The sequence below is a fragment of the Podarcis muralis genome, chromosome 5 (genome assembly GCF_964188315.1).
Source record: "Podarcis muralis chromosome 5, rPodMur119.hap1.1, whole genome shotgun sequence".
NCBI classification, from domain to species: Eukaryota; Metazoa; Chordata; class Lepidosauria; order Squamata; family Lacertidae; genus Podarcis; species Podarcis muralis.
In genome coordinates, this window is record NC_135659.1 from 44827748 (window position 1) to 45050725 (window position 222978).

The following is a 222978-nucleotide window of genomic DNA, read 5'->3' on the forward strand; positions in this document are numbered from 1 at the left end:
GGATAGAACCTAGGTAATTGGGTTATATTTATTGATGCTGCTTTTCCCTTCATTTTTTATTTTGACTTTGGCTGTCCCTGGAATTTTGCTATTGTGCATGCTGGTTCCAGTCTTGTAGGGAAAACAGCATAGGGTTGCAGAGTTGGACCCCCAAGGGTTGCAATGTCATGTAATAACAGAGATATATATGGCTATATATCTCAGTGATAGAGCACATGCTTTGTGTGCAGGTTCAGTTATTGGCATCTCTAGGCAGAGCTAGGACTAAGAATGTTCCCTGCCTGAACCCCTACAGCAGCCTTTCTCAACCTTGGGTCCAAGATGTTGTTGGACCAGAACTCTCATCCTTCCTAGTAAGGAGGACCAGTGGTCAGGGATGATGGGAATTATAGTCAAACAACAGCTGGGGACCCAAGGTTGAGAAAAAGCTGCCCTAGAGCAGGGTTTCCCAAACTTGGGTCTCTGGCTGCTTTGGGACTACAATTCCCATCATCCCTGACCACTGGTTCTGCTAGCTAGGGATGGTGGGAGTTGTAGTCCCAAAGCAGCTGGCAAGCTCAAGCAAGGATGGCTAATGCGTTGCCATCATACCCAGACACAGGCCATGCTGGTGGAGGGTGATGGGAGCTGTAGTTTAGCAGCATTCAGAGTGTCACATGCTCACCTCACACATCCCATGCGCTACACAGTGCTGCCATATTTGAAGCACTTTCTTTCCCTCAAAGAATCATGGGCAGAGAGCGGCAGCTCCCAGCAACCCTTAACAAACCACAATGCCCAGAATTTTTGAGAAGGAAATGTGCTTCAAATGTGCTTTATAGAAAAAGTGTGCACGCAACCTAACTGTACCCAACACTGAGCTAGAAACGAGCCAGTGGTCTGGTTAAGGTTGCTTGCTATATTCTGAAGTTCAGCCCCCATTAAAACAACAGAATCCCATCCCAAAAGGACGGGAAACCAAAACTGGAAAGTCGGTTGTCTCAATTCTTGAGACAAAAACCTTCACTATTTTTTTTAAAGTGACTGAGATAAAAGATGCTATTAATACTAGAGCCCTTGTCAGTTAATTCTCTAGGCCAGCAGGGGCCACTACCAACCAGCCCAGGCACAAACAATAATAAAATCTGTCTCAAGTTGCTCTACAGCTACCTGAAACTGGCTTCCAGTTGCTCTCTTTCAGCTACCTGAAACTGGCTTCCAAGGACAGCAGATTCCTGTATTTTCACAGGGGAGGAGGAGCTCTCTGGAAACAGATAAATACAGTGGCCCTTGGTTTCAGAAAGCCACTGTAAGTTTGGAGCACATGGCAGAGCTCAGCATCCTTTATGGATTCTTTCCTATGTGTATATTTTATATATCTAATATGCAACAGTCCCATTTCCTTGTTCGTGTTGTACAACGTCTCCCGGCAACTGTGGTACTTTCCCTGGGCTACTCTGAGAGGCTTTTGTTGCCAGATATTCTTTTTATTTTATTGTATCCGCTAATCTCTCCCCTCTCTCTTTGAAAATGACAGATGTAAGCTCAGATCAGTTGCCTGACCCACGCCGTTCCTGCAAGACAAAGAAGTGTTCCCAGAGGGAATAAAGACCCGCTACACTGGATGCGCTTTCTCCCACCCCACCCCCCCTTTCCTCCCTCAAAGTCTCCAGGGGTTTATAAACCAGTTGAGGGAGAGGAAGACTGCTTAAAAAAAAAAAAAGAAATCAAATTAGCGTGGCACCACGTGGACTTAAAAAAAAAAAAGAGGCACCAAGAAGCACCGCAGCAAGGATTAGCTTGCCGGCTTTATCTCTCCCCCCCCCCCCCCCCGCATCCCTTCCCGAAGCCACACAGCTCTCCCTGCCAAAATTAATCTCTCCCGCGCCCCAAATTGGGGGATGAAATGCGGGGGTGTGTGTGTGTGTGTGTGTGTGTGTGTGTGTTTTTGGTGGGGGGGGAGAACCTGCCGGGTCTGGGTGCCGTGGGGCGGAGAGGTCTCTAGGGGGCAGTGTTGCTCCGAGTTGCTCTCGCGGCCAGTCCAGCTCGCACGGCGAATATGCCTGTTCTCAGAAATGTCCTCTTCCACCCCGCTCCCTCCGCCCTTCATCCCCGGCTCCGCATCCTCTTCCCTCCCTCCCTAGTGCCAAGTGTCAGCCTCAGGAGGAATTAGCCATTGCAAAACCCCGAGGGAGTAGAAGAGAGCCGGTGTTGCAGAGCAGAAAATGCCAGGGTCTTTTCCACCGCTGAGCCTCTCTCCCCCTCCCTCCCGCGCTTTCCCACACCAGACACTGCAGTGGCTCTAAAGCAAACCTGCTGCACCCCTCTTTTTTGGGGGGGGGGAGAGAGAAGGGGCATCTTGCTTACGTCTCCTCTTTGCATGTTAAAAGGGGCAGGGAAAAGATGGGGAACCAGTTCGCCTCTCACATTAAGCACACAATAAATGGCTACGTTAGAAAGGATAGGGATCTCAGCACAAAATCTGCAATAATGGATTTCTACCCAAGCAAATAATTCTCTCTCTCCAGACTCGAAATTTTGGTTCTGGTAGGAGAGGCACATTTGGAAAAGCCCCCCCCCCCCCTTAAATACACACACACACACCTCTCCATATGATTTCCTGCAGAGAGACAGGAAAAGGAACCCCCAGTGTAAACCCCAACATTTGCAAGTACCCCACTTTTTTGGGGGGGTGGGGAGGCAACCTCTGCGTTTCGACTCGCTCTCATAGCCCGGCGGGCGAGAGAAAGTATTGATAACCCCAATATAACATCCCACCCCCAAAAATTTACTTACAACGAGGAAATAAAAGCTGTTTTGTTTTTAAGCAGAAAGTTTTGCTGGACGGAAGAAGAAGGAAAAAAACTTTGCATCTAATCACTGAGAGGAAACTTTTAAAAAAAGAAGCAAGCCACATAGAGAGCGCCTTTAATTGAAACCATCTCTGCAGTGGAAAAACACAGCCCCCCCCCCCCTTCTCCCCCCTGTGTCCTATGAAATCATAATAAGAAACGTGCAAAGGGGTTGCGAGGGGAAGAGAGCAGGGTTGTGGGAGGCTAGTATAAAATCCTGCAGACACTGGGACACAGTTTTGATACTATGGTTACTTGATCTGACCAAAACATGCAGCAAAGAGCAGTGACAACAACAATAGATCAAGCAGCAAAGGAAATTCCTTCCGGGATGGACAGAGTGGAGGGAGGAGAGCTGCATGGCTGGAACGCTGAGACACGAGGCTCCGCCAATCAGCGCGCAGCAGCCAGCAGTTTCAAAATGCCCCTGCTCTCCCCACCTCCCCTCCCTTTCCCCTGCTCTACACAAGAATTGCTGAGACGTTTCTCTACACACGTCTCTGTAACCCTGAGTGTGCTGCTGCAGCAGCGAGATTTCCAAGTCCCCCAACACAGACACACACACACACACAACCCCACATTCCTCAGCCCTAAGCTGCACAAGTTGGAATCATAAAAATTCTCCCCCCCCCCCCCCCAGTTCTGGCTCCCTGCTAAAGCTTTTATGTGCAACTCTATGGACAGACAGATCTATACTGTATGTATTGTAAAACAAAGACACCCAATGCAACTTAGGCCCCTTTAGGAGCAAGAAGGGTCAGTATGCAGAAAGGCCCTGTTTATTAATATTGTCAGGACTTGAGATCAAGAGACCGTGATGTAGGTGGTTTTGCTAAAAATGGGGGTGGGGGTGGAATTAACAAAACTATTAATATGGAAACGAGATACCATCAGTTCAGTGTATGTAGCAGACAATGCAAAGAGTTACATTTTTTAAGGAGCACATGAAATTCATCACATCCACAAGCAAATTATAGCATTGCATACGTTTAAAAAAGTGACCAGGAGGCTATGGTTCAACAAAATAAAAGAGGAGAGAGAGAGAGAGAGAGAGAGAGAGAGAGAGAGAGAGACAGCAGGACACAAGGTATCCAACAGAGTCTAACTATGCTTGTTAACAGAATGAATTCTCTTGTATAGCTTTTGCAAAATAAGTAACCAAAATGTCGTGACATATGCCTAACTCCCAGCATAAAATCACAATAGCGCTGCACTCTAGTTGGTAGCTGGTACTTCATTATTTTTAACTGGGAATATCCCTATTTCTCCTACACTTTATGAATAACAAGATTGTATTAATTATGCATATACAGTAGCTGCAAGCAGATTGCTAGTTTCTTCATCTCTAAGTACTTGATTAAAAAAGAGAGAGCGAGAGAGAGCAAACAGACCATTCATACTCTTAAAAGAGCTTAGGCTTTTTCTGCAAACCACCAAAAAACTTCAAGGGCCCTACATTTTCCAAAGGGAAGGAACAAACATTTGTAGGATCTTTCACCCAGGCTGGAAAATGGCTGGGGCAAAAGAAAGGTTGAGGCAGTGGAAGAGGGGGGAGAGAAAAGATCAAAACTTGTTAGGTGCCTGCCTTGTGTTTACCATTCAGTGGCTTGACTTGCTTAATAGACACACACCCTTTGAAATGATCTCCATGCAGCTGCTCCAGTAAACAGGAAACTAGCAGTAGCTGGAGTGCCCAGCTTGCTGTTTTTTGTTTTAATTTCTGAGACAGACAGACAGACATGCACACACACACACACACACACACACACACACACAAATTCTGACTGACTGCGAAGTCTACTTTCCAGTCTTGACATTGAAAATACACACAAAAGTTGTCTCATTTCTTGCACATTCCTTCCAAAATGACACACTACTGAAACCATCAAATGGGAACTTGCAGGGAACAGGGATTTTAGAACCAAGTAGATCAAGAAATTGATGCTTTTGAATTATGGTGCTGGAGGAGACTCTTGAGAGTCCCATGGACTGCAAGAAGAGCAAACCTATCCATTCTTAAGGAAATCAGCCCTGAGTGCTCACTGGAAGGACAGATCGTGAAGCTGAGGCTCCAATACTTTGGCCACCTCATGAGAAGAGAAGACTCCCTGTAAAAGACCAGGATGTTGGGAAAGATTGAGGGCACAAGGAGAAGGGGACGACAGAGGACGAGATGGTTGGATAGTGTTCTCAAAGCTACCAGCATGAGTTTGACCAAACTGTGGGAGGCAGTGGAAGACAGGAGTGCCTGGCGTGCTCTGGTCCATGGGGTCACGAAGAGTCGGACATGACTAAACGACTAAACAACAACAACAGATCAAGAAAGGCATCTTCAGTGGACAGGGATTTTTTTAAAAAAGGTTAGTTGTGTTGCTTACTTGAATTAAAGACAGCAGCGATCATCAACCTACACCGGTCACCTTTCCTGCATGCAGCAGCAACCAGTGCTATTTTTCTAGAAAAAGAGGTGTCGGAACTCACCAGGAACGCCTCCTTTGTTGTCTTATGATGGCAATGGCACCCACCTGAGAGGTGCCAGAACTGAGTTCCAGTGAGTTCCACCTGAGAAAACCCCACTGAACAGCACATAAAGGGGTGCACTGCTGGTAGAAAGCAGCACAGTTCATACAGTGGGGTGGACTCTCCTCAGCCACCCTGGGAGGGTCGTAGCTCAATGGCAGAGCATCTGCTCTGCACACAGGAGGTCTCAGGTTCAATCCCTGGCATCTCCAGCAAGTTTTGGGACCCTGTCCAAAACAGCTAGAGAGCTACTGCCAGTCATTATAAACAGAAAGGAGCTAGAAGGACCAGTAGCATGAGCATAGGGCAGCTTCCAATGTTGTTTCTGTGCCTCGCACAGTCATCTTTTATGCAAGGTCTTCTCAGACTTTCCTCCTTCCAATAGTGAACGAGGATGATGAGGTGACCGAGAAACAAGAGGGAGGCATTCACATGCTCAGGGGAAACTGGGCTGCCATGTACTGTTTACAGAATACAAACATACCTTAAGTGGATGCCGACACCACCCAAAAAAACTCACTGAAAACAGAGCATCCTAATTAGCCAAGTAAAATTGCCATCCAGAAAAGAAGGAATGGGAACAGAGAAGGATGGGGCAGAATGGAGTATCCTGAAGCAAGGCATGACTGGCCCCCTAAACTCCACAAGTTTAGTATACATGGCAACATTTTATTGCAGCCAACACTTATTTATACTTATACTCACAGCTGTCGATGGAGGCGCAGGTCAATTCTGTATCCAGGGCAGCTGTCTACCAACTCCACCTGGTACGTAGGCTGAGACCCTACCTGCCCGCGGACTGTCTCGCCAGAGTGGTGCATGCTCTAGTTATCTCCCGCTTGGACTACTGCAATGCGCTCTACGTGGGGCTACCTTTGAAGGTGACTCGGAAACTACAACTAATCCAGAATGCGGCAGCTAGACTGGTGACTGGGGGCGGCCGCCGAGACCACATAACACCGGTCTTGAAAGACCTACATTGGCTCCCAGTACGTTTCCGAGCACAATTCAAAGTGCTGGTGTTGACCTTTAAAGCCCTAAACGGCCTCGGCCCAGTATACCTGAAGGAGCGTCTCCTCCCCCATCGTTCTGCTGAGGTCCAGCGCCGAGGGCCTTCTGGCGGTTCCCTCATTGCGAAAAGCAAAGCTACAGGGAACCAGGCAGAGGGCCTTCTCGGTAGTGGCGCCCGCCCTGTGGAACGCCCTCCCATCAGATGTCAAAGCGATAAATAACTACCTGACATTCAGAAGACATCTTAAGGCAGCCCTCTTCAGGGAAGTTTTTAATCTGTGATATTTTACTGTATTTTTGGTTTCTATGGAAGCCGCCCAGAGTGGCTGGGGAAACCCAGCCAGATGGGCGGGGTACAAATAAATTATTATTATTATTATTATTATTATTATTATTATTATTATTATTATTAATGTTCAGTGCTAAAGCACAACTCTGGAAAGAAATGCCATAAAGTTGCACCTTCGTATTTCCGTGGGTCTATACAGTGGTGGTGAGACATGGGTGGCGCTGTGGGTTAAACCACAGAGCCTAGGGCTTGCCGAATCCCCGCGACGGGGTGAGCTCCTGTCGCTCGGTCCCAGCTCCTGCTCACCTAGCAGTTCGAAAGCACGTCAAAGTGCAAGTAGATAAATAGGTACCGCTCCAGCGGGAAGGTAAACGGCGTTTCTGTGCACTGCTCTGGTTCGCCAGATGTGGCTTAGTCATGCTAGCCACATGACCCGGAAGCTGTATGCCAGCTCCCTTGGCCAATAAAGTGAGATGAGCGCCGCAACCCCAGAGTCAGTCACGACTGGCCCTAATGGTCAGGGGTCCCTTTACCCTTTACTTTTATACAGTGGTACCTTGGGTTGAGAACTTAATTTGTTCTGGAGGTCCGTTCTTAATCTGAAACTGTTCTTAACCTGAGGTACCACTTTAGCTAATGGGGCCTGCCACTGCTGCCGTGCCACCGCCGCACAATTTCTGTTCTCATCCTGAAGCAAAGTTCTTAACCTGAGGTACTATTTCTGGGTTAGCGGAGTCTGTAACCTGAAGTGTATGTAACCTGCAGCCTCTGTAATCCGAGGTACCACTGTATACCTATATGGATGGTTTATATGCCTACAATAGATGTTTTCTAACTGCATCCTTCTGAACCCTGGGAACTGGTTGCAGAGCTGGGCACGGTAGAATCATCTGCTGACAGCAATACTGAGCAGAAGCGAGTTACAAAACAAACTGCAGACAACAATCAAAGTATCTCTGTATCTGTAGTGCTGCCTACCCCTTAGGGTTATAGCACTGTGGGACCCAGACTTTAAAGAAAGTAACAGGCTCGGCTGCTGGGCCTGTCCTGTGGCGTTAACTGGCGTCAAGATATTCCTCAGACATGCATCAGTAATTACGTTCTGTGCCGTAATGATGCTGAGGAATTGCTAGAGATGTGAGACTTCAGTCTTACAAAGCCTGTTTTACCACTTGGCTTCTAATTACTATTTGGGAGGCCATGAGATCAGGATGCAGATCTCTGTTTCAAGCTTTACTCTCAGTTCTATGCACGCTTACTTGAGAAAGTAACCCCTTTAAATAGTATTTGCTTTTGAGTAAGCGTGCATATATGGTCATGCTGTCGAACTCCAAAACAGAATGATTACATTTGACAAATCAGCCCTTATTCCCAACCAGCAAATTACTCCAGCTACTGATATCAAAGACTGCAAAGTTCATTGAAAATCTGCTCTTCCTGGTTCCAAATAAAAATGCCAGTTCAGGAAAGTTCCATATCCCATTCAAAGATTGTCGCTTCCACTTTACAGTATAGTGGCTCAAATTCCCACTGAAATTGCTTTGTGGACATAAAGCGCTAATGGCATTATCTCTATAGGATGACACCATACACGATACACTGCGTGTGACTATAAGCCCACAAGCTGCTGCAAAGACTGGTCAGTACCTGCCACTACTGTATGTCCAGCCGTCAAGAGGAGTCCCTTACCATCCAGCCTGATGCTATCCTGTAGGTGGCAGTCTCAGCAACAGGTGAAGAGTGGTGCTTAATTCAAGTCTCCATCTAAGGAAAAGCTTGCTGTATTACTCAGAAGTATACTACTTAAGGAAAGCTGCATCTCCATAGTTTCATTTTCAGGAGTTGAAATCTTCATGACGGACCCATTTTTTACTCTCTGCTTTCTTTGTGAGCAAAATCAATAAACCCCGGATGCAAAACTATGTAGACAATCATAATGCATGTAACTGGTGTGTCCCAGAAAAAGACAGGCAAAGAATCCTATCCATAATAAGAGCCGCTGAGGAAGTGCTGCTGACCAGATCTGTGGGTTCATCTCACTTCCCTCCATGCAAATATGTGTGTCAGGACATGAACAAGAAACCAAATACTGCCTAGAGCAGACATAAAATCAGCACTCTAATCTAGACTGTATAGTCTACAAACCATTTGAGGGTTGGTTGGCTTGTCTGACGCATAGCTGTTGTGAATTTCAGAGCCAAACTACACATGACATTGAAACATGATGGTTGTCCCTGCCAATCATTTCCCCTTTTTTAAAAAAGTGTAAATGCCAGCTGCTGGGGGACCCAATCAGGATTGACCATAGTGCAAAACTGGAGGGCAGGTTAACCCTTTTCTCCTGTGCCATGATCCCAATGTAGAAGCTATTGGTCATGAGGGGGAAACTCCCTCTTGCCACAATGGATTAAACGCACACATACACACATTGCAGTCCCAGTCTTGATTAGACACTCCCACCTCAGTGGTGCAGCAATAAAACTGCTGCCACATTTGCAAAGCTAAGCAAGATCTGGTATGGTTTCAAACTGGATGGTGGACTGTGTTTAGATTCCTGCATTGCAGGGGGTTGGACGAGATCTTCCAACTCTACAATTCTATGATAATTCAGAAACATGCATGCAATGTTAAATCATGTGTTTTAATATTACAGGTATATTGGCTCCTTCTTAATATTTTCAGATATGCTTTTTGGAGGGAAGGGGGAACGATATTTTGCACATTCTCCACACTTTAACACAAGTGTTTTAATGAAGCAGGTTGCTTATAGCACTGCATGTGAGCCACATAGCCCTCTAATAGTGATTTCAGGAAATTTAACTCGACAAGCACACAGTTGTCTTTTTATATCTGCTACAAGCACTGGCACATTGATACGACTGGTGTTTTGACCACTTGAAAGGCAGCAGCGTGCAGTGGACTGGACAAGTATACCCAGCAGCAGGGCTCACTCCAGAGGGTGCTCACATATTGCATGGTCACCTCACCTCGGAAGGGAAACTGTAGATCTAGAAAAGGTTCAGGAGAAAGGAGGCAAAGTGATCGAGGGGATGGAGCAGCTCCTCTATGAGGAAAGGACACAACATTTGGGAAAAGAAAAGGAGGACATGCTAGAAGTGCATAAAATTATGAAATTATGCATGGTCTGGAGGAAGTGGATGGAGTAGAGTTCTCCCCTCTCTCTCTCTCTGCTGGACAATTTAGGACAGAGAAAATAAAACTTCACACAACGCATAGTCATACTATGGAATCTGGTTGCCTATTGTGAGAAGAGGAGGCTGGACTAGCCAGACCTTTGGCCTCTTACATCAGGATGCTTCGTAAGTTTTTTAATGCATCACTTGTGGTCCAGATTCCAGCTCTATTTTTCTATAGTCCTCCAGCAATTTGCTGATAAATCTCAAGAGGACAACCATTCCTCCTAAAAAGTCACTATAGGGAAGGCTTGGAAAGCCCCCAAACCGGTATTGCTCCAAGGACTTCCACCATCCTAGTCTTACCTCATCAACCATGGTACCACAAATGTCACGTTGCCCAAAAGGGGCTTTTGAACGCATACTCCACAAGCAACATGCCTATGTATGGGGCCACAAGTGATAAAAGCACACTCACAAAGATTTTACTTAGACATGGGCTACAAAATGCAGTTGTGTTGGTCTGCATGAAGATAGCAGAGGCTTTCGGTGGGGCCCCTAATAAGAAAAGTTTAACTTCGATATTACTAACATAAAATGGATGTGTGTGTGTGTGTGTGTGTGTGTGTGTGTGTGAGTGAAAGAGAGAGAGAGAGAACCTAAAGGAAGATATTCTGGGTTCTGTATGTTTTACTCCTGAACTGTTTCTTCTGCATGTCTTCCTTCTCCCTCTCTCTCTCTTCCAGTTCCCCAAAGCCATAAATCACATCCCTGCCCCCACCCCAGCTTCCCTCTACAGTCTTTCCCCCAACAAAGATGCAGGCTGCCTAAATGAAGAACAGTCTCTCTTTAACTCGGCTTGAATATTTGCAAGCGTTTTAGGGAATCAGGTAAGGATTTCAGCCTCTCCAGACAGCGTCTGGAACACCTCCTTTGCAAGACTTCATTTAAATGCAATCTGCGCTCAGCGTTTCCCACTGCCACTGAGGTGTGGAAGTCTCGCAGAAAGCAAAAAACCGGTCCAAGTAAATCCTTACCCCAAAAAGCAGAGTAGAAAGACGAACAGATGACACAGACAAGTTTTAAAATAAAATAAAATCCAACTCATCTACATTGGGGTGGGGGGTGAGAATGTTACAATTTGGAAAATGTTAAGCCTATGACATAGTGTGCACCACTGAATTCAGATTCATATAGAACATCATTCTGTGCAGCATTAGCAAAAATGCAGGTAACTGAGGTCCCTACATAAGGCTTAATCTGAATAATACCCCCCCCCCCCAAAACAGGACTCAATTTCATAATTAGTTTCTAGTGCCAGGACAGAATCTGTGAACATGTGGTGTGCCTCTGAGCATGTGCAGAGTGTCCCCCCCCAAAAAAAACAGCAAACAAATGCAATTAGGGTTAAGGAACAGGCATTCCAAATGGTATGGCATTCTAATTTGCCTGAACCCTGGACTCTCTTAGAAATTCAGCCTGCCCTAGTATCTCTGAATTAATGCCAGCTGCGGCTCTTCCCCCTTAACCTATTGTTCTCCAGATTTGACCACAACATGTTTTAAGAAGATGCCCTGTTAGCAATAGGCAAGAGTGTTTAAATTCTAGCACTACTATTCAGTGGTTCTTATTCCAAACAAACAACGAAACAAATAAAGAGCAAGAACAAATGGGACAGAACTGGAATGCTCAGCTACTGCTTCTGGTTTTGATTACTTAAACATTTAGATACTGATCATGGTAATATATATATATATATATATATATATATATATATATATATATATACTGCATTAAGGTTGCTGTAAGAAATTGCTTAAGAACAGGTATGCAACTATCTGAAAGAGGTCCAAGGGATGGAAAAATAAAACTGTTGATACTGTAAATGGTGCACCACTCCCACTCTCTGTCTTGACCCATGTGGTCTTCCTGCTCTTTTCCCCTCTCTGCTGCCATCTAGCAAGAAGGTGGCGCAGGGTTCCCCCCACTTGCCTTGTGTTCCCTGCACCCTCCCAGGCAATTGTGTGGAATGGGCCAGAGAGACAGGGCTAGTGGGCAAGGAAATTGGAAGCCCACAGAGGGAAGCTTCCCCCAAAGCCCTCCAAAACCTGGAGTTAGCCCTGCTGCATGCGTGGTGTGGGAAAAAGATAGGGGAAGTCCCGTCGCCCCCATATAATAATACTAGAACTCAAAGGGACTTGCAATGAAACAGGCAGTGGCAGATGATTCAGGACAGACAGGCAAGAGACATGCAACACCAGATCATTCAGGATAGATGGAGAAAAGGATATAATTTCCATACACAGGGCATAGTTCATGTATGGAAGTCAAAGTAAGAAGATGACCACTAGAATGGATGCCCTTAGAGGATGTCATGGAAGAGAAACCCACGTCTTCAAGTTCTGATGGTCATGTGGAAACGCCAGGGTCAGAGGCAGGATGCCAGGGAATACCAATTGCCTAAGAGCAGAAGAAGGCTGTTGCCTTCATAGAGGCCCCTGGCTGGCCTCTGTAAAAAAGAATGTTGCTGGATTAGGTGGACGCTTGACCAGATCCATCAGGCTTCTGCTCATGGCAGGAGGTGGGAGGAAAGCAGCAGCTCCAAGTGTACTGCCAGGAATCTAGGCTAACATAACCAGAAATACACCCCTGCTCAGCATTTGACTAATCTTCCTCAGGGCTTCAGCATCATTTCAAACCCTAGTCCCCAGGCTTAGATGTAAGCCAGTAACCAACCCAGTGAGTTGGAAATATTAAACATTCACCCAAAGTTGCACGTGATGCACTCCCTCATTAAGGTCCAAACACAGAGCCTGTTAGTATGTTTGGCCACAAATTTCATCCAATCTTAGTCATGAAGGTCCTAATACTTCCTTACTTTTGCTTTCTCATCCACTGTTATCTCACTACCTTGTCACTGACTGATTTGCCCAAATATTGCAGAGAAGCTGCAAAATGCACCTTCTTTTTGAGAACTGTAACAGTCAATACAGGTTTTTCTAGGTATGTCACTCAAAGCACACAAAGGAGAGAACTACATGCTACTATTTCCTCTGCAACTGGAACTTCTGGGGACTGACTGACTGACTGTGTGGTAGAAACCTATACTGTACTATCTGACTAATGCCATAAAAAGCAATGGTTCCCAACCTTTTGGGCATGCTAACTGACAATCCAAACTTACTTGGTATGGCAACCCATTTATTATCAGATGATTTTTGGACCTTAGGAACAGATAGCTGGACTGAGCAAAGTGGGAAAGAAAGTTATGTATTGTTAGAAAGTTAAGTAATGCATTTTTGTCTTCATAGTTTGGATTCTGGGTAATCTTCCCCTATGTGCCTATAGCATTTATTTATTCACCATACCACACAGGTCTTATAGTAGAATTTTAATATCATTTAAATAGCTAGTGGGTTCAGCAGACCACATCTTAACTGCAGCAGCCTTCCCAACAACCCTTTGGATGTAGGTGAACTCCAAATCCCATAAGCCAGCAAGGCCCATGATCAGGGATGATGGAAGTTGGAGTCCAGCATTTGGGTGAGGAAGACTGAATTATGGCAACAGCCAATGAGTACCTGATGATATTAGCTTGCACACGATCCCATTCTCTGCATCAATCATCTTGGAATTAACTACCAAGTCCGCTGCTCACAACTTGCAACATGCGCTTCATCCACTCAAAGGACTTGGAAGAGATTGGTGGTGGAGACTCAGATTTGAAAATCACGGACCACCTGTCCATTTCAAGGCAAGAAACATCATCTCTATCCAGGTACCCAGAGATGACATCCATACTAACAAATCAGGTTTGAGATATATTGCAAGAGCCTCAGAGCAGCACAGTGGTGATTGTGAAACTAAACGGCAAGTGCAAGCAATTCTGGTCTCAAGGCCACCAAATGCACCGCCTGAATGGCTGAGATTTGATCTTGTATCCATTTCCAAAACTTCTAGTCACTGCACCAGATGGATACTTGCTTATGGTTCACTGGTTTCCAAGAGCCTGCTCTGTATCATCTGAATTTGCTCAGGAATATGTTGCTTTAAATAGCAAATCTAGCTGCCTTTACTAGCACATGCATCATGGGACCGAAGCCTCAGCCGCAACACTTGGAACTGTGTAGCCAAGGAAGAAGTATACAGTTATGGGTCAGTAAGTACAGCCTCCCAGAGCTCTGATTTGCAAAGACTGCTCTAGTTTGACATAATAATTCCAGCTCCTTATTCAAAGCTGCCAGCCCCTCGCTGCTTCTCTCTTGGGCACACTTCCCGCTCTAGGATCTATGCAGAGCATTAGCTTTTGCTGTGAGGTAAGCAGCATTGTGTGATAAGCACAAACTCGACAGCCCTGGAGGCCAGTGGTGGGCAGTGGGGAGGGGAAAGGGCCCCAAAAACAGCACAGTTCAAAACTGCACAGTTCAGACAGAAGTCCAGCTCTCTTTTTGCAAAAGGGTGTGCTTCAGATATTCAAGTTAAAATAGAAATAAGCCCAATCTCCTTTAGCACTCCCACCATACTTTTAAAGCTGAATTCACAAACAGTGAAAGCTACATGGAAGACCTTTCCTACGATCACAATCAGTAGCCCAACAGTCTCAAGATGTTTGTTGTAAAGTGTGTTACTTTGCGTGTTTCCTTTGAAAATAATGAGGTTTATTATTATTGCTACCACAATTTTATTAGAAAACTGCAAAGGGAAAGTTAGAATTTGCTCGTGTTCTGTCCAAGGCAGAATGTCAAGACAATTTGCCACAGGCAACACTCCTCTCTGGTGAGCCATGCTGCCGCTATGTACTGTATCTGTGTCTTTAAGTGCAGCTTTTGTTTTTTTCAGATTGCTACATGGGAGGCCTGATCTGGATTGATTTCCTAGCAAGCATTAAGGATTCAAGCTTCCTTACCTTCCCATGCTGGAGAGGTCCCAACTAGGACTGGGACTTTACTAAGCAGTTTAAGTGAAATGGTGGCATTATTTTATTTTATTTTTAAAAGGCAGAGATATTAACTAATATACTGTTGAAGGTAAAGGTACCCCTGCCCGTACGGGCCAGTCGTGTCCGACTCTAGGGTTGTGCGCCCATCTCACTTAAGAGGCCGGGAGCCAGCGCTGTCCGCAGACACTTCCGGGTCACGTGGCCAGCATGACGAAGCTGCTCTGGCGAGCCAGCACCAGCGCAGCACACGGAAACGCCGTTTACCTTCCAGCCTTCCAAGCGGTACCTATTTATCTACTTGCACTTAAGGGTGCTTTCGAACTGCTAGGTGGGCAGGACCTGGGACCGAAAGACGGGAGCTCACCCCGCCGCGGGGATTCGAACCGCCGACCATGCGATCGGCAAGTCCTAGGCACTGAGGTTTTACCCACAGCGCCACCCGCATATACTGTTGAACTTGATTCTAAATAGTTCATATATACAGCTCCTGTTATCATTCTGAGTCAAACTATGCATTAACAACATTTTTATCATCATCATCATTATTGTAATAATAACTTATACCCAAAGGTCTGAATGTGACTTACACGGTAAACAAGCAAATCTTGAAAACAAACAACAACTAAAAGTGACCACACTATGTATCGACACACACCCATAAACTTATCACAAGTGGTCACCATAAAACAGCAATGAGTGAGGGACCAATAGCTATCAACATACAAGTGATTGAGGACATAGAAAAATGATGTTACACTTGGAGTTAGGTGTACCTTCCAGGTGGAGATTGTTCCAGAGATGGGAAACCACTGTAGAAAAGGCAGTGTGGTGTAGTGGTTAAGAGTAGTGGACTTGTAATCTGGTGAACCGGGTTCACTTCCCTGCTCCTCCACATGCAGCTGCTGGGTGACCTTGGGCCAGTCACACTTCTCTGAAGTCTCTCAGCCCCACTCACCTCACAGAGTGTTTGTTGTGGGGGAGGAAGGGAAAGGAGAATGTTAGCCGCTTTGAGACTCCTTAGGCTAGTGATAAAGCGGGATATCTCCTCTTCCTCCTCCTCCTCTTCCTCATCTTCTTCAATGGGAGCAGTAACAACTGTTCAATCATATGTCTTCCCTATTAATGTAAATATCCCTTCTTATTTTTAGATCATAGGGGAGCTGAACTGTCCCAGCCACTTCTCCATGCTCTGTCACCCCAAGCCAGCTCCTATATTAGAAGCTGGTCAGAATAGGAGAAAAGTGCCTGGGATGATATTATTATTATTATTATTATTATTATTATTATTATTATTATTATTATTATTATTCACTTCTTCACAAGTGACTCAAAGTGACTTACAATGTAGAAACATATATTAAAACTAAGTAGAAGAGAAAAACTAAAATGTTCACACAGAGAGAGAGAGGCAGATTCAACTCAACTGGTTGGATATTAGTGGAGTTGAAAGACTTTAGAGAAAAGGTGAGAGAGATGACATGAGAGACGTTTGTAACATCATGCATAGCATGAAGAAAGTGGATAGATAAAAGTTTTTCTGCCTGTCTTATAACACTAGAACTCGCAACATCCAATGAAGCTGAACGTTGGAAGATTCAGGACAGATAAAAGAAAGCTACTTCTTCCTGCAGTGCCTAGTTAAGCCTTGGATCTCACTCTCACAGGACGCAGTGATGGCCACCAACCTGGACTGCTTTGAAAGAGGACTGGACAAGTTCATCCCGGAAAGAGCTATTGATGGGTACTAGTCACAACGGCAGCGATGCTTCTGAATGCCAGTTGCTTGAGATCACAGGAAGGGAGAACACTTCTGTGCTCAAATCCTGCTTGCAGGTTTTCCACAGGCATCTGGTCACGGTGAGAGCAGGATGCTGGACTAGATGGGCCACTGGCCTGATCCTGCAGGCTCTTAATATTGCCTTAACACACCCCACTAAAAATATGAGCAGAACAAGAGGCTACAAACATACTTAGGTACCCTCTAGATTAAGATCCAAAGGCCTAGGTGAATGGATATGTTTCTGCTGAGTGCCTTAAAACAGATAATGATGGCACTGGGCTTACGTCCCTGGAAATAGCATTTGATGAATGGGTAGCCACCAATGAGAAGGCTTGTTCTTGTGCCACCACCCTCATATCTCCCTCAGAGGAAGGCACAGATGATAAACACAAGGTTGGGGCTCACTCATGTAGGTAGAAGTTGTCCTTGAGGTACTGGGATCCTGAACGACAGGAAGCTTTTTAAGTCAAAACCAGTACTTGGAATTGAGCCCAGAAACCAATTGGCAGCCCATGCAGTTGTGCCAAGATTGGTGTTATAGGCTCAGAAAGCCTAGCTCAGGTCGGCAATCTGGAAACTGCAGCTGGGGCAGCTGCCAATCAGTCTTCAAAGGCAGCCCCACATGTTACACATTGCAGTAATCTAAACTAGAATATGGGAAGGTTAAGACTTCTGCGGGATGGTGAAACTCACCTATTAATATCAAATTTCGAGATTCTTCATTCACATTCTCCAAATAAGTCAAGACACATTAACAAATTCCATTTCTTTCCCCCCAGTGTTTCCCATCAAATATGGACAGAATTTAAACACACACCTACATTCCACATACAAATCCTCCTTCCTGTCTTTTTCAGACTTTGCATTTTGCAAGGAACTCCCCTTCTCCTCCCCCTTCATATTTCTTTAAAGTCACAGAATTCCACAGTTCAGCTCTTTTCTCCAGCCTACTGCCAGAGCCAGTTATCACACAATATCCAATCCATCAGGAAAGACTGGATACTCCTTTTTCTGCCAGAAAATTATCAGATGGAGACACACTGGGTTTTCCTGATAGGATAATCAGCAGACTGCTTAGTACCATGACCCACCTATGCCTTGGGGTGAATCCAACTTGGATTTCCCCCCACCCTCCATCATATCCAATCTGGAATTTCTTCCTCTGTCTCTCTTGCTGTTGTGCAGCAACAGAGAGAACCAGCTCCAGGAGTGTCAAAATTATACCTCTCCATGCTTTCCCAAGAAAACTCAAGGCTTGTAGTGAAAACGAATCACACACAGCTTGTGGAAAGTTGCTTATATGATAATATTGAATACAAAATGTAAGTTGTTTGATGGTTTTTTTGTTTTGTGCAAAAAATGTACTACTGCACGTGAAAAGAAGTAGAGCAGTCCCACCAAGAAGTCAAATTGTCAGCCCCAGGCATTGAAGACAGTACTATCTACACAAGTAGCACTTTACAGTCATACCCTAGAAGCCAAATGGAATCTGTTCCGGATGTCCATTCGACTTCCAAAACATTCAGAAACCAAGACACAGCTTCCAATTGGCTGCAGGAAACTCCTGCAGCCAATAGGAAGCCCTGCAAGCCGTGCCGGACGTTCGGCTTCCAAGGAACGTTCACAAACCAAAACACTCACTTCCGGGTTTGCAGCATTCGGGAGCCAAAATGTACAAGTGCCAAGGCATTTGGCTTCCAAGGTATGGCTGCAGTCGTTTCCTGGCTAAAACTGGATCCAAAGACAAAGGGTGGCATCTGACTAAGTTGTACTCAGAGTAGACCCATTGAAACCAATGGACTTAAAATTAGTCATAATAACTTATTAAGTAATTGACTAGTCTATTCCGAGTATGATTTAGTCAGATACCACCAAAAATAGATGTTCCACAAGCATTCAGAAGATGAAAACATACCAGTCGCTGCCCTGCAAGCCATCATATGGTGATGTCCGGTTACATTTTGTGCCTTACCAGAATGCTGATTTTCTGAACTCTCAGTAATTTTGCACCTCCTGTGCCCCAGAACCACCCATGCTTCCTGCTGGAGTTTTTCTTTTGTGGCATTTTGCTCATACTGTTTCCCAACTGATCACCTGAGAGAGAGAGAGAGAGAGAGAGAGAGAGAGAGAGAGAGGAAGAAAGAACAAGGGAAAGGGTTTAGCACCATTTGGACGTTTGTAATTCATGGCTCAATTATCCTGGGTATTAGCCCTGCTTTTGCATCTGCCTGCTTTAACCGCAGCACCTCAACCCCAGTCTGGCTAGTTATTTTGCCAGGGTTATAAGGGAAAGCATGCTGCAGTTGCTAAGCAACTACCCGTCACTTCCTGCCATTGGAGAAAACAACAGCTTTGGGGCATGTAAACAGGGGGGTGTTGAAGCTAGAAGGCTGCCTCCTGTACTGAAGAAGCAAAGCCCATTTTCTCCTGTTCATGCACATCTGGTCAGCCTTCTCTGTTGACAGGTGGTGCCAAACAGGGTACGCAAATGACACACAGGCTTCCTGGGGCCATCTTGCACAATATGGCATCTGCTGGAACAATTGCACACCTGTATGCATGCAGATGCCTGGTGCCATTTTGCCTGCTGCTTCAAGACCCAAGCTTTGGGTCTGGGTGTAGCATATTTTGCTCCTGAACCTCGCCCCAAATTCACCACTTGAGGTCACAATATGGCCATCCTTGCATTCACAGAACCAGATTACAAAGAAGATGAAGAACTGTCTCCTTACTAGAGTGAAGGCTCTTGTTTGTGTGACCTCTTGACAAACACAGGCTTCTGGGATTTAGCCCAGAATGGCTTCAACTATCTATCTATCTATCTATCTATCTATCTATCTATCTATCTATCTATGGAGAATCCTAAATATACATGCTCATGGTTTGCCATGGGCAGAACGAAAAGTTACAGCTGGTGCTATTAGCTAAGAGAGCCATTTGATTAGGCTCCAAACCTGCACTCACCACAGGCAACCCCTTTCCTACTGTGCAGGTTTTGAGAGAAGGAATAGAAAAACTAATGTGAAAGTCATGAGTCTGTATTTGGTTATGGTCTTTATATAAGAGGAGACTTGCAAATGAGGCTCTATATTATTATTATTATATTTATTTATATACCACCTTTCCAGACTGGAACTCGAGGCAGCTTGTACAAATTAAAATAACACTGATAAAATACAAAAAGCTAAAAGCATATAGAAGACAATAGTTAATTAAATAAAGTTAATTAATAGAGTAATTAAACTCTAATAGAATCAAAACCATATAGAAACAAATCTATTAAAATGCAGATAGTAAAAACAGTGCAGACTATTAAAAAACTATTTAAAAACAGTCCGTTCCCCCAAAGGCCTGTTGGAGGAAAACACAATGGCTGACTCCCCCATTCCTGAAAAGAACAAAAACCAATTGTTACCCAGGTTAGTCTCCAAGCTTAGAAGAAACACAGTTTCTCTGGCAGATTGCAACAGAAATAAATAAAACTAGGCAGCCTTTCAGGTGTGTGTGCTGGGTAAAAAAACAATAGAAGACAAAGAACCTCTGCATCTTAAAGCTGCAGGACCATGGCTTCACCACCAGCCTGCTTTTTTACACGGTGGTGTAGCCTGAGGAAGCATTATGGAGAACTCAAAAGCTTGCATACTTATTTTGTGACATTCTTCAAGCTGCTCTATGGAATATCCTTTGGAATAGATTGTCTCTTGGTTCCATTTATCAAAAGGACAGGAAGCCTTGTTTCAAATACTCTTCATTTTAATTTGTCTGCAGCTCTTCAGTTGGGTGGGACATAGAGACAACACCAATAAAATAACAGAACTAGGAATGACGCTTTCCAAAACAGTTTCATTTTCTTAATTGATGGAATTAACAATGCTACTCCGTGCTGAAACTTGGAAGACAGGAAGTGTGTTTGTAGGCAGGAAAAGGGACCCTGAATACAAGGGGATATGCAATAAAAGCTTAGACCACCATCACTACTGCTTTGCTCACTACTCCTGCACTATAGTAGCAAATAATGTTTACCAAAACACACACACACACACACACCCCTGCAAATAGAGGCAGACACAGAGCACGCAAACTGCAGGGCTTTGGACCTTATTAAAAAGATCCTCTTCCACAGCCTTGGTGGAGTCACCAATACCCACTTAACCCTCCACTGCTGGAATCTGGACATCCTAACAAGGGTCTGTTTCAAAGAAACGGAGCCAATCATGTTTACACACCTATAAAATACACAAAGCAAACAGTCAAAGCAAAGCCCCAGTTCACAGGGGCTAATCACAGAGCAGACCTGTGTTATTAAAAGACTACCTTCGGAGCTTTGGACAGCACTGCTGCTGACCACCCCTAAATGATTCCAGTCTACCGTCCAAATACAAGAGGAAAAGTCTTGTTCCAATTTTATCCTTCTCGCTCAACCATTTCTAAATTATAGCGAAGTGGAATGAGAACGTACTGACTTGTCTACATTCCAGCCTGCCACAGAACAATCTTGTGTGGTGTTGGTTCGCAGGGCTTTTCCTTGAAAGCTGTGGCCAAATTATAAGCAAATCTTTTTTAAAAAAATTAAAATAAGGAGGAATGGGTTTGAGCTACAGATATATAGATTTAGGACTTGGCTTGGGATGGGGAATGCGGAAAGGATGTTGATAGGCCAGATCAGTACAGGAATAGAAAAGTGTGTAGGGAAACATGGAATATTTGCTGTATGAGACCACAGTCATATACCAAAGTTGGGGTCCATCTTTATTGCGGTTTTAGGACCAGCATGCATCATATCATACATTTTCATCTTTACGTTCCTGTAAGGGGCCATTCCTTGGCGGTAAAGCATCTGCATTACATGCAAAAGATGCCAGGATCAATAACCAGCATCTTCTGGTAGAACTAGGAATGTCCCCCATCTGTAGTCCAGGAGAGCTGCTGGCTATCAGGGTAGACAATACTGAACTAGATGGACCAGCGACAGCTTCCTTTGCACAACTTAAATAAGAGATTACGATCCTGGCCAGACATGGGCTTCCTCTGGATTTGTTGGTGCATCTTCCTTCTGTTCCTTACTCACTTTGGTTGGCATTTTGCTGCTACTGAACACCACAATTTCCTCTCACACAAATTTCATTGAGAGCATGGGCCATCTGAGAAAGGGAAGACAATGGAGGGAGTTTCCCCCTTATCTGGAGCCCCTCCAGACATGCTTTTCATTGCTCCTTACCAGTGATTTGTGCCCACTATACTACCATGGCCACCACACATGATCTCATTTTCAAAAGTATTTGAACCTGCAAAAAGTTTTGGGGGCAGTCATATTGCTCCATTTCCAAGTTAGTGCCTATTCTAAAAGTCCCTGCCAGAATTCCACAATTTCCCCTACCATAAATGTTCTGTTTGAGGCGGGGGTTAGTCAGGGCCATCTTACCCATAGGCACTAGGGGTGCGGGGCACCCAGGCGCTGGGCTCTCAGGGGTGCCAGGCCGAGAGTCCGGGGCCCGAGAGCTGAGTCCGGGGATGAGCCCACCTGTCAGTTGCAGTGCCGCAGTGGGCTCTTCTGCTGCAGGTGGCTCTTCACCGCGAGTTCTGGGGCGACCAAGTCAGTGAGACGCTGAGGCAGCCGGCCGGCCAGCTCTGCCCTCCTGCGTGCCTGGGACTGGGCAACCTGGGGGGGGGGTGCCTCATATGCTTAAAACAGCCCTGGGGTTAGTCCAACTTTTGTGGTGCTACAATCCCTCTGGACAGCAATAATGCAGTCGAATTGGGGAAGCATCATAGAACAAGTAATAAAGCAGAATAAATCCACTGCTGGGGAAAAAATGAAAACATTGTCCAGTAGCACCTTAGAGACCAACTAAGTTTGTTCTGGGTATAAGCTTTCATGTGCATGCACACTTCTTCAGATTATTTTAAATCCACTGCTATTATTGTGTCAATCACACACCAGTCTGGAGGAGGCTCTGATCTTATCCAGGCAAATAATAGACAACAGCACCACTTAAAAAGGCAATGGTCAACTGGTGCAGGGCTGCAGGCCACATATTACAGCTGCTCTTTCTCTCGCTCCCCACTTTCCTCCCCGGCATTTACCACTATCTAAGCCAGCCACCTCAGGTTCATGACATGGGGAAGTACATACAGCTAACTTGTACTGTGAAATTCTCAAGGGAAATACAGCACACAATAAGGCCTCTGACCTTTACTGCATATTATAATCTGTGGGTGGGAAGTGGGAGTTGGGACCCAATTAATTTGCATTAATATAGACAACCAAGCACCCATGTGGTAGAAATCCTTACCATGTGGTAAGTGAACCACCCTGAAATCTGAGTGCGGGTATAGGGTGGTACACAAATTATTATTATTATTATTAACAACAACAACAACAACAACAATGGGATAATCTATATTTATCTATGGCTTCCAGTCAGGCAGATAGAAGCAATCTTTCCAGATGTGCTTTTGAGTCATGTCCTTGGGAAGTAGGGCTGCCATATGTCTGGACTTTCCCAGACATTACTGGAATTTCAAAGGCGGAATTGACATCCGGGGGCAATTTCCAAATGGGGGTGCCTTGTCCTGGATGGTAGGCAAGACAATCGCAAAATAATGTTTTTGTAAAAACAAGCTCAACAACTTTGGGGTTTGTGTTAAAAAAAGCTCAACAATTTTGGAGTCTTCCTTTAAAAAAAACCCAGGGTTCCTGGTTTTTACTTTTTGAAATATGGCAACTCTATTGGGAAGGTGTTTCTGGTTGTACCTTTCTGAATGGTTGGTGTTCAGGGTAGCTAAATTCTCCTTTGGGAGGAGAGAGTGATGCTATCATATGGCGCCTTTGTAATAACATTCTAAAACATGCACAGGTTTAGCAGCCATTATGCAGCCACAGAAGCAAGTCCACAGGTGACTGAAACTAGTCTCAAAAGCAGCCTGAGCACCACAAACTCTCCCTATAAATATCTTATTCCCCGGATCAGACAAAATGTGGTTTGAGGCTCCACCCTGCTCAGATGTCAGACTCTTGTTTCAGGAAGCTTGGACCATTGTCCCCGTATAACAAAGGGTTTAGGTTCTCCCCAAATTTTCATGGCCAAGGCCAACTTATGAACAGTTCAGGCTTCTCTGCTTGACATCTCTCCCACTCTTTTCTAGAAGAGCAGGACAAAACCCTAAAATTCAGGAACACAGAGCAAGTAAGATGAGCTGCACTCTGTATGCTGATTCCCCCAATTGCCCCTGGCTGTGCAGCGTCTGTGGGCAGAGATCAATGCATAGCGAACACAGGCAATAAGACATGCCAGAAACAGATCCTTTAAAACACTCTGGGAATTGCAGGTGCACCATTAGTTACAAGTTTCAAGCATCTTCTAGCAAGCATTAGCAATACTAAGAAGGGATCCCAGACTGTACATTCAAACCACTCTTATACCATGTTGGCAGTCATGGCTTCCCACAAAGAACCCTGAGAACTTTAGTTTGTTAAGGGTATTTCTCCTAACAACTCTCAGTGCCTTGAAACTGCCGCTCCTGGGATTCTTTGTAGGAAGTCATGGCTGTTGAAGTCGTAGTGCTTTAAATGTAAGGTGTGGATGTGACCTTTTGAATGTTCCTCATTCAGGCTGTGTGCACATTACTGCCTTAAAACATAGCTAGGGCATTCTCTATTCTCCATTTGGACAGCAGCTGGTTTGTGGGGAAATACAGTATTTAATAGGAAATGACAAGCTAGATATGGATTGTGGCTAATGCCATTGTGCATACTGCCTCCCAAACCAGTGGTGGGAGCATGTTGGATGCAGAGTAAATGGGAGTAGTATACACAGCAGCAGAATTCCTGGAAAAAACCTGGAAGGGTTGGATATGGGCTGTGCATTCCCGATTCTGTGTGTGCTTTTCAGACCACATGCAATTATTCTTCAAGAGTTCCTCCAGCTATGAGGTTGCTTTTAAATGCCACTTGTGCAAGTTTTCCCCTCCCCATCTTTTCCAGCTTATTATTGTTTGATACTCTTCCAAGTGGGAGGAGGTTCCGCAAACAACTTCTCACACAGCCAATTTCCTTGTAATCTCCTGTTTTATTTAAGCATTGATCACACGAAGGAGGAAGCAGCCAGTCAGGCTGCACTAGATTTTTAAAGCACCCATCAGTTACACACACACACACACACACACACACACACACACACACACAAACACTGCCCAAGCACCGGCCTACACCTGTGGACAGGCTCCCCTACCCACCACCGCAGTTTATCCTTGCTGTGTGGCTGCTTGGGGGTGGCAGGGGCAGGCGCAGCACACATGAACAGCAAAGCAGCCACATCAAATGCATTTATGGTTATTGGCTTTTCCACAAGATTGGAAAAGCGGCAACATATGCTAACAAGCCCAGCATCAGAAGCAAAAAGGCCTTATCTCTTGAGTAAACTCATTCTGCTCTGTTCCAAAGCAAGGCTCCTTGTGTTCTGCTCCTCCCCGTTATTCAAAAGACTTCAGTTAAAGCAGCAACACCCCAAGTTCCCTGCTGGGTTAGCTTCCTGTATACCAAATAAATCAAGTCTGATCTGACCACTGTGACAAAGAACTACTGTTTCAATTTTAAAATGGGGGGGGGGCGTTGGAGAGAGAATAAACAGGCTAAGCGCCAATGCATTTTCCAGGGAACCCTTAACAAACAAACAAAGACATGAACTCAGGAGCGTAGCTTTTCATACCGCTGCAACATGACTGTGACTGTCGTTATAATCTCAGATTTAAAAAGGGTACTGCAAATACAACGCTGGATTCAGCAATGGTCTAGCAAAGTATTGCAGCAGAATTAAAACAGAGAAGGGGTGCGTCGCACATGAATAACAGCATCTGTTTGAAGTAGTTGGGCATATGGACTGAAAGCCGCAAAACTCTTCCCATGTTGGGAGGGGAGCTTTGGGTCAAATTAGATGCCACTGGGCAGCCAGGGATGATGTTTCTGTTGTGGAGGGTGGGGGTGATTAAAAAACACAATCCTCCCGTCAGACTGGGAATATCCCCTCCCTCACCCAGTTTAGGATATTCCACCATACTTCAGCAGAGTTTCTTTTCTTTCATCAAAGTAAGCAGCTCAGGTATATGTCAAACAAAGCTTCAATAATAATAAAGAAAATCATAACACAATGACATAGTATCTGAGATAAACTAAAACAACATCATGAGGCAAGAATGAGCCAAGAATGACAGTTGGCTTCTCTGACTGAAGTTAACTGAACACCCGAAGGGAGGGGCTAATTCCAGAGCACAACACAAAAGCCCTGCCCACCAGATGCCAGACATTCTACTATTCAAATTAGGCCGCAGTGTTTTCATAACAGTTTCATATGTAATGCCCATTCTGACATAAAAAGCCACAGTGGGCAAGGTGGTGGTGGGCCCTAATTATTCTTTTTTAAACCCATGAAATGTATTGCATAGGTCTGGGTAAACCAGGCCATGCCTCTCCAACCACTTTAACCCACCACACTCTATTGCTTCAAGCAGTTTTACCCTCTTGCCTGGCACATGTCACAGCTGGGGAGAAAATTACCTGAAGTGACTGTATGCATAAGGTACATTTAAAGCACAGGGCTTCCCCCAAAGAATCATGAGGACTGTAGTTTACTCCTCACAGAGCCACAATACCTAGCATACAAACTACCATTCCCAGGATTCTTTAGGGGCAGTCATGTACTTTAAATGTATGGCAGGTATTGCAGTCTGGGCGGGGGGGGGGGGGTGAGAGAAGCCTTTGATTTGCTTCCTTCAGCCATGCAATCCACTCCACATTTTGAGGAAAGCAGTTGCCAAAAATAGATGTAAGGGACTGGATGGAGCACAGCCTTGTTTCTCCTGGTTGCCTTGAGTTTGGTGCAGTGACTATGGCCATTGTAGGGAAGAAGTCCACCAGCTGCCCTGTATCTTAGCTGGGCAAGAAACTCAATTGTATCACCTGCAGTTTGAATCGGGATTACAGTTTTTTATCACTTTAGTTCACCAACACTTGCTTGACAATTGTCACTGTATCTATTGCTCTATGCAAAAATCACCAATGTATTTATTTTGACCTCATTCTTCTCTATTACTTACAGAGACAGAGAGAGAGAGAAAGAACTACAGTGGTACCTCGGGTTAAGTACTTAATTTGTTCCAGAGGTCCGTTCTTAACCTGAAACTGTTCTTAACCTGAAGCACCACTTCAGCTAATGGGGCCTCCTGCTGCCGCTGCGCCACCGGAGCACGATTTCTGTTCTCATCCTGAAGCAAAGTTCTTAACCTGAAGCACTATTTCTGGGTTAGCAGAGTATGTAACCTGAAGAATATGTAACCTGAAGCGTATGTAAACCGAGGTATACACACACACACAAACACACACACACACACACACACACACACACTTGCCAATTCAGGATTACACTTTGTCCATTTGATGATGCAGGCCAACTCTGGTCCATAAAATGGCATTTGTCATAATACAGTCATACCTCGGGTTGAAGTAGCTTCGGGATGAATATTTTCAGGTTGTGCTCTGCGGCGACCCGGAAGTAACGGAGCGTGTTACTTCTGGGTTTCGCTGCTCATGCATGCGCAGACACTGAAAATGACATCACGCGCATGCGCGGAAGCAGCGAAACACAACCCCCACACACGCAGACGCATAGACGTGTCTTACGTTCGCTACAGGATGCAAACGGGGCTCTGGAACGGATCCCGTTTGCATCCAGAGGTACCACTGTACATTTGTTAAGGTACCACAAGACTCCAGACTCCTTGCATCTCAGCTACCCCACCCTGCTGCTGCCTTTCTATCATTAGAGAAGAATGTCAAATTATGAGTGAGTGAATAGTTGGAGGAAAAACAGTTGTGTTATTACTTCTAATTGGCAGTGCTTCTGAACATCCCTGGTAATAAATATAGCATGGTCTGTGGCATAACCAGCCTCATATAACCAACATGCTTGACTAATTAATGCAAGAAGGGGTTAATGTCATAGAGTAAGCTAGGCTGGACCACTCCCCCTCATATTGGGAGGAAGGTAATCAAGCCTATTGTTGTAATTCAGTCTACCAGAAAAGCTCAACACATGAAGAGATTTTGAGCTGGTTTCTGCAGCTCGGACTGCATGGCTCTTATAAGCCATTCTTGTGTTAGTATATCAATAATTTAGAACTTTCACTACTGTAACTAAGCCAGGTTTTACTGCCTGTGCAATGTTTTCTGAATGTTATATGGAAAAAGCACATGAACTTGACCTTTGGAGAGTTTGAAAGTAAACCAGGCTTAACTTACCAAAGGTGGGGTTTTTTCTATACTAGGGAAAGAGGGAAAGAGGGAAACTTAGGAGCACATATTTAAAGGTCTAACATACTATATTTCCATGCTTTTGTGATTTTATATCTCTCCTGGGGTTCTCTCACCAAACAGTACTTGCCCAAATCTGGATCTTGGCATCCAGGAAGTCTCCTTTTTTAAAAATAGAACTACTGTATTTATTATTTGCCCACCAACAAATCCTAGGCCCTCCCAAATTGCAATCAAAGCAGAAACCCCCTTATATTGGATTTAGAACAAGTATGTTTCCTGTTTAGTAGGGTTACCAAAGTTGTAAGGCAGAACTGCAGAAAGTTTTGATATATTTCACCCATTTTGGATTGCCAGATGTAAGCTTGTAAACTGCAAGTGGTATGAGGACTGTCTGAACCCATCAACTACCACTTGAATATAAAAGCAAGTCTGGAGTCTCCCAGTGAGAAAACTTTATTTCTTCATCTGAAAAAGCCTATATCCCCCATTTTCAGTTACATAGATTTGTTATGGGGTGGGGTGGGGAACTATCTAGTTCCATTTCATCCTTGTTCTCCATCCATTAAAGGATACTTCACCTAGAGAGGGAGAAAAACCTGAGTATTAGCTAGTTGTTGTATTTTTATAGATGGGAAACCATCCATTTTGTACTGCTTCTTCCCAGAAAGGCTGGGTTGCAATTTGAAACCCAAGTACTTGAAAGGGCCTCAGTTGAATGTCTGCTAACTCCTCATGCCCTCTACTTTAAGACTTTCAGCAGAGGCAGACAAGGGTTGCATCACCAACACCACCAGCCCTTCTCTCTCCCCCCCCCCCCGCCCCTCCATTTGCATTTTTACATCTGGCCTGATGGTGAATTCTGGGGAACTCAAACTTTTTGGTTGGCCAACAAAAGACAATGTAGATTTCCTGGGGAAAGGGTACTTGTGTTTAGAAAGCATGATTCAACACCCCTCAAATGAGCCAGTTCAGAGCTAATTAACACACTGATTGACATCACTTGGTGCCTGTCCCATCATGTGATAGTTGCAACAAAATGTGTCAACCATCTCCATTTAAAAATCTGTTAGAGGCAATAGGATATGAAAGCTCTGCCTGCAGCTTCTCATCTGTAATGAACATTTCACACATGCAAGGCATCACAAGGCTTCAACCTCTGGTGAACGGTTCACATGCGATTTAGACCTCAGGTTGCAAACAAATGGAGTCCTCAAGCACAGAGAAACAGGATCTATAATAATTTCTGTTCTAATCTTCCACTTTCCTGTTGCTCAGTGTCATCGGATATTTTATCCTTCTACTAGACAGATTTCCAGGTTCCATAAACTTGTTAAAAAATAAATGATTGAGTAAAAGTTGTCGAGCAGAGGGAGGGAGAAGCTGTGTGTTTGTCATCCTCCTCCTATCCTACAAAATGAATTCATCTGACATTTTTTTCTGAACAGCTGTATGCAAGAGACATCTAGGGGGTAGAAAGGTTGTAGTTTGGCACAGTAATAACCATGCCTCTGTATTCCAGAGAAAACTGGTTTTGATTTGACTCTCAATTATGAGCCTTTAGAATTGCACTCCCATCACCCGCAGAGTATATTTTTGCCTGATCTTTTCCTAACCTCATAAAGTGCAGTTAAGGCAGGCTGTGCTACATAACTGTGCATATCCGTTTCAGCTGCATAATGAGAAACATACTGAAAGTCTATAGACCAAGGCAAGGAAAGCCTAACTTCAGGCTTTACACTCTGAGTAATGTTTGCATTACCTGGTACTGAGGCATTTAACAGGCTGGATTATGATGAAGCCTAGCTGGAAAACTTCTGAAGTAGTTCTCTCTCATCACCTCCACCCTCTGATGGAAAACAAAAGCTAGCAAGGATTTGTTGGTTCCATGAAACCATACTTACTTGAAGCCAAAATGTGTGTGAGAGAAAGAGGAAAACCCAGTTGTTAGGCAAAGGATTTTAGAAGCTAAAAAAGCAACATGGCTGCAATAGAACCTCATTCAATAAATTAAGGCCTATGGAGCAAAGTGATGGGTAGATTCTCTCTCCCATGATGCAGCTCGGTACATTCCTCAAGTACCATTGCTGGTAAAGTTGAAATTGATTTGTCAAAGGATTTTGCCAGAAATTGTAAAATGCCTTGGTGGAAAAGGCGCTGTAGGTACAAAGGCTAGAGACAGATTTAGGGGAGTGCAACAGCTTCAGCCGCACTGGGCGTGGAGCCACAACTATGAGGTGGAATGGAAGGCAAGTGTAATTACCAAATAAGCAAAGCCAATCAGAGAACAGACAAGCCTGCAAGCAAACACACTTCTAATCTGGGTAACTGTGTGGCGGGGGTGGGGGTGGGGACTAAAGTTGCCACCAACAGGGGATGGAGGAAAACTTGATTCAAGCAATTTATTTATTTGTTTATTGCAAAATTCAAGTCTTCCCATTGCCTGTCATTAAACCATAGTTGTTGGTTTAAGAAAAACCAAAACATACTGGTTGCAAAACAGAAAACAAAAACTCACAGGCATCATTAAATTAGTTTATTTAAAATATTTGCTCAGCGCTCTTCATCAAAATATTTTATGGCAATATACAAAACTGTGAATAGAGGCTAACTTCAGTCAGGTGAGAGGCTTATAGTCTTCTATGCACTCTCTACATGCATTTACAGAATCATATAATTGTAGAGTTGTAAGGGACCTCCAGGGTCATCTACTCCAACCCCCTATGATACAGGAATCTTAACTAAATCATGCATGGCAGATGACCATCCAACCTCTGCTTAAAAATCTCCAGTGAAGGAGAGTCACCACCTCCCTAGGGAGTCAGTTCCGCTGTCAAACAGCACTTGCTGTCAGAAAGTTCTACCTGCCTGATGTTTAGTTGGAATCTACTTTTTTGTAACTTGAATCCATTGGTTCAAAGTCCTACCTTCCAGAGCAGGAGAAAACAAGCTTGCTCCATCTTCCATGTGAAAGCCCTTTAGATATTGGAATAAGGCTATCATATCTCCTTTCAGCCTCCTCTTCTCCAGCCTAAACATACCCAACTCCCTCAACCATTCCTCATAATACTTGTTCCCCTGACATGTGATCATTTGGGTCACCCTCCTTCTTAAATTGTGGTGCCCAGAACTGGACACAGAACTCCAGGTGTGGTCTGAGCAAGGCAGTTTAGAGTGGTACTCTTACTTCGGGACACTGAATTATATGACAGACTGAACCTTTGAAAGCTGCACTGATTTTAACCACTTATTTCAAAACCCGCTGATTTTTTTCTGGTTTCTTGGTGCCCGGCATTGCCTGGGAATTCTTTCTGCTAGTCAGTGTATAATTGGCAATAATATTAACACAAGCAGTGCCATCGCAACTTGGAATGTGGGTGTTTTATGGTGACAGTCCCTCCATATGAACGCTGCCTAGTCTCTAGGACTTGTACTATTTGAAAGAATATTGGCACATCCTACCTATAGAGGATTACAGAACACTTTACATGCCATGTCTGAACAGAGAGAAGGGCTTTAGAATGCTGGATAAGCAAGATCGTGCACAGGCTGAACAGGACAGTCAAGGTACAAAGAGAGAGAGTGCAAGATTTAAGCCTGTACAGTAATCCATATTCTCACCCACCTACATGCAAGTCCCACTGAGACATTACTTTGGGTGTTATGAGCTACATACATTTGCATGGAAAGCTGACCTAAAAAAAAAAAGTTTTGCAATCTTTTCAAAATAAAGAAAATGTGTCATGAATTTTTATAAATTTTTATTTATAAAAATTTAAAGGAAAGCAAAGGGGTCATTCAAGATTTTTGGGAGAGTTCCCAAGAAAGAAATACACACTCCCCAAACATATCACTTGTGTCACTTTTGCAAGTTTCAACGCAAACACTAGAAAGACACAAGAATGGGGGAAGATTGGGATGGCAAACTCCCAGCTCATAGGCACGATGTGGCTCCCAAATTATTTCAGCTATTCAGCCAGAAGGAGCTGAAAGTTATGTAGAGTATGCCTTTTTACATCACTTTTTGCTCTTTTGCTACTGTGGGTAAGGGATGGGAGTTTCTTGCTGTGGATGCTTGTGGGCAAAAAATTTATACTACTCAAGGTGAGTGGCTGGATGGTTTGGAAAATGGGGGTCAGTCCCACAGAGTCCTGTGGGCCCTACTCCCAGTTAAGTTTCTGTAGGATTGTATCTGAAGGCCAAGGCTACAGTCCTCCACACATTTACCTGAGAGTAAGCCCCACTGAACTCCATGGAACCAACATTAATAAAGATCCACAGGACTGCTCATTTTATGTTTACAAAGTTGTGTGTGTGTTTGTTTTTATGGAAAGGTGGGAAAGGGAAAAATACTGTTCCACCCTGTCACACACACACCCTTTGCCAGATGACAACTTGGAAGACTCCAACCCTCTGTTTCTGGTTGCCACCAATCCACAACCCATCAGGAAGATTGCTCTGCCTGCTGCTACCTTAGGATCCAAGCCATTCAGTTTTACCTAGCAATAGGGATTTGGTTCATGAATATGAGAGGGTTGACAAAACACGGTGATACCGCAGACTATGCATATAGTTGGTAAAAAAGCAGGCGGGAGAGCACTTCAAGATAATCAGCATTTGTGAAGTTTAGTAATATATTAGTAATCAGCCTTTGTGAACTAGGAACACGTGAGATTTGAGATATTTCTAGATCCCCAAAAGAGGAATTATGAGAGTTAAGATATATTCTTAGCTTGGATAATGGTTGCCTGTCCCATGCTAGAGAAACTCTGAAGAAGATATCCCCTTTTGGCCACTTCATGCTGACAATGCCTAGGGCAGCTCACCAGAATGTAGGAAGGACTGAAAATGCGCAACTGTACCAATACCTCACACTAGGCAAAAAAATTAATCTAGCCACGTCAAAAAATATAACCGTTTTAGCATGACTTACAAGGGACTGGACAAATTCATGGAGGAGATGTTTGATCAATGGCTACTATTCACAATAGCTATATATCTCTCGTCTCAGTGTCATTATGACTGTGAATGCAGCAGAAGAGGGCGTCAAGGTAGCTACCGTTAAGTACCTAATGCTGAGTTAGGTACATCTTTGGTCTGATCTAGCAGGGCTCTTCCCATCTTATTGACCTGGTTTAAGTGCATGAAAGCAAGCCCAATTGCTTTTGATAATGTTCGTATCTAAGGAAAAAAACATTCTTAGGATCAGATCTCTGTGAATCATATCTCACCCCAATAGCCACCAGTGTCCAAAACAATAAACTTGTATCTAGCAGGAAGAGATACTTGTGTATCTTCACATTGTTTGAGGTTCCTACATAGCAGCAGCAGATTTAAGTTTACCCAAGACTCCTATAAAATACTTTCGCAGATAAGCATTACTTGCATTGCCTTAAAAACCTGTACAGGAAAGCTAGCTGAATTCTCTTTCTATAGTAACACATCCACCATTGTTTTCACTTCAAGTGGAAATATACATTTACAGTAAGGTTATTTGTAAATATCCTTATCCCATGTCTCTTGAAAGTGATGGGGGAAACTCAAAAGAGCCCAACCCTCTGTATGCATACTGGGAAGTCAGCCCTCCCAGAGTAGACTCCCATGTAAGTATAAGCAATTGATTGGTTGGGTGATTAACCTGGGAGTAATTACTTCAGTTATGTCAGGATGGTTCATATCAAGAGTAATGATTTCATCTTTTTCTGGTTCTGTGCCTTTAATCCTGCACAGGGGCGGAAATCAAATGGTGTTTCCCACTTGTCCCCATGGAATCTTCATGCCTGCAAAAGCTTCACCGGTTTGCTTTCTGCAGGACTAAAAGACATAGACTTGGATCCTAAAATAAGCTAATTTAAAACTCTTAATGGAAAATCCATAGTTGTTTTTCTTTTTATTAACTGGTTGTTGTGAGTTTGGCTGGATCAGTGAGTGAATGAGCAGTCTGAGATTTTGATGAAAAGAGCATTAACATTTTCTTAATGTCCGTGAAGGTAATTCACTTGCAGTGGTGGGGGCAGAGATCCTGGTGAGGAATGTTGCAATGAACAGCACTTTGCCATTGGAATGGGCAGGGGAGAGAGAACGAGAGTTAGCTGAAGCTGGCTATACCTTCTTAGGGGGCTGCCCAACCTGATATGGAGGAAATCTTCTGCCAGAAGTAGGAATGCCTGTTTGCTATCACCTATGCTTATATTTTTGAACATAAATATTACAAAGGTTGGGTGAGTCTAGTACTTCTCGTCCAAAGGAAACTATGGAGACAATGGTAACCCATTTTACCTGGGAGTAAGCCCCATTGAATTATCTAGGACTGCCCTCTAAAATCCAGATTAGGCAGTTACTAAGTGTGGCTGGGGTCACCCAAGGCACCTGATGACAACCCACCATGATGGGGTGGATCCAAATGATCCCATTGGTTTAACTTGGGCCCCACTGAAAGTTAATTGTGACTTCATTTCACTGCCATCGATTTCAGTGGGAACTAACTCATTCAGTTAGCCTGGACGCAGCCCAATGCATTGATACAGCTTGCATGATCTTCCGTCGTCTTCTGAAGTAGCTGGGAAGGGTGTGGGTGGGTGGTTGGAACTCAAAAACTGCTGGCACAATGTTCAGAAAGAATTCAGATCAGTTAATTAGAAATTGGCCTGTGTAGCTAGAGGTATTGAACACCACTCAGAAGAAATTATTCCAAAAGCTTTATGTAAGGAGCTTTTGAGATGGAACTTGGCTTCATGTAGCACGTTCCTCATCTCCTCCTAGGGAAAGTTAAAGGACCTTCAGAGAGAGATGGAGATGGCACAAGCAGATGGTGACCAGAATGAGTCAGGAACTTCAGGATGTAGCTGAAGCTGTACTAGTGTTCCTCTGCAAGAGTCAACGCTTCACATAGGACAACCTTTCTGAGTCCTGGAAGAAGGATGAGCTCCAGTTACAGTCTATATGCATTTCAATTCTTCTGCAAAACATGCTTCATGGACTCAGACTCTGCCTGTTTAATTAGGGGAGCACCTATTTTCTCATAGAATCATAGAGTTGGAAGGAACCACAAGGGTCTTCTAGTGTAGCCCTCTGCAATGCAGGAATATTTTGCCTAACATGGGGTTCAAAAGAATGACCCTGAAATTAAGAGCTCTACTGGGCTGATCTATCACAGCAGCATCTAGAGAACTGCAGGCTTCCAACCCCCTAGAGTAAAGGAATGTATTTTTTGAAATATATTTACCGATAAGGTTTTAATACTTTACTCTACTGGCCAGCTATTCCTGCAATGCTAAGCAGCATGGAGGGAGCAATTTTGCCTGCCTTGAGAACATTTGGGGGTGGGCTGGGGGCATAAACATTTTGCCCTTATCAACTTTGGTACAAATGTTCACCTTTTAGGAATGTTGTTAGCTTGTTCCAGTGTCCTGGGAATTCTGCTATTTTTTTAGAAATCAATTTTTATTAAACATTTTTATTAAATCTTACCAAAAACATGTGGAAAAATACAAAACAGCAAACAGTGTTGCAGATAGTTGCATGTGACGAAACTAGGCCAAGTTTAGGTTGGCAAACCACAGTTCTGTTTGCACAAGGATAATAAAGTGCACATTTATTAACTGCAAATTAATACAGATAAAGTTATTTATGCAGAAATAATATACTTGCTGGATGCATTTCAGCCCTTATTTCAGCAGGAGCCATATTTACTTCTAAGTAAACATGTGTAGGATTGATTCTGCTGTTTGCAGAAGTCGGGGAGGATCCTGGGCACAACTCAGGCAGGGTTTGGGCTAGCCAATGAGACGGCAGGGCAGAACTTATTTGAAAGTGAAACAGGACTCCATTAAAAAACACACGTTTATATCATATTCCTCCAGATTTACAAATAAGGGGTTGGATCCAGAACAACATGGTTGCATTAGTTCCCATTGAAATAAATGGAACTTAAATTTAATTACACCATGACTATCTGGTTCCACTGATTTTAATGGGATGTAAATTAATCTAATTTAAACTGCAATCTTATATTAAGTTACCTGGGATTAAGCTCCAATGGGATTAAACTCAATAGGATTTACATCAGTCTGTGTCTATAGGATTGTGGTGTTCATCTGGATCCTACCCAATGGTTGTTGAGTTAAATGTAAATTACACTAAGGGTGCATATATACACTGAAAGCAAGACTCTTGGGAACTGTAGTTTATGCCCACAGAACTACAACCCCAGCACCCTCAACAAACTACAGTTCCCAAGATTGCTGGGGAGAAATAATGTGCTCTAAATGTAAGGTATACATGCATCCTAGATACATCCAAAACTATCAATGGCTGAGTAAGGACATGTTGTTCTCTTGAACCAGCCTATTACAATCTCAGGCGCAATTACTCTTAATTGAGCCAATCATTTCATACACACACATTGATACTGTTACATGCCACCCCAAGTGGTGTGATATTTGAGGAGTTCCAGGCACTTACCCGGGGTTGTATTTCCATTGGGAAGATCAAGGCACAGCAGAGACTAGTGTCTTTAAGAAATATGGTTTATTTACACACACTTACACCTGGAAGCCTGCAATGGAGGGGGTGCAGAACATTATACCCCAAGAGTGCCTCTTGTTGCCATTCTCCTAGCTTCAGCAAGCTGGGGTCTAATGCAGCTGTCTTTCAGGGCTCCGGATCTCTTAGTACAGCCTCCTCCAACCAGCACTGCATGGAATTCTGAGCTCATGGCAGTCTCACCTTTGTTCTCCTTCTTCCCAGCATACCTCTAGCCAAAAACCCAAGCCTCTGTCAGGAGTGCGTGCAGGAGCCAGGCCCTGTGACCAGTAGGACTTCGCAGGACTGGGGCCTTCCTAAGTTTGTTCTGGAGAGGCAAGGCGTGGCCACACAGGTGAGGCCGCTTGGTAACTCACTGCGCCTGGTGGCAAGAGCTGGGAAGGGATATAAGGTCAGCATTTCCCTTCGGCTCTTTGCCACAGCAACACGTTTCCTGCCTTGCTGCATTTGGCTTCTTGCTTCCTGATCCTCGGACCTCAGCTTCTTGACTCCTTGCTTCTCAACCCTCAGACCCCTGGCTTCTGGACTCTTGTTCCTGCTCCCACCCCACCATTTTGCCCCCAGTCCCGATGTCCTCAGCCAGAACTTTGATTGCCTGTAGGCCAGACCATGACAGCCTTCTGCAAAAGGACACATTTTTCTGTTACCCCACAACCCTCTTCATCACCTTTACACCGCCTGTTTTGCCCAGACCTGAGAACCTTCTTAGATGTGTAGATGCTTGGCCATTGTTTCATGATGGTTTGCATCCAACCAGCCAGGTGAGGCCCAGGGACTCCTTGTTCTGGCACAATTCTGTAGCTTGTATTTTCCCTTCTTATCCCATATATTAGCTGGATTCTGACACTTGTTGTTATTGTTGGCCGTCCGTCTGAAGAGACAGTGGAATGTGCCTCTGGGGAGGGAGAGGGGGGTGAAGTCAAACTGCTGTGTTAGTAGCACCAAAGTGACCTCCCTGGAGTGCAAGCCTGAGCAATGTATATGGAGGTCCTGGGCTGCCCAGGCAAGACCCTGTTCTCAGCCTTGCTGATGTGGTCCAAAGGAAAACAGAGCAATACATTTGGCACCAGCTTGACTGCAGGAATTGCTGGAAGGAGGTGTAGAAGGCACCGTCCAATCATCTTAGGGACTCCACTCTGGAATTCTGTAGGGTTTACTCCTTAGCCTTTTATTCTGCTGAAGATGTCCCATAAGGCAGAAGAGGTTTAGGATAAGAGTTTTCCTTTTCTATTTCCCAGGTCGACAATCTCTATCTGTCCCTCACTTCCCTCTATGTCACGTGTAGAAACTGCCTTCTTGACCACTGGACCATTGGTCTACTCAATCTGCCGGAGGCTGTCATTGCATGCAGGGGAAGGTAGGGTTGCCATGTGTCCTCTTTTTCCAGGAAACGTCCTCTTTTTCAGGGGTTAAATTTCTGTCTGGGTGGATATTTTTTTTTAATTTGCCAAAATGTCTCGTGCTATAATTTCTGGATGAGTCAGAGCCATAACTGGTGGTTGTAGACTTGCTTTCCTCTTCTCTTCTCCTGCCCCCCTCAGCAATATATCACAGCTTCTATAGCCTACATATAGTAGGGGACAACAAAGGACGAGATGGTTGGACAGTGTTCTCGAGGCTACTAACGTGAGTTTGACCAAACTGGGGGAGGCAGTGGAAGACATGAGTGCCTGGCATGCTCTGATCCATGGAGTCATGAAGAGTCAGACACAACTAAACAACATAATAGGGGTATTTAAAATGATAGCATCCTCTTTTGCTCTTCAGAATATGGCAACCCTAGGGGAAAGCCCTAACTCACCGGGGTGTTGAGTTGGCTACCCTGACCTGGTTTAGCTGGCCAGTCAAAGCTGTTTCCCAGGGTGTGGCCATTGGCACATGCTGACAGCTTCTAGGAGCCACAAGTGAGAGACGAGAGCAGGGCCAAAGGCGAACAAACTACCACAGAAGGAGCATGGCATGTGCCCCACCAGAAGTGCTACCCCTCCCCTAACACCCCATACATTATTGGGTTTAGGGGAGCCTCCCCTCAGTTTATAACAATACATAAAGGACCTTGCTGAATAACTTAAACCAACAGGGAAATAGAGGCTCTCTGTAAAACTTTGCTGTGCGGTAGATTGTTCACATTCATGCAGCAGTGGGAAGGATTAAAAAAGTAACTATTTATAAAAGATGTAGTGGTTTTTCAAAGCCATTTAGTAACTATAGCCATGTAGTATTAAAGCAGTTATGCAATATTCAGGTGACTTTTTTTAAAAAGAAATGAATCCTGATCCTCTAAATGTTTTTGTAGATAGGATCATAGGAAGCTGCCTTAAACCAAGTCAAACCAGTATTGTCTACACTGACTGGCAGCAGCTTTTCAGGATTTCAGACAGGCAGTCTCTCCCATGCATGTACACGAACATATTAACACACACAGAGACCTGTTTTGAGACTCCCCCCACTACTAATGCTGACCAAACATCTGTTCTCATGGAAACTGTATCCAAAAGCCAATGGCTGTGATCAGGAGTTCTTGCTAGTTTCAGGAGCTGCCTCTCAGTTCCTACTTATGCTCCCGTTTCCATAGAAATGAATGTCAGAATGGCAAAGACAAGGAAAGGGAAAGGAAGTACAATACAGGTTTCACCAAGTTTGCCCTCTGGAGAACTGGTTGGAAACATAACAAGCTGATGAGCAGAACTGGGATGCCTGGAGTTGCCTTTCAAACAGAGCTAAACCTTTTGTGCGGGGCTTTCGTCTCCACTGTCACCACTTACCCAAACAACACAATATTGATATTATTTATTAAAACATCTTCAGCCTTGACTCCTAAAACAGCAAAAGAGGTTTTTTAAAATCATCATCAACAACACACTAAATATCATGAAACAACAATGGCAAATTGCTACAGCAGGAAAAAACTCAACAGATAATAACAAATGAAAAAGAAACCAAGAAATAGAAGCATCGGTGTAAAACACCCAGGCAAACGGAACAGTTTTTCACCTGGCAACAAAATGATAATAAATTGTTTGGCCAAGTCTGTGTAGGAGCAGGTGGTGGTTTAAGTGCCCACGTCCCACCCCAGTTCCAAGAGATGTTACCTGTGCAGAACTTCTTTCTTGTCCAGACTACTTTGGCAATCATGCTTTGGAGATAGCTGAGAAATTCTATTTTTGTCCCTATTTTTGAAGCAGGGAGAGATGTTGAAATATCAACTGAGTAGTCAAAGATCTAGCCATTAGCATATGGTGTGTGTGTGGTGTGACAGTGGCATAGCATGGGTTGCCAGAGCCCAGAGCCATGTGGAGGGGGTGAGAGGTAGGGAAACGAAGTATGCATGTGCATTCAACTGTATTACCCAAGAGATTGCAGCCACAGAGGTAAGAAAAGAAGTGTCATTCTGTTGTTTGGAGAGGTCACTTCCTGGTTCGCATGGAGAAGTTGTTTTCAATGGAGCCCAGTGATGGAAGTGCACAGTTGTATTCAGGCAGCACTGGGTGTTGAAATTTTGCACCCCTAACAATTTTGCACCTGGGGCAACCGCCCCTTTGGGCCATCCTGATGCTACGCCATTGGATGATGATAATTTACCTTTGGCCTTGTCAAGCACAGTCAGCAGGGAGAAAATGTCTGCTGCTGGCCTTTGCCTGATTTCTGTCTATTTGCAGGAAGCTTTTGACTACTGAAAAATAAAATTGCCCACCTACCACCTCATTCTGCTGCACATATAAACAGGACTGAATCTGGCTGATCCCCACTGGTTACTCCTTTCTAGTATGAACTGTTTCCATTTTTATTCTGCTTAACTCCCCCTTCGCCTCAAGCAAACCAATCCTTTTATCCCATGGCTGCTGCTTTAGTTTAGGAACTATTAGTGTGGGTATTAGTCAGACTTTTTAAAGAATCCAAGTACCCCCATCTACATGCTTCTTGATCACCATCTGCAACATGCTTCTGGGAAACTTCCAATAATTCTACTGGGCTGATGAGTCATTGCTTGCTTTGATAAAGAATCCGGTTGATTTTCTTGCAATGGCAGATTTGCATGTACACAGTTTTTTAAAATGGGACAACTCATAAACCCCCGATCTTCCATGCTAACATGCAAAGGTCACTAGGGTGACCAGGTGGGATTTCGGCAGCTGTAGCTTGCATAACATGTGGAAATTCCCTCTTCTGCACACCTTAAAGGTGCAGGAGCCCTCCTAGATGGAAATTGTGGCTCAGAATTTTTCAAAATTAGTCTTTAAAAAGCCACAGAAGTGATTGCATGAAGCTCACCTTTGAAATATTGCATTTCACAATATAGTGCCATGGTTATTTTTGCTTTTCTACAGTTGGGCTTACTTCATAGAATCATAAAAATGTAAGTTGGAAGGAACCACGAATGTCATCTATTCCAACCCCCGCCATGCAAGAATATTTTGCCCAATGTGGGGCTCGAACCCGCAACCCTGAGATTAAGAGTCTCATGCTCTACCAAGGGAGCTGCTGCTGCTCTCTTTATCTGTAGGCATTTATATTCAACTTTTCACCAGGCAGCGCCCCACCCCTCAGGTGGCTTACATTCGGCATAATACCATTAAACCAGGAAATACAGAGGTTGGAAACCTGGGGGGGGGGCATGGGCAAATTTGCAAACTGGAGAAACAGCTGGGAACATCATGCACACACCACACTGCACTCATCATTTTATTTGTATGCCGCCTTTCCACAGTTAAAACAATGCTCAAGGCGGCTTACCATATGAACAGATTTACATAGTTACAAAAATAGCAAACCAGTCATAAAAAAAATAAAACACATCAAAACTACGTGACCAAAATAACAATTTCCACATAAAGATACAAAAAAATAATATCAATAACAGCAAAACTCCCAATAATACTTTCCCCAAAAGACCCGTCCTTGCTGGGCGGCAGTAGCAGCAGCAGTTCTTATGAAGCCTGCAAGGCCCCACCCTAAGCCAGGTGGAGAGAGGCAGGAATGAGGCCCTCAGGCTTCCAGCAGATAAGACCTCCGACTCACACATTCATCCCCCATTCCCAGCAGCGATGCGCCTCGAAAGCAATGTTTTCTCTTTGCCCCACAAGCCTCATTCTTGGAGAGTGCAGCTGGGGAGGCAAGAGTTAACCCCCACCTCCTACCTGTTAGCTCTAGGAATTGGAGGTCCACTTTAGCCACTGAGAAAAATGGGCTGATGGACTAGATGGGCCGTTGGCCTGATCCAGGAGGCTCCTCTTAAGTTCTTAGGAAGGTCACCTCTCTCCTGCAGCCATTAGGCCTGGCCGTATTGGAGCCAAGAGAAGTCTTCTTTGAAGCCCAGTTGCAATGAGGGTGTTTTCAGCAGGCAGGGTGTGGTCATCGCTGGGGAGGGGGCAATCCCTCCCAAACTCTCTCTCCTCTGTGGTAACTGTACTTGAAAGCAGCTTTCTATACAGGGGTCTTATGTGGTGTGTGTGTGTTAACTCTCCCCAGTTTTAAACACAACCTTGCACTGCAATTAGATTGGGAGGGGAGCTTTCTCTTCGTTAAGAAATGAGGAGAGGACCCCACAGTCACCAGGGAAGGTCTCTGTGGGTGCCATGTTGACATAACCAATGTATATAAAAAATGTGTGTCAATGAGACATCAAAATGGACTCAAGGACAAGGACAGATGCACTGAGGGGAAGGCATTTCACACTGGGGGGTGGGGGTGGGGGCATGGCACAGAAAAGGCCTTCTCTTGCGCTGCCACCCCACAAGTTTCACAGAGTGGCTAGCAGCACCTTGCCTGCAGAATGTAACACCTGGGCAGATCTACCCACGAGGAAGTGCTCCTTCAGATATCTGAGGCCCACGAGGTTTGGGGGCTTGCGTGTCAACAGAAGCATCTTGAATTAATGTACAATTTTGTTTGTATAACACAGCAATGCCTTAACGCGCCCCCCTTTCATTTTTAACAAGTTTACCGTTACAGGTCCCATCAGATATGAAGTTCTATTATTATTATGATCACCCCCATTTTACAGCTGTGGCATGATACAGCCATATGCCCAGCGTTGCACAAGGATTTGGCAGCTGAGGTACGAAACCCCATCCATATTGTGCAAGTACCCAGAAAGTTTGCTCAGTATTTTTCCTCCCAGTGGAAGAGGAGTAGGCCAGCATGGCATTAAGGGGATTTAAAATGGAGCAAGGCATGGCAAGATCGGGTTTCAGATAGACTTGAAAAATGTCCATCATATTTAGCCACATTTAATTAAGAGAATCTGCAGAAAGCTGGGGTTAGGTCTGTAAATATCCCAGTCCCAAACATGCATTCCTATCTTTCGGCAGTCATCTTCCTCCTCTTTCCACTTTGGGAAGCTGTTTATGTTGAAAGGGAAGGTTGGCTCCTTCCCAGCCCATCATGTGTATCCACTTGGTTCTCCTTGCAGTGAGCTCACAAGGCTGAATTTGGCACATCTCTTTAATCCTTCTGGTGGAGGCTGATGTCACCAATAAGGGCTTCTTTTTCTGATTTCACTGCAGCACCCGACCATAAGGGACGCGGAGCGCAGAGGAAGAGGAGGCCACGTATTGCCAAATACCTGGAAGGAAAGCAAACTAGCTAGCAGGAGAGATGCCTGGAACACAGCTTCAAAACACAAATCATAGGCGTTGCAAATGTTCCCCTTTATGCAGGTTTCCAAGGAAGAAAAACGACTCTCTTCAAGGATTACACTTCAGGATAAGAAGGCTGGAGTGAGCTTTGTTTTCCTTCTCTGAAACTGCTGCTCTTGTGGGTTGCTGTTGTCATTTTTTTGCTTGCTCATGGTATCGATTGGCATTTCCAGGACAGAGAAGGAAACTGGTCAGTGCATGAAATGGTATCAGCTCGGGAAGGGGTCAAAGATCTGTTAGGAACAGACCCTCTTCAGTATTTCTGACTTGGAGAAAGCAGAAAGAGTACTTCCAAAAATCCCACTTTGACCCTGAGATGCTGCAAAGGGGCACATGGACAGTGGAATTCTGTGACTCCTTGGATCCACATCCTCCTGCAGGATGTGGAAAGGAAACTCCAGCAGCATAGTTTTTGCAGGGTTCACTATACTTAGCTCTGCCTCCTGCAAAGTGCTGCTTGCACACTTTGGCCCCAAAAGCGATATCCTGGCCCATCACGTACAAACCCCTTGTGGTAAAAAGCAGCTCTTGCTTGTCAGACATTTTCACAGAGCACAGAACCCTGCTGGGAGCAAACCACAGTGGCCGATGCAGCCTATTGCAAGACACGCTTCTCACTCTCTCTGGTTTCACATGCAAAGTTGCTATAATAAATGTTTTTAAAACACCCACCCATCCACCCCAAGTGAGGGAAACTGCAGAGTGCTTGTGCCTTTCCTATGGAGGAAGTTATTAAACAAGCACGGTCCTCCCCCACCCTCTGTGATTTCCAATACAGTGGACGCTCGGGTTGCGAATGTGATCCAAGCGGGATGCACGTTCGCAACCCACAGCGGCGCATCTGTGCATGCGCAGGTTGCGATTCGGCGCTTCTGTGCATGCGCAAAGCGCGATTTAGTGCTTCTGCGCACATGTGACTGCTGAAACCCGGAAGTAACCTGTTCCGGTACTTCCGGGTTTCGGCAATCCGTAACCCAAAAAAAGCAACCTGAGGTATGACTGTAATTGTTAACGCCCTCATTGATTTCTTAGGTTCAAAGTAGAATTCTAGAATCACAGAATTAGAAAGGACCTCATAGATCACCTAGCTCCAGGGTGGAGAGACCTTTTCTCAGCTGGGGGCCACATTTCCTTCTGCGCAACCTTCCAACGACCAGGTGACAGTGGCAGGTGGAGCCAGAGGCAAAAGTGGGCAGATGGATGGATTTTACCTCTGTACAGCTAGCTACCTTCTACACCAGGCTTCCTCCACCTCAGCCCTCCAGAAGTTTTTGGCCTACAACTCCCATGATCCCTAGCTAGCAGGACCAGTGGTCAGGGATGATGGGAATTGTAGTCTCAAAACATCTGGAGGACCAAGTTTGAGGAAGCCTGTTCTACACAAACTCAAACGCCCGCTCTGTCCTCCATCTAGACAAGGAAGAGGCATTGTCGGAATTCAAAGACACATTCCAGCGAAAGCCCCCAGGTTGTGAATCAGGACCAGTTAGTGGCCTGGGGAAAAGTGCTGAGGTTCCCTACCCCTGATGTGGCCCATCTCTCTGTTCACTCCTGAATCAAGTCAAAGGCCCACCTAGTCCAGCATCCCATGGCCAAAGGAAATCCTCCTTAACGCTTACTTGAAATCTCCTTCCTTGTAATTCTAACTTGATTGGTTGTAGCCCGACCCTCTGGAGCAACAGGAAACAAATTTGCTCTGTTATCTATGTGTGAACCCTACAAATATTTGACTATGGTTATCATATTGCCTCTTCATCGTGTTTTCTCCAAGCTGTCAAACACATCCAACTCCTTTGACCTTTACTTGAGATCCTACAAGGAAAGTTACTTTAACAATGCAGGCACTGCTGTAAATCAGAGAAAATGAAACTCCTCCTCCGATCTGTGCTTGAATTTTGTCCATCTACATCATGCATCTAAAAGTTGATCACCCAAACTACCCCATATGCTAATGATGATAAAAATAATAACATTGGAAATAAACACCAGGAAAGCAAAGGATTTATTTTGAGCAAGAAAACTGCTAGCCTTTACGGTTTTAAGGAATTTTGACCCCAACTGTACCAAACTAATTCAATTACTGATGGCTCACACAACTCCTAAATGTAATGTGTTGTGTGATATATATATATATATATATATATATATATATATATATATATATATATATATATGGAAACGCTTTTTTAAAGGGATCTGTGGTGGTGAGTATCTTTTTCCTTCTGTGAATTCCGTGCCACCTACCGGGAAAAAAATATATATTAAAACTTGCAAGTTTCCACCGCAGACAGAGTGCTCTGCAGCCTTTGAATGTTACCTTTCCCTGGAAGCCTCAGTAACCACGCATAGCACAGATTAAATCAAGGCGAGTACAAAGCTCCGGGCTGTATCGTTTCCTGGGGGCGGGGTGGGGGGAAAAGAGAGAGGAGGAAGGAAGGAACATTACTCCGAAAACGCACATAAATTCGCTTTCTAAAGATCCATAATACAGATCACTCAGGGGCTCTGCTCACGTTAAGACTCTGCCCCCTTTTAAACAAATATACACCTTTGAACAATATCACCGAACTTTAATGGGCGTGTGCGCGCTTGTAGTTTATATTAACTCTGGGTTTGAGTTTTCCTTCTTCCACTGTTTTTTTCCCCAGGACACTGACCTACCCTTTAATTGTTTGGTGATAGGCATGTAAGGGGGAGGGGCGTTACTTGTTTATTGGAACAGCACAGTTTAAAAAAAAAAAATCAACCCTGGCGAACAGTTTCTAGTCCCCCCTAAGGATGTATCCAAACAGGCAGCCAATCAGCGCTTACACAGCTTTTTCAGCTCGTCTTTTTTAAAGGGACAGTAGCAAACGGGTTATATCATATTTAAAGCGAAAGGCACCGACATTTGCGGGGTGGGGGGAAGCTGGAAAAAGCTCTCCCTCCCAGTTTCTCAGGAGGTTCTAACTTTAGGCTTCAGGAGAGAAACGGACCGCAAATGTGGGTCTTTAGCTGTTAACAGGGATGGGGAGATGGTGGCGAGTTATTGTTTGAAGGATACAAGGCGCCTTTTCCTGGATCATAGATAGCCCCCAGGCATCTCTGAGGTTTTTCTTCGGGGGTACGGGTATCATTTTAAAACCTGTGTTTCAAAGATCTCCTAAACGGTGCCCCCTCTCCAAAACTTCCTCAAACCTCCACCCAATTCTCTGTGTCTCCCCCTCCCTTAAAAAAATAAATCTGGGGAGGTCGCGCTCCCTCCGTTTTGAGGCATTTTGAATAGGTCCTTATGTTAGGGCCATCCTGGTGTAAGATAACATTTTTTTAAACGGCTTGAGTCTGGTTTCTGCAAAGGTGGGTAAGACACGACACCCCCTTCTCTGCAAGGAGAAACAAAAATAGCCTCGAGCGGACCAAAGGAGCAGGGCGGGAGGGTGGGTGGAAGAGATGGGGAACCGGAGGAGTATGCAAAGGTGGTCCAACCACGCCGCTCCTGTTCCTTTTTACTAGGACTGGGAGTTAAGTCCCGTTGAGCTCCGTACGGCTTACTTGCTAATAAAGGTGTTTAGAAGCGGGGTACAAAAGGTGAATGAATGGACCCACGGCCATCAGGAGGCCCCGTTTTCAAGATTCCACTGGCGAAGCCCAGATCCCACTGCAAAGCACAGATTCGCGCTTCCTTGGGAGTAAGCCCCACTGAGCAAGGTGGGAGTTACTTCTGAGTAAGTAGCACGCCTTGAGATGAGCCTCTCACTTTGCGCACTTCTGTGCTGCGATCCAGTCCCAACCGAGGAACACACACACACAAATGTACTCGGGAGCTGAAGGGGCTTGAGGATCGCAGCTTCAGCCTGGGCAGCGCTATATGAAAGGTAATGGAGGCGGGAGGTCGGGAGGCAGAGGAAGGCGGAGAAACTGGGGCGGCCGAGAGCAAAGAGGATGGAGGGAGAAGCAAAGGGCAGGAGGAGAGCTAGGATAGGGATCGAGCGAGGAAGGTGCAGCCACGGGCGCAAAATGGGGCGCCGAGGGGGCTGCTGGCTGGTGCGGCGCGGGATCGTGCTGTAGCGGGTGCAAACGGCGCGCGGGGAGGCTGGGGCGAGGAGTGAGAGCAGGGCGGCGCATGTGGGAAAGGTGAATGGTGCGAGCGAGACAGCGGGAGGGCGTCTGGTGGGAGGCTGGGATTAGGGGAGGGTACCTGGGTCGAGGAGGGAGCCGGGTAAGGAAGGCAGCTCAGCCCCTCGGCAGCGGCAGGAGGAGGAGGAGGCGGAGCCGCGGAGGCCCTCCCCCCAGCCAAGGGGACCCTTTAGGAAGCAGCCGGCGCGCGGTTCTCTCCACCTCGTCCTGCCCGGCAGCATCTCCCCCGGTGCCACCTTAAACTCGCCGTTCGGGGGCGGAGCAACCCTTCCCCCCGCAGACCGCCGATTGGCCGGGGAATGTATCCATTGTGGAACGTTGACGCCCGCCGCGTTCCATCCCTAGTGTAGCCACGTTCGGTTGAGCCGGGGGCAGCCGCGGTGGCGGCAGCAGCAGCAGCAGCAGCAACAGCAGCAGGAGCAGCTGAGGAAGGAGCCGGAGCCGCGGAGAGGGGCAGGGCGATGGGGTCGAGGCCGGGGCTGGGGCTTTGACAGCTGAAACCGGGGCGGTCGGCGCGGCGCCAGCGGCGGAGCCTGGGCGAGCCACAGCTGAGGGAAGGCGCGAGGCTTGGGAGACCGAACGGCAGCGGAGAGATCCAGGCGGCGGCGGCTTCGGTTTCGCCTCTTTCTTGCTGCGGACCATGTTCGCCAAAGGCAAAGGCTCGGCGGTGCCCTCGGATGGGCAGGCTCGGGAAAAGTAAGCGCCCAGGCACCGGAGGGGACTCCCGGGAGCAGCCGCGCATGGTTTCCTCCGACAGGCGTTCTCGGCGTCCCTTCATTGTCTTCGGGGAGCTCGGGCATCTGGAGGGGACGGGCATGGAGGCTGCGATCCAGGGGTGGAAGCGGGGTGGTCGTGGCGGGGAAAGGATCTCTCCCTACCGCGGTCCCGCCGCTTCGTGGTGGAAGGGAGAGCGGAGGGTGGCGGATCGGAAAGCACGATGGAGGAACGCATGCACCGCGTCCTTTTGTCTGAAGTGTCTGTCCGTCTGTGCAAGTGGAAGGGGTGAAGGGCTTTGTCCAGGCGATGAGCGATGGGTAGGCTTCCCCTTGGCCCTCCCACTTCGCTTCTAGAGTTTGCAAGTTTGGGCAAATCGGGGGGTTGGGTAGAAGAGGATTTCGGGGTGGGGGGACCCCTCTTAGACCCAGCTGGCCTTCCCCCAAATCTGTCCAGGCACTAGTGGAGAAAGACCTCCAACCCCCCTCCCCACACCTCGCTTTGGGTTCCTGGAAGCTTTAATGAATGGCTGGGGGATGCTGCTGGCTGCCTTGCAAATGGGGCATGTGCCTGCAGAAGTTGCATTTTGTTTCCTGCCCTGAGCTAGTATCAACTTATCTCTGAGGTGGGATGGGGGCTGCGCGGGGCGGGAAGGAGAGCGCTCCTTGCTCTCTGCTCTGGAGGCAGGAAGGAAGTGATATTTCTTCACTGCCCTGCTTTAAACCTGGGTTCATCCCCACTGTAGTGAGAGGAAGCTCAGCGTGGAAGTGGGACAATCCTATAAAGTCTTGTTCAGTACAGTGGCCGCTTGCTCCTTCTCTACCACTTTTTCTTTTCTTCCGTCCTTTTACAGGTTAGCTTTGTATGTGTATGAATACTTGCTGCATGTAGGAGCACAGAAATCAGCACAGACCTTTTTATCAGAGGTGAGTGGCTCTGTTTACTTTTGACCCTCTTCCCTCACCCCTTGTTTTAGATGGCCTTTGTTTTCAGAAGCAGGCACTGTAGCCTCCATTTTGAATTTTTTATCACCTTTTGCCATTTATTGCTAGTTGGGCCTCAGAGGCTGCTTGGGGAAAGGGGAGGTGAAGTGGGGGCTGGGAGCAGAGGAAGCATCTTTTCCTCCCAGTATCTAACCTCTTTGCACCCTTTGCTGTTTACAGATCCGATGGGAAAAAAACATCACACTAGGAGAACCTCCTGGGTTTTTACATTCGTGGTGGTGGTAAGTGGGCTGCTGCTTTCTCTTCCCCAAAATAGAAACTCCTATGCTTAACTGACTGTAAGTGGGAAAGAATGTCCCAGGCAAAAGTTTTGGAGTGATCTTGTGTTCCTGCGTTGAGAAATAGACATAGTTGAACTGTGAGCTCGTCTCTTCATCCTAGTTGGGATTTAGTTCAGCAAGTGTTGGAGAAAAAGGTACTGAAGAAAGTCTTGATCAGTCGTCGTAACTGTTTCCAAGTCATACAAAATAGATGTTGCTTGAGCTTTCCTTTATCATTAAGCAAGGCATAAGGGGAGGTCTAGCTCTAGCCTTTAGTTCCTTATGTATGGTGATTCAGAGTGCAGCCATAGGACAGTTATGTGTTACTGTTTGTAATAAAATATATGGAGTACTTCTACAAGTTACACCTATTGCTCTGTTTCTTCCCCCACCCTTGTTATGATGCTAAGGTGTAAATGTGTGACAGGATAGATCAGGCGCTGATATTTTTTATAAATGTATTTGCCTTCTCCTGAAACGTTTTCTTGGGAAGAGCTTTATTAGTCTTGCAGATAGATTTCTAGTTTTACTTAAAAAGTTTCAAAGAAACACTGGCACTTTCCCCTAGCTTCTGCACAGAGTTCCTGATCAATGCTACTTGCTATGAGGTTGTCTCTCCCTTGTGAATTTATCTCAGAGGCGCAGATAGTCCAGTGGGCAGCTTCAACTTGACTGGAGCAGCTGTGCAATTGGTAGTGTGATGCTGGGTTGGGTGATAGAAACATTTCTTAGACCCCGGTTCCGAAGGGCAATTCTTGACAGTAAACCCCATTGATACCATTTGCATGTGATGAAGTTACTATGCATCTGGCCAGTTTGCTAGTAATGCAGAACAGGACGCTTTCAACGTATGTGAGACAGGCTTGACACCCAAAGATGGAGAGCTGAGGGACACATGTTGCTTAGGTAAGCAGTGCAGTTTTTGGATTAGGCTTGTGGGTTGGTTTGTAGTTTTATCTGAGTAGAAGAGGTTGAGGTAGCGCATGGAGTTGAAGGCTGCTTGCTTCTGAACCTGTAGAGCAGGAGAGCTAAAAGGTTTTTTATTTCTCTTTCTAGTGTGTAGTTAGCAGAAGCATTTTTTTTTTTTTGTCAGAACATTCTCCGTCAGCTGGCCCAGGTTAATGCTGTTTGGATTGTTTCCCAGTCTGTTACAGTGCTTGGGGTTTGTGCATAGTGTCAGGCGTCAGGCTATGCAGTCAGTACTGGTCAGAAGAAGTTGAGAAGAAAAATATGTTAGCACCTGGAGTCTTTGATACTTGAAAAACAACCACCATGCAGGAGCGCTTTGGATATTTTCTGACACCCCACATTATTTACCTGAATGCCTGGGGAGACTGAAATTGTTCAGTTTTTTAAAAAAGATTTTATTAAAATATTTTTATGGACAACAACATAACATCTGTTTTCAGTTCATAGAGTCCTTTCTACATGTTAGTTACATTCAATGTGAGAAATTTCTGTCAATATGCATTGTGAGGTTATGGGGGAGAGGGGAGAGAAAGAAAAGGGGGTGTTTATATTTTTATTCTATTCCACTCTTCCTCCAAAGAGCTCAAGGTAGTGTATGTGGTTGTCCCATTTCTCCCATGTGTTTCTCACAAGGACCCAGTGAGGTAGGTTAGGCTGAGAGCCAGTGAGTGGCCCAAGGTCACCCAGTGAGCTTTATGATGGTAGTGGAGATTTTAAACCTGGGTCTCCTCATGACACTCTGCCCACTACACGGCACTAGATTAGTCAGCAATTGTATAAGTGACTGCATCTAACATGGGGAGGACAGTGAGTTTTATTATCTAAGGGGCTTCCATTATGGCAGTGCTTATATATGTGCAACATCCAAGACAGAAGATGAAATCAATGTTGTATTGACAGTATGGCATTTAATGTCAAACTGAAACAGCTCTAATGGATTGCACTCTGGTTTGGAAGATGGCTTCATATGTAGAGGGAGATGTGTTCGGGTTTAATGGACCAACACAACAGCCGGAATTGGACGCATTCGGTTCTAGCGAGAGGGCGATTAAAAACGCTGTTGAATGTGCAGTAAGTGTGTAAGAGGTCCAAAAGTAAAAGTTCAGCCTGAGCATAGAGGGGAAACAGCAGGATGGTCTAGCCCTGGCAAGATGAGCAGAAGCGAATGGTTGCAGAAAGAAATCTCTTGAAACAAAAGAGCGAGTCTAAATATAGGGAGCTTGAAAGCCCCAAAGCTAGGAACACAGGTAGTTGTCTTATAGTGAGTCGGACCATTGGCCCATCTCTTCCAGTGTTCCAGAGTCACTAACTGTGACTCTCCAAGTTTTGGGAGGGGGGCATTCCCAGTCCTAATTAGAGGTGGCAGGAATTGAACCCAGAACATTCCTCGAGCAAAGCAGATGCTCTGCTAATGAGCCACGGCCCTTCCCCAAGTTCAGCTTGTCTTTGGACACTTTCGCGGGAATCTGCACATTAATAACATTTGCACCCCCAAATGCACATCTTGCCTGTCTCTAGTTGGATGTTGTTGGAGGTGGAAGCCTCAAGTGGAACAAAGGTGATATACTGAATGCTTCTCCTCCTTGCTGCTGAACTGTTGGCATGGCTAGACTTCCTACCAAACACTGTATGGGGTGTTGTATATTGTACAGGTTCATAGTCATTGTCTCCTCTCTTTCTCTCTCTTTCCTTTGCCCTACAGTGTATTTTGGGACCTTTACTGTGCAGCTCCGGAAAGGCGAGATACTTGCGAACACTCGAGTGAAGCAAAAGCCTTTCATGATTATGTGAGTAACTTAATTTTTAATCCTTTTGACTAGAAACTCATGGGAATACGGCACACCGGAGCAAATGGGGAGAAAAAGGTGTTGCCACTGCTGCCATTCTGACTTGGTTGAATAATATTTTATAAAGTCACAGCTATGTGAATCTAGTTCAGATACTTATCTTGAGTACTTTAAGGTGGTGCATATTGATCTAGTTACATCGCCATGCATCTTCCTAGTGGCACGCAGGATAAGCAGGGTGAAGGAGAGATGCAGTGGCGATATTTATCATGTTGAAATCTCATTTGCAAACTTTCTGACATAAGTGACTGGCTGTATTTGAATGTGGAATGCTCTTTCTCCAGGAGGAGAATGTCTCTGAAAGCTCATCGGGGCCTCTTTGTATTTATGAATCTGTCGTAAGGTTGCTGTGCAGGGCAATCCTGTGTGTGTTTACCTGGAAGTAAGCCCCACTTACTCCCAGGTAAGTGGGCCTAGAACTGTAGCCTTCGAGAGCCAATGGACTCGGTTCAATATGTCAATGCAAAGGTTTTCCCCTTAAGACTGCAATGCAGACTTCGTTATTTCTTTAATTTTGAATTTTTGTATGGGCTGCGGGTACAAAGTTGACTGTAAAAGGAAGGGTGAGGTATTGTATGCAGGGTTTGAATCAAGGTGGAGAATCTTGCATTTTTGTTTTCCGATGTGATATTGATTACCCCCAAATAAATAGCAGGTGTCTGCGATAGGAGCATCCGGAGTTTGCTTTGTTATAGTGGAAGAGGTGGGGGAAAATGTTGTGAGAGTAACTATAGAGCTACAAGCCCCACGGAGGATAACCTTAGAAGCTGTTTCTAGTGACCCTATCCTGTTAGAGGGGACATTGCCCCAAGCTAACTGTTCTGGATAAACTTTGACTTGTCAGCTTCTACCTGTGATGGCAGAGCATGGATTCCCAGGAGGATGTAGATTTTGATAGTTCATAAAAGGAAAGGCATCTTGTCCTTTTTCTTTTGCAACACACAGACTGAAGGATTTGTAAGGAGATGAGTTTCAATGGAGAAAAAGCAAGCTGCCGAATGTTGTCCACGTTTCCATTGAGCTGAGCCTCAAAATAATACGCAGGGTGAGAAGCTGTGGTCTATGGGGAAAGTGAGTCGGAAGTGAGCAGTCTGGTTAAAAAGTATTTACTTGGAAAGAGACCCCATTGGTTTTAATCAATTTCTCACATGATTTGTAAGTTAAGATCATTAGGGGAGCTGCTCCCTCCATAGCTTTCTGCCTCTCAGTTAATAGCTATAGCGTTGCCTGAATTATATGGTTCCTTCTCAGACCAGCTCCCTGGGAAAAAGGGTTCACTAACACAGGGAAGAGTGGGATAATTCGTCCATTGCTTATCTCTCTGGATGTTGCTGGAGCAGGGTGAGACCTGACAAAATAAATATGGTTTCAGAGTTGTTGTTCTGGTAACATATGAACTGGGTCCCTGGTTTCTGTACTGAGGATCACAAACTCCAGGACAATAGCTCTTCTTGATGATATCTAAAGCAGCTTTTAGTAAAAGGTCTGAGAGCTTTCTGTAGGCAGATTTCCTAGGCTAGAAGAAAACTTCGAAAATGTGCATTGCTCTGTGTTTATCATGGACATTCTTCTTCTGCAGAATCAACTTTTGAAAGGAGAGTTTCATATTAAATCCACAACCTACATTTTTAATTTTATCTCCTCCTGATGCAGCCATACCAGGAATATAGAACTATGTTTCCCAGAAAATTGGCAGATGGCCGGGCATTGATCTGGTTTTGTGTATTCGATTTGACCAAGTCCCCAAAGAGATCCTTTTGCCTAATGATGAACAATCTTTAGAAGATGTTTTTCTGACTTGTTGATGGAAAGCACTTGCTTTTGCGTGAAGAAGAGTAGGCTGTGACAGCATGAATTAGCAGGAAACTGTCTTGAAAGAAAAAAGCAAGGGGAGAGGGCCACAAAAAACTTTAGCCCTAGTCTCTGTGGCTGGTTTCATTGCAACTCTGTGCCCTGATTTGTAGCCTTCCCATAGAAAAGCAGTTGTACTTAAAGGGGAATAAAATAATCTGGCATTTTTATTTATTTATTGGCCTGGTTCGTTTTCGACAAATGTTCTCTCCCCAAACAGTTTGCACCAATAAAAATAAAAAATAATGAGGAACAGGCTCTTACAAACTAAAAAGACAGGACACATAAGGGAAGGAGAGTGGAGAAGAAAAAAGATAAACGAGGAAGATCAGCTGGACCATGCCAGAGGATAGTTGTGAGCTGTGAGCAGGTGGATGCATCTACCTAGTTGTGGCCAGGCTGATCTTCCCTTGATGATCTCGCTCTTAGCCCTCTGGCTGGTAGCAGAAGCCAGATGGTTTCTCCCCAAATACTCTGGGATAGCTCAGTTGGTGGAGCATGAGACTCTTAATCTCAGGGTTGTGGGTTCAAGCCCCGCATTTGGCAAAAGACTCCTGCATTACAGGGGTTAGACTGGATGACCCTCGTGGTCCCTTCCAAGTCTATGATTCTATGAATTCTACAGTCCTAGGGAACTTAACAGTTGGAGCAGAGCATTTCTGGCAGAAGAGGGCTGGGAAGCAAACTCCCTGCGCCTGCTGCTTCTTAGACCAATGGTTGGAGCCTGGCCCTGGTGTTCTTCTGGGGAGGGGGGAAGAGCATGCAAACTCTCTGCTTTCTTGTAGAATCCGTGGGCAACTAGACTGCAATTTAGGGACATAGTTGGAGAGTAGAAACTCAGCCCCAGCACTGGTGATCCCAGTGGAAGTAGATTTCCTCCTCCTCCAATCAAAGCTAAGCCCTCTTAAGAGTAGTGAGAAATGAATGCCATTCACCTGAATGGGAAGAAGTACTCTGCTGCCATAAGGAATATGGCTCAGTTGGGGGCAAAAACCTGACTTTGCCCCTAACCCTGGGTCTGTTTTGCTTCCATCGTAACAGTGTGCCCAGAAGCAGAAGTTTAATTTGCTTTTGTGGCAGAAACTTAAGAGGCCATGTTGTGCTATGGGGAGGAGCCCCGTATACCTGCAGTTTGGTGGATGGGAAAGGAGTTTGCCCCTACTTGCTCCTCATTGGTAGGTCTCAAATAGGACTGTCGCCGTGAAAACTGAGGTGGAACACACAGCATCCCAGTTAGAGGTGGCCTCGCCATATTGCTTAGTGTGTGGCAACTTCGCCACAAGACACTGTTTAGATTTAGGACTGCAAGTGTCAAGCCTGTTTCTGATTATTCTTGAAGTGTGTCTGTATTGTTTTGAGCCTCACTTCTAAAGGAATAGAACTTCCACTGACACCGGTGGGGACTTAAGCATGCGGGTGGATACATTCAGAATTAGGATCTTCGTTGCTACACGTAGTGACAGATCAGTCGTTGGATTTGCCATTTTGGATTGCTGGTTCTTTCTTTACTTCTTTTCATGTCTCTTTTTTGGTTGGGAAGTTGCTTCTGAGTTAAGGTTGTCCCCTATGAAATGTGGCTTGACGTAGTTTTCTAATGATGTTGGAATGCCCTCTGTAGGTCTTGGATGCAAAGCATAAGGTGTGGAGGGATACTGCTTGCATTCAAGATCTAGTGCTGCTACATTAGCAGCAGCCTTATAATAGTGTCTGAGGATTTACGGTATTTAGAGAAATTAATCTTTTTTAGCTGGGTAATAATTCTAATAATAGGCATGAGTGCATTAGATGATTCACATAAACTTCTTTAATACATGTTGCTTTAAGCTTACAGCAAATAGACGCAATCCTGATTGTTTTGTTTTGAAAAATCTTAGTGTAATACAGTTTCATAACACTCCTGAGTAGTACTTTACCTTTTTAGTTTTACGTATTATGAAGACCAAAAAGATGTTCTGTTCCTCCCCCCCCAGCTCCCCCCTTCCTTTCATTATACTCATTATTTGTAAAGGGCTGTTGGTTTTAAAGTAGTTGACTAATTTGTATTGTCATGACCATGTTGCTTTTAATCATAGATGTATCAAGCTTATAAACGTGGTCGCCCCCCCCCCCCCCCGAAATTTGTAGCTCACTTCCTATAATGAACTTAGCAAGCCATCATGGATGAGATATTGGAGCGTGTTGTGGAGACGAAAAGGACAATTTCTCATGTATGGGAGGGGTTCGAAGAGGATTCATTGGACTGAGGCTATTAAAGAACATTGAACTAGTTTCCCCCTTTTCCTAATCTTCTAAATTACTGCCCCTGCGCAGAACATCTGCCGCTGAAGTTGGACCGAGTATCAAACATGCCTAAGAAGTCTTGCTGATCAGTTTGCTTGTTGGCCTTGTTATATGTAGCCAGGATGTGTTCCCACCTTCTTCTTCTAAGCCTCTGCCTCCATGTAACATAGTTTAAACGACAAGCCTTCTTAACAGCTAATGAATGAACGGTGACTCATTCAGAAAGGCTCCCAACCAGACTACAGGATAGTTGGCTGCATGATTTGGATTGACACAGTATGGAGGTTTTAATGGAGACTCCAGGAAGAACATGCAGGATTGCGAGAACATGTTAATAGCTACTGCTGTTTACGTTCTAAAAAAGATTTTCACTCGGGGGGCCTGTGCAAATCATGATCAGAATGGACAGATGACTAATGTGGTAGATGGAGTAAAAATAAACTGCTATTCTAGGTTGTCGGTATGATTGGTAAAAATTCTCTTACGCTCTTGATGGCTTTTTTATATATATAGATGTGCATGACTTGGATGCATGTATTTTGTGGATTCCTTTATTCTCTGCACCAGTAGAGACTCTGTACTGAGGTTGATCTTTCGTCTTGTGTCACAGGCCTGAAAGCAAAAATATTATCTTAAAATTCGGGAGAGTGCCTAACCTATTGTGTATAGAAGACAGTATTCTGTGCTTGGAGAAATGCATTTAAAAGCCTGGCATCATTTCCTTTGCATGCTTCTTTCCCATTGTTTATGGTTGAGGTGTGGCTACTTGGACGTATAAGAAGCAAATCTCTCCAGATCAGTAGGCTTGGCGAATACATGCTTCAGAGAATGGGAGACCATGCTTCATTAGCAGCCTGTATAACAGCACTTCCATGCTGTGTAACTTCCATTTCATTTCCCAATATAACTATATGATAATAGAAGCAGCAGGAGCAACAAGCAATTTCCCCAAAGAACATTTTTAATATTAAAAACAGCAAAAAGTGTTCGTTCTTCTTGGTTTTTCTGTGTCTTAATCGATTCATAAGAGTTCTGAGACGGTTGACCTGTACTGACTGCGAAAGGAATTCTTGAGATTGGGACGCTGTGTGATGAATTCTTGCTAGCAGCAATGTAGAATGGTACTATGTAGACCCCGTACCAAGGGGATGGGTGAATAATCCTTACGCTTTGGAGACTGCTCAAATGCTCCTCTTCCACATTTCCCTGTGAGCTGAACACCAAGGTATTTCTTTTTCCTGCAAATCACAAAATTTGCTCACCACAGGGGAACCTGGGACCAATTTTGGGGCACAAAGCAATTAATGCTGTGAAGATAGGACAATGGCAAGATAGGTACATTTGGAGGGGATTTTTGTGGGATGAGGAAAGGGGGCTATATCTTGTCTGGTTTGTGCCATTGTTCCACTTCTGTAAGAGAAAGTCCCAGGAAAACTTGTATTTCTCGGCTGACTTTGTGCAGAATTACGCTAATTTATGTTTTTGGTTGCAACATATTTTTGCAGAAGCACGCGTTAAAGTCACTCGTTAAAACTTGAGCTAATTTGAAGCTGTGTAAACTGGTACAAAGTTGACTTTAAAACAGAAAACAGCTTATTAATTTTATACACTTGGTTACATTTCTCCCCAAGTCTTGGGGTAGAGTAGAAATTTGATAAAACTGTGGTGCTTTTAATGTGGTGGTTCAGTGGTTTGAAATTTGAAAAAAAGAAAAAAGAAATGTCTAGGGGGAAAGGAGAGAAGAGAAATCCAAAATGTGCTTCCAATTTCAGTGTTTCTGTGCGTTTCCAAACGAAAATGTTATACTCTCTCTAGAGGTTTACTGCTGTTGGCACGCTTGCCTTTATCTTGCTTCTAGGCAAAGCCCCTCCGTAGGCGCACTCATATTACATTGTGGCAGTGTTGCCAGACACTCTTGTTGCAGGTTTTATTGTGCATCTTCTGAGCTGGTGAGCTACAAAGGGATTGTACAGCATGACAGGGAATTTCAACCACCGCGTTATCTTGGAATTGGCCGATTGATGATTGCAGTTCAGCGTTTCAACACTGTGAAAGCCAATACAATTTGAGTTAGCTGTGATGACTGCCAGTTTAAATACCGCAGTGAATTTCTGTCAAATAGCTAATACACAGAATGGGGAATTGCAGAAAACTTGATCACTAGAACCAATTTAGTCGATTTTGGCCTCCAGCTACAGAAAATGAACTTAAATCTAGTTGACTGTCGCTACATACTTTTTGTGGCATTATTCTGTTTGCACATGCTCCTCTGAGTGTAAGTTCAAGGGAGAGTGCAAAAATTCAGAAACTGTTTTCAACACAATCCCCTCCCATTTTTAAAGTTGTAAACCGGCTGCTCCCTTGGTGATATTAGTCCTTTGGAACCACTTCCTAAAAACTTTAACATAATATTTTCAAAATTAAATATTTTAAGAATTACATTTTTAAAAGTTTTATACAGGGCATATTTTGGTCTGGCAGCATATGCTGTCTATCTGTTTGCTCTAGCAGAAACAACTCCTCTCTTAAAAAAATTCTAGACTTCTTTTCTCTCTTCTTTAAATACCTGCTAACTGTGTGTTGTGTCAAACAGTTAATTATAATCTAAATAATTCTTTGCTTCATTTATGCAAAAGCAGTAGGTGTAACATAAATATTTTTTTCTACATGACTTAACCTTAATTGCTGGGAGAATGTGACAAGAATCCATTTCTTCAAAGAGGTCCTTCTCCCTCATGACGTGAAGCCCATGTTCATTTTCAGATTCTCACAGCGGCCACAACTGTGGAGATCTGTTCCATTAGAAAGTGGCTTGGCAATCCTGACAACTAACAGGTATTCATTTCTTTTACCAAGAGTAGAAGGGTTTCTACATACAGTATATTCTGCTTTGCTGGAGCATAATCTTACTTCAACATACCTGTATTATTTCTCATCGTTGTCAGCCTCCTCGTGGTCCACTAAATAGCTCTTACATTACTTTTTAAACTGAGATTTGCAGCCTTCTCCATGGCTTGATGGATAGTTTTTCGAAAGTTAAAACATTTGGTGCATAACTGGGGATGTTGGCTTGGGACTCCAAAACCAAAGAAGTGTCTCAGCTGTGCCTGTGTCTTAAGCTCTTTTCTCCACCTGCCTCTGCCTTGTGATTACATGTTCACAACAGAGAGAGCCTTCCTGGTGGTGGCTCCTGCTTTTGGATTGCCTTCACAACAGGATCATGACAGATGCTGCCATAATCAATCTGGCGAAACGTCTGAACTTCTGTGTTTGCCCAGGCATCTTAAAATATGTTACATTAGTCTACTCTGGTTAATTTGGTTGCCTTTACCTGTTTCATGATGATGGTTTATTGTTGTATTTATTTTATTGTGTTTTATGGCATGTTTGATTTTATTCATGCCTATTGTATACAGTAAGTCTGCAGATTATGTGGGGGTTACATTCCAGAAATCGTTCCTAAAGCCAAAGTCACACATAGTGAAAACACACTGGGTTCAATGGCAGCTGGGATTGCCAAAATCTCTTTTCCTAGGAACCCACCTCTTTTCTGCCTCTTCCCCCCCCCCCCAAGTGCATAAAGCTGTATGCACAAATTAAGTGTGTGTAAGTTTCAGACTTACTGTACTGCCTTTGTATCTGCAAGGATGAAGTGCAATCTAGAAAGGCTTTACATAAAATCTAGACTCTCCTCTTGACATATGATTCCAGGTGCTGGCACATATGATGGGGTCTGGAGCTAGTAGAAGCTCCAATTGTCACTTGTTCTTTCTAAGCAATCCAGAAGTCTTCACCCAAGGTAGCATTTTTGTCTGGGAAAACACGATTCTCTCTCCAGATAGTGATGCCATTGCTAGCTGTTTGCAGCGTATTGAGGCTGTGTTTAATGTTTATGCACTTGGATAAAGCCTGTGGCATTGATAAACTCTCACTTCTCCTTCCTTAATTTTTTAAAAACATGGTAGCTGAACATGGGAGTGCCTTCCTTTGACATGTGTCCTAATAAAAACCAACCTAGCAACAACTCCTGCACCAAACCTCCTTGCACTGCTGTACACAACGTCTTACGTTTTAATTTTTGTGCAATATGAAAGGCTACTGTCAAATTATGCTCTTGCATTTTCCTTTAAGTTAAACAAAAGGGTTAAGGCATATGATGAGAAGACATTGTAACCTTCAGGTTTCTAGATCTCCTCAAGCCTTTAGGTTTTGCATTTGGTTGCTGGCTGGTGCTCGCTGTATTCACAATAAATTCATCAAGGCAGCATAGGATGGAAGGTTTTGAAGAATGGTACTTGAACATATCACAAAGGAAACTTTAACAATGGACTTTTGTAGGATGAGTATTTGAATATAGAGCTCACCACTTCTTGTGGGGCATTTTCCCTTCAAACCTACTATTGCAAGTGCAGGGCACCTTTTTGGCTCCATGGGTCAGATCTTTATTTGGATCAGCCTCACAGGCCAAATTTGATGGGTGTGGGGAGTCACCCATGTGCCATTCAACTGACATCACAACAAGATCAGGTGCAAGGTGCTTTGAAACCCCAAAGTCAGGACTTCAAAGCACCTTGCATGCTGCTGCTGAAACAAAGGTAGTTCTCCCTTCATATTAGCAGGTGATTTCATGCAAACCCTTTCTGAGTCAGGAAGGTATCTTCATGGAAACCCCTGCTAAAAGTATTGGCACTCTTTTGGAAGTGGGCTCTTCCACCAAGTCTTCAGAAGGCCACTCCCCATATTGTTCTTTCTTCATGGAGAATAATTTCTACATCAGAAGAAGTAACCCGTGAGGCAACTCTTGTGCCCATTTGAAATTACTGACAAATAATTCTGAAAAGAAAACTGAATAGTGAGCGTGAAATAAATAAGTAAATAAATACAGAGCTGATGTTTATTATTCATAATGGAAGCCATTTGGTTAAATTAACAGGTCACAGGTTTATAACAAGCCAAAATAAGTACTTACAGAGCTTTATTATGGATGTCTTTGAACTTATGTTGGCATCTTTGAATCTGCCCAGCCCTTACTTAAATTCCAAAGAGGAATAGATCGTGTAACGTGTTCCTTCACATGGCTGGAAGAGGTGGGTTGCATCCAAAACTATCAATATGTGGGTGAAATAAACATCTGTTTGCACGGTGAGACTTCACCTTTGTCTCCTCTTCACACTTTTACAACTTTCAAAATCTCCAACAAGTTGGGAGGACCCTCTGGAGCAGATTTTGGGGTCATATGAGGGACTGCTGATGTGAGGGAGGTGGAGCCCTGTTGCAGGAGCTGAAACTGGGTCCATCAGTCTTGGATTCCACCATATGTGCAGAATATCTCCACTGCACTGATTACTGGGAACTCAGAGAAAACAGGTAGGAAAGAGCCCGCTTAACCTGAAAACAGCCCTGTGAATTCTTAGAAGCTTTGGAAGCATCTGGGGTTGTCTACTAAGAATATAGGGATCTATTTGCAATGTTTAGGTTACCCTCATCCTATTCAGATGTTTTCCCCCCTCACTTGATGTTGGGAGTAGGCTCCAGTTTTGCATTCTGCCTCTTCCTTATGCTTCCTCTGTTCACCGGATCAAAGGGAGAAGCAATTTATTAGAACCAAAAAGGTATTATGTCAACAAAGACTGAACACACATTCCTGTGCATGTTTTTCTCAGAGATCACCCTTCATTTCAGTGGAACATACTTACACTATTAAGCCTTTTAAGGGACTGGGAACTGGTGGCTCACCAGGCATTCTTGAACTCCAGTTCCCATCAGCCCCAGCTGGCATGGCTAGTGGTCAGGGATGATGGGAGTTGGAGTCTAAGAACATCTGGAGGGCTACAGCTTCCCTGTCGCTAGGATATGTGGAGATATTTTTCAAGAGAGCATTGTTTTTCAGCTTAAGGTGCCTAAGGCTGCTTATACAACATACATTTTAAGCACATTACTTTCCTAAAGAATCCTGGGATTTGTAGCTAGTTAAGGGTGCTAGGAATTGTACCTGTGTGAGGGGTAAGCCATTGTTCCCAGGATTCTTTGGGGCAAGCCTTGTGGTTTTAAACGTATGCTGTGTGCACAGACTTAAGTTCTCATTGTGTTTAATTTTTTTCAGAAATACGTCCTAAACTTAAAAGCAACTGCGCAGTAAGACATACTACCAAAGAATGGAGCTATATACACACTGGCAGTTATTAAGCTATGACAGAAGTCTCTTCCAGGGGTAATATAGGTTGTCAACCCCACAGTAGCACTGGGTGTTGGATCTTATTAGTTAGAATACCAACCTTTCCCCCCTTCTAGCATATTAGGTTCCTGAATTATTTGCTTTTCCACTTCATTCTTATACAAATAGCGTTGGAGGTATTCATACTCGCCATCCTCAGGATCCATTTGAAGCCCTACTCCTATGACAAGTTCAAGGGGTTCGTCCTGATGTACAAAGCCTTATGCAACTTGCATACAGGGCACAAGAAGCTGCTTATATTGAGTCAGACCGTTGGTTCATCCACCTCAGTATTGTCTACATTGACTGGCAGGGGCTGTCCATGGTTTCAGACATTTTATCAGGAGGTCCATTCCTCACAGTGTAGGAACTGGGCCTTCAAGTGTGACAGTATCTCCCCTGGGGAATTCCACCCCACATCTCCATGGGATGTCTTCTTCTCAATAATCTTTATGCATATTGAAGACCTTCCTTTTTCCAACAAGTTTTTTAAGTGAAGATTTTCATCCCAGTCCTTTTCGGTGCCACACCTGAAATTGTTTTTGTGCATGGTTGTTGTTGTTGTTTTAATTGTTGATGAGTTTATTGTGAAATTGCTTTGGGATCTTTAATGGGAAGCGATTCATAAATGAAGTAAACAGGAAAACATCAGGGAAAGTATTGAGTGTTTGTGTTGGCTGTTCTTACTGGTGGAATGCAGGAGGTACAACTTGACCTGAAAGGGTAGATAGATCCTTCTGCTGTAGAAGCTCTCTTGGGCTGCTTCAAACACTTCTTTTGGCAGGGTTAATTCTTGTGTAATAGAAAGCTATTTGGTATTTCAGTGGATTCCTCAATAGGCCCGTGAAATCTAAATGGCGCGATAGGCTTTTCCTAATCCAGAGTCACGGGAGCAGCTGCATTTGCAAATATATCTGAACTGGCTCATAGTCAGAGGCGGAATTCCCATCTTACCCCTGAGTGGGTCTATTCCACTCAAGGGATTATGGGGGTTGGACCTCCTTCCTGCTACAGTTCTTCTTGCTGTGTCCCTGAAGTAAATGTATTTGAAAACAGAGGCAATGGAAGGAGGGTAGTTGAGTGACCATAGATCAATGTTAAAGCTGAAGGGGAGGAGCTGTAGCTTAGCAGCGTTGAGCACTTGGTTTGCCAGCATCAAGTCTTTGGCATCTCAGGTTGAACTCTGCTGGCATGCTTGGAGAGCTCAAGGCCTTGAAACACTGCTGCCAATCAAAGTAGGCCGTTGTGAAAGGCCGACAGACACTATATTGGTCTACAGAGATATATGGGCTGACTCAGTACAAGAGAGCTGCATATGAATTCTTGAAGTGGTGCATTGTCAGGTTTCCTGTAAATTTACCCAAGGGGGGAGGATCTGGCTGTATGCGGTTAATCCCAAAGGGGAACATGGGTCAGTGCTTGTCCCTTGGGTTGCAGAGGGCAAGTGCATTTTTGCGCTGTACTTTAAAACCTGACAATGAGAGAAAACCAAAGCTATCCGTTTCCTAGGAAGGAATTGTAGGAAAAACCAGTACTTTTTTTTTTAGCCAGAGTGCAGAACTGGCACCTCTCAGGTGGATGCTATTGTGAGCCAGGAGTTTCCCTGCCCACTTCTTGCCTTTATGTACTTATGAGAAGCCCAAAATTTCAAATCAAAACAAAAGCTGACCAGTGGGTGCAAGTCTACACTTTTCTTTTCTTTTTTTAGATCTATGACTCCTCCTAGCTCCTAGCCACTACTAGCCACAATTGGTGGGGCCAATTCGTATTTCCTTTTCTTCAGTCCGCCTTGTGTGTAATGGCAGCTGGCTTAAACTTTCCAGCCAGGCCTCTACTATTGCATGTGTGTGCATTCATTCCGAGCTGCCCTACTCATCCGCCTGAATCTAAGAAAATGAGGGAGGTGGGGTGCATTTATTTGACCTTCACCAGAACCACGGGCGACCCCCTAATCAGCTAGGGAGACAGCTTGCTGTAGTTTTTAGCACCTCTGTGGACCAGCTGTTGTCAAACCCGCATCTGTTCAGGGCTGTCCTGAGTCGCCTTACTTCGTGGTGAGTTCCAGCACCTATTTTTCTTGGAAAAAAGCACTGGGAAAAACCTTCCTCAAAAATACCCTTTCAGTTTTGCTCACTTTTGCTATTTGAAATAATAGTTTTAGCAAATGAGCATTAAGCAGTGTTCCTCCAATATCTGCTTAGGAGGGTCTCGCAGCCCTACATAGCAGATTTGAGGGTGCCCAGATACGCTCAGTGGGGGGGGGGGTGTTACAGCCCATCACAAGCTCCATTCCTCAGGAGGAAACTCTGGTCTTCATTGTGGAAGTCTCACCTTTTTGGGGGGGGGACGGACCCTCCTGTAATCCACTTATTCCAAGACAGGCACTTAAGTGCATTTGATTTTGTCCTTAAGAATGAACTTCTGATGACTCTATTTTCATTAATAATGATCCATGGCTGATAAACCAGTGGCAAGATAATGACTTTACTATGTAAAAATAAAAATGCATCATTAAAGCACACTCATTCATCTACATTCTTGGTATAAGGTTGGGCTGCTTTAAAATCTTTGTCGCTTTAGAGGCAAGTACCCATTAGTCGTTTGAGTGAACTAATGTCCCTAAAGTAGGAGTTATTCTGGCATTCTGCAGTTGCATAGGAGCTACAAGAAGGGATGGCTGTTCAAAAGCAGTTCTTCCTTTTTTTAAAGTTGATATTGACAAAACCCAGGAAGCATTAAACCAGAGGTCATGGCAAAACGCTTACGCTGTAGTCTCTGTGATTGGGGAGCCTAAATATTTATCCTGGTCTGTCCCTAATGAAAACAAATTGTCAACAGTTGTTCAGTAACTGACTAAATTAAAATCTGTAATTAGTCAATTAGATTAAAGAGTTGGCACAACCTGATTGTATCATGCTGGTTAGGTTATTAAGAGAAAGGGTGTGATTTTTAATTACTGCATGCTAATTTTGACAGTTTCAAATGGAAACAGACGTTCCCCCCCACTACCCCCACCCCACGATGTGCTGCGTTTTTGTGAAATAAGGCAACAAAATGTAGTTTACTCTCAACAAAAGACCTGAAGTTTCTTCTCTCTAAATCCAGTGAGAGCTGAATTTCAGCTGGGAAGGCCCTTGGATAAGGAATGCAGAGTGGGGTTATTAAATTCTGCAATTACTATATTTTTAAAAGTCTATTGACAAATAGGGTATTTTTGCTGTAAGTGTGAGGGCTGGTACATCTGTTTTTGCCGAGTTGGGATGTTTTTGTATTTGTCTTAAGGAAGTCTGGGCTGTAGACAAGTATTCAACCCTTTGCAGATTGAAATCCGCAGTAACTGCTGAACTTGTTTGGGGGCAGAAGAAGCATTGTTCTGATGGGGATAGAGGGATGTGGAAAAGTCGGGTTTCTGTGTATTGGAAGCTGTGTTTACGATAGATCCATACACTGCTTGCAATCTTGTGGGTGTTGCAAAGAGCACTTCCTGACACAATGACTAGAACTCTCTGGTCGACAGAGGTCTGCCTTGGCCGTTCCCTCTTTTTCCCTTTCTTTGTACTCTTTTGCTTGCTGAAATCACTTGTAATCTGCTCTTGGCATGGGCCGCTTGTTAAAGAGGGCTCCCCCCCCCCAACAGGCCAACGGATGTGTAGCTCTGAGATGCTAGTGACACAGAAGTGAGTCATCCCCCCTCCCAATTCTTCCTCCTCTTTACCCCCCCCCCTTATTGTGCAGGCTTTGATCACCATTAGAAAAGGGAATGAAGGTGGTATTTATTTATTGGGGGGCAGCGGTGTTGGGAAACAGCCTTTTGCTGCAAGTGTAAAAGGCTATTTATTTTTCTGCAAGATAGGCTGCTCGTCTGCTTCTCTCCATGCCTCGACATATGACTGCAAGCAAAATCTGGTGTCTGGACTGTATGGGTTGTGGATTGGCCTCCCGGGTGCACTGAGTGTGTTGGGGGTGGGGTGGGGGTTGGTGCCTTTGTGCTGTGACCCCCCCCCCTTCTTCCTCAGAAAGAATAAAGGAGGGGGGAGAGAGAGAGAAGTTTTGTCTTTGAAGGGGTGTGTATGTGTCTTTAAGGGGCTGACAGATTTGTAGCTCTGAGTAAATACAAACCTTGTAAACCTTCCTTCATTTCCTTTCTGTGGTCCTTTCTGAGGAACAAAGAAACTCAAAGCAGTTCACATACAAAAGCTAGGGGAGACTTCTCCCTCCACTGAGGAGCAGTCATAACAAGGGCTCCTACCCCAACAGCAAAGAGAGGAGAGATTTTTGTTAATAGGGAGAAGAATTCAGGAGAAATGGTTCTTTGCAGAAGCAGGCAATTAATGAATTTTGCTAGGCTGGTGCAACATGTGTGACTCTGAGTAGGGCTTTCCTGTTCTGTTGATCATTTCCTTCCTTACCTTGGAAGCTTGGGTTTTATCCTACCTTTTTGTAAAGTACTTTATGTGTCTCATTTAAAAGCAGTCTCTTTTGATCTCCAGATAACAACGGTTTATTCAGTTTTAGGAAAACTTGATATTTAAGTCCGCCTGCTTGCACTTCAGTAATGGCTGCTTTAGAGGGATGAAATGTAGTATTTGGGCAGATCAAACTTCAAATTATCTAAAACTGTGCTTTGTTTACAGGAGTTTTCCGGGGTGGTGGGGTCTGCAACATGCTCTGTCGGTGGCATCATTTATCTTTTGGGTGGAGAGGGTGCAGCATTCAAATAGTCAGAAAAACCTTGGGTTCATCCAAGGGGGTCATTTAGAAAGGAAATATAGATATTTGTAGTTTTAAGAAGCAAATATTAAGGCATTGGTTGCTTAGATCTCTAGAACAATTTGGTTATACTTGGGGCCCACTGAGATGAACAAGGAAGATTAGATATTGACTAATTAAGGCCCATTGAGTCACACAACTTAGTCTGGATCCCATCCATCCATTGACACTTAAAACTTTGAACTTTTGCAGCAGAAGTCAAGTTGTATATGTTGCAACTCACGGATGCAACAAGTAGTTGCTCATCTTCTTGGGCGACGTGGTAGTGGAGGAGGGAACACGACAATGTTAATATAATACACTAAGAAGCACTTTCTAAAACTGAGAAAAAATTACAAAACATACAAAAGTTAAAATACTAAAATAGTTGGTTTATAAAGTTAAAACTCTTTAAAAGATTATCAAAATTGTGTTGTCTGCGAAGCTCCGTGGCCAGCTGCCTGACCTACCACCATCATACTAAAATAGATTAAAATTACCTCGACTTTCTAAGCATTTGGGTAGGCTTATCTAAAGAATGCTTTTAGCAGACATTGAAATGAGTACAGGGAAAGGTGCCATCTTGATCTCAACAGGCAAGGAGTTCCAAAGTGCAGGTGCTGCCATACTAAACTATTGAGTTCTTACAAATGTAGAACCGGTATTAAGTGGCACCTGTAGTAGTGGAAATACTTGGAAAAATATTAATGAGATTGAGATTGCTAGATCTTTCATCAGAAATCTTAGAGGACCCGTATGGGTCTTTAGGGCTTAAAGATCCATTTACTTAAATTTGCATATGAATAAAACCAAGCATTTTGAAGGGCCAACTTTTTTTAAGATGAAGCCTGCATGTGTCACTGAAGACACCATTTTAGGAGATGCATTCCCTCTTTTTACTGTCAGAAACAAATAAAAAATAATCGTGCTTGCCACCTGTGATGTTTGTATTTGTTTTCAAACTAATTAAAAAAAACACTACACACTTAGCTGAGGATACCATCTTAATTGACCAGAGATTGCGCATGTATTAATAATTAACCAATTAATTGGCTAAACGTTGGAGACCTATAGATCGCATGTGAAATATCATTTTATAGAAAGAAAATGAGAGAGAGTGGGAGGAAGATAAAGACAACCTCCTCCTGGAAGTGAAGTGGAGTGGTGAGGCACTACTGTCCACACGTGAGGTTTTGTGACTGAGTTTTCTAGGTCAGATTATCACATGTTGAGGGGCCAAGGGAATGAGCTGCAACATTTAAATGCAAACTCATTAAGTTTGTTTTTTAAGGGACAGATGGTACAATAACCAGTAGCTTTAGCTGTTGCCATTTGCAGCAAATGGTCTCCAAATTCTTGTCATGTATAAGCAGATAGCTTTGGTAAACACACACAGTGGACATGGGGCAGCCTTTCGCTGTTGTTGCGTTAGCCGAATACCTGAAAGGAAACGGTATTAGAACCTGAAATTATTCACAGGAGGGTTTGGCTCCCATCTTGGCTGCTTATGAAATAAGTTTTGGTTTGTTTACTTACTGACTCAGTATACAGTTTCTGAAAAGAGATAGCAAATTTGAAGCCAGCCATGCTCCTTTCCCATGAGTCAGCAAGTGTGTCATAGCTGCCATGGTTGGGGTAAGATTCAGATAACATCTGCTGCTGCTGGCTGGCTCCTTTTATCAGAGCTGGCTGCAAAACCTGCTCCTCAGGTTTTGAGTAAACAGACAACAAACACATGAATGTTGCAACCAGACAGTATTTTGAGGACCTGGAGCTGGCTTTCTAATTGGGTTGAAACCACCATCATGCCAGTGGCAGAATGCACGGAGAGAAACACCCAGGCCTTAATAAATATATTTTAATGGGGGGTGGGAAATGGGAGAGATTACAAATAGTCTTTGTCTAACAAGGCCGCTTTTCTGGAATTTGGGTGGCCAGGTGTCACAGCAGATCCAGAACCGAGGATGTGGGTGGAAAGAGAGAAATGTTGTCTGTGTGTGGCTTTCTCTCTCTCCCCCCTGTTTCAACCGGGAAACACAAAAGACGAATGTGCTGGCAATGTGCTGGCGGACTCGGAGATGCGCTGTCTCTTTAAGCTGAAATGGCTGTTGGTTTACTGCTAACTGTGGGGGAGGGGAGATGCGTTATACCCTGGTGACTTGATGATAGGGAGGTCCGTGGCAAGCTCTCAGCTTAAGCCCTGACACAGCAGGCTGGGAGGAGCAAGGAGGAGAAGTAGCCGCTGCCTTGACAATTCAGCACACTTTGCAGCTAGCTAGAGGCGGCCTCGGCTCTTTGTTGGCGGCAGCGGCGGCAGAGCTCGGGTTTCTTCCTTGACCAAGAAAGTGAAAAGATTTGGGCTGCAGTTCACTGGGGAGGGAGAGATCAACCCTGTAGGAAACAAGCCTTTCGGGTTGCAAACAGGCCCCCGAATGCCCCTGCTGAAGGCAGCGAAAGCAGTTTTATTTCTGGGGTTTAGGGGCGAGGGTAAGCCCCCCCCCCTAACCCATTATGTCCTGTGCCTTCCTCCTCTTGCAGATGGGGCTGAGTGGGTTTTAGATCTGGGGGTGCTGCTGGTCAATGCACGCTGAACCTGGCTCTCTTGAGGGTGCTTTTCTGCAGCCATGCAGTTAAGCAGTAGCCTGGCAATCGTAGGTGACAAGGAGTTGACCTGAAGCATTCGGTATCCATGGGATTGTATGCAGGCGAGTGAGCTGGACGGTGGAAGATGGATGGAGGGCTTGGTCTCCCCTCTGCACCCAGGGCTGACACTGGGCAGGGTAGGGGAGTTTCATCCTCTGCTTCATCCCAGTATAGAAATCCGGGGTGTTGCTGTAGGAGGGATGGAGCCCCTCCCCCCCGCAAGGCTGATAATTTATAAAAAGAATTGTTTTATTTGCACAATAGTAACGTTTATTTACATGGCCGTCTTAGAGTCCTGTGCTCTTGTCTATTTGGTGGGGTTGGGTGAAGTAGCTACCCCGAACACCCTGTCGCCATGAAGGTCAGCCATGTGTCACTCTGCTCTTCCGGCTGCCACCGCTGCATAAAATTATGATGTCGACACACAACTAGCTAGATGAAAGCAGGCAGGTTTGGGCTCACAATTCCTTGCTATAGCAGGTTCGGAGGTAAATTCCACAGGGGCTGCATTTTGTTGTGCCATTTAGAGGCTGAATTTTATATGGCTCCACAGTTGTGGCAGAGCAAAGCTTTTGACCGTTAAAACAAGTCTTCCTTGGTAACAACTACAGAAACAAATCTTCATGTACCTTATCTGTTTTTAATTTAATTTTATTGAAATACAGAGATGAGGGACTTTGGTTCAAATCCTGGACTGGTGGCCTTCTGGGGAGATAGGGCAAGTTTTGAGTTTCCTTGGTGGCCTGTCAGCAAAATGGCAATAGCAATGCTTCACGGGAGTGCTTGTGGAGTTGAGTATAGATATACAGTAAGTCAGTGTAGCAATTAGAGTGTCAGACCCTGACTGTGAGACCTCGAGTTTGAAATGTCATGAAGTTCATCTGGGTGACTTTGCACTCTCAGACTAACCTACCTCCCAGGGTTGTTATGAGGATGAGATAGGTGTGAAGGAGAAACCATGCACATTTCCTTGAGCTCATTAGAGGAAAGGCAGGATATGAATGAATGAATGAAGACAGAAAGAAACACAGATATTTTTAGTTTTCCATATAGTATTACTAGATGACAGGGCAACCAAGGAATAGGAATATATATATATTTGTTCAGTATTTTTGTTGTCTTATGTTAAGCCCCCAAGGGGGCAAATAGAATGCTTAGCAGGGGGGTTCATATGTGCCCTTGAGCATTTGCCACTAAATAGCTGCAACCAGTATTCATGTAGCTGAGGTAAGGTACCCTTATGATCAGAATGCGTGGTGTCCAAACAAATGCTTATTTTAGAAATTTATGGTGAGGGACAGTTTTGGCACCTGTGTCTTCTTGGGCAGTTGCAGGGCCCTTTCACACCATAAGAGCTCACTACTGATGCGTGCCATGCTCCCCATCAATTCTCAGAGCGGTTTAATAATCCATCCCTCTTCGGGCATAACTCCTGAGGAACTGTAGCTCTGAGAGGGAGGGGGTCTCCTAACTACTCTCATCAGACAGTGTTAGAAACTGAGATATGCAAGCAAAACTTAAACTTAGGTTATGGAGTGTCTAGGCGTGCTTTTTTATAACAAGCTGCAAATGAATGAATGCAACTAAAATCTTACGTTCATTTTTCACATGCTCCTAGTCCTCATCTTAAGACTGCAAAAAACCAAAGCCATACTTCCCTTGCCCACCCCCCTAATATTCATATGAAGGTCACTTCTCCAGTCCTTAGAGAGAAGCTGGAAGCGGGGAGGCAGAAAAAAGCCCTCCTTTCCTTCCAGCAGTGGCAGTTTTAATCTGAAATCTTGGGCGCAGTCCTGCACTTAGAGCTCAGAAACTGCTCACACTAATGAAATTGCCTGTCGCAAAGTGCACCTAGAATAATGGAAGTTTCGAACGCTGCTCTCAGAACCCTAATAATAATAATAATATTTATACCCCGCCCATGTGGCTGGGTTTCCTCAGCCACTCTTAACAAACTACGGTTCCCAGGATTTTTGAGGGGAGAAGCCATGACTGTTTAAAGTGGAAATGAGCACTAAACTTGTGGTAGATTTCCAGAAGTTACTTCTATGTTGTCTGAAATAGCACATAAAATATGGAAATCATCAGGTAAGGAAACACTGGAAAATGGAATAAAGTGTTGTCTGAATGCAGCCTATGTCTACAGAACCAGGCCTACAACTAGGTGGAGTGAGGCTGCCACCTCAGGCAGCAGGTCCTTGGCCTTAACCCCCAAGCCACCCCTCTATTTCCACCTCTGTTGGAGGAGAGGCCATTATATAATCTGCCCTAAAGAGCAGCAGAGGGTGGATGCTGTTCCATTGCCAGTGTTGAAATCGGTTCAGCTGCTTCTGTGAGTGGAATGGGGAGGCGCCATTTTGCCCTTTGCCTCAGGCAAGCAAACTGTCCCTGCATTTTACACCACATAACTTTTTTTAGTTATCACCCTTGCTTTGAACCAGTGATCTGTTGTCCCCCTTCTGTTCTGGTTAATGTTCTAGTTTTGGGGGGGAGATAAAGGTTTGGGGTTTAATCTCTGATTTGGAACGGAATAGGGAGGGTAACTGATAGGGAAAGGAAGGTTTTGTACAGAGGCACTAAGCCCTCTTTGGATCTGTAGGACTGGCTGCCTTCGTTACTCTTTGTAATTCATGGAAATTGCCATGAAAAGACAGATGGTTTTTAAAAGTTGACTTCTGTCACTGCTTTATCTGTTGGGGCTCCGTCTCCCTTCTGGAGAGCAGCCTCAGCTGGTTATAGGCAGCGGTGATGGAAGCCGTAGCGGTACAAATTGAGGTTATTGACACTATAAGTCTTCACTCTTTTTATATCTCTAGGTTTTCTTTTTGGCATATTGATGATTCAGTCCAGACACAGGTTACAGAATCTACATCCGTATACTGTTTGCTCTGAGGCAAAATGCCCAAGTGAGCAATGGGGTTTGTCAAACTGCTTGGTGTGTGTTTTTTTAATTTTTTCCTTAAGAGATACAATGCACAGCTGGTATGTTCAGCATGCAAATAGTTGTAATATGGTTTGGAAGGTAACTGTTTGGGGTATAAGGATTAGACTATAGAATCATAGGTTTTGTAGCTGGCAACATTTTTCTTGAACACGTTTTGAAAATCTTTGATGCATCTTTATATAATGAAAGTTTGAAACTTTGCCATGACCATATTTTTGGAGGTACTTTGAAACCTCAGTCTCTGGTTTAGTTTAAAAATATGAATATTTAAATCTAGCTCCTCCCTCCCCAGTGAAAAGGCTTCATTATTTGACAATGGTTTAATTCACTGATGTGTATGTGGTGTTTGGCACGTTATTTATGAACATAAATAGGGTTGTTTAGTTTACTTGAAAAAACCAAAACAAAACTAAAACTTCTGTTACACCTGCATAGCAGACTTGAGTAAGTTGTAAAAAAGCTAATTTGGCAGTCCTCTAGGAAGTAAGAGGCAAAACCATCTTGTGCAAAGGTGTTATGAATGTGCTTTGTCAGTGTAAGGGTGGCTTTTTAATAAAAAAATAAATCAGTGTTTTAAAAGTTTGTTTTTTTAAGAATAAGACTCCAAGATTCTGAATGTAAAATCCATTTTAGTGTGTAGATGTACGCGTATGAGAGTTGGTGGAATGTACTGTGTGCCTTCTGCTTTGCTTGAACCCAAGGACCCTTCTCTGTGCCACCGGCCACCTCTTCCATTCCAAAAGAGAGAGAGAGAGAGCTCCATTTCGCACATGGTTCGATGGTACTGTTGGCGGCAACCGGCCATGGAGCATTTTTAATTTTAAGCGTGAGTGTGGCAATAAATCTATGCCTGCTATGCTTGTTAAAATAACCGCCTTGGCTTTAAAAGTAATATGAGGATGGGTATGAAGGTTGAAGGGAAGTGCTGATGAGAATAGTGCAAGTGTGTGTGTGTGCGCGCGCGCTCTCGGGTGTGTTTGCAGCAGCAGAATCGGTTTTTTTTGTGGCATGGAGGGTTGCCTAGGCCTGAACAATAGAGAGGTAGCTGCAGCTTGGGGAGTGGAGGACCTAGAGCAGATGTAGAGCAGCCAGGCTAGAATGTGGAAGGAGGTGGGGGAGGGCTTATTTGCATAACTGATTGTTGCCCTGGGGATTAAGCAGGGGGAAGGGAGGCAGTGGGAGTACAAAGAAAAACACAGAAGATGAAGACTATTTCTCTCTCTTCCCTCTCTCTCTTTCCCTCTCTCCCCCTCCCCCATTTCCCTTTACAAGTGCTCTGTCAGTTCTCCTGTTGGGTGCTGGCTGTTGCCCACGCAGCTCACTCATGCCATCCTGCTGACATACACTTCTGCTGGGTGCATCACCAGGGTTGTATTCCATTCTTTTTCTTTCTCTCTTCCCCCCATCTTTCCTCGCAAGAGAGGCAGGAGGGAGGTGCACGATGGAGAGGTGGAGGCCCATCATCGCCAAGGGATGGGTGTGTTTTTTTATTTAAAAAAACCCCAGCTCCTGATGCCTGCTGTAAAGGCAATGACTCGGCAGCCTGTAATGTTAAGATAAAGTCCAAAGGAAGACCTCTGGCTGTGTCATGAGCGAACTCTCTATGCACCCTGCAATATTTGATCTTGTGCGTTGAAAATTAGCTAGGCTTTTTTCTGTCGACTCTCTTTCTTGCTTTTCACTTTTCTTGCTGTGCCTCTTTTTAATTGCGCGCGTGCATGTGTTTTTGTAAAACTGTTTGCGTTTTGGTTGAATGTAGACGTTTCTAAATTATAAAGAGTTACTGCTTTCTGCCCTCACGCCTTGGAGCAAAGTATATATATCTTTAAACTACCACTGTCTTGCCTGCTATGCTTGTATGTGAATCCTGCCTCACGGGGGTGCAAAAGCAAGCTCTATCATCCGGCTCCTTAAAAAAAAACTTAAATAAAGTCAAGCTGTCAACACAGCGCAATGTGGATGAACAGTGTTGCTTAACTTTGCTCGCACCCTGGTGTGTGGCTTCTGTATTTATTCTAAAAGATGCTTCTGAACTGTAGCTTAGTTGCACAGCAATTCATGGGGAAGTTGCAACCAATTGAACTTTGATGCTGGCGTTTTCTATTTATTTGCCTATCGGGCACAGGTGTTAAAAGTAAGAAACTTCCAGGTTTTCTGCTAGCAATTGTGCAAAAGGCCTAATAGGCTTCAGGCTATATATAGATGGCATATTGTTGGATTCTTATGAAAATGCTGAGCTCCATTTGCTGTGGGGTCTGCTGGCATGCATTTTTTTTTGGGGGGGGGGTGTAATTATTTTTACACAGTCCAGTATGTAAGGGACTTGCATTGTAAATAGCCTATTCTTGGTACTTCGGCAGTTGGTAGGGCTGCTGTTGGAAATCAGTCCTGTGTCTCCCCATAGGTTTTCCTGCCCCATAAGCAGCAGGCACTCAAGTAGAGTGTCAGTGGAGAAACTTGAAGCAACACAGGACATGGGCACAAGGAGACTGGGTTAGTGTGCTGCATTCCCCAACTACAGCTCTGCTTCTGCTGCAACATCTTGTCCGGGGGAAGTTTTTTCAGCCTGGGGGCCACAATCCTTTTGAGCAGCGTTCTGGGGGCCACATGCCTGTGGTGGGTGAAAAGCGAGCCATGCAACAGTTGTGACTTTGGTACAGTGGGCTGTGCACCTGCCATACAAAGGCCAAAGGTTTCTACACACTGTATCTTCTCATTCTGCATTCAGACAAGCAAAAGGCTTAGTCACAGTTCAAGAGCACATTCCATCTAGACAAAAGCAGCTGAGGAGAGAGTATGCAGCATAGCTGGCGTCACATGGAGCAGGCTCTTGATTAGCAGAAACCAGACCAGCTCAGGGGAACCAGGCCTATTGAGCACAGGAACTCTTCTCAATAGGTCTTGCCCCTGTGAGGCAGCTGCAGAAACTGAAGGTCCCCTCTAACAATTCATCGTCATCCCACCACCACTCCCTGGGCTCTGATCCTTCATCCCTTGGGGGTTCCCTAGCTGGTGCCTTCCACATTCCTTTGTGTCCAGTCAGTCCATGACATCTGGTTGTGCGTGTTGGCCAGGACGGGAATGGAGGAGCCATATTTGGCCACTGCTCCTGAGGTTCCCCACTGCTGAAATAGCTTCACCTTAACATATATTGTGGCCCTTCCAGACCCTTCTCGAATGGTAGGATCTCCATTGGTCACACGACCCTGGAGCTCTCTTAATAGAGGTGATTGTTACTGAGAATGGCGCCCTCTGTATTAACTTGTTCATATGCTGCTGCATTTTTTGCTGACTTTGTGAAGGTCTGAAAAGCTGCTGTGATCAATTCCATATAAGTGCTGTGTTGCTCAGCCCATGCACCTCTGTATGAGTTGTGCTGAGCTAATGCATTGTAGACCACTTGGATAAACTGAATGAAAAGCAGTTTAGAAATCTTGAATAATAAGCACAGTGGCCCTTCATGATCCTAAGCTGCATGCACATGGACTATTATTTGTTCAAACTGGGCTTCTGACTTCTGGAATGTATACAAAATGACTGCAGGAGGCCACCTGCAATGACATTTAGCACCTCTTGTAATCACATGGAAATATTCTTCCAGTTAATGAGCCAGATCCTGCATCCTCCTTGCCTGGTATCTTCTCAACCTTTCCTGGTATGCTCCTCAGTTTCAACAAATCATGACTCCCCTAGTTTTTTTTGTTTTGTTTTTGATGCTGTCTTTTGCTGTGGGAGCCAAATGTGGTTAGTCTTGAGTGGAACTCATGGGAATGGGCTTATATAAGTTATTTGGTGAACTTTGTTGGCAGAAGAATGAAGTAAAAATATTTAAAATAAATGTGTTGTTTGCAGCGAATATACTGAGATTTTCTCCACAAACTACACAGTAGCCAAGAATGACATATATCTCCCTGGAAGATCCCAGTTAACTGAATGGAGAAAAGTTGTAGGGAAAGGCTGAGGAGAATAGAGGGGGTTCATTTTATGTCCTTGCAGATCTCTATTTGCATGTTTGTCATTCGCACTATGTACACAGTTGAGCAGAAAAGGGAAAACTCTTATTTTTCATGAAAGTTTTTCAAGTGGCTTGTCTGTTTCTATTGTTCCTTTATCTAAACAGCAACCCTGAGTCCTTGGTGCCACTTTATCTGTGTCCCAGGTTTGATGTTTCCTTGCTGGTGGAAGCATTAGGTGGGGATCAGCAGAAAACCATGTTTACTAAGATAGACAGAAACTGATGCTGCTTATATGTATGCAAATAAACAAACGGGTGAAAGTTTGTTTCTTGAGTTCCTTGACCGCATGGTAGGTAGAATACAAACAGCTTGCTTGCAGGAGTCAGTGTGTATCTGTAAGTGGGATTTTGAATATTGGTATGTTGTAGATTTTAATCCAGGGTTTTGGAAGACTTTTTACCCCAAGGGCCACAGGGATAGTGGCCCAAATCTGCAGGTTGCTCACCTGTCCCATTAATCCCTTTTTCAGAGGTCAGGAATGATCAGCTGATAAAAGTTGCAAGATTTCTATCAGGGACCTCATTGAATGCAGTGGTTTCTTGTTACCTGATTATGCTGTGGTGGACCTGGAGGTTGCTAGTCTTGCCTTAGGGAGTTGGCCAAACTTGTGAGTCAAGACACAGGATGGGTACCTGACCTATAGCGATTCATACCAATGCTGAGAGAGAGGAGGAAATGGATGGGTGACGGGTTGGATAGGAAGCAAGGATGGGTAAGAGTAAAATTGTCTCCCATTTTTCAGGTTGAGGTTAAAGGTGTGTCCTGGACCCAGATAGGTTTAGGACTTCTGTTCCAGGCCATGAACACACTGACTTTTTGTTTTAGATACTAGGTAAACATTTCACATGCCATTCCTGCCATAGTCTCCTACCTCTTCTGTTGACATCTGCTTCAGCTTTCCTTGTATTGCTTGCATGCTAAGGCACATGTCTGCACCGGTGCACCATGGAGGATGTTTCTCTGATTTTCTTTTTACTGCTATGGCTTCCTTTTATTTGGCTCCAGAGAGAGTGTTATGCTCTAGGGAGAACCTCTAAGTGTTGCAGTATAGGGTTGTATAGAGCAGTGTTTCCCAACCTTGTGCCTCCAGCTGTTTTTGGCCTACAATTCCCATCATCCCTTGCCACTGGTCTTGCTAGTCAGGGATGATGGGAGTTGTAGGCCAAAAACATCTGGAGGCACAAGGTTGGGAAACACTGGTATAGAGGGATCCTTGCCAATGGAAGAAAGGTCCCTCTTTTCATCTTGGAATTTTAAGTAGGCCTGTTCTGAGACCACATGTGTATTTAGCAGAGCATGTGGAAAAACAAGGCCCTGGAAAAGAGGCTTCATTGCCACCCCCCAAGTTCTCCTGTTTGCAAATGCTATATGAGTAATAACCCAATTCCATGAGAATTGATGGAGGCACTGCTTGAAGCATCTGTTCAGGCTTGACCAAGATTCTTTAGCTCTTCTGCTGTTGCCAGCTTTCTGTCAAACCTTTGGGGTCAATTCATACTTCACATCTTTGCATGTGCACATGGGATATTATAAGGTATAGCATACAGTACTTAAAATATGTTTTCAGTCTTTTTGTAGAGAGGATTCATCAGTGACATTTTAGATTTATTGGGGACCTACTTGTTTGGTTCCAAACCACATATTGAAATTGAAGCTCTCTTTGATGTTAATGCTACAGGGTCTGAATCCTGCTTTTGGTAGCTTAGTGTCCTGACTCCTGATGCCCTCAAGCTTCTCTGGTTGTCTCAGTGTGCCAGTTGGGTGGCACTGCCAGATGATGGGCGCATAGCTGGTTCACAATAGGTTAAGCTGCAATAAAGCCCCGTAATCTGGTTTACTGTCATCGACACTTGCCAAACCAATCTTGTAATTACAGCAGAGTTGTTGCAAAGTACTTTCTGTAGTACAGGAAGGGCCTTACAATAGCACCATCTCTGGAAGAAAACCAAGTCTTCAATTTACAGATCTAAAAGTCTGACCACAAGAAATGACTATATCATTACCTTCCTGGGTCTTCAGAAAACTCTAACCCTGGATGGATTTGAAGTCCTTTTCTTCAGCCATAGCTGAAATCATGCCACCTTGAGGATTCCCCTTCTGAGACTTGCAGCAGGTAGTAAGTTGGTGATGTGTATCTCCTTCGCAGTATGCCGATATGGATTGTTGCTTAATTAGTGACACTGACAACAACCTCATTAGAGAGAAAGATACTCAATGCACTACCTAGGAAAGAACAAACTGCCATCTCTGTATACTTCTCCTGTATCAATTGCACATAGCGTGGGTTTTAAAATAGAGTGAACTGATGCAGATGCAATAATGCCAGACTTTGGTCACATATATATAGTGCTTTTTTTTCTTTAAAAAATGTTTAGGGGTACTCTCATTTTCCTACTGCTATTGAAATACTGCCCCTCAATGAGGCCAAGCTTAGATTCACAAAATGTTTAGGGGTATGTGTACCCCTCCGTCCCCTACCCCCTGAAAAAAAGCACTGCATATATGTGTAGGGATAGCAACCTCATCTTCCATGATTTAAGTTTTAGGATTTAGTATCTTTGTCCATTGGATTTAACTTTAATGTAGGTCTGCAAACCACCCTCAAACTCTGATTTCAATTTCAAAGCATGGTTTAGAGCTATGTCTGTGCTGGGCCAATGTGTCTATAGTAGAAATACCTGTTTTTGCTGCAGTGATGTTGAGAAACTGTTCTCTATATAGCAAGAGGTAGAGCTGTCTAATGCAGAAGAGTAATATATATATGTGTGTGTGTGTGTGTGTGTGCACGCGCTTGTGCTTAGGAAATTATATATTTAGAAAAGTAGAAGATGGGAAGCAGATTTGAATGCAAATGGTACTGAGCAAACAGTGGGACAGCTTGAACAACTGGACACGATGATGTGAAGACATAGGATTGCTCAGCTTCTTTCTTTTTCTTTTAAAAATCGTTTTTATGGAAAGATTTTCATGGATAACAAAGGATTTGCCATGATATTTTATGCTGCTCTAGAATGCATCAGGTTGAAGTGTGTTTTAGAATTTTAATAAATAAATACCTGTGGAGCTGAATTTTCAATACTTTACTTTTAGTGTTTTCCCTTCCCATCCCCATAACTTTCTGGATTACAATAATTTGTTCATTTGTTTATTAAATATGTTACTAAATTTGTATATCGAAGATCACAGGGCAGTTGACAACGGAAAATACAAAATGAGAACACAAAATACATAATAAAACAGAAACAATTCAATAACCCCCCCCCCAAAACTCTTACTCTCTTTTAAGGGGAACCTAATGTTTTTGGATAAAGAAAAATGGGCTTCTTGCTTTCTGTTATTACTCCCTAATTTATTGCAGTCCATTTTTTTAAAGCCAGAGTGTGCACCCAAGAACATCTTTTTACATGATACAGGAAATGAGTTGTATGCAGCCGCTCCCACGAACTGAAGATCCATGTGAGTTTATAACTTGAAGCCATAGTCTTGTAGGGAAGGTGGCACTGTGAACCAGAAGCTGCCTTCCTTTCTGAAATTTGGTCCTATGTAGAGGTGGGACTGCAAGAAGCCATTGTGAGGAGAGGCAGCCAGGTGCTGGGAAAAGTGTCCCAACAGGAAATTAGCTAGTTAACTTATGCTAGACTCAGCTGGCCTCTGGACTTGATGATCACTTAGTTTCAGTGTAATAATAGCACTTCCCAGAGGCTCAGTGTGGTTAAACAAGGCAGCAGTGCACATCTTTGTTCATTTGTACAAGGTGTAATGGAGCGGATATTGATGGTGTCGAAGGCTACTTTCACATGGCTGAGATGAGCCCAATACAGGTGTCCCTGCTATGTTAATAAATTTCATGCCATGGTGGAGACTGGGTGGTGGATGTGTGTTGGTGGCTGCTTCTGGTCCTCTCCTGTTAATTGTTTTCCCATTTTGTGCTCCTTTTTTAAAAAACTGCATGACGTACGAAACGAGGAGATTCTTACATCAACATGGAATGAATTATACCTGAAAGTAATACTACTAAAAAAACACACAATTGTCTTGATTAAGAAGTTTCTACCTTGGTTCTTCCATCTCCTTTTCTCTCCCCACCTCCACCCACAAACAGGAGTTGAATCCGGCAACCAGGCATAAATCACACTCATAGCATGCTAGCATCCTACCCATCTGGCTTTGACGATCACAAGGTGTAGCAAAGTGTTTTTTTCATCCCAGATCCTCAACTGTGACTGAGTCACCTCTTTGAATTAGGTGAAGCCTTCTAGCACATGATAAAGCAGGCCTAAAATAGGCTTTGTTTGCCAGTTTCTTTCCGTCCCCCTGTTTCTCTGCAGTGGGAGATCCAGTTGGGACTCTTCAGAGGAACTTGCCGAAGTCTTGGTCCTGCTGTGTGATGCTTGAACAAGAATAGTTTATCATCCCCACCCACCCCAAATGCTCCTTCTTTGTGACACGATCACCCATTTAATTTTGTGTAGGAAACAAAGCACTAGACCAGGTTTTTGCCACATAATTCTAAACTCTCATAGAATATGTCTGCTCATAAGGTACATTTGGAGATAATGGGAGGAACTTCTAAAAAGAGCCTTGTGCTGCTTCCAGCATGATAATGGTTTGGAATATGTGAGCCACAGTGGAAAATTGTCCTCTAAATTGTGTCTGGTAGAAGTCTTTGAGTATAAGTACAATGAGACCTATTGTTATGCACTGGATGATATTGAATTACGTATATTTGTTCTTTATTCTTGGAAGATGCAAACAACAACAACTTGTGTCTTTTCTCTTGGTATACTGTACAGTATATGCAAACAATTCTTTGTTACTCTGATGAAAATCATGACTCATAATCAGTGCTTTTTTCTAAAAAAAAATGTTTAGGGGTACTCTCATTTTCCTACTCCTATTGAAATACTGCCCCTCAATGAGGCCAAACTTAGATTCACAAAATGTTTAGGGATATGCGTCCCCCCAGAAAAAAGTACTCCTCTTAATAATGCTGTATGTGACTGTCCCTCATATGTACATGTGTTTTATTTCTTTTTAGCTAATGTTCATTTTAAAAATCTTTCGAATATTCTTTGATACCGGTTTTAAACTGGTCTTTCCCCTGACGATTTAAATTTTATATGTATGTAAACTGCTAAGAAAAAACAGTTTACATACATATTCTTACAATAAAGCAGCATATAAATTTGTTTAAATAAAAAAAAATTGTCTGCCTTAGACATTTTTGTGTTTCGCATGGGAAATAATGTGCACGCATTTATACTTGTGTACACACACTCTCTTTAAAAATAAGACCAATGCGATGACCAGAGGTAGGAAGATTGTGCCCTGTGGAGTCTGCCACACAGAACACCTCATCTTGTTCCAAGGTTAGGGCACCTCCAGCTATAAACCTAAATATGCTCTTGCACTGAGAAGTCACAAGCTCTGTTCTCTGCAGAAATATTTTCTTAACCACAATTGTACATGAGATCTTTCAGTCTGCAGGTGATTACCTAATCTATATTATGAAGGGGAAGTTCTCTAGGTTCCCCCTTTGGTATCTAATTAGAGGACCCAATTACCTACCTGTCTAGCTGAAGAGCATGGCCTACTTTGAATAGTTTGCATTTTAATCTGCCTTTTCAAACAAATGTTGTGATCAGACAGGTGCTTGATTCCATTGTGAAATCAATTAATGCCACGAATGTATTTGCAACATTGCTGCTCCATTTTTCTTTGCACATTGGGGCTGAATTTGCCACGGGCTTCAGAAGAATATCTCAGGTTTCCTATCTACATGCTGCTTCCTAGACCCACAGTGTAGATGAGGTGTTGCTGCTGTAGTAGCTTTGCCACATGTTGATATTTCTGAGGAGCGAAAGGCAACTAAAGCTAGTTTTTTAAATAGAAGTGTTGATGCAGGTTGATATGTTTGGAAGATTTTTCTTTGACCATCATTATTAAAATAAATTGCTGTACTGTAATTGATCTAGAACATTTGGTATTGGCAAATGACTGGAGCCTGTGCTCTGTCTGTGTTCCTAGTATTGTTCATCGCTGGATGTTTTCTTCAGAGTATTTTGGGACTCAGGCTTATGAGCTGCATTGCAAAACCTTTTGCTGGAGCCAGGTTGGTGTTGTGGCATGTCCAACAGCATGTCTGTCCTTACCTGCAGCTATCAAGGAGTTTTTCAATATTACTTATATAAGGCTCTGAACTTTCGATTGCTTCACTGTACTGCACAATGGATTCTCTGTCAACGTGCCAGCTAATTAATTTTAACTTTTAATGTTGCTTCATCTCGGCATGCAGTTGGCGCTGTCCATTTTTAGTATTTGTGTGTTTCTTAGCTTCCATTCTCTCTGAAGTACTGGACTGCATGTTCCTCCTCCTTCTCCCACCTCCTTTGGCAACTTGTTGTTACACAAGCCAAATCCCTGTCCGTTCTTGGAAGTTTGTTTTATTTTTCTTTCAAAAGGGAGATTCGCTAAAAGTAACTGACAACTGCGGCACAGCCTGGTTTTTGTTGTTGTTGTTGTTTTTTTACCCCAAAGCATTCAGGGTAAGCGAGTATTTTGGCTGCAATATGGAGAAGAGAGGAGGTGAAGCGTGCACTTAGCATCATCTGATGAAAATAACAGGCTATCGCTCCTCAGTTTGCTGCTTTGCGCTGTACGTGCCTTGCAGAGAATGATCAGGGAGGTGAAAACCATATTGTTTGGCTCTTCAGTGCAAAAGTGCTCATTCATCATTCTTGTGAGAAACACACAATATGATGTAAATGCAATTTTAGTCTTGGTTTTTTGGTGGAAGGGCCACGGAACATTTATTAACAGTTCTGAAAATTGAAGTATTTTGTCATCTTCTCTTCTGCTGTGCAGTATTTCACATGTGTTTGGGAAGAATAAGGACCTATAGAAATATTTCTACCTAATCTTATCTCCTGGTTTGTTTTTAAAGTACCATGGTTTTCATCTTGGCATAATGGAGTTTTCAAAATTTCTAGGGTCAGGGACAATGCTGAACAGCTTTTCTATTATATGGGGTATTGCAGCTTTGTGCTAGCGGGTGTCGATATGCATTTGTAAACTTGGCAATATAACATTTGCACTTTCCCCTACACTTAATAAATCCACACTTGATTGGAGAGGGTTCATTGAAGAGGCTCTTCATGTATGTAGGAGATTAGGAATATAGGGCAAAGAGAGGTGGTATGCTGTGTAAAGGCACACTGACACAACGAATACACTGGCAGTAACAATCTGCTTTGCTGGATGAACTTCAGTAAGTCCAAGGCAAGTGTTAGACTCGTGCACATGCAACCCCCCCCCCCACACCTCACCCCTCCAAAAAGAAATTGTGGCAGGCAAGAGGACAACAGCAGCTTTCCCTTTCCTAGGAAAGAGGAATATTGGTATATTACAAACTCCAGTAAATTTCAAAGCAAACAATCTACAAAGCATAAATTATGAAGCAGGATTGTTCAGCTAACCAGAGTTCATGGTGTGGCAGGATTCCTGGTTTGTGCAACAACAACAACATCATCATCATCATCAACAACAACAACTTTTTATTAATATACCCCCCCCCCCCAAATCTGGTTGGGTTTCCCCAGACACTCTGGGCAGCTTCCAACAAAAGATTAAAAATACGTTAAAACAGTCATTAAAAACTTTCCTGAACAAGTCAACGTTACTTGAAAATGAAACTATTTTTTGCAGTGGTCCTCTTCTCTTTGGGCTTGCTGCAGCTCACCACTATACAAGAGTTTTGTACTAGTGATCCTGGTTTGGTCCTTACTGATTAGCACAATTTTTCACGTACTGTCAGATGTTTCTTTACTCTCTGACTTTGCTCCTCTTTTCTCAATGAGACCCCCCTCCAGTGAGTTGTGTGATCATTCCGTCGTTTCATAGCCTGTCTCTTATGTACTCAGTGTAGTAGTTCTGCTTGATATCTTCATTTTACGTAATGCTACAACACTTCTGTGAGGTAAGGAATGTACTGGTGCTGTCACACCGAAAATGTTGCATCAAAGAGACGGCAGTAGAACTTGTATTCAAAGTTGTAAAATAAATCTGCCTCAAAGCAAACCAAGCCAAAACAAAACATCCTGAGCCCATGGTACCTGCCTACCAAATCCATTTGGAGATGTCAAAAGTAGCAATAGAGGAGCATTGAAGCATTCTTTCCAGTTTTACAGATGTATGTTTGGAAACAGAGAAGTTTTTTATAACCAGGTCATCACTTAACCTTTACAGCATTAACTTACCCTATCATCCTATGTCCTCGATCACAAGCATACTCTTAAACATATAATCTATGCGCCAAGTTTGCCCAACAAGGACATGGAGAGAGCGATTCTCTGTAGTTGCTCCTTGGATTTAGAACACCCCTTGTCTCTGAATGCTGAAGCTATAATAATATTCAGGTTCAATGGTTATCACTTGATTAAAAGGTGGTTGAGTAAGAATCTTGAATTACTGACAGTGTTAGTATTTGATGTTTTAGTTATATATGGTGCCATTATAGGGCTGGTTTTCAATTATAATAATTAAATTTTTTAAAAAAACTAAATTGAGGGGGCTCATCTATTATTTTTATTATTCAGTAAAATAGTTTGTGCTAGTTTAAAATTAAGATGCATGTTCCCACTGGCAACCAAGATTCAGATCTAAACAATTTTTCATTCTTAGTGGGTTTTCTTAAGTCTTACTTCCCTCCTTTCCTTAGGACAGCCTTATTCTTAAGACAGCCAAATGCTGTATTGCTAACTGCTTTTGAAACTCATCTCTGATTCAAAAGTGACTTGCTATGCGAGGAACCCCAAACTTCCTTGGTCAGTAAATTTCATGCAGAGTTCTCTGGATTCTGTCTACAATAGTTATGCCACATATCCAGTCCATTTAAAATCCATAAATCCATGCCAGCACATTAATTCATTTTTTAAACTGGTGGTGGAGGTAAATTCCCATCTCTGAATGCTCTGCATGCTACTATAAAACCCTCAGGAATGTATCCATTGAGAACTGGCAAATGGCTACCATTGGACCATAGACAGGCTGGGATTACAGCTTTATACCAACATTAACAGCTTTTTAAAGTCCCTGCCAAGAATAAACTTAAGTTTTAAAAATTGAGAACATGTTGGGTTTGTCTGTGTAATACTGATTGGTCCAGGAACAATGACTTTTGTCAAATAATCCCTCTCATTGGTTTAGGTTGGAAGTAGCTGGCAGGTCAAAGGGATACAGAATTGATGCCTTTTGTGTTTTAATCAGGTTACAAGGGGAAGCTATTACAGATAATGAATTTTGCCTGTCCACATGGTTGTAATACAAGAACCTAAATGTCTGTCAATGTAGTGAAGGTCAGTCTTCTTTATTTCTGGTTGTAAATTTTGCCAGTTACAGATGTTTAGTGTTGATATACATAGCTAATCAAGTTCCAAAGCCAGTTGGCAGGGTTCAAAAACAAGGGTCTCTGTTTGAAGGAAGAGAGAGAATAACTATAAAACCATCTTCTAGGTACACAATATATGTAATTACTAGCAACTAATGGAATAAGAGCGGAAGGGTCTCTTTCAGAAAGCATGTATTGGTAAAAAGGCACAACAGCATTGCATCTGCATCCAACTTTGTCCATGGTGTTGATTTTGCCAGGGTACTTTTGGCAGATTTCCCTCAAAATTTATGTGCATTGGGGATGGAGATATATTGCTGAGGGAAAGAATGGGAAATTAAGCCTTAAGTGTTTCTTTTCTTGTGTCTAAATGTCTTGCCTTTTAAAACCACCCTTGCGGAAACATGAAATATTTACCTCCCCCCAAAATTCCCTGTGCTCTCGTGTGTGCTTATGAGAGAGAGAGAGAGAGAGAGAGAGAGAGAGAGAGAGAGATGAGTAGTTCCTTTTTAAGGATCTTAGACCTTTCCAAGTGGGCCCCCTCCACTGCTGTTCCAGTTACTATGGGCAGTTCTACACGTCACAAGGTAAATGTTTGGTCTGTACAGGTGTTAACAGTGGTGTTTCCTGGAGCAAACACAGAGTGTAGATGACATATAAATGCATCTGGGAATCGCTATGATCATGACATGTTCACATTTGCATGTTCACATTTGCTGGTATATGCAGAGCAAACACATTTGTCTCTTAAATATGGAGCTTATTTTGCACCACAGGCACAAGTTGTTTCTGTATCCTGAGATGTATTAAATGGTAAGAATTTTCATCCGTACCTCAGGACAATCTGTCTCCTGTGCAGTCTCTTTTTCTATAGTAATAAACTGATGGGAGCTGCTTCTTTTTCACGTCTATGATCATTTCCTATTTGCCTTGCTGAGTTCTAACCTGTGTGTCTTCCGCTTATTTACAGCTAGAGGACATAATAAACTTTTCAGTGATATGAGAGAATGGTGCAGGAGAGGAGGTTGGTTGCAAAAGTTGAAGCTTGCTCTGAAGTGAAATTGTCCAGTGAACAATGGAGTAATGATGAAAGCAATTTAAAGAAAAGGGATCCTTAATTGACACAAAGAATGGATTCACTGTATACCCTGGAATGTACAATCTGTTCCACTCACTCATGGTTATAGTTTGAATGGGAATCTTACTGACCACCCCTGTAAATTTACTTGTCCTTGTGGCTAACATCTTAACACTCCTCCCTTCTAAATCCCCAGTGATGTCGAGCAATGGAAGCTCTTCATCATCAACATCACTTGTTGACTAGGTACTTTGGGTCCTTTCTGCTTTAACCTTTTGCCCCAAAGGGCCACATTTGATGATGGGGAGTGGATAGGACAAAGGGGCATGGCAAGAGCCAGTGGTGGGTGGAAACTGGGCTGACCATTCTTTCCCTCTCATGGAAAGGAAAGGCTTAATTTTCATAGGAATGACAAGAATGTGGTGCCGACTCTGCACATGAGCTGTCACCCCCATCACAGTTGCATGCTCCCCCGACAGTTATCTGGCCAGCTGAGGGAGCGTGATTCATACAAAGGTGATGGTGTGCATCCTTCCCCCTTGTAAATGGATGCCTGACAATTGCGTGTGCCAGGTAGACCATCAAGTAGATGCTCTGCCCAATGGACTCTGTGGTCAGGAGCAGGAAATGGTCTGTTAGATGAGTGCAAGATCAAAATTTGTCAGGCAAGAGTGGCAGACCAGATTGGTGGGGAGAGTAATCTCCCAGTGGTGGCGAAATCAATAGCAGGTGACAGTTTGGCAGCAAAATATCTGTTGGGGGACATTAAAGGGGGCTGAATGGAAGATGCAGGACGGTATGTTGGCTGCAAGTCCACCTCCACGTGAATTTACAACAATACTGGCTTTCCTGTCTTGCGTGCTTTTTTGGCACTTTGCTCCTTGACTGCTTAGTCCTTGCTGAAACAAAACAAAATACAGATTGGTGGCAAGATAGTTCAGAATCTATGGATGGAATTGCCTGATATTTACGATTCCAGAACTCTCAATTTTGTTTTGTGTAGTCTGTGGAATTTGAAGTGTATTGGAGGTTTTTGTGTGTGTGCAGAATTCACAGGGGCCTACTTGGAACTGAAGAGTATGCATGTCTTGCCAAGGCACTAACATGCCTAGGCGAAAGAGTAGCTTGGCTTCCTTTTTGCTTTTTCAATGAAAGCACTGCACCGTTGGCTTGTTCACTAAAGCAACGGTGCATCCTTCATATGCTGCTGATTGCATTGGGTTTCCTTTTGGCCCCCAAACTGGCTTGTGTGTGAAAACACCAGAGCTGTACACAAAAGAAAGATGACTGGATCTGATCGAGTGGTTTTAAAAATCACCACTTGCACGTAATGATTAGATGCTTTCAAACCTTTGATGAAAATCCTCTTAGTGACGGAGGGAGCAGGAGGAAGGCCAAAAGTGAGCCTGGTTTGCACATCAAACTAAGCCCTGCTTTGGCTTTGCACGAAGAAGCCAATATGCAGACTGTCAGACAGGAGGTTGTGGCCACTTTGCTCCTCTGGTCATACCACCACTCTACTGAGCTAAGTCATCCAAACCCAGGCATGTGGTTTAGCTCTCTCCAGACGAATCACGCTATGTAACCAAGGCATCCGAGAGAGCTAAACCCACAAGCCTCAGTTCAGATGACATACTAAGCCAAATTGTGGCTTGGCTCAGCTCGGCAGGAGAGTGACCATGGAGGAAGGAAGCAGCAGCAATCTCCTTCTCCCCAGGAATTCATGTATTTGAGCTAGGCTATAGTTTGTCTGAACTTGATGTGTGAACCAGAGGAAAGTGTGTGTGGGGGGGGGGGGGGACACACATTGTGGTGATGTGTGTGTTCTTGTTCTCAGGCGTCCTGTTTCTAATGGGAGGGATTGTGGCATAGGAAACACCAGTCTTCACAATGAAAAGCTGCCAGGGTAGCAGTCCCTAGGAGAGGGCATTGGAGCTATGAATCCTGGGTTCAAGTCCATCTCAGCCACAGAGTCATGTTGCTTTGGATAAGTCACCAGCTCAGCTCAAGCTTCTGTAAAATTGGAGCAAAGATTTCAGGGGCCTACCTTTTTATGAAGCTGTTATAAAGCCCTCTAAATAAAATGTAGTAGGAGTATTAAACTCTCCAGAATATTTCTTGTAAGCAAACAACCTGCATGTTTATGAAAACATTTCACTTTGATAAGCTGGTACTTCCAGGGATGAAACAACCAGCATATGTGTCCCCTACATTTCTTTTACAGTGTGGGAGACAGCATCTATTGACCATAGCAAGGGAACTGTATATCCTGCCAGAATGGGCCAGGGCTCCGTTATTGATTGCTTTACTCATGGGAGCCTGGATGTTTGGTTACTGCTGCACAGCTTTAAGGCTTATTTAATGCGTGTGCAGCCTAAGCCAAGGCAAGTTTACTTGGACATAGCCCTGTTGAACTCGGTTACTAGCAAGGAAGCATGCATAGGGTTGCAGCCTTAATGTACAATTATAATTGGAACAGTCTGTCTTGTTTAAAGATTTCAGTTTCCCCCACTTTTGGGGGGAAGGAGTGAGTATAACCCGGGAACAATGTGGCATTCGAAATACTTTCTAGACAGTTGCTTAAAGTTGCTGGGTAAATTTATTTGGAAATGGAACTGCCTATTCTTTCAAAATATCTCAAGTCAGGCAATTGCATGGTTAATTTTAGCAATTGTGTGGCTGCTGGTTGAAGGCCCTCCCCCTCCCCACCTGCCTTGTGTATGTGCCCCCTCTCAAGCCCTTTCTAAAGAGATTTTACTCTGGGAATACAAGAGTATTAAATTGCCTTGTCTGCAGACCAAATGCTGTTCAAACACCAGTGTCAAATTAGCACATGAAGTTGGGGATAGAAGGGCCGTTATCTCTCCTGTCCTGTATCCTCTCCCCTTCACCCCAAAAAAGTGTGTAACTTTATTCAATATTAAGTGGATTTTTCTTACTGAGTACTAAAGGATCTTGCAATAGGAGGGTTGCCTTGTTAAAATCTGCCGGGCAATTTCTCGAAACATTCCGTATCTGTATCCCTTACATAATACAGTTTGGCAGATGACCAAGTTCAGGTTAAGTGTGCAGTTCAGTGATAAAATTCTAGAAAACACAGGCTGCAGTAGCAGATGCCCCACACCACTTCTTTTGAAAGCTTGATTCCAGTATCTCCTCCCCGCCCCTCTTCTATCACGCATTCTTTTTATTATTTTAATTAATAATGATAGAAATCCCTTCATAATTCTCCGCGTAGTACTGCCACATTGTTTGCTAGCCAAAGAGATATTATCTAAGGCAGTGTTTCCCAACCTTGTGCCTCCAGCTGTTTTTGAACTACAACTCCCATCATCCCTGACTAGCAAGACCAGTGGCAAGGGATGATGGGAATTGTAGGCCAAAAACAGCTGGAGGCACAAGGTTGGGAAACACTGATCTAAGGAACCTCTAGTTCAAGAAGCTTCCTGCAACGTGGGAAAAGAAGACGGATGCAGATTCCATTCCAAACTTTGGAATTCTGCTGTCTGGATTTTATTGTCTCTTTCCATCTTGGAAACCTGAGGTGCTTCTGCATGGAAGCTTCTTGTGGTCTCAATGCAACACATGCATGCAGGATTTTGTTCTCATCAAAATTCTGTCCCATATCCCCCCCTCCCAAAATTTAATCTAGATTTACTGGGTTGTATTCAGTGTAGGAAAACACGCTCCCACTCTCCTCTACACTGCACACCCCCTAAAGCCTGTTAGGAAGCTTCATCAACCCTCCAGAGCAAATTTGGGAATGGCGGGGGGAAGACAGTGGGCAAGCCCCATTGCGCTAGTGCCAATCCTTTCACTAGTGCTAATATTTGGGGAATGTTTGTTACTCCTACAGGTTTTTTAAACTTGCTGGATTTTTCATGAAAAGTACAAGTATTAAATGGGAAAATAATATGGGACAGCATTTTGATGAGGCCAACGTCTTGCGGATGCTGCACAAAAGTTGCATGTGTAAGCAGCACTAATAAACTGCAACATGGAAGCATCCCTGGTGTCAACCCAGGAGCTCCTCAGAGTGACTGGGAGAACAGGTTCTCATCAATTACATATTATCACACATTGATGACTATCATTAGTTCAGACTTTTCTGAATATCACTGCTTATTGGCTTGGCTGCACCTAGCATAAGCACCAAGATTGCAGGAGTGGTAAATGCAAGAAAAGAAGGGGGGGAGAGAGACAAGGTCTTGTGTTCAGGCAGGAAGGAATCCTGTGCAGGCATCTCAGAAAAGTTTCCAATGTACAGAGGTCAATGCGCCATCAACTGCCGCTGTTTGGTAACTGCCAGGAGTCAGCAGAATGATTTCAAGAAAGGTCAAATGAGCAATTCTGCTGTTGCACACCACCCAAACCCTACCAGAATCCATTTCTTCTGTAGGAAGAAGCAATGTCTTGATCTGTTTTAGCCAAAGGCATTCATCCACGTTTGTGGACACACCATACAGTTAAAGCACATAGCTTACCCTCAAGGGTACAGTATTTGGAACTGTAGTTTCTTTAGGTACTGAGAATTGCAGCTCTGTGTGTAGCTCTGTACAGTTCTCAGTGTTCCAATGTGCTTTAAATGTGTGGTGCTTGCACAACCAAGTCCCCCAGTGGTATTCCAGTATTGGGTCCAACAGTACAGATGGGGTGTGTGTGTGTGTGTGTGTGTGTGTGTGTGTGTGTGTGTGTCTTAGTCTTAATATTTAGATACTGCTGATCAGAATGTCTACCTCAAACTACCAGGGGAAATATCAACCCAAGACGTTTCATGCATCTGCTTCATAGTGATGCGTATGAGATCTGCTTGCCCTTTATATTTATTGACCACTGACCTTGCGCTGAAAATCTATGCTGGAAAATGAGGTTCCAAAGCAACTTAGGAACAGCAAGAATAGGAGAGTGGGAACAAGCACAGCTTATCTGACCCCTGGTGCTAATTTTACTTTCTCCTTCTACCCACATCCTCTTCTGCTGGCATTCAGGATATAGGCCAAGGATGCCTTTCGCTTGCACTGTTTCCATGTTGGCGTTTTCTTTCTTGAGGTGTGACAAGTTTTTCAAAATTGGCTGTTGTGAAGTAGGAATTCTTATCCATCCATGCTCATTGCTCCTTGCGTTTTCAGTTCTGCTTTTATTCCTGACTGTCTATTCCTCAGTGCTGCTTAAGCGCAAAGCAGTCTATACACTTTGAGACCAAGGTAGTTTAAGAACCCCTTCTATAAAATCCTCATTCCCTATGTGCCTTTAAAAACATGTGATGAAGCTCTGCCTAGACTTGACCCTGCCTCTTGAGGAAAGGCAGGTGTCCACAAGAAATGGGGATATTTCATTGGTTACGACTATTCAGGTAGGACTTTCCCAATTCCAATATTGTAATTTCTTCTTTCTAGATAGTTGGTTTTAACTTCTTTAACGTTTTGGTGGTTCAATAGTAATTCATTGGCCAGCTGCTTGAGAGCTCTGGCACTATAATATAACATGTTAAACTTCTGAATTGGCAATTTGAGAACAAACATGGGGGGGGGGCGATAATCCCACATGTACCGGTAGTTGTCGTGGTTTGGGACCCGACAGGAAGGATCCAAGTCTGGGACACAAGTCACGCTGCTTCATTATTGGTCTTGGCAAGCAATTTCCTTAAGATGCACTGTTCGTGGAGGCTGTTGTGGTACCACCACCAATCCCCAACTGCTTGTTTTTGAGCATGGAAGCCACAGGGTTTTGCGGTGGTTTTGATTTTAATAATTTGCGCTGCCTGATCATGCTTTCACAAATGGTCAACCTTTTGGATGCTGAGCAGCTCTTTGCCACACATAAGAGTAACTCGCCTTGAGTTTGGAGTGTGCTGCCTTGCATGACCCTTTATGAAGATATTTGGAGACAGGAAGAGAAGGGGGTGGGGGGTGTCACTTGGCAGTGGGTCCCTTTTAGGCAACTGGAAGGTGTTAGTGTACAGCTGACCATCTGTCCCCCTCAGCATAGCTTTTCTCTGCCTTCTGTTTACCACAGAAGGGCTTACCCATGCTCTGTAATATGCAGACACGAAATTCTGACCACAAAGAATAATAACATCCCATTTTTTGCTTTGTTCCTATTTCATATTCACAGCAGACTCTTCTCTATCCTCCCCCCCAGCCTGTCCTCCCCCCCACCAATATTGGCAGGTGCATGTAAAAGTTTGTTGGCTGTATATTTCTTTTATCCGTCAGTAATTTTCTGTTAAATTCTAGGAAAGCAGCCAGAGAGTCTTAGATCAAATGCAGAAGGATAGTCTCCCCCCCCTTCATTTTGTTAAGCAGACAATAAACCCAACTTTCTCTGAGCTGCATTATTATTAGCATTACCTTCCTGAGATAGTTAAAGGGTTAAAATTATGGGGAAGTTCAGCTAGCACTTGCAAGATATGGTTGCCTTAGCAACAGGCCTTCTAATCTGGTAGGTGACCTGAGAGACTGTGGAAGATGCAGGGGTTGGTTTGGCATTTCATTATTTCATGAGGGCTGCAGCTCTCCAGCTGGCTCATTTCTGAACATAAAGCTGCTGTTCTTGCCACTAGAATTACTGGCATTCCAAAACAAAATCTTCCAAAGAGAGGGAAAAACCTGTTTTGGATTTCACAGACCAGTGTGGAGAAAGTCCAGCTAGGCTTGTGGCTCAAGCCACTATCCTTTTTTTGCAAACCAGATTCCTCTCACCCCCTCCTCCCCACCTCTAAAAAGGTGTGAATTTCTCAGTTTCTGCCAAAGATTCTTCCTTATTATCACTGAGTGACAGCCTGGGGAAGGAAGGGAGGTTTTATTCCTTGTTGCCATTTTATTTATTTTTTGGTTGCTCTTAAATGAAATGTTAACAGTCAAAATGCCAAACGGTTTGCTTGATGGTGCCAGTCATTTACACTTGCATGCATGGTGCTTCTGAGCTGATGGTCATTCCTTTGAGTTGATAGGGACAGCACTTGGGCAGATAAGGGTATGTGCACTTCGATCACGACCTTCAATGATAAGTATCCCGTCAGGTTGTTGGATATAAGAAATAGCTAAAAGGTAAAGGGACCCCTGACCATTAGGTCCAGTTGCGGACGACTCTGGGGTTGCGGTGCTCATCTCGCTTTATTGGCCGAGGGAGCCGGCGTACAGCTTCTGGGTCATGTGGCCCGCATGACTAAGCCACTTCTGGCGAACCAGAGCAGCGCACAGAAACGCTGTTTACCTTCCCGCCGGAGCAGTACCTATTTATCTATTTGCGCTTTGACGTGCTTTCGAACTGCTAGGTTGGCAGGAGCAGGGACAGAGCAACGGGAGCTCACCCCATCGAGGGGATTCGAACCGCCGACCTTCTGATCTGCAAGCCCTAGGCTCAGTGGTTTAACCCACGGCGCCACCCGCGTCCCTATAATAGAAATATGATAGCCACACAAACTTCTGTGGGAGTGCAATTGAGAAAGAAGGAAAGAGGACCCTGGTTCACACGAAATGACCATCCCCTCTCCATAGTGAACAATGGAGTGAGAAGGACCATGTGGATTGGCCCAGTCACTGACATGCCACGTGCTGCTCATGCATGTGGTGGAAGCACCTGCTTGCACCTAACAGTGTTCAAGAGGCTTGTCCTTGCTTATACAGGAAGAGAACTCCTGGTGGGGAGGAACACTCATTGGGCTAGAGTCCCTCCCTGCATGGAGGAGTTTTCCTTGCATACTGTCAAGGCTGGAGTCAGATGTCACTCAGGACGGAGAAGCAGAGTCAGTTAGTGAAGTTGTTGCGTACAACTCAGTAGCACTTCCCAGTAGGTCTTGCCATTATAGAATAGTTGCCAGAGCTGAAGGTCCCTGCCTTCCACCCTTTCTAAGGCTCCTCCTGTCCTGGATGTTTCCCAAGCAGTCGGAAACTGTGCCTGCCCACCTATGACCCCTGCCTGCTCTCCTCATTATCCTGTCTGCTTCAGCCTCAGAGTTTGAACTATTCCTTGTCACAGGTTCCTCCTGCTCACTAAACCCTGTTGTCCCTTCAGTATCCAGCACCTCCTGCCAATCTTCCCACTCTCCTCAGCATCCCACCATCAAACCCTGGGCTCTGGGATTTCCTTTGGGGGGTTCCCAACTGTTGCTTTGCACTATTCTTCTTCGCCCAGTCCCTGACACATACATACATACATACATACATACATACCCAAGGAGAACCCCTTCCCACACCATCTAAGCACATGGAAAACATTCCTGCCAAGTGTGCTGATGGTGACACAAATCAACAGTGGAGGATGAGCTAAGCTGCATTTCTTGGCCACCACTGGAGGTGTGTGTGTGTGAGAGAGAGAGAGAGAGAGATGTGTGAATCTTGTGTATTGCTTTCTCTCAAAATGGGATTTGGTGAACTCCCAAATGGTTAAGCCATTTCCACTAGAAAGGAGGAGACATTCGGTATGTGGACATTGTTGGAACTCATTGCAGTGATGTGTTTCAATGCAGAAACCTAGATCTCATGTTGATAGTTAGAGTATCCTTTGGGACTGGGGAAATAATTTTCTCATTGGACAGATTGGCTGGCAAACACGACGTGTCCATCTCTTTTTGTCCCCTTCCTATCCAGCTTAGAGGAGTGGCATTTATCAACGTTCAAAGGGTTATTTAATATGTTGGCGTGATCTCTTGGCAATTAAATTCCCCTGGTGCAGTCTTCCCCAAGCTGGTGCCCTCCAGATATTGTTGGGACTCCCAACTCCCGTCAGCCTCAGCCAGCATGGCCAATGGTCAGGGATGATGGGAGTTGTAGTCCCAACAATATCTGGAGGGCACCAGTTTGGGAAAGGTGGTCCTATTGTATGTATCTGCTGTCAAGCTCCTTTAAACAGGATTCTACTGGGGAAAGGGCAGTTCAAAATCAGGCTGTAGAGTTGCCCCCAATATTATGTCAGATATTTTTCTTATACACATATTCCTCCTATGAACTATTCTTCCATGGACCAAAAATCTTGGAATTGGCCCTTCATGCAAGCTATAGTGATCGTGCTGCTATTCAGTTTCTCCCAAATGGTATTCAAGTAACCCTGGAATGGCTCTGGTCCTTTGATGGCTTCTTGTGTGGAGAAACGGAAAGGCACTTCTGATTTTTCAGCTACTTCAAGTAGCCGTGAATGTCTGGTGACAGGGTCGGTCCTTAAATGAGTAAGTAGATGGAATTCGCCTTAAAGTATTCTTCCCATACATCAAGTACTTTCTCATTTTCTACATAGGTTGTGCCTTTTGATAGTTGCTCCTAACTCCTACAAGGCTGTTGTTGAGGATTCTTGTATGAAGAATATCCCCAGTGCTGCTTTGTCAAGTTTGCTTGTTGTGAGGATAAGAATCAATATTCATACTAATGTGCCTATAGGTTTATTACACCCGATCCTTAATTTAATTTCCTCCAGGCCGGCTTTGAGGGATCCCAATTTGGGATATAATAATAATAATAATAATAATAATAATAATAATAATAATATATTATTATTATTATTATTATTATTATTATTATTATTATTATTATTATTATTATTATTAATAATACCCTGCCCATCTGGCTGGGTTTCCCCAGCCACTCTGGGCGACTTCCAACTGAATATTAAAAACAATACAGCATCACACTTAAGCTGCTCGCACTTTCTTGGTTTGTGCACCTACACCTTGCGAAGGTAAGTTACGTAATTCTAAAGCTTGCACTTGTAGCATTTGGAATATTGACTGACTCCGAAAGATGTTTCCTCATTTGTTCTTTGTTTTCCAAATCAGATATTTTAAGTAGAGCTGCAACATTTTGTTGTGTAGATTATTTCAGTTGACTTAAAGTTAATCCTATTGGACGTGATATAGTAGTAGTAGTAGTAGTAATAAAAATAATAATACTGTTTTTAAATATAAGTATTTTAAAAATCTGCAAGTACCTTTGTAAAAGACACAATCTTTTCCAGTGGTCCAGAAGGTCACTAAAAGGACAGAGGGAGGGAGGTCAGAGCCAAGTGAGTGCATCCCTGAATGAGCCCCCCTAGCCTGACAGAGGCTGTATCGCCTTCCTCCCTTGCCTGGCACTTCCAAGGTCTAGGCAGCTGGGCGCAGGAGGCAGCTCTACCTGGGCTGGCGCTGGCACTAAGAGGCTGAGTCGGGGGGCTTGCCAGGGGATGGCGGGGGGCTCATGGGGAGCTGAGTCCAGACCAAGGCTACCAGAGGGGAGGAGAGAAGGGAGGACAGCCAGGGAGAGAGGGAGGGTGGTAGGCCATTGGGTGCCTTACATGCGTTCTCATGTGGTGGAGAAGGAGACTGGGGCAGCTCAGAACAGTCAGTTGGGGCCTCCCAAAATATTGGGGGGCACTGAAGGAGTCTTGGCTCCTTAGAGTTGGTGCCTGTTATCTTCCTTCTCTCGTGCAGGAGGAACTCCTCTTCTAAGATGCTTACTAACACACACTTGTTCACCACCTAGAAACAAAAATCATGCTTACAGATTCCCAAATGCCATATGCAGATTTATGCAAATGTAATTGATTGACTAATTGAGCAACTAACACTCCTACAGTTAATCAATTAACATTCTTTAGTTAATTTTTAGCTTTGCACCAGATTTGCATGTGTCTTTGCTGGTGCCCAGTTAGCCACTGGTTGTTGTTTTTAATGACTTGGTTTTGACCTATAAATCTCTGGATGGCGGCTCCTTGGCTCCCTGAGATAGTGAGGGACAGGGTTTTCGCAGTCCGAAGAGCTTGAGCTTTTAGTCCTAAAGTTTAATTGAGAGCTGTTACTGGCAAGGGTCTGGGGCAGTAAGTTCTGGGAATCGTCTTGAGCTTGGCAGAGCCTGGCCTTGCGGCTCCTCAAAGCAGACTGAAAGCCGCCAGCCAGCTCTGGAGTCCAAGAAGTTTAATTCTGTATCTGTTTGGGTTTGAATGGAGACAATGGCTTCCTAACCCACTAAAGGGGGTTAATTAACACAACCACCCAAGCTACTGCCGTTGCGAATGGTCACTCTGTTAATTTTGCATACATTTAGGCTTCAATTGAATTTTAGCTACTCCTTGATATTTCATGACTATTTGACTCTACAATTCTCCCTCCATTACTCGTAAACATATAATATATACGCACTAACAGAGGACACTTTGTGCATTGGATGAAGTGGACGAGCTCACAAAAGCTTGTGCCTCAGTAAAACTATAAGTCTTTAAGGTTCCACAAGACTGTTTTACTGCAACATGCTAACACGATAATCCCACTGGATTCTGACATGTGTAAATCTTTCAAATTAAGCATATCTGCATATTTTCATATTGGGAGTAGTTCTCTCTTTGCAACTCATGGGTAGGCATGAGGACGAAAAATCCACACACACACACACACACACACACACCCCGTTTGCCATTGCCCCTGTGTTTAAAGTTACGCCTGCAGGTTTAAGGGACATAAACATAACAACAGCTAACATTTGCAGGATATTGATTTGTGTCCCTAAATATTTTTTGCACAAGTGTGTTTCAGTCACTTAATATGTGACTTAATATTTATGTTGAAGGTTTAGTAATCTATCCAGTGGTACCTTGGGTTACATATGCTTCAGGTTACAGACTCCGCTAACCCAGAAATAGTGCTTCAGGTTAAGAACTTTGCTTCAGGATGAGAACAGAAATCGTGCTCTGGCGGCACGGCCCCATTAGCTAAAGTGGTGCTTCAGGTTAAGAACAGTTTCAGGTTAAGAATGGACTTCTGGAACGAATTAAGTACTTAACCCGAGGTACCACTGTAGAGTTATTTTTGATTTGAAACAAGTTGGAACTTTGAATGTGCAGAGTGTTTGTGAAATTTAGAATGTTTTTAGCAGGGTATGTCAGCTAGATGGATATCAATAAGCAAAATTTTGCCTTATAGTTGTGAGCAAACCCAGGTTTGTGGTGTTTGTCACTTCAAACAAACCATGAGTTGTAAGCCAAGAACAAACCTTGGTTGCAGCTTGTAGCTTGTTTGGAGTGAGCTTGTAGCGCTAAGCCCAAACCATGCCTTGGCCCCTAATAGCACAGTAGTAACAGGATCAGGGGGAGGAGAGAAACAGCCACAATTTTAACTCAATGCACCAGCACATTGGTTGGTTCATGTTTTGTGTTTTGCAGGCCTTTGATTAGGAAGTTTCTGGTAGATTTTTCAGATTGACGTTAGCCTGTCCACTAAACTTCTTCTAGGCTTTACAGTGATGTGGGTAAGGGTTTTAGCGAAGCTGCAGTAAATCTAGGCACAATTATCTTGCAGCCCCGTGCCAAACAGCTTGTGATGCAAAAATCTGTAATCTTGACTCAAGGAAAAAGAATAAATCTCTATAGAGGAAAAACTTGCATCACCAAGTTTTGTTTCGTTGGAGGTCACAGCACAAATTTACAGCCAGTCCTGAAATGTTACCCATTTCAGTACCAATGAATATGATGTCAGCAAAAGCCACTGGCTGAAATGCTGCAGTGGGACAAACTGCAGCAGTGAGACCTGTAGCCAAACTGCAGCAAGGTGGACAATTGCAGTGTGTGTTATTTAAAGTTCCAGTGTGCCAAATCATGTTGCAGCTGTACATGCATGAAAATAAGCAGACCACTCCCTCTCTCCCTACATGTTGTAATAGTAGTAGTAGTAGTAGTAGTTGTTGTTGTTATTAGTTGCAGTTACCATCTCCATATCACATTGCTCACTTTTATTTTGATTCACTTAGCCCCTCCCCCAAAAGTCCTATCTTCTGATTAGTAGCAATATGTCCTTAAGGGGTCTGCTTTTAAAAGTTTCTATCTGAAAGTACCAGATAGTACCTGTTGTCTATCCCAGTAAGACCCTGTCTGCCCTACTAAGGCTGAAATAATAACTCAACTTACCTTAAGGTTACCAGATGTCCCCGTTTCCCGGGGACAGTCCCCGGATTTACAAATCAGTCCCCTGACAAAATCCATCTATTTAGTAGGAAGTTGAAAAGTGTCCCCGGATTCATTGAAAAAAATCTGGTAACCTTAACTTATGTGGGAGTAGGTCCTATTAAATTCAGTAGGACTGATTTCTGACTAGACGTGGTTAGAATTGTTCTCTGTGTGTAATGTCATTGGCTCAATGGTTTCATGCTAGTTGACCCATGCAAATAGACATTCCATATCTTTAAAAGTATCTTGCTGGAAAGTTTGGGTCAGGTTTCCCCCTCACCCCAGGATATTATTAGTGTTCAAGAGTTATGATGTGTTCTTCTCTGTAACAGAAGGGAACCCATCTTAGATAACCCACATGCCAGTTATTTCCTGGTCGGAATGAAGTTGTTAACCCCTCCCCCCTATTGTCTACCAGTTTCCCACATGGAGCCCAAATTTGGTTCTTCAGCCCCTTTTGAACCTTTAGCCCAGTTTTCTATGATGTTGCTGCTTCTCCATAGTCCTGAATTCAGCAAGATTTTTCTTTGTCCTTGTGGACATTGCAGAGTGTTTTAGCTATAATAAAATTGTGGTTTGCCTTGTCCCATTTAACTAACCTTTTCACAGGTCTCAGGAGCTTTCCCTATTTAATGTTTGCCCAGATCCAAAGCACACCCAAGTAAAGGGTTTGGTGTCCTTTGAATATTTGGAAGGCTCATAAGCATTCATTGGTCATACCAATGAGTTTTGAAGTCTTATTTGTATTTCTCTGGCATAAACCCTTGCAAAGAATTGAAGTCTGCCCTGGTTAAGTGGCCAGTAGCTGACATAACTGAAGCATCAGGGAACCATGTCCATAGAGTTTATGGTCCAGACTCTTATGAGAGCAGAGTCTTTTGGGGGACATATCTAGGACATCAGCCCAGACAACAGTCAGCACCAAGCACTGCTAGGTGGAAACTTAGGTTTCTATGGACACAGTCTTTTAGTTTTGGTTTGAAGTATCTTCCTGCCAATTTTTAATCCTGATGGTGGAGGTTCTCCATCCCAGACCTGCCTTGTGTCTAGTGTTTTGCTTTAGTATGTGAACTTCAGTCATCAGCGCTCCGCTTCCTTGGAAGAAAGGCAGGAAACAAACAATAAATAAATTGGAGGTGGTTGTTGTTGTTTTGTTTCTGCCTCCTGGCATCCCAGAGAAGAGAATTTTTTTAAGGGTTTTGCAAAATGAACAACAGCACTTATATTTTACAAACAACATGAATAAGCAACAAAGGAAAATAAATAGTGTTCCATCCTTCAAACATGGAAAGCCACTGCTGAAATGTCTATGTTGTTCTGAGAAGAGGATTTCTCAGTACTTTTAGGATTCTTCCTCGTTTCAGATTAGAGCAAATCTACTTTTCACTTTAAAATCTCATCTCGGCCAAGAAATCACCCAGGTGATCTTAAGCCATTCTCTCTCAGCTTTTCACCTGCAGTATAGGGATAATAATACTGATCTACTTTGCAGGGAATGATTCAGCTGATCTACAACTGAATGCTTAAAGCACCTTAGAGTGTATTCAAAGTACTATATAAATATTAAGAATTATTACAAGAGTAGACTCATGCACAAATTTCATTTTGCGTTTTATTTCAAACAATAATAATTAAACTATTCTTTCCCTTCAAGTGTTTTTTTAGTTTATTGGCTTGGGCAGTACAGAAGCATAACAGTAAGCATACTGTAAGGGTTGGTATTACCCCACCCAAAAAATAATAATTCTCAGCCACTGAAAATAGCTTTGATAATAAAAAGACACGTATAAACTTTAAAGAACTTGACTTGGGCTCATACTCACCACAACATTCTCTAATAATGTGAAGCAGGGAAGCTGAAGTGGAAAATCCCCTTTCTGTGCCCTGCAAACCCCAGGTCAAATAGTTCATGACCTAATTATTTTTCCAAATTGCGCATATAGCATGATTTGCTTGCTTTGGGCTATGTCATTGACCTACTCATATGTGTTCATTGGTTTTGCTGTTTGCGGCATCATAAGTAATATGTGTTATTTTGAGTAATGGGTTAAATGAGCAGTTGAAACATAGAGTTGAGTGCAGCATGGTAACTCATCAACAGGGTAGCTTAGACTCAGAAATGTCTAGTTGTCCAAGAACAAGAATGAAGTTTAGAAACTGCGCAGGGATTACAAGCTCCCCGTTCAAACCCAATACTTCAGCCTAGTAGCAATGCATATGGTAAGTGTGCCATTGTTAAAGTCAGCAGTGTGAAGGAGTACCATACACCTAGTTCTATTCTGCCTTTGGTCCACTGAGTCAGGGAGCAGAGAGCTGTTACAGCGCTGGAGAGGCAATGGGAGTGCAGTCCTCAGCATCCCTGTTTCTGAAGAAGCCTCCTTTTACAGCAATGGAGTCTCTAAGGCATGAGTATTCACTCTGCCTTCCATCTTATTATATGCTATTTCCCACTAAGCAGGCAAGTGTACAATGCACAAGTCCACTGCTAGTGGGATCAGTCACCCTCAAATTCATATTCTTCCTGCTTCCTACAGGCCATTTTCGCTCCCAGTGTTATCTGTTACATAAAGCCTTGAAAGGATTAAAATTTTATGAGTAAACCCTGTTTCATCTTGCGAGCACACACAGCCTAGTTAAAAACAAAATTATCGGAGCACGGAACAGAAATAAAGCACATTCCCGTTACACTGGGTTTGTTCCTGCAAAACTAATTTCTGCCCCAGTATAAAATACGTAATCAATAGTCAGTATAAACTGAGTATGCTATATAAAGCTAGGCAAAGTAAGTGAATGTTGCCAAAAGCGTGCATGGCTGAGCCATAATAGTACCTATTTTTACAAGACAAGTGTCACTGGTACAACACCCTATATAAGCTATATACCATATGGTGTTGTGCAGTGAGACTTGTCTTTTGAAACTAGGGACCAATATTTTATCAGGTCCTTGTGGATGGAGTGGGGAGTGTGAATATGCTTCTGTCATTTGGATTCAAGAGTTGGTGTGCCTTTCAGTCTTAGCTTCAAAATTTGTGCTTCCTTGTTGCTAAAAAGCACACTTGTAAAATGTCAGAAGATCTTCCTCCCAAATACTAATTTTAAGAATCTCAAGCAGTATATGCTAGCAAAAGTTGTATCATGTACCAAAGGAAAATATAAGGTATTCTGCTAGCCAAAGAAATTATTCTGAGGGGTATGTTCTAACAGCAAGCACACACAGAAGATAGGAACTCACCTTACAAACTAGGTGCTGTTCGAGTGTTTGTGCAGATTTAAATACGTTTATTGGTGCATATCACTGACGTTCCATGCATGTTACCTTGACATCTGCTGCCATTAAAACAATTTATTTCCCACAACTCTGGAAAATTTTAACTTGATGAAAGTAGAACTTCACCATATACACTAGCAGAAAAGCTCACGAGTTAATTGGGGGAAATGGGAGAAAGAATACCTTTCAAATTCTGCACTGGCTGAGCCTTGTTAGTAGAAAAGATTAAAAATGAAAAGTATTGCTACTGTTCCTGGGGCCCTGTAAACATCTGCTGTGTTCTGCAAATGAACAGATTGATTGCTGACTTCACCTGGCTAGCCGAGTCTCTTGGTAAAGACTGAGTCAGACTCATTATTATGCTTTCATGCATTGACGTAAGAACCTCTGAGTTATGAATGGGGTGGGACCAAGCCCATTGGCTAGGGCCAGGCTGCAAGACAACAATGAGGCGACCATATGCAACGCTCCAAGCCCATTTGAATTCTCAGTCACTCTGTGGGTGGGTGTTCCCCAAATATATGCAATCCTTTTAACTCACAGTTTTATTATGCTGAGGCGAGTGACACTTGGATTTACAAAGAGCTGTATTCAGTCCTTTTGCGGAAGCATCTGTGTTGAACCTTACAGTTTCAGCTAATGTCCCATTCCTATAAAAATATTTCAGGGAGGTGAAATCAACTGTTTAGGTAGGGCTGAAGAAAACAGCAATGCCAGCAGCTGACCATTCGGAAACCCTAAGCACATGTCACAAAGAAGCTCCGCTTAAAAAAATTGGTAACCACAATGGACTGGGTCAGACAATAATGGACACCATCTCACTAAGTCATACTCTGAGTATGACTAATGCTGCATTCAAACATGGGGTGCATTAAATTTAATTCACACCACTGGGTGTGGTGTGGCACAAGGACCCAACGTCATTGGGGATGTTGCTACTCCCTCACCCTTTTGGGGCATGGGTGCTTCTGTTCTCCCATGATTCACGGCCTGGAATGCCAAAATGCTGCCCAAAATTTCATTATTTGAACAAAGCTCCTGCAATATTAGGGGTCCCTAGCCCCCCCCCCCCGAAACAGTTCACATAAGTGAGTACTAAGCTTTCACTAGGTTTTGCCAGATTTCCAGACGTAGGGGTTTTGTTGTTGCATGAAAGACCACATAGAACAGACATTAACAGGTAAAGAAACACTGGGGAAAGGAAATGAAGTGTTGTCTGAATGCATCCTAACTTAGGTCTAGTGGGTCTACCAAGGTTAGTGGATCTTCTCAAGAGTATGATTTACTTGGATTTCAGCATTGCTTATTAAGCTGAGAATGAGTGTCATCTTTCCATTGAGTTACAAGTTTTGGTGCTACTATCAGAGCTTGTGGAAGCCACAATTTCCATCTGCATCTGAACAGGAAACTGATTTTATTTCCTGGTAAGTAGGCCGTATTAAACCACACTTTTCTTGTTTGGATATAAATAAAATGGGTAGCAATATGATTTTGCTGTATCAGTCTTGTGGGACCTCTTCAAAACCAAGAAATTTATTATGACATACGCTTCTGTGGCTGAGTAATCCACTAAATAGTGGACTACATTTTGTCATCCATGAAAACTTGTGTCCTAATAAAAATTAGTCCTCAAGGCACCACAGAATTATTTGTCATATAAATAGTATTAGTAATATTATTAGTGTCCTCCATTCAAAAAAGATGTGTGGTTATTGGAAGGTTTTCTTGAAGAATAATGTGCACTGGGCTAAAACCCGTGGAGAGAGAGAGAGAGAGAGTGTGTGTGTGTGTGTGTGTGTTTGTGCTGTGTAAGGACTCTGAGTTTGGGGTAATCACTTAGTCTGTATGGTTTTTGTATGAAATACTTAACACTGCATTTGCCTGAAGTGCAGAGAGTTAATAGGAGGATCATGTGTGAAAAGGGCTTGGTAGATGCATCTTTGTGAAGGGAATAGGATTTATGATGGAGATGGAGAACCTGTTGACAGACTGTCCAGATCAAATGCATGACAAACATGGTGAAGAAAGAACCCTTTGTTCTCAGCGTCCTGCATTTTTTACCGAATACAGTTCAGAACACAAACTGCTTACTGAAGCAGACATTGAAGCTATAGAGCATGTGCTTGCACACACACGCACACACACACACACACACACACACACACACACACACACAGTGATCACTGTTCTTCCTGGTGAAAGTTACCTGGAAAAAAGAATTAACTACAGCATTTGGTGGCAGGGTGTGTGTGCAGGGAGAGAAGAAATTAAATCTTGTATGCCCTCCTTTTTAAATATCTCTGTTCTAAGTAATGCTTATTTACCAGGTGTCTTTTAACTGGCCGTAACAGTTCAGATGGGTCAAATAACGCTGAGCTGTCAGTGTGAGAAGTTAGGTGTTGCATATCAGGCTCAGAGTGCTACTCGGTGACATGCTTTGTCTCTGGCTATTTGCAGGAGTGGCAGTAATTCAGGACAAATGCCCTCCTGGGACTCCATCTGAGACCACCAAGCTTGTTTTCCCAGCAACCTCTGTCCCTGAAAGGGGAAAAGGTAGAGCATTGTTAAGCCACAGCAATCCATAGCCCTCTAGGTACTTGCTAATTTCAGTGTTTGTGTTCTGGCTGTCAGGACCAGAAGCACAACAGTAAGTTGATTTGTTTTATTCCCGGTTATTGGGAAAGATGAATGGTAGCATGTCACCGAAACAAGGGAGGATCGTGACGTTAGATATTATCTGCTGGGGAAGCTGAGGGAGAATTGAGTAAAAATGAACTTGGCACATCTGAACGCTACAGGACTTTTTCTTGCGCCACGGAATAAGGTTCCAAAGGACTGAAATGAACCACCATAAAATCAACAGAATGCAGCAGTGTGCCAGACATCAAAGTAGCTGCATACAGTTTTAGCACATCATGCCCTAGGTGCCATTAAGTTCTTAATGTACCAGCCCTACCTACCTTGATTGACTGCAGGTAGATGTTGCTCAAGGCCTTTTTCACACACCACATTCACCTATTTTAAGGCCTGTGCAGGGATAGAAGAGTGCAGAGAAGATCTAAATATGTGCTGCTTTGGGTGGGGTCATATCTGAATCTGCGCCAAGCAGTGTTAGAAACTCAGATATATCAGCTAGGCACCAAATGACTCCCTATTATAGTTGCCAAAATGGAATGCCTCGCTGCCATTTTGGGGCCAGACTACTCGAAGGTCATATTTTTAAATACGACTTTTTGGTTCCTGAAATGCGTTTTGATTGTGGAGATAAAATATAATGGATAGAATTCTACAGGATGTGTTGCTAGTGTGTGAAAACAGTCCAGATCCAAGCATCCCCAGGCAAGTGGCTGATAAAGTAAAGGTAAAGGGACCCCTGACCATTAGATCCAGTCATGACCGACTCTGGGGTTGCGGCGCTCATCTCGCTTTATTGGCCGAGGGAGCCGGCGTACAGTTTCTGGGTCATGTGGCCAGCATGACTAAGCCACTTCTGGCGAACCAGAGCAGCGCACGGAAACGGCGTTTACCTTCCCCCTGGAGCGGTACCTATTTATCTACTTGCACTGCGTGCTTTCGAACTGCTAGGTTGGCAGGAGCAGGGACCGAGCAATGGGAGCTCACCCCGTCGCGGGGATTCGAACTGCCGACTTTCTGATCAGCAAGTCCTAGGCTCTGGTTTAACCCACAGCGCCACCCGCATCCCTAAGTGGCTGATAGCTGGATGCAAAATGTTCCTGGCGCCTGGCGGATTTTGAATGCTGGTGGCAAGTGAACCTGAAAGAGGCAGGTTTGGGAGCATTGTGCTTAGACATGTCTCAGATCCTCCTTCTGGTGTTACAAAGGGGTTTATCTGAGTTTTTGACCGCTGTTAGTTTTTGAAAACCACAAATCCAGAGGAGCTACCCGAACAACATTAGTAGGGAATTGCCGCATGGGAAATAGTTTCATTACTGAATGCAGCAAACGCTTGGCAAGATGAAGCGCAGTGAATGGGCAGTTGTCCTGAAGCGGACTCTTAATAAGGATCTTCAAATTACTTTTTGTAGAAGCTACGGTTTATCTTCTCTAACAGAGCAGTATTGTGGCATATGAAAAGCCTTGCTCTTTGATGACCAGACTTGGGAGGTTGCTCCAGAAGAATGCTGAAAGTCTACTAGCTGAGGTTATGCACATTCTCTGCATGTATATAAAGTGGTGGGTTCTTACAGATATAGCAGAAGGGGCCTGAAAGCACACTTCATGCCATTGTCACCCAGTCTACTGACAGGCGTTGTGCTACATTCGTCTTTTCCCTATTAAAAATGGGCATATTGTGCCAAAAGCAGGAACTTATTCCATACAATTAAGTCTGGGAGTGTGGCTGTCGAAAGATTGCCTGGAAGGTTCTTCCCCTGTGAGATTATAGTCCCCACATTCTGTGATTTCCACCATAAAAAGCTATATTTTGTGAGATAGATGGCATGATCTCAGTCATAGAATTGTACAGTTGGAAGGGACCCCAAGGAATCCTGCGCACAGCCATCCCTGGGTGGGCTTGAACCACCAACCTTCCGGTTAACAACCAGTCACATTGACCCACTAAGCCACAGAGATCATCCATCTCCACGTGGAATCTGAGACTCCAGTTTAGTAGGATATAGCTTTCCATTTAGAACCAGGGCCTCCACTGTAAAGAAGCCACATTATACAGAAGCTAGAAAAGAAGAAGCATTTCTTGCTGTTTTGTCTGTAGTTTTGTGTTAATGTGTTGTGTGAATTGTGGCTCTCATGACACTGCAACACAGACAGTACAGAAAATGAAGAGGAGCAACACTCCCCTCTCCTTCCCCATTTATATGTAATACACAGACATAAGACACATGATGGAGGACTTGGATATTGATAAACGCTATTTATGTGACTGAATTCCCCCCCTCACTTCAGATTAATAAACTTTCTACCAGTTCTATACGAGTGCTCAATTGCCCTTAGTTCTGTCCTGTATTTGAGTTTCAATTTATTCTCCTGGAATTGAGAGGTAGGTGTTAATATGGAGACTAGCTGGCTAGATTTTTGGCAACCCAGAGAGCAACTCTGAGGCACTGAGGTTGTCTTGTCTGTATGCTACCTTTTTACAGTCTTTTTTCTATGTCCCCTTCAAAACCTGAGTTAACCTGGTGAACTACAAGCCTCTTGAGTTCCATATACTTCAATAAAAGCCTGATGTTTTTAGCATTGAGGCTTGCTTGAATATCCCAAGAGTTAAAAGCAGCATGTTCAAAATTGCTTTCTGATTTATTATGAGCTGGTAGATCACACCATTTAGCTAATCATAAGGACTAACGTGATGCTCCCTCCCATGAAGAGATTCTGATTTCTGACCCAGTGGCAGCTGATGCCTGGCAGTCCTGCAGGCAGCAAACTCCACCAGGCTCTGGCCGGATACAGTTAATGGCCACTTTGCTCATGAGATGTGGTCCAGCTTTGTGCTGCAAAGTACATGTAGGCATTTTTGTATTGCCCCTTTGACACTTGAAGGAGTTCACCGGGTTTCAGTTGCGAAAGGGGAGTATTAATCCATGCGAGACATAATGCTAGCCAAACCGGTGTACCTGCTTAATAGGAACTAGCGAAACCCCAAGGAAGTTACTGCTTTAACAATTTATCCAATGGACTTATTACAGGTGCTCAACTGTACTTGATTCACCCTCCGTGTAGCTCTTCTAAAAATAAATAAATCAGAAACTATCTTCAAGCACCTTTGTCAACTGGAATTCAATTGTATCTGGGATATAGTAGACAGTAGCTTTTGAAGAGCAAATGGCAACACTTTTGAAACATGAACAGAAAGATGAAGATCACTTTTTCAATTAGGGTGTAATTGAAAATATATAAGGAAGCTTAAGTGCAACTTGAACCGCCTTTATTGGAGTTTAGCCAAGACGGATGGAGAGCGGTGCGCGCATGCACACACACACACACACACACACACACACACAGCCACAAAAGTAAAGCAATAAAAGAGTAAGAACATAGATTCTCTCTCCTAGCAGAGATTTGTCACCATACAATCTTAACATCATCACATGGCTTACTGCTTCTGAACTTGGTGCCTATTTGCATGTTTTTGTATCAATTGCAGTTTCAGATTAAGTCTACCTGTCAAAACCTCAGGAAAAAGGATATAGGATTGTTCTATCAAGTGTCGAAACTGAAGCAGGCATCCAGTTTTACTCATTTACCAATGAAGATTTTGCTTGTTCATTGAAGAGGGGTGTGTGTGTGTGTGTGTGTCCGTCCGTCCGTGTCCAAAGCCTCTTCACAGGACACATGCAAATATTTCAAACTACTCCCATGGGTTCAAAATGTTTCACATGCATTACCTAGTTGTAATCCTTACAACAACCTTGCAAGGTAAAAAACCTAATTATTCTCCATATTGTACGTGGTGTAGACGTGGGAACTGGTGCTGAGAAAGTAGCTTGCCTGGTGTGTTTATGGTGGAGATGTGATTGAACCAGAGACTTCTTGATTCATAGAATCGTCGAGTTGGAAAGGACCACGAGGGTCAACTCGTCCAATCCCCAGTGCAGGGATCTTTTGCCCAACGTGGGGCTTGAACCTGACCTGAAATCAAGAGTCTCGTGCTCTTTTCCATTTGTCTCCTGCAGGAGGAGCAAGAGCAGTAGCAGCTCTGCACCATCCGTTTGGGTGCAACCTGCTTTTCGGTGCTATCTGGTTAGAGAGAGCATGTGTTGTGTGCACAGCAGCCTCGACTTTGTGGGTTGCCAGATTGTTCTTCTAATTGTGCTGCTCAAGATTTAAGCGAGAGGGTTTGTGCAAGGAGTTGTTGACAGGCATTCTCCCTGCAGCAAAGGGGCGCCGGGTGCAGTGTTTAAGCCCGTCCGTACCTTCTCAGCTCCTTTCGACAGCCGAACAGCTTCCAGACTGTAAAGCCTTCTCAATCATCATGGAGCTGGGCGATATTTCGAGCAGAGGGTGACCTGGAGGTGAAAGTCTCAGTATCCCATTACCAATCCCATGAGCCGCCCGACCACCCATTCTAATAAGGTCTAATACACTTGAGAGTCAAATTGCTGCAGACAGAGCTGGAGCAGTTTTGCTTTCTGAAAACCTCTGAATCATACCTAAAATAATTATGCATCCAAAATTGACCGTTCTTCTTCTTCAGAGCATTTTTTTTTTTACATAAAGCCTCGAGGCAGCGAACATATGTGGAATGTAAATCTGAGCTAGCCTTTAGTAGTAGTGAAAGTAGTACAGTTTTTCCACTACATGCTCTTTCATACAGATTATTTAATGGTTTCAGCGCAGGCAGCTTCTGAGCCAAAACGATGATTTCCCTTTTTCGCAAAGGGGAAGCTGGCCTCTAAAAGGCCAAATGTATCAGAACAAAGTTAACACGGAAAAGTGTCATCCCTGAGTTGGCAGACCATGGACCTCCCTGAGGACTGATTCTGGCTGGAAGCCTGTACGCATTTACCTGGGAGTAAGTCACATTGAACTCTGCCCGAATTAATTCTTAGTCAACATGTACAGGCTGTACTGTTATTCCTGCTTTGATAAAACCACCTTCCTTTTCAGTAGCAGGTGAAGTGACTCCCCTTGTCTTTCAACTGGCCATCTTTTCCCTTTAAACACTTAATTGCTATCTACAGGGGAGGCAGAAAAATTGCACTTCTGTTGTAATGAAGGCATCCAAGAGGACAGAATTAATGTAGGGTGTTGAACCTTAAACCCCTCGCATTTGCTAACAAGCAGGCTTCCCTATAGCCTTGCCTGTGTTTATGTGTAACGTGTGTTCAGAGGTTAAAAGGAGTTTGTTCTATGGCTAATGTCAGGGGAAAGATTACCTCTCATTCGTGTAGTCTTATCTTTAAAGGAGAGCTTCTCCATGCAGTTCTAGAAGTAGGCTTATCCAGAAAACAAGGTTGAAGGCTTTCTAGGAATCTCATTAAGGCAAGAGACTTTAATTGATCCCTAAACAATATCCTAGTGTTTGAGCACTAGAACAAAAGACCCTCTTTGCACGTTAAAGTGAAATTAATACCACCATGTTGCAGTAGCATGAAGCTAATGACTGTATATGTATTTGCATCCATGGTTGGATCCTGGTGTGATGTTTCTTCACCCAATCACCCACACTGTAAAATGCTTAACTGGAAGGAACTTTCCTGTCAATTGAATTAATCTTCTGCTCCAGGATACTCAACACGCCTACTGTGAAAGGGCATTTGCAAGGCCCAAGGGATTGTGCTTTTTCCTCTCTCCTCAATTGAAGATGCGGAAATTAAAATGTGTTACTAGAGGCTTGGCCTTGGGTATGCCCATCAAGAGGAAGATGCAGACAAGGAGGAGGTCCTCCTGCTCACAATGTCAAATGGATTATCTCTCTGCAGGAAAATGGGGGCAGCAGTGGCAAACGATGTTGAAAGGGTGAATATGTATCTTGGTGTAAAAGCACATTCAGCAAACACAGTTGCCAAAAACGGCACAGAATCTAAACAAATGCCCATTGGGGCTCTGTTTATAAAAAAAAGATCAATTACTGTAGGCATGGATGTGGTACATGCTCATAATGTAGATAACAGGAGAAGTGGTAACTAGGGTTCAGGTGAGAGGTTCTCTGGTATACGGTGTCCACAGTGTCAAGCTCAAAGCAAAGGCTTGCTGTTGTATGGGGCGTACTTTGTAAGCTGTCAGTAGAAGTATGGCTATAAAACCGTCAGCTAACATAGGTAATTTTAAACAGACTTGCATTTGCAGCTTTTTTGAGGTGAGGCGAGTAGAATGATTGACCACTTTTCTGTTGCACAGAAAGCTCACCTGATGCCAGGTGTTGTTCTTTTACTCTCCCAATGTAACCAGTCAAAGGCTAATTGTAAGCCTTCGTACATTTGTGTTGAGTGGTCGCAGCTACTGACAGGACCCTTTTCGGTTGCTAATTTTAGGAACGTTGTCTAGGAAGATGGGTAAAAGCTGTCACCTCCAATTACACAGAACTTCCCTACTAGGTGCCAGTGGTTTGAAGTTCTTGTCAACTGACCACAGGTGCCATTTTGGGGGGAAATAATACTCTGAGGAACCAGGCACAGCATTCCCAGGCCTTTGGGGATGGGTCTGGGAAGAAGAAATGATGACAAGACCCAAGCACGGGATCAAAATGGCCACAATGATTACAGACATCAGTAGGCTTTGGCGTAGCCATTGGGTGTGTATCTTGAATCGGCCAGCCCATTTGCTGGGTGGTTATTCCTTCAGGGTTGAACCTGGGTTTCTTTGTCTGTCAGGAGAGAGAGAGAGCGACCACACCGCCTTGCTCTGTGTCACTATACAGAAATGCTCCTGGCTCATTTTTTAAATGAACAGAACCATTCTTTTAAACGATTCCTTTGTTCATTTGCATGCTGCTATTTGTTTCTAAATTATATTTAATAATGCAAGCTCCTCCAGTGTAACTTGCTTTGACATCTTGAAGTGTGATGAAGGGATTGGAGGGGCTGGATGAAGAACTGGTAGACTAGGTTCAAATTTCTATTCTCCTCTGAAGCTCACTACGTGATCTTAGGCCAGTCACCATCTGTCAGCCTAACCAACCTCTCTCGGTGCTGTTGTGAACATACAAGGGAGAAGAGAATCATATCTACAGTCCTAACCTTTTTGGAGGAAAAGGTGGGATTAAAATGTAATGAATAAATATAAATCTGATTTAGCACTTTATTTAAATTTGTTATTGGTAATTTAGGGCAGTATTCAACTAACATGTTCCATCAATGCAAGGATTTCTGCTTATGCAGCTTCAACCCCTCACGCCCCACACATACCCCCACCCAATCCACACCCTAGAACAGATTTAGGGGTTGTACGGGGGGGGGGGGGGAGAGTGTCCCGTGGTGCAAGCAGAAATCCCTTTGCTGAAGGATCATTTGTGCAGAACTACACTGTATAAAACCCATTAATGGAAAACTGGCTTTCCTCAATAATGATACATAACTTCTTTATTTCTATCAGGGTCTGGAACAAGGAGCCCAGTTTAGGCAACATAGATATATGATAAATCCAGAGTCAGGCACCAAGGGGCGAAAAACAGGAACCTGGTCCTTCTGTCAGGGTGCTGTGATGGGTGCACAGTTCCCATCTCTTTACAGCCACTGAATCTGAAGGGCTTTTCCACACAGCTGGCACTTTTAAGAAGTTGCGCAATAAATTCATGCTTTTCTCATCAGTTGAGCACAATCTGGGCCTAAGGTTGTTCTTCTGCTCCAGAAATATTGCAGCTTGGGCAGCATTTAACCGCAGTTGTCATCTGGGAAAAGGTGATATTTATCATGCTCACTACTGTTAACTAGCAATAACATTGACAGAGTATTTCTAAAGAGAACAAGCGAGGTGACTCTGTGGTGTTCTACATGTTTTGAAAAATGTGCACGTGATCAGAGAGCACTGAGAGCCAGCCTGGATGGCCAGAGTTTGGCCATTGAGACCAAGCCTCAGGCTAATGAACTTCCTTCTGCCTCTGATATTTGCACATTCTGATTCCTTGTGAATTTGCAAGTTCCCAGCAAGCCATTGTTTTGCCTGTTTGGGATTTAACAGTAAATTGTAGTGTGTTGTGAACAAGAGAGACTTTGGGGGGGGGGGTGGAATTGAAGCACATGAGAGAGGGCAGAGGGAGGACATGAATCTGAGGCTCTAGATTCAGTTACGTACGAACCAAGCTATAATCACTGAAAAACACCAGACTTCTTTTAAAAAGGGAGTTCACCATTTTGCTTCATCATATTTATATACTGCTTAATATGCAAAGTCCCTAAGCAGTTTACATTAAACACGGAAAGATAAGGAAAATAAAAATGTGAATGGTATAAGAAAAATGGTGCTTCTGTTGAAAGGTCGGTTTCATAAGTTTAATTCTGGAAGCTGTGTGTTGCTTTCTCTTACATGGGAACACACTTCTTGACATGTGGAGTAGCTCAGTTGGAAGAGCATGAGACTCTTAATCTCAGTGGTAGGTTCAAGTCCCATGTTGGGCAAGTTTCCTGCATTGGGTTGGACTAGATGACCCTTGCGGTCCCTTCCAACTCTATGATTGTATGTTTTACTTACCGCCCCCCCCCCAACATACAGGGAAGAAGGCTCTTCTCTCCCTCAAAGACAGTACAGTGGTACCTCGGGTTAAGTACTTAATTCGTTCCGGAGGTCCGTTCTTAACCTGAAACTGTTCTTAACCTGAAGACCACTTTAGCTAATGGGGCCTCCTGTTGCTGCTGCGCCGCTGAAGCACAATTTCTGTTCTTATCCTGAAGCAAAGTTCTTAACCTGAAGCACTATTTCTGGGTTAGCGGAGTCTGTAACCTGAAGCGCATGTAACCTGAGGTACCACTGTATCAGTGTGTGTTAACTTTTGCTCTCTGCAACCTTGAAAGCCAGAAACTTGTTATGTCTTGGAACCATAAACGGGGGTTCTGGGGAGTCTAAGGGAGTCTATGGAGGCTAATCTTAACAATTACAGGCAAGCAGATTGCTAGATACCAGAGGACCTCATTGGCCTTAATTTGCCCTTTTTAATGAGACTTTGGTATGTTGACCTCATTTTGTTTCTGTCATATAACTGTTCTGCCATTTGACAGCAGATTGGGCAAGATAAGAATATGTAAGCAGCCTCCCTGTTCTGATGACAGTTTTCTGAGACTTTGCACTTCCCTTTATACCGTTGTGTGCTGTGAGCTTGCTTTTCTTTAGTAGTTTTTAGAGTGCTGTTTTTCTGTTTATCCTCACTCATATTGCATTGGTGTGTTGCCTGCATGTTGCAGTTAGGACAGGTTATGAAACTAACAAAAATGTGCCAAAGTTACAAGTATAAGGTGTATTTGCATGCAGGCCACAAGGTACTGGCTTGATGCTTATATTGATAATAGTTTAGTATTTACGTTTGTGTGTGTGTGTATGTATAGGTGTGTGTGAGAGAGAGCGCACTTTTGGGTTTCTAGGAACATTCATTCTGCAGTATACAGACTTTTTCTAGCTCTTTTGAACTGCTCTTTATGTGAAGCCCTAGCTGCAACTCTTGAGTTCTGACTCAATGCACATGCCAGAGATGTGTGCATAGAATCATAGAATTGTAGAGTTGGATCTAGGAATCTAAACACACAGTCCCCCATCCAATTTGGAGCAATACAGGACCCTGCTTAGCTTTGCAAATGTGCTAGCAGTTTCATTGCTGCACCACTAGGAACGCTTCGATGTGCCCAAGCTTCCTTCATAGTTCCCAGCATAATGTCACACCTTGGCAGACAGACTCAGGCTGTGGGAGATATGAGTGGGGTGGTTGGGGCGAGGGGTTTAAATGCACGATTAGTTTTATTTTAAAATAGCAGATTAAGAGGACTTGAGCATTTACTTATGTGCTTAAGCCTCATTGATTTCAATAGGGTTTGGGCAGGTCTGACTTCATTTTGATTGTATTCACAAATCAAACATGGCAGCGTAGAAGCAAGCAAATTGCATCGTGGGCACCATTCAGAGAAAAATCATCTTGACAGCATGCTTATGTTTTCGGTTGTATCCCCTGCTTAGGCTTACTCTGAATAGACTCGTTGAAATGAATCAACCTGAGTTAGCCATGTCCATTGAATTCAGTAAGTCTACTCTGGGTAGTACTAGCATAGGCTGCAACCTTTTGGGCGGAATTTCAGAGTAATGAGCGTTCCATCTGCACAAGCATTACTCCTCTCTTCCCCCGTATGCTGCTCGGGGGGGGGGGTGTTTCTCCTGACCCAGATACGCAGTCTCTTTTGGGGTATGTGGGGGGAGCAGAGGTGATTGCGCAGGGCTTCTGCTCAGGGTTCAAAATCCCCCAGGTGCCAAGCGCACCTCGCTACTGGCTCAGGTCCAATTGCGACTACATGGAGGTTTCTGGGCCCCTGGTTGTTGGCTGATATCTCCATCGAGATAACTGACTCACTCGCAGCTCCATCATCTCATCGAGGAAAAGTTAGTGCAGGGCTGAGTATATTTGACTCTGTTTCAGCCTCTCCATCGGCCACCCAAATGGAACTGAAAAATCAGTTTGAAAAGCTCTGCTATAGTTAATTAGTTAATACCTATAATTAACTATAGTCCATAGCTAATACCTCTTCCATTTCCACTGTGTGTGTGTGTTTCTCCTCCTTGCATATTGGGAGAAGTGAATTGTTGTAAGAGCAAGCTACAGTGAAGCAGTGTAGTTGGAAGTCATAGAATCGTAGTTGGAAAGGGACCCCTATGGTCATCTAGTCCAACCCCCTGGCAAATAGACATCCTGTTGTGGCAACCATAGCCCAGGGCTCCTTGGTTGAATCCGACCATACGTTTTCTACTTATTGATTCTATTTCTATCACACACACTCCTCCCGAAAGAGCCCAGGCACTACACCATGGAGATGGCAGAGGTGAGATGTGAACTAAGGCTTCCTGAGTCATAGCTAGTCTCAAAGCCGTCACACTGCAACAATTCTTAGTAAGTCCAAAGCGGAAGTTCAAAGTATCCAGAGTGGGATGCGCAGGCCTTCAAGGTGGCTTAGTTGTGGCTGACTGTCAGGATGAAATAGCTGTCAATCCTGCTCAAACCTGTCACCTCTTTCCCCGGGGACAGACTCAGCACAGGATTACTGGTACTTAAAAATTCATGGAAAAACGGTTCTTATCACAACGTCATAATTGTTATGACTCAGAGGAGCAGAATTGCCATTCTGTCCTGCCTATTTTTCTTACTTTTTATTGCATACAGAGTTCTTAGCAGCAGCTGCAGAATCATATGGGGGGGGGGGGAGGAGAGAAAAGCATGCACACACACACACACACACACGCACACACACACACACCAGTGCTTTATTTATGCTAACTGCTGCATTTGACTTGGAAAATGGTATCCCACCGGGTCCTGTGGTCAGCATATTATTGCTTGATTGATGGCTGTCGAACTGGCAGTTCTGGGCAGATTGCAGTGGGTGGAGGAGAACAGATGCTCATTGACTTTAGGGGCTTAGTGTCACCCAAGTCTCAAGACCACATCTGGGGGAGGGGGGAGCAGATGGGAGTACTCTGTTGACACCAGCTATTCTTCTCTGCCTTTTTTGCCCGAAAAGAACCCCAGCACCCCCCCTCCAAGATGCATAATGTCGCCTTTTGTGATGCTTTAAAAGTGGAATGCTGTAGCCCAGAGAAAATGAAGGTGACGCCCACCCACACCCCACTTGACACAAGCTTAGCTTGAACATCATTGTGTTCAGCAGTCGTTAAGGCAGTCACTTTATGAAAAACCATTAGTACAGATCTCTAAGGGATATCGGTCTCCAAAAAGCATGACTGCATTGGTTTCAGTGATTATGACTGGGGTTCCAGAATTCGAGGTGGGAAAATATACAATACCAGGTTCAGCTGTTACAGAGAACCAAATGTTGTCATTGGAATGCTCATTCAAATTAGATAAATACCCAGAATCTGTTTTGCATTGATTGAGGTGGGTTTCTTCCCCTGCCATCTTGTTGTCGTCGCCATGATAAAGGGCAGTATCAGAGAGCATTTTCAATTAATGGAACCTGGATGGCGAAAGGTGTTGGCACTGGTTTGTTACACATAGCAGCTAAGGCCCTGATCTTCCAACAGGTTGGGTTGGGACCATGGGATGGGTTGTGGGTCAATCACAGCTGGTTGAGGCAAACGCTGCCACCGCCATTTTGTTTTATGAGGCAGAACTTCCTTTGCTCTTTCTAAGATAAAAACAGAGCATTGCCACCTCCTTTTGGTATGGAGGGGAAAGGGAGGGTGAGGTAGAGCAGCACACACTTGGAAGGAGTGGAGAGCCTGAAGTAGTGACTGCTTTTTAGCTAAAAAGGAGCTCTGTGTGCTCTTGCCATATGGTTGCTTTCACTTTTCCTTTGCCCTTCACCCAACATAAGCTTTGGCTGTAGGCTAGCGCATGGCACTCTGTACTTGCCCAGAGATCCCCGGATCCCTGTCCTTGGTTCCGAGTCACGAGGGGAGGCAGGTGGCGGCACTTGTGCCATGGCCCTTCCACCGTTTCTCCTTGATAAGCATGATGTTATAGGGAAAGATGGGAAGAGATACATCTCAGGGAGTGGGAAGAGGGAAGTCAAGCTATTGTGGGAGCTTTGGAATCCCCTTCCTCACTGGTTACTGAAGGCCAGCTGTGTGTCCCGATCGTGTCTCTTGCCTGATGCCAAGAGCCTTCCTTTGTATCGGTCCCCCGAAACAAGGTGAGTGAGAAAGCCTCTGTGGTGCAGAAGGAGGCCCAAGGCCAAACCTGTCCCATCTTTTGACAGGTTGAAATCTACTGAACAAAGTGGTGTGCTTAGTGTTCAAGTTCCTTTCTCTGACAATTTCTGTTCTCATCCTGAAGCAAAGTTCTTAACCCAAGGTACTATTTCTGGGTATGTAACCTGACACATCTGTAACCCAAGGCATCTGTAACCTGAGGTACCACTGTACTCACATGGGGATATGGTTCACTGGTAACAAGAAACCATGATTGTCACTGAGTTGTGACAGTACTCAGACTCACAGTCTCCCTGTTCTTCTCTTTAACATACCAAAGGAGGTGATTGGACATACCTGGTTCCTGCTCTTAAACTATAGTTTCCCATGGCATCTGAACTTACTGTGGTTTGTTTAAACCAGGTGTTGTCAACCTGGTCCCTACCACCCGCTAGTGGGCTTTTCAGGATTCCAGGTGGGGCAGTAGGGGGTTCTATGGCACAAGCTGAATCCTCCTTCCATTGAGCACTGGTGGGTGGTAAGGAAATTTTGCCATCAAGAAAGATGCATTAGGGGGCGGTAGGTATAAAAAGATTGAGTTGACTACCCCTGGTTTAAACTATAGCTAGTGAGAACAAGCCAGGATCAAACTGGTTTCAGGTGCTCATTCATTCTGAAATGGTCATAGTTCCTAAGTTTGGAAGTCATGGGAAACCGATTAGTTTTAAAACATGAAGCAGATTCTTCTGATCTTGTGCTCTGTTGAGAGGAAGTCTGAGGTTGGCTGTAACTCAATTTACATAGCAGGAAGCCATCATTTCCCATTAGGCCTGGACTAAGCTATTCTCATCTATAATAAGCAAGCGTTCAGCGGGTGAGACTTTCCCTGCATATTTTTCAGTCCAAGCATTTTCCTTCTTGTATAGTGCTGTTGGGAAATATTGTGTGTGCTGGGCTCTGTACATGCAAATTCATAGATTGATCTTCTGTATCACAGTTTTGATTGCCATGCAAAGGTTCCTGTTACTCTCATTTTACAGCATTGAGATTGGAAGGGAGAGCACAAAGGTGTTAAGGAGGTTCTTGGCAGAGTACAGATTTCTATAAAGCTCTCCCAGGTACAAACTAGTTACACACAGTTGATGAAATGTTGTGGTTGAGTTTTAAAGCCATAGTAAATATTTTGTATAATGCCTTCTAAAATGTCCAGAGCACCCCCTCCCAAATTCTTGCATTTATAGCATAAATCATACGTCCTTCATGTATATGAGTTTTTGCTAGCACAGGGATTGCCAATTGTATTCAGCATGCTCACATGTTTGTTCTGGCTATTGTGGGCCACTGTAGTTTCTTGGCTGCCTGCACCTGTATACTCGCTGGTTGCATTTTGTAAACAAGTTGATAGTTTCATGGCTGCCTCTGTGTTCTGTGCTAGGATGTTGATGTACAGTTCTGCGATATAGTTAGTAAATAGCTTGGTAGTTAATGGCACTTTGAATTTATAGATCTTCTGCTGGGGAACGATGTTACTGTCTTTCTTATATGGAGCCGGTGCAGGTGTAATACCATATTTTCCCGTCTTTAAGACGCCCCCATATATGAGACGCCCCCTATTTTTGTGGACTCCAATTTAAGAAAAAATTGTGTATTTTACTATCTGTGTATAAGGCGGCCCCCAGATTTTTGACATTATATTTTTAGGGGGAAAACCTAGTCTTATACACGGAAAAATACGGTACTCCTGATCTCTTAATTGTGCTTAAATGATCCGGAGCAGATGGAAGGATAGTTGGTGATCAGCGGCTCCTGATTTCCCTGTTCTTCCCTTGTTTAGACTCTGCATACAGGCAGAGTATAGCATTCTAGTAAATAGCCAAAAATGCTGCAAGCCAGGCTTTTGTTTGCTTTGTATTAAATCATCTATTCACCAGCTAGTATTTGATTTAGTACAACAGTGCAGGAAGTATTCATTTCTATATTATTCAATGAACAGCAATTTTCTACTAGTACATTCCCTTGGTACTTTTTACCCAGCCATGCATATACATCTGTTGCTTCAGTCTTCCCCTTCTCAACTTTTCTTTTCTTTTCCTGTAATAGATCAATGAAAGTTGTTCTCGCTATGCGTGTGTGTTTGTGTGTGTTCTTTTCCCCCCTTAGTCAACATTTTTGTTATATAATATTTTCCACTATGTACTAGGGGCTTGACTTTCAATCCCAGTTATATCCTGGGTTTACAAGTAAGGCCCTAATTAATCATGGAAGACTCCTGCACACAAGAGACCTTTTTAGCATCCTGTCCGATATCCCATTTTGTTAGTTTGGGGAACTGAATTTTCACTGCTATTCTTAGGGACGTGAATCATTATTGTCTATAGTTTGAAACAGTGCAGTCATCATATGAGTCAGCATTTTCTGCAAGCTGACTCCTTCAGTTATCACAAACTCCTCTATTGCATGTACATCAGTGGCCATGAAACTTGTGCTACTTTAGGATAGGTGAGCAGCAACATGTTTATCTCATGGGCCCTTTTGCTGGCACGGAAATGTCAACTGATAAAGGTGACCTCGAGCTAAGTCGCTGATACTTTTAATACTTGGGGCAATTGCAGCCATCACCCACGCCTGTTATAATAGCCTGGGCAAAAATGTTTAGCACTAAGCAGCCCAAATACTGCTTTTACTCTACACAGATTCAGTTTTAGGAGTTTCTTCCATAAGTGGTCATCAAGTGCCAGGGCTTGCCCCTCTAATGCTGACCCAGAGAGAGGCGGGGAAGCACTTCACTTTTCTCCTTAGGACTGAATTATAGTTGTTTCCCAGTCTAGGAGAAAGCAAAGGCATGGTCTAAGGCAGGGATGGAGTGAGAACCTGTGTTCTGTTAGATGTTGTTGGACTCCAGCTCCCATTAGTCCCAGCCAGTACGGCCAATTGTCGGGAATTATGGGAGTTGGAGTCCAGCAGCCAAGGATAGCTCAGATTCTTTTTCTCAGGATTGTGGGTTTAAGCCCCACATTGGGCAAAATATCCCTGCATTGGTGGGGGTTGGACTATATGACCCTTGTTGCCCCTTCCAACTCTACAGTTCTTTGATTCTATGGACATATGGAGAGCCGCAGGTTCTTCACCACGGCTCTAAGGGACACTGTTGGAGTGTGGGCTAAATTTGTGTGCTACTCCTGGCAATCCCAGAATTGCCCTCCTCCCAGATTGCAGCCCATTGATTTTGTCACACACAAGAGGCATGAGAAGATACTGAGAACCAAGCCACTCATGATCTGTGTAGCTGCCCCCTCTCTTATGTTTCCAGGTCGCTGTGTGGCAGACCGTTAGAGAGAGGAGCACAAGGTCTTCAGAACTGGATCTTAGAGAGATGCGGTGTGTGCTTTTGTAGAAGTTTCAAAATCAGAACCCCCCTCCCCACCTTGTCTGTCTAGCCTTTTCATATTTGGGGCTAAGTGATAAAATTTGGCACAGTTTCAGATCATCCATCATAGAAATCGCCATCAAGAAACTGCCTCATTTAGTAGATTTACTGACATATTGGAGACATTAGTTCTTAGGAGCTGGAGGTGCTAAATCACAGCAAATCCATGGACTTCATCATCTGCTCAATGCAGAACTTTTCAAACTATGAAGCAGGATATATGACTGCTACATTAACGTTGTATCATTAATCAGTCCTTAAAAACTGGAGTTTCCCCAAAGGACTGGGAGAGAGAGCTCAGGTGCTTTCACTCTATAAATCTGACGTGCCCAGCAGCTGTGGACCTGAACCCTTCCATCCCTATAGTATGCAAAATTATGGGACCATGGCATGATGAATAGTCTGGTTCTGAAGCTATTAGTTTCACTGGGGCTGTCTGTGCATAAACAGGAGATATAGAAACTTGCTGCATTACAGTTGTTCTGCATTATCTTATATTCTCATATAGACTGTTTTTGGAATGTTGGGGAGTGGGTGAAACTATGTTTCTAGTCCTCATGGGTTGGAAAGAAAAGGGTTTTTTCAAAAATGCAATTTATTTCTTCTCATGTTCCTCTGCCTCTTCCCGTTTTCTCTTTTCCACTGACACTCCATCCTGTGCATGTTGTGACATTAGAAGTACATAGATTAGCTTTATAAGGGATGGTGTCTGTGGACACAGTGGTACCCTTTGAGGTCTCCCCCTGGTGCCCATGAAGCCTCTGAACTCCTACTCAGCCCACTCAGTGTCTGCTCGATCATGGGGTAGTGATGGATACCTTTTTCTAATAGTGGTGCTCTTTCTCACTTCCTTTAGTAGCTCTAGGTCCCTTGGATTAACTTCAGTGGAAATGACCGGAGGGAGACGTACCCATTTCACTTGTTCAAGAATCCGAATGTTATATTTAAATATCAAGATCAGCTTCAAACACAGAACCTTTCCTCCTAAAGGTCATGTATGTCGTTGACTTAAAAGTTGACTTTCCACTCTTTCTCCCTGCCCCACACCCACTGGTGGACCTTCCTGGTCCTCTAAACAGTAAGGTAAAGGTAAAGGGACCCCTGACCATTAGGTCCAGTCGTGGCCGACTCTGGGGTTGCGGCACTCATCTCGTTTTATTGGCCGAGGGAGCCGGCATACAGCTTCTGGGTTATGTGGCCAGCATGACTAAGCCGCTTCTGGCGAACCAGAGCAGCGCACGGAAATGCCGTTTACCTTCCCGCCGGAGTGGTACCTATTTATCTACTTGCACTTTGAGGTGCTTTCGAACTGCTAGCTGGACAGGAGCAGCGACCGAGCAATGGGAGCTCACCCTGTCGCGGGGATTCGAACCGCTGACCTTCTGATCAGCAAGCCCTAGGCTCTGTGGTTTAACCCACAGCACCACCAGCGTCCCTTCCTCTAAACAGTAGTTCATTGCTAATACAGTAAGAGCTTGGGTCTGATTTTGCTCACAGCTTAGAGTGGAGATTGTGATGAAGGAGGGACAGGCATGTTGATTGCTGCTTGCTTGAGCCTGCAAACATAAGATTTCATATATTGCTTACATATGTCAACACTGCATTTATGTACAAACCATATGTACACCATCATGTTTGTTGTATATATGTACATGGGAAACCATAGTCCCCCCATAGTCCCCATGATTAATGCCTCATGGGGTAGGAAGCAAGAACAGCCTCCTCTGTCACCATTACTCTTTACAAGACAGCCATGGGTGCACTTGAGCCCTTGCTGTATTTGCTTGTTGTCTGTATAACATTTCTGAGCTCCCCGCTCACTGCCCTCCTTACTTGAAAATCTAAATGTGTCCACGAACCCGAACCTTGAGTTGGGAACAATTGCTGAGGGGCCCCATTCTCTTTAGGTGGACTCCCCATATACACTTAAGAACCCTGGTTTTCCAGGCTTCTAAAACACATGGGAATCTTACACTAATAGAGCAGGTTGACTGCTGCAGACAGCCGGCCTCGACTCACAGGCAGTGGCATGGGGTGAGTGTGCCCACCCCTGCTTCTTCCTCTCCTGTGCAATGTTAATCGTGCAGAGAGGGCTCATGTGCACATGTTAATAGACATTTTAACACGTATCACAGTCTGCTGTTTTTTCCTACATGGAAATAACCACACGTGAAATGGTCTTTTCAGGAATTGACTGGTGAACCTGCCACCTGCTCTTTGCAGATGCTAATTAGTTGTATCATATTCTGTACAGAACCTGCTGGTGGCTTTTGCCCAAGCAAGATAAACTTTTACATGTACTCTGTGATAGAATCTCTCTGCGTCTCTCTGCTCCAAAGACTCCAGTCCTTCTGAGGGCATCTGGATAGTGTTCTGTCATATCGCCATCGGTGCACTTCAAGGCAAAATATCAAGGCTGTTCAACGAAGGAAAGCATATTAGACACATCTAGCCGAGAATATTCTGCTCTTAACATTGAACTCTGCTTCACCCAAATTTTTAATGTCGCAAATGTTGAGCCCCCCAAGTTGTCATGGGTATGATGTCGCTTTCACTTTTACAATTCTTAATAGCCGATTTTTAAATGTGCCTTTCCATTGAAACCTGTTCTCTGAAATCGACAAAGATGCTGTCACCCCTACCCGCTGTTTCCACTGATGCACCACAAAACAGTAGCTGCAGTGCATCCAGAAATGTATTACTGCAGCACATCTGAAATACATGAACTGATCTGTTAAAGATAATGTAATCTCAGACTCTGTGATAGTCTTAACCTTATGCTTGACCTCCGGACTTGGTTTGTTTTCAGCTGAACTGTTCACTTCTCACTAAAGGGCTATCTGACCTGTCATCTGCTGCATGGAAATAATAAATAGAAGAAAATATTGTTGGGGGAAGCAGCTAGGAGTTGGGTCTTAAGAAAATTCCTCACAGATCCAAATGCTACTCTGCATTTTTTAGGACAGAAACTTGGTTTTAGACAATGAAGTTTTAAAAGTTACGCAGAACTTTAGCATTCATTTTGTACTTTCCAGGTGTCTTAGTAGAAACACATAATATATTGCATATTGTTCTCCCAGGCCAGTGAGGTAATAAAAAAAATGATTCATATACAGGCAATCTCTCTAATACAGATATGTAAAAAAAAGTCTCCTCCTTCCCTACTGCTTACCCAGTAAATTAATTTGGTTGTCCATTCCCCTTGCTGTGCAGCTAGCTATAATGCGTGGCTCCTCCAAACCTTCTGACCTCAGTAGCAATTCAAAGTGCACAAATATTTACATACAGCAGAGAAGACCACTGTGGTGTGGTTAAACTCATTTTACCATGAAAGCTCGCTTGCGCTCTCTAGATCTATAGTATATCATGATGAATACAGCATACTGTGACAGTTTTGACTGAAGAAGAACCTAAAAGCTGAATAGCCAGGATATTTTTTGCTGCTCCCTTTTGGTGTCTGGCAACTTTCTATTTCTAAAGTTGTTCATTTTATCTCTTGCTCATTATTTCTGCACCTCAACAGCTGATCACAGACCTGTTCAGCATTATATCCCAGGGAGAACACTCAACCAGTTTTGAGTCTTGGACATGAGTTTGTTCTTTCTACTCATCTGGCAGGGGGAGTTGAGCTACAAACTGGGCTGAACTACACTTGAAGGTGCCATCTCATGGGATGCCCAGTCAAAAACTTTCTTCTCCTGTTAATGGAGACGATTGTTCATGTATCCAAGATACATACTGGGCTGAGAGTCTTCCGTGAACTTGCTTCCCTATTGGTTTGTGTATTTCTTCTTAATATTATGAGAATGTGCACCGTCTTGTTCAAGGCAGTAGTCCTAGAAGCACAACCTGATTTAGCATCTGGGGTGTAGTACAGTGGTACCTTGGGTTACATACGCTTCAGGTTACATACACTTCAGATTACAGACTCCGCTAACCCAGAAATAGTACCTCGGGTTAAGAACTTTGCTTCAGGATAAGAACAGAAATCGTGCTCGGGCGGCGCAGCGGCAGCAGGAGGCCCCATTAGCTAAAGTGGTACTTCAGGTTAAGAACAGTTTCAGGTTAAGAACGGACCTCCGGAACGAATTATCAGAAGCACTGATTTATGCAAAAATGTCCTTTTGCTGTATACTCACAGGGTAGGTTGATACAATCAAATTCTGGCTTAAGAAGCAATATCTGCATATCCTGCGTTATTAAGTCAAGAACGGATCCTACAAGCCATTGTTTTCTCTGTGCTGTGTGTGCTTTTGCACCTGGAAATGGCAGTTATTCCTGGTGCAATGGTGCTGACCCTCAGAAGATTTCTCTTAATTAGCATCTTAATTAGTGATTTGTTGTGTGTGTGGTGATAATTGCGTCTTCTTTCCTTAACTTTGGTTTATAGGGTTGCAATGTTACACTGTGATCTTAAAGTTCACTTAAAATCCCTTCTGCGGGTATCTAAGACTTCCTTCCAAATAAAAAAAAAGGATAAACGGTTGCAGTATTATAATTAAAGATGGCTTTGCATTTACTTTCCTGCATAGAAGTATAAATGTTAAGACAGTGGTAGGTTTTCCACCAGCCCTTTGGAGTTCAAAGAGGTCAGCTCGGATTAATTAATAGCAAAAATTGATAAAGGGAAACAAACACATGCTAAATTAAAGTTGTCCTGATAGCATGACTGGTATGGTGCAGAAAAGGCTAAGAGAGTGAACCAAGGAATGTCTGTTCAGATTTCCCCTTGGCCCTACTCTGCCTTCATCCCCATATAACACTGGTTGCCAATGCATCACCCACAGAGGTCTTATCTGGCACCTACAGGATTCCTCCCTCCCTCTGAAATTAATCTTGAAAGAAGCATCTTGTTGTATCCAGTAGCGTAAGTTGTCCTCTCTCTGTGTGTGGTGCCCATGACTGTTTCTCCAATATGCATATGTGCCCATGGGCTGGCCACTCTTGTACTACAACGTGCGTATTATAATACTGATTCACTTTGCAGGGTTGTGGCAAGGATCACCTATATGCATTTGATGCGCTAAATAAATACCTATTATTACTGCTATTGTAGATAGGTTGATGGTTTATGAGTTGTATATCTACATTATGGCAAGTCCATCAAAGAAATGCAGTTCCATTTAAGACCTAGATTATGTTATGATTTCATTCAGATCAGATTCGGTAAAACTAGCTGTAGCATGGTGCTGATAACACCAAGGTTGCAGGTTCGATCCCCCTACGGAACAGCTGCATGGCCCTGGGTTGGGCTAGATGATCTTCAGGGTGCTTTCCATCTCTATGATTCTGTGATATTTCTTGAATGAGGGTGTTAGTGGACTGGGAAGTGATATTTCTTGAATGAGGGTGTTGGTGGACTGGGAAGTGATATTTCTTGAATGAGGGTGTTGGTGGACTGGGAACTGAAACTATTAGACTAGATCAGGCATGGCCAAACCTGGCCCTCCAGATGTTTTTTGGGACTACAATTCCCATCAACCCTGACCACTGGTCCTGTTAGCTAGGGATGATGGGAGCTGTAGTCCCAAAACACCTGGAGGGCCAAGTGTGGCCATGCCTGGACTAAATAGTGGCATCAGGGTGGAAAGGGCCTGGGACCCTATCACAACTAGGGGTGCTTCTTGTGTCCTGGTGCCGAAAATCGTTTTGGCTACTGTTAGGAGTTTATTGATGATCCAGCATTGCAGCCAAATCTGCAAAGGAAGAGAAAACGTTTGAGAAAGCAGCAGCAATGTTGTAACTGATTGTTCACTACCCATAAGACTGTGAAGGCAACTTGTGTGTTTTTTAAATAAACGTTCACTTTTTAATAAATTAGTTTTCAAGAGAAGCACCCAAAGTCAGGGTGTGATTGATTTCAAAATGAACAAGTTTCCTAAGCCGTTGACTCAGACCAGTTTCCCACGTACTAGCACGTCCTCATATACTGAATGGCTTGGGGACATCCATGTCATACTTAAATCCAAAAGTGATAAATTTATGATAGGGAAACCTCCACCTCTATACAGAAAGTAAATCCAGTAATAATTTTATGTGCTTAAATTATTTGCTTAGACCATAGCTCTCTACTTAGTAGTGACACACTGCAGACTTGTTTATCCTGCGGAAAAACTTTGAAGCTGGGTAGACTCACGCTTGATCCCTTGCCAACTTACGCTTTGCAGAACAGTTTTGTTGAGGCTAGTAGTTTAGTTCATGCAAAGCTTATCTTGATCTCCAGGAATATTGTTTAGGAAGAAACAATGAACCAACTAAATCAGCCATATAATTTGAAAGGAAATTTGCCAGCTTGTTTTCTGCTCTTAACTTCTTCACCACCTTTTTTCCTTGCTAGTAACTCATTTACTGATTCTTGAATGTAAGATGAGAGATTTCTACATAAATGCCTGCACGTGCTTTTGCTTACACTCTCTTTTTCTAGCATTAAAGGGCCAATAGGCCTTTTATCCCCTTTCCAAAAGAGGACTTGTGCAGCTTCTTATCGTGGCATTGTATGCCAAATATAACAGTACCATTGTGCCATTAGACTCTTTGGCTGGGACATTGGTTAGGGTTTTTTGTCGCTGTTATTGATATTAATTTGTTGTATCTTTATAATTACGATTATAAAGATAAAGATATTATTATTGATGTGGAAATCGTTTAATTTGGTTGTGTGCTTTTTGATGTGTTTTATTTATTGTTTATGACTACTTTCATTATATTTGTAATTATGCAAGTCTTTTCATATCATAGGCCGACTTGAGCATGGTTTTTAACTATGGAAATGTGTCATACAAATATTATTAGTTAATAAATTAATTTATTAAATTGGTATATCACCCTTCACCCAGAGATCTCAGGGCGGTTCACAACATAAAATTACAATATAAAAACCACAAAATACATAGTAAAAGATAACAGCCACAACAAACCAATAATACACCCTCCCACGACGCATTTAGAAGGGCACCAGATGTCAGTCAACCAAAGGCTTGGGTGAAGAGGAACTTTTTTTGCCTGGCACCTAGAGGTGTATAATGAAGGTGCCAGGCCGAACCTCCCTGGGGAGAGCATTCCACAAATGGTGGAGCCACTGCAGAAAAGGCCTGTTCTCATGTTACCCTCTGGACCTCTCATGGAGGGGGCACAGGCCACAGGTGATAGCCACAGGGTCCAGGTAGGTTCATATGGAGAGCGACGGTCCTTAGGTATTGTTGACCTAAGCAGTTTAAGGCTTTATGAAATGATCATGACGGGTACAGGTTGTCGCTTGAGAGTTTGAACAGCAACAATAGTGCCACAGCAAGTGTCAGATCGGGCAAAAATCACAGTAGCCCTTCAGTTGCATGTAACCTGAATATAAGCAAGTTAGGAGGTGGTGGCAGGTAAGATTTTAGTTGCCTATAGTCCAAATAGCTACCATATTGGTAGCCTGTTACTCAAAAGTGACTCTGATTGATTGAATTATTCGTATTAATAGAGGTTTTGACAAATGAGGCGACCTGATTACTGAAAGTTTGCTAACGTAGGGCTGACTACATTTTTTCGAATAATAAAAGATTCAAAACTGGGTGTTTTGGAAACACGATTTCTGCTTTTTTTCTTTTTCTTTTTTGGGAGTACAGTGGTACCTCGGGTTACATATGCTTCAGGTTACATACGCTTCAGGTTACAGACTCCACTAACCCAGAAATATTACCTCGGGTTAAGAACTTTGCTTCAGGATGAGAACAGAAATTGTGCTCCAGCGGCGTGGCAGCAGCGGGAGGCCCCATTAGCTAAAGTGGTGCTTCAGGTTAAGAACAGTTTCAGGTTAAGAACATACCTCTGGAACGAATTAAGTACTTAACCCGAGGTACCACTGTAGTTGTCAAACATTTTCCCAAACATATTTTAAGATGAAGGGACTCACAGCAAGTGTTGTTTCTTTACATGCCCTATTGCTCTCGAAGAAGTGTGCGATATACATGGTTTCTGGGATTTTCTAGTTTCTATTTTGTGGTGGCAGTGGGGCTTGGTTTGTTCGGTGGTTGTCTTAAGGTACAATCTGCAGCAATTCCTTTTGGGGGGCTTAAATGATCATTAACAAATCCAGACAAGGCTGTTGTGGTAAAGGCAATACAAAAGCTGCAGCCTGAGGGAAGATTGAAGGGCTCTTCTCTGCAATAAGAGAGTCTTTAGAATTCACACTGCCCCTTTTGTAAAGCTTAGCAGGGTGCTGTACTAATAAAAAGCCCCTGGCTTCTGATGTCACTTCCTTTTGCTGTGTGAAAAACTTTTTCCCATGATGGGAGATGCTGGCTTTGCAGTTGCATGTAGGCTTTTTGCTGAAATTTGCTTCTGCTCAGGTTCGTACCATCCCTCCCCACCCCCTCGAAACTAAAGACTTATTTTGATTTGATTTAAAAACCAAACATAAATAAAAGGACTTTTCTCAGAACACATTCAGGTCCAGTTTATTGAGCAATATATACAAATGGTGTTGAAACATGTGAAAGGGGGGTGTTTTATTGTGGATCCAGCTGCCCCTTTCCATTGGCTTCACATCTTCTGAAGAAGCAAGGTTGATGAAGGGATGTATATAAAACATTTCTTTTCTAGGTAGTGGTTGCTGTTGCACTACTTGTCTTATTTGGGGGGGAATATGTGTCTTGATAAATGACATCCTTCAAAGATGTGGCCTCTTCTCCTGTGGCCTCTGTATGATTGCCAGATGTTGTGGGACAATTCTGCCCTATTTTAATCTGAGTTTCTGAGAGCTATCCTGATACCATTTACATTCTTCCTTGGTTCATTTCCTTAATGAAGATGGCCCCAGACCTTGGTGAAGTGCGAGGCGCAGTCAGTGGAAAGTGCTTGAGTTGTATTATTTATCTCCCCCTCCCCCCCAAAAAATATGTGTATACTGCTTCATCACGGTCATAGCTAAGCACTGTACAAAAGACCCAATATGATAAGACTGAAAATGACTAAAAACTATAAAATCAGAATTCAATTGAAAAGCCTGCTGGAATATTTTTTTTTAAAGTCTTCTTGTCCAACAAATTGGGCCAACAATTAAAGATGCATTGCTCCTTATACATCTGAGCAGCGAGGGACCATTAACATTGACTTCCCCAAAGACGTCTGTGGTCAAGCAGGGATCAGTCTGTCCCTGACTTTGTTAAGTTACCCATTTAACTGTCACACTCATTTGATTTCTCTTCATCCCAAATCAGGGCTGATATCCTGATAATTGGTTTTTTTGGGGATTTCAGAGATTCAGTTGTCCTCTTGCCTTCCTTGTCATCATCTTTGGGCCATAAATGGAACATTCCCACTGAACATACAGCTTCATATTCAGGGTTTCTCTGCCCTTCTTAAGGTCATCCAGAATGGTAGGGTAGGGGTATCTCATAATCCTTGTGTGGTGAACTTTCCTGATTCTCTGACAGGGTGGACAGAAGACATTGTAGTGGGCAGAAGGGGCAGAGGTACCTCTTAATGTTCCACAAACACTAGCTTCCAAAAAGGTACTTCTAGCATAACCAGATAAATATAATACAAGACCACCTTTTTAGATGAACATATCTGGGTATACTAGTTATCCTTCCCACCTAGATTTAGGTATTGGATGCTGACTGTAGATCACCATATCTACTAGGTGACATATCTTTGTAGTTTAGCTTTATGACCAAGATCAGAAGCTGGTAATAGGAACATGGAATTAAAAATTAGCAGTTGAATGTTTCCTGCCCAGGCAAGCCTTATACCAAACTCTCCTCCTAGCTGAAAGTATTTTGTTTATGACACCCCTAAATTGAAAATGAGGAAAACCTATGAATGCTAACCAATCCCTCTTCCCTCAGTTGTTGTTGTTATTTCAGTTTGCTGCTGCTGTGTTTGTTTTGGTATAAACTAAAACCAGATCTCAATGAAATATTTTTAAAAAAATATCTCAGTCTCATTCAGTCAGCTTCTGAGGCGACCCTGCTTTTGTTTTTCAAGTATTTTAAATTGTAAACAGCCTTAGGTGCCTTGGCAGAAAGGTGGCATATAAATGCAATCATTCAGCAAAAATAATTTTGACTTGATCTGTTTCGGAGCTTTTGGAGGGCAAGGGTGTGTGGCTAGGATAGTAAAAGCACGACCAGTTTTGTGTGTGTGTGATTCTTCAGGCGGCATCTAAATGCGATTGTTTGTGGGAGCTTACAGGATTTGGAAGAGTTTTGTTCCCTGTTTGTTTAATTCATCCTATTTCATCCACCTCTAAATGTGCTATACTGTGTGGAATTGCGATAACATCACTTAGACTTTCGCTTGCTTGAAATATCCAGGTGTCAATTTCTACAACAAACAACCAAATTTTAGTCCTTGTGGTCATGAAAAAAAGTTCTGAAAAGGTACACTTAAGAAGTTATGTCACTTTAAAAGTTCAGAAGGTGGGGGAGGGGAAGCAAGACTGGGCATTGATGGGAAGTGATAATGTGCAGCTTTCTTGGTCATGGCTCCTTGCGCTTGTCTCTCATAAGAAAAGTCTTCCCTTTGCCTTTGACCTCTTAAAGCCAGCCAGCCACCCTGCACCTTAGCGAAACCAACCTTAGCACTGCAAACCCTCCCCGGCAATGTAAACTAAATGTACTCATGCGTTAGAATTTGTGCCAGTTCATGCTATTTCTTTCATCACACAGGTAAATTGTTGGCTGCATGTGTGATGCTTAGTGAGTTTGATACTGAAATCTCCCCTTGAATGACGGCCACACACCCTTGTAGTACTACAGATTGCTTGCTAGGGTGAGAACTTAGCAGAAACAGTAGTGGAAGCCTTGAGCTACAAGATGCCTTTTGAAAAAGGAAACAAGACGTCCTTGGCTAGTACAAGCTGGAGGGGAAAATGTAATTGTTTGTCCTTGGAAGCCTTATATTGCGTGTGCGTTGCATAGATGAATCTGTACAGACTTCCCCTCTCCATTGTAACCATAAATTTGACATAATTCATCCTATTTTTCTTCCAAGTGTGCAGACTCCCTATCCTCCTTGAGTCCGCTGAAGAGTTAATCCAGCTTGTGAATTGTACTGCTCTATTTCATCTGTCTTATTGTGAAAGCACCTATATCCTCCTACCAGTTGTCTGAAATCTGCCCATCCTCCATGCCAAATTAGTTTCTTGCTTTCACCAGGCATGAAGAAAGCATCCAGTTTATTGCAGATAGCACTGAATTACATGGTAGCTTACATCAGATTTACCCCCGTGGCCCTTTGCTCTGGTTGACCTACTTCAAAAGGTCTTGAGCTCTTGGAGACTGGCACTTCAGTTTCTGCCTAGAAATCAAGCTGGGCCGCTGAAGCAGGAATGTTTTTTTCTTAGGAGAATGAGTCAAATTGTGCCTGTTCTCTTTCCCCATGTGGTGGTTTAAGACTGCACATTTTATGTAGGAAGTGTCCAGAGGTGATGTTACAACTATGCCTAATCTGAAATGCCCTCTGTTTTTGTTTTCTCTGGTCTGGATAATGAACAACTTTATATAAACAACCAAACCTGGGCAATATGTTATGATTCATGGTGCTCTTTCCTGTGGCCCTAGGGCATCCTGGGAAACCTGTGGCCCTCCAAATGTTGTTGGACTCCAACCCCCATCAACCTTGACCTTTGGCCACGCTGGCTGGAACTGATGGAGTCCAACATCTGGAGGAGTATTGGTTTCCACTCTCAGCCCTAGTGGATTTCCATGTTACAGCATTTGCAGTTGTGTATCAGGTCCATCAGCTGGAAGATTATGATGCTTGGCAGGCTGTGTAGTGAAACACAGATGTGGCAGATGTGCCGAAACAGAACTACTCCCTAGATCAGTGGCAGGCAGACTTCAGGCTTATGGGATGTACTTTGGTTGGGTTTTGTTTGTTTGTTTGTTTGTTTGTTTGTTTGTTTACCAGAATCCCAAAATCACCAGCTCGAGTCAGGTGCTTTAGTAGCTTGTGGTGAGATAGGGACATATCCCTATAATTAAGGAACAGGATGTATTTGAGCAGAAATTTGTTTTCATAGGTTAAATGAGCTCACAGTCCTATCACCCCAAAACCCACTCCTGGTATTACTCCTAAACTTTCTTCAGCAGCCTAAATTAGCAGGAGAGGGGTGGCCTTTTGCTGTTGCCGCTTGAACAGTTGAGAGTCTGAGTTCTTGCTGACCTACTGCAGATCACTCCAGATCTACCAGTAGATCCTGAGCTACCTACTGCCCACCCCTGCCCTAGAGCAATCCTTCTCAAATATTTTGAAGTGGGACCCACCCATACACTTACTGAACCTTATGGGACTCACTTGTAAACTAACTTGACCTTTGGGTCTTCCCTTCCCCTTCTACCACAGAAAATTCAAGATTATCATACAAGAAGTTAACAAAATATTCTTGTTTTCCATGTTTAATGTTAATATAGCTGTGTGCACGTGCAGATATACAAATAGATATACAGCTGGAGGAGGCATAAATGACATGGACTCCTCGTCCCCAAATATATGTCTGCTCCCCACCATATTGCAGTGGTCACTCTGAACTGTACATACACATAGCTCGTTCTGGGAATTAAGGACAAGATAAACTTTTGTTCCAAAATAAACACATGTATTTGATTCCACCTCAGTCTTTCCATATAGTCGTTGTTGTTTAGTCGTTTAGTCGTGTCCGACTCTTCGTGACCCCATGGACCAGAGCACGCCAGGCACTCCTGTCTTTCCATATAGTACATAAGAGCCTACTGGATCAGGCCAATGGCCCATCTGGTCCAGCATCCTGTTCTCACAGATGCCTGTGGGAAACTTGTAAGCAGGATTCGAGCCCGAGAGCACTCTCTCATCGGGTGAGTTTTCAGTAACTGGTATTCAGAAGCATGGCAGCCTCTGACCATTGGAGACGGTCACAATCATCATAGCTAGTGGCCATCAATAAAGTTAACCAGAAGACTTTGCATATAGGAGCAGCCCAGTCCTTTGACACTTTGTGCTGTTCTGATTCTGGTGCTCTTCTAGACTGTTTCTCCTTTGGCAAAGAGCACCCCGTTCCCGTCATACCTGTTCAGAGCAGCTTTCCGTTCTCCTCTTGGAACTGCCAGGTTCGAATGCTGCATTCTGGAGTGCTTTGTGCCAGCTGCTGCTGCAGCGCTTATAAGGTACTGCCTAAGGCAGAGCTAAATATTCTGGGGGCATAGTTGAGATCTCAGTGGTTCAAGCTCCATATGGCTCAAAGGGATTAGTCAAGACTGGTCTCAGGGATTAACTGGGAGGGGGGAGGGGAGCGGGCATGTGGAAGGAGGGGAAAGTTGCTGAGACATTAGAGAGATTTAGAAATCTTGGTTTAGGAGCCACATTGAAGCAAATCTGGTAAAAGAGCCATACATGGCAGGAAAGGAAATCTCTGGAGGTGAAAGGGAAGCGAACTACAGCACAGCCCCTTGTGCTAAGCTGCATCCCAAGTGAACATTTCTGCCAGGAAATACTTGCACAACTGTTTCTTACTTAATTACAGAATATGAAAAAAAGAGAGTTAGGCACACTGATAGGAATAATATCCAGCACTAGTGTAGCCCATGGCAAATGCTTCTCTTCTAATGCTTTTCTAAACATTGTCATTTTTTTTGGCTGGTGTACTGTTTTCCAAATTCCTGATACATGGGGCACAATGTTATTTTCTGGATTAAAATTGGAGGCATGCTACTCGATTCGACTAAAAATAAATGTGTGCGTGTGCATGCACATGTGCGTACACACACACCAACAATAGACAGGCATTATCTTTCAGCTGAGAGATAGCCAATTCATTTTACCTTCTGGGGTCATCCAGTCCCTTTCACCAGTCAGTCCAGGACTCTGGATGGGGCCATAGTTCATGGGCAGCAGTGATGCTTAAGGGATTTCCCCCATACCTCTCACCTCTAGGCCAAATTGCTTCCAAAAATAAAAATCCTGATGCATGTTACTCCCTCCCACAGAATATGATCACTGCCCCATATATTGTGAGTGGGAAGGAAATGGTTGGTGCACAGGCCCTACCTGCTCTGAGGGATATAGAGTGTTGAGAACATCTAAGACCTCTAAGACTTATATAAACCCCTGTTTATATTTCCATGGCACACCTTGGGAGAATAACTGTGCCAGTGACTTTGTGAGGGATTCCTGTTCCACCATTTCCCACCTATCCTTTCCTTGTATTTTGAGGAGCTTCTCAATTTTCAACCAAACATAAACCCATTTCATAATCTTGCTCCGTTTTTGTTCTTATTCCTGTAAGATTCCTTTCTTCATTTTCTCTTTTACTGAAAACATAGTAGAGTCACTGAGAGCTTTCTAGGAATGGAACCGATAATAAAAGTGCACTCCCTTGGCGATTATGAAACTCGCAAATTCTTTCACTCTTAATTTGTGAAGATTACAATATTTGTGAAGAACCAAGATGATCTTGGTTTCAAGAAGCTTTCCTTCCTCTTTTAGGAAGCTATTCAAACTCACCTCTTAAATGAATGTAAATCCCCCTTTGCTCTTTAAATTAAAGAAGAAGAAGAGAGAGTTTCATAATATCTCATTGTCTCCAAAGATCCTCTCAGATCTCTGCACAGCAGTGGGCCTTTTCTGAAACGTACAACCACAAAATCCCATGCACCACTTCTAAGGCAGTAGGACCTTTTAAAGTGTGTGGTGTGAAGAACTAAGGCACAGGACCACCAAAGAAAGAGCTCAATCTGCCATTCTGAAAGAGATTCCTTTGCCCTTAGTTCACTTGCAGCACTTCTAAAACAAGTTCTTTTGTTGTTTGCCCTTTCTTGCCCGGTCCTGACTAGTCCCACAAATGACCATCTGGTACACCTCATGACTTAACCTTAGCACCGACTCAAAGGATTTGTACCATGTCCTGGATAGAAATAGAAAATGCTGGCCTTTGGTGGGTGAAGGATTTGATCGCGCTGCAATCATGCTGCCCTTATAGGACAGTTCTTCTGTGTGTCACAGCCAGTCCTGCTTATAACTCTTCCTCCTCAGTCATGTTCTCCTTACAGATTTAAAGCAAGGATGCAGCATCAAGTTGTGTCAAAGCTTTCTACTCATTTTGTAGTCTGAAAGCAAGTGAAGTCCGGAGTTCATGAAGTCATTCAGTTAAGCACTCAGCACCCCAGTTAACTGTCAAGAACCACATTGCCACAGCCATAAAAGCTGACTTTGCAGTGAGGTATGGATTTACATCCCTTGGTCATTTTGTGCACATTGTGCTGTATCCCAGTGGACTTTGAAAAATGTGGAGTATTGCTGGTCTAAGAAAGAAACGAGCAAATACAGAGATGTTCTTTCCTTTCCAAAAGAGCAGAATAGGGAATGCATAGGTGAGTTTTTGGAGGAGGTTCATTCCTTGGATTCAGAATATCATGCCCTGTAAAGCTCTTTCTTGGTGCTAAGTAGTTGCAAGAAGAGCTGGATGTTGTTGCAATGTGATGGAGCACTAACAAAAGATTTTCATTGCTGTTTTTTGCATGGTTTGTTTGTAAACACTGCTGACAAGGATCCTGGGAAGATCTAAATATTTTTTGTCCCCACCTCTAATATAAGGTGGGCAACCCCAGATCTCAGCCTGCGACTTCCGAGTTAAAATGTGACGGACCCCATGTGGAGGCTGCCAGAAAATGGATCTGTGTAGGAGAACTTGGTGATTCATATGTATAGATGCAGATTTAGAAATAATTACTATAAATACAATGCATCTTGCCATATTGGGAATGACTTATGACCAGGTGACCTGTGCAACTTCAAAGTGTCTCCTTCCCCTTCTTACGATTTTGATCCTTAAAACAGACTTGGAATGGACAGCCTTTCATATAGAGGGCTGTCCTCTGTAAAGTGGGATATTTATGATGACCTTAGCTTACCAATATTTATGGGTACTACAGAGGGGAGAAGAATTGCCACAAAATGGTCTCCCATCGTACTGACGGATTACATTCAGTCAGCTTACACTCATTATCTGGTATTACCTTTGACTTCTGTGTTCTGCCAGCTACTGCCATGTTTTAGTGGCCTTGATGTGGAAACTTTAAAAGTTTGAATTGGCCCTTAGACTGTCAAGAGATGTTTTCAGCCAATGAGAGAGCTTTATCATTCATTTGGCTTTTCTGTAAGCTTCATCTAGAACTTGCATTGATAGACACAGTCTTCCGAATACTCTTCATTTATTTTAAGTGTTGCCATACCAGATGAGGAGAAAAAGACACACGTTGTGACCACCATTTTTCGGGGGGCTGAGGGAACTTTTAAAGAAAGGAAGAATAATAGGAAACAGCTGAGAGCTGCCAGCAGTTAATGCAGTGGCCATGTTGACCCTTTTCACCTCAATTTAAGGCCTTTCCCTCTTGTTGGTGTATTTAATACTTATCAGCTGTGTTTTGTAGACTATATTACAAAACCACTTGCTAAAAATGGTAATTTTGTGTTAGCTTGACACACGTTTTTGTTCGAGGACAGGGAGATCCCCCCTCCTCTTAAAGAAGGGGTAGCGGGGAGAGAGCTTTTGTAGAAAATGTACTCTTCACAGATCAGTAGGCAAGCCAATTATGGGTCTTTCTGAAAGCATGCTCACCAGTGTGCCTGAGAGGGGATTTATTTAAACATGGAGAGGCTGGAGGGGGAAGGGGGCGGATTGGGGGAGACGTGTTACTGCTTCTCTAGGTATACAATGCCTATTTGAATATCTGTGAAAGGTTACAGCAGCATTTGAGAAAAGGGTTTTTATATTATTGCGTGAAGATGGTGGCCATGTAGCTGTCAGCTTTTTGTCTAAATGAAATGGGCATCTTGTCAGGGGCAGGCAGATGGTGCTCACCTGCTCTTGGGCGAGCTCTCCAGCAGTCACCATATAACAGACAGCTGCTAGCAGTAAAATAGGCTTAAGCAAATGTGATATTTTGGCATTCAAGTGCAATAAGAATGAGTGAAAGTCTTTAGTATATGTATTCCCCTTCACCCCCCCCCCTCTTTTTTTAATTCGGGAAACAGTATATAAAGTACTCACCCCTTGGCAGAATATTTCATGTTTTCTATTTTTTTTGTTAACATGCTGGTATACTTCCAGAATAGGGACCCCCCCAATTATATATTTTCCTCTTCATTTTTATGCACCCCACCCTTCCAGAACCTAGCTGACCAAGATTTCCTCCCCTCATCCAGCCACCAAGTAATCACACCTAACTGAAAAGTCAGAGGAAATAGCTGGCTAAATACAAAGACAGCAAAAGATATCACTGAAGCTTACTTTTCTAAACCTAATTCATATTTTTCATCTCCCGCCCTTCTCAGCTTTTCCCAAAAGAATTCCCCTTTCAGAATGATAGGGTTTATTTTTAATGCTGACAATTCCTCCTGCGGCAGCTTCTGTAGTTAGTGCCTTTCCTAGTTTCCACTCAGCATGTCTCTCACACCCCTTCTTCTACCCTGAGGACATAGAACACAGCATAATTTATCAAAGCAACTTGGGGCATTCCATTATGTGACAATTTTAGAAGTTTAGGTGAGCAAATAGGACGTTTTTCTATTGAGCTCCCCTTATGTGGCATGGGTCATACTGGAGTGAGCTCATCCAAAGTTTTGGATAATCAAGAGTTCATACGAAGGGGTGTGTGAGAGAGGCAGCTATCTGCCTGAAAGACACCAAATGTCAGCCCCCTGCCCAATTTCAAAGAAGTGAATGGAGGATACAACCAGCTCAGCCCTTTGCCAAGCAATAAGCAGAAACAACAGACACTCCATAATACTTCCCTCACAAAGGGTGGTGGAACAGCAGCAGAAGTACTGGTCACTACAACCAGAAATTTTGTGTGTGTGTGTGTGTGTGTGTGTGTGTGTGTGTGTGAGAGAGAGAGAGAGAGAGAGAGAGAGAGAGAGAGAGAGAGAGAGCAATGCACGCTATGTATGTATGTATGTATGTATGTATGTATGTATGGGTATTGAGAGGGGATATTGTAAACAATAGGGGCAAATGACCATAAAATGCAAGAGGTATAGTCTTTGGCAAAGCTTAAATATGTACAAGGTAAGTACAGTAACCATTAACAGCAGCAGCAACAACAACAACAATTTATTATTTATACCCCGCCCATCTGGCTGGGTTTCCCAGTGCCAATTATTGGTGAATGGCTATACTGTGTTTATTTTGTATATATTTAAACAAGACATAAGAATTGTCATCTGCTGCATTTCACAACCATTTAGCCCAAATATTTACATTTTTCTTTCTATATACATGTGTGCGTACAATATGCACTTAACAACTGAAGAAAACACGCCATCCATCCAGTTAAGTGAATATTAGATTCTTAGTTTGTTCCTGCAAAACTGCAAATACTTTTTGCCTTTCAAAAACTGCAAATACTTTATGCCTTTCAATGAGTAGCATGATCAACCTTTAATAGCTGAATTGTGACTCTTAGAGCATGCCTTTCCCAACGAAGCTTGGTTCGGGGTTTGGGACGGGTACAGATTCTTCACAGCCTCTGTGCAGTCCTGCAAATGCAAATTCAAGCTGCGAATTGGAACCTTTTGGAGGGCTGGTGAAGGCATATTCAATGCATCCTTCTTGATTTTAATACCTTCAGTTGGGGCCACTTTGCATGGCTTTTAAAGCCTTGTATTCTGTGTATTCTCCATAAGGGAATCAGCCTCCCTTTTTCTATGGTTGCCTCCCAAAGCCCAGTTGAGTGTGTTGCCCATTTGTGTTTAACTTTGTGTTGTGTTGGCTGTTTTGTTGTTTTCTTTTCTTCAGAGAAGTGGTATTTCCCCCCCCCCCCCATTTATATTGTTTCGAATCTCGGGGGGTGGGGGTGGATTTTGAAGAGCTTCATCATCTAGATTCCTCTTATGATGCCTTTTATCTTTAAACATAAAGAGAGATGAAATGCAAGTACATGTGTGTGTCCAGACGGGAGGTATACTGATCAGCCATGTGGCAGAGTGACCCTTGGTAATTGCAACATGGTGGTTATAGCACATGAAGTGAGAAGTGTTGCAGCGAGTAAACACCCATCTGCTTTAATGCTCACAACTTTGCAGAAACTCTGGCAATTTACCTCTCCCAACAGCTTTGTTGCCTCGCTTTTTTCTTTTGTTTTAAAAACTCTGAAGATTGAGCTGTAAGCTTTTTCTTTAAAGCGTGTGTAAGTAACAGAAGATACAGGCCCAGAGGGAGCCAGTACAGCAGTAAAATGAGGCATAATTTCTCTCTTGGAGTAGCATGGGAGTGAAGCTATAGTGTAGGGTGTGAAGAAATATTGATGGTGTCAATTGTCATGCCAATAAAACCAAACAATATCGCCTGATACATTAATGGTAGATTAATTGTTCTAAAGCCATTGCAGAATCTAATGAAAGTTTTATATATTTATTTTATATAACTTTTTTGGCAGGTGGAGCCTTTAAATGGCTAGTATTGATTGTTGGATCAGAGCCTAGTGTTTGCTGCTGGTGGAATTACTAGACGAAAATTTATAGTTAATTAATACCTGTGTATGTACATCATTTTTAAGCCTGCTAATTGCATGTGCCTTTGGTGAAAACCTTTTTGAGTCCTTCTGGCAGTGTTGGGAGCTCATAAACTTTTTAAAATTGTTTAGATTGGAGATGGATGTTGTACTGGTGGGTTGGCGTGGCTGAAAACCATAACCCACGCCTAGCAAGCTAGATCGGCAGAGTGATGTTTCTGCTCGTTTGCAATTGTCCAAGGTTTGGGAGCAAAAGTAATCATCCTAGATGGTTCTGGTACCGGGTGGTTGCGGTTTCCTTGGGAATGTAGTCTTTGGGTGCTTCTAGATGGGTGGGGCAGGCCTTGGGCCCTTTTTGCCTCAGCCAGAGAAAGAGGGCAGAGTGCATCCCGCTCCTTCACCTGTGCCTACAAAGAGTTCCCTTTCCCCTATCTCCCTGCTCTTTTGTCTTTTTACCTTTCAAGCCACACCAACTTCCTGCCGCTGTTGCTTTGCTTGTGAGTAGGCCCTTACTCCCAAGCAGGCAATAATTTATGAGGAGGCCTCTCTCTTGTTGAATGGGATTGGCCCTGTGGAATAGCAGACTTCCCAAAGGGCTGTCTTCCGCCACTCAGCCTTGTACTTCCCATTCCACCAGTGGTGTAGCATGGGTTGTCAGCACCCGGGGCAAGGCAAGTAATTTGCGCCCCCTAACCTGTGGATTTTAGAGCTGTGAGTGCAAGCAGCCCCCCCAGATGTTGCGCCCGGTGTGGCCGGGCCCCCTGCACCCCCCACCCTATGCCACTGCATTCCACCCCTATATCTCGGGTAATTGAGCAAGGAGTATGTGCTCCTGGAAGCCCAAGTGGGATGGCTTTGTGAAAAAATAAATTTGTACTTGCCGCTCTTGCCCTATTGCACTGCCTTGTGCTTCCTTTCTACAGAGATTCTGTTGTCTCTGCTTCTGGATAACTTCATCATCTCCAAGTATAGTTCTTTAATAGTTATTATTCCACCAACACTGCTGGAGAATTTGAACATATACCTGTTTGGCTTGCGTAGTACTGATGGCCCTGGAAAGCGGATGGTTGCTGGCATATTCTGTATTGAAATTTGAAGTCTTTAAAACTGCAGTGTTTGGCCTTAGAGGCATCGTGACATGGCAGAAATGCTCAAATACAAGGCACTAAACGCTGAGTATACTTTTTCTGTGCTTTAGGGAAAAGATGCTTTGAAGCTGACATGCTGTCGTATGTCATGCCACCCATCTCCCAAGTATTTTATGTGGCTTGATTACTGACATACTATTAAATCCCTTTGTTGACATAACACAAAATGAGCGCACTTGTTTTCCTCTGCCAAATGTATACATCTTGCGTTCTTACGCTTGGGAGCATTATCCATCCATGGAGGGTGGGGGTGGAGGGGGAAGGAAACAATCAGCTGCTGAATAGCTTGAATGATCTCTAAAAACACTTCTCTACCACCAGCTTTTATGACAAATAGATAAAGATGCTAAAAGTTGTAAGGGGAGCTAAGCAGCTTAACTGAGTTGAATTTTCTAGTCAGCTGGCTAGCATTATGAATGACTGAAGATGGCAATATGAAGCTGTTGCTCATACTCCCTTTTTAGCATACTACTAGTTTGAAAGAACACCCTGGTCAGTATGAAAGCAAACTTTAGAAAGTTAGAAAAACTATCTTTGGCAAGAGTATTCTGTCTTGCCATGTTTTTAGGGTGTATGTCTGCATGACCTGGTTTTTGGTATGATACGTCGTGAACGTACAGGCGGTACAGTCAGCATCTAATTCTTTGTCATGATCCTGAATAATATTCCACTTTCAGCTTTCATGTGGGTGGGGGAGAGGACAGCTGAAGAGAAACGCTACAGGGGATGCTGCTAAAGACCTAACCTGTTATGTTTCTTATTCCAGAACGCGACAGCTCTGTTGAATAGAGCACATCAAAACTTAAATTCCATAGAATGCAAGTTGCAGCAAATTTCTTTGTAATGTTTTCGATTTTGATGTGCTAACATGACTTAACAAGCAAGTGGTTTCCTCAAAGCTTTCAAACACTGCAGGGCTACAATGCCTTAAATTTCTCTCCCCTCGTGTGTGTGTGTGTGTACATGCGTGCAGGCTTCCTTTTTTCTTTTCCTGTTGTTTTACACTTGTTCATGTTCATTCCCCCTTTTAATTTGGTTGCTGTGAAGTTTTACAACCCTGCCAAGCTATTTCCTTGGGATATATTTAGACAAAGCAAGATCAGCAGAGAGTCTCAGTATGTTTGTACAAGGATGTTTGTAAATGTTAGCAAGTAACCACTGCCAGGCTTTTGAACGTGTATGTCCATGAGATACCACCAAGAGCCATTGACAAAACTGTGAATGACTGGAGAGGTTTCCTAATGGTGAAGAGGGAAGCCTGTGTGTGTGTTTTTGTGTGTGAGTGTGTGAAAACTGAAGCTGTCCTGGTGTAGCTGCCTTGTCAGATTACTCTTTACAAGAGAAACAGGAAAATAGGCCTTGTATTAGCATGAGGTACTATGAAATTGTTAGCTTTTTAAAAATGTATTGGTTAGTGTATTTGTAACAGAATAAAATCAGAGCTCTAACTGACTTGAGGGACAAGCCTTTGACTTGTCTCTGGAATGGCTGCTTAGGTCTGTGACGTGTCAGGGAAGGAAAATTTTAAATCTGATAAAATTGTAAATCATTAGAAAATTCAAGATGGAATTTATATTCGTCAGTAATCTTCCCCCTCAGTAAAACCTTCTTAACCCTTCCCTCATAAGCCCCTGCAGGAAAGTTCCAGATCAGGAAGACAGACACACACACAAATTTAGAGTGTTGGTACTGAAAAATCCACACTGCTTTTATTATTTATTCATTTATTAAATTTATCGGTCGCTTTTCTGCCACGGCAACTCAAAGCCCCTCATAGACTCATAGAGTCATTACTCCAACGCCCTGCAGTTCAGGAATTTTTTTCCTAACATGGGGCTCGAATTTAGGACCATGAGATTAAGAGTCTCATGCTCTACCAACTGAGCTATTTCATATCGGTAAACCACATCAACTACAGACATGTTACAGTATCTTTAAGCAAAAAGGGGTGGGGCTGTAGCAACAGTCTCCCACCCGCAATAATGGACACACACACATACATCAGAGGTACTAGAAAATAATCACACATCTCTTTTTTCTAAGCATTAGATCAGTGTTTCTAAAAGTTACTGTGTGCTCATAAGAACTACTAAGATAAATATTTTGCTGGTAACAAAGGCACCGTTGTTTATAATCATGTTCAATATTTAACAGTGTTTTGACCTGGAACATAAGGGTGGGTGGGTGGGTGGGTGAGTGAGTGAGTAAATGAATGAATGTTATATATAAAATTTATCTATGTAGATGGTTCAGGTACCCCTGCCCACCCATACTTGAATTGTACAGAAGGCATAACACGAAAGAAACTGTTCCAACTGTAACTATGAAACTTTAAACTTTTATCAGAGCACTGGTTTTGTTGTATGATGTGGTGGCGGCACCAGGAGACCTACCATCATCCAAGATGCAAAATTGATCACTTGCGCCTTGTGTTACCTTGACTGCTAACATGTGATGCTTGTTTTGGGTACCAAATCTGTCCCATGCATGTAATGCTGGACCTTATAGCTCAGCATAGAGAGACTTTGCCATAATTCTAGAAACTTCCCAATGTATAATTCTATACACTTCTATACATATCAATATACTGGTGCTGTGGGTGGAGCTTTGGTGGCAAAAAGTTGTATTTTTTCTTGGAGTTTTATGTCTGGACAGGCCTGTAGTGGTGGCTGAGCAGATGACTCTCACTGCTGAAATTTGGTCCAAACCCCTGTCCTTTCAAGTGCTGTTCATATCTGATGCCTTCATTTGGGAACAATTCTTCTAACCTGGAATAGTCTTTCCGAAGGTATAATTTTGAACAAATGAAGGTGCCTTATACTGAGTCAGATATCCAGCTCATTTAGCCTAATAATGTCAGCTTTAAGCAGTAATATCTATTGCCAGTGGTAAACTGCTTTCCAAGCCCTGCTACCTGAGATTCATTTAAATAGGGACAACAGGAATCGAACCTGGAACCACTCTGAATGCTATGCACGTATGCTACCCCTGAATTATGGCTTCTTATACAATGCGTCATACGTATTTGTAAATTTAGATGCAGTTTTGAATGAAAACACCCTTCATGCGCTTGGCTTCTTAAAGACTTTGGCAAAACCAATTTTGGTCATCTAGTTCCTCCTACAAGAGTAAATTTCAGCAAGAGGTAGATAGAGCAGTATGATTAATTAGACTGCTAGAACATTTAGGACTTGCATTTCAAATAGCTGTTCTTCATGTTTCCAGTGTGTTTCTAAAAGAGGGGATTAAGCTGTGTGTGTCAACAGTTGGCAGGGAAAGGGAGACTTATGTGTAACTTATGTGCGCACTATTCATAATTTATTGTAACACATGCTTTTAGATGTTAGTTGGAAAGAGTGTAGCAGTCTATTTTAATTATTATAGTTACAGGCTATTAGCACCACATCTAAGAGTAAAGCAGTATTGCCGCTAATGTGGAAATTATTCCAAAGTACCTGATATTTCATTCACAGTGTATCCCAGCCTGTCTTAAAGGAGTTCTGAAAACTCTGTGCAAAATTTTGTCTGGGGGGGAAAAAACCCCAACCCTTTATTTATATACAAGATCCTTCAACTGCGTGCTCATGAATGCCCTTGAAGTTTGGCCATAAAGGCCTGTCGGAGACATCATGGCTCGGGTTTAGACATTGTGGCCCGTGGTTGGGAACTTGCTTTGTGTTTGCACATTTCTTCCTTCCTGTCTTTTTTCACTTCTGAATCCATACAATATGATTCCATGGTTTTCATTTCTGGTTGGGAGGCCAATCATGGTTTGTGGGTAACTAGAGTTTGCTTTATTTCACATGCAAACTATGGTTATAGCAAAGCAGGAAGAGCAGAAAAAGAGGAGGAGGGAGTGGGAACAGAGCACATTACTGACAGCAAAACTGGACCAATGTTTCTGGACTTCTAACCACGGTTTAAGCAATTGGGAACTTGTTGTGAGGCTCTCCTGAACTCTCTTCATCTTCTCTCAACTCTTTCATGACACCCATATTTTCAGAATTAACCATGGTGAAGTGTGACATCTGTAAAAAGGTGATCATTAACAAGCATTGCCTTTTTATCCCAGAATTTACAAACCAGCTTCAAACTGAACTTCTAAATTCTAGTTAAAGCTAACCATGGTTGACATTAATGTTTGTGCAGATATAATGCAATGCTCTGATTAATGCTGAAAATGGGAGAGTGGAACATCCCTAACTTTAACCATGGTTAGAAGATCAGGAGATATAAAAGTTTACCACGAATTAAGAATGTAGTGATAGGGCAACTATTCAGATCATCTTTGGGCCTGGGGCCTGGTCTATCAACAGGTCTATGACTTCTACAACTAACCTTCGTGTTTGACCCTTAGAAATAAAATTATATTTTAAAAATTAGATTAAAACCTCAATTTGTGGGTACAGCAAGCAGTTGGCAACAGCTTTTACTCAATCGCTGTCCTTGCTGGGAGCCACAAAAGACCTAGAAATTGAAAAGTAGCAGGGATGTAGGCTTTTACTCTTGCTTTTGACTGTTTAAACGATGGTTATGCGTAACTGCTGCTATATTGCAGATAGATATATATATATATATATATATATATATATATATATATATATATATGAGAATGAATTGTTTATATGCAGCAGCATAAGTACTCATTAGGCTTTTCAAGGAGTGAATGTTGAAGAAGAAAAAAAAGTGTTGGTAATTTCACAAGCGCAGCCCAGGCAGAAGTACACTGGAACTATTAACCCAACAGGGCAGTGAGATGAATTTTGAAATAAAAACAAACAAACCCATCTCCTGCTTAGATCTGTATGAAATGGCCAAGATAGTGCTTTACTCTAAAGTTAATCGGGTTAGCATGAGGTGTGGTAGTGTTCTATTATTAAATTTAAAACCTCACTATATAAGATGAAGGCAGCTTTAATGAGATGAAAAGGCTTAACAGGAGTCCACTTAAATTACCTGTTTGTGCAGTCTGTTTAAACCCTGACCCGTAGTGTTGTCGTTTCTTTTACACTTTTGTAGTCTAGACTCTGGGAAGAAAACTGGGCAGAGATATTATCAATCTGACCCAGCCATCTCTGCTGGGGATGGTCTGTAGTAGTGTGTACCCTCAGGATATGTTTCTTGGACAAAAGCACCCTTTGGTATTTTTGAAGAGCCAGTTGGATATTAGTCATTGCTGAGACAAATTTATGCTGATGAATACAAACACTCTTATCAGATATTTTGGACACTGTTGTCCTTCTCCCTGCTTACCTCTGCTGTACTATTGTAGGTTACTTTTAAATGTTCCATTTGCCTTATGTTGACTCTTTTAACTATTATACCACACTGGCTCTTTGCAGTAGCATCTAGTTTTTGCCTGGCATGTTATTTAATAGACTGCTCTTCTTCCGTATTATTTGACAATAAGGTCAGTGCTGAGCTTCCTTTGGAACATTAAAATCTGTCCCAGGCATGAAGCACATGGCGGTGAGGTGGGGTGAGACAAAAGCCTACCAAACTTTGCTTGTCCAACCGGTCTGTGAGGTTGAGCAGAGAGACCCCAAGGGCCAAGAATTATGCTTGTGATTCAAGTGGGAATATATACCCATACTTTATGAGGTTAACTTCAATTTTCAGCACAGTGACCCATTAAGCTGCTTTGCTTTGTGCCACTTGTAACGGGGGAAAGAAGCAGTGGGGATGGCAGTTTGTGATTATCCTGACAGGGGGATTGAATGAAAGGGACGTGAGTGCTGAAATAAGCACTATTTGCCCCTTACTGTTCAAATAGGAGATTGAACGAAAGACCCTTGAGCGGAGCATTTTGAGCTAAAGGTGCAAATTCACAGACTGTCTTATCTAAACTGCTAAAGTACTTACTCTGTAAGCTTGTCAGCGTGTACAAAATAGTAGGAGGTTAAACAGTCAAGAGGCATGCTACCGCTTACACCTTCCTAGTTGTGTCAAGTCTTCTCTAGTGCGCATCAGCGACTTGTGTTCCCTTTTGGCCAACATTTCTTTCATAAAATGAATTGCTGTTGTCATTGCTATTTGTCTCTTAGTTTGGGACAAAAGTGCCCATAATACTGCGGGCCAAGCTAGTTCCCCCAATAAAAGATACTTCCAAAAATGACCTCAAGGTAACCGAGTCCAGGCCCCCACATCCAACCCATGCAGCAATCTCCTGCAGATAAAAATTCTGATATCCAGACTGCTGTGTACCACAGAGAGATGGCAGAACTGGCGTATGTTTGCAGATGTATAAGCCACTTCACAACCAACAGCTGCTGAAATGGTGTACAATAAAGGTGCACTTGCTACAGCTTTCATCAGGAGTGTTGCTTGTTTTTCTCCTGGTCTTGCCTCTTTCTGTACCTGTGGGTACTAAAAGAGAGACTACAAAGCGCTATTGTTTTTAAGAGAGCAAGAACAACATACCTTTAAAGAAGAGTGGAAAACATTTATTGAATATATGGAAAATAATTGTATACAGCTGAAAATGCTGGCAGCACTAAGATAAATTCAACAGAGTAAACTTTTTTTGATGGATGTAAAAGTGGAAAACTGATTTGAATGTTTATAGTAAAATATGCAGGGATGTTATGATATGTAAAACGAACCATGGAAGGAGAAGAAGGGAAGTCATTGGATATTTTAAAGTTTGTAAAATGTTTATTTGGAAATGGAAAACGGAAACTTTAATTTAAAAATTCATTTTTTAAAAAGAGAGAAAGTACTATTTAAGAGCTGCTTAGCAGGTCCTGCCAAATGCGCACAGATTTATTGCATAGCAGGGTTTGCCTTAAATGGGTGGACCAAGCCCAGATGCCTCCTCATTTCCATTGCAGCCTGTTTTGCAAAAAGACTTGCATCTGAAAGAGATGCAGAATTGTTTTTCACACTGTAAGATGAGAAGAAATGCCAGTCGATGTTGAGGGCGAAGAGAGGAGGTACAGGAAAATTTCCTTTGGCCAGGTTAAGGATTTGAACTATAGGGCAGTGTTTCCCAAACGTTTTTGGGCAACGGCACACCTGTTTACCGGAAAAAAATCTCGCGGCACACCACCATTAAAGCCCCGCCCCCGTGACGTCATTCGGGGAGCCGGCGGCCCGGGCCTGAGCTGGAAGGAGAGGCGGTGCTTTTCGGCACAAGGCAATCGGCCTGGAATTGTTTCCCGCGCGCTGCGAAAGGGAACAGCTGCGGTCGCGCGAACCCTCCGGCGCTGGGAGGGGAAAGGGCGGAGTCGCAGAGCACCAGCTGGCCGAGCGGTTGCGCGCAGCGTTGCGCTTTTGGAGAGCGTGCGGCTGCTGCTAGGGGATCCGGGGACGTGAGCAGGCCTGGCCCGACCCGGGTTGAAGGAGGACAAGCCGGCAGCGCGCCAAGTGAGTTCGGTTGCGCACGACGGCCCCCGCTCCCCCCACCCCCGCCGGATCCTCGCCGCCGCCGCCTCTCGCCCGCCTCCCTCCCACGGCACACCACCCGATGTCTCACGGCACAGTAGTGTGCCGCGGAACACCGGTTGGGAAACACTGCTATAGGGTATCCATTATCAAGTGCGTGCTTTCCCCTCAAGCCGATTTAAATGGGCTGCCTTATGGGTTGATACCTAATGTAGCTGTCTGCATTTCTTCACTCACAAATATTGTGACTGACAGCAAACCACCCCAGCTGCAGGGCGGAGGTCAAGGGTTAAATGAGTGTAGAGACTGAGCTGCTCTCCCCTGCCCCAACCAAGAAGTTATTCCAGAACAGAACCGAAGCTGAAGAAAGCTCTCACATAGCTGCTTGGAATACATTGACTAATCCACATTCTCTTGGAAGCATGTTTGGGGAGGGGGGTGTTTGCATGAGTAAAACAAGTTCTTAATAACACATGTGTGGTTCTAGACTTGAATTCAGACCTGTTGGTAATAAGAGGCTTCATAGGTAAGGAGAACCTTGTCAGCCCGCTGTTAATACCTGATTCAGTTAATGTGGTTAAGGTTGCATTTAAGACATAGCAGAAACCGTTCAGGTTGTGCTAGGTACAGGTCTGTAAATGCTTACCTTTCAATAAACAGGTCACTGACCTGGGGAGCTGGCCTAAAAGGTCACAATTGGCAAATGTAGAGTTACATGTCTGGTACCTTAAAAAAAAATATCAAGCAGTTTCAGGTATCTTAAAACTGTTAGGCCTAGGTAGCCTCTGTTTAGTCTGCTTTACTGATGGCTTAGAGTTACCACTATTACCTAGAAGTATTATGTAGCTCAATAAAAAGATGCATGTAGTGAATTTACTAAACAACTTGTTTCATTAAGTGGCTTATTGCCTGGCAAAATACTGCTGTTGCTTGTTTCAGACTGGACAAGAGGTAATGAAACTGAAGACTCCAGTAAATTATCAAAATAACAAGCAGGCATCTTTCAGTGACTCTTTTTTTAAATAGAGGGACAGTTAATCAATCTGCTACTAGAAGCCTTTAATCCTGTAAATATATCTGGGATAGTTTTTGCCAAACAGACCAATTATTTACTTATTAATGCTGCTCAGAAATGTAAGACAGCTCAAGCCATTATTTGTGGGTTGATTAAATGTGACTTGGTACCCTAGGATTACAACTAGCGTTGCCAGGTACTGTAGACCCAAACCTTGACTGGATTTTCTGCCTTTTACATTTCATAGTAACAAAGGTGGCATGAAATTTAAACTGCACAGATTAACCCTGAGCACGTGAAAGTTTAATTACAGTGCTTCAGTAAATTGAATCAATCCTTGTACCTTTTGGGAAAGTAGCACAATAATGAACTCCACTTTACAGGTGGATAGAGGTGAAGTGATATGACAAAGGTTTTGTCACATGCTGCAGAACCAGAAATGAAATTTTCTGTATTCTGTATTTCTACCAGTACCCGTAATAGGCTTTGCATTGCACAAGTATTCTCTTCTGCTTTATTATGGATGCTGTATTCGTTGTTGGGTGGCATGAAAAACCTTCCTTTAAAAAACTTCCTTATTGACTGCCAATTTGTTCTTTTAACCATTATGTTGTAGGTTGGGGCACATTTTCCAAACAGTAATATTGTTATTATAAGGGCTATATGTTTGTTTTTAGCCTCGGACCACGGATGTAAAATTATTGGGCCATGGATTTAACCCTGCTGTATACTTTTTGGCGGTTAGTTGTCAGGTGGGCATCCTACTCTGTCTAAAGTACAGTGGTACCTCGGGTTAAGAACTTAATTCGTTCCGGAGGTCCGTTCTTAACCTGAAACTGTTCTTAACCTGAGGTACCACTTTAGCTAATGGGGCCTCCTGCTACTGCTGCTGCTGCGCCACCACTGCACGATTTCTGTTCTCATCCTGAAGCAAAGTTCTTAACCCGAGGTACTATTTCTGGGTTAGCGGAGTCTGTAACCTGAAGCGTATGTAACCTGAAGCGTATGTAACCCGAGGTACCACTGTAATTGTTACTTTCCATAAGCGCTCTGACCATGTTTCTGTACACCGCATTTCCTCTTCGAAAAGCAAGTGTAGAAACCATGTCACTGCAGTGCATAACTCTTGCTTGCCTGGTCCTATTTGTTACTTTCAGTCATATAATCCAAATGCTGAATATATATTTTTTAACTCAAGCTAACCCAGAAGAGTAAACACAGTTCAGATAACTGTCGGGTTTCTTCCTGCTTTCCTGCGTATCACTGACTCCATTCATTGCACCTAGGCTAAGTTTATTGAAGGCACCAGGGAGGTTCCACATGTGTAGCCAAGAGCAGAATGTGGCTTGAACAACCTTTCTTCCTGGAGGTGATACATGAGGAGGCACACCAATTGGATCTGATCTCAGGTTGAGCAAAGCAGGTGGTTAGGAGATAAAACTCCCCACCCCCCAAACCGTTAGCTGAGCACATTTTCTTAAAGAAAGCACTGGCATTCCAACACAAGCTCTTCCGTGCTATAGTTTTAAAAAGTCTGTTCTCACAGTATGACTGTATAATTCTTGCTTGGTCCCTGAGAACTTATAAAATATGGTTGGGCTGACAAATGAAAAGGATGATATTTAAATACCGATCATTTTCACAGATGGGGCTTAAAGCTTTATGCATCGGATTAGACCTCTTTTTTGACCTCTTGGTGGCTTTTGATACCATTGACCACTGTTTCCTTCTGGTGTGGCTCAGGGAGGTGGGGGTTGGGGACACTGTATTGCAGTGGCTCTGCTCCTACCTCCAGAGTAATTTCCAGAAAGTAGTTATGGGAGGGGGCACTGTTCAATGCAAAGGGAGCTTTCCTATGGTGTCATGCAGAGTTCCACCTTGTACCCCATGCTATTAACATCTATATGTTGAGAGCTGCCATCAGGAGTCTTTGAGTGCAGGGTCACTAATATGTGGATGACACCCATCTCAATCAGAAGAGGTGGTTGAGGTGCTAGACAGGTGTTTGGAGGCAGAGATAGGCTTGATGTCAGCCAACAAATTGAAACTGAATCCTGGAAAGACTGATGTTTTATATGTTCAGGTCCAGGAGGTGGGAAGACAGCCTGTTCTGAATGTAGCTTGGGGGTACTCCTGGATCTAACATTGTTACTTGAGGCACCTCTTACTCCAGATTGGAATAATAATAATAATAATAATAATAATAATAATAATAATAATAATAATGGTGATGATCATGTAGGGCCCCAAACTGCTTCAGGCAAAAAATGTCTAAGTTGATTCTGCTCACAGCGTGTATAAAAATATTGCTTTCTCATGGACTGGTACACATTATAGTTAGATTTGGAAGTTACTTTCTGCTCATATTTTTATAAATTATACAATGGATGAAGGAAATTTGGTTTTTTTTACCTGCTTCTCAGCATAATTAAGGATACAAGTTCGTGGTAATCCTGTGGATACCCACCTCTTATTTGTTACATTTTCAATTCTTTCTGCAGCAGTATTGTTCTTTGCAGGTCTAACACAGCCACAAGGCCATCTTACTGCTTTCTTGTTACGCTGCTGAGAGGCTTGAAGAAAAGCTCGTTTTCTTTTGCCTGCTGGCTTAATATATTGTATTGTGCTTAGGTTGTAAGATCTTTGCAGTCCCATTTTGTTTGTCTGTATAACACCTAGCACAACATTGCAGTTTAATTATTCGGTCTATGTATTAGTACCCTTCACTAAAAAAGGGTGATGTCCAATTTAAAAACAAATGCAATTAAACAATGAAAAAAAAATCACTGAGACCTCATCAAAACCCAGGAAAGCTATAAAAATATGCTTAAATACATAAATGTTGCTCCAGGCAACGTTTCTGGTGCCATCGCCAAGATGACACACTCACTTCAGTAACCATTCACCTAAATTTTGAGTGGTTGTGTGTGGAGATTGGGGGTCTTACCTGAAGAAAAAGTTGAGTTAAACCAAGTCATCTGAAAGCAATTGAAACTAATTATGGCTGCCAGAATCTGTATCCCCGGAACTTTCTAAAACAGTGATGGCCAAACTTGGCCCTCCAGCTGTTTTGGGACTACAATCCCCATCATCCCTGACCACTGGTCCTGTTAGCTAGGGATGATGGGAATTGTATTCCCAAAACAGCTGGAGGCTGAGTATGGCCATCACATCTCTAAAAGAAGGTGCCTCTATAAACAACCATGGATAGGAAGTCTCTGCCAAGACTTGGAGCGTCCAGTCAGTGTAGGGTCCCAGCAAGCTCTGCAGAAAGCAAAGGAGAGCAAGTGGACCACAGCAACAAAATGCCAGGAGGAAAGGGCCAGAGACTTGTAAACTCGGTGTATCATTTTCTCCTTCCACAAAGGTGTTTAGTTGTGCCTTTTGATAGTAGTGGGATCTTCTGATAGTAGAATTGCTGGCAAAATATGAGCCGGCGGTGCAGCAGGCTAATATTAGTGTGATTTTTCTACACACTGTTAATGGGGGGGGACGACGACTATATTATGAAAATTTCAGGGTGAGGTGGGGGGGAGGAGGCAGCTCGCTATCTGGCCTCTGACGAGTCACTATTCCTAACATACCTTACAAAGTTGTTACAAGGATTAAATTAAACGTGCCATTGTAAAGCAACCCGAACTCTAGAAATGATAGATAAGCTGCAGGTGAACAATTTCTAGAGAACTGAGCTTTCAGTTTTCATATGATCCATCCAAATCCTCCCTTCTATTCAATTGAGGCAGGGACAGAGCTTATATTCAGTCGGTGGTTCTGTATGTCAGAGCTCCTCCTCTTCTTCCTTGGATTAAAATCACAGAACTATTAGCTTGCCGCTGAAATGCAGGGCACCGAAATCCTCCCATTTCATAATAGTTTAAAGGCTAGATGGGCCTTGTTTAATTCCCTCCCCTGCCCTCCCCCAAGCCTGGCTGGTTTCCAGAGAGTAGGGCTTCTGTGTAAGCACAGGCAAATTGTTTTCATAGCTAATCTGGAGTTGGAGAGTGAACTGCTGTTTGTCTTCCACGGAGCAGGCCCCAGTCTGCCTATGTGTAAATCACACCAGGAGTGAGGTGCGAGATAAAAGAACAGAATAACCATTCCTGTGGAGATTACATCACTGCCTTCTGGTGGAATGACACACTCCAGATACTCTACCAAAACATTGTCAGGACTGGGTGAGGATGGTTGTGTTGTACCTCCGGAAGTTTTTAAGAGAATGTTTAGCAGTGAGGGCACCTCCGTCTCTGCACCGCACGCCCCGCCCCCCCGGCCTTTTAAGCAGCCAACATTTAATTCAAACCAGAGAGCCATAGAAATTCCTGTTTTGTGGAGGTTATTACAAATGGCAGGCTGGGGGAAGTATAATTTGTGTCCCACTTGTATGGCTCTTGACTAATTATTTCTGAGGCCTGCGGAAGAATCAAGTGGTAGAGTCCTAAGCTGGTACGAGGGGACTGTACCGCTTCAGACCGCAGGTGCTGGAAGCTGCTCTGAGTGCATCTTAGAAAAACAAACAGACAAATCCCAGCAAGTCGACAAAGGCAGGGCTGAACTAAAACCCTTCTGTATGATGTGCTAGGTTTTTTTGTTTTTGCTTGTAGGAAAGCGTGTTTTTAATGCAGTGGAGTGTTCAAAAGTGGTATTGCCCCACCTGCAGCCTGAAGTGGTACCGTCCATAGCACCGCCTCAAAGTAACACCTTGTTTGGTCACGTGTGTAAACTACGCCTGAGTGTAAGCAGTATGAGGTTTGAGAAATCCAATGGTGGTCCAAGTACGAGTTCTTGGAACTGGAGTCTAGCATCAGTGTTGCAGCCTCACATGGAAACCTCTGAAAAGTTTCTTTTTTCACCTGCAGCAGCACCCTCTGCAATAAATGTAATGTTGAAAACCTTGCAGTGTTCTTCCATTCTAATTGCATGCAGTATCTTAAGCCACTGCTGTCTTAGACCTGCAGTGCTGACATGCAAGTGCTTTGTTTTGTGCTTTGACTCTCTGATCTTACTTTATTTAAATGGATTTTACTGTTGTTTTGAAACTTACTCATAACCCCACCTGTCTATAGCTGGTGTGTAGTAGTTTAGGAGCCTGAACTATGAACTGGGGAATTCCCCATTTTAAATCTTGCTTCATTAAAGGCCTTTAGGCAAGTGACTTCATCTCAGCCCCTTCTCCATGCCCGCCCGCCCCCTCCAAAATCTGCAATGTGGGGATTATAATACTGACCAACCTTACAGGCTTGTTACAAAGATTAATGGAAAGCACTTTCAATGCTCTTTAAAACACTCGTCTTCAACCTTCTCATACCCAGCACCCACCTTTAACCCAAACATGCATTTGGGGACCCATTTCTCCATCTTTTACCAGATATTTGCATGGCAGCAGTGCTCCTGTTGTGACCCACCTCAGATCAGTCCATGACCCCACTTGTGGGTCCCGACCCACCAGTTGAAGACCAGTGCTCTAAAATGTTATGCAAATTGCTGTTGCTTTTAGTCTTTAATGCACAAAAATAAATAAAAAGAGGCTGCAGTGCAGCCCTTGGGGTGGAATGAATTGTCCATTTGTGTAAAGCTGTATATGAATATCCTAAATTAAAAGGTTGGATGGGACCTCAGTTCTCATCTAGTCCAACCTCTTGCCAATGCAGGAAACCTACTACTACAAAATCCCTGGCTGGTGGCAACACCCAACCTCTGCTTGAAAACCTTTAACTTTCCAAGACGGTTTCTTCCACTGTTGTACAACTCATGCCATCACAAAGTTCTTCCTAATGTTCAGTCTAAATTCCTTTTCTTGTAATTTGAACGCTTTGGCTCAGGTCCTACCTTGCAGAGCAACATACAATTAATTTGGTCCCTCTATCTGACAGCCCTTCAGATATCTAACGATGACTGTTACATCTTTTCTCCAAGTTAAACATACCAATCTCCTTCCACTTTTCCTCAAATGACATGGTCTTCCATCTTTATCACTTTATTCTGTCTGCGGTCCATTTTGTCCATACCCATTTTAAACTTTGCAGCCCAGAAGTATGACCAAAGCAGAATAGAGTAGACACTACCAATAGTCTGGACATTACTCTGGACATTCTACTTCTGGTGACACAACCTAGAATTCTATTCTGCTCTTTCTACTCAGATAAAAAACTTTATATTAATCCCTGTTTAAAAATCATTTTGTTAATTTTGGGCCAGTTTTCCATCTTGCTGCGATCATCTTGGATCCAGATTCTGCTTCTGAAAGTATTAGTTGCTCAATTGGGTGATGTCTGGAGATCTTCATGAGCATCTCCTCCACTTCTTTGTCCAAGTTGATTATAAATACCTTCACTTTGCATTAGATCAAAATCAGCACAAGATTCCTACTATAACCTGTTATAGGTTGAGGGCACAAAAAGAAAGCTGTGTAATGGGTTCATAGTCTGGACTCTGCATCTAATTACAAAGGCTTCAGATTTACTAGTGTCAGAATGCAGACAGAGTTGTATTTTGTGTTTCTCAGCCAGAGAATGCCCAGGTTGCTCTGACTGGGTCTTGAATTAAGAGGAGCCCTGCTCTTAATAAATGAGGCTCTTTAGCCTGCTGCATGTAACCACTGTCTGCAGTCTTCATGATGAATTAGTCAGCTGTGAAAGCACCACAGAAATGGAATCATTTTTTTCTTTTTTTTAGTATGCATGTCTGAAACCTGGTTTTGTGGTCCTTTCACATCAAACCATCTTCAGCTGTTGTGGAATCCTTTTGACTTTGTTTCCAGCTTTGGATCATTTAACAGAAAAAAATGACCACTTCTTTGGAGGGCTATGGGTTCTCGTGACAGCTCATGATGCCTTTTGCATGCAGCTGAAGGTTAGAGTTGGGTAGCTGAGTAGATTCCATCATGTTGGAGTCAAACAGTGGCGCATCTTTCCTCTCCTCCACTTAACTCCCTTTGCCCCCATAACTTTTTTAAAAAATCTCTGTGTGGGATTCCTACAGATTATTTAAGCATCCAGTTCCTCGCTGTGTTGTTTTGTTCAATTTCTTTTGCATTCTGACCTACATCATTCTTTATTTGCAAAGCTATACTTGCAGGCAGCAGTAATAAATCAATTAATGACTCTGATGAATCATTTAATGGCTGACAAAATAACACTAAAGCCAACAGCTTGGATCTCTGTAGCAGTACCAGAAGACGCTGGTTGACTCAGGGCTGGGAGACGAAACAGCGACTGTTAGCTCAATTAGCACAATTAGTGTGCGATTTAAAGGCTTAGACGGCATCTGCTGGAGTGTACCGAGCCGGTGTGTTGACTGCATGTCTAAGTTTGGAAGCAGAACTCATCCATCCAGATTTTCATCATTTTCTGTGCTGGTTCATTTTTAAAATATAATTAATGAATGTCAGAAACTGCCCCATAATTTACTTTGCATTTACAGCTAAGTAGAAATTCTGAACCTTGTCTCCTATCCTGCAGAAATCTGTCAGACCTCCCACAAATGCAGATGTTAAGCTCTGCCCCAAAGCAATGATGTTTCCCAGAAGTCTTGTAACTCCACCAGGTGTACCAAATGGCTCAAGCAGTTGCAATCGCTGCTGAACATTTTTCGGGGCACAGGGTTTTTAATAATGAGATCATTTATTGGGCACAGTTAACCCTCTTTACAGGAGCTTTGCCTCTCCCCCACCCCCCATTTTTAAAATCATATTCTGTTACAAAAATATTCATATTATATCACAGTAGTATGAATTTTGGGGGCTGACATTTGGCAGACCTAGTGGCATGGTAGTACTGAGCCTGTTCAAGCCTTTACTCTAGAGATTTAGCAAAGAAGTATCCTCAAGGGTCTTGCACTGTCGTCTTATGAGCCAAATTGTTAGAATAATGCCTGGATATCCCTGCTACAGTCATGTTGAAGAGCATTCAGGGTGCAAAGAGAGAAGTCACCAACACAAATTCTCTCCAGCCTGTGAAGTGCAGGATGGCTTGGTGGTGCAAGTTCATTGAGAAAATTGGCAAACAACTTTCAAAGTAACAAGTTCAGTAAAATCACATGCAATCTCATAATGATCAAGCAGCTCAAAAGACTTGCTAATCTTACTGCAACTGTTTACCTGCTGGTCCCCATCACAACCTGTGATTTGCATACAATAATACTATAGCCAGTCCTGATGTCTACTCCCAGTTAAGAAATTATTTATATAAGGAGAGAAAAATGTGTGGAAAGGATACAAGTTGGCTGCTACTTTACTACCGTTATAAAATATAACATGTATACAGTATAACTCTTCCAACCCATTATTGTGACACTCTGTTCTTGGCATCACTTCTCTTACATGTGACCCAACTGCCTCCTTTCCAAGCTTTAAACAAGGACTCCGCTAGATTGGCAAAGAAAAAGCGATTTATACGTGTTGTGCATGCGATATAACATTGTGCCACCAGGTGCTGCTGTGGAGTCCTGTTTTTCTCTACCTGTTTTCCCTGCTTAAATTTGCAATGCATTTAACTGAAACGCTTCATTGATGTGTCTAGATCCAGCTCAAATCTTCTCTGCTGGCGTGAGCTTTTTTTCATCCCATTGCGCTCATCCCTCCGCCTTTGTTCACTACATTCTGCATAATTTATTTATTAAAATACATTGCTCTTTCACTTTTCTGACCTCAGATCACTTAGCTAGTTAACTTTTTGTTACCTGTTTCTAGGAATTTCTCTTTCTTGGCCATTTATCACCATTCTCCACCTTTGCAGCCCCTAGTATGAAGGGTGCCAGACAAAAGTCAAGAATTGCCTAATCAGGTTCTTTTTTTGATTCTGGCCCTATTTCTAAGAAGGCTTTTCAACCCTGTCCCTCCCATACAGCATCCTGGTTGCTGTGTGAACCTTACGAAGGGAAGTTGTCTACTTATATGATGATAAGGTCACCAGTGGAATGGAGCATGACTTCCTTCCCCCTAGTTATCTTATGACATTAGTGATAAAGACGTGTTTCTTTCAGAAACATGCCACAATCCCAAATCTTAGTGCAGCACCTTGTACATAGGAATCATCCTCCCAGGATCTATTGCTGGTGTGTTTTAATTTATTTATTAAATTTATATACTGCCTTTTGTCAGAAAACCACAGGGCGGTTTGCAACCTAAAATATAAACAAGCAACATACAGTGGATGCTCAGGTTGCGAACGTGATCCGTGCGGGATGCATGTTCGCAACCTGCAGCAGCGCATCTGCGCATGCGCGGGTTGCGATTCGGTGCTTCTGTGCATGCGCAAAGTGCGATTTAGCACTTCGGCGCATGCGCAACCCCCCAAACCCGGAAGTAAACGTACTTCCGGATTTTGGCGGCTCCGTAACCCAAAAAAACGCAACCTGAAGCATCTGTAACCCGAGGTATGACTGTATGTCAGTGGATATTATCCATCCAATACAAAAATTAACACAGTTACATACATGCGGTTATAATGTGTGTGTGTGTGTGTGTGTGTGTGTGTGTGTGTGTGTGTGAGAGAGAGAGAGAGAGAGAGAGAGAGAGAGAGAGAGATTCTCATACTTATCTCAGGTACAACTGTGAAACAGTGTACATATCTAGCAGCAAAAGCCTGAAAATAAGGGTGAAGAAAATAAGCAGCAAGGTGTCTAAAGTACAATAGCAGTGCACAAGAGTGCTATACAAAAGTAGCTCTTAATCCCCTCCCCTACAGAAAATGACAGACAGTTCCAGCTTTCACCTGGGAACTTTCAATTTCTCTCCCAGTCTCTCCCAGTGGGAGATCCTTCACTTACGCCCTCTGTTGGCCACTTTCAGGTGAGTGTAGTCTTGGCCCTCGGCTACATGCAGGAGTGATAATCCCTTGTGGTGTCTTCCCTTCAAAGTGACTGGCATTGGTTGCCTGCAGCATGCCTGGCTTCTCTCTCCTTATCCAGAAAAGCACTCTCAGGGTGGGTAGGATCCAGTTTGTCTGCTTCGATGTAGCTGCCGCCGCCAATTAACACTGTCCTGTGCACCCAGTTGCTGGTGAGTTTTATGCAGGAGAGAAGCCTCACCCAGGGTAAATGGATGATTCCTTCAAGTAAAACGGAACGGGAAAGTTCAGTGATCTTGTGAAGACTCATCCTTGACATGTTAGATGTAACACCACCTAATGTGGTTGGTACCCAGTGATACAAGTTTCTCCCTCACTTGTTTCCTTGGCCCTCCTGACACTTTCCACCCAGAGCCCATAGATTTGGAGGTTTGCTCTTGCTATTGTAGATGCACTGCCATTTGGAGCATGGGGGTAGGGGGGGCAGAGGGAGGGAGTGAGAATGCCACACTCCATCCTTCTGAATAATGCATCGGGTCTCTTAGATGCGATTCTTGCTTTTGCATTCTGTTCAGGGCACTGGTGGGCCCTTTAATTATTAAGTCCCAACCAAGTGCCACAATGCGTATTGAATTGACATGTGTGTATCTTGGAAAAATAACTCCCACGATTTGATGGGAGGTATGCCTGTGCTAGCAGAAGAGGTTTTCATTGTACCCTGCATTCCAACTGGCAGCTGTGCAGGGCATTCCAGGCCAGCCAGGAAATGTAACAGATGCCTTGCTGCGTCTGCAATATGTCCAAGCCGAGAGGTTGTACACACCACACAAAGGGACCATGATACCTGGCGATCCGTTTTCCATGGCTTGGCTGCATATCCGGGGTGCTTTTCATGCCATTGTAGATGAAGAACATGAACTGTAGATCTATACATTTGACGACTTCTTCTTCTTCTTCTTCTTCTTCTTCTTCTTCTTCTTCTTCTTCTTCCTTTGCCCATCAGTACGTTGAATACTATATTCTTTGCTAGTTTACACTGGCAAACTTTGCATCATAAATAGCACTGCTAAATACTGTGTGCAGGATTCTGTCCCCCACCCTCGATGTTTAGATGGTTTGTGGAACTCTAGAGTCTCTGAACTGCATTATTCTAAGCTGTTTTGGGGATCTATTTAACTCTGGGAGGCTCACCAGCAAGGGATTATAGTATGCTGGAAATCTCCTGAAACAATAAAATATTGGCTGGCAGCTTTATTGCGATGCCTGCTGTCTTTGGAAGAGCAGCACTTTGTGTGATAGAGAGCTTTTATTAAAAAAATGTAATTGAGTATATTGCAGTTTGGAGCTGGATCCTGGACATACTTTCATTAAGACCATTCATTCACTTTACAGAGAAGTTACACTATGTTTAGTGGCCTTAGAATAAAATTTCTGCTTGCTCTTTTAAGATGGCCTACAAAGGAATGAGAAATTATGCTTGTTTCCCTGTCTTTCCAACTTTATGATGTAAAAAAGAGTGCCTGCTTTATTATTTTACTGTCCCCCAACTGGTTTACAACCTTTTCCCCCTACCCTTCCCTTTTCTTAAAACACATACAAATATGCACACTTGGGATAATAATTTTTCTTGGCCATTAATTTAGTCTAGGAGTTTCTGCATGCATCCCTACCCCAACAGAAGATCACTTCTTCCAGGTGTTTCTGAAATCACCATTGATTTTTAAAACCCTTTCCCTTCTTGATCAGTATTCCTGTACTTTGTGCTTGTGATATTCCACTAGATTATTCACTATCCATTAGCATTCCAAAGCCAGTAATACTTGAATTTATAATAAAGCTTTAAAAAACATATTTTTTTCCTCTACTCCATCTCCAATCCCCAGCTGAAAGAACCTCCTCTATACCTGGTAAGGAAGAAGGAAAAAGGTGTACAGGAAATATATAGAAAGTCTTGCAGATTTCCTTTAAATCAAGCTTACACTTAATGGTTCAAAAGTGTCTTGTGTACAACTTGTCAGCAGAGTTGAGCAGTCCTTTGGGAAGAAAAATACTTTTGGGGACAGCAGAGATGGTTGTATTGGATTAGTATAGAAAGTGTCTATGGACTCAGCTACACAGCTGCAAATAAAACATTTTAAGTGTGTTGTAAAGTGCAATATACAAATGTGGCACTAGATGGCGATAGTGAGCTATGACAAATTCAATGTGTTTTTCAAAACTTTTTTTAAAAAGCATTTTCACAACATTTTTTATGTGTGTGTAGATTCCGCCTATCTTAGTATGGTGATTAGAATTTTACTATTTGTAATACAAGGGCACCTATTCGGATCCCATTGTGCCACAATAAAGGCATTCCTTCTTTTCCTAGTAGCTTTTGGTGTGGAACTGAAAATGGAAAGGACAAACTTTTCTGACACTTTGCTTCTACTCCATCCTGGCAGGATGAGGCAAAGGAGCTACAAATTACCCTATTGAAAGGTTTTTTTGTTTTAAGATTTTAAATAATGGATTTTTAAAAACAAATTTAAAAACACAAGAAAAAATTAATAACTACACAATTGGAGAGATGAACCTGGACAAGCAAAAACAAGGATTCAATATTTCAAATCTTACTTGGTGTGCCAGTTTGCCCAAGATGAGATGTTCCCATATCTTTCTGTACCAAAATTTAGCATTGAGTAGTTTTTGACTTTTGCAGTGTATAGCTATTTCTACTTTGGCAACTGTCGAAAGGTGATGAGTAGTTGATTGCATACTTCTTCTGCTTGGTGCCCTGGGAGGATATCCTATAATGTTTCTCCAGGGTCCTATGATTGTCCGGCGAAGGTGTCTGCAACACCAAACACGTTTTATCCAAAAATGTAAACAGCCAAACATGACCACCATGTATTTGTGGTTTGTTACAGCTCTGCCAGCATTAGTTAGATATTAAACTGAAATGTTTGCACTACCTGGACAGGACTTACATAAATGGTAAATGTGTGCACTTTAATGAATGTCAAATGTTATTTTTATTGACAAAAATACTGCACCTGTTGGACCTGGAATAACTGATACCAATACACCTTGAATCCCAGAATTTTGGTCCTAAGTTGTTGAAGAGAAAGAAAATGGCTATGCTTAATTATGTCTATAAAGCAGAATATGTCTCTTTCTAAGGAATAAAGACCTTCTGTCAATTACTTAGGGTGGTCAACAAATGCTGTAAGGAGAGGCTTTCTCCCAGACAAATGTGACCAGTGTGTAAGAATTACTGATCTGGTACACATGTGTAAGGACCATAGTAAAAAATGGAATCCCATACATTTTAATGCTTTTTGCATTCAGCCTTTCCATTTCTTCTATTCAGTGGAAGTCTGAACCATGTGATATACAGTGGTACCTCGGGTTACATATGCTTCAGGTTACAGACTCCGCTAACCCAGAAATAGTGCTTCAGGTTAAGAACTTTGCTTCAGGATGAGAACAGAAATTGTGCTCCGGCAGCGCGGCAGCAGCAGGAGGCCCCATTAGCTAAAGTGGTGTTTCAGGTTAAGAACAGTTTCAGGTTAAGTACAGACCTCCGGAACGAATTAAGTACTTAACCCGAGGTACCACTGTATTGGAGCTTTGGATCTCCTGAGCTAAATTATTATTCCTCTTGTGTGTATGTAAAAATCTCCGAAATTTTGTGTCCGAAAGTCAGCAATGGTGCATTTTGAGGGAAGGATTCTTTATCCTCCTTTAGAGCAAAAAACTGGCAAACACCCAAGTTTGCACAAACATGGTTTAGCATATGAAGCTGAGCTGCAGCTGCCTGAGGGGGACGGGGAGTGCACAAGCCTGTGGCTCACTGTTGCTAAACCATTGTTTAATGCTTTGTGCAAACACAAGAGTCATGAGCTAGTTAAGGATGCACAAATCTGTGGTGTTTTTAACTCCATAGATGGAAAGCCGAAGCTGACTGGCGGCTTAGAAATGGTTCTTATTTCCATAGTTAGCTGCTGTTGATTATGTAAAAACTACATTCTGTGCCTTCAACTACACTAGCTTTCGTTTCATTCTTTTTCCTTTATGCCTCAAATATCGTCTTGCTACTTGGCATCCTTTTCACTTTCAAAAATAGAAAGTGAAAGAGTCAATGCTAACAGTTATGCTGACCATATACACAATACGGGAGATGGGTGATGATTCATCTTTGGTATAGACTTCACTTTGTTTAGTAAAAGTGGGGTGGGGGGAACAAGCAAAACCAAACTTTTGCCATTACATTTGCTTTAACTAGGAAGCTGCTAGGTTTGTTCTGTACAAAATTACTTGGTTCGGTTAGCATAATTCCAGATATGATTAAGAAATTATATTGGGGTCTATTAATGGGCAAGCCTTTCCCCCCCAAATCCCATATAAACCTCATAAAATAGTGCCAAAGATCAAATGAGGACGATCTGGGGAATTAAAGTAAAGGTCAGAATTTGTGGGAGGAGAAGGAAACTTGAGTGCCAGAGTGTGGTGAAGTGGCTAGAATGTTGGCTTTGGATGTGGGAAACTCGGATTCATATTCCCTGCTCAGCTATGAAGCTTTCTGGGTGGCCTTGGGCATACCTCAGAACCTACCTTGTAGGGTGATTTTGAAGCAAAAAGCCTGCTCTATGCTGCTTTGGGAGGAAGGAAGAGGTATGAAGTTAACAATTAGATGGCACCCATAGCTTGACACTGGAGAGACCACCACAAAATACTGGATATAGTTTTACTGGAAAAATGGACTTGCAAACTAAGTGTTTTGAAAGGCCAGAATAAGATAGATAAATTTATTTCTGTTTGGTATGGTTTTGTGGTTTATACAAATATTAAATAACATGGGCAGTGCAAATAGATCTACAAATAGATCTGGTTGATTTAAACCTTATTTATTCTCTCCTCCCAATATTTTTATCATTGTGAATGTTTTATTAACAGTTTGATTTTATATATTGATCACCTGCCAATATACATATCTGGAAAACAATTTAGGGTATTTTGATTTGTATTTATTCTAAATCTGGTTTGTTTATTTTTAAAATTGTGCTTCTGAATAGGAATATTTGCTGTTTGCATTGTTATACTGTACAATGAAAACATATCTTAAATCTCCAATAAAAATAATAATTAATAAAAAATCAACACATAACACTTTTTTTTGCTTTGCTTGAAATATTCACTACAAAATCTCATGTTTTATGAAGCAGAAATGAACATTTCCAGCTTCTGATACATTTAAATGAGATTGTGAATTGTGGTGGTTAGTATATTTTTCCAGAGCAGGAAATGTCTGCAGGGGCTTTTACTCACATTTGCTTGAGCATGAGCACATGAGAACATCAGCACAGGAGAGGCTAGGAACTGAGTGGACAGGACAACCCACACTGGGACAGTGCGGATGGGACTTTCATATGTGCCCCAGTCCACAGATACACATTCACATGTTTAAGCAGACATCTAGACACTTCTCAAGATGTTGGCAACTGGAATTTATATTCATGAAGTTTTTTAATTATAACAAGAACAAGTGGGATGGCTGATAACTCATTATTTATTGGATGAATAACCATGTCTTACACTGAAGAAGACCCCAGATGTTGTAACAGAGGTATCAGATTGTGCTTGTGCACACCCTCTGCTCAAAACATAGGAGTTTGCCACCTCCTTTGACTGTGGGTACGCTTTGGGAATTTCAGTATGGTGGCTTAGCTTTGAAACCTGCTGCAGTTACTGCCATTAACAGCGCCTTAAAAGTGGTTTTTTGCACATGTTTGCTTGATGACGGAACCAGCCTCCCAGTTGCACATTAATCTGAATGGCAGCCATTGGCATTCTATTAGTCTTAATGGCACATTCTTACAATGCGAAGTGTTTGATTTCCTTTGGGTAGGCTTGATGATGATGGTATTGGTTATTGGTTATGTGCTAATTGATGGAGCCGTGAGATGTGTGTTGACTTCCTTTTCAGCTGACCTGAAATCAGTGCTGTTTATCTATACGTATATTTTTGTTTTTGTTTTGTACAGAGTGCAGCTGCAGCACCAAGTCCAGTACTTGGAAACATTCCTCCAAATGATGGAATGCCAGGGGGACCCATTCCTCCAGGTTTCTTTCAGGTAAGAATTGGCTCTCCTGACTTTTGTTGCTGTTTGCTGCATGGATGAGCATGAATGGATTCTTAAGTAGTTTACAGATGCATCATAGTCTCAGAGACACTTTTTAAACAAAACTGCCAGAAGTACCCAATTAGCTGTAATATTCTGCTTGCTTTCCCTTAACCTTTGTTTTTGCAGTGTGTATGTGTTAGCTTTCTCTGGTCTGGAAAGCAAGATTCATTTTGTTTGTGTTTTTTTAACAATTCAGTATTTTCCAAATCTGCTTTTTAAAAAAAATATATTTATTTGTTGGTCATGGTCATGACAGGCTTGTGTGTAATTCAAAACATTCAGGATTTGGATTCTTCTTCTTTTCCTTCTGGTTAACCACTTGATTTTTTCCAACTGCCATCACTGAAATCTTTTAACAAAACCAGCTTAAGCTCTCGCCACAGGCAGAAACCCATCCAGCCTGTCATGGCAATGAGAGAGAAAGCCAGTATCTCAATATCTGCCTGTTGGAGTTGAGTTCATTTCCCCTTGAAATTTCCCTTCTTTTAGCAAAGTTTACCTTTAGCCTTATGTGATTTCCAAGTAATAGTTTTGTGAGCAACACCTATGGTGAAGGACATTTATGGCTGAAACAAGGGAATGGGGTTTAACAGTGGTTTTCAAGCAATCAGGATTTTTAACAGGTTTTTAATTCTTCAAAATGCCTCCTCTCTGTGTTATGTTATGGCTGGGCTAATTGTGCTTCCTTCATGGGCCATGTTGGATACATTGGGGACCTGCAGGATGCAGTTAATATAAGCCACACATTGATGGTGGTGGTTTTGTTGTTACACATAGGCACAGGATTTCCAGCACTTACATGATCTAAGTTTGCAACTGCTAATCCCCAATATTTGTAAACTTCTGGCAAGTCATTAAAAATATTTTTAAAGCAATAGAATTCATAAGATCTAATAAGTAGCAAGTTTAGTTTGTTGCCGTTTTATTTCTTGTAACCTGGCATATTGTGACTAGTATGTATTCATTTTAATCTCTGTAACCATGAAGGATAGCACCTTCTTAAATTCATGAACACTGGGATACCTCATCCTAATGAGTGGCAATGGTCAATTAAAACGTGAAAATTAAGCCATAGGTTTAATTGATTACCAGTGTCATTGGTAGTTATGTTCATTTTAGTATTTCGGAGCTACATATCAGCAAGAATCTTTTCTAAAAAGTTATGCATATTGGTTGTAGTCTGGAAGTATGTTTTACCTTATTTGAGTTACTGACTGTGTGCAAGGAAAAAAGTATTGAGCGATGAATACTTTTATCAAAGTTATATGGTCTGGATTACGATGCTAAAACTACTAATTCTGTGGATGGGGCTTGTTAGCCTGCTGTATTAATTTTTTAAAAAAATGAATAATATATTTGTAGAACATGTGCGTACTTGGAAAAAGAGAATCTCTTGGTTCTGAGATACTAAAAGAGGCTTAAGCGAGTTTTTTATATTGGTGGAAATAAGTGAAAGAAGATGTGAGATGGGAACATCTGCCAGCAATTCAAGTTTCGTATGCCTTGGGTACAACATACGTAGATTTTTATTTCAGTCTGTTTGATAGAAAGAATCCTCTTTTGTCAATGTTTTTCAGAGGATTTTTGTTTGTTTTGGGGCAAGTATTCCAAACTTAACAGTTCAACAAGATGACACTGTGCTGAACCTTTAAGCAGTAAATCAATTAGATGGTACAGTATTGGCCATTTTGATTTGGGATATATATAAATTCACTAAAGGTATTTATAATCTGCCCTTCTGTCTGAATGTGCCGGGGCAGAGATACATAGTACAAATAAAAAAATCAGCAATAAGATTTAGAAAGTATAAAACTAAATTCAGTGTTCAACCAGACACACTTTTGAGCCTGCTTTCATCTGCGCAGAGATGATGACATGATTTCAGCACCATGGAAGTCCTCTGCAGACACACAGAAGCCCATGGGCACCACATTGGGAACCCTGTATTAACCTATAGTTAAAGTAAACTATAGTTTAATGTAAATGAGCAGTGTGCTGGTACATGCTGCTGAAATCACGGGTGCTTAACTCCTCCTCCTCCGCTGCTGCTGCTGCTGTTGCTGCTGTGTTGCCCCAAAATGTGACTCATTGTGAACCCAGGCTTGTGAATTGTTTCTCTCCAAACAAACATACAGGAAGTGATAAGCCAAGAGCAAACCTTGGTTTAACATGACATGCACACCACGCCAATGTGGTCCTTTCCAGGTTACGAAGGATATTGCTTGAACTTCTGTATTTGTAACTAAGGCGCAGTACAAAAGAGCAACTGCTCAGCTGACAATGCCTGCTCTTGTGTCTGGCCTGAGGTCAAGCGGGTCTGCAGACCAGTGACAGAGAATACAGCTATAACTATCTATGTTTCCCTTTGCAGTTTCTTTGCCGGGGGGGGGGAGGGGATCACAAAGAAAACCCATTTTTTAAATAAAAGGAAGTCAGAAGCTGCACCCTTTGGCTTCAAAACATTTGCAAACCAAAATGCCCCAAAGACAGAAATATAACAAACAATTCAACTTTTTATCACCTTTAGTTTAGTTTTCCAAATTCACAAATGGAGGGTTTCAGTATATGGCGGCGCCTCCCCAGCCCTGTTAGCCTGAGTGTTGATAGTGGAGGCTGCTTCTCTCCTTTCTCTTTGCCCCCAGCTAGAAAAGGCAGGTGAACGGGCTGGTAGTAAAGGAGAAGGAAGTGTAACAGCCACCAAGTACTGGCCACTTGCTCGCCCGACTACCTCCCTCCCATTTCCCCAGAAGAACAGGGCAGGCTGCTAGATGGCCAACTACTCCGCTTCCTCCCTGGAAAAGTGGTCACTTCAGGGTTTTTTCAGCCATCATCCGTGGACTGCTTGCCAGCCCATGGGCCCTAGCAAACGCCCAACAGTGCCAGCTGCTGATACTGGGCCTTCCTTAGCAACCAGTCCGCACCTCCTCCAGAGATAAGGCAGGCTTTGCAGCAGTTAAAGATGGGCATGTCTTGTCTTTTACATTATGGTGTAAGGTGCACTGAAGGGTTCCAGACTCTTATCTAGTTGCCTAACCCTGCTCTGGAGAGAGTGGCGAGGATTGGAAAATGAGATTCTATATGTGCTTTGAGTTTTCTAGCAATGCTCAGTTACCTTATGTGTTCTTTCAGGCTCTTTGTGTACAGCTATTGCTGTACACTTGGTGGCCGTGTATTTTCCTGCTGATTTTTGAACTCTGTGTGTAGCATTTTGAAAAATCTCTCTGATGAAATGGAAAGTTGAACATAAATCAATGTCTGTTGCTGTTTTAGCTATGCATCAGCAGTTAGTGAGGGATGCACCATAACAAAGCACTATCAAGTTTGTGTTCCTACACTGCCCCCTAATGCATTGAGACCTTGGGAGCCAGCCGATGATGGTGTTCCTCAGCACTTTTGCATTTTATTCAGCTTTGACTCCCTGCATTTTCCCATGCTAACTAGCTACATTTGTTTACTAGTTTATAATCCTTTTGGTAAAGCAGAAACGAAATTAATGTGTGGGGAAAGGTAAGATTAAGAGCTGAATTGCATAAGCCTGATCCCCTACATGGATACAGATCACACCCCTGCCGGAAATGACATTCAGGGAGGTACATGCAGTTACACATGATGTGTGCACAGTTATTAGTCACCCTGGGAACCTGCCAGAAATTGGTGCTTCCTGCCACATGTATACACACTGAAATGGAACAAGTGTGTATCATACCTGAATGAAATTCATATGATTTCTTCTATGGAACTGATATTCAGCTTGGACATTAATTCTAAGTGTGTGTTCTTGCTTGTAATTTTCAAGCGGCCCGTCTTTAGAAAACAAGTTTCACATAGGTTGTTTTCTAATGGTGACTGGCTTGATCTAGTTTAAGGAACTGATGTGCAGAGAATAATTCTGTTTGGGGGCTGTAAACATTGTATGATTATTTCAATTTTGTTTCTGCTACTTTAGCCTTTTGGGGTCTGATGGACTCACATCACCATAGAATGAAATGTCAGTCCTTGCTATTTAACACTTGAAAAACTGTTGCAGTATATTAACAGGGGAGAAACAAGAAAACGCAGCTGAAATTGAAAATATTGTTGGGCTATACGCTTCCAGCCTCTCCTATGTAAACACTCTTGGAAGTGCTGTTGACAGACACATCTTCACCATCTTCATTTGGCAGGATTTCCTTTCTTACCACAGTGGCTGTAGATAATTCCCTGCTTAACAATTCTGACTGGAAGGAGGGATGGCTGTTTCCCCAAACTTACAATGGAGCACAAAAGCCTTCCATTTCACTTGCATGTTTTTGTGAGCTACTACTATGGAGATTCTCCATGCATTTGGGAGCGAACCTCAGAAGGTTGTGGCTGCCTGCATGAAGTGTCACCATACAGATGCAGTTTTTTAATTGGCCCTGGCTTACTTGGATTGCTGCCGACAACAAATGTTGAATTAGAGCCCAATCTGAGACATCTGCACAGCATTGGGAGTTAGGGAAACCACCCCTCTGGCCTGAAAGCAGGTTGCTCTGTGAAGGCAGTGTGGCTTGAAAGATGAGCCTTTTTGATTATTGGCTTTGGAAGCACCGCTTTCTGAGTTTTCAGAACACTTCTAATGGGTGTTTTGTGAGGAGGCTATGGATGTCAACACTACATTGGAGTCATTAAACCATTTCTTAGTCTCTAAATGAAATAAGCTGTATGTTTAGCAGTTCCTGAATAAAACCAGTCAGCTAACGTGACATCATGATCAGTAGACATCATGATATTGTTTACTCATAAGGTACTGCAGTACATTAGTGGATCAGTAATAGTAGTTACCGTGTTTTTTCTCAATCTGCCACATTTTTTAAAAAAATAATGCTTATCATCAATGGCACGTGCTTCACATGCAGAAAGTCCCAGGTTGAAACCCCAGCATCTTCAGGTACGGCCAGGAATGTTGACCACCTGAAATTCAGGCGCTCTGCTGCCACTCAGTGTAGTAGGCAGTAGTGACCAAATGCATCAGTGGCCTGACAGTGTAAAACAGCTTTCTTTGTTTGAATGCCGGGCCCTTACAATAACATATCAGGATATTGTATAAACTTGTATTATTTAAGTAAAATTAATACAGTTGAGATAGATAGACAGACAGACACTCATACATACACATACATACACATACACATACTCACACTCCATAACTTTAGATGTTTATTATTGCAAGACTCCTTTAAACATGTGTATTGACTTTCAAGTGGCTTCTAAAAAAAAATAAAAAATTTATGTAGATTAAAATGTTTTCCCATCTTTAATCAGCTGCAGAAGTATTTCCCCCCTTCAACCTAATTCCTATTTATAGGGAAATGTGAAATTATAAATCTTTCCGGTGTCCTCTTGACAATGCACTTGCTTCTGTTTGTTGTGGGTGAGCTGAATAGCTTCTAAAGTCAAGTCCCAGTTGTGCTTAAGAAATTCAGCAGAACGGGTCTGCTTGGGACTCACACATACTGCTTTCAGCAGGTGATCTTCTAGTAAAATGGTTTCATTCAAGCACCTGTTCTAACCCAGGTTCTTTGCTACCTTTGAAGTACTCTTCTCAATCTATCTGTTCTTAGGTTTTTTCAAAGTCAAACCCTTTCTGTGCCTTTTTCTATAATAATAACACTTAGGAATACTGCACATTTCAAATTACTGCCCATTTCATTTCCTTAGCTTAATCTTCTTTACAGCAGCCTGTAAAAAAAGGTAAAGGTAAAGGACCCCTGACAGTTAAGTCCAGTCACAGACGACTCTGGGGTTGCGGCACTCATTTAACTTTGCAGGCCGAGGGAGCCGGCGTTTGTCCGCAGACAGCTTTTCCAGGTCATGTGACTAGCATGACTAAGCCGCTTCTGGCGCAACAGAACACCGAAACCAAAGCAGCACACCGAAATGAGCTGGGACCAAACAACGGGAGCTCACCCCATCGCGGGGATTCGAACCGCCGACCTTCCGATCGGCAAGTCCTAGGCTCTGTGGTTTAACCCACAGTGCCACCCGCGTCCCTTTGTCTAACCCTTTGTATATTTATTCAGAAGTCAATGCCACTGTATTCAATGCAAGCTGTACAGTACCACAGCCAAAAAGAGTAATATGATAGATAATCCAACCAGGATACCAACCATGATAGATAATTCAAACCGCCGACCTTCTGATCGGCAAGCCCAAGAGGCTTAGTGTAAACCACAGCGCCACCCACGTCCTCAGCAGCCTGTATGGAAGGGCAATAAATACTATGAATGAAAAGGTTGGTGGTTATGTTATGTGTTCATTCATCTTCTAGGACAGTGTGCTGTAGCAAGACCCCTGATTTCCTATCCTGTCAATGTGACCATTTTTTTGAAAGTTAGCTTTATTAAATAAAATTTTGTCTGCCACCTTGAAAGATGTTTGTGACAAGGTGCCTGAGACTTGCAAAGCTTCTCATTATCTCCTAGATTCTTAAAGTGAGCAGTTGGAGGCAAAATAACTCCCAACGCCATTACTTTGTATCACCTTCTTTCCTCCAAAATTAGGAATCTTCACTAGACAGCCTGAGGTGGAAAAACGACTTTGCTCCAAGAAGGAGAACAAAGTTATGAGGTCCCAACAAGAAATTGTTGGTTTAGATTTAGATGCAACTCATCAACTGGTTTATCAAACTTTTAAAGTAGAATGTTGATTTTGTTAAGAGCTTTTCTTCTTGATCTAGACCAAACTTCTCCAACCTCGTGCCCTCCAGGGATTTTGGACTACAACTCTCATCAGTTGCAGTCAGCATGGCAAATGGTTAGAGATGATAGGAGTTGTAGTAAAAAATATCTTGAGGGCACCAGGTGGAGAAGGCTGTTCTAGTTCCATGGCACAAAGTCTGGTGTCATTCCCAATATCTACAGTGGACACCCCACACTCAGCCAACAGATAGTCCTGTCCTATCATTTTGGTATCACTGTGATGGTCTGAGCTGAAGGAAACACCATGCAGGTAGAATATCTTGAGTTTTTAAGAATAAGGTTGTAACTGATTCTGCTAAGCAAAATTTATGCTTTTAGCAGCAGAGCAACCTTATTTTATAGAATCCCTCTCCCAGCATGGACAACCTTGTAGCTTTGATCAACATGTTGGGATTTCCCTTATTCTTATGGGTATCTATTATTAGCTGAGTGGTAATTAAGGTATGATCAGCTGAATTCCATTAATGCCTTGTGTTTGCTACTGGTTCCTCTGTAAGATCTAAGCCTGGAGGCAGAGGCACGACAAACCACAGACTTCTATATTTTCCTTCTTAGTTGCCTGTCATTTTAGGACTCTAAAATGTGTTTGCATTCCTAGTGTCGTGTATGTGGTTTGAGAGCAAAACATTAATCCTTGGGAAAGCAATGCAAGGGCCTGGTGCTTTTTAATATTCATCTCACCTACTGCTAATGTTGTCATGATTAACTGTGGAGTTCTTAAGTAGGGGGGAGATGATGCTATCTTCTGGTGTAGAAAATACCTCTTTAATCTTAGTTGTGTTTCCTACTAAAGTACAGAAGTCTCTTGAATGCAACCCTGTATGCTTTTATGAAGGATTCTAGAATTTCTCCAATAAAGTATTAGTAGTATAATTTTCCATTAGCACCTGAAAATTACACCAGATTTAAATTTGAATGCATTTTCTCCTTCTGGAATGTGTAGCAAACAACAACAGAAAATAATGGAGCATATGCGTCTTGCAAAGTTTATGTTGTCAATACCTCATTGGGCCCATGCAATGGGGTGAGGATTGCTGCATGTTGGTGTTCTCACAATCTTCTTTGGCTGTGCTTGAAAAATTATGGAAAGCCTACCATTTCCCCCTAAAACATGATCTATTGTGGCAAAATTGCACCTGAAATATATAAATGTAGCCACATGTGTGATGGTGACCTGTGATATTCGCTTTCCCGATAATGGCAACTATTTTTAATAGCTTTGTGTTGAGCTGCATAATAGGGGGGAAACTTTAATTTAGTTAAGTGACAATAACAAATAATATACAGATCTATGGTATTTGTTAAAGGGATGCTCATGTGTTTTTCTTTATATCCCCTCTAATTAAGGTTACTAAAACCATCCAGGCTGAAAGAAAAAAAATCTAGAAAAAATATTAGTAGCTAAATGATATATGACCAAATAACACTTGGGTGTGGGGGTGTGTTAAAAAATAAATGTAATTCAAACTCCTCCCTTTGGTGGCTATGCCACTATTGAGTATCTGAGCACTAATGGTATTAGACATATGCATTGCCAGATCCTCATTAAATTAACCCTTTCCTATCAGTATTATTCCTTGAAGAAAATAAAATGCTATTGTTTCCCTGTTTAGCTATTCGGCTACACTATGGTCACACACACCAGAGCAGCTGAGAAGAAGGTACATATGGTAGGGTTGGAATCCAGTTATTTTTCAGAAAGAAGCAGCCGTTTTGCCATGAGCACCAAACATTTGAAATCAAAACAATATGAAATGTGGAGCTATTTAAAATATGGCGAATTGGTCGCTTGAGTTCAGAGTGCAAACCACTTTCCCTTTTATTTGGGGAAACCTCCAGTAACACATTGTTGACCTAAGAATATTATTGGGTTGTACAGTTGGACGCCATTGTGGTCAGTGTTACCCCGTGGACTCTGTCACAAAGTCACAAATCTCTGTGGCTGCTGCTTTCTGCACAATTATTATGGGAGTGTGGCTGGATTTCACGCTGTTGTGAAATGATAGAATCATGCAATAGAATTGTAGACTTGGAAGTTGACCCAGAGGGTCATCTAGTTCAGCCCCCTGCAATACAAGAATCTCAACTTGCTAAGCTTGATAAATTATTTGAAAATAATATGCAACAAAAGAAACATGAAGTCGAAGCTATTTTCATAGCGAGGTGGACATAAAGCTTAAAGCAATATATACTCCGGATTGTATTCAAAACTTCAGGTAGTGCTGGGATATTCCTCTTATTTTATTTTAAATTTTAGGATTACCTCCTCACCCACTTTTTTCTTAGCACAGCTCCTATAGTGGCTTTCAAAAGAAATAAAACATGAATTAAAAGCACATAAAATTAAATTAAAAAATTAATTAAAAAAATTAAAAGCAGCAGAGAGTAATAAAATCATTGGGTAGAGTTTCTAGTTCAAGAACAACCTAATCAGGAGGGAAAGGCCTGCTTTTGGTTTCTCCAGTTAACAAAAAAGCGCAACAATCTACTCTTGATTCTTCCTTGTTGGCCTAAATATAATCCAGTTTCTTCTAAATTGCCTGATTGTAGTGTTGTTTTGCTGTGTTATAATTTTATTTTCTGTAATTTTACTAGTCAACAAATTATTTTACTTTCTTTAACTAATTAAACTAATTTTCCTTTATCTGTTATTCTTCTTGATCTTCCTCCTCCATTGCTATTGATTATTTCTTCATTGAACGGTATCCTTGTTTTTGCAGTCATTATCTTCTCTTGTTTTCATCTTTGTGTACTAATTCCACTAGAACCTGTGGCCCTCCAGATGTTGAACTCCAACTCTAATGCCAGCCTAGGCAACAACCATGAATGATGGGAGTTATAATAAAACAATATCGGTTCTCCATCTCTGACTTAATAGTTCTTTTTCTTCACCTCCCACCTCACCAACCAATATATGAGGATACCTCAAATTTCTGGTTTTTTAGGCTGGGATTCACCTAGGAATTGTAGTCCCAAAACATCTGGAGGGCCGAGTTTGGGGATGCCTGAAACCAGTCCCATCAGTAGAAGCCCAGTATACAGACTTCTGTTTGCACAATAGGGCTTTCTCCTTCTCCTTCCCCCTGCATGCCCGCTAAATTGGCTCAGGCAGGGGTCAGGAGAACCCCCAGAACAGAGCAAAGGGGAAATATTTAGTCTTTTACCTTAATTATCAGGTCTATTGTGACAGTATCCCAAATAATAACAACAGAGTCGAAGAGGCGTCACCTCTTCCACAAGAGAGTAGTATTAGCAGGCTCAGGGAAACACCACAGTTTGCAGAAATAGGTTTTTTTTTACTTAAAAAAACCCCTACTAATTATTATTTTATTTTTTATTAAATTTATATACTACCTTTCATCTGAAAATCTCAGGGTGGTTCACAATATAAAGGAAGGGAAGCCCCAGAATAGCCCATTGAGGACTCTGTCTGCTCAGTGGCCACAGAATGCTGACTGGTGGTGGTAGTGGAATGGAGTGCCCTAGGAAAGGGTATGGCTGGCTGGCTGGCTAAAACACTGCAACATTTTTGCTGCACATTCCACTCATTCTTTTCTATCTCTGATCTGTTGTCATTTCTTATTAATCTTTTGGTGCTTCCTCATAGCCTCTGCTCAAGTCAGACTCTTCTCTTGTTCCTTTGTTTACGGGTGGTGTTAGCACCTCTTGTTTTGCCACAAGCTGCAGAACTTGCCATTTAATTTTCCCCCTTTATTCCCCTTTTCCTTGTTTGCTTATTTATCATTAAAAATATTTGTGTTTCGCGAACTCATATAGAAAACATCTAAGCAGTGTACAGCAAATATATTAAGAAATATAGGGGAGCAAAAACTTTCATAAAGAACTGGCCAGTCACATAACAAATATTCATCCAACTGAAAAGGCCTTCGAAATGTAACTCAGAATAACAAGCATGGATTTCCACCAGCAGCACAGTCCACATTGCTGGCCCAGCCACACTCAGTGCCCCTTTTCCTCTAGATGCCAAGTGGGCCTTGTTCACACAGTTGACAGATAACAGGATTCCTCCGGCAATGCTGCCACCGAAGGGCTCAGGCATGGTTGTTTGGCCTCCATCTGTCTCAGGCAGACTTTAAGGTATCCTGGTCTATCCTTTCGCTGATTCTACTTGTACCTCGGTGGGTTCTCTAATTTGGTCCTGGTTGGATTATCTATCATATTACTCTTTTTGGCTGTGGTACTGTACAGCTTGCATTGAATACAGTGGCATTGACTTCTGAATAAATATACAAAGGGTTAGACAAAGGGACGCGGGTGGCACTGTGGGTTAAACCACAGAGCCTAGGACTTGCCGATCGGAAGGTCGGCGGTTCGAATCCCCACGACGGGGTGAGTTCCCGTTGCTCGGTCCCTGCTCCTGCCAACTTAGCAGTTCGAAAGCACGTCAAAGTGCAAGTAGATAAATTGGTACTGCTCTGGCGGGGAAGTAAATGGTGTTTCCGTGCACTGCTCTTGTTCGCCAGAAGCGGCTTAGTCATGCTGGCCACATGACCCAGAAGCTGTACGCCAGCTCCCTCGGCCAATAAAGCGAGATGAGCGCCGCAACCCCAGAGTCGGCCACGACTGGACCTAATGGTCAGGGGTCCCTTTACCTTTATGCTACAAATATACATAGCATATTAAACTTCTTGTTTGCACTCTGTCACCCCTTTTATTTTTATGCATGTAAATATGATCATGATTCTTTGCTTTTCTCCCTTCTTCACATGGAGTTCCTGTTCACAAGAATCTGTTGCTTCATATGAATTCGTTCTCTCTATCTCCTGCTTATCTTTGATATCTCTATATACTCCGCTTTAGTCTTTGCATTCTTCCGTTTTTGTTGTTGTTGCTTGTTAAACCCTGTATCTGTTTCTAAGTTTCGTATCTTTATGCTCTGTACTTTTATTGCTTCTTATCAATAGAACTCTTTACCTAGCTGATATTCATTTAATTGGATCTCTTCCTCCTTTTTTAAAAAAGCTTCATTTATTTTAGGTAACCTATGGTTGCAAGTATACTTAAAACGATAGATTAATGATTATGATTTTAGGCCTTTTTAAAACATATTAATATTAGACATGGGGTGGGGAAGGGGACAGGTTGTGAATGCAGCATTGAGTTTAAACTCTGCTCCTCCTCTATCATTTTCCAGATTCAAATTGCACTCCCTGAAGCTGTTACTTGCTCTACAGGGGACTTTGTGGTACCTACGTGGTTCATCTCTTTGAGGGGAAGGCTTCCGGGAAGCACGGTGGCTTCATTGGGGGAATATCATGAGGAAGCACAGTTAACACCCCCACCCTCTCAACACAGTCCTAATCAAATCTGGAAGGTCCCACAATTGCTAGGTCCTTTTTAAACAAACAAACAAACAAACAAACAAACAAACAAACAAACAAACAAACAGGGACATCCTTGTTTATCTTGATCACAGATCTCCCTGTTGAGTTGCATCCTGCATTTAATTGTGTTTGGCTTCCTTCCCTGTGTTTCCTTGTTCTTTTGTTGTCTAATTTAGATTATGAACCCATTGAGTAGGACTGTTGCTTTATGGGTTTTGTGCAGCACCCCATTTTTAGGCACTTCACAACTAATAATACTTACTATAAGAAGAGTCATCTTCATCTGCCTCCTGAAAGGTGACCAAGAAGAGAAGTCTTCCCTAGGCAGGGCCTGCCTAAATGCTGGAAGCCTTACCCAGAAGTCTCTGCTCCTAGATGACATCTCTTTTATCTGCCGGATGGCAGAACCTCCATGGAAGTGCCAGGGTCATGGGGGTGGATATATAGGAACCCTAAGTTTTCAAGCGGCCAAGCTGTTGCTTTTTGGATTGTTGCTTTTAAGAACATGGGATTTAAAAAAAAACCTATAAAACTTTCAATAATTACAAGAGAGACTGCATAACTGAGCTGTCTTTGTGTATTTGTAAAGTAACTTTTAAAAAAATATCTGAGGTGTACATTTCAGTGTTCTAACCCCAAGTAAAAGCAGAACAGAAAGTGCTTGCTAACCATTTAAAATCAGTATTGAACAGTTTGGTATCTTGTGCTCTCTGCATCTAATCATCTGGGACTGGCAGGATTTATAACTCCACTAATGCATAACAGTGGCTTGGTGGGGGGAAAGTTAAGTTTCTTTTCTTTCTTTTTTAATACCCCTCTGCTTTTTTCAAAGTTTAGTGAATGGTGGTTTTTACAAGGAAGCAAAAAATGTATTGAAATTATCTTGAAGTGCTCTATTAAGATTTGTTCATTCTCTCAGCTTCATGAAAGCCGAAACCCAGTATTTAAACAACCACATTGCATCTAAATACACCATCATTTTTGAGAAAGTAAAAAGTTCTATAGAAATGCATATTTTAAAATTTCTGTTTGGTCCCATCCAATGTAGTACAGTAAGTTCTGAGCTAGTTAATGAGGGTGACTCAGTCCAAGGCCACCTCCTGCATTACTGAAAGTTTATGATCACCTATTACACCTTGTGAGCCCGGCAGCCTATCTTCTTATAAGCTTAGTATTGCTGCTGAACTGTGGAGATAATTTCTTTGGGTTAACGCCAGTGAAGTCAATGTGTGACAAGAACAATTTCTGTGAATAGAACAAAACTTCTCATTCTCCCCCACAACCGGTGTGCCCCCCTCATCTCCCCCCAATCTACTCTGGAGAGTTGGGGAAACCACAGAGCAGATTGGAGGGTGATGGGGGAGGTGGCGGGACAAAGCTCTACTCACACAGCGGCTTTGTGGAATACAACCCCTCTCCCCATCTCTGTAGAAAATTGGGAATACGGGGGGGGGGAGTATTATTATTACTCCCAGTATGAACAGGCTATTTCCTTTCATATGAAACCCCTTTACTCCTCCCATCACAACACAACCAGACAAACCAGGAAGACTTCAATTGAACATAGTTTCTTCTTTTTGTACCAACTGAGAAACTATGCTTACCAGCTTGGAAGCAAGCCAGGATATTAAGACCGCTTTAAATCATGGTTTAACATCCTGTCTTGTATTAAAGCTTGTAACCATAGTTTCCAAGTTTGAATGGAATGGGAAACTGGTTAATTACAGACTTCCTGGTTTAATCAGATCTCACATAAAGGGAGGGCCTATTTGGCTGCATGTGAGGCAGGGGGAGCTTCTTCGTTTATTGATTTCGCCATGATAAAACCATCCAAAGTAGCTCATTGCATGAGAGTGCACAGTTGCTTGTTCTTCTCTCACCATTCCTTTGGTGGTTAGGGTTATTGGACCAGGACCTGAGAGAACACGGCTCAAATCCTCACTCATGAATCTCACTGGGTGACCCCGAGCCACGGATGGCATCTCAGCCTAACCTGCCTCACAGGGTTGTTGTGAGAATTAAATGGGAAGGTGGAGAACCATGTATGCTACCTTGAGGTCCTCAGGGTGGGAGATAAATGCACTGAGTGAGTGAGTGAGTGAGTGAGTGAGTGAGTGAGTGAGTGAATGAATGAATACTCCAGTGTCTTAAGTGTGTATTTTATGTCAGGACAAATTAAGTGCACCAAATAAAACATTGGGGGGGGGGGGAGCGGGCCAGAAATGTGTATATGCATGTTGTATCTGTCATGAAGAATGGCTAGAAAGTGTTTGTAGCAATTGTGCAACTATATTCCCCACAGAAATCACAACTGCAAGCAACTGTGCTTGAAGAATTGCATTTTCCCAGGTACATAATATTGTGGCTCAAAGGCTTGGAATATATAATATCTCTTCAAGCAAAGTGCATTTGTGAAGGATCACATACACCTTGTGCAGAGCAAACATGAAACTAATTCATAGTTTGCTGTGCCTCCAACATTTCTCCGATGAAAATAGGGACATTCCATTCCATCATGATAATTTTACTATTTCTACCCCACACATCTTACTGGGTTGCCCCAGCTACTCTGGGCAGCTTCCAACATATATAAAAACATAATAAAACATTGAACATTAAAAAACAAACGAACTTCCCTATACATGATTGCCTTCAGGTGGCAGATAATTCCATACCCTCCAACATTTCTCCAATAAAAATAGGGAGATCCTAAGAAAAAGTGGGATATACTGGAATCAAATCAGAAACTGGGGTGGCTTCTCTAAATCAGGGATGTCCCTGGAAAATAGGGACCCTTGGAGGGTCTGCAATGATCTGATTATATGCAAAGGCCCTGGGATACTTTGGCTGCATGCATCTCCTTCCCAAAGATTCCAGTTTGGCTTCCCTTGGCTCTTTGTATTCTGTATCTTTAAAACCAGCATTAGCAGGCAGTTCATTTCAGTCCTTGATTTATAACCGAGTGTATGTTAAGGGGGGAGGGGAAAGAGAGAGCGCTCCAGCATTCACTCTCTGCTGAATTGCAGTTCTCCATGGTCCTACAACATCTGCAAATATTTACAGAGATAACAATATCCAGAGGTCTGGCTTTTTTGCTTTGTTTTTTCCTAAGAGAAGGTAGAAAATGAATCTTGAGCTGGGCTGTAAAAGGTAGAAGGCGGGGGTCGTTTGGTGATGGGGCACCAGAAGAGAGGGGGTTGTAAGACCGCAGTTTTTTTATATCCAAGCAAGGCAGTTTTAGTGGCCCCAGGGTAGCAGACAGGAAGTAGCAAATGTTTTCAGATCCTTGTTGTTGCCGTTTCTCGGCCAGCCCCAAGCCACCAGCTCCTCCCACTGCTGCATAACAAGTTGAAAGAAAGAGCATGCAGCACTTTTGCAGAGATGCTTGCCTTCACTGTAGATCTGCAGTTATATTATCCAGAGATACCTGTCATGAGCATTACTCTTGCAAGCTAATGTGGCCATGAGGATTCAATTTACTGCTGTGTGTCATTTGCCAACAAAATGCTTCGCAAAGTCTTGAATTTCCTGGGAGTGTCATACAATTTCTCGCAATTTTTTTTCATTTATTTTTTTTGCAGCATGCACTCAGCTGTTGTTCCAGCACACCCCTGTCTTCCAGTATGTACGCGCGCGCGCGCACACACACACACACACACACACACACACACACATATATCTTGGAAGTGGATTAAATTAACCACTGGGATTCCCTGCCCAAACCATTATTTTTTGATCTCCTGTGGGGAAAAGTGTGTGTTTAAAGCGGGCGTTATCATATAAAGGACCGTGGGTGTCTTGATGCTTAGATGAATGCCCTTCCAACGCCAGTCGCTTTCGTTTAAAGAATTAGGGAAAGCTCTGCTGCTGTGAATTGCAATAACCTACTTGCTAATCAGTTTTGTTTAAAAGCAGAAATTGATTTTCGACCCCTTTTTAATTAAAACTGGTAATTTGAGTGGAATCACTCTAATGTCTCTCCAGGAGGCACAGGAGAACATTTTCCGAGTCTAAAGAAAGGGTCTTCATGCTTGAGATGATACACTTGAGTGTGGGCATGCTTGAATCTCTTTGCAACTTCCTGGATACGGGCAGAGGGACATTCTGGAAATGAGGTGTCCCCTACCTGGGATCTTGGAGGCAAGAAGTAGAAAATGACTTACTTGGAGGAGGGGACCCCCTGCTCTTAGCCTCTTCCTGCCTAGGGCTACTAGGCAATTCTTGGCAGCAATTTCTACTTAGCTCTGCATCGGCATACATCTTACCTTAGCTAATTTTCTTCATTTTGTTTTTAGCTTCTTGGTTCTTCCTCTGTCTCTTAGCTACTCTCCCTTGGGTTTTTTTTGTCAAGTAGCAGGAAGTAGTTGTCTCAATGTGGCTTCTGGGCCTGAGATGTTGGCTTAGGGAGAGGAGCACTTTCTCCTGGAACTGCAGAAATTTCTCAGTGTAGGTCCAACTAGAAGAAACAAGATGTGAAGGTCCAACTCATCCATAGGTGCCATGGGAACTGCATGGATAGCCATTGCTTCACCATCACATGGCAGCAGGAATGGAGGAGCCTCACTGCCATTTTGCTTCCATCTTCCCAACAGAATACAGATTCTGAAGCTGCAATGCAATTCCCACATGGGGACCAAAACCACTAGCAATTTCTCACACTGTATTCTCTCCGAAAAATACATTGCTGATGATGACGGAGGTATACCTAAATTTGACACCCTTGTGGCTGCCTTCTCTTCTGTGGAAAAACTAATAACTGAAGAAAGGAATTGGCTCTCAGAGCTTTGAAGCTAAGGTTATAACCATTCAGGTTTCAAAAGCTGTTTTCATCTTTTTGCTCAAGCAACCTTGCTGTGTGCCAGCCTTTTCCTCCAGAGGTTGTCAGCTATAGCTCCCATTGGCCCCAAGCAGCATGGCCAAAAGCCAAGGATGATGGTCCAACAACATCTGTGGAGCACCAGGGTGATAGAGTCCTTTCCGACTCTACAATTCTCTGATTGTATTATTCATAGGTGGTTAAGAGAGGGCATGGCCCAAGATAGATGTGAGAAGATGTTTGAAAGCTTATATACAGAAAATCAAGGCGTCAAGGTCTGGAACTCTTTTTGTTTCTTATAAGTTGGGATCCTTTGAGGTCAGAGTTTTGAAGGCTTTCTTAATACATTAATACTTAATATATTAAGTATTCCTTAATACTTCCTCTTATGTATTAGGGAACGTACACATTAGTGGCTTAAAATGCAGCAAGGTCATTTCCCCCCCTGCTGTGTTTCAAGTCGCATTTGCTGTTACTCTACACACTTGTGAGGGGGGTAGAGATGTCTTCATCCAATAGGCATTATAATATTTTGTTCCCTGCGACTGCAAACCCCTGTCATCTACACATGTGCAACAGCTGCCTGAGCTGTGCATACTTCAGTGTAACTTCAGCCTGCGTTTTCAAATTGGATAGAAGCTGGTTCGAGGGGAAACACATCAAACAACAGTCTTTCTTAACAAGCTACAGAATTGTGGCCACCATCATGTGAACTCTGCTTCAGACACCAGCGGGAGCACACAGAGTAAATGACAATGTGTGCTTAGCCTTTGTTTGGCCTGTGGGTCATCTGGCGAGCGGTCCCTAAAAACCAGCTTTTTGTCCAATGCTGCTTATGACAACAGGGTCATAGAATCGTGGAGTTGGAAGGGACCCTGAGGGTCACCTAGTCAAACACCCTGCAATGCAGGAATCTCAACTAGACTATACATGACAGGTGACCATCCAACCTCTGCTTAAAAACCTCCAAGGAAGAGGTTCCACCACCTCCCAAGGCAGACCAAACGTTGCTTCCTGCACTTCAGCTTTTGTATACCACTTCCGAGATGTGCCTCTATCCTTACCCAGAAGATAATATGATGCATGAATCTTGTTTCTGCATAAGAGCAGATGGACATTACATTCCCCCCCCCCTTTCTGGTTTCCAACTGGTTTGGGTTTCTGAGAAATACCGCTTATTCTTTAACTAATTGATTGCCTGTTTTTATGTTCTTATGTTCTTTGTATATTGTCTTAGTTTCATGATGTTAGCTGGCCGGGGAGAGGGTGGGGTACAAATTATTATTATTATTATTATTATTATTATTATTATTATTATTATTAGCTCTGTTTTGTTGGTTCCCTAGTTTCAAATTCCAGTTCTAAGCTTTTGTTGTATCAGTCCTGAGAAGAAGGGAGCCCCGTTCTGTGTTTCCAGTTCCCAGGCTTCTTAGAAAGATGCTGTACCTCTTTCAGAAAGCCACTGTTCTCAGATTGTAAGGTCTGTGGGAACAGGGGCTGCCTCCCCATCCTGCTTATGCAACTCTCTAAAGTGCTGTGTATAATGATGGTGCTCCAGGAAGGAGATACACCACGAAAGGCAAAATCTCCTTTTTGCTTTGACTCAAGGGGTTGTGGTTTTTTTCGGGGAGGGCAGTGTGCTGCTGATGATGCCAAGGTTGCAGGTTCAGTCCCCGTAAGGGACAGCTGCATATTCCTCCATTGCAGGGGGTTGGACTAGATGATCCTTAGCTTCCCTTTCAACTCTACAATTCTGTGATTCTGTAAGGGTAAGAATATGGGTGTGCTAGTTGTTCCTATGTTAATCAACCCATGTTTTTAAAAGCAGCACAAGAATCCATCTAATCTTGCATCCTCTTCTCGGTAGTGCAGAGATGGAGGATATGTAGCCTTCTACAAGTTGTGTTCCAGCCTGAGCCGGTAGTCCAACAACATAATGGGCCACAGGTTCCCCATCCTTGCAGTTGTAGTTAGGCAGGTGCCTTTGAAAATGCACAGGCAGAGCTTGATGGTGAGCTATTTTGTCCCCAGCCCCTAAAACCTGTTCATGAGGAAGCCCAGTCTAACTAGGGCTAGTAAAATTGACATCTGTGAGGAACGCTTTTAAAAGGCGTTTTTGCTAGTGGTCATCGTTGCATCCTGTGGAAAAACAGTTCTAAGTTTAGATAAAGATCAGTAGTTTTATATTGTGCAGTTGGTGCACAAAGGGGGTTCTTAACTGAGGCAGGGATGTTTGGGTTCTGTTTTGGATCTTTTCACTTGACAATTTTAAGAAATTGGGCATAACGTGGACTTCTTGACCGACCTGTTAAGGTGCTCTGCCATTCACTATTCCTATGCATACTGTCCTTGAGGCTAATGCCAAATAGTGTGAAATAGTGAGTGGCTGTGCGGGAAAAGTCCCTATGTACATTAGACTCCCTTCCCTTCTCTCTAATGAATGTGATTATCCTCCTCCCCACTGCCCTCCAGAAAAAGTCACATAATACTTGCCAACTTTAACGTTCAAGTACCGTTCCATTGCCTGTTCCCAGTGTTATGGATCTCCCTAATATGCTTCACAATATGCTATGAGTTTCAATATTTTTAATATTTAAAAAAGTATTCTGCAGATTTCATCCACTGGTTATTTGTACCATTTCCAAGTAATTGATTGTGTTTAAAAACCACACATCTTATCCAAGCTCCAGATCTCCTGCAGTTTTTCAATCAGCTGATCTTACAGCGGTGTCTGGTTGATTTTTTCTTTTTCTTTTTAAGACATGTGGGTCTGCCATTAACCATTCTGTAGCTTACTGACATAAAGAAAGACAGTAGTTTTGCCAGGTTTTTTTTCCTCTTTTGCAGAATTTTTATTAGGCTTGCTTTGTTTATCCATGGTATTCTTCTGGGGTCCCCAGGTGGGACTTGTGGACACAGTGGTATTCTCAAATCCCCTCCAAGGCCACCAAACACCCCCAAAATTTAAAGAAATTGTGTTTGGTTTGGTTAGTTGGCAGCTTTTGGAGAAGGGTATGGGGCTTGGGGTTTTTTGTGGGGAGGTTATAGGGTCTCTCTGCATGTTGCTTGTGGAGGGAGTTCTGTACCAGTGTCTTCTGTAAAATGGATGTTTTATTAGATTTCCAATTGTGCCTCCAAGCCCAAAATGTTTGCGATTTCTGTTATAATCGTCCTTTTCTTTAGCTAATTTGGAAGTACCGATGCATAAAAATATACAGTGGCCAAACTGGCAAAGTGCTACTTCTCAGCCATTTTCTTAATAACATTTTGCTACAAATGGAATTTGGTTGCCGTACATACTTCTGCAATTGCAAAAGAAACCTCTCAATGTGGATGCTTATTAGTAGCATAGACATCAAGTAATGGGACACCTAGGGCTGGTTCAGATATAAATGGCTCTCTTAAACTGTGGTAAAGAAATAGAGGACAGGCCATGAAATCACTTTATCCCTTGCCATAACCTCCCTCCTGTCTAAAACAAATTTGTCCTACCCACCTTGATCATAGTTTTAAGCATTACTTTGGTATCAATATTACATGGTGATTGGGGCTGTCCTCTTAACAAGGATTTTAAAAGTGCATAATCCTGTGACTTACTCCTGGTCAAGAAAGGTTTTTCATTATGTCTGCAGGCATTAATGCAGAAATAACACTTCTGTGTTACTACTCTATGGAATCAATATGTCGTTCCATGATGGAAGAAAGGCAGGATAAATATAAGGAAATAAATACTTCATTCTGTATTGGCCATGTTCATTAACGGAGACTAGTGGGCACTTCAGCAATGGTAAATCTGTGATGTCTACTTAATTGATGAAGGTTGGCACTGGCTTCTTAAAATCCTGAGGTTCATCTCTCAACATTTATTATGTGGAGAGGCAGGATTCCTGATTTAGGCAAGGTTATTTTAGATTTATGTTTTAGCCTTTAATTATTTCAATATAGGAGAACCACAAAATAATTTGCTCTTAAGTTCAAGTAAGGAGAGGTTGATAACTGAAGGCTAAGAAACTTCTACATTATAGCAGTGTGGCAAGTGCTGGCTCTGTAAGATCAGAGGTGAAGGTTTTGAAAGGGATTATTGGCGTGAGTTTCCTATGGAACTTTTATTCTTGTGTTTGGTGAATACCTATGAGAATGTAAATCCTGTAGGTCACGACTTGCTGTTCTGTAGTTGCAATGAAGTAGTGGGAACAGCATTAAGTATTCTTAACTTCCTTGAGGTGTTTCCCCGCCCCCCAGTCCTATGAACATTTTATCTTAAAAACCAATTTACTTGATTGTTGCCATTAATGAATGTATGTGAAGTAGTTGAATAGTTGGGTAGTCGCTCTGAGCTTTCCAAAAACGGTTCTTATTTGGAACTGCTGGATTTCCTTTAGTACTTGGCTAATGATACAGTTGGGAAAGATAATGGTTTTGTCGTTTTCTTTTCACTACCCTTTTCAATTAACAGCAGATTATTTCTGCTTGCAAACTACAGTGTGTCAGAAAAAGAAGTTATCTCTTTCGGTGACATGGGTGAAGCAAAGGACTATAATCTTTTAGGTTATGTCTTTAGTAGAAAATATTCCATGTTCTCAGACTTCTTATAGGGGAAACTAGCATGGGGCAATGGATAGCATTGGACTTCAACCAGAGAGATTCATTTCACAGTGAGCTTTGCACCAGACTCCTCTCCTCTGAATGTACTTTGCGCTGAGCTCAGTGTAAGAAAAGTGGGATTAAGACAGGGGTAGGCCACCTAAGGCCCGTGGGCCGGATGCGGCCCAATCGCCTTCTCAATCCGGCCCACGGATGGTCCGGGAATCAGCTTGTTTTTACATGAGTAGAATGTGTGTTTTTATTTAAAATGCATCTCTGGTTTATTTGTGGGGCATAGGAATTTGTTCATATTTTTTCCCCAAAATATAGTCCGGCCCACTACATGATCTGAGGGATGGTCTGAGGGACGGCTGAAAAAGGTTGCTGACCCCTGGATTAAGATGTAAATAAAATAAATTTGCATATAAACTATGCTATAAAATAAATTAGATTGATGAAATGGGGGTAATTCTTTTGTTCCATGGAGACTTAGGTAGATCATATTAGCTACATGGCTTCTTGGTCAAAGCTATTTCAAATATGATGTTAGTAAACCTAAAATAAGAGTTTCTTTCTGAGGTTACCATTAACATGTTTGATAGAAATGTGGGAGTCATGAAGCAAGGCATTTCAGAGGTATATGTTAATATATCTGGCACAAGGAGCAATTGTTATGCATTTGAATGAATCCAACCCAGGTTCTAGGCTGCATTCTGTTATGTTGCTGTTGCGTATAACCCCAGTGCTGACTTTTCCTGTTCTAAAAGAACCTTGATGCTTCCCATCCTCCTATACAATGAAAGTCATACCCAAGCCTCATTGGGATTCTGCAGTCATGAAGACCTTGACGTTGTTCTTCCAGACAGAGTGGAAATGTTAAGCTCTAGGACTCATATGCAGCTACTGCTTAGAGGCGATCAGAGAGGGCTTAGGCAGTCTCAATGGCTGAAAGCAAGCTACCATTGATAGCAGCAACAGTTGCCTACTCATTGCCATTTCATTGGGTTGGGCACTGACACCTCACACAGAGAATTGCTCAGTAGAAGTTTCATTTAAAGTGGGAGTTTCTTTGGTCTAGAGAAGATAAAGTGTTTACATGAAGGTAGCACATTTACGGACAGAGGTTACAGAGTGCTCTGATCGAAGCATCTCAAAAGGCATCCACATAGCAGCCGACTTTTTCTGTTCCAATTTAAATTGTGCAAACTTTATGTGTTTACCACCCCAGAGACCATTTTCAGTTGACTTTAAAATAATTGTATTACTTGCAGTATGCTCCGGACAACTCCTTCCTTTAATTGTGTGTAATTGAAAAAGTTGTTTTTGATTTTCTGGAACCTAAAAGAGGCACAAGGACTTTTTGTGGTTTTGTGAAGAGGTCAAAGCACATGATAAGCTGAGAAAAAATCCTCCTTGCTGCACAGTGATTGCTTCTTAAAAGTTGATTTTGTTAGGTACAAAGGTTTCCCATGCATTTCAAAATACTTGATGGCAGGGGTCTAATTCTCTGCTTTTCAGTCTTTGAGATGGGGGGAAAGCTACATTTGAAACATACTTCATACCTAACACTATATTCACGTATTTTGTTTATAGATATCAGTACTAGAGAAAAAAATAACCTGTGAGAAGCAACCCTTAATTCTCAGTTAAAGGAGTTAATGAGCAAATATTAGCACCCTATGTACAATGGATCGTATTAATTCAAAGGAAAATCAGTTTCTACGATCCCGTAAACATAACCTGGAGGATCAGCAGAGTGTCTGCTTCTGTTTAGAGCTCTGTTTGCATCTTTCCGTGTTAACTCTTTAACAATTTCTCCCCCTCTTTTATTTACATTGCACTCAAGTTTCCCTGGTACAAAAGATTTGCAGGTGCAAATATGTCCTGCCTTCATTAACTTCCCCTCCCCTTTTAAATTTATGTGATTTCAATTTTCCTTCCCTGTACTGTTAATTAGGGGATCCTCTAATCAGTACCATTATCACAGTGGTATTCATGTTTAGGAAAGCTGCTAAACAAATGCTTGCAAAATTGCTAAATGGCTAATTAATGTCTGTTAATTAAGAAAATTGCTCATGGTAACAAACCGTGCCATTGCTGGCAGCAGCTAGAAGGCGAACACTTGTTGAAATTACTAACATGGCAGGTATAGAACATCTGTTCCTCTGCTTTTCCTGAAGTGTGTAGCTGATTCTCATAATGTACTTACAAGTCTTGTTTGCTTTCCAGACCAATTACAATTTTGTGTTTGTTTGAGAGAGAGAAAATTACACAGGGAACATGTGTACATCATAGTTCGAATTTGGTTATTCATGTTCAAGAACTCACTTTTTTTTGAAATAAACTTCTTGTTTTCTGGGATTCCAGGAATGGAGGGAATTAAAATTATGTTTAATCCTACAGCCCTGCATTGCAGGGTTGAAACTATACAAATGAATCTTTTTCTTCTCAGGCGCATATAAGCTTTCCCCCCCCCCCCCCAGGTAAAATCATATCTGCATGCAAGATTAATTGTTGCCTCAATAGATAGTTAATCTTGGTGAAGGACCGCAGTTCTGGTCTCAAAAATGTGACACTATAGTCTTGTGTGTAGAAATGATAAGTTATTGCTGCTGCAACAAACTTCCTAGAATTGGAAGTCTAGGTAAAGCATGGAAACATGTTATTAAGCATTTTTATTTTTATTCTTATCATCATCATAAACCTTCTTGTTAACTTTCTCTTGTTCTAAATTCTTAACCCAAGTGGCAAATGAAAACACAGAAAAGTACTATTGCTAATCTAATAGGAATATATTGTGGGTGAGCTAGTTTTGTATGTGTTCTTCAAGCCCTTATCCAGATGCATTTAATAGTGCAGGCTTGTGGAAGACTGAAACAGTACAGTGCAGTACACCTGGGGGGGGGGGGGGCTTTTTGTTCAGCTTGTATAAATTGTATTGCCCAGACCAATATCATGATCCATACAGCCAACGCAGATTTGCATTTTGTTTTGTTTTGTTTTTTTGTTTACCCAAATCTGCTGAATTACATAATTTGAATAAAGCGTGCCTGAACGCGGGCAGATGCCAGGGCACAGTTGGCGGACATGTTGCATTTCTGCGGTGCCATGTGTGCAATTTCCAGTGTGAGACTAGACGAGGCAGGTTTCCCCCCACCCCCACTCCAGATATTTTGGAGACTTTTTTGTGTTAATTGAGATCACAGTTTGCATTTATTAAGGTTCGGCAATGAAAACATTTGCTTGCAGGTTATGTGCTGCCACACATTGCACCTATTTTAGTCTGTCCGCGCAGCAGTAAAATTCCAGCACCGAGCAGCAATTCCAGTGTTGGACTCACTAGCGATCCCATCACAAATGTCAGAGGGCACAAGCTGTGTCGCTCACTCAGAATTAACAGCTCATTTGATGTGCTTTGACAGTTATTGGTTCTTTGCCCGCATTCTCCCCCCGCGCCCCCCAATTTCTATTTCTTTTGGAAGTGTGCGATGTTCAGAAACAAAACATTCATTCCCTGTGAAGATTCGCCAGCTTCTCCTGTTAAGCCAGCTCTTTTCCTGCACATTCATGTGCCTGACCTATAACCACCTTCTGCTATCTAACCTCACAGGGACCGCCTGGCTCTCAGCCCTCGCCACACGCACAGCCTCCACCTCACAACCCCAACAGCATGATGGGACCCCACAGTCAGGTAAAGACATCGCAGGGCACTGCTGTGATATGTGTGTTCTGTGTGAACTCTCAAAGCATGTGGGAGCCACACCCTTCCGCTAACTTAACCAGCGAGCAGCTCCAGGGCAGTTTGCGGAGCGTTGTGAATTTACATCCACTCAAGATCCCGGGACCCCAAAATCGTTTTCATTCCACCTCATCTCACCTCCGCTAGGAAGTCTGTTCCTCTTGGCTGCATTTGTTCCATTGACATCAGATTACAAAGTAGCTTTCGATTTTCAGACATGCTAATTTACATACAAATATCATTATTTTTTAATCCTCCCCCCCAACCCCGACCAGCATTAAGACAATCATTGTACGGTTTAAGTGCTTGTTTTCACTACTTGTCATTGAAATGTTTTAAACTCTTCTCCCCAAACCGCACTTTCATTTACCAGTCTGTTTAAAAAGTATCTTAATATTCGCTTGGTACTTTCATTTGTGTTAATTTTAATTCTTGTCAAAAATTATTAAAACCATCCTAACCTTAAACAAATAAATACAGTAAAGCACAACAAATGTCAAAGACTTAAGAGTCTAAATATTTCTTATCAGCAGGGTTTTGTTTTGTTTTTTTAAAAAATGCTTCTGTGTGTATATGTGTCAAGTCTAATTACAAGTTGAATGGAATGCAGTATATTAAATCTTTCATTCATTTGGCCTGGAATTCACCTCAGAAATGTTCTGCTAATCAAATGCTCGGTTTGGGGAGTTTGTGTGTACGTGTGTAGAATAAGGGAAATACAATCAATTTTGGTATTTTAAAGAGCAGTTGTGAAGGAAGTGGTTATAATGTTTACTTCCACTTTTGAGCGTTCATTGCCACTGAACTAATTTTATATGCTTACAGCCTTTTATGTCACCAAGATACGCGGGAGGTCCCCGGCCCCCAATCAGAATGGGAAATCAGGTATTGTATTTCTTCAGTATTCGCAGCTAAAGCATGATTGAGGCATTAGATGTTTATTCTTTCATTCATGTACATTTTAACACTGGGGTTGCAATGAGTTACCACACACAGACAAACACACACTCATTTCTTAAAGGGGGGGGGGGGTTGTAAAGCTCTCAGATGATCTTTTGCCCACAAGATAATAAATGCATATATGTAGTAAATAGTGGGAGCTTGAGGGCAGAAGGATGTCCTGTCTGTAGCTAGCTTGCCGTTTGTAAGTGGAGTTCATGCAAACCAGATTGTAAGATGTGCACAGAAGATTTACCGACTCTCAAAAAAAAATCTGCCATCCTATTGAGTGTCCTGCTTTTCTGGCCTTTCTTGACCAATGATCACATTAAATTCCTCTTTGAAATTGCTGCAGGAGGCTAGAACATAACAAGAACTCTGTTGGATTAGACCAAAGGCTTATCTAGTTTCAGCGTCCTGTTTCCCACAGCAGCCAACTAGAGATGCCTCTTGGGGAAACCCACAAGGAGGACATGAGGGCAGAAACTCTCCCTCCTGCTGCGGTTTCCCAGCAACTAGAATTCAGAGACATTGTGCCTCCGTTCCTGGAGGTAGCATAAAGCCATCACGACTAGGTAGCCCTTGAAAGCTTTGTCCTCCATATACACTAACCACCTGCACATTTCCCAAACAATAACAATAATAAGGAATCTTGTATGCAGTTTAAATTCCTTTTTATAACTCTGTGCAGGATTTTTTAAAAAATTATATATATAATTGTGGTTTACGTGTTGTTGTTTTTTTGAAAAATGTACATCCAGTGCCATCACACTCACTTCTGGCTTTGTAAGTGGACTTGCCAAAACTGGAGCAGAGAGTTATCATGTTCTTGGCTGTGTTGGATCTCACCTATTCTCAGTTGCAGAGGTCCTCTGTCCATTTTGTTTGAACTGTGCATAGCTCCTTAAGGGACCCATAAAGCTATGCAGGAGTTTCACGGCACCTTAGGAGTTTCACGGCACCTTTTATGCATCACATATTTCTAAGTTTTATATCAATATATCCATTTTGGAATACCAGTTCTCTGTCTAAGTTACAGCCAACAACTTCTATTAAGTAGTGAGGTTAAGAGGGATCTGGACTATTTTTTAAAAAAATATTTTTTAAAGAAAATGTCCAAATCGCAAACTTGCTTATAGCTAGAGAGAGAGACGATATCTGTCTTTTCTCTCCAGCTTTATCAAAATATGGAAGGCACATTATGAAGTTGAAAGGATTTGTTGCCCAAGAAAAAAGGAATCTTACCATTTCAACAAAACGTGTTGACGTATTTTAAATACAAATGGCATCTTCATAATCTGTTCACTTCTGTTAAGTAAGGAAGGAAGGGGAAACGCTATCACCCTTGTTGATGAAATGTCATCTGTGTTGGCAAACAGATAACTTTCTTTAACGCAGTGCATTTCCCAAATGTATACCTTAAAATTGCACTGGCATCAGTAGCATTTCATTCAAGGACCTTCACTGTGAGACTCAGGCTGCATATGGATGACAGCTTTTTAAAAAATGAAGATATATGATAGATTCATGAGGAATGGGATATGCACACGTGGGCATCTGCAGGGAGGATAAGGAGAGTATCAACCCCCCCCCCCACCTACCCACCTGATAAGCCATCTTCCCTTGACTCCAAGTTTTCATTACAAAAAGAAGTGGAGGGGAAGCAAGTCTTCTGCCCTTGTTGAACCTGAAATATGAGGCAAAATATGCAGGTGCTACTCTGCTCATTTGTTTTGTTAAAAAAAAAAATGAGCCTGTTCCTCCTTCTGTATTTTTAGCCAATGAATGAAGGCATAGCAATGACTGATGTTTAGGAAAGCAGATCTAGCCAATTAGGCAAGAGAGAAATGGTATATTTAAGAAACTTCCTGGCTTATTTTAAAGCTTTTGTTTTTCTCTAGTGAGGAAGTCATTGTTGTCGAATGGGGGGGGGGGGGTCAGGTACCTAGGCGTTTAGTGTAGCTGAGACTGGAGTAAAGGTACCCCAAACCAAAAGGTAGCAGCAAAGATGGAAGTTCATGATCTTTCTAACTTGGGTCTTATTTCACACCCCCCCAAAAAAGTGATACCCCGTGAGTTTGTAACCCGTAGACTCAGCTATGCAGCTGCAAATGTGTTGGGAAGTGCAATACATTAGACACTAGATGGCAACTGTGAGCTATAGCAAATTCAATGTATTTTTCAAAAGGATTTTTTTTTAAAAAAAGCAACATTTTCACAACATTTAAAAAATGCATGCAGATTCTACCCTGATCAAAACTTCCCCTGCCAGTGCAGATAACCTCCATCACCGTTATAGCTATATATGTTTATTTATAAAGATTTAAATATAACTTTTCACTTCCAAAGTGGTCCCAAAGCAGTTTACAGTAAAAATAAATATAAACCTAGTGATAAAACAAAGCAGTTCACACACTAAAACCTGCAGTAATGGAGGCTATAGTGTACTAAAACTCCAGAGCAGATTCAACTAAGCCCTCCAAAAACCTGGGAGGGCAGTTGTTTATGTCAAAGAAGGCCCTGAATGGCATGGCTTCTAAGTGATGGTGCCATTACTGATAAGGCCCTACCCTATATCCCCACACTGTGAACAAGAAGGAGCCCCCTGAGACAATCCAAGAGCCCAGGCTGGGTGGTGTGGGTAGAAGTGCTCCATAAGATACCTAGGTCCCCATCCATTGAGGGGCTTTTTAAGTTAGCTAGTCTCCAGTGTATGCATTTTCAATATGCTTGTGGAATATATAGGTGCTTGTGAAGGATGCTTATATTTAGCAGGTAACTGGAGGGGGTGTTTGCAAAACACCCACAAACCAGATAAACATAGATGAACTTAAGGACCAAACCTAGAAGAATATTTAGCATCAAAAGAGTTGCCACAGTCAGTTAGCCCACTCAAACACCTGGAGCTATTTTACTCTGGCTTTACGGCATGAAAAGCATGATTTTTGAAAGCGCTATAGAAAAGGAGGCTGGTTTTCTGAAGAAGGCCAGGGGTGGACAAAATTACAAATTGTGTCAGTAAGCCCATTTGGCCAAGGTAATGCAAAGGTGAAAGGCATTTCTAGAAGACCGTCAACAACTGGAAGGAAAGGACTGCTTAATCCTTCCTTCTGATTCTCCCCTAGAAATCCCCTTTTTTCAATGGGCTAGTAGACAAGGGGGTTGTAGCATTCAACTATGCACACGTGAGACTCTAGGAACTGATGATAGATGAACTGGGATAAATAAGAGATATCACTTACCCATTCAGGGAATGAAGCGGAGGCCATTCTCCACCTACATGTGTATTGTGAAAATGATGTCCCATATGTTACATTTTCCTCATACAAATAAATGGTACTTTTTAAAATGCTGCTTTTTTCATTCCGCTCCCTCTGCCATACCTACCTTTCTCTGTTGGCTTAGGGGAAAGTCGGCCAAGAATAACTGGAATGGGGGGGGGAGTTTTCCTGTTCCTTTTTGAAGAAGGATTTCTAGGGAAGATTAAGCCTAACCATCGAATCAACCAGGTTTCCTCTGCAGACAACCACACAATGGCAATATGAGACAAATGCAGGGCTTATAGCATAAGGGGGCTGTTCTGCCCTCACCCTTGTCGGTAAATCGACCCATTTCCTTGAAGTCTAATGCTTTTGGGTATAGATATAAAAGCAGCTGAGCCAAAAGGGCCTTCAGCCCATGACTGGTTTTTCTAATTGCAGCAGCAAATATAACAAAGCAATATTGATAATTGTACTGTTCATCTCCCAAGTATTTGATTTCCTCAAAATTGTTTCCTTTCCCCCATAGCCTCCAGGGGGTGTTCCTGGTACACAGCCCTTGCTGCCCAACTCAATGGACCCCACACGACAACAAGGTAAATGTGATTCAGCTTGTCTGCAGCTGTTCTTTCCCCTTGGCCTATCCTTTCACCAAGTGCATTACTCTCCAGTAATAAAGTAACATCTTCCTGTCTCTCTTCTCTCGCTAGGGCATCCCAACATGGGAGGGCCGATGCAAAGGATGAATCCTCCACGAGGAATGGGGCCCATGGGTCCAGGTCCACAGGTAAAACCTGGGCAGAGCATTTCCTACCCTGTCCAGTGCCAAACAATAGCTTTGCTACTTTATGAAGTTAGCGAGCAAAACATCATAAAAGCAGCCTCTGGGAGCTTGAAGAGCTAGGAGCACTTCCATTCCTCCCAAACCTTTTCTTCCTCACCATTAGCGATAATGCATTTTACATTAGTGTGTTTACATGTGTCTGGATGGGGGCGGGGGGGGGGGAATCCCACCTTCCAACATCTAGTTATGGCTTCAGAAGTGAACATCCTCATATCACGTACTTCATGTGCTCACCTGCTCCCACCTTCCATCTTTGCTCTTTTCATCCAAATGGGCAAACTCCGGTTTAATTGGACTCTGGTCAGGAAAGAATCTTACAACTTGAGATGCTAACCCTTAGGTGGGGTGCGGGTTTTGCGGGTACAATGCTGAATTCATTTCACTTAATTGTTTTTTTTTATAATAATAAAATTTGCTGCAGTTTATTCTGCGCTTTATAGCACCGGCAGACACCCTATCGACTATGCAGGTCGACCCAAAAGGTGCTTGCTTTTTCTTTTCTTTTTCGCTGCACAGCAAAGTGTATTTGATGTCCATACTTCGCATTTACTACATACTGCAGGAGGAATGATGGAGGGAAGAGGAGGGCTGACAAGTTACTTCTCAGATGCATGCCATGGGCCAATCATGGCCCGTATCTGCTTTTATACAGTTCTGGTTCAGTCTTGGATCCCAGCATTGCTACCTCTGGCAGTAGCATCTCCTCAGCAGAACTCCACTCAGGGAATGCTCCCGCCAGTGGACGTTGTGGGAGGTGGCATTCACCTACTCACCCCTTCCTTCTGCAGCCCCTTGCATCTCCCTAAAATTGGCTCTGGAGGGTTGGAGGCTCTCTGGGACAGGGGGAAAGGGTTGTGAGGGAGAGAGAGAACACAGCAAAAAGCTCCTTCCCCACTTCCTCTTCTGGATCAAGCACCTTCTGAGGACGGAAGGAACAATTCAGTTAGTGGGAACAATTCAGTTAGTTGAATCCGTACCTCAGGGTTTGACCCTTAAGGATCTGGACAACTTCGTAGGCGGCCTAGAAAGCCATTGCTCCTAGATACCTAATTCTGTTGCAATACGTCTGTTTTGTGGGTTCTGTTGGGACTCTCTGAGCCAACGGATCAGTGTGAGAAGCTTCCAAAGGGACAGATGGAGTCAGATGGTGAAGAAAGAGAGATACAAGGTCCTCTCTCCAGTCTCTCGGCTGGTCCACTTTTTGTGCCATGGTTGGATCAGGTTATTGAGGTGCATGATGTTTCTTTACTTGTTATAAATAAGTGTTGACGGATGGTACTGAGGAATGTGCATCTCTTCTTTCACAGGCTTGCCGCTTCCCTGTGGACCTTCCTTTGCAATCCTGCTCTCTCCTTGTTCTCTTAGCATGCTTCTTCCTGAAACCTGACAAGCTCAGATACCTCTCTTTGCTTTCTCATATTAAACTTTAGGGACATTCAGGCCAGATTTTCCTTGACTTGGGGTAGTTACAGATGATCATTTAACTCATGGTCTCTTAAAGCATTGCTCATGTAACCATATGGAAAGCCTGGTCATTAGTAATACTCAGCTACACAGTGAGGCTTTTCTGTAGTGTCCAATCCAATAGACTGAGGCACCTGTATCACATGGTTTGATACTAGAGATTACCAGCTTGCCACATGTGCACATCAGAAAACAGTTGCAGGGGAACCATAACCAGTGGCCACATTTTAGTGAGGTCCCTTGCACTTTCTGAAACTTCTTTTGGGATTAGCTATCTGTGCAGTGGCTCAGTTCAGACAGCCTTCCAAGCCACGATTATGGTTCAGTGTTTGAAGGAACAGCATAGAAAACCGACTACAGATTTGACACCAGAACCCCAGCACACCATGAGTCCCTCACTAAAACTGATACTAAGAAAATGTCAGCATACCAAGGGATGTATTAACAGGGCCTAGTACACGTCAGAAAAGCGGCTTGCTTCTTTCCCTCCCATCTCCCCGGTCATTTTTACTAATACTATCAGGTTTGTCAATTTCAGCAACTGTGAAATCGTAATCATTTAAAGTGTTGAACTACCACTTTAAACGGGGGGGGGGGGGGGAATGTGCATAAAACGTTTCCTTGGGTTTCCTTGCAAATCGCTTTCATCCAGTAATACCCTGTGAAGTTCTTTGGATCTGCAGCTGCAGCAAAAGTGTTGACCCTTACAAACACCATTGCTAGGTAGCCACCTGTGATAGGTCAGCCCAGCACTTAAGGTTCTGCTGCTATTACCAGATTAACCTCAGGGTCAGCAAGTGTAAGGAGAAGGCTTTAAGTCAGACCATCTGTTTTCAGGCTAGGACTGGCAATAGCTGAGCAGGAGGCATAGGCAAGTGTAGAAGGAGGGCTTAGACTTGGAGAAAGTGGGCAGAATAATAGTTGCCTGCTATTAGGAACAACTTTACTCGAAAGGTCTTGATAACTCTGCGACAGCATCGTTGCAAAGAAAACAATTGAAATAGGTGCAGTATGAGCCCACGTTTCAATCTTCTGCCTCTAATTTACACAAATCAATCCTATTTATCATAATACATCAGCCTTCGTCTACCCAGGAACTTCAAGTTGTTGTCCATTTGCCCCAGCCAGCATGACCAATGATCAGGAATGGCCGAAGTTGTAGTCTGGAGACCCCCAGGTTTGGAAAGGCTGTGCAGCATAGCATCTGAAGGAGAGTGCAAAAGAGGAAGATAAATACCGTATTTTTCGCTCTCTAAGAAACACTTTTTTCCCTCCTAAAAAGTAAGGGGGGATGTGTGTGCGTCTTATGGAGCGAATGCAGGCTGCACGGCTATCCCTGAATCCAGAACAGCAAGAGGGATTGCTGCGCACAAAGCCTCTTCAACAACATTTGATTCAGAATATTCCCCCCCCCCTTGTTTTCCTCCTCTAAAAACTCGGTGCATCTTATGGTCCGTCTTATAGAGCGAAAAATACGGTAACTGAACTTCTTGATACTGGTGCAAAGTATGAACTTGTCCATTCGAACGCCAGTTGAAGCCACACACCTCCAGGAAAGGAAGAGAAAAAAGAAAGAAAGTTGCTTGCATCAGAATCATTCCGGCAAGCTTAGATTCCAATCGCTTTGTTATCTATTTTAATGGTCTGGCACTGTTAGTGATGGGTACAAAGCTCTTAATAGTCCCTGATGTGTTATTATAACAGCTTGCATCTGTTATAGTTGTGTCAGCCAAACAAAGACTGCTTCAAAACTTTTGGATGTGCTGTACAACTTGGACAAGCCACGTGCTTGCCATCCCCACCAAGGGGCGTACTTAAAGAGTGATTTCATTCCATTGGCGTTGTAGTTACGTAGGCATCTGCCGTGGTTGAATTTTCAGCTGTTGTTAAGTGTAGGTGCATGGAGTCTTTCTAAAGCCACGCATGAAATGTGTGTAGATGAGCATTCCCTGTGTCTAGCTCTTGTTTACCTTGCTGTGGGTGTGGAGTTGTGGGGGGGGGGGAGTCATTTTTTGTCCCTTTGGTGCTTGCTTCTCATTCCAAAATAGCATTGGTCCCTGTTCCCAGCCAATAAGAGTTTAAACATGCCATTAATGAAAGTGTGGGAAAGGAGCTGTCCCACTTGTCCTGTGTTACCTGAAGTTAGCGAGGCAGGTGAAGCTCTTTGATTTGCTTTTTTTAAAAAATGGAGATTGGGACTATCCAGGTTGCCTAGCATTCAGCCAAGCAGTCTGTTTGCTTGCCAGGAGTATGGACTGTACTGATCGGCTAATGATCAGCAGATCTGTTGCCAGCTGTGGCTGCCCTCTGTCAGGAGAAATGGAAGTGTTCCGTTCAAGAGTTGAGGGTTCCTGAGAAACCCTTGCAACAAAATCACAGCAGAGCTCTGCCTCGTGTGCAGCGAGCAGCTCTTCCGAGAGGGTGAAAGCGTCACTTATCAACAGTATGTAAGCCAGTTGCAATTTTGCTTTAAACTCTTTTCAAAGAGGAACCCGCTTTGAACCACCTCTCTGCTTTGTGCAGTCTCCATCAGGCCCTGTAGGGCAGCCATGTTTGGAGGGGAGCCAATCAGCCAGCCAAGTGTCAGCTGTCTTTCAGGAACCAAGAAAATCGGAATCCATAGCCGCCGACTTTAGATCTAGATTTACGACTTCAGAGAGGTGGGGAGGAAGCGGCTTCTTCGGGTGTTTCAGCAAGTGCTCACATGTAGACTTCCACAATAAGCTGCCTTTTCATCCCCAGCCCTTAATCGTTAGCTTTCCGTGGGCTTCGCAGCTGTGACAGATTGGCGCCCTTTCTGTCAGATTTCATCTTTTAGATCTCCTTTGCGAAACAAGTGGGACCTAGTACAGTTCTGTAGTATCTCTCTGGTGCACAGAAGTGAATTCGTGCTCTAACTTTGGTCTGTGTTGGGGAAACCGAAAGTGTTTGCCAGCCGTGTTTAATGGGAGAGAAATGACATTTTCTGCCCTAAGAATTGTCTTCTCTTTCTTGTGCATGAACACCAATAAAGATTTGCGCAGTTTTGTGACTGGCCAGCTTTGCTGTTTTGTAACCGAATGCTCTTTACTTAGAAGCTGTTGCAAACCTTTGTGCTGTCACTATTCCCCTTTCTGAACACCCCATCACGTGCTCATTGCCTTGTCTTCCTTAAAGCAGAATCTTTCTCTCTTCTGCCCACCCCACCCCACAGTTTTTCCTGCTTCTTTCCATGCAATTCTCCCACCACAACACTTAAGCAAGGAATCTTAATTCTTTCATGTCTACCTCTCCTGTTTGGCTTCCTGTGACAAGCCTCTCTTTTTCGGTTTGGTTTGTTTGTGTTTATTACCTTTCAAGATAACCATCTTACATACCCTTTAGGTGCAGCTACGGCTTCCTTGATGACCTGCATTGGCCAGTGCTAGAAGCCTTAGCCCACTGGGCATTCCTGGTACACTCCTACCATGAGATGGGAATTTGGGTGGCTTCTAAGATTTTCTTCCCCACTCCCCCCTTTTAAAAAAATTCATTTGCCTGGTCAAAGAGCAAATTGAGAGATGCCGCCGTCCTGTAGCTAATTTTGCCTATATGTTCATTATCATCATCATTTTTTATTTTTTTAATTAAAGTTCATTTTCACAAACTAACCCTCTCGTTTTTGTTTGTTTTTTTCCTTTTCTCTTTTCTTCTCCGGTTTCCCTTCTCGTTATGGTAGACTGATCCTTGGTTATCATTGCAGAACTATGGCGGCGGAATGAGACCTCCACCCAACTCTCTAGGGCCCGGCATGCCTGGGATTAACATGTAAGGCACCTGCCATGCTGCTGGCTTTCCGTTGACGTTCTTACAATTCTAGACGTGGAAATCATTTTGGTTTCACATTGTCACTCTGTACATGCTGAAGGCTTGTTTTCTCTCAAACTGCAGGGGTCCAGGAGCTGGTAGACCATGGCCCAATCCCAACAGCGCTAATTCAGTAAGTGTCCATTTATTTGAATGCCTTTGTTCTTGTAAACTTGGCCCTCATAATTTAGTTTTCCTGTAGTACTTGAATTCCTCTCATTTGCCGCCTTCTGGCATTCTACTGTCGGGGTGAGTGGGGACAACCAAACTCTTGCTTGTTTTCCAACCCCAGAATATCAGGCTTCTAAAATGGTTGGGGAACTGCCACAAGTACAGGAATCTCCCAGCTTCAGTCATTTGCCATCCAATGGCGGCCAGGGGACAGAGCTAGTGTGCTCGTTCCCACTGCCCTCCCTTGTGTGCAATCTTTTAAGAGGGTTCCTGAATCTCTGTTGAAATGTGTTGATTCCACTTCCCAGCATAGCTGTCAACATTTCCCTTTTTTTAAGGGAAATTCCCTTATTCCGAATAGGACTCCTCGCAAGAAAAGGGATAAGTTGACCGCTATGCCTTCTCAGTGGGATGGTGGGATGTGCTGCAGTGTCCCTCTGCTCCTATCTTGGGTTCTCTGAACATTTTTTTAAAAAAAGAAAGACTGAAATTATGTTATCTGGGTTGTATGTATTGCGTCTGTTTCCTGGACACAGGTAACAGTTGTTGAGACCTCCAGGTATAGGGGGGTATATAAATTCAATAATAATAATAATAATAATAATAATAATAATAATAATAAATTTATTTGCATGGACTCTTGGCCTACAGTCATCACCTGTAGGATTCATTTCCCTGTACAGTTGGTATATTTCATCAAGTAATGCCTATACTCTGATCTTCTTGCAGATTCCATACTCTTCTTCATCGCCTGGTACATACGTGGTAGGTTTATATTTCTTCATGGGTAGTGATGTGCCGGTCCACCATACGATTTGATATTTTGGTGTTTGCGTGCGCACAAATAGGAATCCTGGCTCAGGATACAAGTTCCTGCAGGGACTTGGTTCTGTGTCTTGTGTATTCGCTTCTGCGGTGAGGCCAAGAATTCTAAGAAGTCTGAGCTACATGCTTTCTGAGGAAGCCCCTTTCTGTTCCTCCAGACAATGTGAATAAAGCATGTCTGAAGCCCCCCCCCCCCCCAGTCTTGAACATGCCTCAAAAGTAGGGAAAGAAATCCCTTAGCGACCCCAGCTGTGCGAATGATGCAGTGGTGGCGTAACTGCGTTTAAGGGGTCTCGAGAACGCATTTCTGAAGTTTCGCACGCTGATTACAATTCGCGTGTCGGCGGAGAACTTTGAATTCACACTCCTCTAATTGTTCTGCAATGGGATCGTCCCATTGGCACATCCAAGAAGAACGTTGCAGCGTTCTAAGTTGCCCGTTTCTGTTTGCACCTTCCGCAGATGTGAAGGTTACAGAAAGACTGCCCCCTGTTAACTACCCTGGCAGATAGACTTGGTATGTGGTCCTTGCACAGATGTGCCCCCCCCCCCCCGCTCCTCAGTAAAACCTTCATTTTTCCCGAGGCTTAAACAAAGAAATTGCACTTTGGCTACAAGAGTGCATCAAAGGTTTTAGCAGGAGATTAATGCTTGGCTGAATACCAAGGTGAGACATTGTTGCTGACAGCAGCAGGATCTGGCTGACCTATTGCAGGCTGTGTTATCACAGTGGTTCCTGATGTGTATTTAATCTTGTCAACAGGGGCCCCCTGGTGGCGGAGGTCCTCCTGGAACACCTATCATGCCTAGCCCCGCAGGTAAGGGCGAAAGAAAGCAGCACTAATTTCCCCCCATTTTTTATTTTTTATTTAAAGAGAATGGAGAGCCCGGTAATGGTTGGGTTAGCTTAGCAGGTTTCCTATGCTGCTGGATTTTATTTAAGGTCGCAACAGCAACAATCTGCATGCCACCGATGCACTGTTTGGCTATTGATTGGGCGCAGCTGCTGTAAAGCAACCCGACTCTTTTCAAAGGGAGAGGTTTTGTCTTCCGTTCCTCTTTCCCTGCCCTCGCTGCCAGCCACGTGCTGATGGCTTTTATTCTGCCAGGGCTTAAAACATGAGGGAGCCCCGCAAGAAATGGGGTTAGTGGGAGATTTGGCTGCACCAAAAGCCTTTCCTGAGGGGTGGGAGGCGGCATGTACCATACTTCGGCCTTGAGCTCCCAGTAAGCCATGTGGAAGAGGTCGCTGCATCCCTTGATGAATTATCCATGTGAAATTTGACACGTTGGGAGAGGTGTCGGCAATTTTTTAAAAACCTATTTTTATGTTGGTAGATAAGGAAAAATCATTTGTGGGAGGGGTGGATTTGTAGAAGTTAACTAGGAACATTCTCCAGATATCCAAAAGAAGTTTAAAGAGGGTTATTGTTGTTGTTTTTAAGCCAGTCCCACCCACCTTTTAAAAAAAACCCAACTTCTTTAGGGCTGTTCTGTTCTTGGGTTGCCCAATATTAGCACCAGGAAGGCCTACACAAATCTCTCTTTGTTGTCCGGGTCAGTGTTGTCGTGTTGCCATATTTGTACTGGGAGTAAATTCCACTTTGTAAAACGGTGCTCACTCCCCAGGAGGCTGAGTAAAATTCCCTTCCCCCTTCGTGTATTTCCCTCCTAGTAAAGTGGGAGGGGAGGAAGAGAGAGAGTGTGTCAGTGTTGGGGCTGGTGAATATTCCTGATAGGCCTGCAAGGGTGATTTACTATACATTGCATGTGTCGGTGGCAAGAATAAAAGCGGGGGGAGTGGTGGCTCTGGGGAGGTAAGCCATGCCGCGTGTAACTCTCGTGTACCACAGCTGCAGGGGTGGAGCTTCAGTGTAGTATTACCACTGCCTTCCTGCTCTTGCATTTATATGAGAACTCTGACCTACATTTCAGACTAGGTCATAATAAAACAATCCATATGTTAATATAGGCACCACTTCTCTCTCTCTCTCTCTCTCTCTCTCTCTCTCTCTCTCTCTCTCCCTCTCCCTCTCTCTCCTGTCACCATGGCCTGCTTGTAATTTGTGTATTTTTGTTTGTATTCTGCCCCTCAATTAAACACTTGTCTCGTAGTGCTTTCATTATTAAGAAAAATATTGGGTTTTCTGTTGTTGTTTTTTTTATAAAAAATATTGTGACTAAATGTCATCCATGTATTTTGTTATTTTTTTAAAGATGAAATATGATGTTGTAGTAAGATAATTGCATCAGCTAATTTTGAGGTGTTATGCGACACATGGCAGCAAATTATCTTTCTACACCTCTCCTGGCAAGAAAGCCCCAATATTCTCGGTTAGTAGCAGAATTCTTTTCACAGTTGAATTTCTGTGATTAAAAACTTTGTGAATCTTCATTAAATACAAATTAGCCAGAAAATGGTGGTACTTAGAGAGAATTTTAGGTGATAAAATACAAAAGAATGAGTTCAAGTGGCATGAGTTTGTTTTAATTAAGAAATGAATTAATCACCCTGACTTAGTGGGTTTCACTGTTCTACAGATTCGACAAATTCAAGTGACAACATCTACACAATGATTAATCCCGTACCGCCTGGAGGCAGTCGGTCGAATGTAAGTCTGCTTTCTAATAATTTACATATCAGATACCATAACAAATCATAATTAACTTCATCAGTTGAGGGTAAAGCAGTTTAATTGATTTCAGCCATTTGTTACAAAACAGAAATAAAACAAACCATCAAAAAGTGATTAACTCTTCAGCGACTTTGTTAATTTTTTACGCTTATTAAAACAGTGGCGTTCACGCAGCTCTGGTCAAGATTGTCACGCACATTGCTGGTTAGCGGGGTTGCATTTAAAGGAGACACAGCTGATGCCTGGGCCTTTCTTCACCTTTTACTCAAGCTGATCTCAAGGAGATTCTGTTAAGATTACCTGCCAGATTTTTGTCTTCAGGACAATGCCAGCCCAATATTTCAGATAAGCAGCTCTTATTGGGGAAGGGAGCTCTTTCCTGAATACTACTATGTTTAGACCTAGTTTTTCAGACTGAACTAGTCTAAACTCCAGTAGCTGGATGATTGCTTAAAGTGTGCCCTGTCCATTTCTCAGAAAACATTGTCCAAAGAGGATGGAATACAGAACAGAGGAGGCAGAGGAGGAGCATACACTTAAATCTCAGGGTTTTAATTCATGGGATGTTAGGAGAAGCAAACTGATGATTGCAAGAATAAAAAACAACTGGGGTCTGAATACAGGTGTTGTGGCTTAATCCATTAAAGCTAAAGCAATCTGGTCCTAGCCAGTATTTGGATAGAAAACTGTCAAGGAATCCAGTGTGTGTTTCCCTATGTAACTTGGATGAAAGGCAGGGGTACAATTAGATGACATGGAGCCTAAAGAAATCTTGACTGGCTACTGAAACATTTTGGCAGATGAGATTTCAGAGGCCTGGATTAGTCATGTTATTAGAAGTTCCACCTCTTGCACTACTTCTGTCACTTAAGGGCAGGATTCAGCAAATGGGCCCCACCAGCAGAAGCCCATGCATGGACTTCCGCTAGCTTTCCTCCCTCTCCTCCCATGCCCACAAAACTGGCTCTATGGGGATCAGGAAAACACCCAGAAGTACCTGCAGGGGGAAGAGAGGGCAGAGCATTCGTTTCATCATGCAAGCAGAAAGATTTGTGCTAACGGAACAATTTGCTTAATGCTATGTTGAATTCATCCCTGGGTTTGCACATGGCAAGTTGGAGATGGCTTTTATATGGACCCTGCATATGCTAGTAGTTTGTGGTCGAAGGGTTCCAGACTGCCCACACATGGTGCTGAAGTAGAGGGGGGCAGCAAAATTTCTGCACAGCTGAAAAGCACAGTAGTTGTGGCATGGCCGGGCGTAGGCCATCCAACAGTATCAGATGCCCAGACAACCATGTGTTAAGCTGGACAGCAGCTGCTCCATTTGGCTATCCACTCTGATCCAAAAGAGAAGAGCAGAGTTCCCCGCAACTTCCTTGTCAGGATTGAGTCTGCCCACAGGAGTGGTACAAGATGCAATAGATCAATGGCTTCTTCAGAGAAAGAGAGGGTGTGTTTCAACACCTCCTCAATTTGGAAGACACATACCCAGTGGGCGATGGTGGGTTTTCAGTGCAAACTGTTGTTTCCTAAAGAACTTTTCATTATTTTGTGTTTTAAACAGAATTCAGAAACCTCGGTTTGCAGAGCATTGCTGCCATTGGTGTTCTGAAGCATCTAGCTGCCAATAGACATACAAGCTAATATATTGTATGTTGGATATTTTATAATATGAGTGATGTGTCGTAACTGACAGCTCTTTCTTTCTTTCTTTCTTTCTTTCTTTCTTTCTTTCTTTCTTTCTTTTTCAGTTCCCCATGGGACCTGGCTCAGATGGCCCAATGGGGGGCATGGGTGGGATGGAGCCGCATCACATGAATGGCTCATTAGGTAAGACTTCAGCAATATTCAGCGTTTTTGGACTATCTTCTCATGGGACATCCCAGAACCAGCAGTGATAAAATGAGTTCTAGTTGCGCACTTTGTCATTTTAACTGTATAGGATGTGCAATCACAAACACGTTTTAACATTCTTCATGTACTTGTTCCTAGCTGAAAACATTGCTTTATGTTAATGTGGGAGTGCAGAATTTTTGATTGGTGGATCAACACCAGGCAGTGGAATAGTTGTTTAAGATATGTTATAATCTGTTTGGGTCCAGAATTAGAGTGCCCTTGGTACAGAACCTTGGGAGGACATGCAGCGAACCACAAATTGCATTGATTGTTGCTTTTTGCAGTGACCCTGGTGTAGGGTTACTTTGGGGGTGTATTGTTGAAATTAAAATAGCAGTCACCCAGCACTGCACTCTAGGGGGGAAATGTTTGAATCAGGGATTAGTACAGGTATTGGACCCCTTGCAAAGGTGGTGGGGTGACCCTAGTCCTAGCTAGACTCCACACCCAGGGCCTTTGTCCTGATACTCTGCAAAATTCTGTAGCAGATGCTTTCTGACCTCAGAGCTCCTAGGGCTCTGCCTGTTGGCTGATGTGTGCTTTCGGCATTTGTCTTTGTGGTGCGGATCCTGTTTGTTTCCAGAGCTTTGGGGACTTGCTCAGTCAGTGCTGGTAATCTGCAAAGCCCAGTCTTGTGAGGGCTTGGCCATTCCTGACACACTCAGCACAGGAAAGTAGCCAGGGAGCAGGGACTGCTGGTCACAGGCTTTGCCAGGCTCCTGTTGATGGATAAAGGCGAAGCGGCAGCATCAACCTAACCGTGGCACGAGTGTTTTAATTAAAGCAGCAGAAAGACCCATTAACCTCCTATGTTTGCCTTATACATCTTGCTGAAGTAGAGGTGCTATACTCCATCTTGATCAGTGTCACGAAGCTCGCGGGAGGGAGCCGAGGCCGTAGCAACTCGATTAGGCCATTACTCTAGTGCCGTGCAGGAAGGTGAGCCGGGGCTCTGCTCCCGGGAGTTCTGCATGCAAAGGAATGGCAGCTGAGGCAACCCCAGCATGTCCCTTTCTGGAGGCAAATGTTAAGAGGTTTGCATTAGCCCAGCTGTGACCTGCAGCTCACTAATGTACTGCCAGCTGCTTCCGGGAAGGCCAAGGCGGAGCTTTTTGCAGCCGCGTCTTATTTCTGGATGGTGGTTCAGGAACTGGACACTTCGGTGCAGAACGGGGGTGGGGGGAGTGGGGAGAGCTGATGGGGGGGGGCCCTGATTGAGAGCAAGGAAATCAGCTATCCCCCACTAACAGCCTGCCGTTCTTTTCTTTCTTTTGTTCTTCTTTTGCTAGGGTCAGGAGACATAGATGGACTTCCAAAAGTAAGTCTGCATTCTTAGACTGGGCCGTGTTCTTTTGTTCTTGCTTTCATGGACAAAATAACAACTATGTTGGGGGGTTAATATGGGACCCTGGGGGTAGGGGCAGGGAGGGAGTACTGAAGCTCTGCCCTTCTTTTCTGCCCTCTGTTCACCAGTGCAAGGACATTTTCTCCCTCTCCCCCCCCCCCTTTTGTTCTTAGCCCTGTGAGGGAGTCATCAAACACAAGTCATTTTCTCATATATATTTAGCTATCCATGTGATCTTTTTTCCATTGTAGAACAATATGTTTTTGTTGCAGTTGCTAGTACGCAGCATACTCGAAAAGGCACACACTCACTTCTTGCATGTGTATCTCTGTGTGGTCTGTTGTTTCTTTTTAAAACAAAAAAAAACCCTGCAGAATTCTCCAAACAACATAAGTGGCATTAGCAATCCTCCCGGCACTCCACGAGATGATGGTGAACTGGGAGGCAACTTCCTCCATTCCTTCCAGAATGACAATGTGAGTCATCCTTACACCAACTCTTCATGCTAACCGGGGTTTGAATCACAGAGCCTGTTAGGCTCTTTCAAGCTATTTCTGGGAAGGAATCATTGATATGTGCAGAGAGGGGAGAGGGAGGAGGTGCTATGTGATCATAAAAGGGTGGGGGGAGGGAACTAGACATGGAGAAATGGCAGCTTTGGAGCTGACAAAACTTGGAAAAGGTACACAGTACGGCATATTGAGACCTGACATACCTTTCAAATACAAAAGGTATAAATGGTTCCAAACCGAGGTGATTAAAATAGAGAAAAGAAACCATGGTTCGCTTGTCTTGCTAAGCCATGATTTGCTTAGCTTAACTGCTGTGCTTTGCTTGCATCTCTGAACCACCCACTCCAGCCAACTAATTATGGTTTGCCCGTGGCCAACAAACCAGACTGTGAAACCATGGCTTTCAGCTGGTTTATGAAGCTATGCCTACAAAACAAGAGACAGGGGCAGTCAGAAAATGAAGCCAACATTGGACAGCACAAGCCATGGTTACTTGACTCATTTGTGAGGGTCTTCCTGGTTTGATCAGGAAGCCACGGGTTATTAAGTTGGACCACCCAGCAATGTAGTTACCACTTCGAAACATGATTACAGTCAGCGGGCAAGCAGCAAATTAATATGTATGGCTTCCAAGCACTGTATATGTGAGTGAGTGAGATCACATCTGGCAGTCTACATGTCCATTTCATGCTGTTTCCATAACAGTGATTTCAGTGAATGTGAAGCATCTAAATAGAAGGATTCCTCCTGCTCACTAGAGGAAGGCCTCATCCTGCCCTCCCCCTTGTTCTGGAGTGTCATCTGGCGCTTTGGAGAAACTTTCCAGGGTGGGAGGGGGAGAGGAAGAATCGGCAATGGCTTCCCTCCTTTCCTCCTGTGAGGGGTCCTGTGGGGACCGAATTCTACCCAGGAGTAGTCTCAGTTGATAGTTATTGCACCAGCCATGTATATCCATGTTTTGCATAGTAGCATATGCCAAAGACTGAGCCCTGCCCTGCCCTTCAGAATTCCCAGTCAAAATTTAGATGAGCAAAGGGGAAGGGCTAGGAAAGCTGCCTGCCTCCTTTAGTTGAATGTGTCCATACATGAGGTCCTAATGCTCCTGCATTTCACTCCAGATGTTAGTTCTACCAGTGGTACTTCATTACATGCAGTGGCGCCTTGAAATGAAACACAGTATGTTTCCTATAAAAGACTGTAAACTGGCACTGTATTTATCATTATATACATTGGGGGGGGGATTTATTTTTTTTTAATTGTGTTCTGCCACATACTGTTTAGGCTTTTTTATATTATTATTAAACTCTCCTTTACCCCCCAGTTTGGCAAACTGTGGTTTGGGGAAATGGGAGCGATTATGTCCTGATAAATTAGTCTTTAGCATATTCTAGCCCTCCTGATTTATTGAAGCCAATTACGTTGCTTTATAGTTTTCATAAGCCCACATCTCTTTCATATCTCATTTCCTCAGCTTCCGCAACATTTAGCATTTTGGTCTTGTTCTTGCCTCACTCTAACGCTGTGATTTCTCTCTTTCTCCGCCCCCTCCCCGTTTCCCTCCCAACCGCCCAGTATTCTCCCAGCATGACGATGAGTGTGTGATTTCCCTCCTCCCTCACCCCGCATCCTCTTCTCCAGGATAAAGAAAAAGTCGGCTGCCATTTGGAGGATCTCAAGAAATTATGCAAGAAGAGAATCTAGGTGTGTTTGGCAGGGAGACATGCAGAGAGCCGGGGGGAGACCCACCCCTGATTTTTAGTTTCATGCAATAAAAAGGCTGAACTTTTTATTCCATAAAACAATGAAGGACAAATCTTTAAAATATTTCAAGACATGACCAGATCCTTCTGCAGAAGAAGGGTTTATTCTATGTACATGACACTTTTTTGTTGATTTTTTTTTTCTTTGGAAACAAAACAAAAGCCTCTAGCACCCGATTTCCAACCTCCTTTGCTTGATTATTCTTTTAAACCTGTTGTATGTTTGTGCTGTGCTACGCAAGGAAGCTAGTCTAGATATGAAATCTCATGTTGTCTCTGTAGCCATTTTAAAATAATTAATAAAACTGGAGAGTTTGGTTTTTTTATATATAAATTGGTGGGTTTTGTTCGGAAGACCACTTCCTCCCTCTCCCCCCCCCTCACCCCCAACTTCTTTTTGTTTTGGTTGGTTTCTGTTCCCCCCCGCATTTGATGTTTTGCAGCACAAAACATTCTCCAGCAAGGAAGATCCAAGTGGAACAGAGTTCTTCTGCCTCATTCTCAGTTGCGTAATGCAGCTTGGCCCCCTTGTAGGATCACATCCTCCAAAACTTTTAATTGTGATCTTGGTATCTGTGACTGTGGCATGCACTGTATTAGCCCCCTCCCTCCCTTGTCCTTCTTCCCAAATTACAAAGAAATGTTATTAACTCCCCTTTTGCAAAACTTTTGAAGTGTCAAAAATTCCGGGGGTGGGCGGGTAGGTGGGGTTAGGGTACGTGGCATTTTATTTTTTATGTTGGGGAGGTGTTGGTCCACCAGAATTGAAAGGGAAAGGGGTTAAAAACTTGACCTGGGACACGAAAACTGTGAGCGCAAACTTCTTAACATTTGTTTTTTGTTTTAATGAAATGATGTGATCTTATTAGGGTTTCACTGTATATGCTCTGAAACTGGATGGAGATATTTTTAAGTAATTATTGTTGTTAAAATGTATACTTGCTATTCTGTAGGCTCTCTCTCTCTCTCTTACTCTGTAATTAAAAGCAAAATTAAAAAAAAACACAAACCTTACCTTCTCATGGTAGAGGTGACTACAGAAAAGCATACAATGTATAGTGAAACTCGCAAGTCTTGGGATCTCTGTACATTACACTCCCTTGTAGCTGGTCTTTGTTTTATATAAAAAGAAGAAAAAACTTCACTTCTGATCTATGTATTTCATATTATGTAAAATATTATCTTCCCCTGGATTTACCTACCTTTGTGCGGATTCTTGAGAACATTGTATCTTGTTTCAGTGTTTTTTCTTACCTTGTAGTCTGGTTCTAAAATTAAGCGAGGGAAAAGAAAAGTAATTATTATACATTGTAGTTTGTGTACGATATTTGTTGATAATGTTTTATTAAAGGGATGTCTTTTTTCCGCACCCCTTAACGAAATGTTTTTTTTTTGTTTGGTTTTTTTGGGGGGAAACATTGGCTTTTTATTATTCTGACTGAAAACAAAAACTATGTGAATTGACAAACTTTTTTAGTAGTACGATGACTTTTTTTAATGTTTGCCTTTTTCTTAGGCATTTTAATTGTGTTTTCTCTGTAGAAATATGATGGGGTGGGGTGGGGTTGACAAATGGTTGGTCTCTCAGTCAAGAAAATATTTAAAAGCGGGGTGGCGGGGGGGATAAACCGGCAAACCAATTTGTCCCATTGCTAATGCAGCACCCTTTCTATTTTTTTTAAAGGATAACTGACAGGTTTCATTGTATTAAAGTGATAGCTAAATTATTGTCTTCATTGGTTCGGGGTGGTTTTTAAAAGATGAATCAAGACCCTCTCCTCTCCCTTTCCCCCCATGCTGTAATAAATATAAACATTTGATTTCAGTCCCTTGCTGTTTGTTACTGTCGTAGCAGCTGTCTTCTGACTCTCGTGCCTGCAGTGGTTCCAGAAGAGATGGCTTGGGGTGTAGTCTATGGTCATCGGCTGAGTTCGTTATTCTGAAGACACAGCTAACTGCTTGTCACAAAGGTTATAGGTGTGTTGGATTCCAGGCTCCTGCCGCCACATTCGTTTTTAAGACATTATTATCCTGTTCAGTCAATATTGAAAATGCATAGGAAAAGTAGCTCGAGAACAGTATAATATCAGACAATGGAGGAACAGCAAATCCAGCCCTACTATTAGACAGAGTGAGACAGCTGCCTCAGGTGGCAGATCTTTGGGGGCAGCAGCTCTCTAAGCTGTTTCCTTCTGTTGGAAGTAACCCAAACTCCTGCCCTTGAAAGAAGGACACTGTCCCATTGGCAGTGTTGAGATAATGAGCTGCTTGTGAACGTGGAGTAGAGTGCTTGTTTATGTGTGCCATCTTGTCCTTTGCTTTAGGCAGAAAAAAAGGCCATTCAAGATGGTGGCAGCAGTTCTAAAGCTCCTAGAAATAAGGGTTATAAGCAGACCTCCAGAAAAGCTACCGTGTGTTTTTAAAACAGCAAAAGTCCTGTGGTCCTTCCTGCTAGCTGCTCACAAGGAGCAGAAAAATGAACCTGCAGTGGTGTTGAGTTTGACACCGTTCGCCCGAAAAGGCTTGCGCTGTTGTGATCTGTGAGGTATGGCTGTACCCATGTGATTGTCAGTGGAGGAAGCCTGGATTACTGCCTTCAGGGTGGCATCATCATACTTGTGGAAGAAGTTGCTATCTAAGGGTGTTGTGACCTACTTTTGCTCACCTCTGGGAGCTTTGGACTTCTCCAACGACACAGCTCCTTTCTGAACGGCAAGCCATTCCTGAAAGAGAGTTTCATTAAGCTGCTTTTGAAACGAAGGAAAATATATCAGCTCTTTGGGATTGCCTGTGGTATAGTTCTGCGAATCCTGGCCCAGGAATCTCTGTGTGGGATATTGTTTCAGCTATACAAGTTGCAAATATATGCAGGGAAGGTGCCAGTCCTGTCTAGCCATACCTAATTATGTTGGTAGTTATTTTGTAGTACAGTGGTACCTCGGGTTACATACGCTTCAGGTTACATACGCTTCAGGTTACAGACTCAGCTAACCCAGAAATAGTGTTTCAGGTTAAGAACTTTGCTTCAGGATAAGAACAGAAATCGTGCTCTGGCAGCGCGGCGGCAGCAGGAGGCCCCATTAGCTAAAGTGGTGCTTCAGGTTAAGAACAGTTTCAGGTTAAGAACGGACCTCAGGAACGAATTAAGTACTTAACCCGAGGTACCGCTGTACATTGAAGAGCTGACAGAAGAAGAAGAAATTCTTCCAGTTCACAAGAGCTCCACTACCTGGTCAGTTGAAGCTATTTTTTGCATAGGTGACTGGCTGTTTAGTCGCTCCCAGGCCTTTGCAGGGGAGATTGCGAAGAGGTCCCTCTAGCCATATGTGGTGCAGCAGGGGTGGGGTAGGGGGACCCCAAGGGCTGCATCCTTTTCTGGGTCACCTTCCAAAGAGCCACGTGGTAATGGTGGGTGGAGCCAGAGGGAAAAGTAGGTGGAGCAATGGGCGTGAACCTTTGTCTACTGGGCTAGTTTCTACACACGTTCACACACAATTCTCTGTCGTCCATCAAAGCAAACAGGAGATATGATCAGAGTTCAAGGACACCTTCCAGCCAGGCATAACCACTCAAAAGAGGATGTGAATAAAGGACAGAGGCTGCTGTGCCTACAGGTTGATGCTAAGGAGCAGATCCACCTCCATAGTGGGCTGCTCCCACAGCAGTTACTTCTCAGCTCGCTTCTCTCTGGTGTGGAGAAACGTTACGGAGATGAAGAGTAATTTTTGCAGCAGTGGTCTTTGCTACTCTTCTCATCCTGTGAGGAGGAAGTCCTTGTGCCGTTATAGTATGAGCACATCCAACAGCTGCTGGCCGTCTGAGAACGCCGACTATGGATGCTCCACATCAGGATTAGTTGGATAAGTAAACACAGCACCCACCGTTCAAGCAACGTAGTGGTGCAGTTGTACAAAACTCTGTGCACTTTTGTAATCGTGTTTTGAAAGCAGTGTTGATCTTTCCACTTGCAGTTCAGAGCTCAGTCATGCAACCAGCAGTGTGGAAAACTGCCCAGTGCATGTAACAAACCTGGGCAATGTCTTGCAGCACTACAATTCATCTTAAGCAGCAGCTGCTAGTCAAAGAATCTTAAAAGTCCACCTCCTTACAATGCAGGAATCTCAGCTAAAGCATCCATGACAGATGGCCATCCAACCTCTGCTTAAAAACCTGCAAGGAAGGACAGTCCACCTCTCGTGCGAGTCTTTTCCACTGCCAAACAGCTCTTATGTCAGAAAGTTTTTCCGGATGTTTAGTTGGAATCTCCTTGCTTGTAACTTGAAGCCATTGGTTTGAGTCCTACCCTCCAGAGCAGGAGAAAACAAGCTTGCTCCCCCTTCCATGTGACAGCCCTTAAAATATTTGAAGATGGCTTTCATATCTCCTCTCTGTCTCCTCTTTTCCAGAATAAACATACCTAGCTCCTTCAAGCGCTCCTCGTAAGGCTTGGTCTCCAGGTCCTTTATCATCTTGGTTGCCCTCCTCTGCACATGTTGCAGCTTGTCAACATCCCTCTTAAATTGTGGTGCCCAGAATTGGACACAGTATTCCAGGTGGGGGTCTGACCAAGGCAGAATAGAGTATGACTATTACTTCCCTTGATGTGGACACTATACTTCTGTTGATGCAGCCTAGAATAGAATTAGCTTTTTTGCTGCTGCATCACACTGTTGTCTCATGTTAAGCTTGTGGTCTACCAAGACCCCTAGATCCTTTTCACATGTACTGCTAGTAAGCGAGGTGTCCCCCATCCTATATTTGTCTGGTTCTTCCAGCCTAAGTGCAGCCATCTGATTAAAAGCAGAAAAGGCCCGCAACACTCTGCTTCCTCCCTCCTGGTTCTCTAGCATAAGGACTCCCAGAATGGTCTGACTTCTCCCAAGTATTTTTTTTTTTACACAAAGAGCAATACTGGGAGGAATTCAAAATGGTGCTAATTGCTCTTGTCAGCTCAGCTCAAAGCATTTTTGCTTGCCTGGTAGAACAATCTCCTGCATGCTGTTCTGGTGATTCTTGCAGAAAAAATCTCCAGGGAATTTGGGGGGCATATGGTCCTGGCGTGCTCTGGTCCATGGGGTCACGAAGAGTAGGCACGACTAAATGACTAAACAACAACATGGGGGAGCAGCCCCGTTGTACTAGCAGTAGACCTTGCATGGGCTTCCGCTAGCGAGACCCACTGAATCCAGCCCTCCATATATTACCTTTTCACATCTAAGCACGGCACTTGGTCTCAGCAACACTTAAACCCTGATTCATCCCAGGGACAGGGAGCAAGGCAGTTGATGAATACTCATGCAATAGAGTTACAGCTTCTCTTGGGGCCAGCATTTCAAGTATTTTGCTCACAAGCTGTATGGAGGGCCTTCTTTTAAAATGTACCAAAATATTGCACTAAGCTGTGTTTCGCAAAATTTATTCATACATAGTTTATTCTGATCCTATTAGGGATCAGAGAGGGACAAAGCATTTCAAGCTCTGGGCAGTATCTGAGTACCTTGCTTGCTTGCGCAACAGAAGTCCCCCCCCCCCCCACTCTCCCCATATCTGTTCTGAGGCATATGGAGAAAGGGATGGGGGAAGTTCTACTGCGCAAGCGAATACTACATTGTGATGGCAGCCTGCTGTGCTTCTCTGCTTGTAAGATTTAAACAGGCATTGCCTGAGGACTATCAAGCCTATCTTTTTAGCTACATGAGCGAAAAGTACCAAAAGACTGACATTTTCTGAATGCTAAATACGATGCCCACTTCTGCATCCTATACTTCGTAGTGATAAAACTTGATAATCACTGACATGTTATCTAGGCATGCCACATGCATGAAGCCACTTTGTACATCTGTGGCATAATCCAGGGGCTCTCAAACTTCCTTCTCCCACAGCCCACTTGAGGTGTTTGAAAATGACCACGGCCCCCCACTCTCAAAATGGTGGTGCAAGGGCAGTGCCAGTCATAAAATGGAGACCGGTGGCTTTTGATATAATCAGCCAGCAATTACTGATATCATTTTCAGCTAAGAGCTAATCTAGCATTGGATATTTTGCCACTGCATTCTTTATCACTGAGTTTTCCTTGTGGCAAGGAGTTCCATAGCTCTGTCTTGCTCTGGAGCTATTAACAGCCTCTCCATTTTAGTCAGAATCTGCTGATCCAGAGGTTCTAAAAGGCATGTGTCCATCTCATCCCCACATGCATTTCAATGTATTTTTACCCATCTCTCATCCCCTACCCCCCCCCCCATCTTCCCTTCATGCTCGGCTTTGTACCTTATCCACCCCCCTCAGCTGCCAGGGTTTTTTTTCATTCCTCCTCCCTGTTTCTTAGACATTCACTACTTTCTACCTATAACAATTTTTCCAATAACATCATATTTTCAGTTTGTTTTAGTAATCTTTTGTTCCACTTTCTTATTTCTTTTAAGAACCTCTTCTGGCCCTTTCTCCTCACAGAAGAGAGACTTCCTCTCCTGCTCCGGCCCAATGCCTGTCTCAGCTGCCCCTTATTATTGATGCTGGCATTGGTCAAACCAAAAGCCCATTGCATGGCTGATAAGTTTGGAGCCCAGCAGAATCCTGAGGGACAGATATGTTCTGCCTTCACCTCCCAGGTAGAGGCTATAGGAGTAAAGGGAGAACTGCCTGAGACCCTAGGTTTGATAGCTAATGCCTTTCTCCCTATTTCACTCTAGATACTGGCCTCCACCAAACAATCAGCTTGCTTAAGGCTATTTTCCCTGGGGCATGTTTGCTTATTTAGCACTTTGTGGAAGCCATAGAACTAGGATCCATTTAAACATGGTAGACTTGGTTTTATATAGACACACACACATCCATCACAGCAAATTCCACTAATGGCTACAGGTATTAACCATTTGCTTGTTATAATCCTGTCTTCCTCCAAATAACATAATAGCAGCTTGTCTAAATTTAAGATTAAATAGCAGGATTTGGACTTTGTATTTGTTCTGGTAACTGGAAGTGGTATATTTTTATGAGCAGGGCAATCCATCAAATATCTGTTGATCTGGTACAGAAGACAGGCTTCCAATTATCTCATTACTGAAGATATGTCGTCCCCCCCCAGCAGAAACGAAATGAAATGAAATGTATTAATCCAACTGTTTCTTCAAAGTCCCCAGTTAAGAGAGCCAGATGACTTTAAATGGTTGGGTCTTCTGGCTTTTGTAGTAGTAGTAGTACTAGTAGTAATTTATTATTTATACCCCAACCACCTGGCTGGGTAGCCACAAATGTTCTTCTCCCCTACGGTGGAAGCATTGTGGGAAGTTACAACTTCATATTCATTAGGATTATTAACCATAGGATCACATGCTTTGCTGACTTGCACTTTGACACTGTTTGTCCAGCCTTAAGCAATGGTTTGCTTAAGACTGGGCACCCGCAGAGACTATAGAAACAACCCAAGAGATGTGATGTGCTGCTCCCCACAGCTGCTTTTTATTCTTAAAGCTGCTGACAGGCCCTAAGCCCTGCCTCAACCCTTGGACTACTTGCGAAGGCTACATGCACTTGCAGGTGTTTTCAGTGAACCCCCCAAGGCAGCTCTCCGATTCCTCTCTCTTAATCTCTTAATCCAGGACCACCGGTTCAGTGGCCCTAGGGGAGCCACTCATTGGTTCTGCTGCTCTCTTGCACTTTCATTTCTACGCAGCATCTCCTTTGTACCAGCCAGCGTGCAGCTGTTGGAATTGCCACCGGCCAGCTGTTCAGCAGGGTCCCTATGGCCAATCCTGCCTCTTGCCAGCGCTCTTGTAGCTGTTGCTCTCCTTGCTTCCTTCTGTAATAGTTTGGGACGAGGTTGTTTAAGTCATTAACAAACAAAGAGAATGGATTTAAAGTTATCCCAATTCCCCACCTCTACCCCACCGTAGTAAAAGCTATACACTTCAAACTTTTTTTAAAAAAAGTGTCATCAGACTTTACATTCCTTCCTACGATATAAATAGCAGAATTTTTTAATGTAATGTTTTGCTGTGAAACTGGGAATTTTGTTTAGATCCGTTTTTGCAGTGAAGGTGTTTGCTGGGTTTTAGAATACTTTAGCTAAAGCATTAGAAGTTTATAGTATAAAAACCTGCTGGTTTATGGTTCTAGAGCACACGGAATAACAAATATTACTTGGTCATAACACTGGCTGCAAATTAAGGTAGCTATTCTGATGTGTGGGTGGTGGTGGTGGGAATTATACATCATGAATGTCTATTATTTGGTTATGCTAATTCTATTTCAGAACACCCAGGGGGATCATTGTCCTCAGTCTAGCGCTGGACTACAAATGGTAGGTGGCCAGAGCCTGTCCCAAGCTGGCCTTAGATGAGATAAAAACGAAACGCCAATTGTGCAATGCGTTCATTTCCCATTTTCCTTCTTCCCTGTTAGGGAGTACAGGAAGAATGTGTGCAACTGAAGTCTAAGATTGAGTTGTTTGTGGGCACATGCAAACCCCTGGTAGAGCTATTAGCACAGCCTGCAGAGTTTGATTTCATACTAGCTTCACATCAAGGGAACATGCTGTTTTAAGAAACAATTCTCCCCTTGAACAGCATACAGGCTTCATCATGCACTGTGTTTTATCTGAGCCATGCATACCTGTTGAAACAGTTCAGACAAAGAGATCAACGAGTGGGAGCAACTTCAAAAGCCTATCACAAACACTCTGGCAGGTCCCTGGGGCCTAGCCTTAGAATTGTCACCGTAGTACAGAAACTGTAGGAGGAGAGAGCATTTGTCTGTGCTCATAACAGAGGGAAACAAGAGGGTGGAAAGGCGTGTTGAGAATACAGATTGTTCCTGGTGGTTTTGTTGATGCGTTTTCTTTTCATATCTAAGAGACACAAACCGCTCAGCCAGGTCTCCCTGTATAGCACTAGGCCTTGTGTAGCCATTGTCTGATGGCTTGCTCGCTGTGGCTGAGGAGCTGCCGAGTGCTACCATCGTGCTAGCTGAAAATCTCTGGTATCGGATAGCTCCCCTGCATCACAAGTCAGTTCTACATCTGTCAAAATCCATCCAGTCCTGAAGTGGCAACGAGATGCCAGTTTTGAGGGCCTGTGGCGTGTTAAGATGATGTATCCAGCATCACACAGGCAATTGCTGTTGACATCCCTAGCAAGACCTGACAGTAACATGTTGGAAAGCCTCCTGCAGCTAGTATATTATTAGCTACATAAAGATGAGGTTGTAAAATAGATTTTGTCCTCAGTTCTATGCAAATAATAGAATTCAACCAAGCCGAAAAGAATTTTCTGTTTCTTGGACAATTAATTAAGAAGCTCACAATGTTTCAGTTGGAAATATTTTTTTCTACAACTAGCTTTCCTGTGAGCAGAATTGCTTTGTCAAAGTTTTGCTGCTTCTTGCTTGATCAGAAGCAAACTGCAGCTATGCAGTAGGGTGGTTCAACCTCTCTTGCTTAGGGAGCTCTGTCCCTTTTGGGTGCATGCCATTATCTTTTCAAAAGATTTACATTCTTCTGCAGAAAAGATGGGGAATGTGCCAGCAGATGCAGCACAGTAACATGGCAAGCCTCTACATCCTGTTGTTTCCTCTTACCCCCATAAGAAGTTCTCGGGAGCTGATTGGTCCCCTCTTTCCCAGTGACCAATCAAAAGCCTCTGGCTAGACCTTAAGCATATGAAAGCAGTCCTCTCTACTGTTGTTACTCTCTAGCAACTGTTCCTTGGAGGCATTTGAACCTAGAGCAGAGCTTTTCAAACTCTGACTCACAACACGTTAGTGTGTCAGCTGAATGCTCCCTGCACTCCCCAAGGGGCTGGAAAGGGGTTAGTTTAACCTCCGGTTTGCCAGCAAAACTGAATTACCATAGTCACAAAATGATGCATGTCTAAAATGTATGTCACCAACAATAAAAGTTTGGAAAGCTCTGACCTAGAGATTGACTATTGCCATCATCACTAGTAATTGTTCACAGAGTTATTCTACAGTGGTCTGTCTAATCCTTTAAAGCCATCTAAGTTAGCGCTTGTTGCATCTTGTCAACGAATTCCAAAAGTTATTCTTTATGAGAAGAACTTTCTTTTGTCTGTCCTGGACCAACTGCTAATGGGTCTCTTTGCTGAATCCCAATAAGCAGGAAACTAGCTACTTTCTCCCCACCAAGCACAAATCTTACATCCTATTTTTTTTCATTAAAGGACCCCAAATGCTAGATCCAATCATTTGTTGGGAACATGTTTCATCTTTAGCAGCACTGTGGTTGTACTTAGTTAAGCTCAAAAATATAATTCAGCTGGTAACTGCATATCATTGCAGATATGGAGAGCTCTACTTCTTTCTTCCCTCCAACATGAGGACCATTCACTTATTCTCGCTCTCAGTGTCCTGGGGATACCCAGCCCGATGGGAGGGGTATAAATAATGTTGTTGTTGTTATCAACCAGTTACCCATCCATGAGGACTTGTCCTTTTATCCCATAGCGGTGAAGTTTGCTCAGGAAAGAACTATCCGTGGCAGAAACCATGTTGATTCTTAAATGATCTTTTAATAATGCTCTCTACCAGTTGACCTGGCCCAGATGATAAGCTAACTAACTTCCAATTTGCATAATCCTGCTCCCTTTTTAAAAGTGCTACATTAGACTAGAGTAGGAAATAGCTAATGCCATCTAACTTTACAAGAACATTGAGAGTCAATATGGCGCTCTCCAGATGTTTCTATCAGCCCTAGCCAGAGTGGCTAATGGTTAGGGAACGTTGGAAGTACAGTACACAACAACTACCCCTTCCCAAGCACTTCATTTCTTGGTCACTCTGAGTTCTTTACACTCCCTCCCTGGAAGTTCAGGCATAAGTCTCTTGTCCTACATCTTCCACTGTTGACTATATACAGTGAATTTATTCAATTTTGCTGCTTTATCTTCACCCATTTGTTTTCTAGCAACCCAAATAGCTTTGTTCAGTTTCCTGATGAATTTTAGATTTTTTTAAAAAACTTTGTTTCACTTAGCTTATTGTCAAGTTAGATTTGAGCAAGTTAGATTCCTTTTCTAAAGGAAGCTTACTTTTTTTTACAACTTCCTGAATGTATCAATGACACAAACCTTTATAGACATAATAATATACATAATACTACTATTGGTATATATTCTAGCTATGTGTATCATTATGGTCTAAATGAAAATTCTAAACATTTGAGAGATTTGATCTTCTTAAATCTCAACTAGTCCTCTCATTGTTTAGAATTCTTCCTCTGCAACTAAGACACTATATACAGTAGTTGTTTGGAATAACAACTTTCAACTTGGCTGTTTGAAGCCCTAGAATGTCACCTACTCCCTAATGACTGAACAAATGCAACTGAAGATGTTTCGTAAAAGTGCATTACTTGATTGCTGCCACCCCAGAACTTGTATTAATATTGTCACTCAACC

The 222978-nt window shown here is 43.1% G+C and overlaps 1 protein-coding gene and 1 long non-coding RNA gene across 7 annotated transcripts; one reads left to right on the forward strand and one right to left on the reverse strand.

The window, feature by feature from the left end:
- Nucleotides 1–42567: 42567 nt before the first annotated feature.
- LOC144327792 (uncharacterized) lies at nucleotides 42568–47294 on the reverse strand. The gene is made up of 2 exons (XR_013392925.1): nucleotides 47169–47294; nucleotides 42568–45387 (listed from the first exon to the last, which is right to left on the reverse strand). It is a non-coding gene; the product is annotated as an uncharacterized LOC144327792 (long non-coding RNA).
- A 269-nt stretch (nucleotides 47295–47563) lies between these two features.
- On the forward strand, nucleotides 47564–213392 carry SSBP3 (single stranded DNA binding protein 3). 6 transcript variants are annotated; one of them, XM_028733393.2, is made up of 18 exons: nucleotides 47566–47803; nucleotides 48675–48747; nucleotides 48985–49046; nucleotides 51757–51841; nucleotides 166744–166833; nucleotides 191959–192039; nucleotides 192913–192972; nucleotides 196816–196882; nucleotides 196997–197073; nucleotides 202292–202380; nucleotides 202504–202552; nucleotides 203320–203355; nucleotides 204179–204233; nucleotides 205957–206027; nucleotides 207806–207884; nucleotides 209246–209268; nucleotides 209670–209771; nucleotides 211380–213392. In XM_028733393.2, exons 1-18 carry the CDS (start codon nucleotides 47748–47750, stop codon nucleotides 211407–211409), a joined length of 1185 nt encoding a protein of 394 aa, XP_028589226.1. In that variant the 5' UTR covers nucleotides 47566–47747; the 3' UTR covers nucleotides 211410–213392. The 6 variants fall into 6 exon arrangements, with proteins under 6 accessions (XP_077784835.1, XP_028589226.1, XP_028589229.1 ...); XM_028733392.2 differs by having other exon boundaries at nucleotides 47571–47803; nucleotides 209240–209268; XM_028733394.2 differs by having other exon boundaries at nucleotides 47576–47803; nucleotides 202316–202380; nucleotides 209240–209268.
- The last annotated feature ends 9586 nt before the right edge of the window (nucleotides 213393–222978 follow it).

Excerpts from the sequence above, each read along its gene's own strand:
- SSBP3 (XM_028733392.2), top strand. The coding sequence starts at position 47,748 with ATGTTCGCCAAAGGCAAAGGCTCGGCGGTGCCCTCGGATGGGCAGGCT. Across the intron at positions 192,973-196,815 it reads CAATCAGAATGGGAAATCAG|CCTCCAGGGGGTGTTCCTGG; the intron begins GTATTGTATTTC and ends TTTCCCCCATAG. Across the intron at positions 206,028-207,805 it reads CTGGAGGCAGTCGGTCGAAT|TTCCCCATGGGACCTGGCTC; the intron begins GTAAGTCTGCTT and ends TTTCTTTTTCAG.